The sequence below is a fragment of the Dermacentor variabilis genome, chromosome 1, assembly GCF_050947875.1.
Source record: "Dermacentor variabilis isolate Ectoservices chromosome 1, ASM5094787v1, whole genome shotgun sequence".
Lineage (NCBI taxonomy): Eukaryota > Metazoa > Arthropoda > Arachnida > Ixodida > Ixodidae > Dermacentor > Dermacentor variabilis.
In genome coordinates this window covers 43,363,657-43,652,014 of record NC_134568.1, presented here as the reverse complement: position 1 = coordinate 43,652,014, position 288,358 = coordinate 43,363,657, and the positions used below count along the sequence as shown (strand labels likewise).

At 46.9% G+C, this 288,358-nt stretch overlaps 4 protein-coding genes across 7 annotated transcripts in view; 2 read left to right on the top strand and 2 right to left on the bottom strand.

Annotated features, from left to right (window-relative positions):
* LOC142571023 (cytochrome P450 4V2-like) overlaps positions 1-37,110 on the bottom strand; it is a 60,407-nt gene extending 23,297 nt beyond the window's left edge. Inside the window, exons 1-4 of the mRNA XM_075679325.1 lie at positions 36,857-37,110; positions 7,292-7,401; positions 6,266-6,354; positions 5,228-5,427 (exon numbers count right to left, since the gene is read on the bottom strand). Of these exons, the coding sequence (XP_075535440.1) occupies positions 5,228-5,427; positions 6,266-6,354; positions 7,292-7,401; positions 36,857-37,106 (649 nt within the window). The 5' untranslated portion in view covers positions 37,107-37,110. The remainder of the gene's footprint in view (positions 1-5,227; positions 5,428-6,265; positions 6,355-7,291; positions 7,402-36,856) is intronic.
* Positions 37,111-51,332: 14,222 nt separating this feature from the next.
* Positions 51,333-175,386, bottom strand: LOC142571007 (uncharacterized). Of its 2 annotated transcripts, none has more exons than XM_075679310.1 (7): positions 175,304-175,386; positions 159,271-159,360; positions 159,007-159,150; positions 65,303-65,478; positions 54,244-54,317; positions 53,229-53,315; positions 51,333-51,533 (listed from the first exon to the last, which is right to left on the bottom strand). In XM_075679310.1, exons 2-7 carry the CDS (start codon positions 159,298-159,300, stop codon positions 51,412-51,414), a joined length of 633 nt encoding a protein of 210 aa, XP_075535425.1. In that variant the 5' UTR covers positions 159,301-159,360; positions 175,304-175,386; the 3' UTR covers positions 51,333-51,411. The 2 variants fall into 2 exon arrangements, with proteins under 2 accessions (XP_075535425.1, XP_075535431.1); XM_075679316.1 differs by lacking the exon at positions 175,304-175,386 and adding an exon at positions 160,761-160,921.
* A 195-nt stretch (positions 175,387-175,581) lies between these two features.
* Positions 175,582-217,436, top strand: LOC142570993 (uncharacterized). 2 transcript variants are annotated; one of them, XM_075679299.1, is made up of 11 exons: positions 175,582-175,670; positions 175,973-176,080; positions 184,155-184,362; positions 185,001-185,107; positions 185,261-185,493; positions 191,966-192,140; positions 192,748-192,919; positions 193,531-193,631; positions 194,687-194,825; positions 214,049-214,300; positions 216,783-217,436. In XM_075679299.1, exons 2-11 carry the CDS (start codon positions 175,973-175,975, stop codon positions 216,920-216,922), a joined length of 1,635 nt encoding a protein of 544 aa, XP_075535414.1. In that variant the 5' UTR covers positions 175,582-175,670; the 3' UTR covers positions 216,923-217,436. The 2 variants fall into 2 exon arrangements, with proteins under 2 accessions (XP_075535414.1, XP_075535405.1); XM_075679290.1 differs by lacking the exon at positions 175,582-175,670 and having other exon boundaries at positions 175,872-176,080.
* Positions 217,437-248,429: 30,993 nt separating this feature from the next.
* LOC142570974 (Y+L amino acid transporter 2-like) lies at positions 248,430-281,895 on the top strand. Of its 2 annotated transcripts, none has more exons than XM_075679281.1 (6): positions 248,430-248,500; positions 249,881-249,982; positions 260,404-260,661; positions 260,729-260,854; positions 264,401-264,497; positions 281,804-281,895. In XM_075679281.1, exons 1-6 carry the CDS (start codon positions 248,455-248,457, stop codon positions 281,886-281,888), a joined length of 714 nt encoding a protein of 237 aa, XP_075535396.1. In that variant the 5' UTR covers positions 248,430-248,454; the 3' UTR covers positions 281,889-281,895. The 2 variants fall into 2 exon arrangements, with proteins under 2 accessions (XP_075535396.1, XP_075535388.1); XM_075679273.1 differs by lacking the exon at positions 281,804-281,895 and adding an exon at positions 268,664-269,421.
* The last annotated feature ends 6,463 nt before the right edge of the window (positions 281,896-288,358 follow it).

Genomic DNA, 288,358 nt, shown 5'->3' with positions numbered 1-288,358 from the left:
CGTAAACTATGACTTACACACAAACTACAGACATGATAGCTCTGGGATTGTAATTTGACTGTACACCAGAACAAAGTAAAAAAAACTGAGTGGCGCCATTCTCAAAGCCCGGTGGCGCCACCTGCTGCTCCAACGGCTCCGAGCTACCAAGCGAGGCGACCGCACGTAGACGTAGCGCTTACGCTGCTTGCGCTTTGACATTTCTTTGAAGTTCTCACGAAGGACGGGATGGTGAATTTTAGCTAGCGAATTTAGTTAGTGAACTCCAGCTTCTCGGCAAGATTGTGCTGCAAATCGGAATCGTCGCAAGCGCAACGTCCGCAGGCCTGAGCGGATCGTTCGGGTAAATCTGTGTTATCTTTGCATGCGGAAACATTGGTTCTGCGGCTATTCCACTTTGATTTGCACGGCTGACTATACGTCATGCAGTACGCGATATACTTTACCTCCGCGTGGTAGTGCCTAGAAAAATCTCGCGGTACGCACCTTGAAAACAGGCGGCATGCCGTAGGTTCGACTAAGCGTAGCGCATGTGCGCGGATGCCCGGATGTGTCCGTTTTTTTTGTCTCGGGATGCCGGAAAAATGAATTAACTGTAGTTCAGCCATGTCGGATCTACTGTGCAATGTATGCATACTTTTTTAACGAACATTGCCGCTCTTTCCCTCTGGCCAGTAGTTACGATAAGCAACAAAAACCAGATTTCACGCGTAAAGGCTTCGAATAGTTGCTGAAAGGTATTGCGAAATTTCGTGGCCACTACCGCCAGTGCACAAAATTCAATCTGATACGCATGAGTTCGATTGTCATGAGCGTCAGAACTTTGTAGCTGTGCGAACACTTTCGCGGCATTTACTTGTCAATCAGTTGCTTAGTTCTATGGCGAGAGCCGCTGTACGAAGCCCACCTCAGGCCTTTGTGTAACTGCGAGCCGTAGACATACACATGCACATAGAGAGACACGCAAAGATACACACATACAGAGACAAAAGGACATGTACGGCTGAATATGCCACAGCGACACAGCTCTCGACGTACATCGTGTTCGTCGCACGCGGTGCTCTGCAATCTGCTTCGTTCTCGCTGGTTATTTGCACATCCATATATGACGCAGTGACACCCCGATGATGTTCTTTACTTGGATGTTTCGGGCACAGACATATTTACACATCGAACACCCCGTAACACACACACGCTACATGCACGCGAACGCGTCTTGGCAGCTCAGGGAACATGGCGGCCGGTCGCTGGGTTCAAGAGTATGCGCTCAGCCCATCCGCTTCGATACAATCGTGTTCTGGTCTATATGAGAAAACATAATTCTGTTTCGTGAAAACTGAAATAAACCCCTTTTCCAGCGTTTCTACCATTCACAAACCAGCCGCGGCGCGCGCCATTTGCACGCGCCAGCGCGTCGGTTTCTCGGGGGCCATGGAGCGGCAGGCCCGGTTCCTTACAATACCTCCAGCTGGCGCTCGCCTCCGTCGCATCGCGGCCCACGCAAGAGGCCGCGTTTCTACCAGAAAGGCCGCCTTCGTGCATAGCGTTCGCGACCAGCGTTTCCCGGTAAACGATACGGTTACATACGCTCCAGTTCGAGGAAGCGTGAGAAGCAGTCAGGGATATTTTAATGTTATCGCGTTCCACACTTAAAGGCGAAGCTTAACGTTCCTCCAAACGTTTTTTTGTATATGCTATCGGTGGCGTCATCGATGATCAGACGACGCACGCTACTCTGGCACAATCTCGTAGCCATCGTCACCGCAGAGCAAGTCGTGCGCGGCACTACGCTTTTCTTCTGACGCTTTCGCTATGCTCTCCTGCTCCGCTTTCTTCCTCGCGCTCTCTACATTATCGCCCTCTTTCATACACGTTCGCTCTTTCATCCTTCGCTTCGATCATTCGCTCGGTTACGAGAACGCCGAGCGACGACGCCGACGCTCGCCGCAGGAACAAGTTCCTAACAACTGCGCTCTAAAACGTTGGTGCAAGTGAGTTTCGAGCCTACTACCCTACGCTCAGAGCGCCTCCGAGACGGTAGGACTACGCACTCTGCTCTATGACATCATCCTACTTGGTCTGAAATTTCCATTCCCAAGGCCTGAGAGACGAAAGAGCTGACGTCAAAATCACCGCAGCTTATTCGGGGCCGTCCTTATTAGACTATATGGCAGTCGGGCAAGGTAGCATGACATCACGGATCGAAGTGCACCAGCCTTGTGCTGTCTAGGAGGCGTTGGCCAAGCGCCTCAATGCACTCGCTTTGCCGCGAGTAATGCGAAATCATTTATGTACAATTGAATGCAGCTTAGCGGTCCTTCGGGTTTTTCACTCCGATTCAAGTTTTGCGACTAGATTGGTGTGGGTTATTATTATTATTATTATTATTATTATTATTATTATTATTATTATTATTATTATTATTATTATTATTATTATTATTATTATTATTATTATTATTATTATTATTATTATTATTATTATTATACAGTTTCTATATATATATATACGTTCGCACCGTGCTACGTGGCCGAGTACGTTAAGCGCATCGAATTCCAACACAGGGGCAGTGCGCATGCACACGTTCTTCTATCGCTAAATGCAGTGCCTGATAAACACGGCCCGCACATGCAAGCCTCGACGAAGCAGAGAGGGCGAAACGGAACGCCTAGTGCCACGATAGCGCGCCAGGTGTGACGTGAGGGAAAAGAGCAGCGCCGCGACGTGCTTCTGCCTCTTCGCTCATTTTGCTGCGTTCTTCCGCGCCCTTATTTCGTCTACTGTGTACTGGAATTCACGGCTACGTTTCGCTACTGCCAAGGTTGCGGCGTCCGACGATGTAGATGCTTCAGAATCCATAGCGGTACGTGCTGCTCGATCCAGCAAGCAGCAGCAGCAGCCTGCGGTGCTATCGTTGCATGCCACCGACGTCCTGCGCGACGAGAGATCGAGGAAGCAGCAGCACCCGCCAGCGTATTTACAATTGCTCGTAGGTAAAGCGGGGCGCGGCAATCGCGGAGACGACGGACGTTTGCGCGCACGCGTGAGTAAGAGCGGGTGCGAGAGAGAAAATGTGGGGACTTTTGCTCCTTTAATATACAACTCTGCCAAGGCACTACGGAGGACCTTCTTAGTGCGTGTTGTATGCGCTTGTCCCTAGGCGTGCCGGCAGAAGTCGCGGGGTGCGGTAGTGCTGAACGTAGCACCTCAAGTCGGCGGCTCGACACGAATATATTTATTCAAGCGTGTTTTTTGCTAATTAAAACAACGTGTCATTATTTCGCATTATTAGCGGCGGCTCCAGGACACCAAAGCGGCAACAGGGACATCGAAGCTAGATCCTGGATTGGTCCGTGGGTTGGGGCTCGCAGACGCCTGCGCATGCCAGGGGAGTACAAGATCGGCTGTCCGCTATCGCGCGCAGCCAATTTTTTATGCGAACATCCCCTGGCACGCTTCGGCCACCGCGGCCCCAACCCACGGGCCGCCCTGCTTCGAGCTTTGATCCCCCCTCTATCGCTTGAGTGCCCCCGAGATCCTGCGCCGCCTGCTTTAATATAACCTCAGGTGCTCTCCTGGAGCCTCCATTTGCCGGTTGCATGTGCCCTCCTGGAGCAGTGCTTGTAAAAAATGCAGTCTATCGTCGCGACTAAAAAAGCGACCCGCGACTTATACAACACCAGTCAAAACCTTGCCCCTTCAGACTCAGCGATCACCAAATGGGGCGTCCGTGCCCACTGCCTCACCGCGCGGGAAACGAGCGCCGGAGCGTAAACAAACTGGAGCGCACTCGGCATGACGGCATGCCTAGGGGACAAACGCATACAACACGCGTTAAGAAACATCCTCCGTTATGCCTAGGCAGACTCACATATTCAAGGAGCAAAGGTCCCCAGATTTTCTCTCTCGCGCCCGTTCTTACTCGCGCCTGCACAGAAACCTCGAGCGCCATGAAAAGCGCCACGCCCCACTGTACCTACGAGCAATTGTAAAAACGCCACCCACCAAGGCCGGCATACGCACGCAGTAACTAAGCCAACTGGGGGTGAGAGAGAGCCACGTCGTGGTGGTGCCCGCTCCCCTCACGCAGCACCTGGCGCGCTATCGTGGCAGACGTTACGTTTCACCCGCTCTGCTCCTTCGAGGCGTGCTCGTGACGTGGGATTGTAGCCAATGGAAATTTAGGGGCCGTTTCTCCGCTACAGACGCGGGATTTCTCGCTCAATGTGCCATTTAGTGCTTTGGCATCAGAAAAAGAAAACGGAAGAAAAAGTAGTAAATAGTAGTAGAATGCTGGCATATCGCCGTAAAAACGTCTCACGGGACTGGTGGTGATGCAATCTCAGAGCGCAAGGAACCGCTGCAGGTCGCGGTGTCAGAGTTCGTGCGGAGCACCATTTACACCCCGAAACGTCTGGTTTGATGTTTGTGTCGCGAAAAAAATGGTTCGTTAACTGTTTGAAAGAAGCTTTGTTTGGTTATAATGGGAGGTAATAAAGACACGCGTTCCTGCAATGATTTGCAGGAACGCGTGATTTGCAATAAATGTTATTTCCTTTTTATGTCTATTACTTTGACGTATCCGCTCAGTAGCGGTCTCTGAAATATAGTAGTTCAGGCCAAACTCTCAGCCTTTTCTACTACAATAAATTTCTCTGTCTCTTTCTGTTATATCCCGTTTGATTTTAACTAGGTTCAACTACAGCCTATTGTCCCTACCACCGTCACTTTCCTTTTTGTACCTTTATCACTTGTTCCATTGTCGTTTTATTTATTTCTCTTTTTGTTTTGTTTTTACGTTAATGCCCTCTGCGCTAATTGATAAGAGTTGTAATAGTGCCCTCCGGGCAAATGTGGTGATGTAAATTAAGAAGTAAATAAACTAATTCCTTTTTCTTTGAAGAGCTGTTCTATATCCTCACTCGGGGCCCCCAGGGCATGCTCTTGGATAGACCAGTGTCCCATCTTCCTGATCACTGATATCTATTTGTCCATCGCCACCATTACACTCACAATTAGGATGACATGCATGAAGTGCCATTTCAATTCAAACATCGCAAACGTTAGCACAAAGACATGTTTCTAAATTGTGACAGTTGCAAAGCAAAGCGCAATGACAGCCAACAGAATTGGCGGATAATAACGTACGCAGACCACCTGAATAAGGAATCCGCTTAGGCTGCACATGCGTGCTTGAATACGGAGAGTGACCTCATTACGTGCTCACGTCCAATAATGTCCAAGGTGCACATTTGCATGTTGTCGAGGCATCGTATGGGCTCATCAGGCGCCTCCTTCAGCATCTTCTCTAGGCGCGCCACCAGGCAGTCGGCGTTTTTCCCGATGAAGTCGCAGTAGTTTTCCATCGCATTTGCTTGGAAAGCTTGCATAAACACCTTGCGTTTGGACTTCCATGGATCACCGCCACTGCGTTGAAAGGTGAAGGAGATGTATTGTTCAAGTCAAGCCACAACAGCAGTCCTCCCTCTGCTTCCCTTTCACAATGACTATATAGGTGCTTTTTTGTTACCGTCTCGTAGCCCGCTGTTCTGTAGACGAATTTGCGATACTGTGTCGTGGTTATCTTGCTTATCACCACACTCACCATGATATATTTCAGCGTAGGTGACGTCACGACGGTTCACCTGGAACTTTGTGTACTGTGATCGAAACGGGACCTTCAAACTCGACTAGCCCGGCATTCAGCTAGTTCAACGTGTATTTTTTGAAGGCTTAAGTTTCAATAACAACAGAGACGCCGGCTTGCGAAAGCTGTTTTCAAGCAATTCAGTGACCGCTCAACAACATGAGACTGAGACCAGCAATATGAAGCGTCTTACTTTCATTTCACTGTGGCATTTCTTTGTTGCGGTTAATAGCGTACCATGTGACGTTGCGAATGCTAATCTGAGCGAATAGCATTGAATCACGAGCACAAGCCACTGGCAGTGAAAGGAGTTAGTGCAATTGGCACTGCAAGTAGCCGTAAGTATAAGGGGGAAAAGTGTGCTCGAAATAGCCATGGTGGTCAACGCATCTTTCCAGGTGCACGTATGGTGCTACGATTAAGGCAGACTGGAGACTGAAACTAGAACTACAGCAATTTTAGCTGGAGCTTTGCAAGACATCCTTCAAGTCCAGTATGTGATTTTGGTTAGTAAGCGAATGTGTAGTATTTTTAGTGCACCATCCCACCTTTTTATTACCTTTCATTGCTTGCAATGACAAAAGAAAATTATAATGATGATTGCAGGAAGCCACTTACATCATCAAGAGGCTCTTATGACCAAGCCACGGCTTTAGGAACTTGTACAGGAAGGGCTTGTCAGACTTCAATTTGCCCGTGAGAACAGCCTGGCATAAACAAGAAAGGACAGAGAAGGGAAAACCTCGTGTAGACATTTAGTAAATGTATACCACCGGAAAAAAACACTAAGACGTCGTAAACGTAAAGTGGAACCTGAATTTATTTCAGTGTATTACCAACTGGCCTGAATTCCCACCCGCTTCTTTTTAATTTAAACATCACTGAGCTCTATCAGGGCTGCACTCTACATGTAAATCTAGGGCTATTTTTAAAGCGATAGGTTTCTTTGGCTCTTGCTGACAATTTGCTGCTGGCTGGCCTAGTCGACAACTCGAGTCCCTGGGTATGTGCCGCTGGGTGTGTGCCCGAACAGGCAACTCTGACTCTGCGTGTGGGATATCGGTATGTGCCCGTCATTGGGCCAGTGCCCGAGAATGGGTGTACCAAGGTGAGACTTTCACTCACTTTGGATGTGCGTCGGCCGATCTCGCCCAATCAAAAACGGCGAGGAGAGCAGGGAGACGATAGAGAGGGCGCAGTTGGAGAGAGGGAGGGGAGCAAAGCACTTGATTCTTTGGCGCGCATGCGGTCGACGCCACGCACTAGGAGAGGAGGAGGTGATCATTGTGACGAAGTTTCAGCCGGGATACTACAGGGATAGTGGGTGTTGCTGCAGTTTCAACTGGGGTGCTGTGATGACAAACTGTACTGGGTCTTGCAATCACATAGGCATCGCAATCACCCTCATCGGAATGCTGCTGTCGGGAATCGAGCCAACGACGTCGCTCTCTACAGCACAGCGCTATAAGCATTCAGCCATCTTCAGAGGCGATTTTTTCTATAACTGCCGACTCAATATATTGTCTCATTTTGGGATCCCTGAGAAGGGCGTAGGATTCTTGAATGAAGTGCCTGTATATCAGCAGTGTAGACTGTATAATACAGTCTTCATATGAGGAAAAACAAAAATAGAAAAATAATCACCTGCACAGCATCAGGCGTGTGTATTGCCATGACAGGAATGATGCCCAGGTACGCCTTGAACGTCTTGCCTTCGTACAGTTTGGACAGTTCAGTAATGACGCTGAAGATAACTGGAAGCGACGAAGGACAGTTAACGTTGCCAGCAGTTAGGTTGTAGTACAAATATAGTAAAGCATCAGATCCTGAACCAAGGTACATCAATGCTAATCCCGAATACACACAGTTGTCAAGTGATGGGCGTCTCTTGTCACTACCTTTCCATCTGACGAACTTTCCATCGAGTTTCCGACCATTCTACTCAGCCGCCATCTTGCTCGTGCAGCAACGTCGCCTGCATGGTTTTTTACTTTGATACTCTCTTCGCGAGCTATCTCTTATGCCGGCTTCGTCAGAATTGGAACGATACTTAAGATGGCCGCTGACTGCTTAGCTGTCCATCTAGCCACCTACGGTGACTATTGGAAAACATATTGTATTCTAGAAGAGCCAGACGCTGAACTTCGCAAGTTTCGAAAACTTTTACTGCCGCGGCGACTGCCGACATACGAGAAAATGCTTGAAATGCATGACGTCACACTGGTATAGTATGCTCGCGCTGGTGTCTCAGCGCGAAGTTCAAGAAATAAAAGTTCGGCCTTCATTTCCTGTTCGGTTAATCAAACTCTTGCCACGATACTAACGCAAATAGAGTTTTGAAAGATTTGTTTATCAATCCAATCTTAGTGTCTCATTTTCATTAGACTGCTCAGAACTGGCCCTTTCGCCAATAAAGCCCATTAACTATTAGTCCAAGTCTCTTTAGTGTCCCTTTGAAAGTCGTTCTTGTTAAGGAATTCTGGCGCGTTTTTACTCACCGACGTGTAGCAGCAATGCATATCTGCTACAAGCCAGTCAAGCACGTGCATGTGGCCATTCGTTCGTTCGCAGAAGCTTTTCCGGAAGTGTGTTCGACCCGTGTCTCAATGTCATTGCGACTCACACGCAGCGACAAATAACGAACTTATTCGCGTTCACACCGGGTCTAGAAGTGCAGGCAGTATAGGCGTTTCCGTGTCGCCTTCACTAATAATATCTCCGCTATAACGACTAACCGGAGCTTGTGCTTACGAATCGGTCTAGCGTAGCAAACAATATGTGGGTTGTTTCCTGCGCTATACCGGTTCGTGAGCACGAGTGATAGAGTATTTATAAGTTTTCTAGTCATAATTTTATTGTATTCACAATTTACAAGCTTTTTCGTTCGTAATAGAGTCGTTGGTCATTAGTCCTTCGCTAACAGCCGCGAGTGGCCGGCGCTTGTTCTTGCGAACCACTATGCTGAAACGAATTACTTGCTTCGCGAATTTGGCTTCTGATGCTGATCGTGCTTGTTCACGCAGCTGCAAAGTACTTAGCCGCTATTTTCGTATCATTTGAACGACGTTAGCTGCAAAGATTTCATGTTAGGGTGTTATGTGAACACAGTGTGCGTCGTGGCAAGCTTGAGGTTGAGACGTGCGATGCTTAACCGTTACCACGAGAGAACGAAACAAGAGATCAGCATGGAAGCTGCTGTAGTTTGACAGAAGTATGCGTAGCTACTAGTCGGAATTGTAAGTTTACCTGAATAAATTGCAATCGTCATTAGGAGTAGCTGAATCTTGAAAAATTGCAAAAGTACAGTTTTAGGAGCTCTAGAGTGTGTCCGAAATTTCCAGATCACTGTGAGATAACGGCAGTAACTATCGGCTTGACACTTGTCTCTAGGACAAATAAACAATATTATTCAGCGGTTTGAGTAGACTAAGGCAGCGCGTCGAAGCAAGCGCAGGTGGATTTGCATGCGTCATAGTCGGAAGCGCAATTGCTGAGATGTAGTGAGCCTGACAATACGCCGACACGTGGGGACGGTTTTGTAGTGGAATGATAAATGATGGGACGCACGGAGTTGAGGAGAAGGGAGGAGGGGGAGAGATTGCGTGGAATTTTCTCGATAAACGGGGTAGTGATATTTAAGTTTTACGGAATTTTTAAAATTTTTTTGTGTCAAATAGCATAATTCTCCTTCAGCTGGATTATTTGAAGACGCGTACACTCCTAGGACGAGAAATGGAGACACATATGTGACGAATTAAAGAAGTAACTAATTAACTTCTTAACTGATTACATTACGTACGGCACATACTGCAACTTACGAATAGCAGTTGGTGAGTTTGCAAGATATATACACTTGAAATGAATTTTCAGGAGACACCAGTACAAAATGTGGACAAAGAAGACAAAAACACACAATGCTATGTCAGCATCAGCTCCTGTTTTTTGGGAAGTTTCTTACCAGATGTTTTGCTTGTGGGTGCCTAATTTCATCGCCAACGGATCCGTGAAGTTTTTAGCTACAACTGGATACCAGGCTGTTGCCAGTGAGCGGACTTTTTCAAATTTTACGGCTCTTTTTCACTTCGACCGCGCCGCCGGTGGACCACAAGAGTTCGGGGCGGGAAACTGTTCCCGGCCTTTCGGCCGCTCGGTCAGACCTCTTCCTATGGAACACTGTGCAAGGGGAGCAACTTCCCCCGACGATCTTGTAGAGGATTCCGGCTGGCAATTAGCCGGCCAAAGACACAATTTGACGAAATCGTTGAAAGACAGGCCCAGCAATGGAGCTAGGCCTAGCGCAGTACCCGGGCAGAACGATCGTGGCAGGACCGGAGCTGGTGTCAAGAGCCGCATTATTCGTCGTGGAAGAATGCCGCCGCTTCCCAGGGATGTCATCGAAATTGTGATCAGAGTGAGGGGTGGCCTCAATATATCCAGGATAGGTCCAACTGTAGTGGCTGACGCAATCAACACCGCTGCTTGCGTCGAGGATTCGAAGCGTGAAGCGTGAAACTATCAACAGAATATTGTCGTGGTCAGCACCCCCGAAGGGGAGAATGCAATCAAGTATGTTAAGATCAATAATATTTTGGTGGCGGGTCGTCTGCACGAGGTAGCGGCATACCGCATGGCACCATATGCTACGCGCAAAGGTGTAATACGAGTCGTTGCCCGTTGTGACGGGCCAGAGGTGTTGCAGCACAAGATTGTTAATGCAAGAAACCCCCTGGCGCTGGCAGCCAAGAGGATCAAGGATACCGACACCGTCATAATTGCCTTTGACGGGTACCGGGTACCCAATTACGTCAGGTATGGCAATGCATTGGTCAGATGTACTTTATATCGTAAGCAGAGCGACATCTGCTACGTTTGTGGAATGCTCGGCCATCGTGCCGCCGTATGTTCGACGCCCAGCGAAGCGATACGCAGAGGATTTGGAGCCTCGAACCTAGACGAGCAGCATCAGTGCATGGCTAAATGAAAGTTGTGCGGCGAGAGTCATCTCACGGCCGGGAAAGAATGCACAGAACGCTCCACTCCAGATCGCAGTCTGGGGGTAGCCACCATTCCAGGAATTTATTCCGGAGCCGTTCCCGTGTTCGCTCCAGGGAACGACCTGCTTCTGTGGCTCGCTTCGAGCCCAGAAGTCGATCCAGGTTCAGATCCAGAATCAGGGGACATCATCAGCAGCAGCAGGTCTTCCACAAGGAGGGCCGCCCCACTTGGGTAGATCGGGTTCATGGAGGACCATCGGAGGTGATGCCGAGGTCGCTGCCAGAGCGTGATAATAGTTTGGAAAAAAATCACGAAATTAGAGCGCGAGAACGCGGAATGAGAGAGAACATTCATAGGCTAATGGCTGAGATAGCAGAGATTAAGGGCGCTAGGAATTGGTAACCCACCGCTACCGTCAACGCGGAAATCCTGGAAGTCCCGATGGCCGAAGGTAGTGGCGGGTCGCAACCCCTGAAGAAGGGGGCAATAGCTTGCGATCAGGGGAACGTATCACGTAAAGCTAAATCACAGGTGCACGAGATGTTAACCGCTCTCAGCGAAAGTATGAAACAGTTAGGTGATAGGATCACTGAGATGCAAAGCAAGATGACGACGTTAGAAGCAAACACCAACCAGCGGTTGGCCTAAATGGAGTCCTTTCTCGAGTTTGTTGGGGGTCCGGCAGTGCCACCGAACCCACGGATACATCTTTCTGACCCAGCAGCTACCAATGTAGCAACGATTTTAGCCCCACCTAGGATCGGTGTCCAGCTCGTAAGAGATGGCTCCGCCCCTTGAGACGTTCCAAATTTGGCAGTGGCACTGTAGGAGGTCCTCTAGGAAGAAAGCTTCACGGAAGAGTGGCAGTTGTGAATGAATGCCCCAGGTTATCTTATTAAAGGAAACCCTCTCGCCTGGCATCTCGATGACTGGGTTTTGCTCGGTCGCCGTGCAGCCAGAGGGGAGGTGGTTATGTACTCTCGTTAGTAAGAAAGTCACTCATGTAGCAGATGATCTCAAAATGGCTGGTAGTAGTATTGAGTATGTCATGGTAGAGATGATACCTGGTCGGGTCAACCGAGGCAGCATATGAGTTGATATTGATGATTTGTGCATATTGATGATTTAAAACAGAGTATGAAAACCTTGAATGGCTTTGTCGACACATTACGCTCTGAAAAGGCTGTGCTCGCCCCCCGACAACAAAAATCTGCAGTGTGACAAGTGCGCGCTCTCGAAGAAGGTCGAATAACTCAAACAGTACTCGATAATTAACAACGTACAAATTAAGGGCATTCCCTGCACGCCGGGAGAAAACTGTATAGCAATGTTGCAGAAAGTCGGGGGAAAAATTGAATGCCCTCTTACGTTTTCCGAACTTGGCATTGTGCACCGTGTTCCCACGAAAGTAAAGGATTAAAAAAAAACGTAACTGGTCGGTTCTACTCGTTTAAATAAAAACGAATTCATCAGTAAGGAACGTAAAGCTAAGCTATGTCTCAGCGTTCTTGTCATCACAGCCGCAATCAACAGCGCAGTCTACTTAAATAATCACCTGATGCCGAAAAACAAGTCACTATTCACCAAGCCTTTGGCTCAAAAGAAAGCCAACAATTGGAAGTTCCAGTAGAGTGACAATTGTCTAATGAAGACCACGGAAACTTCCCATAGCCAAGTCTGCCGCACTGCCAGCGAATCCGACCTCTCTTTTATCATCCAGACACACCTTTTTTCTTTCGTTTATTACTGATTTTGAACCAGTCTGTCATCGCACATATCACCAACTGATTCATAAAGATTTCTATCCAACAGTTCATGCGCGCTTATTCATTTCAACGCGTGCAGTATGCGAAATAATTATGATGCTATTCAGATTCTTCTTTCTACGTTCACCAAATCATTTTCCATCATTCGTGTCACACAAACTTGGCTCTGTGACGATGACAAAGATATATTCTGCTTCCCCAATTACACATGAAAATACACACATAGGTAATCAAGTAGCCATGGCGGAGCAGCCATCTAAGTTTCGGCAAACTTATCATTCAAACGACGACATGATCTCGCACTAAATTTGTATAACTGTGAGACTGTTTGGGTAGCATTCGATCATTCGTTCCTTAACACTGACAGCAGGAATTTTAGTTTTGGTTGCATTAATCATTCACCTTCCACTTCCATCAGCAATTTCTGCAGTGCCTTAGATAATATATCAAAATCATTATCTTCTGAAAGCAAGAACGCGATAATTGTGGGTGACATGGACGTAAATTTGAATGACACAACGTCCCTTAACTGCACAACATATTCCAGATCTTATCATAGTTTCGGGTATTAATGCCTAATTAGTCAACCAGTACGTTACTCTCACGATGGTGGAAGCCTACTGATTGATCACGCATTATCTAACCTTTTAGTCCCGCCCGAAGCAGGCATTCTTACTAGGGACATCAGAGACCATTAATCCGTATTTCTGAAGATTGATTCTATTCTTTTTGCTCGCACCGTATTCTAATACAAACTTGTTCTCGATAAACAAAGAAAATTCGAATCCGTAACAGAGGTAGACTGCTCCACAGTAGAAGAAACGAATGACCCGCAACACGCTTCTTCGCGCTTTTTGTCCATACTTTTAAAAAACTTCCATTTCCATTCTCACAAGAAAAAAATGCAAGAAGGTACTAGCGTCACCGCAAAGCCCGTGCATGGCTTACTGATAGATTGCTCAAAGCAATGTGAAGACGCGAGCATCTTTAAAAAAAAACAAAAAACAGCTATTTAATGTTAGATTGATATCCCGGTACAAGAAATACTGTAACTGTATCTGCGCACAGCTGAAAAAAGCAAAAAGAGGCTACTTTGAACAAAAAATACATGTGTGTGGGAACAACCCTTATAGAAATTGGAAAATAGTAAATTATTTCCTAAATAGAAACAGCAACCACGAAAACCGTAACTACAATAAACCACAGCGACAGTGAATATTCCAACCCTCGTGACCTTTCAGAAGTCTTCAGTGACTTCTTTTTCTCGAACTCAGCTTTGGACAAGGTTTTTGATTACCAATTGACACAGCTCCCGCATTCCTTTTACATGTTTCCTACCACTCCCCATGAAGTGATCTCTGTAATTAATAACAAAAATCACAAGTGCCGGTATCGACGATATTAGGCCATGCCATATAAAATTAATTGCCTATCTGATATCTCATATCCTTGCGCGTGTTAATAATTTAATATTTAAAATGGGGACATTTCCTCGTGAACTCAAGGGCGCCAAAGTTACGCCTGTTTAAAAAGGGAAGTCGTTCATTATTAACAATCTACGGACGCATCTGCTTGCTGCCATTCTTCAGTAAAGCAATCGAGAAACTAACTGAGAAACGCCTAACAAATTATCTCAACAAAATTAATATTCTTACGCGTTATCAGTTCCGTTTTCGATCAGGGTATTCTACAGATCTCGCTCTAATATTTATCAGAATATCTAAAGGAAGCTATTGATGATGGTAGCTATGCCCGCTCTAATTTATGGGATGCCCGCTCTAATAGTATAGGATCCCTACACCCAAAGTAGCTTTCTAAAACTAAAGAAGGTCCAGCGCCTTACTTCTAGGTTTATATTTAATAAATACCGCCGTTTTCACTCTCCGACTGAATTATGTACACTTGCAAAGCTTCCACCTCTGCAAAAACGTACGGAGTATGAAAGGCTTAAATTCCTGTTCTTAGTAATTGATAACCATGTCAAAATAAATACATCATCATCATCATCATCAGCCTAGTTACGCCCACTGCAGGGCAAAGGCCTCTCCCATACTTCTCCAACTACCGCGGTCATGTACTAATTGTGGCCATGTTGTCCCTGCAAACGTCTTAATTTCATCCGCCCACCTAACTTTCTGCCGCCCCCTGCTACGCGTCCCTTCCCTTGGAATCCAGTCCGTAACCCTTAATGACCATCGGTTATCTTCCCTCCTCATTACATGTCCTCCTCCGACTTCGGGACCTCCTCCGGTATATTGCATTTTCTTCGAAAACTTCGAAAATGGTAATAAACTTTAGTTCTCAATTCTGAATCTTCCGAAGTATCAAAGGTCTCTGGCCTAGCTGAAGCGCTTCCTCCCCATACTTCTCATTACTCCGTGGCAAAATGATAATCTCGCCCTTCCTGTATGATCGTCTGAACTTCCTTCTCTGATACGCGCCGCATGGGCTTCTTGTACCTGTATACTTCTTGTCGCAGTGATCTGGGCACTTTCAATCTTGCGAGACACGTTTTTGGGGTAGTGTGCTCGCTGCTGTGCAGGCGACCCTCCTCTGGCGTGGAGCCGGCACGCGTTCTCGCGACGCACGCCTTCGCGTCATCGTGCTCAATCATGCTCCTTAGCGGATGACGTCGGCTGTACATTTCCTTCCTTTGCGACGTTATCATGAGTCTCGGGAAAGAAGTGCTCAGCTTTGTTCCCTGTTCGGAACTCGACAGAGGAGGATTTAAATGGGGTTCAACTGGAGACGGTAGAAGCAGTACGCGTTCGGCCATCTATTTCACTCGTACAGAAAAGTTATTATTATTGTTATTATTATTATTACTTCGCACAAGAACCACAAAATGTTAATTATTGAAATTAATGTACCGGGAATTTCATGGATTACTAATACTGTCTGCTAGAATTCGTTTTACATTTCTTAGAAGTGTCCCTCCTTGCTTCACTTTATCTCTTTTAATTCCGTGAAGCAGCTAAACTTAAATGAGAACTGCTGTGGCAACGTTCTACATCTCTGTCCTTCGTCTTAACAATGTGGAAAATGTTTCCGTCATCCGTAGCAACGTTCACAGACCACCATCCTTTGTTTCTTTATATCTGGTTGTACACAAACGCAGCATCCTTTCCGATAACATAGCGCAGCTTCAACTTTTCCATGGGAGTCTACGTTGACTAGTGTCATTATCTTGAAAACTTTGGCTTGTCGTTCATTCATGGTACAGTTAATGTTGATGGAGTGGATAATTTGTTTACGAAAATCACTTAAGCTTGCATGCGCACATTCATAACTGCCAACCTGCTCTAAAAGCCAAAGTTCCCTTACTGGTTTTCTAAACAACTAAAGAAATGACAACCATTCCACTGACGACAGTCAAAGCTCTCAAACGAAAAGCAAAGTGCTTTCGCTGCCATTCCAGCTTCACAGATGGAATGGTTATCATTTTCGTTCAGCATCGCGGGGACTTTCTTCGTCGGTGGTTGTTTCGCGCCGGCTCCGTTTACATTCCCATTGCTGTGCCCTCCGGTGCTTCTCGTACGCATGTTGTTCTTCGGGCGATACGATACGTGTCCGCCCCATCGATAACGCAGTTGTTTTTAGCGGCGTTACCTCTCCTGCTTATATAGTGCGATAACCTTGACGTCACGCTATTTTTCACGGCGAGCGTTCTAAGCTGTTCCGCATTTTGACATCTGCGCCGCCTCACTGCACCCGTACATGATCACACACAAAGCAAACGAAACCCATTGTGTATGGGTTTGTTAGAAATCGCTAAGTTCGTTTCTGTTGCCGGACGCCGAAAAGAACTACAGGAGGTTAGTCATATACGGCTTTCGCAGTAAAATGACAATAAAAACTGAACCGTGCACACGGAAAAGTGAGGGAAACAGGTCTAGATAAGTGGAAACGTAAATCTAGGCGCTGTCGTTGTCTTTGCAAATTTTATTATGACGATGATCACTGCAACCACACTTAACGTGTTGAAGGCAGCATGACACCTAATTGGAACTTTTTTTTTTGTGCTACGTGCGCTTTGCACTCTTCTAAAGAGAGCGCTGAAGATGTATGTCTTGTTGATGAAAATGGCGATGTTGTCTCGAACACTGCTGATGACCTTGCAGAAGATTCCTGTGCAGTATTTATAGTCGGATACAACTTTAGAAAAAAAGGGGGCGTTTACTCCTCCGAGGCGGAGGCACACGAGCACCCACCAATTGGCGCGCACTCTGGACTAACGTCATCAGCCGGACGGCCGGTGAGCCCGCCGACGGGGAAGATGGCCGCCCGCGCTTCGAACTGGGCGAGGTCGCGTCAGCTCTGTGCTTCAGCCCCTCGTCATAGTGAATTCCAGAACTCTTTGTGATGGTGTATCATGCCGTAAATATTACTACGAGCTTACGATGCCGCATTTGTGCTGCGTGCGTTTATCCTGAGCCCTGATCTGGCGAAGGAACATTGCTGCGAGCATCGCTGGCGCTGCGCTATACGCTTTGCCTGAAAACAGGATCCCGAGGCGACCGCTACGAACGCACATCCTGCGTGTTTGTTCCGTGTTGTTTTATTTCGCTCCCGAGTGACGTTGCGACGAGGCAAGTTTTCCAAAGACTGGTGCCTACTGTTAGCGGCGGGTGTGTTCGTGTACTGTGTCACTGCGTTTTTCGTCGGGCGGGGTGAAGTCGGATGGAGCAAAACCATTCTGAGGAGAAATCAGAAAAGTGTGCTCGCATGAAACAAACCTACGAGTGTCTTACCAGAAAATATTTGCAGAAGAAGCCTTCAACGCAAAGATTTGTCGCCGTCAATTTAGCGTGAACGATCATTGTCAGCAGTGAGATAGCCGAGCGTCTAGCGACTGTGTTCGAGCGTCGAGTAGCACCGTCGACTGAATGCTGTCCACCAGTGCTCACTGCACGCGCAAGCTGTAGAATGCGTGCTGTGAAATTGTGAAAACACAAAACCAAAAAAATAATAATTTTATGCTATTTAAAACCAAGAGTATTTATTTAAAACGATGAATGAAGCATTTTTGTACCTTCCTGCCTCGACCGTATTCTCGTCCCAGGTTTGTAATGGTTGCGATAGATGCATTGTTTTATATAAGCATTTTATCAATAGAAACTGATTCATTTTAAGCTTGGAAAAAGAGCAGTAGATACGCCGTGTACATGTAAACAAGCGCAAAAGCCATGCAGAGCTGCTCTTTCTACTTTTGTCACTTGCAATGAAGCTAAAGAGCAAACGACGGGCAGCGTTGTAGAAGGCACGGGGTTATTTTTCTGTCGCAATCCGGCATGTGCTGTAGCACATGCGAGCTCTACTAAACCAGTCATCAAAACACAAAAAGTCTTTATTTATACCGAGAATCACGCGTTTCAGGAGATCGATTTTTCGAGTGGGACTATTTTAGTCGCGGAGGCAATCGGCTGTAGCGCTTCGGTCATCTGGGCGGGGCCTCCCCTTTTTTCTAAAGTTGTAGCCGATTATAGTATAAAAGATGCTCCTACCTCAAGTAACCTTTATTCTCAGTCTGGCACGGCGTGTGTACGCTACCAGTCAACGGAGACCTTGTTTTCAAGTGTATAAAACGCCTGAACGCTTCCCTTTCTTGTGGCGCTGATGGTATCGCTCCAGCGCTGCATAAGGCGTACGCAAAAATATATGCTTGTCCCTATTCTCACAAGCATATTGAACAGATCCCTAAAGTCTAGTACTTTTTCAAGCGCTTGGAAGGGGGCTGGTAATGCCTGTACACAAATCGGGTGCTATAAGTGCATTTACTAACTACCGGCCTATAGCTACCGTCCGCGCTGCGACAAAAGCGTTTGATTCTGTATTGCATTTCCTGCATTCTGTTAGCGCTAAGAACATTTTGATAGATGATTATGCAGAAAAGGTGAGGCGTGCAGATAGGACACAAGAGAAGGGAAGTGGATAACACGAACGCCTAGATAGATGAACAGCATGGTTTTTGTATCACGGCGCTCTCCAACAACGAACTTGGTCGCATTTATGATCCATGCTTCCAGTGTGGTAGATAATAGGGGCCCATTACACGCTCTTTACCTTTACCTCAGTAAAGCATTTGATGTAGTTTGCCATGAGCTCCTTATTACATGTATAGTTCACGCTACGCTTATTACGACATACCTTCTTCTATCACTACCCTGCTATCGGATTACCTAAGCAATAGATCGAGCTTCGTTGGCATTAGTGGAAATAGTTCTATTAGCTATGAGGACAATAGCGGAGCTGCTCAAGGATCGGTTCTTGACCCTCTTCTCTCCTTACTGTTCATAAATGACAATTCATCAACTATTCAACACTCATCAGTAATTTTACATGCTGACGACTTAAGGCTATTTAAGACTTTCGACAGTGTTCACGACTGCATTGACCTCTAAAAATATTTTTTTTACTCTCGAACTGGCGCAGAGACAATAAGCTACTATTAAATGCTTCAGAAACTGCGGTAATAAGTCATACCCGGAAAACAAACCATGTGCGATTTCCATACGCCCTTCGGGAAGCTCCGCTGCCCAGAGTCGATGAAATTAAAATATTCATGTGTATTTTGAAAAAAGCGCTAGGCTCCCCTTAACGCGCTAAATATGCGAAACAACGAGCCCTTCGCGCTCTTGGGTATTGTTTGTCTTATCTCGCATAGCCTCCGCTCTAGTGTTGCCTTTGTGAAACTGTATCTACTCTGACTTCCACTACTAGAGCATACCTCTGTAGATTGAGGCGGAACGTGCAAATGCAATTCTGACATCACTGAACGCGTACTGAACGCGTACCATATAAATTGATTTCTATTTACAAGCACTGATTTTGCCGTTCTGGCGACTATAGTTCAGCCCTCTCCAATGTGCCTCAACTCACACGTCTAAAATCAAGACGTATTAAATCAGACCTTTAGTTGCTTTATAATCATGGTGGTCCATGCCATTATACATTGCCGGAAGCTTCTTGATTATGTGAACTTTTCCGTGCCGCGAAAATATACCAGGCAACATTCCGCATCTTCTGCCCGGCCTTGCTGCATTAGACACTGTCCTATGGGTCGACTTCAAAGAACATGCAATAAGTATTCTGCCTGTATTGACATATTTCACAGTTCATTGTCTGTGTTTCGTATAAATGCAGACAATCATGCCGTATAATTAACCCCTTTTACGCCCGCCTCCTAGTTTTCTGTTTCCCTATTTGTTTCTGTATCTCAGATTATGCTGTCTGCCGCATTTGTCTTCTATGTACGTTTTGTCTCACGTATTACTTTTTAAGTGCACCAGTACGGTAGCTGTTCCTGGGCACTGTAATAAACATTTGATTGATTGATTCGTTGATTCATTCATTCATTGTATTAACAAGAAGAAAGACGCTTTAGCACGAGCAAATACTATCCCACATAAAAAAGGAAAATAATTCTACAGACCATGAAAAACACACGCGAGTCACTTTGTTTGTCTTGCTTTGTATGCTATAATTCGTGGCCTGGGACTAATAGTGTTTGGCAAGAAGCTGTGATGCGAATGAGGCTAGAGGCACAGCGACTGCATAGCTGAAACAAGGCTCGCGTCATGTATGATTGCTTCATACTTGAAGAGACAAATAATACGAAGAGATGAACGTTGGGAGACATAACCGGAGCAATGCCTTTTGGCTACGTTCGCTCCTCCACCCTACACACAAAGGGTGAAGTCTGACTACATATAGATGAGCATGGGTTTCTCGAACATGTGTGTTTAAAAGAACAATGTCACGTGGTGAAAGGCGATCGCACAGGCCAGTCGATCTTCAAAACCTCATAACGCCTTTGGAATCTTGGGCGCCGTTGAAAGGCCAGGTCTTTATTCACGCACCATGTCTTATAGGCGTAGGACACCCACCGTGGTGGCTAAGTGGCTATGGCGTTGTGCTGCTAATCACGTTGTCGCGGAGTCGATTCCCAGCCGCGACGGCCGCGTAAATGCAAAAAAAAAAAGCTCGTGTACGTAGATTCAGGCGCACAAACCCCACGATGGTAAAAATTAATCCGGAGTGCGCCCCTACGGTGTGCCTCGTAATCAGGTCGTTCTTTTGACACGTAAAATCCCAGAGCTTAATTTTTTTCCTAGACAGAGGCTTGTCGTTCAGTCGTGCTAATACGATGATTGTAGCTGTGGAGCAAACTTAGGGGCAGTCGCAGAAAAGCTGTTCGACGGTCTCGACGCAACCACAGGCAGCGCACACAGTGATGTCCGTCATTTCGATGCGAGCAAAGCGTAACTTTTTTAAACTTAACTCCAAGGCACAGCCTGCAGGGTAGATATGTATCGCGATCAGAAAGTCCGGGCTGGAGGTCGAAGCTGTAGATCGAGGTAGATGTGAATTACTCTCATAATATCACTCCCGTGTATTTACTTGTGTTACACATGAGTTCTTGCCTTATATCTTTCTGTTACTGCCTGCCATGGCATGTCTGGGGCCGCAGACCTCGTCAAGCCTGAACACGGCTATTTGTATGCGTCCACCACAGCGTCCATTTGATATTGAAATAAAAGTTAATTGGTTGATCGATAGACACGGGGGCAAAGTGTGCCATGTGTGGGCAAAACTTGGGAAATTCCACTACTCTAATAACAACGAACATACCTATCATATCCATTGCGGCCGCTGAGCCCAGCACTTTTTATTTCTTTATTGATTGATTTATTTTATTTCCTTCTTTTGCCACATAAAATTTGCACACACTAGGTTGACGCTTAGCCCTAGGCTAGTTTGGGTCCAAAAAGATATTTTTTTGTTGCAATGGCTATTCGGCCATGGTAAACAACTTTGAACAAAATCAAATATACAATCATCAAATATCAGATCAGGTTCATCAGCAATAAAGCAAACAAGTTTGATGAAACATGAAATAGAAAATAAGACCAATAAATTTTTATCAAATTTAACATAAACTCTAAACTATATTATACAAAAGTATACCTCAGGAGAAGAAAAAAAACCAGATAAACATAACCTACAAAAATGCAAATAATTAACTTGCACATTCGATAAATTATTGATTACGAGATGCGAAATAATTACGAAATACCAATACGAAATAATTGATGACGGCGATTTGTTAACTGTTCCATGCAGTGTTCTAATGCATTAGCAAAATCAGGTGAAATTTCTTTGTTATAAAAGGAATAGCGTTCCAGATTTTTTAATACCACATAATTGTAGTAGACGTTCAACGTATACATTATTAGCGAGAGGAATACTTAACTTACCAAAAGATAATTGTCTAGTAGAGCGAGAAGGCGCGCGAAACAATAGCACATGAAAAGGGTGATTGTAATTTACAGCGATGTACACATATGGCGCTATATTTAATTTCCATAAGATGTCGAAGGGCAGAATCTGCGATCTGTAGAATAAAGACTTGCTAGGGTCATTACGCTTAAAATTATTTATGACTCCCACAGCACGGTTTTGTAGTCGCCTTACCGGGTCCAGATAAGTTCTGTGCCTGCCTCCCCAAGAATCAATGCAATATGAGAGGCCGCAATGAATAAGAGTAAAGCAAAGCCTTCGTAGCGTGGTGGTACCAAGGTAATTGCGATCCTCAGTAAGAGCATCCCATCCCGAAGCTAATTCGGAGCAAATACGTTGAATCTGCTTTTGCCAGTGTAAGTGGTTATATATAATGACTCCAAGCTACTTAAAATGAATATACTTGTTCGATCTCCGACTCGTTCATTACTAGCTTAATTTCATTGGCGTTTACAGATTTCCACCTGAAGTGAAAGGCGACATATTTAGTATTTCTTTATGTTAACAGTTAGTATGTTATTTGATAACCATTGGGCAATATTTTTTTTTGTTTCGGCGTTTGCTTTCACCTCAAGATCATATGGATTATTAGCAGTAATTATAATACACGTATCGTCAGCCTACATCAGCAGGTTAGAAGATTCCAATATGTGCGGCAAGTCATTCACATATAAGGTAAAAAGCAACGGTCCGAGCACCGACCCCTGAGGAACATCGGTGCGCAAGTATCGCATAGAAGACGTGATGGAATTCATTGCCACTGCTTGTTGACGATCCTGAAGGTAATTTGAAAGTAGCTCAAACACACCCCCACGAAAACCGCAGTTTGTTCATTTGTCTAGTAGTACACTGTGATCAATGGTATCGAATGCTTTTTTGAGATCTAAGAAGATAAGTCCTTCTAACTTATTGTAATTCAGCGCTGTGTTTATTATATGAGTAAGCGTCGTAACGACAGTGGAGGTAGAACAATTTGGTCTGAAACCGTGTTGCTGAGGAGACAACGCGCTATACTTTGCAATATATTTATGAAAACGGTTGGGAAGAAATTTTTCAAAGACATTGTAATTATACTCAAAACGGACATTGGCCTTTAATTTTCCGGGTGAGAGCGATCGTCATTTTTGTATATGGGAACAACCTTTGCCGTTTTTAAGCAGGATGGATACGCTGCTACTTCTGCTGAATGGTTGAATAGGCGACATAAAACTTATCTGAGAACATCGATATTTTCTTTAAAGGGACACTAAAAGCAAATATTAAGTCAAGTTAAAGTGATAGAGGAGTGCTTTAGAATCTCTAAGGCGTCGATATTATCGCGAAATGCAATGAAGAAATTGATGTAAATGCCGGACATAAGTAGACTCTCCCGGAACATTCAAGTACTTGCCCGATGCACTCCTCAGTTAAATTATTTTACTAGTACTCAACGAATCGTTGCAAAAAGCATCCTTGTATTGTATAATAAGACGAAATAAAATATGACTTCTCCACTTCTATTTTATTTTATGAAAGAATAACTAAATGAAATTACCCGCGACAACGGCGCGGGCAGTCGAAAGGTTTCGTTTTCGCCCGACTCTGCGCCGCCCACGCTTTCGCGTTTCAGTAGTTTGGTTATCGCGTAGTGCTGCGATAGTCTTGCTGGATCGCGAAACTCGCACAAACTGCAAGTAGCAGAGAATTCAATTACCATGAGATGTCGCGGGACGCCCGAACGGTCTACGCCGCTTGGGCAAAAAGCAGTTGCAGCGGCGAATCCACCGCTCTCTCCTGGCTCGGTATCGCCGTCTGTCGGGCGCTGTTTTGCTCACCGACGGCACCAAAGGGTGGCGATGGCGCATTCAACGTCACCACTGGCCCGGTTGGGTGGCTGGAGATTTGAATTTCGAAAAAGGTATTCGGACCCTTCAGATGCAAGTTTCTCGTCAACTAAGTCTTTTCTTGGCACGAAATAGGCGTTGCCAGTTTCTGATTTTATAAGTTCGATGTCGTACATTACAGAAGAATCGGTATTACAATTTGGAATACTACGTTGATTAGTAGGCTCCATAAATTTTTCTGCTAAACTTGGGCCAATTGAAGAAATATAGGCGTTAAATAATTCAACCATGTTGCTATCAATGACATCAAGAAGTACTCTTGGTGCGTGAGAATTGCCCACGACTTCCTTCACAATTTTCCAACTTTTGTTTTTCGAATTACCGTTTGCCTGTCTATTCTACATGTATATAGTCCTTTTTACTCGCTCTCATTATCGCAACAGACTTGTTACATATTGATTTGAACTGACGTAAATAAAATTCGTTATCTTTATGATGTTTCTATTATTATTCCAGTAATCCTTGCTCTTTATGACTTCCAGAATTCGTTTATTCCTACTCGCCGTGGTTACTTAGTGGCTATGGTGTTCGGCTGCTGAGGAGGAGGTCGCGGGATCGAATCCCGCCCACGGCGGCCGCATTTCGATGGGGGCGAAATGCGAAATCACCCGTGTGCTTAGATTTAGGTGCACGTTACAAAACCTCAGGAGGTCGAAATTTGCAGAGTCCTCCACTGCGGCATGCCTCATAATCAGAAAGCGGTTTTGGCACGTAAAACCCTATAATTTTTTCGTTTATTCCTCCAGGTACATAGTGGCGTGTCAGGAGAATGAATCGACCCCTTTCTACTGCTTCTTTAGACTACATCTTTAAGAACCGCAATTAAGTTTAGAATTTCTGTAATAATATTATCATGGTATATATCACCTAAATTAGCAGTGAGTATAGTATTTCTGAAAACGCATATACTATTTTTGTTACAAACCTCGGCCCATCACGTGTTTGCTTCTGCATATTATCGAAAGAGACAAATATTGGCAAGTGATCTGTAATAGGCTTATCATAAACACCAGCAATAATATTGTCCTCACGGTTTCTTAATGCAGGATCGATCGAAGTAGCAGAGGTGGTCGTTATTCGTGTGGGTATACTGTGATGAGATTGTGAAAGTGATGGTACTTTAGTAAGCACATATAGTCATCATGGGCTGAACTGCTGGTTGTGATGCCCAAATATGGGGACAACGGTTCGTGCACTCAAAGGTTTTAACGGTTCTCTTAGGCGGAGCCTCCGAGAGCCCAATTGAGGACATAGCCGTTGGTTTCCAACACACACACCAATATTTTTAATCAAACTAGAAGCGTGAAATAAATGATAGAAATAAATAGAAAGAATAAAATAAACACTCAAATAGACATTACGGCGGTAAGACACATTTGGGGCTAGTGTGAAGCTAACTAGTGCGTGAGTCCGGGCTTGCCACGACGGCTGGGACGCATAACAGTGCCGATCCGGAGACGACAAGTTCGCGCAAGGAGTTGCGCCGGTCTCATCAAAAGGTCGTGGTGTAAGTTGACTGACCGGGCGACCGGAGCGCGCCAGCTCTGGCTTGGAGAGGTAAAGCAGGCGGCTTGGCGGCACGAGCAGACGGCGGCGGCGTTCTGGCCGGGCAGCTGGGTGTAGAGCTCGGGCCCGTAGCCCGACTGCTCTTGTCCTGCCCACAGGCACAGAAGCTCGAACAACGGCCTCGGGCAGCAGGCGGCACGACAGACGGGGGCGGCGTTCTGGCCGGGCAGCTGGCGTAGAACTCGGGCCCGTAGCCCGACTGTTCTCGTCCTGCCCACGGGCCCGAGCTCTACACCCAGCTGCCCGGCCAGAACGCCACCGCCGTCTGTCGTGCCGCCTGCTGCCCGAGGCCGGCGTTCGAGCTTCTGTGCCCGTGGGCAGGACAAGAGCAGTCGGGCTAAGGGCCCGAGCTCTACACCCAGCTGCCCGGCCAGAACGCCGCCGCCGTCTGCTCGTGCCGCCAAGCCGCCTGCTTTACCTCTCCAAGCCAGAGCTGGCGCGCTCCGGTCGCCTGGTCTGCCATCCACACCCCGACCTTTGGTGACACCAGCGCAACTCCTTTCGCCAACTTGTCACCGCGTCTCCGCATCGAGACTGTTATGCATCCCTGCCGTCGTGGCAAGCCCGGACTCGCGCAATAGTTAGCACCATACTAGCCCCAAGTGTGTTTCTTTCTGCGATCATGTCTATTTGAGTGTTTCTTTTATGTTTTCTATTTTCTTCTATTATTTTAAGCCTTTTTTTGTTCCATTAAAAGTTTGTGTGTGTGTTCAAACCAACTGCTTTGTCCTCAATTGGGTTCTCGGAGGCTCCGCCTAAGAGAACCGTTAAAACATTTGAGTGCACGAACCGTTGCCCCCATATTTGGGTCATCACACTGGTATCACTGTTCATGTGGTCAACAACAACCAATTGAAGCTTAGAACGACGGAAAGCTGAGCTAGTTGGTATAGATTCATTATGCAAAGAAGAAGTGAGGCGTGCAGGCAGGACACAAGAGTAGAGAAGTGGACAACACGAACGCCGGCGTTCGTGTTGTCCACTTCTCTACTCTTGTGTCCTGTCTGCACGCCTCATTTCTTTTTTGCATAACAACCAATTATTACATATTTTTTGCTTGTACATTAAACATCGTTTCAAGTATACCAAGAAAGGGACAAAGCAAGCATTTCGGCGGACGATGAACTACAACGACTGTAAGTGAGCATTCCAGCCAGATGAATAAGAATTCAGTGGCACGTGTGCAGTATGAAAGCGACGGAAGCATTGTAGGAAGCATCATGCGGCTGCGGTAACATTATGTCATCAGGAATGACTGTATTTTCGATCTTCCTTAGCCACGTTTCAGCGACTGCGATGACGTCAAATCGTTGCGACTGCTGAGTTACAAACGTCAGAAGAAGATTCAAATTTTCCCTTATGCTGCGAATGTTGCTATGGAATACTGACATACTTCTGTGAGTATCATCATCATCAGCAGCAGCAGCAACAGCAGCAGCCTGGTTATGCCCACCGCAGGGCAAAGGCCTCTCCCATACTTCTCCAACTACCCGGCCATGTGCTAATTGTGGCCATGTTGTCCCTGCAAACTTCTAAATCTCATCCGCCCACCTAACTTTCTGCCGCCCTCTGCTACGCTTTCCTTCCCTTGAATCCATTCCGTAACTCTTAATGACCATCGGTTATCTTCCCTCCCCATTACGTATCCTGCCCATGTCCATTTCTTTTCTTGATTTCAACTAAGATAAGATTAACTCGCGTTTGTTCCCTCACCCAATCTGCTCTTTTCTTATCCTTAACGTTACACCTATCATTCTTCTTTCCATAGCTCGTTGCGTCGTCCTCAATTTAAGTAGAACCCTTTTCGTAAGCCTCCAGGTTTCTGCCCCGTACGTGAGTACTGGTAAGACACAGCTGTTATAAACTTTTCTCTTGAGGGATAATGGCAACCTGCTGTTCATGATCTGAGAATGCCTGCCAAACGCACCCCAGCCCATCTTATTCTTCTGATTATTTCAGTCTCATGATCAGGATCCGCAGTCACTACCTGTCCTAAGTAGATGTATTCCCTTACCACTTCAGTGCCTCACTACCTATTGCAAACTGCTGTTCCCTTCCGAGACTGTTAAACATTACATTAGTTATCTGCATAAAAATTTTTAGACCCACCCTTCGGCTTTGCCTCTCCAGGTCAGTGAGCATGCATTGCAGTTGGTCCCCTGAGCTACTAAGCAAGGCAATATCATCAGCGAATCGCAAGTTACTAAGGTATTCTCCATTAACTCTTATCCGAAATTCTTCCCAATCCAGGTCTCTGAATACCTCCTGTAAACACGCTGTGAATAGTATCGGAGAGATCGTATCTCCCTGCGTGACGCCTTTCTTTATTGGGATTTTGTTGCTTTCTTTGTGGAGGATCACGGTGGCTGTGGAGACGCTATAGATGTCTTTCAGTATTTTTACATACGGCTCGTCTACACCCTGATTCCGCAGTGCCTCCATGACTGCTGAGGTTTCTACTGAATCAAAAGCTTTCTCGTAATCAATGAAAGCTATATATAAAGGTTGGTTATATTCCGCACATTTTTCTATCACCTGATTGATCACCTGATTCATATCACCTGTGAGTATGTATGTTGTCAACTTGTAATATTGTATGAGACATAGTAGCACTTGGTGCTAAGATAGCGACACGAGAAAATTAATTATGCCGCATTGCCGAGGGCGTCGTCAGATGTCACATGAAAAGCGCGCGAATATTATTTTTTTTCACATGAGAATCTTGTAATCAGCCACCCACAAAAACTTCCATTTTTCTTCCGCTTTGTCTGTATAGCCTTTCCAAGTAGCACCTTGTTTTCAGGGCAGAGGTGTTCGTTCACGAGCATCGGCTCGTTTCCCTCAAAGCCTAGGGTCGACCTGTTCAGCCTGTCTTTTTTAGCACCCGCCAAAACGCTGTCCCGTGTCGACCGAGAAGAAATTTCATAACCACGTTCGGTGGTCTAGACCATCGTGTTTGTACACGATGAAAAGCAACGACCGCGTTCTCGCCAAGCTTTATGCCAAACGACGTTGCAATTTTGTTGACAATCTGGGCAAAGCCTTCATCAGGTGTCTGTGGGATTCCTTTAAGTTCAATATTTTCCTTTCTACTATACTGTTTCAGCTCATTTAACTGCTTCTTAGTTTCTTTCAGTTCCTCACTTAGCTTGAGGTTGTCTCTCTGACATTCTATGCTGAGATCCTTTACTTAAGAAAGTTCCGAGCGTAAGGTCTTCATTTCGGTTCTGAAGTTTCAAAACTATAATTAATGTGTGCTATTGACTTTGTCACAGCGATCAACTCAGTCTTGATAGCATTCGTGATTGGGTCCTGATTCTTAATCGTGCTAGTCAGATCATACATAGCTTTAACGAACTGCGTAGTGAATTCCATCAAAACTTTTGTAATTTCCATGATGCTGCCAGGTGGTGTATCGACCAGTGACTTAGCAAAGTCAGACAAAGCATCTGGCGCACGTGACATGATTTTGCAGTAAAGTAAGCAAACTAATTAAAAACAGGTTCTTCAGAGCGGTTCTGCAGCCACAAAACTAACAAACGAAGCAATAGGATACGTGTTGTGCCCACCTGTAGTGTCGTAAAACGGCGGTTAATGCTTTTCCTGCAGCCCTTAGAGACAAAATAGCTTCACTGAAGCTTATCTGAACAGTGCTACACACCCTGGAAAGTGCATTAATAACTAGTAAATAGTAAAATGGGATGCAATACTAGAAAACTAAGATTATGCCGTAAATCAAGAACAAAATAACACCGAAATAAGCGTGGCTCCGAACCATTCTACCCCGGGGTAAAGCAGTGTGCGGCTTCACTGCGTTATAAAACAAACAGAAAGACGGCTTTTGGCGATGTTGGCATTCATGATTGTTATCGAGCCGCTTCATGCCGCAGAGCGGCACTGTAGCCGCCAGCTGCGCTGAATATTCGCTGACAAACACGCATCTGGGCAACCGTGCTGCCTTCAACCCACCTGCGGTGTAGTCATCCGTCCCCAGCCGGTTCCGGTTGGCCCAGACCACACGGACCGAAAACCACAACGGTATCCAATCCCAAGGTCCCGGTAGTGACCGCAATGCCAGCCATATCCGTAGCCATTGCGAACCGTACAGACTCGTCATAAGCCATGCTACAGTCAGCAGTGCCGCGGTCCATACGAGCGCTTTCGGAGTGCCAAGTTCAATTAGAGACGGACTGATAGAGTCAGGGTTGAATAGCGCAGCCATCGCTACATGCGGGTCGAGAGCGGCGTTGGAAACAACTCTTCGCATTCCTTTAGTTGGCGGCCTCCAGCTTTATAACGTCGCGATCCGGGTGGCAGCAGACACATACAAGACGTCTTTCCTTATGCGCAATCATGTATGTATAGCCACAGATGCGAAGGAAAAAAGAAGGCGTCGGGGTGGGGTGGGGGGGAACGCGTCGCCCACAAAGCCGTCAAGTCGTGCTGCGGAGAATCTGGCCCCTGCCGTGAGCGCGTGCGCTCGAACCTTCCCTCATATTTTGTTGGGTGCTAGCACGTGCCAGAGAATGCCCTGTGAAACGAGCCCACACAAGGAAAAAAGTAATAATAAAGAAAAGAAAAAAGGTTGTTTATAGAAGAGCAGAGATAACCACTCTCTTGAAGCTGACGCTTTTGTTCTCTCGTGACTGTTATTTTTGGCGGACGGAAATATGAATTAAAGCTTGTTGGATCATTTGAATGGCAGGTTCTTATTCAAGGGTGTCGTAAGCGCCAACTTTTAACACTCTCTTTCCTATTTTTTTCCTGGAACAGTGTTCAAGTGGTGCGCGAGAACTCAGAAATAAAATCTAAATATTTTTAGAAGTGCTACCTCAACTGCACTTCTTGAAGAGGTGAACATTACATGCACGACAAATCGGTGTGTGGTGCCTCCCGATCAACACCAGCTTATAAATTAATCTCATGATTATTCACTTTAGAACACATTTAGTAATAACGGAATTGAAGCGGAGCACTGAAGAAGTCAAAATCATTTCGCAGAAATCATGTGTTCAGGACCAGTTTTGAAAGATAGGCTATGAACATCTGTGACGAAATGCAGTGATGTTCTGGTTACAACTGGTGAGCAAGTTAGTTTTATCCAAGAATTTAGCAAATCAACTGTCTGTCTGTCTGTCTGTCTGTCTGTCTGTCTGTCTGTCTGTCTGTCTGTCTGTCTGTCTGTCTGTCTGTCTGTCTGTCTGTCTGTCTGTCTGTCTGTCTGTCTGTCTGTCTGTCTGTCTGTCTGTCTGTCTGTCTGTCTGTCTGTCTGTCTGTCTGTCTGTCTGTCTGTCTGTCTGTCTGTCTGTCTGTCTGTCTGTCTGTCTGTCTGTCTGTCTGTCTGTCTGTCTGTCTGTCTGTCTGTCTGTCTGTCTGTCTGTCTGTCTGTCTGTCTGTCTGTCTGTCTGTCTGTCTGTCTGTCTGTCTGTCTGTCTGTCTGTCTGTCTGTCTGTCTGTCTGTCTGTCTGTCTGTCTGTCTGTCTGTCTGTCTGTCTGTCTGTCTGTCTGTCTGTCTGTCTGTCTGTCTGTCTGTCTGTCTGTCTGTCTGTCTGTCTGTCTGTCTGTCTGTCTGTCTGTCTGTCTGTCTGTCTGTCTGTCTGTCTGTCTGTCTGTCTGTCTGTCTGTCTGTCTGTCTGTCTGTCTGTCTGTCTGTCTGTCTGTCTGTCTGTCTGTCTGTCTGTCTGTCTGTCTGTCTGTCTGTCTGTCTGTCTGTCTGTCTGTCTGTCTGTCTGTCTGTCTGTCTGTCTGTCTGTCTGTCTGTCTGTCTGTCTGTCTGTCTGTCTGTCTGTCTGTCTGTCTGTCTGTCTGTCTGTCTGTCTGTCTGTCTGTCTGTCTGTCTGTCTGTCTGTCTGTCTGTCTGTCTGTCTGTCTGTCTGTCTGTCTGTCTGTCTGTCTGTCTGTCTGTCTGTCTGTCTGTCTGTCTGTCTGTCTGTCTGTCTGTCTGTCTGTCTGTCTGTCTGTCTGTCTGTCTGTCTGTCTGTCTGTCTGTCTGTCTGTCTGTCTGTCTGTCTGTCTGTCTGTCTGTCTGTCTGTCTGTCTGTCTGTCTGTCTGTCTGTCTGTCTGTCTGTCTGTCTGTCTGTCTGTCTGTCTGTCTGTCTGTCTGTCTGTCTGTCTGTCTGTCTGTCTGTCTGTCTGTCTGTCTGTCTGTCTGTCTGTCTGTCTGTCTGTCTGTCTGTCTGTCTGTCTGTCTGTCTGTCTGTCTGTCTGTCTGTCTGTCTGTCTGTCTGTCTGTCTGTCTGTCTGTCTGTCTGTCTGTCTGTCTGTCTGTCTGTCTGTCTGTCTGTCTGTCTGTCTGTCTGTCTGTCTGTCTGTCTGTCTGTCTGTCTGTCTGTCTGTCTGTCTGTCTGTCTGTCTGTCTGTCTGTCTGTCTGTCTGTCTGTCTGTCTGTCTGTCTGTCTGTCTGTCTGTCTGTCTGTCTGTCTGTCTGTCTGTCTGTCTGTCTGTCTGTCTGTCTGTCTGTCTGTCTGTCTGTCTGTCTGTCTGTCTGTCTGTCTGTCTGTCTGTCTGTCTGTCTGTCTGTCTGTCTGTCTGTCTGTCTGTCTGTCTGTCTGTCTGTCTGTCTGTCTGTCTGTCTGTCTGTCTGTCTGTCTGTCTGTCTGTCTGTCTGTCTGTCTGTCTGTCTGTCTGTCTGTCTGTCTGTCTGTCTGTCTGTCTGTCTGTCTGTCTGTCTGTCTGTCTGTCTGTCTGTCTGTCTGTCTGTCTGTCTGTCTGTCTGTCTGTCTGTCTGTCTGTCTGTCTGTCTGTCTGTCTGTCTGTCTGTCTGTCTGTCTGTCTGTCTGTCTGTCTGTCTGTCTGTCTGTCTGTCTGTCTGTGGGTTGCGCGTGCAGTTTTGCACCTGCATGGAATGCCGTTCGCAGCTCAATGTCCAGTCAACTAAGGAGCTTGTACATGAGAAACTTACTTTCAGTTATCTAAAGCACCATAACGACGGTACAAATGAAACGAGCGAACAGCACGTCACCGGATGCGTTGTGTTCTTTGAAGGATAGAAGTCTGATACGACAGCACCTCACATTGTTTTTAAGGTATGGAAGCACGGTAAGAATGACTTAATAACAAATAGATTTATTTAGATCAAGGCAACTTCGCATGTAGGCTGTTTAAAAGTGGGGCCATTCTTATTGATTGACAAATTACTCAGCAGAAGCGATCGGCCCCGTACGTTCACTCAGGAACCTATGCCTCTGCAAAACAACCGCGACCACGCTGCAGCAGAATAATTCGGAACATCCATCACTTGCATTGGATGTGTTGTAATTCGTACATTCGAACAGAAACGAATATTCCAGAATTTCTAATAGTGAATTTTCGAACCGAAAACGGATCAAAAAGCCGACTATTCGATTCGTCTTCAAAATTTCGATCTGCCGTAGTGGCTTAAGCCGCTTTATTCTTGTGCTACTAAGCACTAAGTCGTGGCATCGGTTATGATCGTGGGATATGGGGACGAAATGCAAAAACGCCCGCGTCCCGTGCTTTGGGAGCACGTTAAAGAACCCCTGATGGTCAAAATAATTCCGCAGTCCCCCACTACATGACGTGCCTCATAATCAAATCATGCTTTTGGCACGTAATACCCAGAATTCGTTCTCAATGTCGAATATTCTCACACCGCTATTATTCTCTATGTATGTATATGTATGCAAATGTATGCATGCATGTATGTGTGCGCAACCACGCTAAGCCGCAACCAAGTCAGTGTTGTGCACAGTATTATGCGGTGCAGCGGAATATTATGTTAACCAGTTGATTTTTTTTTTTCGTGATCGTACACCTACGCAAACGTTCATACGGACGCAAACGCAGTTTTCCCTAACTTATGTTGCACATTGCAGCACTTTCCAAATGGCAGTGTCACCTAGGGCATGCCGCATCTAGCCACATGCAAGTACGGCTCTACTTGCCACAGAGCTCCTACGAAAGGAGCGAGTGCCTGAGCCGCACGTATCACTTTGCGAAAGCAGCTTCTCGTGTATATACGTGACGGCGAATCTCGACATATGCCACAGGTAGCCGCACTCGGGAAGGGAAACGAGAAAGAGAGAGAGAGAAACCAAGGTCGTTAGTCGGTGGCAATACGCAAAGCGTGTCGTAGTGCAAGTCCGTCTGGGGTAAACACCCAGACGCGCATAACTCGCTAACTCGCGAGAAGTCGGGCATGAATTCGTAAGGGATTTCTCGACGAGGGCCACTCTTGCAATACGTGGCCGCAATTTTCAACCCGTCTGCAGCGCACGGAATTTTAAATAAAGAAAAGAAAGTGCGAGCCAGCTTCTTAACGGAACCTCGCAACGCAATTGTATATGCGCTGCCTTTTCAGACCATCGTAAAATTTCATGTGCACGCTTTTACGCCCGGTGGCGCAGAACTTCAAAAATGAAATAAAGTTATGTGGTCCAACATCCAAAAGCAAAACATGGCTATGAAGACGCCGTGGTGGAGGGCTTCGGGTTAACTTTGGCCACCTGGGGTTCTTTAGCGTGCAACTAAATATAGGCACACCATGTCTTTTTCGTTTTTTTTTTCAGTTCGCCTTTATGTATATTCAACCGCCGCAGCCAGGGATCGAACCATGTGACCTCATGCTTAGCAGCGGAACGCCACAGCCTCTGAGCCCACCGCGGCAGGTACAGTGTCTCCGCCTTCATCCTGCCCCGGCCAGGAGTGTATAAGATCGGCTGTCCGCGATAGCGGACAGCCAATTGTTTATGCGAACACCCCCTGGCACGCTTCGTCCACCGCGGCCCCAACCCACGGGCCGCCCTGCTTCCAGCTTTGATCCGCCCGCTAACCCTTGGGTGTCCTGGGGCCGTATTCTGTAGCGGTTCGCTTTGGAACCGGTTCGGTCTCGCTGTTACGTCTGGATTAAGTCACTCGGAGAAAGAGTGGAACGGGGCGGCGTGAGGGGAACCAATCAACGAGCGGCGGTCTGCCGGAAGATCACGTCATCATTTTTGTTTGTACTTGGGAGACGGTATAGCAATTGTAGGCTGTTGCTGGTCTGATAAAAAAATATTGGTTTGTATAGAACACTTGCAAATATAATTTTCAGTAATAAATGTGAGCTTGCGGCGCAGACGGCTACTGGGAGTTGTAATTTTATTTGTGTTGTTTTCTTATTTAGTAGCTAGGTGGTGTGCCATACGTTATGCAAACAATTAGCCTCGCTTTGTTTTCGTTTTGGACTTGTTCGCGCGCGGAAACCGAAACGATGTCGTCGCACTAGGACAGGCGGCTGGGTCCTCATATTTCAGCGAGGCAGCGCGAAATACTCGTTTCATTTGTCGAGGGGCACCACTACCTAGCAAAGGCGTCGTGTGTGTTGGGCCAGCAGCTGACGGCGGCTTTCTGTTGCGCCGTAGATGGAAATCTAACCCATCGTTTTTCTTTGCCCACAACCGTAATGGCCTTGGCGACGACTGTAATGATCCGGCTGACCGAAGGCTGCGACAGTGCAATCGCTTCTTCATTCCCGACGCACTGTAGAAAGCTCACGGTGGCAAAAAACCGCAGCGCGCAGAGCACTTTCATCGTAGTGCCGACACCACGAAATCTTTGAGGTCCGAGATGTTCTTCCAACTCATAACAAAGACGTCTCACTATGTCTTTGGAGAGCCTAAAATGCCTTCGAAACTCTTCTTCGGCCGTGCCGAACGCGTCGCGTCGTTGTCTTCCGGCGCTCGCCAGCAGCACAACCAAAGGAGCCGCCATTGCCGTCTCTGTCTCGTCTCGTCTAGGTTCCGGCTCGTCAGCTGGCGCGAGACTAGCCGGCAGCCGCGGTTGCCCTAGCAACCCTCGACATCATGCTCGTCACCGCGCGCGACCCTCGAGCGAACCACTTCTCCGCGGTTCCTCTCGTAGCAGGGAACCGGTTCCTTTCCAGATGATTGACAACATGTGTGACGTCAACAAAATTTGTCGTCCCGCCCACCAGGGATGACGACAACGACGACAACAAATGGCAACAGCCAGACCGAACCGGTTCCAAAGCGAACCGCTACAGAATACGGCCCCTGGAGGCGCCGCCAATAAAGCGAAATAATGACACGTTGTTTCAATTAGTAAAAAACACGATTGAATAAGTATAATTACGTCCAGCCGCCAACTTGCGACGCTAAGTCCATGCCCCGCGACTTCTGCCGGCACGCCTATAGGTACAAACGCATACAACACGCGCTAAGAAACTCCTCCGTAGTGCCTAGGCAGAGTCATATATTCAAGGAGCAAAAGTCCCCACATTTCCTCTCTCGCACCCGCTCTTAATCGCTCATGCGCGCAAACGTCCGGCGTCTGCGCAAGTGCCACGCCCCGCTGTACCTACTAGCAATTGTAAATACGCTTCCCGATTAGTTCTAGCGCAGTGGGCGCGCGTACTCGATCGGTCTTGCGGTGAGCCTTTGTCCGCAAGCGCCGTGACTGTCGCACTGTGCTATAGTTGGGGTGAATAAACCCGCATTTGTTGGCGATCGGACTCTGGAGCCTTCTCTGCGCCGTGTCGGAGAGTCAACGAACCCTGCCGTAGCGCCTTTGTGCGCTGCGGAGTGTAGGAGCGTCGAGCCCTTTTCTGACCGTCGTTCGTAGAGTGAGCCTTGTGCAAACCCATCTCCACAATTCACAAAGATGTCAGCAACGTAAAGCGGTTTTACTGTCGGTGGGTCGGGTTGCAGACAGATAACATAGCGGCACCCAAGGCACAGGCCAACTTAAACGACCTAAACGCAAATTAGATGACGTCATCTACAGCTCCTGCATCGAACACTGCGGCAAGAATATAGTGTGTCGTCGACGAGTGTTATCAACGCGCGGCAAATACACTCTACCATAGCTCTGCTATCAAGATAAATTGAAGCACGAGGAAGTAAAAAATGACTGGAATGCGTCTTTGCGTTTCCAGGTTCGCCTTCAATCTTAACGGTGACCTAACTCAGGCTCCAAAGCGACATTCTTGACTACACCACGCTATCGTAACAGCCCACACAGTGTTTGTACGTCGCACTCCCACGTACTCGTAATTATACTTCCCTACTCGCCTTTGAAGCATTTCATGCCGACGTCACGTCAACAAGAGTTTATTCTTGCGTCAGGAAACGTTGACCATGGGTTGTAGGTCAGTGATTTTCTCCCTTTTCGAGTGTCTCAACCTCGTTACAAACGTTCTTGCTCATACTGCGCAGTTCCATCTCATCATACCTGTTTTTTTTTGTTTGCGCAAGCAATCAGCGAAATAAATGCAAAACCTGAACGAATGAGCTTATCTTATTTCGCTCTCTCCCTATTTTGTCTTTTGCCCCGACCGCATTGCAGCAACTGTAATTAGAGCAACTTGTAACACGACCACATTGCGGAACCAAGTTCACGAAAATATCATTGACAAAAAATTATTCCCTCTTCTCACACTCCTCTTTCGCGTTCCCCTTTCTCAACTTTACTCACACCGGCTCTATGATGGCAATAAAATGAATGAAATGTAGCACACCTCTTCTTCAGAAAACTCTATCAAAATTTCGTTATGCTTGAGTCGTGCATTTCTCTAAATTTTGATTGTTCGTTTGTCGGTTCACTTAGCTCTTCGCTCCGTGTTTACTTCACTACCTACAGCGTGGCCAATCCCCCTCGTGAGTATGAGCATTGCGTCGAGGCAACAACAACAAAACCGTGCTATGATGTCGCTAGGTCTGCCCTCCCAAGTGAAGCTTACCTGCTGTGAAGTTCTCTTTGTCTAGCCGTCTCCTATTTCGCCACAACACACAGGCCAGGAACCAGAACGGTATCCAATCCCAGGGTCCTGGAACTGGCCTCAGCGTCAGCCATGTTCGAAGCCAAATCAGGGACCGCTTCTTGAAAAGCCATACTACAACAAGTAATGCTGCCGTCCATGCCAGCGCGCGCGACGTGGCCAATGTGCATAAAGGCGCGACGACAGGCGAAAGATCCAGCAACCCGACCATCACCACATGTATAGTTCGTACGCAAGTGTGCACTAAAGAAATATTTATACCGCGCAACGCGCAAGCCTCTTGCTGTATAACGCTAGGGCGGCGGTGGAACTTGGAATAACCCCAAAAAGGCAGATCTCGTGCACTCTAACGCCTGCGTACGGACAAATCGCTGGGCTTATTCGTAGTTATGTCGCAGTGGTCAAAAATCGCAAGATCGGACTGCAAGAAGGCTCCTGCAACGGCGTTATTTCTTTTCCAGACTCGTCTTAACTACTAAAAAAGTGGAATTAAAAAATAAAGGCTTATCTGAGTCGTCAGTGCCTGGAGACGGCTCTAGCTTTTGGTTCTGAAATGGTTCTGTCACGTATTGCTTTACCACTCTCTTTACTGGTAGTCTGCAGCGCTAAAGAAATATATGTAAAACCGTGTCAGCATAAGATTTCCCCCTTGCGTAATTCTCTACTTCTCTTCCTTCTTTTTTCTTTTTCTGTGTGTTGCGATTGACTAAGCAAAAGTAAAACCTAAACGAGGGTGATTTTCTTGTTTCCTCTCTCTCTCTCTTTATTTTGTCTTACCGTGTCCCCGTTGCAGCGACTGTGTCCGTGAGCCAAGTCAGCAAAGTTGTTGGCAAAGAGCTCACCCCTCTACTTATCCCTCTCTACTCTCCAAATGTTTTAATGTAGAAAACGTCACTATCGCTGACATCTTTCTTTTTTTCTAATGCAAGACTTTTACTTTTTTACTCTTTGTGGCCAACAACTGCGCAGAGTGTCTTTTTCGCATTAATTTTCATGGTTGAAGGGAGGAAACACTGTCCGCCCTCTTGCAAGAGCGCTATGCAAGTGCGGTTGTAGCCCCTATGTCTCCAACCATCGCTACTTACGAACGCTATACTACGAAGAAACGTGTTGGCGACAGCTGGGCTAACGTATTCTTGTTAACTATTTTTCAGCGTCTTCGTCACATCCTGCCAAAGCAGACGGTCGCACACATTGCCCGGGTATCCGAGGGTTCTTTGCGTGAATCGACGGTCAAGCTCGGTGTTTGCCTCAAGGAACCTTTAAATGAATGTTACAAGAGTAGCGCATCTCTTTTATAGTTACCTACGTCTTCGAATAAGCACGATCCGCAGATGATGACTGCAGGCTCAATGAGCTTGTTGCACTGTGCGTGCTGATCCTAGTCGGCAGTGAACCCACAGCAGCGCCTTCCAAGTGGTCGGGCCGGTCCTCTCAACTGCGCTGAATATCCACTGCCGTGGGTAACCTGCCTTCACCTGCCTTCATGAACGGCCGAAGCGCCACTAGCATCTGTACCCGACTGACACGATCGCCGTGATATCATTTGCGACAGCAACGCTAATAAATGACTGCTGCTTTGAAAGCAACGCTGCGAACGGGTGCTGCATCGAGCACCACTGATGCTGCGTGCAAGTATTGCGTGCTTTTGCCTCCAAATTATGTGCACAGGCGTTACAGATGGTCGAGTGTGCATCGCGGACGCTGCAAACTCTGTCCTAACTGGGAAGGGGCAGAATTTAGTTTACTCGATAGCGCGTGAAGCTCAAACCTGTACGCGGCAGTATTGGAGTTAGTTCGATCCCCCGCTGGAGGAAAAGTCTTGCTTTCATTTGTCGCCATATGCTGAAGCTGAGTTGGTGTCCACCAGCTGGTACGCAATGTCCCTCCTATCCTAGCCTGTTTCCACCACACCAGCGGGTCGCTGCACTCTGTGGCGTGTTGCAATGGACAATATGCGCTCGTGCGCTTTCGTAAGAAAAGCATAGACGATTTTAGAATTTCTAGATTTCGGCCAAGTAGCCTTTCTTCTCTTTTCTCAGTTCTTTTTCTTTTTCTGAAAAGGGGGCAGGACTATAGTTTTTTATCGTCCAGATTCTACAAAGTAAGGCGCTATAACGTTAAGATATTCCATTCTGATTTTATTCCAATCTCCTGACGTCAAATTTACGTAACCGCTGATGCAAGCACAAGCAGTGACCCGCAACGCGGTTTGAACAGCCTAATCAAACGCGCTCCTCGTTGATGGGAAGTCACATTTGTTTGCTTTCAAAGCGAACAACATTGCTTACCGTGACAAGTTATCCTCATCTAATTGGCTGGCTAGAGGCGAGGAGCGCGCAGAAGTGGAGGAGGTTCGGTGCAGTCGTGCTAGCGCAGTGAAAGTAGGTAACCGGGTGCGGAAGGTGGGGCCGGCTTTTCCGACTGGTCCGCTTCCCCTTGCTTATCTTGCGCTGGCTCGTCCACGATCGCAGCGGCATGCAACGGGGCGTTAAAAATGCTGCCAAGGTGAACAAGAGCTCAGTGAATAAGAGCTGCCAGAGCGATGCTGTAAATGTGCCGAGAAGGCTCGACAACGTTATACTGCCTCGCGAAAATTCCTATACGCAAAAGAATTCGTTCTTACCGGCATCTCCAAGTAGCCAGTGCCAGAGCGATCGACGACCAGAGATCGCCTACAACTTTCGTAACGGGGCAATCTCCTGCTATTCCGAAAAAAAAATCAGTTTCTTATTCCATCTTAAGGGTGTACGCTCACTTTGTCGTGTTCAGTTTTCGCGGTTTTGTGACGCCGTGATACAGGCAAACGAAGTGGACATGACCCGAAATATTTTTAGCAATGGCGGAGGCCTAATGGCAACGATTAGAAGAACTCGCTGTTGGGCTAGTTGGTAACTCATGCTGGTGAAAAAAAATTGAGCACAAGAAACACACCTGCATTTAGACCCCCCAAGCACAGACCTTTCAGTCACAGGCGCTCCTGTGGGGGTCTTTTGGAGTGATTGCGTGTCTGGGTGTGTGCGTGTATGCGCGTGTTTTTTTTTGTGCTATAATTTGTTTTAACGTAATTGCAACAAGTGCGTAGTATGGAAAAGAAACGTTTGTCTTTTGTTCGGCCTGATCGTGCATAATTAGTGCATACACGTCATTTCGAAATTTTCTAGACGTGGCGTAACAAACGGACAAAGTGGTTGTAGCCTGAGAATTTGTGACCAATCATGATAGCCTGATGACCGAATTCTTTTTTTATTTACTTATTTATTCAGGTACCTCACGGGCTCCAACTGGATTATTATGTGAGGGGGTTACAAATGTGGGTGCGAGCAGAAGCAGTTCGAACATTGTTATTTGAATATCGTTATGCAATAGTAAAAATAAATAAACTGGAGAATAGAACGAAACAGAAACACTTCAAAACAAAATGCTGCTTATTTTTTCCTTAAAGATAACGGAGTCAGAGATGTGAACGATGTTGTCCGGAAGGCCATTCCAATAGATGATTGCACGTGGCAAGGCTGACGAGTTAAATGCGGCGGTTTTCCCCGAAAGCCGGTTGAAACTGAGGTAATTATGCAGTCAGTACGATGGGTGATTCGGCTCTTTAAGAGGTAAGGTCTTTAAGAGGCTCTTTAAGATGTAAAGCCGAGGTTGCGTAGTACCACCACAGTAAGGCTGGGGATGATTGTCTGACTTGTGTGAAACCGCTCTACATTTTTGCTATCGGCTACATTCTGTGATTGTGTCAGAAACAGGGTCGTACGTGTATATAATATCCTTCATGCACAGTTTATCAACGCGAAGCTTAAAAGACCCGCCCTTAGTCTTTGCAAAGCCTCGTAGCTTTTTTTTTTAAATGGAATGGAATAGAAACGGATTGGAATATAGCTTTATGTTATAGCGCACCTAAATGCGTACAGGTTTTTTGTTTCAAGTGCTCAATCATTCATTTACCATAACAAGAGGAACGTTGACCTGAATCGGTTCGCAACAGCTCAAATGATAAAAAAAACATAGTTTTGGTGACATAACTGAAGGAAAATACGGTAGAAAAATGGACGCTGCTCTCTGTCGCCGCACACCCTATGCCTCTGCCATCATTTCCTTAGCCAAGTTTAATTGTCCGACGCTACGTTTTCCTTTCTTTAAGCATGTATGCGCGGACCGACCCCCTTAAACGCTCATTGCGCGGGAGTTTATCGTATCGCAAGAGCTCTTTTCATGACCAGCCCGCAAGCCTATCGTTCATGTACATCGTTCCGCAGCAGACCTGTTTCTCCAAATAATTGTGAGACATACAAGAACAGGCAACATGACAAGTTTCTAGAACTGAATAATTCACTGAACGGAGCGAGAAAAAGAAAACGAAAGCACGTGACATGTGTCGCGTGATATGCGAGATTGAGTGATTGATTGAAAACATCTTTATTTGCAGAATATTCGTAGACCTCGTGGGTGGGCCGCCTAGTCCGGGCCGCCTAGTCTTCTGAGGGATTTGGAATGGGGTCAACTATGGGATTAAATTGGCATGCCCACACCATGTGGTAGAGGTTAGCTCTCTACACAGTGTGGGCATTGCGGGGATTATAGTGTAGAGTGCCACTGGTGTAACTTACCTGGCGTTGGGTATGTATTGGTTTGTAGTCTCCTAAGGGTGTTCTCTTCCAACTTATTGAGCGATTTATGTGGTGTTGGGTACTCCTTCCTGGCTGTTCTGTATGGGAAGAGATTGTCAGCATACACTCCTAAAGCAGTTAGGTCGCAGCACCCTTGAAGGTCATCAAGGGGAGATGCCTGGTATAGAAGAGCTCGGGCATGCCTGTGAGCGGCTTCTTTTCCTCCTGGTAGTTCCAGGTGATCGAAAAACCAGATGACTGAGGCTTGGCTGGGTGGATGCTTAATCAGCAATGACAACTCTGACCTGCGAATTAATCCATTATTGAAGTTGCGACAGGCGTTCTGGGAGACAGTGAGCACATCGGCGTTGTGGTTAAATGCTATAGCTAATGCAATAGCTGCTTCGTCTGCGTGAGTGGAGCTGGATGTTTTCATCGAGAAGCAGTTCACCATCGATCCTGAAAGCGTTGAGACCACAATAGTCATCACTCCATTCTTTGGCCCTGCAGCATCCACATAAAGGGTGTTAGGTTGCTCGTCCTATTTCTTCTGCAGGGCTTCCCCTCTTGCTTTTCTCCTTTCGATGTTATACGCGCGATGCATGTTCCGCGGAATGGGGTACACGTTGATGCGTCTCCTCACACCACGTGGTGCCTCTTCCCTTTGGTCTATCGTATAGGGCAGATTAATACGGATCTTTTCGAGCAGATCTCTACCTGGTTTTGTGAGTGCGAGCCTATTGAGTTGTGACAGGCATTGTGCTTCCCACATCTCTTTGAGGTTATTATGTACTATTAGAGCCCTGAGCTTTGCCGTTGGCGTGGAGTTTGGTAGCCCCAGTGCGGTCTTGTAGAATTTTTTTATCAGTCTCCAACTTTTCAATTTCCGACCTGGAGAGGTTAAGGAATGCCGTCCCGTACATTATCCGAGAGATCACGAAAGCTTGCACTAAGCGGATGGTGTCCCTTTCCTTCATGCCATGGTGCTTATTTCTGATACGATGTATCATCCGAAGGATTTGCTCGGTGGATGTTCTAACCTTCTTCATAGTGGGGGTGTTCTGTCGCCCCTGTGGGGTATACAGCCCTAGGATCTTGATCTGCGTGGGTTTCGGTACTGAGGGGTTGTCTATATACACCGTGATGTTCTGCGCCAGGGGTGTCCTCGGGTTCTTCAGGATGAGCAACTCGGACTTTTCCGGCGGGCACTGGAGGCCTCTCTCTCCATGGCGTACCGGTCCACCGTGTCCGCTGCTGCTTGAAGACGCTCCTCGATCTCGATGTCACTCCCCGAGTTGCACCAGACACTGATATCATCCGAATACAATGTGTATTGATACCCGGGTTTCGGAGAGAAGGCCTGGGAGATCTTTCATAGCCAAATTGAACAAAAGGGGTGACAGTACCGCCCCTTGCGGAGTTCCTCGCGGGCCTTGATTTGATTTGATTTATTCCACCGAAGTTTATAGTGGCTTGTCCTGCTGATAAGAAGTTTTTGATATGGTTGTAGGTTCTGGCGCCACAGTTGGTGTCGGCGAGGCTTTGCAGAATATTTTTATGCAGAACGTTATCAAACGCTGCTTTCAAATCAAGTGCCAGGATGGCTTTTGTCTGTGACTTGGGAGGTGTCTCAAGGAGGTCTTTGTACAGGTACAAGAGGGCGTCCTACGTTGATGGGTGAGGGCGCAAGCCGAATTGAGTGTTAGGTAGGAGGTTGTTCTCTTCTAAGAATGTACTGAGTCTCGTGTTGATGACCCTCTCTATGAGCTTCCCCAAACACGAGATCAGCGATATCGGTCTTAGATTATCCACTGTAAGGGGTTTGTTCGGCTTCGGAATGAAGCGAACCTCGGCCGTCTTCCAGGATATTGGTAGCGTTCCTGTAGCCGAATGCTGCTCGTTCAAGCATTCCACCAGCGAGGTGATGGTGTCATCGCTGAGGTTAAATAAGAGCTTTGCTGTTATTTGATCTGGACCTGGAGCTGCATTTTTTCTCATGGCCGCGACTTCTTCTTTGATTTCTTCTTTCGTGAGTGGGATGTCCAGCTCAGAAGTTGGCAGCCCAGAATACTCCGGTTGTTCCACGACTTGGGCCGTGCACAGATACCTGGTCTTGAGCTTTTCCGTCAACTCTGTGTCCGTACCCGGGATGGTGTGTACAATCTTCGTGAGCCTGTCTTTAGTGGCCGACTTGCTGCTGCTGGGGTCGATTAGGACACGCAGGAGCTTCCAAGTGTTTGACACACCTAGCTTCCCCTGAATACCAACGCAGAGCGTATTCCACTTTTGTCTGGCCAAAGATATGGCGTAGGATTCTGCCTTTTAGTTTATCTCCTCTATTTTTTTTTCTTGAGTTTGCGGTTAAACCGTTGTCTTCGCCATCTCTTTGTCACTGACTGTCTTGCTTCCGATAAATGTAGAAGGTGCAGATCGACCACTGGGCAATCTTCTGTCGTGCAGACCCCTTTCATAAAGGCTTTCAAAGTTTGCACCTCGCCTTTAACCCCATTCCTCTAGGTCTGTAATAGGGTTTGCAGTAGATGCCTGGGCCTGTCTCCACCTGTCCCAGTTAGTAATTCTTGCGATACCTACTTTGCGTTTGCACGCGTTTGTGCTTATCTCCAGAGAGAGGATGAAGTGATCGCTTCCCAGGTGCTGTTCGGTATTTTTCCAAATGGCGCTGTTTATGTTCTTGGTGAACGTCAGGTCCGGACACGTATCTCTACTAACACTGTTTCCCAGCCTTGTAGGGTGATATTCACCAGCCTCAGAGCAAACAAAATAGGCGTCGCAAAAGTTGTAATGTTAGCGCTATCAGTTTCTTTATTTGCGTCCCGTTCCGTATACTGTTTCAGTTACTATTTCAGTGCTCGCGTGAGGCAATATTGCTACATGCGTGTGCTATTTGATTGTTTTAACGAGGTGCGTGGGGGCCATCACTCCAGAAAAGAGGAGGAAGAACGAACTGGGCTCGCGCTGTGAATCTAACCGGTCAGCGCTGCAACCGCTGTTGTAAATATAACCTGTAAATAGTTGCTCGTCTTACCGACTCGTCATTCGCGTAACAATATGCGAAGCAATTCCCCCCCCCCCAAGTTTTTTTAGGTTGGTCGTCGTCCCGGTATTCTCCGCTTCTTCACGAGCCTCCACGCCATCCACATAGGTGTACGAGAATGGTGTCAAGCGTTCTGTCTTGTACACCACTGATGTAGCTATAGTGCCCAAGGGCTTTATTGAACTGCCTAGTTCAGCGCCACGCGTGTGCGTGCTTGCTAGTTCGCTCAACCTTGATGTGTTGTGCGTTGTATTACAGACGGTTTGAGTCATTCTGCTGCACCATAGGGATCATACATTACATGGATAGTCTCCCATTGCTACAGATATATCAGGCGCTCTGAAGTTATATATGAATTAGTGTGCTTCCGATAGTCCTTAAGCAAGCACAAACAGCGGGACAAGTTGACTCACGTAAGCTGCTGCTGCTAAATGTCATCGCATCGCCACTAAGAGCGAATAGCAAAACCGGAAGTTAAAAGCAAGACCGGAACGGGCGAGTAACCAGAGGGGCAATACACAAGTGAAGCACACAAAAACGGAAAACGTTAGCACATTTAACCGCATATGTTGTGCAGTCGAATGCTTAGCACTAACACAGATTAGCACATTGCTTGGGGATATGCGTTTCTTTTTTTCGTGACCCTCACTCACGAAGTATTCGTGCGCAATATGCAGCGTATGACAAAATTTCACTTACACAGACCGCTCGGTGACCTCCGGCGCAGGAAGTCACCGACGATTTTTCAAAGTGCTGTTGAGATTTAAGAAACACACGTTATACCTAGCAGTGGTAAAAATAAATAATAGCGAAGACGGCAACTCAATAAATCTAACTGAGCGTAGCCATTTGACTTCCGTTACATCCACTTCCTGAATTCATCCTGGCCGTTTCGAGAACTTTGTTGTCTTGAATATAAACGCTCGTAGTATTGTTAAAAAGTTTCCCAATTTATTGTCCCTTATATCTGTTCATTCCCCCCATGCTATCGGTATCAGAGAAACTTGGCTGCACAATGGTATTTACGACTCTGAGTTCACTCCACCCGGTCTTGTTGCCGTGCGCTTAGACAGGATTTGTGGTACTGGTGGTGGCGTGGCTCTGCTGATCCGGTCGAATCTACGATTATCAGTCTTGCCTTCTCCTCCAGAAACAGAATCCGTGTGCTGTAAAATTTACCTACATAATCGATTAGTGTTATATATCGTCCCCCCGGCTCTACTCTCGATGTCCTTCATGCTGTTGCAAATTCCATGAGTGAGAATAACATTGCTTCGTCGAGTTTTATCTGCATGAGTGACTTCAACGCCCCTGGCATCCACTGGCCATCATTGTCTGCAGTCGGTCGCGACACAGCTATTTGTAAAGAACTAATCAACACTTTTTTGTCCTTTGGTCTCACCCAGGTTGTGCCTAGTGCAACCAGGTTAAATTCTGTCCTTTACTTAGTTTTTCTAAGCGCTAACCTAGCCGAACGTGAGTTTCTTGCGAAGTAATTGATGGTATTTCAGACCATAAAGGCGTTTTAGTGTCACTCTCTTGTCCGATTTCTAAATCCCCCTACACGTTTACTAGTTTCCCTGATTTCACTCCTGCGGACGACAACACGATTACTGATGCCTTATCTCATCATTTTGATACGTTTAGTGCATTTTCAGATAACCAGGACGTCAACTGCCTTGCTAATTACTTTGAGCGTCTTGTCAAATCATGTATCGAACGTTTTGTGCCCATTAAAACTAAGAAAAGAAATTCTAACATTCCATGGATGACTCGTGATATCTTGCATTTGTCCCGTCGCGTTCGAAGGTTAAGGCGTTCCAGAAGAGGCAGTGATACCATGGCGTTGGATAGATTTGTTAAGGCAAAGGAAGAACTCAATCTTAAGTTGCAAAGGCCAAGTATTTCTTTTTTCGCGTTCGCCTGCACAATTTGTTGAACTAACCCACGAAAATTTTGGTCTTCTATTTTACCTCGCGATGCTTCATCCACATCTTTCAGAATAGATAATGACGTCATCAACGACCCAGCGGTGATAACCTATGCTTTCAACAAGTATTTCCAGTCCGTGTTTGTTTCCGATAACAACTTTATCCCGACACTTACCAATATAGTTTCTTCTGAAGCAATCAGTGACGTTGAGATAAACTGCGAAGGCATCCTCAACCTTATATTAAACCTGGATGTTAAGAAATGCACCGGTCCGGACGGGATACACAACGCGTTCCTTGTTCGCTATTCGCTGTGGTCATCCAAATATCTGTCAGACATATTCAAAAAGTCCTTATCATCCGCTACTGTACCTTCTTCATGGAAGTCACCCAAAGTGCTCCCTCTTTATTAATCTGGAGATAAGCAGTGTTTGTCGAACTACAGGCCAATTTCACTGACGTCACAGTCATGAAAAATGCTAGAACACGTCATTCATAAGCACATCACGCTCTTCCTGGAATCAAATAATTTACTGTCTAACATGCAAAATGGGTTTAGGCGCGGTTTTAGCACGTTGACGCAGCTAGCTGAGTTCACGCATGACATTTTTCATTTCATTTCATTTATTGAAGCCTTAAAGGCCCGGACGCATTACATAAGGCGGGGGCAAACAAAGTATGAGGAACTCTTCATCACGCTAAAGAGGGAAAAGAGGAAGAAAAGATAGACGAAGAATAGAAAAGGAAACAACGTTCAGGAGGGAACCGAGCAAGCAGAACTATCATCAAAATCACTGTAAAGAAACCATAAAATACAACAAAATTCATACTACATAAATACTATTAAAAACTCGTTATGCCTGAGAACAAATCACTATCAATTATTTACTTAAAAGGGGTCAATAAGCAAATGCATTTGAGGCGAACCATTCTAGGTGTAATGGATTGTTAGTTTCTCACGGAAAGTCGTGTGGTCGGCGGAAGAGACAATACAGTCGGGCAGAGTGTTCCACAGCGCTATTGCATTTGGAAAAAAAGAATACTTCATCGAAGACGTACGGCACTGAATGTGCGCGATTGGACAGCTGTGGTAGAGGCGGGGAGAGATTCTAGGCGGGGGTTGTAGTCGAGGGTGTCTGGCTATTTGGTGATAGTAGTAAGAGTGAAGCATGCAGAGACGCGAGATGATACGACGTTATTGGAGACTGGGAAGATCGATTGTTCGTTTTAGTTCAGTTATGCTGGTTTTACTTGAGTAGTTTGACATGATAAAGCGTGCAGCACGATTCTGAATGGCTTCTAATTCGTAGGTGAGATATGCTTGCGAGGGGTGCCAAATAGATGATGCGTACTCCAGTTTCGGCCGAACGTATGTCTGATATGCAAGTTTTCTTATAGCGGGCGATGCAGATTTCAGATTGCGACGCAAGAAACCAAGTGTGCGCGAGGCGTTTGCGCATATTGTTTCAATGTTAGTAACCCATGATAATGACGATGTCAAGTGAACACCTACATACTTATAACAGTCTGTTCGTGGTATTGTAGTTGAGCTTATGTGGTACGCGTAATTTGTAATGCTGCGCTTAGGTGAAAAGGACATACATTGGCACTTATTAAGGTTAAGAGGCATGAACCATTTTTCACACCATGAAACGATAGTGTCTATGTCTTCTTGTAAGTCAATATAATCACCAGGGTTATGGATGGCGTTGTAGATGACGCAGTCATCAGCAAAAAGACGAAGTCTAGTTTTTGTGTTACATGGCAGGTCATTGATAAAGATTAAAAATAACAGCGGGGATAAGCCTGCTCCCTGGGGGACACCGGATGTAACATCAGAAAGGTGTGAGTCATGAGAGTTAGCGGATGTGTATTGTACGCGTCCTTTTAAGAAATGTTCGATCCAAGTAATCGGTGATGGGGGGATTCCAAGAGTAGATAATTTGGCAAGTAGGTGATTATGAGGGACGCGGTCGAAGGCCTTCGAAAAGTCCAAGAAGATAGCGTCAATTTGTAGGTGATCGTCCATGTGTTGTAAGATTTCATCGGTGAATTCAGAGAGCTGAGTTTCGCAGGATAATAGTTTTCTAAAACCATGCTGATATGAATAGAAGTTAATTGATTCAAGGTAGTGCATTAGATTGGTTGCTATGATATGTTCCAGCAGTTTAGAGGGGATACTGGTTAGAGAAATTGGACGATAGTTACATGCTTTTGTTCGAACACCAGATTTATGGACGGGAATGATTTGAGCCTTTTTCCAATCGTGGGGAACTTCACCAGTACTGATTGATTGCTGGAAAAGTAAGCTAAGTATTGCGCTTGACAGGGAACTGGTGTTCTTAAGTAATTTGCTGCTGATCTGATCGCAAACCAGCAGAGGAGGATAATTTTAGAGCCTGTATTAGCCCAGCTATTCCATCAGCGTTAATCTGGATATCGGGCATTGTGGAGAGTGAGTGGCATGGTAATTCGTCAGAACTGAAGTTTATAGCAGGAGAAAATACTGATGTGAAGAAATTGTTAAGGGCTGTAGCACATTTTTCAGTGTCAATTAGTACATTGTCGTCGTCTGATAGTTGTAGCTGAGTTTGGCGGTTAGGCGGGGAGATAATCTGAAAGAATTTACGAGGGTTGGTCTGAAGGATTGATAAGAGGTCAGTTGAAAAAAATTTGTTTTTGGAAGCTTTCAATTCCTTGATGTATTTTTGACGCTTAGTTCGTACCTATCCCAAGCTCTGTGGTTATTAGTTAACTTTGCTTTCCGATAATGGCGTTTTTTCTTATTAAGTAGATGTTTTAGGTGTTGCGTAAACCACTGGTTATTTTTGTCGGTATTTATAAGGATAGTAGGGATATATATGTTTTTTTTTTAAGTTTAGCATAGTGTTTTTATATAATTCCCAATTGGCGTTGACCGAGCGAGCAGAGTATGACTGTCGAAAATCTTCGTAGAAGAGTGCCAGTTCGCGGTTAAACGCGTCGAAGTTAGCTTTCTTGTAATTAGTGATTAATTTTTGAGTTGGGGCTTTCTTTTTTAATGGCAATGAAATGCCCATATGAAGTACGTTGTGGTCACTAAAGCTAGGGAGCGAAGTCAAATTTTTTATGTTTTCCGGGCTAGATGGTAATAAGAGATCCAGGGTGTTGTCGCCCCTAGTTGGGCATGTTATTGCTTGGTGGAGGTTAAAGTCTAGGTTAATTCAAGAAATTGTTTGGGTTCACTACAGGGTGTTCTGTTGGGTGCTGAAAGTAGTGGCCAATTGATGCTGGGATGATTAAAGTTTCACATTTAATCTAATCTTGATGTAGGCAACCAGGTTGATGCCATTTTTATAGATTTCTCGAAGGCATTTGACACCGTTTTACATTCTAAACTTATTGCTAAACTTAATGCTGTACTGAATAATCCTCATTTAGTTAACTGGATTTTAAGCTTTCTCTCATTTCGCTCCCAGTTCGTCTCTTACAGTTCGACTGACTCCGCTACTGTTGATGTGACATCAGGTGTGCCCCAAGGCTCCGTCCTTGCGCCGCTTCATTTTTTATTATATATAAACGATTTGCCACTTCACTGCTCTTCTAACATCCGTCTCTATGCTGATGACTGCGTTCTATATGAAGTGATTAACTCTTCTAACGATCATTATCGCCTTCAAGAGTCGTTTTCTAGGTTTTTCAATTGGTGTAACACTTGGCAAATGAACATTAATTTCAATAAAACCGTTCTGATGTCTTTCTGCAACAAATCTTCCCCCTCCCTTTTCAGTTACTCGTTAAATGCCCGTGGTGTAGATAAGGTTTCTGAGTATAAGTATCTTGGTGTCATTTTTACGCATAACATGTCATGGTCCAAACACATTGATTTCATAAGCAGTAAAGCACTAAAAAATTACGTTACTTCAGGCCAACGCTAACCCGACCTCCTAAAGACACACAGTTACTAATGTATAAATCTATAATCCGCTCTGTTCTCGATTATGCATCTGTAGTTTAGAGCCTGCATAAGCAGTTTGAGATTAATAAGCCAGAAACAATACAGAAAAAAGCTCTTCGATTTATATGTCATCGTTACGGTCGCGACTTTTCACCCTCTTCAACACTTTCTTCCTTGAACCTAAAAACGCTCTCTTCTCGTCGCCGTGTCGAATCATTAAAATTCTTGCATTGCACTGTCAATTCTTTGGTTAGGCTCTCAAATAATAATTACATTAACTTCGCGCCAGGATCGTCAACGAGAAGACATCATGACCTAAACTTGATACCCTACTACGCACGTACTAACATGTTCAAATTCAGCCTTTCTCCCTGCTCAATCGAAGACTGTAATTCATTACCTGGGTCCATTCGCTCATGCTCATCCCAAATTTTTGCGACCGCCATCCTAGATGCATAATTGTGCTCACCCATGCCCGGCAGCATTTGTATAACTTCTTGCGTATTTTCCTTTCATCAGTGCTCTTTTGTAAAAGTGTTCACTTGTGTTTACCGCTGTATACTCCAATGCATTTTCTGTACCTTTTCTAAACCCACTCCTGCTATTGCGCTAAAGTATGCATAAATAAATAAATAAATAAATAAATAAATAAATAAATAAATAAACACAATGGAAAAAATACGGAAGAATAGCTTCCTTAACTTACCATTATTTCCATGACCACTCTAGGGGGTGTTTGGGTGTTTCATATTATACGAGCCTTATTAATTATTATTACAGTTCCAAAACACCAAGGAAAATTTTTGAATAGTTTCATGCTCCTATTTAATTATGTGTTGCTACAATATCATGACAAGGATCAACAAGCAGTGGGTATGAATCCTAAATCCTTTTATTTGCAGGTATACAGAAACAGACTTAACCGCAGATATCTGTGCGACATTACGCCATGCGTGCTGAACACGAGCTCTCGAACACTGTTAGGTGCATTGTTCGCTGTCGTACAGCTTGTACTTCTCTGACCCGCACTGTTGGTCATAGTGTTGCAGGCATTCGTCAGACACGGAATCCTTGGAGTCTACCTTTACCCACATGATGCATTCTGCAGAAGAAAAAGAAAAAAAGGAATTGTGGGAGGGGCTGAAACTATATCGGAGCCCGCTAGAGGCTAACTGAAGCGAAATTATGGACAGCTTGAAAAGCCCAGTTTTTAGATGGTGTAGATATAAACCATTCTCCATGAAAAATATTCCGTTTGGAATATGAGTGAATGATTCACTGAAAGTCATCACAGAGGGCTGGACCTGTGCTCTTCCAATTCCGTGGGTTTTTGATGCAGTTTAAAATGAATTAAACGTACGTACGTACGTACGTTCTGGGTGTATGTACGTAGTTTTAATGTGCGTGTGTACGTGCGTTTGAGGCGTGCTGCACTATTACTTTCACGAAAATAGCGACAAAGATATCAGGAGTAAAGGCAGCGTGGTGCGCGTAAAGTTCATTCGCGCAACCGTAACAAAGCGTGCCGGCAAAATGGCACCGCTTTTGGACCATAGGACGCTTTCTATTAACCACAATTTCTGACGCAGTAACTGACCACTGTGTCGATCATACTAATCTAACCATTGCAACTGCTCGCTGTTTCGCAGTGATCTGTCGTTTCAAGAGATTCAATGTACAAATGGTCCTGCTGGTCGTTTTGTTAAATAATTCAGTTTTCCACTGCCATATGCTAGTGTGATGGTAAGCCATGGCGAAACAGCACAGACGACGGGGCAGGTTAAACCGACAAGAAAGTCCGCTATACAATACATGCAACAACGTGATCGACAGAGGTTGAACAAGGAGTATGTATTTCGAGCCAACGTTTCGACGAGAGCTTGGCTCGAGATACATCCCTCGCTCGACCAAATAGTAATCGCTTTGACGCATGTTTCAGATTCAGGTAATTCCTCTTAATGTAGTTCCGCTCGCTGGCCGCCTTACTTTGTTTCCGCCAGGAAACAAAAAAACGTGCGACGACATCGATAAAAAATTTCATTCTGAGGCTTCACGAGCCAAAACCACGATCTCATTATGAGGCACGCCGTAGTGGGGGACTCCGGAAATTTGGTCCACCTGGGGCTCTTTAGCGTGCACCTAAATCTGAGTACACTGATATTTTTACATTTCGCCCCCATCGAAATGCGGCCGCCGCGGCCGGGACTTGACCCCGCGACTTTGTGCTTTAGAAGCCCAACACCATAACCACTAGATGACACCGATATGAATGATGAAGAGCGTGAACAGACAGAGCGATGAGTGGAGTGGAAGGCTTGCTCACATCTGCGCGAAAGAAACACAAAGAGTCGCAAAATAAATATATGTGTCAGTTCTGAGGCTGCTACAACTAGAGCGATATGTTAACGCGCAGGAAACCGCCATATCTCAATATGTGTGTAATGTCGACATCTGACACGAGGGCCTCGAGGCAATAGTTCTTGGATGCCCTGGTCGTTCACTATGCTGCGCATGGATGCATCCTATGGAATGAATCTTTATGGTGATTGTTATGGCAGCTGACAAGCTACATTCCCAGAAATACAATATTTCCAAGCGGTTCCGCGCTACAGATGAGCAAATGTACTCTACTTACGTTCACCGATGGGGGCGGAACACGAAAACACCCGTGGGCTTAGATTTAGGTGCACGTTAAAGAACCCCAGGTGGCCGAAATTTCCGGAGTCCTCCACTGCGGCGTGCCTCATAATCAGAAAGTGGTTTTGGCATGTAAAACCCAATAATTATTATTACTTACGTTCAGTGCCGGAAAGCGGAAATCGACCGCCAAAGCAGCTGTGGCCGTCAAAGAAAAGCATCTGAGCCGTGCCAGGCGTCTCGTTCTCTGAAAGGGAGACGAACTTTTCAGTGTGCAGGAGCTGAATGAAACCACGCCATGAAATCCGCTATAGTGCACAGGTCTCATTAAGGCCCACAGTGCCTTCCAATTAAAAACAGGCGCTAGACTCACGCTGTCACCAATCTATTCTACGTATGAAGTGTTGGACATAAAAAGTCAACAAGTGGCAGCTCGTGGGCCGGATGTGGCTCACGAGCAACGCCTGGCGCCCGGGATGGACCCATATAGGCTATACCTGCAGCCCATGTCACGTTTTCCGAGATGCAGACTCGAAGTCCGCCCGGCAGTTTTTATTTCAAGACGGATAAGAAACATTGCGTATAAATCTTCCACGCTTCACCCTCAGATAAGAGGTACCTTCGTCGTAACGAAAGTCGTCATGAACTTGCAAGTACACAACGGTATACCCAATGCTGCTGGGCAGCGCTCGAAGTAACCCCGTAAATTTCTGTCAAATATTGAAACATGTTGCAACATGTGTGAGGGAAGAACACTCGAGGGAAGTGACTATAGCTTAACTAGCTAATCGTGGCTGTTGTATCATGGGGAAGAAAATTGGGGAAAACAGAATCGCTAGGGATAAAAAAGAGGCAATGGAGTACACTCTCGCAAACAAAAGTTGCCCCCCCCCATCAGCAAAAAAATAAATAAATAAATAAATAAAATCTAGCATTGTGGTGAAACGTGGAAAATTTTCGATGCATTGCATTGGTTCATACGCCCACTTTGGCAGTATACCACTTGATTTTATCTGGCATGCCCAGGCTGCCAAAAAAAAAAAAAGGATCGTCGCACCATTGGTCTCCAAACTTGCTCGAAACTGTATATTTTACTATGCGGAAATATGGAAATAAGATTACGAGATAATAAGCGATTTAAAAAAGAATGTGCGTGTATTGTTGCATAGCCTTACCTTCGCAAGGGCCGAAGGGGAAGTTTCCAGAATCGGATGCAGTAATATTGACGCAGTAGGCACGTGTATACCCGCTGGTTGGCGAGAAAAAAACGGAGATAGAATTGAAGTGTCACAAGCCCACCAAACAGCCTTTTAGCGTACACGTGAAGTAAAGCTTAACTAAATAAAGTGTTAACGATGCTCATGTACGGAGGCGTGCGTCTATTTGTCGTACAAAAATCCCTCACGTGACCTGATCCTAGGTGCCTAGGGACAGCATCGTTTAGGGATTTTTGAGAAGGCGCGATGCTGGCGCCGAGCGACGCCGTGGCGTGTTCGTCCACGGCGTGATCGTTCTCTGGACCCCGCGTTGTTCAACATTGCTCATGTCATTGTACGTGCGTTGCTTGTGTGTTGGTTTTAGGTTCTGCGTTACTTGGCGGAAAGCCGCGAGTAGTGGTGGTGCGGCAGTGCGGCTTTCGCCTCGGTGAGCTCTGGCAGTAGAGAATCTGCGTTGTGTGACCCGTGCTTGCTTGACAATTGAAATGTCGAAGTGGCCTAGCGCATCGGCAGCGAAGTTCTGCGAACCGCGATGTGGCGTCGCCGTGTCCGACTTTGCTTAACGGACATCGAGGGATGTGCTGCTCGCTACAAGTCATGTAAATGCGACTGCGTCGACCGCCCACTGTTCAGTGCTGAATGTGTGTTAGGTGTGCTGTACTTGAAACGAGTGGTTCAGCCGTACAGCGGGGTGTGGTGGAGGAGCAGAGTGACTTAGGGTCTCCATTTGCACGTTCACGGATATGTGCTCCCGTTTTGGTCTCATTAGCGGCTGTCGCGGGATTGTGGTGTGCTCCTTGCCTAGTATGAAGTTTACGATGCTAACACACAGCATGTTCACGTTTTTCCGTGCCATATGTCATTTGCATGACGACCGAGTTGAAAACAAGGCATATATATCTGTTGTTTTCGTTTGTGTGTTGTAAATTACTTCCTGTTGTGGAAGTTCTGGAAGTCTTATTACGCAAGGAGTACGAACGTAAACATATAAACATATTTCTGTGTGTGTGAAATTATGAATTACCCAGAATAGCCTTTACGACTGATAAGTGGGCTACGCAGCCTGTGTGAATCAGCTACCTTTTGTTGAGACGCTCTTCCATGGGGTAGACTGATGCATGGTGCGCGTTTATTTCTGTACTGTTGTAAAAACCATTTGTTTATTCACTCAATACAAATGTACGGCTTCTTCGCCGCAGTGCATTTTAGTTACGCGGTAAAGGATACTAAAAGTGGGAGGGGGCCGCCATCACCCAGCATAGTATGTCCACTCAGGCGACCTGAGAGGCGGCGGTTGCGCGAGTGTATAATCATAGGGTATAATTAAAGAACTCTTTTTATGTCCAGTGACAGTGGCCCCTTTCCACTTTTGGTATGCTTCAACGCAGTACATTGCTTAGGCTTCACCGCAGAACACAGGTGTATTGCAAAAAAGGTAATCTTAAAAAGCTCAATTATGCAGCGTTTCTTTCGTAGCTTGCTACACCGCAATACAGAGGTGGAAATAAGGATCGTGCAGTAAAGCATACTTATAGTGGAAAGGGCACATAGGTTTGCTCATTATTTTCAATTGTGATATAATTTGCAAGTGCATCTGTGCTCTTGGTAAGCTTAATTGACAATTCTTTGTACATTACAAATTCATATTGCAGGGAAGCTTACTAAGGCACATTCGTCATTTTGTAACGCATTATTCACCTTCAATGCAGGAGCACAATGCGGTTTCATGCCTATGCTTCTGGCTGGACTGCACATGCTCTTTGAGAATTGATTCGTTGTTCATAAGTGCACTGGTACTTTACTCTTAACTGGAGGGCTGAAGTTTATACGAAAGCACAATTTTTATTAAGGGGACAAGATGTTGCCAAGATGGTTGCAGCACAGCTTTTTTTTCTTCCAGGCGCCTTTTCTATTAGAAGCTTCCATTGCAGTGTTTCGAGCCTCTTTGAGCCAGCACATAGTGTATATAAAAATCGGACACTGATTGGGAACATCACCTATGCTCTCTGCAGTAAGCTGTGCACAGGATAAGTTCATGCCTATTTATAGAAAATAATGTAGCATGGGGGGGGGCAGACAAAATAAAAGGGGGTGGGCTGAAGCAATACTAGGTGTTAAATGGTGCCTTATCCTTTCCATTCAGTTTTCTGTTTTGTGCTTTTTATTATGGATCCACCACAGTAACCACACGAGTGCTGAACTTGGGCTTGTTGGTTTCAGATCTGATGGTCGTTACTAACAGAACAGTGTGATACACGAACAAGGGCTTGGAGGCATCCGGTCACCTTGCTTGTCTCATGGTGTCGCTTTGTGAGCACCATGAGCCTCCAGACCAACTCGGAAGAAAGGTTTCTTGCAATCGCTTCTGAACTGTATTGCCACCAAACCAACAGTGCTCTCAATGACAACTTTTGGACAGTAGAATGCTTGCACCCAGCAAAGTCTAAGAAGGAAGCATTCAGGATGTGCCAAGTGGGCCTTTTAAAGCTGGCAGCATTGCTGAAGGGGCTTTGCCTATCCGCCCTCTTTATGGATGCACAAGGATGATTTCTTCTTTCAGAAGGATTGTTTCAGAGGTGTCACATGGCAACAGTGTTGGGTGTTTAGTAGCAGATAAGCTTGCCTTTGGCCACTGTCAATAATCTGTTTCTTCTCCAGTGCCCCTGTGAAGTGCCTACTTTTTGGACACAATGTGCTCTCCATGCATGCATGCATCTTTAACTTGTAAAGATGTCTATTACCCCTTGCCTCAAGCCGGTCCTTGCTGATGTCAACCAAGAAGGCAGTGGGGAGTATGGCGATGCACACTTACAAAGCACTGCTGATACCAGTGAAACCAGATTAGTGGAGCTGCCGTTTTTTTTATCCACTCCATCTTCATCAGTTACAATGAGCAGTTCTTTGTCCAAACAGAAGGCATATGTAGTTGGTCATGCATAGCCTGCGCACTAAGATTTGTTGGCGTGTTACAAGAGACGTGCCTGAGAACCTTAGCAGTGTCTATACGCAAAAACCTTCTGATGTGTTGACGACTTGCTTCTGTTTATCACAGTTTACCTGATGAAGCCAGCAACTTGGTCAATTAGATGTTCAACAGGCTTCCCACTAGTTTTCCCAGCGTCTCCTTTACCAGTGTGCTGCTCATTAATATCTGGTTTCTTGACCTTGCACTGCACTTCAACCATGGCCACACCTGCTGAACCTATAGTGTGCGTTCAGAAAAGTGCTATACATCACGTTGCTCCAAACTCATGACAAGCTAGAAGGCCTTGAGGAACACCTTCATTAATTTCCGTCCTCATCATACTGTAGGAAGCTTCGCATGACAAGTGCGACAATTACCATCTGCTGGTTTTTCAGTGCTATTCCTGTCCAGCTTGCTGAAAGCTATCCTGAATGTTTCAAAAGCAAAACTGCTGCCGGACAAGGAGTGCATAAAGCAAGGGTAGCTATAACCATATATGTCACACAAAATGAAGAAGGCCTCCGAGTGTACAGGCGGTTTAATTCATATCCAACAAGCTTGGTTCTCTCTTTGCAAGTGAGTAAACCCAACTTGCCCCAAAAACATGGCCTGTGACAAACTATGTGCCAGATGCTGTGTCCCCTGCAAAGCTGAAGATGTGTACAAGATCCTGACACCCGCAGTGGCTTCTACACTGCGCAAACAGTTTACTATAAGAACGACTGCCTCAACTAATATGCTAATAACATGAAAACGGGCAGAAATTTGGCTATTCATTGGGCCCCATTGCAGGTGCAAGCCACTCTTCCGCCAGATGCGTGTTGTTCACAGGAACTGGAGCTATACAAATGCAGATAAAAACAATGATGTTTGAAAGTAGTAGAGTTGAACTATATTCTGCACAAACAGTGCTACTTGCAGTGCTGGTAACTTATAGCTACAATTCATGGCTGCCCCACCATGCAAAGGCACTATTCTTGAATTAACTTCTATTTATGGTGGCCATATATTGCAAGTACATATCATCCACATTGTGTGCAATATGATTAAATGATATCAACTTTGATAGCCATTCCTAATCTGAGATACAACAAAAGAACTAATATAGGCAACAAATCGTAATTCAAAAAGACAACCAGTGCACAGGATAAGTGACAGACTTCCTTTTATTGAACAAAAGTCACATGTCAACAACAGTGGGTAGCAAGCTTGGGTGACAGAGGCAAAACTTAGCGAAATGCTACACTCATACTCAAATGTAAAACGGCCTATGACACAAAAAACATTATATTTTACTGAATGAAAGGGCAAGACTCCATCCAAGAATGCACTATGGCACCACATAATTGACATGGTGTAAAAGATGTTAACATGCCCTCTCCATAAAAAAAAGAAACACTTAAAACATGCCTTAAAAGGCAATGTGCAGAGTCTGAAAGCAAGGAAAAACAACCCAAAAAAGGTTTCGCTAAGTCTTTCAATGATTAAAATTGTCAAACTGTCTTGTCACTTCTTAATGAATCTTCACAGCGGAAAAGGATGAAAAGAAAGCCCAATAGCAGCGCCACAGAAAATGTCACCAAATAAATAAACCTTGCTTACCAAGGATACTGATTTAGTTGTCTGACTCTGCAAAATAATTGTGTATGAGCTTTTCTTGTTTAGAACGGTTTAGCAGATAGCGGAAAAAATGGACATGAGAGCACCAGGTGCATGCATAGTCGATGCACGAAGAGCCACTGTTTTCTTACTTTTTTTCTCTACTACTATTCACGAATATGTAAGTGCCTTAACAGCACTGCTAAAATCCTACTGCAAAACACAAGATTGGGCAAGTTGTGGCATAACGAAAATTGGAGTTCCACTCATACTGTGAAAGTGATGCAATAAATGGTGAAATATGCGCAGGAAGCTTGCTTCATTCGGTGTTTGTTGAAGTGAACACTTGCCAGTGCAAGTCAGTAATCTCCTTTAAAGTAAAATAAGTGGGAGTTGTGCCTCCCAGTGTTGAAGTGGAAAGACTAGTTTTCTTCCTCCTCTTTCACATCCAGACTTGGTCTCTGGTCTCCAGAAAAACAACCCTTTAGCTTCTTACTGCTGAATTAATTTGGTTTTCTCAAAGCTATATTTGAGCTACCCATTGCTAGGTCTCGCGCTCTGCCCCATCAACCAGCCCCATCCAGCAAATCTGAGAAGCCAAGCACTAGAAGATTAATAAAGCAGATGCACCCAATCACTGTCATTACATGTAAGAAGAAAAATTAACATAGTACTGCCTTCACAAGTGGGGAAAGTGATGAGTAAGAATTTGAAGACGTGGACGCCAGCTCTATATACAGCACGCAGACATTGAACAGGTGTTAGCCAATCATGGCACCTGTTGGCTAGATCGCACTCTCCAGGATCGGTATTCGCCACGACTGTACCTTCAGCAGAGTGGCTGAAATGTAGAATTGTGGACTGCCAATCTTTTGATCATATGTTTGAATGAATCACAATGAGAACTTTATCTGCAATATTCTAGCAATAAATTTGGGAATTAGAGTGACAACACCAGTAGACATCAGAACCAGGGGAGTTGGCCCATAGCAGCTATTGGTGTAAAAAAGAAGACTGGCATAAGAAGAATTGAGATGTGCACGCTACATGCCTTTGTTCTGGTAGTGTTCCACTACTTTGGTGCTACAGTTAATGATCTCGAATGAGTTCAAGGAGCAAGAATTTAGTCCAGAAAAAAATATTACACATAACAGCTGTATCTAGTTGTATCATTTGCCTATGCCGCTGTATATAACCCTGTCCACGCTGCTAGGAAGGGAAGCGTAGCAGAGGGCGGCAGAAAGTTGGGTGGGCGGATGAGGTTAAGAAATTTGCAGGGACAACATGGCCACAATTAGTACATGACCGGGGTAGTTGGAGAAGTATGGGAGAGGCCTTTGCGCTGCAGTGGGTGTAACCAGACTGATGATGATGATGTCCACACTTACCTAAAGCACATGAGTGGCATCCTAAACAAAATTGAGCTTTTGATATTGCTTTGGAGAAAATTAATCTGTTTCAGCCTAACAGTATGTATACATATTGCGCATACCTGCATTCGGTGTACCTTATCACCAACTGTTAAGTCACCTTCTTACCTCATCAGCAAATCACTCCTGCAACCAAGTGTGCTGGTCCGGGTTTTACCTGCATTTCCACCTGTGCAGTTGGTAAAAGTCTTTGGCTGTTTACTATAACTTCATATTCAAACATATGGTTGCATTAGAGGCTTTCACACCACTAATGACTGGGCAGGCTTCACGAAAGGCCACCAGTACCTCCTCATTGCAGACTGTGCTCAACATCCTTCTTGGTTGGACTGTGACTAAGAACCCATACATCTTTCCTCCAAAGCGGCTGGCATTGACGATGGTTTGATGCAGAAAGAGGCTATTGTCTTTCCCAGATGCTGGTTCAGCCTCGCGAAGCACATTCCTTCAGCCAATATGCACACTGTCAATGTGAGTGAGACTGATCAAAGGTTGTCTATGGTGTCAGGTTTCTTGCCTGGTTTCGGTAGTGGCATCATGACCAAGTGTTTTCACTCTGTGGGGAATTCCAATATTCTAGATTTCATTGATTACAAGCAATAGTGCTTGCTTCCTTGTTTCGGCACGATTCCTCAACATCTGAAAGATGACTCCATCTTTGCCATGTGCACTCTGTGGTGTCTGCTTCGTCAAGGTGGCATCCTCTTGGCCGTATGTCTTTGCATCCCCAGTGCGGGTGATGTGCATTGAGCTCACCTCGACTGAGTATTACGTGCTTGTGAAAGCGAATTTGAAGCTGTCAAAGCCAAGTGAAGTCGCCTTGGCTGTGGTGCCTGGTTTTGGGACAGAGGTAGACCAATGCCAAAACGGCTTTTAGCCTGCAGCACACCACCGCAACTTTCTGATGAGACATATGTTTATTCAAGCCGTTTCTTCCTTGCCCTAATTCAATAATAGCCAACTTTAGCAGCTGCAAATCAAGCTGACTTCAGAAGACTGCTGATTTTTTAGCCACTTCTAGTAGATTATTGCATGGTTAATTTTCTAGTTGGGCATGACATGCTTTGTGCTTAAAAAATGAACTGTTTAAAGAATTATTGGAGTAATATTAGGACAGGCAACTCTGATTGAATCATCACTGCTTTTGTCGCAAAATGTGGCAATGAGCTAGGCAGATGCTGTCACAAAACCATAGGTTGTACAAGTACAGACGAAACAAAATTGGAGTTGTGAAATTCAAAGCCATATTTTTACAGCCTCTCTTTATACTTCTGACATTAGAGAGCGTTAGATTAGTGGACGCAAGCAGCGTGTGTAAACAAGCACCACGTTTGGGTATTTCTGGCACCCATGTGGTTCGCATAACCAAGCAGCACACGAGTCGCTTGCATCCTCTTATGCAGTACTATTATTTTCATTGTAAAACAACCAATATCAAAGTAAGTCTGATCAGCCTGCATCAATATGCTAGAAATTTTTAAGCACTTAAGGTGTGTTGGTTGAATGTTTAAAGCACTTCACCACACCCTTGGTCACTAGACTTGAACTTTCCAGTATTACTTGCTAATCAACTCTTGAGGTGTTTACGTTGCTTTTCTGTGCTGTAAGATTAGTTTGACAGTCCTAATAGAATTGTTAAAGTGAAGGTATGAGCTGTTGTATTGGCCATGTCATTCTATAACTGTTAGATCTGACACTGTCAAAGCACTTGGCAACATTAATCAGCTTCACCTCACTATATATATGTATTGCGGTAGGACCATTCAGCACGTGAAAATAAAAATACCGGCAAATAGAGAGTTCGAGAGCACCTGAGATTATAGTAAAGCGGGCGGGGCAGTATGTTCAAGGTAACAAATGTGTTGCGGTGAAGTTATTGCAGACGTATATACACATTCATTCGTCCCAACTTTGCACCGAACCCTGCGTCCCGTTGCTAAAACTAAGAGCGCGAAAAACGGGCACAAATGCAGCTGAAGATTACAGGGCACAGTATTAGGCTCCACCTCACTGTGCTTATCGCGCCCTTAGTACGAATAATATTAAACATCTACTCTGCATTTCGTGGAATTCTGGCAGATCATGTGACATCACTAAAGCTCCGTTATGTTCACAGCACTACGCGATAATTGTCGTAAAGCCCACGATAAAAGTAAATCACATGAAGTGACGGATAGTGCACTAGCGCTGAACACTATTGAAAACATGCGCTGCCCTATTTCAAGGACGCGTGAACAGTTGTGAGCAAACACCACCTTATGCATTATATTACTTACGTAAGTCGTGGCGAAAAACACGTGCAATACCTCCGCCTACGAGTCCCGTCAAGTAAAAGTGCATGTGCGATGTGATGACGCTGCCGAAAAGGGGCGAACACGACGACGCTGCTGCACAGCGCCGGTTCGCAAATTGCATTGCCGTGGCGCTACGCCACTTGAATAATTAAATCGTCAGCACCAATGAATTCTTCAGAAATACGGATCTCACACCACCAGAGTTCACCGAGACTTAAAGCCGACATGCCACACCACTACTACTGCGCGACTTTTAGCCAACAAGTACTGATCCCACTGCGGAGACACACGACCAGCGGGCGGCGTGGGCCGGAGATTCAACGCACGCCACGGCATCGCGGTTCGCAGAACTTCGCTGCCGAGGCGCTAGGCCACTTCGACATTTCAATTGTCGAGGAAGCACGGGTCACACAACGCAGATTCTGTACTGCCAGAGCTCACCGAGGCGAAAGCACAGATGGCGAAAGCCGCACTGTCGCATCACCACTACTCACGGCTTTCCCGCTAAGTACGTACAACCAACACACAAGCAACGCAAGCACAATCACATAAGCAACGTTGAACAACGCGCGGTCCGCGCGAGCCGGTGAACGATCACGCCGAGAACGAACACGCCACGGCGTCGCTCGGCGCAACCATCATGCCTTCTCAAAAGTCCCTAAACGGTCCTGTCCCTAGGCACCTAGGATCAGGTCACGTGAGGGATTTTTGTACGACAATTAGACGCACGCTGTACGGAGAGAGCCTAGGTTTGAAAGGAAACGTTGAGCCTAGGTTTCTTTTTTTTTTTGGGGGGGGGGGGGGAGGGGGTGATTCGCCGCAAGGAGAGAGAAGGGTAAGAGGGAAACATTAGCGTCCAGTGTCCCCGACCGTGAGCGCCGGTCTGCAGCCGCAACAGCGGCAGTGACCTGCCGAGTTAGACAAGGACAATTTGTGTTTCCCGAGTCTGTATTTTTAATGCACCTGCCGCTCTGGCCAACGAACGGCTTGCTGCAGGTCAAGGGCACACACCACAGAGATCTTGAACGAAGCGCAATGCTTCCTGTGCTTTATTAGATAGCCGCTTTCGCTATGCTAAAAGGGGGCTCCAATTCTATTCCTCACACGCAAGCACAACTGTGAAAGCGTATTTGGCGTGGTGAAGGCTGTCTTGGCACCGTAGATATATACTAGATAACGCTTGAAAAAGGTTTAATATAAATCACATCGAAATTTGTAGCCACCATAGCAGTTCAAGAATGAATAATCTAGTATACAATGCAAGGTCAGCGTTAACTCAAAAACCACTTTCTTTTTCTTTTCTTTTTTTCTTGGGGGATGGGCGAGTTTTAATGTCATGAATAGCTTTGTGTAATTTGCGGATCCAGCACAGTACACTAAAGTTAATCAAGAATTCGCAGACAACATAATTGTCGCACCGCTACCCAGGAATATGCACCCAAAACATAACATCAACAGGAGAGTTGCGCGAGCCAGGGCGTTAATCAAGAAAATGGATAAAGGGGGCAGAGGAGCCTGCTTTGTTGATTCGGCTGCTTACAACGATCGAACTAAGTTCGCGGCGGCAGTAGTGGATCATCAGGGCAATTGCACCAACTGCGCCACGGTCTACACTAGCAAACCTGAAGTCGCTGAAGAAGTTGCCGTTGCATTGGCACTAACAGACGATAGATTTACAGAAATTTATAGCGACTCGAAAACAGCTATTAGAGCTTTCAATAGGGGAAAAATTGCCCCACAGGCTGCGAAAATAATTAACAAAAGGCAAACAAATGTTGCGCGTTTCATTTATTGGTTCCCGGCGCACCTTGGTTCACTTGATGGTATTCCTGTCAATCCAAATGAATCGGCCAACAGCGTCGCCCGCGACCTTACAGACCGGGCCGCTTCTACATATGGTTTTGATTCTGCTGGATTGGAGAACTTACAGAGAGATACCCTCATTACATACAATGAAATTACAAAACATTACTACATGGGAAGGAGGGAGTTTCCACCCCCTCACTATAGACTAAACAGAGCACAAGCAGTTACACTTAGGCAATTACAAACAGAGTCTTATTATTCACCTGCACAAATAAAGGAATGGTATGACATTGCAGACATGAATATTATATGCAAAGCATGCAAAAAGGAGATATGCACGCTTGAACATATGCTCTGGGAGTGTGGGTCGCTCGGCCCTGGCATTTCCCGGAATCGGTTTTTAGGAATGATAAGATCTCCAGATCATATCCCTCAAGTCCTGGCTGTCCAGTACGCCCGTGATAGGGCTAGGAGACTTGACCTCCCGGTCCCGAAATGGGACTAGCCAGGCGGGTGGCAACACCTTGTACAGGACATGAATAAAGTTTTTTCCTCCTCCTCCTCCTCCTCCAGTAAAAACGGCTGACACTTTGCCACTTCGCTCCCAAACGCGCAAGGCGTGTATAGCTCTGGCATATTGGTTGCAATGCCATCTTGTCTTGGTTAGGGGTGATTATGTTACTTTTCTAATATCGCGTGAAATAGCAAGTGTATATTGTGCTGCCTGATTTACCCATCTACACCGCCACTAATTCCAAATGACACCTCTTTGCCCATATAACAGCGCGAACTGGAAAGTGAAGCTCGCTGCGGTGACGTGCGTCCGCTAGGAGACTGGTGTATATTAGTCCACTTCGTCAGGAATACTGACGATGGACGTTCTCAATATCGTCATAACAAAGAAAAAAAGTGGACCAACGCACTTGGACTGGTCATCTTGGCCCTGGTAATGAAAAACGAACACGGCTCGGTCTTCCTCGGGGATGAACACTGGACGCTCAGCTGTCATGCACCTCTCACTCGGATCATCGACCGAGCTGAAGTAGGCGACGGTGTCTTGCATTGTTGCCACTGCTTGTAGCAAACTTGCCGTGTCATCCTGAAATAAATATTTACAGGAAGTACGGATATGTACGAATATGTACAGGAAAGGAATTCCTGTTTTAAATGTGATAGCATTCATTCCGCCCACCGTGCACGTCTCGTGCACCACAAAAATATCTGCGAAGTTTAGCGATAAAGTCCTCTGATCAGCACTGCTCATTCGCGAAGGCGGGAGCACGCTGACTAATAAGGTTTATTCATTTATTATGGTATTAGAAATGTTGGCAACAAATAGGTAACCGGCTTCTCCCCAACGTCGCAATGTTGTGCGAGTGAAGGGATGATGCGAGGTGAAGTGCATCCTTACAGGTATTAGGCAGTTGACTACCGCGCGCTGGGCAGTCACGTGCATCTAATGAAATGGCCTTCAAGACGTGAGAGCGCGCGCCGCCAGATCACGGAGGCCTTGCAAAGAGCATCACAGCGCTGGAATTTCTAATTTCGCCGGCTACTTGCCTCAAGCGGTGAGTGAACATATTAGAAGTGTAGCGTCGGTATCGACGCACGACAAATAGAGTTGTTTAATCATGACGGGTCAAACGTGGGACGAACGAGAAAAATACAAAGAGGAAAAATACGACGTGCATTATGAACCCAACCCGCTTCATCTGTGAGAGTTCAAGTGGGAATGAGCTGGGAACGAAGTGGTGCAACGCAGTTTATACATTACGGCCTCTCGGCAACATGACGGGAATGTAGCAGAAGCGGATGCCACGTAACGTCAGGCACACCGTACGATATTTACTCTAGCCTAATTAGAGCCCCAGTCAACAGAGCTTTTCAGCGTCTAGTGATCGTCAGCTTTGACGAACGTGGAGACGTCAGTGCAAGCATCTTATATTTTAGTCTGGCCACCCCTAGAACAGTAAATGTTACTACCAGAGCGCCATTCGCCCTTGTGTGCGTGTACCGGGTGTTTCCGCGAACACTTTCAAAAATTTCTGAAAGGTAACTGTGGCAGACAGCGCAATTCTACTTCATAAGCTGGTATGCTCGAAGAGGCGGACATTACTTGCACAAAAATTGAAAAGTATAAGCTACTAATTAACGAAAACCCCTAATTAAGTTCCTAACTAATTATCTTATGGCCCATATTGCAAAATACAAATTCTAGCCATGTAGTTGACAAGGCGGATCCACTTGAAACGAATTCTCAGGATGACGCCAGTTTAGAGATATCACTCGTAATTCTCGAACTTTGTGGAGAAATGCATTGGCGTTCCAGTTACTTTCTTAACAAAGCGTAGTTTTATGCATTCAAGGAGAAACAAACACATGCCTCATCTTCTTCCGAATATTTGCTCTGGCATGATTATATCCTATACTAATCCAGGTACAACCAAATTAGGAAGACCCACTAAGCTTCAGCAAGACACTCCCTCACCAGAGCATGAATTGGCCTCCCTAGTGCAGTATTCGGCAACTCACTCCCAAATGACTCACTCAATTACCCAATGGCCCTCAGTCCCCAGCAGCTGCGGAGCACCTGAGCAAAGAGGCGGTCAGACCTGTAACGCAGCTGAGAGTGCTAAGAATCTCTGGACCCGGCCAGGCCGCGAATTGAAACTGACCCTTGCCACGTTTAACACTCGAACCCTCTCGGGTGAAGCTAGCCTAGCAGGACTCTTTGAGGAACTATCAGGCATTGTTTGGGATATCATTGCCCTTAGTGAGGTTAGAATAACTGGTGAAGCTTATACAGTGCTGACAAATGGCCACGTTCTCTGCTATAGAGGACAACCAGATAATAAGCAGTTCGTAGCAGGATTCCTAATCCATAATGACATAGCGGGCAACCTTGACGAATTCTACAGCATTAATTAGAATGTAGCTGTAGCCGTAATAAAGCTAAACAGGAGGTGTAGAATAAAGGTAGTACACACCTACGCTCCAACCTCCAGTCACGATGATGAAGAAGTAGAACAGTTTTATGAAGATGTTGAATTATCGATGCGAAAAGTGCAAACTCAGTATACTGCAGTCATGAGCGACTTCAATGCAAAAGTGGGGAAAAAGCAGTCTGGTGAACAAGCAATTTGCAACTACTGCGTGGATTAGAGGAACACTCGAGGATCGATGTTGGTAGAATTCGCAGAAATTAATAATGCGAATAATGAACACCTTCTTCAGGAAGCGTTGGAACAAAAAGTGGACCTGGAAAAGCCCCAATGGGCAAACAAGAAATGAAATTGGTTTCATACTTTCTGCTGATTCCACAATAGTGTAGGATGTAGAAGTGTTAGGTAGGGTAAAGGTGCAGTGATCATAGTTTAGTGAGGGCTAGGATTAACCTCAATTTGAAGAAAGAAAGGATAAAATTAGTCAAGAAGAAATAGGCCAACCTAGACGCAGTAAGGGTAAAAGCAGACCGATTCGGGTTGGCACTTTCAAACAAATTTGCAGCCTTAGAACAGAGAGATGAAGGTGACATAGACGCAGTGAATGAAACCTTAACTGGGCTGGCTTCAGAAGCAGCATTTGAAGTGGAAGGTAAGGCCCCAAGGCAACCAGTGGGTAAGCTCTCCCAATAACAAGGGAACTAATAAAGAAATGGCAAAGAATGGAAGTGTCGAACTCAAGAGATCAAATAGAATTCGCGGAACTGTAAAAACTAATCAACAAGGAGAAAATAAGGGATACTCTAAATTATAAGGTGAGAAAGACAGAGGAAACAGTATATAAATGGACGCAACCTGAAAACAGTGCGAAGGAAACTAAGCATCGCACAAACCAAGATGTAGGCACTGAAAGACAGACAGGGTTATATCATCAGCAATCTCAAAGATATAGTAAAAGTATCGAAATAATTCTATACTGAGCTGTTCAATACCCGAAGCAGAAACGATACCTCCATTCAAAGTAGTAATGTTAGAGCGGTTCCTTCTATAGATGAAGTGAGAAGGGTCTTGAAAGACATGAAACGTGGAAAAGTGGCAGGAGGAGATGGACTACCAATCAATTTAATCAAAGATGGTGAAGACATAATGCTTGGAACACTAGCGGCCCTTTATACGAACTGCCTGTCGACTTCAAGGGTCCCAGAGAACTAGAAGAATGCCAACATTATACTAATCCACAAAAAGGGAGACGTTAGAGAATTGAAAAAAAAATCCCATTAGCTTACTTCCAATATTATAAAAATATTCACAAAGATAATCTCCAATAGATTAAGAGCAACACTGGACTTTAGTCAACCAAGGGAACAGGCAGGTTTCAGGAAGGGATACCCTACAATGTATCACATCCATGTCATCAATCAGGTAATCGAGAAATCCGCGGAGCACAACCAGCCTCTCTATATAGCTATCATAGATTACGAAAAGGGGCGAAGCTGTATCAGCAGTGAACACTCTTTGTCGGCATCGCAGATCGCTTTCAAGGTACGGTCCGCGCGGCGGTGCCGCCGCCCGAGTACGTTTGGTCACGGTTTATAACGGTTCCACGCGGTTGAATAAGACGCTAAAGGGCGATAACGGCTGATTATGATTGGAACGTCATCAGCACACCTGTTTGCCTACGTAGCGTCACCGCTTCGTAACGTATGGCGATGCATTCAAAAGGTACTGTTCGCAAACATTCAGGCCAAAGACAACGCCATGGAATGTATGACAGAGTCAGCAAAAAGCACGTGCGTTTGAAGACGACATAATTTAAGTCGGGCACGAAAGTTGCAAATAAACGCAGCGCGAACAAGCGGCACTTAGGAGAGCGAAAAACTAACGAGGCCGCATACAACAAGCGGAAGCATACGAGATTAGTGTTGAGCGAAGAATTTCTCGCTTACCTCACAAAGCGTGGACCATTGCTTTGCGTTGAAATCAGCCCTGCTGATTCTTTGAAGCCAGACCTTCCTCTACGCCGCGTCTCACTTGTCAGGTGAAATGAGGAATAGTCGCGTGCCGTCCCTTTCCCTTGTGCTGCGCCCGAAAGCACAGCAACGCGGCATCGCGAACGTGGAACTACGCTACAAAATACAACGGAGGCATGAAACATGGCGTCTGCGTAGGCCTCTCGCAATGTTTTGCACCGCGATGACGAGGTGGAAGCAAAAAACAAGCAAGAAATAAGCGCGCGAGAGCACGTGACGCCGTTCGGCCAATGGGAGAGCCGAGCGTCGAGGGAAAGCGTAGGGGAGGAGGACGGCGGCGGCAGTCTTCGAAAGACGGCTCTACTTTTGATTTTATTTAGGGGCTTTAAACCCACCCGCAAGAAATCTACCTCCACCTACTGAAAAAGACTCCATGAATGTAATTAAATCCATGCTAGAGCAAAATTTCTCACAATTTGCCGCACAAATTGGCAAAAGAATCGAATCACTTGAGGATAGACAAATCGAGCAAGAAGCAGCCTTTGCTAGCTTTACATCCACCTTTGAGCAGGGTGGATGTAATGTAGGTGCCAGGCAGCGTCCAGAAACAACCCCCCCCCCCCCATGTACTTCAACATGGCGGGACTGCATAATGACATAACAATTTGGCAATGGAACTGTAGAAGCTTCGGATAAAAGAGAAGTAACCTGTAGTTCCACATACGAAACCTTAAAGAAAAAGCCCCCGATATTATCACCTTGCAGGAAACGTTTTGCAATGCTAAACTGCGGAACTATAAAACCTACGAAAACAAAATTTCATAGGAATACAAAATCGCGACATTAGTCCAGAGAAATCTAACGGCCGTAGAACATGACCTAGAAATGTCTGACTTGGACAATCTTCTAGTAGAACTAATTCCATAAAGGGTAGGCATACCCGCCACATTCATACTTAATGTATACAGCAACCCAAAGGGAGGACATCCCACCATTATCGAAGCAAAAATTTCTAAACATGATCCACTAGTCCTAGTGGGCGACTTTAATGCAGAACACATGGCCTGGGTAAACAGAGCCAATAAGAAGAAAGGCACGCACCTCTGGAATTAAATTACATCCAAGATGCACGCCTTACGCTACACACAGACCCAGTCACCCCTACTATAATTGGCAGGAGAATACAAGTTAAGACGTCTCCGGACCTGACGCTCACAAAGTACGTAGTGGAAGTCAAATGACAGAACACCATTACTAACCTAAGTAGTGACCACTAAATAGTGGCAACTACTATAACTGCCAAAAACCTCAGAGGTACAGGCAGGAAACTGGTCCCAATTACGGACTGGGGCAAATGCAGACAACGCAGAGATGAAAACGCACCGAATTAGATAAGCAAACTAGAGGAGTAGATCAGACTTCATCGATGATGTTAAAACAGTAATCAAATCAATTCCGTCCTCAGAGGCACCACATCTATGGACAGTCGGCTGCTACATATGTAGGAGGCATACGACAGTCTGGAGAGAAGGTGGCAAACGCAGATACTCAATCGGCCACTGCGCATTAAAATTGCGAAGCTGTCCAAAGAGATAGAAGATTATGCACAACAGCTTTCCAGGCAAAAATGAAGCCAAGTCTGCGGCGACCAAATGAGTGGCAAACTTGGACTCAAGGATACTCGGCACTTCCTCAGACACCTGCTGGATCTAGAGAACAGCAAAATAGCGCAGAGTAAAAAGATTATAAGTTTAGTGCATAATCAAGCACTCACGGATAAAGAACTCGTCGAGGAACTCAGACAGCGATACGCAGACACATCAAACAAAGTCGCTCTGCCGAGCTACTAGGGAACCCCAAACCACAAACAGGACGAGGACTTCGAAGAGTCTGAAATGTGGGCTGTGCTTCAGACTCCGGACCTCCTCAGCTCCAGGCGCGCACGGGATTACAAACAAATCACTAAGAAACTTAGATGATGCCTCGATTGAAGCAAGTACTAAATACTTTAACGAATGTTGGGAAAGAGGGGAACTCCCCTCATCTTGGAGGCATGCAAATATAGTCTTCATCCCGAAACCGGCAAAGAAGCTGGACTTGCAGAACCACGATGTTCTGCAAGTCAAGTCTGTATCTCTCACTTTCTGCTTAGGCAAAGTGCTAGAGCACGTAATTATAAGGAGGCTGCAGAGCCACATGGATGACAGGAATTAGTTCCCGCACGCCATGACTGGCTTTACAGCAAATCTATAAACACAAGGCATCATACTGAGACTCTCAGAAGAGGTTTTACATCACAAAGAAAGAACTACAGCTGTCCTAGCCCTCGGTCTAACAAAATCCTTTGACAACATTACGCATGAAGCAATCATGCTTGCATTGGAGAAACTCAATGTCGGACACAAAACTTGCAACTATACCAAAGCCTTCCTCTTCGACGGGGCTGCCGAACTCCAACTAGGCTCCGTCGCATCTTCCACATTGAAACTTGCCAGCAAGGCAACCCCACTGGGATCAGTACTATCCCCTTTCCTATTTAACATCTCGCTTAAACCGCGCTTAGCACAATTGCTGGTTTAAGACCCTAACGATATCACCTTCTGGGTAATACTGGAAGCGATAGTGAGATAGAGGAAACATTATACAAGCAGGAGGAGAAAGGTATATCATGTGAATTAAATAGGTATCTCATGCTGTGATTATAAGGGCTCAACCACAAGCTCAAAAACACCTTCCCCGGACATGATGCGACGGTAGGTGGCACATACGTACAAGTGCAGACCCTTAAAATCCTGAGGATGCACGTACAAAGCAACGGAAAGAAGGTAGTCACACTCAGCAAAATCATAGGGTTCGTTAGCCAAACAAACAGGCTATTTAGGCGAGCAGCAAACATACATAAAGGCATGAAAGATGCGAATCTCTGGCAACTTTTGCGAACCTTCGTCCTGGGCCGGATAGTATATCCCCTTCCTTACCTGCACCCTTACCCGGCTGAAAAGCAGGAAATCGATTGCCTAATTACACAATCAAATCAGACCTTCATCTCCCTAGATATTGGGCTAATGAGAAGCTCCTAGAATTGAGAATCCGCAATACCCTAGAGGAGCTCGCCGAGGCACACTAACTGGCATGGCTGGAGACACTATCCAAAACTGAAGTATGAAGACACATACTGGAGGATTGGAGGATCCGATATGGATCCACACATACTTCAATGTGCAAACTCCTGCTGATATACCACATAAACGTAAGGATAGACCCAATACCAAAAAATACGCATCCTGAACATCACAAGGACAGAAGGACAGTAAAAGCTAAAGCTCTACATAAACACTGCTCGGGCCCGCAGGATATACGGCATGCGGAAAACGCCGACAACGCCCCCTGTCGCCAAGGCTGCGAAGCTTAGGCAAGCTCGGGCGAGCACTGTACCCGTCAGCGCCTATGCGCGTGCTGTCATGTTTGCGTTCTTGATCGTGATTTAACGCTTCTGTCACCCTTCACCGATGTCTTAAAACAACTACTGTGTAATTGGGTGCTTTAAAACGGACAAAAACTCGTCAGGCACAATCTTAGTTTATGGTGCTGCTTCACTAGCAAGAGCGACAGCGGCGTTGGATCGTGGCGGTTCGATAGAGAAGATAAGCAATCGCGCTTTGTTTACTGCAGTTTTAGAGCGATTACTATGTTTTTATTTTTTGGTTGATGTCGCTGCGCCTTTAGTGAACGCTTCCACGTTTAACCTTACATTAGATTATTAGATTATGGGGTTCTGAGTGCCAAAACCACGATATATCATGAGGCACGCTGTATAGTCGGGGGCTCCGGAAATTTTGACCACCTGGGGTTCTTTACCCTGCACCTAAATCTAAACAGGTGTTTGCCCATTGCGCCCCCATTGAAATGCGACCGGCGTGGACGGGACACGATCCCTCGACCTCGTTCTTAGCAGCTCAACACCATAGCCACTAAGCAAGTAGGCGGGTATGGTTAACTTGTTCACCTCGTCTACAGTTCAGCAGATACAATAAACATTATGTTGCTGTTACTGATGAGATGTAATGCCACTTTTAAAAAAAGAAAGAAAGATGCGAAAAGCTAAGCCAGAGAATGCAGAGCGAAGCTGTGGAGAGAAAGAGAAAGAGAGAGGGGAAAGTCAAGGAGGTTAACCAGAGGCGAGTTTCCGGTTTGCTACCCTGCACTGGAGTGCAGGATATGGGGTTTGTAATGACGACAAAGAGGGAGAGAAGAAAAAAAGTAAAAAAGAAGAAGAAGAAAAAGAAAACACGTGACAGAAAAGGCGTTCCAATCACAGGCGTTCACACAGGCCGGTCGATATCAAGAAGCGCAGTAGCGCTTGCACGGCCTTCTGATGCGATGTTAAGTCGCGTCGATGCAAAATTACTTCTTCCGACAGAGGCTGGTCGTCCAACTGGTTCAGCACGACGGAAAGCTGTTGTCCCTGCACGCTGTACTGCGGGCACTCGCAAAGAACATGACGAGTGGCGAACATGGCGAAGCTGTGAAGCGCTCATTGTGTTTGGACGTTTTGAACAAAGGGCTCTCTCTTAGAAAGCAGGTGACGGCGTCTTCAAAGAAGCGTCACGCAATCTCGCATGCCTTGCACGGAATCGGCTGTTGCTCTACCTATCGATGGACCTGAAATGCGACTTGCAGCGTAGAACGTTTGGTGCACGCTCGCCTCAGCTATCTGCAGTTGACTGTACAAATTGGCGTCTGTGGGCATTAAGGGCTTTTGACGGAGCATTCAACCTCGTTTTAAATGACTCTCAATATCATATCGCGCTAATTGGAAATACCTGAACTTCGAAGCCCTGATGTCTGCAACTAATGGAAATTCACTTTACGCCAGCTGTGTCATGCGCTGTGGTAAATTCTGAAACCTTCATATTTCCTTTTTTTTTCTTGTTTTGCTAGTGGTCTAGCGAGTGCTTGTTCACTTATTATTGTTTGCATGAAATGGGTCAATATACGTTGATATTGCTTCACTGTAGTTGTCTCTGCTTTGAAAATGATTGCAATGTAGCACGGGGTTTACAAGACTTATTTAATGCCGTGCTCTGCATTTGATTTCAAATTATTAATATTGTGTCAACGTACTCTATTAACTAATATAGAAGTGCTGCATTGGCTGTTTAGACTCGGGGCGCTACAAGAAGCGATACAACATATGGTTTAATTATATATTTGGGTGCGAGGGTGATACTAGTAAAAATCGTGGTGGCACTAAAAAATAACATAAAATATAAAAGCAATCTGCTCTTGACTGACCAGAGAGGCAAATTTTCAAGTATGGCGTCTTCTGATATCTCATTCGCGTGCTCCCGTGAAATCATCGAAACGCTCTGCCTCTTTAACCATAGAACATGTGAAATCCATGCTGTGCAGACAGTGGTAAGACGCAAGCATTAAAAAAAATCAATCTTTAATTATTGCCGGAATCCTATATGTGCTATATTTCTCAAGCTCATCGTGCTGGTTTGCAAGCGTTACCGTCGCTGGCTTCTTACGTAGACGCGCCTGTACGAGCCACGCATTCGCAGGCACGATGGCGCTCCCCGAACCTGCTATAAAAAATACACGGCATGTAAACGAAGCAAGTGTGTGCATAAAGAACATTGGTTCACAGGCCAACAAGTGAAGCCATTAGCGGCCGGGGCGTTATATGAAAGCAGCATATTGCCGATGAGCTCCACTTCGTAGGCAAGCTTGTTGATGCTCATCTGCGGCAAACACTTGGCCCGTAAGGAGACAATGTCGTCCCAGACAGCCGTGAAGTCGGACACATGTCCACTACTGTACAGTGCGATTTCCTTGCGCACACTGAGACCGCAGAAGTAACTATCTGGGGCGCGCACAAGCAGCAAATCGCACGCAGACTTCAGTCGTGCCTGCAGTGCAAGCAGGCGTCTCCGGCACGAGGCCCGCCTGCGGTTCCAACGGCCGCCACTACGCGGCTTTCAGTTAGTCCACGTCGACGTCGCAGTCAAGGCTAGGCCCACTCTGCAGCAATAGTTTGTTGCACGCATGCAGAGGAAGCAGAAGCAGCTATAGCTCTGTCTCTAAATGGCACCACCGCGAAAATCATTTCTAGCGAACCTAAAACTGCAGTTATATACTTTACGCGTGGCAAAATTCACAAACCGGCCCTGCAAACTCTAAACAAATATCCACCACCTGATCGTCGGATTCAAATGATCTGGGTCTCGGCACATTCCTCGCACATGAAATGAGGCCAAACAATTATGCCCGAGATTTCGTCAGCCGGGAGGTGGGAAGCCTCGATCTGGGTTCAGCGAGGGATCTCATGGGGACGTTCCACGAAGTTACTATGCACTACCGCGAAGGTAGACAAAAATACCCCCACCACATAAATCACTTGATAAACTGCAACAGGTTATACCTGCACACAGTAGACGGGCTCGTTTGCCAGCCCTTACAAGTATTCACTGATACATCCTGGCTGCTTCTCATCTAAGAGCAAAAACTGCGACGCCAATAAGGCGGACCTGACACATGTAATGAACGACTGCCCCGGCCTAAAGCCTATGGCGGAACTCCAACTTAATAACACTTCGGACTGGGAGGTAGCGGTGTCCAGCTCGGATCCCGCAGTCCTGCTGCGGACCGTTAACTGTGCTTAACGGCCACCTCACAGCGCCTGGCAGAAGAAAGCACCCAGTAATTTAAAGAACTCTAACATCTCACGAAAATAAAGCTTTTCCTCCTCCTCCTACACCTCATAGTCGTCATGTCATCGTCGTTTACGCCTTTGTCGTTCCATCGATATTATTCCTTCTTCGTCAATTCATCCTCACTGCGTCAGCGTCATAGAGTCGTCGTCATTTTATTCATGTTCATGGGCGACCTTGGCAAGCGAGTGCCATAGCAAATTGGGACGATATAGAGTTTTAGAATAGGGGCTCCGAAGGTTTGGGGCCAAAAAAAAAATAGCGTCAAAGCCGCTGCGCATGCGCATGGCGCAAGGCGCAAACTGCGTTTGGGTTTTGCGTCGGCACGCTATTTCACAGATTTAGCGAGAGCTCCAAAAGCTTTGCTTTAACAAACATGGCAGCACCCATCGAAGCGACGGCTCTAACCTACCACCAAACTAGCTTCGATTCGTGGTAACGCGTGAAGTTCGCAAGTTAGAAGAAGTGACTATGGTTATCGCTTTCTCGCAACTAACGTGTGTTATGAAGATTGATTCATTAAACGACGCTGATTCCGAATTCGATTATCGATTCATGTCTCGTGGGCCTAACACGGCTTAGCTTGGCTGGTGAAGGCGCGTAAAGTTGGTTACTAAAAACCAAGTGCAACAAATTGCTTGCTGCTAATAGAATAACCTCTCAATTGTAAATTAACGCGGAAACTCCAATGTGAAAATTACTCTTCTTATCATAAAATGGTATACTTTATTTAATTATTTATTATAGCTTTTCTTTGACGCCGTAGTGGCGCTGCAAGCGCAAGTTTGCAGATGATTGTGTAATCTACCGCAAAGTTACTAACACATCTGATCACACACTCATTCAGAACGATCTCAATAATGTACAAGAATGGTGTAATCGATGGCTAATGAGCCTAAATCCTAACAAATGCAAGCTCGTGTCTTTCACTCGCAGCCGTAACCCCCTCACATTTACCTATTCCATTGCTGATGTTCCAATAGAATCAGTCCAATCATTCAAATACCTCGGTGTCATCCTATCTTGTGATCTGTCCTGGCGCTTGCACGCTACTACCATCATCTCAGCTGCTAATAGATCACTGGGATTTCTTAGGCGACATCTGCGTCATACCCCACAACAAGTAAAAGCATTGGCCGATAAATCATTTGTAAGCTCGAAACTTGAATATGCATCTCCCACCTGGAATCCGCATCAGATTTATATCACAAATTCACTTGAGGCTGTGCAAAATCGCGCTAGTAGGTTTTTTCAATCTTCATATTCATACGATATCAGCATTGCATCGATGAAAACGGAATCTGGCTTGGAAACGCTTTCTTTCCGTCGACATGTTGCCACCCTCTCTCTCTTCCGTTCATTTTTTTTCAGCTCCCTAAATCACCCACCGTACATCACGCCCCCTTCGTACATATCTCATCGCACCGGTCATCCGCTTCAAGTTGCACGCGCACGTGCTCGGACCACCACTTTTCAAGCATAATTTTTTATTCGAGCATGAAGGGACTGGAACGGCCTTCCACACGCCATCGCAGCCATCACAAGCCCATCTGCCTTTACTGAAGCTGCTGTCACCCATTTCTGAATATGAATGCCTGTTTCTAATGTTTATTTTATTAACCACCCCTTATGTAATACCCCTCCAATGGGTTATTTAAGGTAATAAAGTGAAGTGAAGTGAAGAAGCTAGCCGCAAACGCAAAGCCCTATTCTAAAACTCTTCACTCCTGTGTGCCCCAACGCTAAGACCCACAAAGCTCTTTGGTTTGGGGCCCCTATTCTAATACTCTCTGATATCGGAGTATGAAACATAAAGCCGAAGCAACGAAAGTCTCACAATTACCAATACACTTGTGAAATAAACGTGACTTCAGGAATATGGTCTGTCGCTACATTCCTCGACTGCTATTTTCATTACCGCCGATAGTCATCGTAAGATGAGTTCTGCTGTAATTTTTTAGAGCGCAGCTCTTCGGCGCCCGTTCCTGCGCTGCGAGCGTCGGCGTTCCCATCGTAACCGAGCGAACGAGCATAGCGAAAGATGGAAGCGAACGCGGCGCGCAGCGAGGAATGAAAAAAGCAGTAGGCACGAGTAGGACAGCGAAGAGGAGGGTGCAGCAGAACAATGAAGCGGAAAGGGGAGGAGGTATGTCGAAAGCGTGAGAAGAGCGTATTGTCGCGCACGAGGGGCTTTTCGGCGATGGCTACGAGATGGCGCCTGAGTAGCGCGCGTTGTATAAGTAACTAATTAAGAGCAAGAACCAAATCAGGAAAGAAATAATTTATGACAACTCAAAGGGAAGCTCATTACTTTTCGAAGCGATATCGGGATGTCTTAGAACACGCACCTATAAAGCGAGATATAAGACGGAAGAAGAAGCATGTGCTTGCTGCGGTAAAGCTAGGGAGCATGTTTTATTAGAATGTGAAGACTTCTGCCCAGCGGTCGATTTAGGTACCACTGGCCTCATTGATGTCCTTGGGTTCAGCGAGAGCAGTGGAAAAGTAAACATGTCCGCAATAGGAATTAGTAAGAGGTGATTGGAGCATTGATGGAATAAAGGTAGGGAAACGACAAAAAATGGAGACGTACAAAAGCACAGTTCGAAATAGGGGATCCGAAAATTTGGGTGTGGTTGTTCATAGTGTTTTTTTTTTGTTTTCTTTTCTTTTTTATTGTTTAACCAATCAAGGACATTAGGCAGTGTAATAGCAAGAGCTTGGTGGCGCAACCCACCGCCCCGTTCCAAAGAGGACGCTCATAATATTCATCTATCCAGTCATTGCATTGCCCCCCAGCCTCCGAAAGTAGCGCTAACCACTTCCCTCCTCATCCGCTCGGCGCGGCCTCGATGGTGGCGCCGCCCATACTTGCCATGCCATAGCAGACGACGGCTAACACGCTACCTGAGGAAATGCGCGGAAAAGTTCGTTCGAGCCCTGCGGAGCAGTTTTTTCAATCAACATCTTGCTTCGTCTGTCGGTAATTGGCCTTAAGAATGTCGTGTTGGAATTGCCGAAAAAACTGAAAAAAGGACCATTATATAAGGCGTAAAGCACACGCATGTTGAGAGTTCGTGTTGCTGAAACACGACGCATGCACGCAGTGTGCACAAACACGCGCGTAGCTACCAGAGTTTCAGGTTTTAACAGTCTGAAATTATGTGTACGTGGTTTCGTTGGTTATTATTATTATTATTATTTGTTTTGAACACATATACACATATATACAGTTAACAGGAAAGGGAAGGCGAGGAGCAGGCTGGCAACTGCCACCGGAAGGGGCACAACGCCTGCCTACTCTTCTGAAGGGAGGTGACAGCAACACAGAAATGGAAGATAGGAAGGAAGGGAGGAAAGAGGAAAGGAAGAGCAACAGGACAAATCTAAAGACTAAAGTAGAACACAGTACACTAGCTCGTTGTTCCGCCGAGTTTCGACTCTGCAGCCGGAATTAAAGTGACGCCGCATCGAACAGGCTCCACAATTATCAATCACATCCATGGCTAGTTTGCTACGCGGCTAATTGTGCGCTCCACGATGAGACGCCAAGTATAGCTGCACGCAATCACCGTTTCACTGGTAGTCGGTTCACAATATACACTACAAGGTGTTTAAACCCGCCACTTCCCATCTTCGAAGGAAGAAGCGTTAGGACACAGTACAGATCACACACAGTAGGGCCGGTCACTGAAGGTCACGCTACTACAGAATGTTGAACGTTCACGCTACAAACGTGAACTTAAGTTAGTTAGCTCCAGAAAGGTTAGTAGGGCGCGATGGGCCTGATCACGTTTAGATGCACAACCACTGGGGTATAAGCATTCCTCGAGTGTCGCACACCGCAGGCCAAGGAGGTGATAGTTTCTCACTAGCGACATGCGCTGCGCACTGAAAGCAGGACACTCAAATATAAGGTGCTGAAGTGTCTCGTAGCAGCCACAAGACGCACAGAATGGACTTGCCACACGCCCTTGTCTGTATAAACGTTCGTGCACGTTCACGCAACCAACCCTCAGCTTGAGCAGTTGTGCTCTAGCGTGACGAGGCAAGCCTCGACCACGAACACGGGGCGGGAACGTTCCATGTGCGACACGCTGATCTGGATGCTGCTTAAGTAGGTGGCGACGTATCAGGAGACGAGCGTCATCAAGCTTGCACAGAATTTCTGGGCAGTCACAGTTGTTATGAGCGCAACTTGAAGCGAGCCGATCAGCTTCTTCATTTCCGGCGATTCCTACGTGTGAAGGTATCCATTGAGCGACGACAGATACCTCACGTGTTGTAATTTTGCTCGCAGAGTCAGTAATGCTGCGCACAAGTGGGCAATCAAGCGCACTGCGTTGTAACCTGCTAAGGGCAGCACGGGAGTCCGTAAAGATGACAACCTTCGATGTAGTTAACTCCTCTTGCACGTATTTCAATGCAACATTAATCGCTGCTAGTTCTGCAGTTGTTGACGAAACTGGATGAGGTATTTGAAATATACGTCGTACTTTAGTTGAAGGGCAGAAAAAAGCTGCAGAGGCGCCTTGACCGTCGTTGTGTACAGATGCATCTGTGAAAACTTGAAGATAATCTGGAAACTTTTCGAACATGTGAGACTGAGCCAATTGGAATATTGCCGAAACAGCCATATCAGACTTTTTGTGCATGTCAGGGATTGTGAGGTAAATGGGAAGTACGTGTTTCGTGATACCTTTTGGAGGCGGAGACGTATCTGAAGCAGCATGTTCAGAAATGGTAGTGATATTCATAAATAAAGCCGCCATTTTTCCCATTCGAGATAACGGGCGGTTAATGAGACGATCAAGGAGCGATTGACCATTCGATGCGCGGTGCAGACGCTCAATATGATACAGAGCTCTCTGATCTGCTTGCAGCCTCAGGGGTAACTGATGCGCTTCAGTGAGTAATGCAATAGATTGCGCCTCACGAGGTAATCCAAGCATTAGTCGAAGGGCAACGCGATGATCTCGCTCCAGTTGGGACATCAAACTATGTGGTATGTTCAAAATTGGTAATGCGTACAGCATGCCTGAGAGTACAGATGACTGGTACACCTGAAGAGCCGTTGTTTGGTCGCAGCCAGCACCTCGAGCAGTCAAGGCGGCCACATACTTAAGGAGGGAGTGCGATTTGCGTCGTACAGATTTAACGGCAGGACGCCAAGAGATGCGATCATCCACAATTAACCCCAAATAACGGTGTTGTCGCACCCAGTTTATAGGCGTTTCGTCAAGATACAGTCGGCTCATCGTTCGACGAGCGCGTTGTTTAGGGTGATATGCTATTGCAGCCGACTTAGCAGGTGATATGAGCAGGCCAACTTCACCCAAATACTCCGAAGTAGCGTTGAGAGCTCTTTGCAAGCTTGCACGAAGCCGCGGACCAAGGTGCGAAGGGCCGCTTATCCACAGAGCAATGTCATCTGCGTAGACAGCTATGCTCACAGGGAAATCAGTGTCCCGAGGCAAACGACTTGGAAGTGCGGCGAGTACGGTGTTAAACAAAAGCGGCGATAATACGCTGCCCTGTGGCACACCGCACTTCACATTTCGGTATTCACTAGTTACTCCTCCGACACGCACTTTCATACGGCGCTCCGATAGAAAATTATGCACAAATTGTAGCAGACGACCCGAAATTCCCGCGGTTGCAAGAGCGAAAATAATCGCCTTATGCGGAACTGAATCGAAAGCTTGCTGTATGTCTAGGAAGAGCATGTAGGCAGAGTGCTTGTTTTCTTTAGCAAATTCGAGTGCTGAGACAAGGTCTGATATGCTGTCCAGAGCCGAACGGCGGCGCCGAAAGCCACTCATGACATCAGGGAAAAAATTCAGCTCCTCTAGCCTGACATCTAAACGAAACAAGACCATTCGCTCCATTAACTTGATGACATTCGAAGTTAGGGATATTGGTCGGTAGGACTTTAGGTGCCTTGCAGGACGCCCGCGCTTTAAAATTGGTATTACCACGGACGATTTCCATTCAGCAGGGATTACACCGGCTCTCCATACTTCATTATACTCGTCCAATATACGGTCATGGAAACTCTTATCAACGTTATGACGCATGCGATACTCATTCACTTAATCGGAGGCATAAAAATCTTAACGTTAAGCAGTAAACATTTTAATCCTTATCAGCGGGCCTGCGGCCCTTTGCGGCCTTTTTCGGCCATTATAATCCTGCACGCACAACGTGCGAGTAGCCGCTGCTCATGCCACCAATAATAGATATTTTAGCGTGTCCGCTATTCCGCCCAAACCGCCCCCGTTTGCCGGATTACCAGATGGTCGGGGGCGTAAACTTGAGCGGCCGGGGCGGTGCAGCCGCCTGGTGTTGTAGAGCTCAACCAGGCAAACACAAAGCTAAAATTGCACTAACCTGCTTTATTTGGTTCGCTGCTGGTGCAAACTTTCGGCAGCGGCGTAATTGTGTTTACAATTACGCCGCTGTCGAAAACTTACACCCCAGCTAAGAAGATATAATAATTGGATCTGTGTTCAGGTGGTTGAGCTTTGCACCACCAGCTGGCGCCACCAATCTGTCTGCTCACGTTTACGCCCCCGCACATCCGGCAAACCGCCCGCGCTTGCCGGAGTACCGGACGCACTAAAATTCTCTATTGAGGACGCGACCAGCAGCAGCCAGGATATAGGCGAAATGCAAGAGGCCCGTGGAGAGATTCCTTGTTGGTGTTCTGTTATTCTTCTCGCATGGGCGTGGTATGTTGCAGCAGTAGCGCGGCGCTTTTTTCTTTGCGGGGTGCTTTGGTAATCGCGACGATAGATTGTTTTTTTTTACAAGTACTGCTACAAGAGGGCACATGTAGCGGCTAACAGAGGCCTCTGGAGAGCACGTGACATTACAAATGTTCCCGTGGCCGCTCTGGCGCCCTGGAGGCGCCGCCAATAATACAAAATAATGACACGTTGTTACAACTAGTAAATAAAATCTAATAAAGAAATACAATCACGCCGAGGCGCCAACTTCTGGCGCAGCGCTAGCGCGTCCGCGCGAGAATTACGAAACGCCAACGAGAAATTTACCGGCCCACGTACAACTACGATCAAAGTCAGTGGCGTAGCTAGGTCATCTCGCACCCGGGGCCCATAGGTCTTTTTTCACCCCCCCCCCTCCCGGGTGTAGTCGAGGAAGGCGAGGATATCGACAATTTCCGGGTTTCAGCACCAGTACAGCCGCCTTGGATACCGCGCACGTCCCCCGGGTCCCCCTCTTCTTCGCTTTTTTTCCCAGAGATCGCGAATGCAGCAGGTAAGGGGGAACCAGCGCTGGATAGGCGGCGCGTCGAAAAGAGTGCGTTGAACGCCGCCCTGGCGACGAAACGCGGCATATTCCAGCCTCCCGACCAGACGAGACACACGTGCGCGGCCGTATTAGTTCGTATGTTTCCGTTTTCGCGCCGCTTCAAGTGGACAGTTTTCGTACAGAAGCTAGCGCCATCAAGTAAAGAAATGACGAAAGAAGCTTTTTAAGCTTTATATATTTTTCACTGTGTGTCGCGGCGACCACGTGTGTTTCTTTAGCGGTTGCGCCTAGCTGCCTCGCAAATCTAGCCTACGGCTCCGGTCGTGCTGCGCTATGGTTTCGGAAGTATTAGTTGGCCTGAAGACATTCCATATTTCTCTGGCTAGACATAAAAAATTCTGATGCTACTTCGCCACAGCAGTCAATGGAGAAGAAAGCTTTATCGCATCAGCTGACTCGCGCAAGCAAAGGTTTGAGTGCTCCGCTGCTGGATCCGTAACAACGCTGGCTATATTTAGCATTAATTACATAAATTTAGCGGATGCATCTCAGCGCCGAGTCCTCATCCGCATGCGCATTTCTTAAAAACACATAGGCAGCTTAGTCGCGCGTGCGCAGGCAGTACGCGCACACAACTCGTATTACAAGGCAGCTTCCCTCCCACAAAATTCTAGGCAATGAATGTATAATATTTACCTTTCGTATCTTTCGCTTGGTGCTGTGACGTTGGAAGGGGCTTGGCGGTGGTATTACGAAGGAAAAATGGTTGGTACATATGCCGGATGGTGCATGCTATTGCTCATTTTGTTTCCGACGAAATGCCGACTGCAGATTCTGCTGTTTGGTACTGTCTGCCACGGCTTACCGTCTTAACTATCGAATAAACCAAGCACACACGCGAAATTCGATTTAGAAACCAGCCCGACACCGCTTGACCGGGCGACAAGACGGGAACTTACTCCGCTCGCCTGACCGCTTGGATTCAACGCGCCGCCTCTATTCTTGTTCGTAGGGTTTAGATGGATAGCTAGACGCAGAAGGATACATCCTCCCTCATCCCGACGTAGTTGTGGCACTTGTATACGCAACAGAATCGTCGGCGTCCTTTTGTTTTCCTTCGACTTTCAGGGCACGCAACGCCACTACCAGTAGCAATTATCGTCCGCGGTAGCGGCTGCATTGTGCACGTTCTGACCGCCAGGGCGGCGCTGCAGGCGTCGTGAGAACTCCAGCGCTGGTTCCCCATTGGCGGCGAGGAGTTACAGAGTCGCCATCTATCGGAAGCGCCTCGCTGGCGTAGTATGAGGGATCACGCGGCGCGCTCCTCCTAGGTGTTGCTGTCAGCGCTCACTGAAAACACCACGCGGGAGCTCTCCCGGACATTTCTGTAAGTACTTTCGAAACGCGGGAAGTTTTTACTGTCTAAATCATATTCTTGGGCAAACTGAAAGCACAGAATCGTTTAGAGACGCTATCTCTTTACCGAATACGTACAGTGAACGCCACTGTGCACGGTCGCCGCGGTGGAGTCTGCCGAACCGGCTTCTTGCGTGAAAGATAGGCAAACGCTGAGAGCAAACTATGTGAAATAAGTTCTTATAGTGTTTTTATGACTAAACGGAGCGTAATAGAATGAAGCCTCAATGCAAGCGATCGCACAGCTTCGCAGCGACTGACTGCGCGTCTGCATGCTTGTCCGCGTACTGTTTTGCTTTCGCCGTGTGCGCGTTTTCGCACCTTGCCATGAGCTTTAGGCGGCAGAATACGAGCATTTGTCAGTATACAAGCAACCAGTGTCGCGCGGGCGCTATCAGAGCAGTTTAAAAATAATTTCATGGTAGAGGCTTCGACGCCTACGGGGACTGTGATGTGCCGTCGCGACGATTCAATCTTTTTTTGTTTTCTAAATTATTGGACGTTTCAACATTATTTCTCGAGTTGCGTCGCACTATATGTTTAACAGTGTTCTCAGCGTGCGATTTCCTGCTGCTTCCTTTTTTTGTAATCCACTGCATTAATTCCTAACACAAACATGATCATATCCCATGCTTCTTTTTTAATGTGCTTCTTACCGCTCTCTTACCCCTCCAGTGAACTTGCAAGTATCTATGGCATCGACAAGTTCATACACCAAACCGTCATGACATTAGTCGCGCAGCGGACTCGGGCGAGCGTCTCAGTGCGCGTTTTCAGAACATCGCAGACCCGGCGCCGTAGCAGAAATTTTCCTCACGTCTGTGCTTGCTGCATAGCCGAGTTGTAGCCGATGACTGTTTGCCGGTTTTACGTTTCACGAGCCAAGCTTCACGCAGCTTCTTGTCCTGCGGCTACTTGTGAATAAGGCTGACACCGGGCTCCGTTGCGTACGTCTGGCACTGCGGCACCGAGCAGTAGCCTACCATGCTGCGCGCCTTCAAAGGCAGCCACTACCTATTGTAGTGCTTTCAATCGTTGTAAAGGAGACACTCGAAGCGGGAAAATCTCGCCACTAAATGACGACCGCAGCGTACGAGGGAACTTAAACTCTCGTTTTCCGCTCGCTTCGGCGCTCCAGAAGCAGCCGACGCAGCCGCTATGTCCACGTGATCCCTGATAGCACGTCAAGCCGACGGGGGCGCCGGCTTTTCCAGTGGTGCAGCTCGAGGCCAGTACACGCTGTTTTTTCTGCGCCAAATAATACAGGGTGCAGCACTGATAACTTGTGATAAGCGCATGTGCACATCTGCTGCCAAACTGTGAGCCTTGGAAACCAATACAAATGCGGCATCGTAGAAAATACGGGTCACGTCACAAGTAAAAAAATTTACAAAGTTTTAACCATGTTTTAACTACCAATTTTAGCGGCAACATTTCATTTACAAAATTGAAGGCCGACATTCATATATTGCCCAACAACAACTTCACAAAATTCGTCGTAGGTACTATGGCCTGCAGTATTTTGGCTGTGGGCAGCCCTGAACGAAAACGAAAATCAAATTGTGTCTGAGTGACGCTGATCTCCCCACCATATTAGAAAAACGGAAAGCGCCACCTGCCCCCCTGCTGCGCGGGCGCCAATGTTATGACAATTACGAGTTCTCTTCATTCTGATCAATGAAGTCTTGTTTTTATTTGCTGCTATACGCAGTCTGCAGACAAGGACACACAACTATGGGCCGTCCAGCAGGCCCGGGGTGCGCTCGAAAAGCACAAGCCTCATGATCCACTACAAACCGGCCCAACTGGGGTAGTGCAGAGTAGAGTATAGCCCCGGGTCGACGCTTGACCAGCGTCACGACGCGTTAAACCGTCGTTTGCCGGCACTTTATTAAAGTTATCCCTCTCCTATACGGACAAACGTGATTATCCCAGCTTCGGTACCACCAAAGATTGGGAACAGAATAGAGCACGCTTCGCGTCGATTCTTGGCGTCACCATAAAAAAAAAAAGAAAGACCGCGAAGAAGTCCGTGCCACCGAAACCTGTTGGTCTGCACTCGCAATGGAGAGGGTTGAAGGATCAACCTCACTGGTCCACTATTTCATATTTCTTTCGCTACTGCCATACTGGGCGCCGCCCGCAGTGCCAAAGTACTGTAGGCTGTGGCACCCAAAACTATTTTGTTTAAGAAGCTTTTGTTGAGTTAATAATATGATTTTGAGTCCTCAGTTCTGGAATTGAAGTGATTCCTCTAAAAGTACTAATTGAGGGATTATTAAGGATATGGTTATTACTTATCTGCCATATTTTTCACGTTACCGAATTCCTAGTAATCACAGACACATAACTTCATAGAATATCGGGAAATATCCTTACAAAATTCACGTTTTCTTTTTTTTGTAACATTCTGTGCAGCTGGCACAGACACTGCACTTGTGACATGAAGTCACACAACCACAATAATTTTCTTAAACGTTCGAGGGTAAGAAGGAAAGCGTGAAACATAACGGCAGGTTTCGCAGCGGCTTCTCGGAGCGAGCGGGAGAGGGGAAGTAAAAGCGAGCTGAACATCGCGGCGCCCGCGACTATATACAGCCTGTCGAGTCATACGCCGCCAAACTCTTCGGCCGTACCGAGTCTGAAGACGATCCAGAGAATCCCATTCGCGACTTTTGACGGCCGCACTTATGCAACGTCGCTCTCAACGAACGCTTCGCCGTAAACGCGAGCGCGGGGTGCGCTCTTTGAACGTCCTCTTGCTGCTGTCTTTGTTCGTCTTCGCTGCGCATTCTGAACGGAAGAGGGACCGAAGAGCCTTACAACGCCTCCCTGTATGTTTAGCGACTCCTGCTCCCAGCATGAACGCACGGCATGAGCGCACCCAACACGAAACGTTCCGCTAAGGCGAATAGTTTAGCGACCATGTTGCGAATTAAATTTTTTAGCCCGCACATTCGTGAAATTATTTCGTGGGGTGTAGATAGAGCTTCAGCCGACAATTCTTCGGCGCAACGCATCGGGTACATGAGCTCGGGCTACTTGATACCGGAGCATTCTTTGCCATTTGCGCCCAGTCAAGCCGGCGGAAAGAGGGGCGTCTTCAGGCGTATGACATCCCCCCCCCCAAACTGGCCCCTTGCACCCGGGGCCCACGGCCCCCCGGCCCCCCGGCCCCCCGGCCCCCCCTGTTGCTACGCCACTGATCAAAGTGCACGTTAAACATCCCCTAGCGACCTAAAAATGTTTTCCGGAGCCATCCACTACGGTCTGCCTCATAGCTTTAGTCGCATCGGGACGTTAAAAACGTTAATCACCACAAAGGAAATCAATACATGCGGGCGTACATTCCAAGCTTAATGACTGCATCCGTAAGTCATGTGGGCTTTGTAAAAGCGTCGAGAATGTACTAACTTCTGGTGGAGCTCAAAACGTAGCATGAATAGAGCCTCTTTTACACCGCAGACAAGCTGCAGATGCGTACACTTTCGCCGCAAGACGAAACTACATGAAACAAAGAGAGCACGTTCGAAAAAAAGTCTAATTAAACGCGCTAAAAGCACGTACAGCATGAACACATACACTTTTTCGAAACGGCAGGTGTAAACTAGGCTCAAAAGAAGAGGTTGTGGGGAAACGTGGCACTTCACAAAGCCAGCCTGCCCGATCCTATGTATCCACAACTCTTCTTTGTGCGTTGCGCTCACCGGATGATAAAGAAAGAAGCCTTTTGCCGTCCCTGTGTCGGTTGCAGAAACCGAAGGCGCAGCAGCATAATTCAGTTCTCTTCCCTAACACACTTGATTTGTTCCGCTAACGCACTCATAATATTTGGGGTTTTACATGCCAAAACCACTTTCTGATTATGAGGCACGCCGTAGTGGAGGACTCCGGAAATTTTGACCAGCTGGGGTTCTTTAACGTGCACCTAAATCTAAGCACACGGGTCTTTTCGCATTTCGCCCCCATCGAAATGCGGCCGCCGTGGCCGGGATTCGATCCCGCGACCTCGTGCTCAGCAGCCCAACACCATAGCCACTGAGCAACCACGGCGGGTGCTAACGCACTCAATCAGTCCGTTTGCGTGTACTTTCGTCGCGCAGGGCCAACAAAGGCCGTTCGGAGCGCGCTGGAAAGAAAAATTATACAAAAGCGCTGCGCCTGCTTCCACGTGACACATATTGACCTATGGGGGAGCGGAGGAGGCTGGGGTGGCAGGAGGTGTGGAGGACGAAACGTCGGGGAGAGCGGGGTGGAGGAAAGATATCTAAGAATGGCGCCACTTTTGGAAAATTGGGTGTTTTAGCGCGTTGTCTGGGTCTGTGGGCGGCGGCTTTTGTGCACCGCGCCCACGCCTCGGCCGCGCGCTGGCTCTTGTGATCTCGAGATTAGCAAGGCAGTCGCGCCACACTTCGCTTCGTTTGCAACCTGCCGCACGAGACCGTTTGGTACGCCCTACCCAATATATAGCGAATTAATACACGTATTAGAGAACTTTCGTATTAGAGAATAATGTAATCGTCGGCGATTTGTTTGCTTGTCATCTTGTAAATCATCATGGCCTTTTATGGACTCATCTATCATATCAATAACGGCACTATATGCTTCACACTATACGCTAAATTGTTGCAGCGTTAAGAGGGAGCTTTAGCCCCCTCCACAAATAGGTACGACTCGGAGTAGAGTCGTCATGCAACAAAGTGTTCTTGCTGTTTTGGCCCTGGAGGTCCTATTAAATACATGGAAATTGAAAAATCGGTTTTCTCAGCAACCACTTCACCTATTTTGATCAGGCTTGTTACATTGAAAGAAAAAAGTTAAAATCTAGCTATTGTTTCTAAGAAGAAGATCCTTTTATTGAGGCCGTCATTTTGTTTATAGAAATTGTTGAGAACAGCAAAACTTCAGAAAACGAAACTATGAACCTTACAGCTCTGCAGCTTAGCAATGAGAACGCTATCACAATTTTGTAAACTGCACCTAATAGTGCATCTGAACCGAACAAAGGTGGTGTATTACAAATGGCACACAAGTACACTATAAGGATGCGAGTCCTACATTTGCAATATCTTTGCAAACAACGTAATAAATTCACGTAAGGTACAAGCTTATACATCAAATTCGTCCGCTTTCGATTCCCTAACAGATGCAATTGACACAATTGCGATATCTATTTTTGGTGCAGAGTTACGAAGCATCTTGCTATCTTTTTGTTTTTTGTTTTTTACTGTCATATGTTCAGCAATTTTTGTAAGAAGGTCGAGGGCATACATCAAAATCCTGCTTCATACAGTCACTAGAATTTAACTTCCTCTCCTCAATAGAACACATTTCTTTCAAATCGGCCCAGAGGTTACCTCATAAAACCATTTCTGCGTTTTGCATGTATTCGAATAGGCGGAATCGGAATTGACCCCAAGCACAAGCTTCCTCGTAGGACACGTACGATCGCGGCCCATGCCGTCCAGGTTCCGCCTCAAAACGCAGATCTGAAGCGCAATTGCAAGAAAATTGACAGCTCGCGCGATCACATTAATTGCCCCTGTGCAATATCGACTTCAGCATGGTGAGGCAAACGACGCGCGAGGAAGAAAGCGTCAGGAAACGAAACGTGATCCCGCGACCTTCAGCAGAGTTTACGTGCGCACACAGTATAGTACACTCATACTTACCGGCGACTCGCTTCCGTGAACAGCGGAGGCGCTGAAGACCAGAAGCAGTGCAGAAACGAGCGTGAGAGCCATCGCGATAACTGGGAAACTACTACCATGCGCCACACACGCGATCAACTGCGCTATTTATACATACGTGTGGCCAGGCCGCGTAGCCGCACCGTGACTCAATAATAACACGCAGCTGTTACGACTGCCTATTGGAGTGAACGACCGGAGAAGGCAATTTTCGAAGACGAAAAAATAAAATAAATTTTGCTTCTTTCAAGCTGCCCTCGATAATTGGGAATCCGTGAGGTGCACACCATGTGACCCGTCATATGACATGCGGCTTCAGATGTAAAAAGGGGATAAACACTCTGCCGTACACTAGGTACAGAAAAATACTGCACCGCATGTCTGGCTTTTGTCGCAGCTGGATGTGCACGTGTGTACGCGCGTAGACCAAATACCCAGGACAGGCGAACAACCTACATGGCCCTCCAACAAGCGTGGCTGTCTAGCGACCGCAAAGAGCTATTGTATTGCACTTGCTTCGCTCGCACACGCCCTGTATAATTAAAACTTCTGGCAGAAATACTTGTGCAGCTCACGATTTATGCAATCCCTCTCTTCATCAAACTGGGGATGGGGATGTTTGCTTTCTTGCGCATGGGCTCGCTGAAGCAGTGGAAGGTCATTGATGTTGGAGAGGTTTTGTTATCCGCATATGACTGACAATCAAGTGAAAATAAAAACAGTATTCACGTTCATTTTACTGCACGGAATTTATTTTCTTGGGCCTCGATGACGTGTTATGGTCGCTACCTCGCTTTATGCGAGTTAACAACTTGAGAGGCAGCTACCTAGATTACTTAAAATTTGCGGCATGTCCTGCCGCATAGCATTGGCTGATTTTCAAAAAGCTTCGAATCTTCAAACTTCGGAAGCAACATTCAATAGGAAGTATAAATGGCAGCAAGTATTCGATTACTGACTAAACAAGCGTGAGGACACGCACCCAATGACGCACGAGAAGAGAGCTCAGTCGATGACCCTGAGAACTCGGGATCATCAGCGAGCAACACAGGCGTGATGAGGAGCGCCGGAAGCGGGAAGCGCACGTGCTTGTCCCAGAGCGAGCGTTCCCTGTTGCCGCTTCACCGTTTCAACTGTGTCATGTCTACAAAACTCAGTAGATTACGTGACCTCCAATACTGGTGCGCATCGTGCCATAGGCCATCTCAGCTCGCCTGTGCATGCTCACCCTTCGCCCTAGCAGCAGCAACCCCACCTAGTTTTCATCCTTTTTCAACTGCGCTTCGCTTCTTTTGGCACCCATTCTGTAACCCCAATGGTCCACTGGTCATCTATCCTACGCATTACATGGCCTGCCCAGCTTCATTTCTTTTCTCGTAATATCAATTAGAATGCCGGCTATCCTCGTTTCCTCTCTCATCCACACCGCTCTCTTCCTTTGCCCTGAACGTTACGCATAACATTCTTCGTTCTATCGCTCTTTTCACGGTCCTGAACTTGTTCTCGAGTTTCTTTGTCAGCCTCCAAGTTTCTGCCCCATATGTTAGCACCGGTAGAATGCATTGATTGTACAGCTTTCTTTTCAATGACGACGGTAAGCTTCCTGTGAGGTTCTGGCAATGTTTGCCGTATGCCCTCAAACCCATTTTTATTCTCCTGCAAATTTCCTTCCCATTATCAGGCTCACCTGTGAGTAATTGAGCTAGGTAAGCGCACTCCTTCACAGACTCTAGACGCTGCCTGGCGATCCTGAACTCTTGTTCCCTTGCCCGGTCACTGATAATTATCTTTGTCTTCTGCATATTAATCTTCAAGCCCACTCTTACACTTTCTCTGTTAAGGTCTTCAATCGTTTGTTGCAATTCGTCCCCAATGTTACTGAACAGGAGAATGTCATCTGCAAACCAAAGGTTTCGGTGTATTCGCCGTTGATCCTGACTCCTAAGCCTTCCCAGTTTAAGAGCTTTAATACTTCTTCTAAGCAGGCAGTCATTAGCACTGGAGAGATTGAGTCTCCTTGTGTGACCCCTTTGTTTATGGGTGTCTTTCTACTTTTCTTCTGGAGAATCAAGGTAGCTGTGGAATCTTTGTAGATATTTTCGAAGATATTCACGTATGCCTCCTGTGCTCCTTGATTACCTGATGCCTCCATGACTGCTGGTATCTCTGCTGAATTAAATGCATTTTTCATAATCTATCAAAGCCATATAGAGAAGTTGATTGTACTCTGCAGATGTTTAGATTATCTGATTGATGACATGGATGTGATCCGTTGTAGAGTATACGTTCCTGAAGCCAGCCTGTTCTCTTAGTTGACTGAAGCGTTATTATAATGGTGAATGTTTTATACAATACTGAAAGTAAGCTAATGGGCCTATAATTTTTCAATTCTTTAACGTCTCCCTTTCTTTGACGTAATATAATGTTGGCACTCTTAACAGTTCTCTGGAACCCTTCAAGTCGTGAGACATTTCGTATAAAGGGCCGCAAGCTTTTCAAGCATGCTGTCCCCTCCGTCTTTGATTAAATCGACTGTTATTCCATCTTCTCCTACCGCTTTTCCCCGGTTCATGTCTTACAAGGCCCTTCTAACTTCATCAGTAGTTATAGAAGGAGCCTCTGTAACCTGTTCATTACTGCGTCGAATGGAGGTAGCATGATTGCTCGGGGTACTGTACAGGTTAGCTTAGAATTCTTCTGCATCTTTTATTGTACCTTCGAAATTGCTGATGATATTACGCTGCTTATATTTCAGTACATACGTCTTGGTTTGTCCTATGCCAAGTTTCCTTCTCACTGATTTCAGGCCGTGTCCACTTCTCACGGCTTCTTCAGTCTTTCGCAAGCTATAATTTCGAATATCCCTTATTTTCTCCTTGATGAACAGTTTTGACAGTTCCGCGAATTCAATCTTATCTCTTCAGTAGGACACTTTCATTCTTTGACGTTTTTTTATTAGGTCCTTCGTTTCTTGGGAGAGCTCAGCTATTGGTTGTCTTGGTGCGCTACCTCCCACTTCAATTGCTGCTTTTGAGGCCAGCCTAGTTATGATTTTATTCATTACCTCTATGTCATCTTAATCTCTCTGTTCTAAGGCTGGATATTTGTTAGCAAGCACTAGCCTGAATTGGTCTGATTTTACGCTTACTGTGTCTAGGTTGGCCTGTTTCTTCTCGACTAATTTTACTCTTTCTCTCTTCATGTTGTCGCGAACAGAAGACGTTGTAGTGGGCAGGCACGTATCCACGGGGGGGGGGGGGCTCCCGCCCCCCCCCTCTTCCCGCCCACGCTACCACTCCTCACACTTTCCTAAAGCGCCGCCAAATCTATGTTGAGACTTCACAGCTATTTCGCGGTCAACATTTTGCTACCTTTTTCACTCCTTTCGGCATCGGCATCTCCTGGGGTGCGAAGGCCAGTTTTCTCATAGATTTGGTGCGCGCGCGATTTACTCGAGATACGTTCAATTGTCACCACCTATTCAACGGTCAGGCGCATTGCTGTTGCTTCGTTAGTTCAACCTTCTTTATTTAGACTGATCCAGGGACCAGGAAAGGGATTCGGTTCGTAGCCAGCTGGTGTGTATGCACGAGAAACGAGTTGCGGCCGGAGAAAACGCCAGTTGCGTTTAACAACTTGTCCCTTTGCTTCATTATTTCCTCGAGTGACGACTCGCCGCGACGATGGCAGAGCCTCGGAACCATATACCCGCGATATGGGTTAGATAAGGGCGCAAATAAAACAATGCGAAACAGCGTCCCATGATCAAACCCTGCAATACCCTTTAGAGGAAGTTTAGCTCGGGCCGAACTCCGACGCGGCCTATTCAAATACATGTAAAACGCAAAAACGCTTTTTTTAGATAACCCCTGGACCAAATTTAATGAGTTTTTTTTTCGCATTTGAGAGAGAAAGATAAATTCTAGTGACTGTAGGAAGCAGAATTTCGATTTATGGCCTGAATTTTGTGAAAAAGGTGTTTGAAAATTCCAAAGTTAAAAAAAATACACACGAACTATATAAATTAATAGCTCTGCATGAAAAACAGATGACCGCAGTCATGGTACAGTGGTATAGGCGTCTGGCCCGGCTACGGTAGGACGGTTGTTCGAATCCGGCCGCCCTGTACCTACAGGCTGTAATAAGAAGGGTAAGGCGCACGCCGACCAGACGCCCGGTACTATGTGGCGTGCGAGTAACGCCTGCGGAGTGTATTCAACCCCGCCATACCCTCTCCGCAGTGCGCCTTAATTCGAACGGCGTCCCGTAAGGAAGGTGGCTATGTCGGCCCTGCTGCGCACACAGCTGCAGACTGTCTGCCCAAGGGTTGTTCTTGTAACAGCGCATCCACGACAACGGATGCGCTGGCGACATCCCGGAGATCTCTTGGCTCCCGGCTTGGCCAGACGCAGCAGACGACCTTGATTTGCCACGCCCGACCAAGCGTACCCCACCGACATCACGAGGCACTGCTACATCGCCGCCCCATGATCCGTTTCACGAGCCACCGCCTTGGCTCTCACAACTGCGCCCCCTGGTTCTACCGCTACCAAGCCACCAGATAACGTCGCCTTCTATGCAGGACTATATAAGTGTGACACCGTCCAGCGCGGCATTCTATGGGCTTGGTGGCACGACAGCCATGACAACAGCCGCTTACCTGCGACTCCTTTTCGTTCTGCAGGTAAATTATCAGTATTCATTCTATGCCCGACGTTGTGTTGTGCTGCCGAGCCCACAGTGTTGTATTGATATTTCTTTCGATTGTGCACGTGTCCTTCATCAACTACTAATACTGTCCGGAGACGTCGAGTTAAACCCAGGTCCAAGCACCCGTGCAAGTGAAACGCAAACATCCAGTGACCTAATGACAGCAGTGACTGAAATTCAATCTGGCCAAGCTTCACTACTAAAAGAAATGAAATCCATGAAACGTAAGCTGTCCCAGAGCGACAGCGCTATAAAGGAGATTAAAGACCTCCTTGTCAAAATTGAAGAAGACTGCGCATCCCTGGTAGTAATAAAAGAACAAGCTCACGATATCCAGACGCTTGCCGATCAAAATGCAAAAGATATATCATTGATTAAGGCCAGGCTGGACGACTCGGAAGACCGCGCGCGACGCTCAAACCTAGTATTCTTTGGATTAACAGATCGCGAACGTGAAACGTGAGCAGAGTCAGAATCGTTAATAATAGATCTATGCTGTAAATAATTAAATATAACTGTTCAGTCGGTGGACATCGAACGTGCCCACTGTTTGGGCAAATTCAAAGTAAAAACAACAGGCCAATTATTGTAAAACGTTCACATTTCAAAGTAAAAGAACAAATTCTTTCACACGGTAGGAAACTCAAAGGCACTGAATATAGAATTTCAGACGATTACTCTCCTAACACTCTATCAGCTAGAAGGCGCTTAGTCGAATTCGCCAAGACACAACAGAAACAACTCAAGCTCCGACATGACAAGCTAACTATTGGAAACAAAGCTTACACGTTTGACCGCAACACCCAAAAGGTTGTCCTTCGTACTTTAATTGCCTAGGCCCCAGCAATGCTAACTCCAAGAAAAATTGTTTTTCGTTTGTTTTTACTAACATTAGAAGCATTTTACTGAAGCTTGACGCTCTCAGTAATCTTGCCGACACAACAGAGTCTGACCTAATCGTTATTACTGAAACTTGGCTTAATTCTACAATAGAAGACTCTGAAATATTGCCATTTTTCCCTAATTTCAATATCTACAGACATGATCGAACTACCAAACCTGGTGGCGGCGTATTCGTTGGCGCTCATAAGGACCTTCAATGTGCTGAAATAAGACATTGTCCTCCCTAGAAATTCTGTTCGTCCTGTGTAACGCCTCTTACCCACCCACAATAATCGCAGTCTGCTATCGCCCCCCTGGTAATGATCCTAACTTTGTTGCAGAATTCCACGAAACATTGCGTTCGGTAACTGAACTGCATCACCACTCTCCGATGTTACTGTTCGGTGATTTTAACTTTCCGGCCATAAACTGGACTAACCTAACATCAGCAGCTTCGCAACACAGTACCGAAAGCGATTTTGTTAACTCTTGCCTAACCTTTGGATTAACGCAACTTGTCACTGAACCTACACGTCAAAGTTGTTATTCTTCTAACATACTCGACCTCATTTTTGCATCTGAACCTGACAAAGTTTATGCAATGACGTATCTGCCTGGTCTTAGTGATCATTCTATAATCCATGCATCGTACTCCTGTCAGCTTACACAACCTACAAAGATAACCAAAAGTGATCAAACTGTATCACAAAGGGAATTACTCGGCAATTAACTCGGAACTCGCAGATTTTGCTGCTTCATTCCACGCCAGTTTTTTGATGCGTTCTGTCGAAACTAACTGGCTGCTTTTTAAAAACAAAATGTTCGATGTGTTCGCGAGATACGTACTCGTTATTACCCTAACGGAAAAACAGTCATCCCCATGGTTTAATATCACACTAAAGCGTCTTAACAATAAAAAGAAAAGGCTTTTTCGCTCGGCTAAACGATTTAACAACGCAGGCGCATGGAATAAGTATTACCTTGCAGAAAAAGAATTCGAAGCTATAGGAAATAAAGAAAAACGCACTTTTTTTCGCAAACGCTGCCGTCTATGTTAAGAAATAACCCCCAAAAATTCTGGAAGGTTATTAACCCTAATAACTCCCAGCCATTAGCTGTGTTTGATGAACAAAACCATCGTATTCCCGATTGCGAAATTGCTGAACAACTTAACCGTACTTTTGCTTCCGTCTTCACAATTGAACCTGTTAACATATCTCGCTTCCCTCTTTCGGATCATGCAGTCATGCCTGATATTACCTTATGTCCTTACGGCATTGAGAAACTAATTGATTCATTAAAACTTACATCATCGTCTGGTGTCGATGAAATAAATGTTGAAATGCTGAAAAACACTAAAACAAATGTGAGCGCGATGTTATGCGCTATTTTTCAGCAATCATCGTCATCAGGAGTGGTGCCGGAAGACTGGAGACTAGGCAATATTGTTCCAGTCCACAAAAAAGGTCCTCCATCGTTGTGCTCTAGTTATCGTCCCATTTCACTCACCAGTGTTTGTTGCAAACTAGTGGAGCATGTTATTTACTCTCAGATCGTAAACTTTTTAGTATCCAATAACCTCTTTCACCCAGCTCAACATGGCTTCCGTAAAGGTCTTTCATGTGACATCCAACTAGCTTTATTTTTTCATAATCTAAGCTCTAACCTCAACTTGAACGTACCTGTAGATGCGATTTTCTTAGACTTTGAAAAGGCATTTGACAAAGTTCCACACCAACGGCTACTCCTAAAAGTTTCCCGTCTCAAGATTAATCCATTTGTACTAGACCGGATACGTAGCTTCCTCACTAACCGACAGCAGTTTGTATTTGCTAACACACAGTCATGTAAAAGATCTTCTGTCCTTTCGGGCATACCACAAGGCACAGTTCTCGGACCACTACTCTTTCTAATTTACATTAATGATCTTTCTACTGAGATCTCTTCTAACATTCGATTGTTCGCAGACGATTGTGTAGTTTATTGCCGCATAACTAACACTTCAGACATGCATTTGCTTCAAAATGACCTAAAACGCATTGAATTATGGTGTAACGAATGGTTGATGTCTTTAAATACTAAAAAAACCTCGCTAATTTCTTTCCATCGCAGACAGCATCACCGATCAGGAAAATACACCATATACGGCGCCGAAATCTCATCCGTAGACTCATATAAATACCTCGGCATAACCTTTTCAACTACCCTAAATTGGTCACATAATGTCATTAACTTAGCCAATGCCGCGAATCGAACCCTCGGTTTTCTCCGCCGGAATCTAAGACTTGCTTCCCCATCAGTAAAATTGTTAGCTTATGTTACATATGTCCGCCCTAAGTTAGAAAATGCATGCTCTGTCTGGAATCCTCATCAACATAACCTATCTAATACACTGGAATCAATTCAAAACCGTGAAGCCCGGTTTATCTACTCTGAATATTCTTATCATGCAAGCGTGTCTGAACTAAAAACCCGTGCCGGTTTTACTAATCTAGAATCGCGACGTCTTATTTCTAGACTGTGTCTTTTTCACAAATTCTATCATTCACCACTCCACATTTCAGCTATATTACCAGCTCATCGTCAGTCCAGCCGCATTAACCACAGCAAAGCCGTGTATCCTCCCCCGGCGCAGACTACCTCTCATCTACGATCATTTTTTGTGAAAACCGCCACGGACTGGAATGGTCTGTCTGCCGACATCACGCACCACTCCGACGCTCATCACTTCAAGGCTGCTCTCGAATCACTGTTTTGTTAAACTAAGCCCATCCCTCACGTAATACCCCATCTCTGGGGCCTTTGAGGTATAATAAATCAAAATAAATAAAAGTTAAAGCAGGTCAGACAGGGGCAGTGAAGCCCCACAAGAAGAAATCGTTTTGCAGCCTCCCGGCAGAGCGCACATTGACTTGAAGAAGCGACGAATTTAAACCATGAAACCATTTACTGCAGCTGGTATTGAGACAGTAATGGTAGAGGGAGTGTTATGAAGTCCGTTAGGACGGGGCAGGTTTTTGAGAGGGAGCCGAGATGGTATGGAGTGGTTATGCGTGTGCATGTCTTGAGCGTGCCTGGCTGTGGTTGTAAGTTGTGTGCGCGTGTGCGCTCTGTGTATGTGTGTGCGGGCGTGTGCTCTGGTATTTGGGTTTGCATGCGCGCGAGTGCGTGTATGCGTGTGGGAACGTTCGCGGCGTGTGTGCATGCCTGCATGTGCCGGCGCGTGTGAACATATACGTGTGCCAACGTGCGTTTTCCAGTTTCAACACGCACGAGTGCAAACAAATGTGTGCGTGTTTTGTACGCATGGATGTCTGTGCGTGCTCAGTGTGTGTGTGTGTGCGTGTGCGTCTGTGCGTCTGCGCGTGTGCATCTGCGCGCGTGTGCGCGCGCGCGCGCGCGCGCGCGTGTGTGTGTGTGTGTGTGTGTGTGTGTGTGTGTGTGTGTGTGTGTGTGTGTGTGTGTGTGTGTGTGTGTGTGTGTGTGTGTGTGTGTGTGTGTGTGTGTGTGTGTGTGTGTGTGTGTGTGCGCGCCAGCCAGGGAGAGAGAGTGTGCGCGTGCTTGTGCCTCCGTATTTGCATATGCTTGCGTGCGTGTGCGTGTATGCGTGTGTGAGCGTTCGCGGCGTGTGTGCATGCCTGTATCTACGCGTGCGTGAACGTGTGCGCGCGGGTTAATAGATAGCTTTAGTTTACGCGACGCAAGGCATTGAGGCCCCTAGCGCTTGGGTGCGTTTGCGTTTGCGTACGCAAGCAGAAACACGTTACATGTTAGCGGCCCCAAACGCAAGCGGCACTGAGGTGGCATGCGCTCGAAGCGCCATCAGTGTCTGATCGTTGCTACGTTATAATTTTTTAAAATATGAAACCAAGCATATGACAAAGTAGATTAAACTGTTTTTATTAAAAGTAGTTAATAGACATAAAAACAATCTCTATCAACACGAGGCAAAATATTTATAAGATTATCTACGCGCATATACGTTGCGACTGAGGCTAAGCCGAAGCAATCCAAACATTTACTACATTTTGCTACATTTTTGGAGTCGCATTCATTTTTCGCACCATGACAGCGTTGATTTCGCAAATCATACTCGTGTGATACTCAACTAACACTTTTTGTACACAAACTAAACACCATACTTGACAATAGGTCCTTGGCTGGCTGCATTTTTCTTGACTTTAATAAAGCCTTTGACAAAGTGTGTCACCAACTGCTCTTCTACAAATTACGACTACTTAAGCTCGATCCTTAAACTCGATCCGATTGGAATTGCCTTCCCAAATTGGTAGTAACAATTTTAGGTCATGAAAAATTGGTGACTTCATTAACCAATGCTCTTTAACATCTTGTTGTATTGTGCCTCTTTATAGCTATTATTGTATAATTAGAAAAACTGGACTGCTTCTCTGTATATATATATATATATATATATATATATATATATATATATATATATATATATATATATATATATATATATATATATATATAGTGTATTTTTGTAACATGTATTTTGCCTCTTCATAACTACTATCGCATAATTAGAACCATTGTGCTGCTTCTTGTAGTTAAATCTTTGTTGTTTTTCTGTATTTTGTACCATTCCCCTCTGTAATGTGTGTTGACCCTGAGGGTATCATAAATAAATAAATAAATAAATAAATAAATACGTTTGGTAAACTGTATTTAGGCGTCTCGTGCAGCAAAATTCGTTGTTATCTGTGTTTTGTTTATTTAGAGCCTCCTGCAAATTTGGACATGCCGCCGTTGCGGCGACAGCGTGCCGGTGTGCCCTGCGGCCAGCTGCTTTAGCACGTCGGCCGTGAAATGCATACGTGCATGCGTCCTCGCCGGCGCAGCCATGTTCTCCGTCTGGGTGGCGGGATGGGCGGCTTGTCTCGACTGGTCTCGCTTCTAGTACGTTCTCGTACACCGCGAGAGTCACGGGGGTAACGTGACCTCCTAGGGGCAGCGATGTTTTCGGCCGCCCCAACAACCCAAGGACGCAAGTTGATGTAGCGGTCTGCGCATGCGCAGTACCGTCGCCCCTACTTCTTGTGTACGCAAGCCGCTTGCGTCCCCTAAACTAAAGCTCTCTAATGGATGTGTGTGCGCTTGCGTGCTTGCGGTGCATGCATGGCGGCGTGTGAATGTGCACGTGTGTGACCATGTGTGTTCGTATTTCAGCATGCATGCCTGCGGACAAAAGTGTGCTTGTTTGTGTGCGCAGGGATATATGTAAGTGCGTGCGTGTGTGCGTGCGAGGGCGTTTGTGTGTTTGCGGGTGTGAGCGAACATTTTCCTGCTTACACGTAGTCTTGGAAACAAACGCGATGAGGAGATCATTAAAATCCGTATTTAAATCCACGAGACAAGAACAAATGACACTGCAATTTTAGCCTGATCTCTTTCTGAAAGCGATAGCGACAAAAAAAGTGCCTGTGACGCCAGTATTGCCGTCCTTGGGTGGCACCGCCCCGTAAGAAGCTGCCACTCGCGTCCGCTTCGTTATCTTGCTTCCGTCGGCGGCAGCGCAATGTCTTGAGGGCAATGACGCGCTAAATCTGCACTATCCTTCAATCGTGTCTGGGTTCTGTGACCAAGCAAGCTTTCGGCAGCGCATGTTCGTTGCTACACTGATCTTTCAACTTTGAAGGGATTGCCTTCAAAAAAACAATGTGAACAAAAATCGACAGTCGTCTGGTCGCAAGGAAAATGCTCACGGAGCCGTACCAGTCATAACAATATCTCAAAAGGCTGGAAGCGGTCACGTCGATGTTACCTGCGATCTTTTTCCGCGTCAGTTGCGCTTTCAAAGACTGCTTAATTGCAAAATATTTCTTCTTAGCTCTTACAGGAGCATGTCTAATAAACATATTTCATTCAACTACACAGTCACGAAGACAGGCTCCAAACTCTTGCTTTAGCCAGGCAAGGTCAATTATTTCAAAGATAATTAACATACCTTCGTGAATTACGCACACAACTTATCAACTTGCTCCGTATCCGGAGGTTACCATCTGAACACTCGGATAGTACCAATAATGTTGGGAACATTTACATTGATCTATGTTTTAAAAATTGGTGCCGTTAAAAATGACCGCCTATATATTGACAGTGCAGTAGGCATCCGATAAAGAGAGTGCGAATGCTTGGAGAGGTTTTCTAGACGCAATTCAATTTGATGAACTTAGAACGCATGCGCCCAACCATGCACCTCTGTCTTTACAAGGTTTTCTCCTACATTGTACAAGAAACGCGTCAGCGCCACGGTGCATCACAAAAGGTGTACGGGAGCATTATTTCCTCTCCCTAATAGATTACTGAGCGTTCGTGGCATCAGGCTTGGTTTGAGCGCAATTACACGCTAAATCTGCACTGTCCTTCACACTAGGCAAAGGGACGGCACACAACGCTACCTTCGTTCTGTCCAGCTACGTTGCATTTACATATTTTCATTGTTTGGCTCAAGTTACGTGGGACACCCTGTATGTACGCATAGGTATTTACATGGTTTGACTATGGGCATGACTTGTTAATGAATTGGCACCTTATAATTATTCGTATTTTCATTAAAGATCATAATTCCCGTTTCTCTGTGCAAAACTGAAGCCTAGGTTTGTCTCTGCGTTGCCACAAATGTACACAGAGTCCACCTGAGAGAGGGGTGATTACGGAGATGAAGAGGCGCTATTTTCTGCAGCAATAAATAAATGAATAAATAAATAAATTGAGTAACTAATAATTAATTACATAATTAGTAGTGATTAATTATTGCTTTCATTAATTAAATAATAAAGAAAATGTCGTACCGAGCACCGGGTGAAGCAAATCTTACCACGTTGCGGCAGGGGCGAGGTACATAAAGATAAAAAAAGAGAAGAGTCCGGGTGGCAGGCGAAGTCCCAATTAAGGGTCTAGAGAATACAAGAGGGCGTTGGTGAAACCAGTTGAATTCCAGTGTAGATATGTCAATTACGCCACCCAACATCCGTCCTTTGCGCTCGCAGTTCATGGTAATAAAGCCTCCGGAATAACATTCTTAGCAATTATTTCGTCCTCGGCCACCCAATATCCGTCCTTTGCGCTCGCACTTCATGGTAATAAACGCCTCCTGAATATCACTCTTAGCAATTATGTCGTCCTCGGCCATACTTCATTGCGTATTTCTTAGAGGCAGGCGCTGTGAATTATAACTCCGTTGTCGTGACAACGTACAACTAAAAGAACAGGTCACACTTTTCACTCTTGCGATCTTGGGAATACTAACAATATGGGTTCAGTGAAGCGCTATTCTAAACAGGCAGTTTGGAATAGCGTATCTCGGCTTACATCGGTAGGAGAGATACGTTACACGTGTTAAACGTAAGCAACACTACCGCATGGTAAGATGCGCGTTCCTTCAGAACTGAGTTTACTGTACGGGAACACCAGCATAATAATACGTTAGAAGGTAGGATGCTGTCTTTGGTCTCCTGACAAACATATCCAAGTCATCAAAATGCTATAGAAACCATCCCGTCGTTTCTAGGCCGACGCGTCTCGTTCGATATACGGAGGCTGACCCTCTATACTCGGCTCCAGGAGCTCAGTATTAGTCGCTTGGATGGCAGACTGCGCTCGGAGGAAAATGTCTCGGGAACTTGTCCTTAGTACTAATAGATAACGACTGCAGACTATATACGAACGCTTGCAACCGTTAGCGGTCATTGCTCTTGGAGTTTGTCCACTGTGGCTATCCCTTCACTATTCTTATTAGCTCTTTTTTTTTCCTTTGCTTATCTTTCCCTAGCTTTTCCTCTGGTCGGTATCAGCGTGCAACGCAGGAACTCAAATGAATCGTTTCGAAGTGAACAGACTTTGAAATATGCTAAAGATATTTTTGTTGAATTTCCTTTTTCTGCCGTCCGGCGAAACCTGAATAATAAGCAATAAAATCTTCTTTTCTCTTGAGACATATCCATGTTCCTCTATTTTGCAATCTCTTAGAGGAAAAATTTGGTTGTGATTTATAAAATGTTGCGTTAGAAGAGTAAACGCAAGCGGAACAAAAGTATGTGGTCTATTTACGCGTATACAATCAATGAAAATGAAGCTTGCCTTTACCGTCACGTAGAAGTGATAGTGAAGAACAAAGACAATTCTAAGATTGTGAGTCGTGAATCTAACTCCATATTTTGCGCACTTATCCTCTGAAAAAGAAGTAACGCTCAAAGCCCAACGCACTGTCTCGCTTCTACTGCGGAGCTCTATATGACTACAGTTCCGTGCATTTTTGTTCTCCGTGAACAAAAACTATCATCGTCGATGGCTCGTACCTCTGTAAGCATTCATGCTCCCTTAAACAAGCAACAAATGCAATGTCTCATAGCCCCGTAAGGCAGAGGCTACAAGCACTCAGAAAAGTGAAGCGAACAGTGCTTAAGTTCTTTCTAATCACGCATATAACATACAGAACAGCATGTTGAAAAATGTCATCATAAATAGCTCATACCCCCGTGAGCAAAGGCTCAAACCCCGTAAGCAAGCACAAAATGCAATGACTCATAGTCCCGTAAGGTTCATGGCTAGTCACTTTACGTGAATTAGCTGCGATGACACTCCCTCTGTTGTCGTTGTCGGTGATTTCAATGAGTATATGTCGGTACCGAATACGGAACGGTTTACGCGTTCCGTGTTGCAGACATATCCCTTGCGATACCACACCAATCGGGCCCAACCGACCACCCATTGGCGTATGTGCATCGATTTGAAATTATCAAAGAATATGACTGCATTGATTGCACGCCAGACCTCTCTCACGACACACCATATCGACACTGGTGACCCACACCCTATTCACAGGGGACCATACAGTCTGTCCTTGCACGGACGACAAGTCATTCAAATGGAAGTCGAGAGGATTCCCCCTCGGGGAATCGTTGAATCATCATCCAGTCCTTGGGCGGACCCTATTGTTCTAGCTAAAAAGGACGCCAGCTGGTGCTTCTGCGTAGATTACCGGAACCTCAGCAAGATCACCAAGAAAGACGTTTATCCTCTACCATACGTTGATGATGCCCTCGACTGCCCCCATGGTGCAAAGTACCTTTCTACCATCGACTTTAGCTGCGGCTACTGGCAGACTGCCGTCGACGACATGGACCGCGAGAAAACCACATTTATAACACCCAGGGGCGTAGCCAGGGGGAGGGGGGGCTTATGGGGCTTCAGCCCCCCCCCCCTTTCGAAAGTTATCGTGCTGTTCATGCGCCGCCGGCCAAAACAACCCCCGGCGCCGCAAATCATGCTCGGTTTTGTCTAGAATGTCCTTTTCACGCTCAAAGAAATATTTTAGCGCGAACATTGCGAAATCGGGCGAAATCGGACTCCCATGCACTGGGAGTCACATATCGTAACGCAAGGAGCTCCATCCGAGCACAAAGTTCCAAAGGCGCGGCGGGCGGGCTCGTCACGGCATCTCGCTGAGGCCGCGGAATCGGGAGCGCTTGGATTTCAATTCTGACATTTTATCGGTATAAAGTTCTAAAAACTTTCGATGCGAAAGGTGCATTAATATTTCCAAAGTCGTGCTTTAGATTTTCAATTCGGGAACTTTGTGGGCTTAATGTTGTTATAAACATTTGACGCCAAAGGTGCATTGACTTTTCTAATCTCTTAGATCGGAACATACAACGAGACAAGCCAAATCAACACATTATCAGACAAGTTGACAAAACACGCAGCGAGATACGATGAGACGAAGCGTTGTGGTGGTTCACTTGTGCCGTCATGTCGCATAAAAAATATCAACATTTTTTTTTCACCTACGCCAAAGCATCCATGTCAAGACACTAAAGACAGCCAGGGTAACTACGTTCTTATTTAATTTTTCCACTTTGACTTTTATTCGTGAGGACACATTGAGCCTCTTAAATTTTTTTTATTCTCGCTACCCTACCCGCGGGCTGCCAGAGCCAGCCAGAGCGCATGCGTTTTTCTTGTGTTGCCCCGCAACAACCGCGCCGCGTAATTCGGTGCGCGTTCGGTTTTCTCTGGCCGAGTGAATTTTCGCCTGGCAGAGTTTTGGACGCCTTCTGGCTAGCAGACGAGAAAACGAAACAATGGTCGCTCACCGCCATCACTGTGAAGACTTGACGGATTACACCGTGTTCGCTTGAGCGCAACCTCTCCGGAAAGTCTTGTCTCGCCGGTGTAAAATACTGAACACTATGCGTATGGTTCTCGGTGGACCAAGCGTCTCACGTTTTCTTCAATATTCATTCGGTAGCCACATTAGGTGTCCAAAGTAGGCATTGGATTGGGGCCAACATACTCTCCTTTGCGTCTTTTTTTTTTCATTTCAGTGCCCCCGCCCCACAAAAGGAAAAAAAATATACATTGTTGCGGCACAGCGAACTGTCGCACGGTGACAGTTTGTTACTTCCTTTGCGGAAAGTAATCGGCCACGGCACGCTTCGGTTGCCGGATACTATTATTATATTATTGTGATAGCAATTATATGAAGACTCCAGGCGCATTCCTGCTGTTGCCGTCGCCCTCATGTTTCGTATGAAGTCTCAGGGCAATAGCGTCGTGACCGCGCGCCGCATGCTGTATGTGCAAGTGAAAGAGTAGGGGAGGGGGGGGTGGAATGGGTGAGCCGACAATGGAGGCTCATTTTTGCGTGTGCAAAGGAGAAAAGCGGGGAGCAAGCGCGCCGCCTTCCGTCGCACGCGATACATCGCATGGAGTGGATGGAAGGGGGCGGGATCCAGGATTCAGTGAATCTGTGATTGCGCTACATGTTTATTTGCCTTGTTTGACGCATTATATACAGTGACTTTTTCTTAGATACGTATATTTATTGGAGACTTATACGTGCATTTAAATATCTTGTTCCGAGGTTTTGTGTATACGTGCAGTGGATTTTCTTTCCAGTGACACTTTTTTGCCCTTTATCAAGCATTTGTATATTCCATTGTATCTTCGCATTTCTAATGAAGGAGGGCGAGTTAAATGAAAGTGAGCCTACCCAGCCCATGCAATAATGGTTCGGTTCATTATCTGCGAGGCACACAGGCACCTATAATTTACAAAAGTGATACGCATATGTCAGGGTAAATGTTCTTTAATGCTCTCATACACTGGATTCAACATGGTTGGGTGACGTAATGGACAATTCAGAAGTTGAGCAGCGGGGTGCCGTGAATGTTTTTCAATAGATTAGGCGCCAAAAGTGACAGCACACAAAAATAAATACAGACAGGACAAGGCGCAATGTTTTGACAGCTGAAGGTGTTTCCCAAAAGGAAATTATTCGCCGTATGTCTGCCGTGTACGTTGAACATTACATTTCATTGGCCACTGTGAAGCATTGGAGCAAACGGTTGAAAAAGGACGTGAAAGTTGCAAAAACGATTGAAGACCGGGCCAAAGCCATCGTGCAATCACCCTCAACACAAGAGCAAAAGTTGATCAGCTGAGGAGACAAGAATGGAGGATAAACAACGATGAACTGGCAGAGCGTGTGAACATGAGTCGCGGTTCACTTCACACCATAATTCATGAACATCTCTGTCATCGGCTCTTGTGTGCGCAATGGCTGCCCAAGATTTTGAACCGCCAGAAGAAGGTTCTGCGCTGCCTTGACTCATCTGATCCGGTATCACAATGAGGGTGACGACTTCTTGCCTGCAATTGTAATCGGGGACGAACCATGGTGCCACCACTACGAGCCTGAAATACGACGGCACGACGAAACACGACGCACGAATTTCCATAAATCGTCCTCCAAATTTCGAGTCGAGGCACCCCAAAATTTAGGTTGGCCCAGCCCCATATCGCCCACAAATTCAGGTTAGCCGACCCCCAGATTGCCCCCAAATTCAGGACCAACCCCATGTCATTCCCAAATACAGATTCGCCCGCCTCCACAACACCACCAAATTTAGATTGGCCCACTCCAATACCACCTGCAAATAAAGGTTGGCCCACCACCATATCCGCCCCAAACTAACGCTGCCCCACCCCTCGATCGCCTCAAATTTAGGATGGCCCACCGCAAATCCCCCACCAATTAAGGTTAGTCCACCCATATATCACCCCCCAATTCAGCTTGGCCCATCCGCACATGCCCCCCATGGTTAGGTTAGCCCGTCCCCATATCACCCCAAAATTTAGGTTGGCCCACCCCCATATCATCCCCGAATCCAGGTTGGCCCATCCCTATATCAGCCCCAAAGTTAGCCCGGCCCACCCCTCTATCACCTCAAATTTAGGATGGCCCACTGCAAATCACTCCCACATTTAGGTCAGCCCATCCCCATATCACTCCCGATTCAGCTTCGCGCAGCCCCATATCATCCCCATGGTTAGGATGGCCCACCCCCTATATCCCCCCCAAATTTAGGTTCTCCCACCCCACATATTGTAAAGTGGTGGTGACGTTGAAGAACACAGTAGCAATACTCTGAAAGACAAAACGAACGAGCGAACCTGTGCCCACAAAAACAGGCTACGCTTATAGCACAACGATAGCGGCGAACACGGTCGGCGATCGTCGAAAATCTGACCAGCGGGTCAAGCGCGTCGGTTTTTAGACAGCAGTCGTCGAATGTTCCAGACTAATCGTCAGGACCCGCGTGCCTTCCACAAAGTTCTACAGCATTCGCGTCAGGCGATGAAATCAGATAACACAAGGTTCGGCGACAACAGACAGCGGATAGAAGCATCGATAACTTTCCAGAAACTTTGGATAGATGCTGGCGCGTCCCGCGCCGTGCGATAATATTTCTTAGGCGGCGAAGCGTGGTCGCGCGATCAAGATATGTACACGTGTCATTACCCCCCTCTTAAAAAGCATCGACCCGATGCTGCAAACGAAAATAATAAACACCCGTAGCAAAGAAAACAACAAAATAAGGAAGTTCTTCAGTGTCCGTAAAAGGGCTTAAGACGCACCGCGTGGACCACTTCAGATCGTGCGCGGCGTCGCTGCGAATGAGAAATGCCGTCTGGCACGACCTCATAGTCAAGTGCGCCAATATGTCGAATGACCTTGTAGGGTTCGAAATAGCGCCGCAATAGTTTCTCACTCAGTTCTCGTCGGCGTATCGGGGTCCAAACCGAAACACGGTCGCCAGTATGGTACTGGACGAAGCGTCGTCGGAGGTTGTAGTGTCGGTTGTCGGTCCTCTGTTGATTCTTGATCTGCAATCGGGCGAGCTGACGAGCTTCTTCTGCGCGCTGGAGAAAGGTGGCGACTTCAAGATTCTCCTCGTCAGTGACGTGCGGCAGCATGGCGTCGAGCGTCATCGTCGGGTTCTTGCCGTAAACTAACTTGAATGGCGTGATCTGTGTTGTTTCTCGCACCTCCGTGCTGTAAGCGAATGTTACGTACGGCAGGACCGCATCCCACGTCTTGTGCTCGACGTCGACGTACATTGCTAGCATGTCGGCGAGGGTCTTGTTCAGGCGCTCCGTGAGACCATTCGTCTGCGGATGGTAGGCAGTTGTCCTCCTGTGACTTGCCTGGCTGTATTGTAGAATGTCTTGCGTGACCTCTGGTGTAAAAGCCGTTCCTCTGTCGCTGATGAAGACTTCTGGAGCGCCATGTCGCAGCAGGATGTTCTTGACGAAAAATTTCGCCACTTCGGCTGCGCTGCCTTTCGGTAGAGCTCTAGTTTCAACGAAGCGGGTGAGATAGTCCGTCGCCACGACGATTCACTTATTTCCGGATGTTGACGTTGGAAACGGCCCCAACAAATCCATCCCAATCTGCTGGAATGGTCGACGAGGAGGTTCGATCGGCTGTAGTAATCCTGCTGTCGTTGTCGGTAGTGTCTTGCGTCGCTGACAGTCTCGGCATGTCTTGACGTAACGGGCGACGTCGGCGGTCAGACGCGGCCAGTGTGCTTTTCCTGTATACTTTTCCTGTATCCTCGACAGCGTCCGGGAGAATCCGAGGTGCCCAGCGGTTGGGTCGTCGCGTAGGGCGTGCAGTACTTCTGGACGCAGCGCTGACGGTACAACAACAAGGTAGCTGGCGCTCACTGGTGAGAAGTTCTTCACGAGCAGGTTGTTTTGTAGCGTGAACGAAGACAACCCGCGTTTAAATGCTCTAGGGACAATGTCAGTGTTCCCTTCCAAATACTCGACGAGGCTTTTTAGCTCCGATTCTGCTCGTTGCTGTTTAGGGACGTCTTCCGCGCTGATTATTCCGAGGAGGGCGCCGTCGTCCTCGTCGTCTTGCGGCGGGGGATCGATGCGGGCGCGTGATAGGCAGTCGGCGTCAGAGTGTTCTCGCCCGGACTTGTAGATTACCGTGACGTCATATTCTTGCAGTCTTTGACGTAGTAGTTCTGCGGAAACCCGCAAGGTGGAGAGAAGTAATTAATAAAGGAAAAATCAGACATCCACCCGTTTCGTAGCAATTGCTACGAAACGTGTGGATGTCTGATTTTTCCTTTATTAATTCTTGCAGTCTCAGGCTCCACCGCGCCAGCCGTCCTGAAGGGTCCTTTAAGTTAGCTAGCCAACACAACGCGTGATGGTCGCTGATGACTTTGAATGGCCTGCCATATAGGTAAGGGCGGAATTTTGCTGTAGCCCAAATGATGGCGAGGCATTCCTTTTCAGTCGTAGAATAACTGCCTTCCGCTTTTGACAGCGACAAGCTAGCATAAGATATCACCCGTTCAAGTCCGTCTTTCCTCTGGACTAGGACGGCACCGAGGCCTAGGCTGCTGGTGTCAGTGTGGATTTCGGTATCGGCGTCTTCGTCGAAGTGTGCAAGTACCGGCGGCGACTGCATGCGTTGTTTGAGTTCCTGAAATGCGTCGGCCTGTGGCCTACCCCACTTCAACTCGACGTCATATTTGGTTAGATGTGTTAGCGGCTCAGCGATGCGGGAAAAGTCCTTGACAAAGCGCCTGTAGTAGGCACACATGCCAAGGAATCTACGCACTGCCTTCTTGTCAGTGGGCTGCGGGAACTTTGCGATGGCAGCTGTCTTCTGCGGGTCGGGGCGTACTCCAGATTTGCTGATGACGTGCCTTAGAAACAGAAGCTCATCGTTAGCGAAGCGGCACTTTTCCGGCTTCAGAGTGAGTCCTGATGACTTGATGGCCTCTAATACTGTCGCAAGCCGCCTAAGGTGATCGTCGAAATTTCCGGCGAAGACAACGACGTCATCCAAGTAAACAAGACACGTCTGCCACTTCAATCCTGCTAACACCGTATCCATGACGCGCTGAAACGTTGCAGGCGCCGCGCATAGTCCGAATGGCATGATCTTGAACTTGTAGAGGCCGTCTGGCGTGATGAAGGAAGTCTTTTCCCGATCTCTCTCGTCGACTTCTATTTGCCAGTAGCCAGACTTGAGATCCATCGACGAGAAGTATTTGGCGTTGCAGAGCCGATCCAATGCGTCGTATATCCGTGGAAGGGGGTACACGTCCTTCGTCGTGATCTTGTTCAGTCGAAGATAATTGACGCAGAAACGTAGGGTTCCGTCCTTTTTCTTCACCAGGACTACAGGAGATGCCCACGGACTTTTCGACGGCTGGATGATGTCGTCGCGCAGCATTTCATCTACTTGCTGTCTTATAGCTTCGCGTTCTCGCGTCGAAACTCGTTAAGGGCTCTGGCGGAGTGGTCGGTGATTATGCGATGCTTTGCGACTGGTGTTTGTCGAATCCTCGATGACGTCGAAAAGCAGTCTTTGTATCGTCGAAGCAGACTTCTCAGCTGTTGCTGCTGAATCACTGGGAGACTTGGATTTATGTCGAAGTCTGGCTCGGGGACTGCGGTCGTCGAGGTAGATGCGACAGAGTCCGAGAGGACCAACACATTGCTGGTTTCCAGAATTTCCTCGATGTATGCGATCGTCGTGCCCTTGTTGATGTGCTTGAGCTCCTGGCTGAAGTTCGTCAGCAACACTTTCGTGTTTTCTCCGTGCAGTCGAGCGTTCCCTCTTGCAACGCAAATTTCACGGTCGAGCACTAGACGTTGGTCACCTTCGATGACGCCTTCTACGTAAGCGGGCATTTCGGTGCCGACCGAAATAACAATGCTGGAGCGAGGCAGGATGCTCACTTGATCTTCCAACACACTGAAGGCGTGGTGACAACGAGGGCTGTCCGGTGGTATCGCTTGATCTTCCGACAGCGTTATTAACTTCGACTTCAGGTCGATGATCGCGCCGCGTTGGTTCAGGAAGTCCATGCCGAGAATGACGTCTCGTGAACACTGTTGCAGGGTAACGAAGGTGGCAGAGTAAGTCCGGTCGTGAATGGTAAGTCTTGCCGTGCACATTCCACTCGGCGTTATGAGGTGCCCTCCAGCGGTCCGGATTTGAGGGCCTTCCCATGCAGTCTTTACTTTCTTCAACTGGGCGGCGATGGGTCCACTCATGACGGAGTAATCGGCTCCTGTGTCTACTAAGGCGGTGACAGCGTGGCCGTCGAGAAGCACTTCGAGGTCGGTGGTTCTTTGTCTTGAGTTACAGTTAGGTCTTGGCGTCGAATGACGGCTGCGTCGCGTTGACCTGTGGCAGGTACGTGGCGTCGTCAGGTTGCCTTTCGTCGGCGCATTCTTTGCTTGCGGACTCAGTCGGCACGGCGGCGTGTCGTTATGTCGCCGAGGTAGTCTCTTCTGCGTCTTCGTCGGCGGCGGAGGATCTTCGTCAGTTCGACTAACAGCAACCGTACCTCCATCGGTTGCTGCTTTTAGTTTTCCGGATATGGGCTCGCAGAGCGGCCCCGGGCTGCGCCACTGTATGGTCGGCGCCGCGGCGACAGATAGCGGCCTGGTGATGGAGAACGGGATGGTCGTCGAGGGCTCCACTGAGTTGCAGGCGAGGTAGTCGGCGATATAGCGAGGTCCTTCGCCAAGCTGTGGTCTCGATGCGTTAACGGCGAATCCTCGGAGTCCCATCTCCCGGTATGGGCATTGACGGTAGATGTGCCCGGCTTCTCCGCAGCGATAGCAAAGCGGACGATGGTCGGGGGCGCGCCAAACGTCAGTCTTCCTTGGAATGCCGCGTGCGGTGACGGGTTGGCGTGCTGGCGGCGGGGGTGGTGGTGGACGACGGAACTGTGTCGTCACTGGGCCCTGCCGTGGGCGCGGAGGGGAAACGTGACGGCGGGCAACAGCGGCGTATGACATCGCTTGCGGCTGAGGCTGCGGCGATTCAGGGGCTACTCCGAGTTGTTGTTGGAGCTCCTCACGTACGGTGTTGGCAGTCGAAGCCATTTGAGGCTGCCATGACGGGAACAGCTTTTGTAGCTCCTCCCACACGACCGCTCGGATAGTCTCGCGCAGGTCGTCGGTGGCCAGTGACTGAACTCCGGTGTAGTTTGTCGAGTTCGTGCGGCGGTTGAATTGTCGGTTCCGCATTTCCAGTCTCTTCTCATTGCTAGTGGCCTCGCGAAGAAACTCGTCAACAGTCTTGAGTGGGCTTCGTACCATTCCGGCGAAAAGTTCCTCCTTTACACCACGCATCAGTAGGCGGACTTTCTTCTCCTCGGACGTATCCGGGTCGGCATGGCGGAACAGACGGCTCATTTCTTCCGTAAAGATGGCAACGTTCTCTTTAGGTAGCTGCACTCGGGCGTCCAGCATAGCTTCGGCCCTTTCCTTGCGCACGACGCTCGTAAAGGTGCGCAGGAAGCCGCCACGGAACAAGTCCCATGTTGTCATGGTCGACTCCCGGTTCTCAAACCACGTTCTGGCGGAGCCTTCTAATGCAAAGTATACATGCCGCAGCTTGTCGTCGGAGTCCCAGTTGTTGAAAGTCGCGATTCGTTTATAGGTCTCCAGCCAGGATTCCGGGTCTTCAGTAGCTGCTCCATGAAAGGTCGCTGGGTCCCAAGGTTGTTGCAGGATAACGGGGGACGCGGAGGCAGCCATTGGGGTTGTCTTGGCCACGATCTTCTTTGTCGTCTCAGGTAGAAGTCCGTGCTCTGGGGGCAGTCCTTGCAGTCGGCGGCTAGCACGCTGGTCTTGGGCGATGCTGGTTTTGTCCTCGGGCTTCGGGCTTGGATCTTGGCTTTGCGGGGGCGTTCGGTACATGAACACACAAGCACCTCCACCAGATGTCACGTGGTGGTGACGTTGAAGAACACAGCAGCAATACTGTGAAAGACAAAACGAACATTTATTGGGCGAACCTGTGCCCGCAAAAACAGGCTACACTTATAGCACAACGATAGCGGCGAGCACGGTCGGCGATTGTCGAAAATGTGATCAGCGGGTCAAACGCGTCGACTTTTATACAGCAGTCGTCGAATGTTCCAGACTAATCGTTGGGACCTGCGTGCCTTCCACAAAGTTCTACAGCATTCGCGTCAGGCGATGAAATCAGATAACACAAGGTTCGGCGACAACAGACAGCGGATAGAAACATCGATAACTTTCCAGAAACTTCGGATACATGCAGGTGCGTCCCGCGCTATGCGATAACATTTGTTAGGCAGCGAAGCGTGGTCACCCGATAAACATAAGTACACGTGTCAATATCATTCCTAAATCCAGGCTGGCCCACCCCCCAAATTGCCCCAAACTTAGGCTTACTCACCCCTATATCACCTCAAATTTAGGTTGGGCCACCCCCATATCAGCCTAAAATTCAGCTTGGCTCATTACCATTTCACCCCAAATTTAGGTTGGGCCACTCCCATATCACTACCAAATTGAACTTGGCCCATCCCTGTATCACACCCAAATTTATGCTCATGCCACTTCCAATTTCAAGTTGGCCACCCCAACCCCTTTTATAAAGACCTTTGTATTCATGTGGGAAATGCGTCAAGTTTTTTTGGCATTACAGACACGATTTTGCACGATTTTGCTACCAAATTGCTGGGGTACTCGCCAAAGAAGGCTGCGCATTAAAAGCAACTGCACCGAACAAGCGACGTCATATGTTGATCCTAAATACTGACGGCTTGCCAAGCTAGCTTCTCTGTAGAGCGACCGGGGCAGACACAGCACGGAACATTTATACAAATGGTTTTTTTACGGCCACACCTACGGATTCATACCACTTGGCTGTAGGGAACACATTAACAGTAGCGATTAATCCACACGCTGCATATCTTCTCCTAGTTGGTGCATTTCTTATTTGGATGAATCTTTAGGAATAATTAACGTTCGGGCAGCGACTCAGCTTAGCAGAATCTTTATTCCGCACGAATGTTGCATAGGAATGGCACTGGCCACCGGGTGGCATTGTGGCTTAGGTGGACCTGATTCGCTCGGAGTGTGTGCCATTAAGGACAGACGAAAGTCGAAGATAACGAACCTTCCAGAAGAACAAAATAAGAATAGCCATTTTGTTCTCCCAGGTGCCACGCTACAAAGCGCGAAAGTTTTTTTTTTTGCATTAAACAAAGCTATGCGCAAGCTTCTAGTTAGGATGTCCAATGAATAAAATCTTCATAAATGCGATGACTTAACGAATGAACACGACACTGCTATGTTTTAGGAAGAAAAAATAGAAAACGTAATATTTCGAGAACCACTGGAAAACCTGAACCGAAAGCAAATCATGAGTTTTGTGTTTCTGCCATCTGATGGGAGACTATAAAACTAAGTGCTATGCGGCTGAAAAGAAAAGTGCGAAGTAGGAATCGAACCGCGGCAACCGCGACGCGGGATTAAAAGTGCGCGCGATTGTACCACTCGGCCACGAATTCCGAGGCTTCGCCCAGTGGTACGCTTATCATTTTATAGATAACACGTGAACTTTCGCGACAGTTTTACAAAAACGGATTTTGGGAACAGTGTTACGCCATGTGTGGAGAGTCCACATAGGCATCAATCGAAAGCTGAGGCTCCGCACTACATACGCTGCACTGCGTATTACGATAGACGCCATAGTTTAATCACAGGCACCGTTCTCGCCTCGAAAATCGGGTACAAATTTTCGTCGTTTCTATAGGCATCCATTGCTAAATTTTTACCCGCTGTGGGAACAAAATTCTTACGTCCCATAGAGTGATTACTGCACTTGGCTCGTGTGGATTGCCTTCCTGAACACGTTGTTGCGTTTCGCCTGCGACACGTGGTTTTGCCGGCGCGACTGCGGCGGGGCGGCAGACATTTTGGCCCGATCGTCGTCGCCGCAACACTCATCGGCAGGTGTTTCCAGGCGCGACTGCGGCGATGCGACCGCAAAGGATCACCCTCTCATTCCAGTCATTGTGCCCGAAACAGGCGATGCCAAAGCAGGGATCATCCTCTAATTCCAGTCATTGTGCCCGAAACAGGCGATGCCAAAGCAGGGATCATCCTCTCATTACAGTCATTGTGCCCGACCGGCAGCGCTACAATAGGGTGCTACGAGATCGTGCTCAACATGGTGCTACGGCAGCGCTACAACAGGGTGCTACGAGATCGTGCTCGACACGGTGCTACGAGATCGTGCTCGACATGGTGCTACGGCATCGCTACGACAGTGTGCGTCACCATTAGCCCATTGTACATTCACGTGCTCGTCTTTTGAGGGGTTCCTTCTTGCCCTCAACTGCGAGAGTATAAAAACAGCTGCCCCCGGACGCCAAAAGGAGGGCTCCGATTTCTTCTGTTGAGTGAAGTGCTCTCCCGTCTCTCTACTTCGGTCAAACCTGACCGCCAACTCTTTGCGATGTTAAAATAAACAAGTTTTTTCGTTGTTACCAGTCGACTCATGCTTTGCCGGGACCTTCGGATGCTTCCAGTTGTACCCCAGGCCGCCAGGCCAACGCTACCCTTGGGGCTTGCGACCCAGGTACAACCACGGGCGTCAGCGCCGAGTTCCCAACAGATCGTACCAGCGGTGCGATCCCAAACATCTGGTTGGCAGCGGTGAGATCGCCTCCGACTTCAAACAACTGTCTGCCAGCGGTGAGATCGCGACAACGGAGGCCAGCAGCGAAGAGATGCAGTTGACTGTATGCTGAGCAGCTCAACGACGATCCGGGAGCAGTGCAACGAGCCCTGTGTGATGACTGGTTGCCTGCAGCGGAACGACTGCGCTGGACTCTTGGCTGCGAGGTTTGGTGAGTGCGGGACTTTCTTCTTCTGAGCTTTGCCAGGCTTTTTGTTAGTGTCAGAAACAGAGCTGGTAATTGTGGTTGTCGTTGCTGCCGGGTTAGTTTGCGGCAAGACAATAGTAAGCAGTAGAGAAAGCAGCATTCAGAGCAGCCATGGATTTGAAGTCGTTGCGCAAACCGAAATTGTTGGAGCTTGCAAGAGAGTTGGGTCTGGATGTCTCAGACAAACTCAGAAAACCTGAACTGCTAAGGACTATTCTTGAGTTAGAGGCTGAGGATGACGAGCTGTCGGAATGCCTTGAGACTATTGAGGAGAGGTCAAAAAGACAGGAGCGCGAACTTAAAGAGCAAAAAGAGAAACAGGAGCGCGAACTTAAAGAGCAAAAAGAGAAACAGGAGCGCGAACTTAAAGAGCAAAAAGAGAAACAGGAGCGCGAACTTAAAGAACAGAAAGAGCGAGAGCAACAAGAGCGTGACCGTCAACACGCTTTGGAAATGAAGCGTCTTGAGGTAGAGATGGAACGCGCTCGTAATGGAAGTCAGGCACACGGTGCAGGAGAACGCGTATTGTTCAAAATGACTGACCTGATGCGGCCGTTTAAGCTTGGAGAGGACATTGGTTTGTTCCTGGTTAACTTTGAGCGAACGTGCGAGAAGCAGGGGTTCTCTCGGGAAACGTGGCCACAGCGCTTGCTCACTTTGTTACCCGGCGAGGCGGCCGACGTAGTCGCTCGCTTGGATAGAGAGGAGGCAGAGGATTTCGACACAGTGAAATCGAGTCTTCTAAAAAAGTACCGGCTGTCTGCGGAGGCGTTCCGTCGGAAGTTTCGGGAAAATGAGAAAGGCAGAAGTGAGTCATATACAGAGTTTGCGTATAGGCTTATATCGAAAATGCAGGAGTGGCTCAAAGAAGAGAAAGCGTTTGGTGACCACGATAAAGTTCTGCAGTGTTTCGGGCTAGAACAGTTTTATAGTCGGTTACCGGAGAACGTGCGGTACTGGGTCTTGGATAGGCCAGACGTTTGTACGGTGGCTAGAGCCGCTGAGCTAGCCGAGGAGTTTGTGACGCGTCGAGCTCGCGGAGCTAAGGACGGTCAAAAGGGTGAATTTGGCTCGAAGTTTGAGAGGCCGAAGTTCACACCCATGAGAGCAAAGGGGAACACGCGTAGTGCGGATGCGAGTGGAAGCAGTGCGACCGAACCTAAGGAGACGGCGGCAGCCGAAGCCGAACGCAGAAAGCGGTTCGAGATGAGGCAAGCGCGCGTTTGTTATACGTGCCAGAAGCCGGGTCACTTTTCGGCGCAGTGTCCGGAAACAACACCAAAAGTTGTGTTTTTTTCAATAGGCAGCACTGACGAGAACATGAAGCTTCTCGAGCCTTACATGCGAGACCTCCTCGTGAACGGGAAAGAGTGCCGAGTGCTTCGCGATTCCGCAGCTACAATGGATGTAGTTCACCCGTCTTATGTAGAACCCCATATGTTCACGGGCGAGTGCGCATGGATCAAGCAAGCCGTGGAAGCTCATAGCGTGTGTCTGCCGGTAGCAAAGGTGCTTATTGAAGGACCTTTCGGAGCGCTTGAGACAGAGGCGGCAGTGTCATCTATGCTGCCACCCCAGTACCCGTACCTATTTTCAAACAGGTCCGATCACCTCCTGCGCGAGAGGGGGCTTTTGTTTGGTGAAGCTAGTGTTCAGGCCTTAACCAGGTCGAAGGTTCGGGAGCTCGCTGCAAAGGCGGTAGTTGCGGGGCCGACGTTATCAAACAACGAAAAAGGGTCAGAGGCGCAGCAAGCTGATATTCCGAGCACGCCCGAACTGAATAAACTTGAGTCTGTAACGTTAAAGGCGCCAGATACTGGAGAGGAAACGCCCGATGCGGGAAAGTTAGAAGAGCTATCTACTGATTTGCTCATCGCGCCTACGTCAGACGGACTTGATAGGTTGCTAAAAGTCAGCCGGTCGGCTTTGATAGCCGAGCAAAAAAAGGATGGCAGCCTGGAAAACGTGCGCTGCAATGTCAAAGAAGGTATCGCCAGGAAAACTGCGCGTTTTGTGGAAAGAGGTGGAGTCCTGTACCGGAAGTATCTAGACCGCCGAGGAGTGGAGTTCGATCAGCTGATCGTGCCTCAATGCTATCGTCAGGATCTGTTGCGCTTGTCACACGGGGGTTCGTGGTCCGGACACCTAGGAGTTAAGAAAACTAAGGACCGTCTCTTGCAAGAGTACTATTGGCCAGGGTGTTTTCGGGACGCAGACCATTTCGTGAGGACATGTGACACTTGTCAGCGGGTGGGCAAACCAGGGGACAAATCGAGAGCGCCGTTGAAATTGGTACCTATCATTACGGAGCCTTTTAGACGGCTCGTTATTGATACTGTGGGACCTCTGCCGGTAACAGCCACGGGGTACAGACACATTTTGACTGTGATCTGCCCAGCGACAAAGTTCCCTGAAGCAGTGCCGCTTAAAGAACTCAGCTCAGTTGAGATAGTTAATGCACTACTGTCCATATTTGCGCGAGTTGGTTTCCCTGCGGAAATCCAATCAGATCAGGGCACAGTGTTTACTAGCGCTTTGACGACCACTTTTCTCGAAAGGTGTGGGGTAAAGCTGTTACACAGCTCAGTGTACCACCCACAGTCGAATTCCGTTGAGAAGCTCCACTCCGTCATGAAGCGCGTGTTGAGAGCGTTGTGTTTTGAACATCGAACTGACTGGGAGCTGTGTCTGCCTGGGGTGATGTTTGCTTTAAGAACCGCGCCGCATGCAGCTACGGGGTTTTCGCCAGCTGAACTGGTGTACGGTTGCTCGCTTCGATCTCCGCTTCGCATGCTTCGAGAATCGTGGGAAGGTAGGGGCGACGACCCAGTCGTGGTGGAGTACGTGCTTAAGCTCCTCGAACGCTTAAGAAGGGCACAGGAGTTGTCAGGTGAAGCAATGACAAAGGCCCAGCAGAGGGCCAAGGTTTATTATGATCGGACAGCCAGGGCCCGTCGTTTTGAGGTTGGCGATGAGGTCATGATATTGCGCACATCGCTAAACAACAAACTAGACGTGCAGTGGGAGGGCCCAGCACGAATTGTTCAGAAACTGTCGGACGTTAACTACGTGGTAAGTCTGCCAGGAAAGCGGAAAGCACAGCAAGTTTACCACTGTAATCTGCTCAAACCTTATAGACAAAGGGAAGCAGTGGTGTGCATGATGGTAAACGTTCCTGAAGAGCTTCCGGTTGTTTGGGATCCGACCGCTGGTACGATCTGTTGGGAACTCGGCGCTGACGCCCGTGGTTGTACCTGGGTCGCAAGCCCCAAGGGTAGCGTTGGCCTGGCGGCCTGGGGTACAACTAGAAGCATCCGAAGGTCCCGGCAAAGCATGAGTCGACTGGTAACAACGAAACAACTTGTTTATTTTAACATCGCAAAGAGTTGGCGGTCAGGTTTGACCGAAGTAGAGAGACGGGAGAGCACTTTACTCAGCAGAAGAAATCGGAGCCCTCCTTTTGGCGTCCGGGGGCAGCTGTTTTTATACTCTCGCAGTTGAGGGCAAGAAGGAACCCCTCAAAAGACGAGCACGTGAATGTACAATGGGCTAATGGTGACGCACACTGTCGTGGCGCTGCGCACGATCTCGTAGCACCCTGTCGTGGCGCTGCGCACGATCTCGTAGCACCCCGTCGTGGCGCTGCGCACGATCTCGTAGCACCCTGTCGTGGCGCTGCCGGTCGGACACAATGACTGTAACGAGAAGATGGTCCCTGCTTTGGCATCGCCTGTTTCGGGCACAATGACTGGAACGAGATCCCTGCTTTGGCATCGCCTGTTTCGGGCCCAATAACTGGAATGAGATCCCTGCTTTGGCATCGCCTGTTTCGGGCACAATGACTGGAATGCGAGGAGGATCCCTAGGCGGTCGCATCGCCGCAGACGCGCCTGGAAACACCTGGCGATGAGTGTTGCGGCGACGACGATCGGGCCAAAATGTCTGCCGCCCCGCCGCAGTCGCGCCGGCAAAACCACGTGTCGCAGGCGAAACGCAACAGACCGCCCCGCCGGGGGAAGGAGATCCCGATGGACAGGGGACTGCATCCGCTGTCCGGAGGGATGTCGCTCGATGATGCTCATAACCGAAGTCGGGCGTCCCTCGACGTTTCTTGAGCGCAGCGCACAGAGAAGGCCTCGTTCTCTCGTTCAGGTTCGCACGGGACACTGCAAAGTGACTTCGGGAGAGTTCACATTTTTGTTCTCGTTCCCGGCAAGCGTTAGAACTACGCTGAAAACTCAACCGCTCAGTCAGCAAGCACGGCACAACCCTCACTAAGCCCTGCCAGGCTCTTTCCCCTTTTTATACCACTGCCTAGTTCCTTACAGTAGTCTAGCATCACTCAGAACGCGTCCACAAATTGAAAAATTGCACTAGAAAGCATATCATCACTTTGAAACACTAAACAAAAGCAATATGTTAAAAAAAAATCCTGCCTCAGGAAGAAAACATCAGTAACAAACAATTTTGAGGCTGATTCCTACGTTAGGGGCTTCGACTTAAGCCATCGGCGTTACCGTTGAGACTCCCCTTTTTGTAACGCACCTCAAAGGAATATTGTTGTAAAGCGAGGCTCCAGCGCAGGAGGCGGCCATTTTTGGGAGAGATGGTCTGCAGCCATTGGAGAGGGCAGTGATCCGTCTCAATGATAAACCTCGAGCCGGCTAGATAGCATGACAATTTCTGAACGGCCCACACGAGACATGCACACTCTTTCTCGGTGGCGCTACACGCCTGCTCACGACTGGTCAGCTTACGACTAGCATACAGGACGGGGTGTTCTACTTCTCCATTTTCCCGTTGGCACAGTACAACGCCCATGCCTCGCTCACTAGCATCGCACTGAACAATGAACCCTTTTGTATAGTCTGGCGATCGTAGCACAGGCTGGCTTGTTAGGGCACTCTTTAGGGCGCTAAAAGCTCTTTCCTTTGTCTCGTCCCAGACGACTGTTTGAGGCTCTGTCTTTCTTAGAGCATCCGTCAGGGGAGCCGCGATATCAGAGTACCTAGGGATGTACCTCTGATAGTAGCCGGCGACACCTAAGAACGACCGAATATCGGTCTTTGTGCGCGGTTGCGGAAAGTCTCGCACAGCGGCCACTTTTATTTCAGAGGGGCGGCGACGACCCTGACCAATCACGTGACCGAGGTAGACAACCTCGGCCTGTGCTAACTGGCACTTAGGAGCCTTTACTGTCAAGCCTGCTTCGCGCAGGCGGGTTAGCACTGCCCGCAAGTGTGTCATATGCTCAGACCAGGATGCGGAGAATATCGCTACGTCGTCTAGATACGGTGAAGCGAATTCTTGCTGTCCCCGCAACACTTTATCCATGAGACTTGAAAAACAGTATGGCGCGTTCTTCAAACCAAAACTCAACACTTTAGGACGGAATGTTCCCCTTGGTGAAATGAACGCCGCATACCTACTAGCCTCTTCTGTAAGTGGAACCTGCCAATAACCCCTGACAAGATCTAGGGTGGAAATAAACTGAGCGCTACTAACTTTCTCAAGGCGCTCCTCGATGTTAGGGATCGGATAAATTTGATCCTTAGTGATGGAATTAAGCCGGCGGTAGTCGACGCAAGGACGAGGTTCCTTGCCCGGTACCTCAACTAAAATCAAAGGGGAGGTATAATCACTCTCACCTGCCTCAATAACACCGAGCTGTAGCATTTTCTTTACCTCAGCCTCCACAATATCGCTCTGGCGGGGTGACACCCGATACGCCTTGGATCGTACTGGCTCTGGGGAGGTAAGTTCTATATCATGAGTAAGTACAGAAGTCCTACCAGGCCTCTCAGAGAACAGACCTTGAAACTCTTGTAATAGCTGGTGTAGTTCGGTTTTCTGCTCAGGCGACAGCGGTGCTTTACTGATAAGGTCACTAATGACTTGACCGGTGTCTTCCCTGTTCGTCACTGAGCCTAGTCCCGGAAGCTCGACTGGAAGCTCTTCAGGAACGTTTACCATCATGCACACCACTGCTTCCCTTTGTCTATAAGGTTTGAGCAGATTACAGTGGTAAACTTGCTGTGCTTTCCGCTTTCCTGGCAGACTTACCACGTAGTTAACGTCCGACAGTTTCTGAACAATTCGTGCTGGGCCCTCCCACTGCACGTCTAGTTTGTTGTTTAGCGATGTGCGCAATATCATGACCTCATCGCCAACCTCAAAACGACGGGCCCTGGCTGTCCGATCATAATAAACCTTGGCCCTCTGCTGGGCCTTTGTCATTGCTTCACCTGACAACTCCTGTGCCCTTCTTAAGCGTTCGAGGAGCTTAAGCACGTACTCCACCACGACTGGGTCGTCGCCCCTACCTTCCCATGATTCTCGAAGCATGCGAAGCGGAGATCGAAGCGAGCGACCGTACACCAGTTCAGCTGGCGAAAACCCCGTAGCCGCATGCGGCGCGGTCCTTAAAGCAAACATCACCCCAGGCAGACACAGCTCCCAGTCAGTTTGATGTTCAAAACACAAGGCTCTCAACACGCGCTTCATGACGGAGTGGAGCTTCTCAACGGAATTCGACTGTGGGTGGTACACTGAGCTGTGTAGCAGCTTTACCCCACACCTTTCGAGAAAAGTTGTCGTCAAAGCGCTAGTAAACACTGTGCCCTGATCTGATTGGATTTCCGCAGGAAAACCAACTCGCGCAAATATGGACAGTAGTGCATTAACTATCTCAACTGAGCTGAGTTCTTTAAGCGGCACTGCTTCAGGGAACTTTGTCGCTGGGCAGATCACAGTCAAAATGTGTCTGTACCCCGTGGCTGTTACCGGCAGAGGTCCCACTGTATCAAGAACGAGCCGTCTAAAAGGCTCCGTTATGATAGGTACCAATTTCAACGGCGCCCTTGATTTGTCCCCTGGTTTGCCCACCCGCTGACAAGTGTCACGTGTCCTCACGAAATGGTCTGCGTCCCGAAAACACCCTGGCCAATAGTACTCTTGCAAGAGACGGTCCTTAGTTTTCTTAACTCCTAGGTGTCCGGACCACGAACCCCCGTGTGACAAGCGCAACAGATCCTGACGATAGCATTGAGGCACGATCAGCTGATCGAACTCCACTCCTCTTCGGTCTAGATACTTCCGGTACAGGACTCCACCTCTTTCCACAAAACGCGCAGTTTTCCTGGCGATACCTTCTTTGACATTGCAGCGCACGTTTTCCAGGCTGCCATCCTTTTTTTGCTCGGCTATCAAAGCCGACCGGCTGACTTTTAGCAACCTATCAAGTCCGTCTGACGTAGGCGCGATGAGCAAATCAGTAGATAGCTCTTCTAACTTTCCCGAATCGGGATTTTCCTCTCCAGTATCTGGCGCCTTCAACGTTACAGACTCAAGTTTATTCAGTTCGGGCGTGCTCGGAATATCAGCTTGCTGCGCCTCTGACCCTTTTTCGTTGTTTGATAACGTCGGCCCCGCAACTACCGCCTTTGCAGCGAGCTCCCGAACCTTCGATCTGGTTAAGGCCTGAACACTAGCTTCACCAAACAAAAGCCCCTTCTCGCGCAGGAGGTGATCGGACCTGTTTGAAAATAGGTACGGGTACTGGGGTGGCAGCATAGATGACACTGCCGCCTCTGTCTCAAGCGCTCCGAAAGGTCCTTCAATAAGCACCTTTGCTACTGGCAGACACACGCTATGAGCTTCCACGGCTTGCTTGATCCATGCGCACTCGCCCGTGAACATATGGGGTTCTACGTAAGACGGGTGAACTACATCCATCGTAGCTGCGGAATCGCGAAGCACTCGGCACTCTTTCCCGTTCACGAGGAGGTCTCGCATGTAAGGCTCGAGAAGCTTCATGTTCTCGTCAGTGCTGCCTATTGAAAAAAAAACAACTTTTGGTGTTGTTTCCGGACACTGCGCCGAAAAGTGACCCGGCTTCTGGCACGTATAACAAACGCCCGCTCGCCTCATCTCGAACCGCTTTCTGCGTTTGGCTGCCGCCGTCTCTTTACGTTTGGTCGGACTGCTTTCGCTCGCATCCTCACTACGCGTGTCCCCCATTAATCTCATGGGTGTGAACTTCGGCCTCTCAAACTTCGAGCCAAATTCACCCTTTTGACCGTCCTTAGCTCCGCGAGCTCGACGCGTCACAAACTCCTCGGCTAGCTCAGCGGCTTTAGCCACCGTACAAACGTCTGGCCTATCCAAGACCCAGTATCGCACGTTCTCCGGTAACCGACTATAAAACTGTTCTAGCCCGAAACACTGCAGAACTTTATCGTGGTCACCAAACGCTTTCTCTTCTTTGAGCCACTCCTGCATGTTCGACATAAGCCTATACGCAAACTCTGTATATGACTCACTTCTGCCTTTCTCATTTTCCCGAAACTTCCGACGGAACGCCTCCGCAGACAGCCGGTACTTTTTTAGCAGACTCGATTTTACTTTGTCGAAATCCTCTGCTTCCTCTCTATCCAAGCGAGCGACTACGTCGGCCGCCTCGCCGGGTAACAAAGTGAGCAAGCGCTGTGGCCACGTTTCCCGAGAGAACCCCTGCTTCTCGCACGTTCGCTCAAAGTTAACCAGGAACAAACCAATGTCCTCTCCAAGCTTAAACGGCCGCATCAGGTCAGTCATTTTGAACAATACTCGTTCTCCTGCACCGTGTGCCTGACTTCCATTACGAGCGCGTTCCATCTCTACCTCGAGACGCTTCATTTCCAAAGCGTGTTCGCGCTCTTCTTTTTCTTTCTGCTCTTTAAGTTCGCGCTCCTGTTTCTCTTTTTGCTCTTTAAGTTCGCGCTCTTGTTTCTCTTTTTGCTCTTTAAGTTCGCGCTCCTGTCTTTTTGACCTCTCCTCAATAGTCTCAAGGCATTCCGACAGCTCGTCATCCTCAGCCTCTAACTCAAGAATAGCCTTTAGCAGTTCAGGTTTTCTTAGTTTGTCTGAGACATCCAGACCCAACTCTCTTGCAAGCTCCAACAATTTCGGTTTGCGCAACGACTTCAAATCCATGGCTGCTCTGAATGCTGCTTTCTCTACTGCTTACTATTGTCTTGCCGCAAACTAACCCGGCAGCAACGACAACCACAATTACCAGCTCTGTTTCTGACACTAACAAAAGCCTGGCAAAGCTCAGAAGAAGAAAGTCCCGCACTCACCAAACCTCGCAGGCAGGAATTCCGCGCAGTCGTTCCGCTGCAGGCAACCAGTCGTCACACAGGGCTCGTTGCACTGCTCCCGGATCGTCGTTGAGCTGCTCAGCATACTGTCAACTGCATCTCTTTGCTGCTGGCCTCCGTTGTCGCGATCTCGCCGCTGGCAGACCGTTGTTTGAAGTCGTAGGCGATCTCACCGCTGCCAACCAGATGTTTGGGATCCGACCGCTGGTACGATCTGTTGGGAACTCGGCGCTGACGCCCGTGGTTGTACCTGGGTCGCAAGCCCCAAGGGTAGCGTTGGCCTGGCGGCCTGGGGTACAACTAGAAGCATCCGAAGGTCCCGGCAAAGCATGAGTCGACTGGTAACAACGAAACAACTTGTTTATTTTAACATCGCAAAGAGTTGGCGGTCAGGTTTGACCGAAGTAGAGAGACGGGAGAGCACTTTACTCAGCAGAAGAAATCGGAGCCCTCCTTTTGGCGTCCGGGGGCAGCTGTTTTTATACTCTCGCAGTTGAGGGCAAGAAGGAACCCCTCAAAAGACGAGCACGTGAATGTACAATGGGCTAATGGTGACGCACACTGTCGTGGCGCTGCGCACGATCTCGTAGCACCCTGTCGTGGCGCTGCGCACGATCTCGTAGCACCCCGTCGTGGCGCTGCGCACGATCTCGTAGCACCCTGTCGTGGCGCTGCCGGTCGGACACAATGACTGTAACGAGAAGATGGTCCCTGCTTTGGCATCGCCTGTTTCGGGCACAATGACTGGAACGAGATCCCTGCTTTGGCATCGCCTGTTTCGGGCCCAATAACTGGAATGAGATCCCTGCTTTGGCATCGCCTGTTTCGGGCACAATGACTGGAATGCGAGGAGGATCCCTAGGCGGTCGCATCGCCGCAGACGCGCCTGGAAACACCTGGCGATGAGTGTTGCGGCGACGACGATCGGGCCAAAATGTCTGCCGCCCCGCCGCAGTCGCGCCGGCAAAACCACGTGTCGCAGGCGAAACGCAACACGGTCGAGCTTCCGGGACTAGGCTCAGTGACGAACAGGGAAGACACCGGTCAAGTCATTAGTGACCTTATCAGTAAAGCACCGCTGTCGCCCGAGCAGAAAACCGAACTACACCAGCTATTACAAGAGTTTCAAGGTCTGTTCTCTGAGAGGCCTGGTAGGACTTCTGTACTTACTCATGATATAGAACTTACCTCCACAGAGCCAGTACGATCCAAGGCGTATCGGGTGTCACCCCGCCAGAGCGATATTATGGAGGCTGAGGTAAAGAAAATGCTACAGCTCGGTGTTATTGAAGCAGGTGAGAGTGATTATACCTCCCCTTTGATTTTAGTTGAGGTACCGGGCAAGGAACCTCGTCCTTGCGTCGACTACCGCAGGCTTAATTCCATCACTAAGGATCAAATTTATCCGATCCCTAACATCGAGGAGCGCCTTGAGAAAGTTAATAGCGCTCAGTTTATTTCCACCCTAGATCTTGTCAGGGGTTATTGGCAGGTTCCACTTACAGAAGAGGCTAGTAGGTATGCGGCGTTCATTTCACCAATGGGAACATTCCGTCCTAAAGTGTTGAGTTTTGGTTTGAAGAACGCGCCATACTGTTTTTCAAGCCTCATGGATAAAGTGTTGCGGGGACAGCAAGAATTCGCTTTACCGTATCTAGACGACGTAGCGATATTCTCCGCATCCTGGTCTGAGCATATGACACACTTGCGGGCAGTGCTAACCCGCCTGCGCGAAGCGGGCTTGACAGTCAAGGCTCCTAAGTGCCAGTTAGCACAGGCCGAGGTTGTCTACCTCGGTCACGTGATTGGTCAGGGTCGTCGCCGCCCCTCCGAAATAAAAGTGGCCGCTGTGCGAGACTTTCCGCAACCGCGCACAAAGACCGATATTCGGTCGTTCTTGGGTGTCGCCGGCTACTATCAGAGGTACATCCCTAGGTACTCTGATATCGCGGCTCCCCTGACGGATGCTCTAAGAAAGACAGAGCCTCAAACAGTCGTCTGGGACGAGACAAAGGAAAGAGCTTTTAGCGCCCTAAAGAGTGCCCTAACAAGCCAGCCTGTGCTACGATCGCCAGACTATACAAAAGGGTTCGTTGTTCAGTGCGATGCTAGTGAGCGAGGCATGGGCGTTGTACTGTGCCAACGGGAAAATGGAGAAGTAGAACACCCCGTCCTGTATGCTAGTCGTAAGCTGTCCAGTCGTGAGCAGGCGTATAGCGCCACCGAGAAAGAGTGTGCGTGTCTCGTGTGGGCCGTTCAGAAATTGTCATGCTATCTAGCCGGCTCGAGGTTTATCATTGAGACGGATCACTGCCCTCTCCAATGGCTGCAGACCATCTCTCCCAAAAATGGCCGCCTCCTGCGCTGGAGCCTCGCTTTACAACAATATTCCTTTGAGGTGCGTTACAAAAAGGGGAGTCTCAACGGTAACGCCGATGGCTTAAGTCGAAGCCCCTAACGTAGGAATCAGCCTCAAAATTGTTTGTTACTGATGTTTTTCTTCCTGAGGCAGGATTTTTTTTAACATATTGCTTTTGTTTAGTGTTTCAAAGTGATGATATGCTTTCTAGTGCAATTTTTCAATTTGTGGACGCGTTCTGAGTGATGCTAGACTACTGTAAGGAACTAGGCAGTGGTATAAAAAGGGGAAAGAGCCTGGCAGGGCTTAGTGAGGGTTGTGCCGTGCTTGCTGACTGAGCGGTTGAGTTTCAGCGTAGTTCTAACGCTTGCCGGGAACGAGAACAAAAATGTGAACTCTCCCGAAGTCACTTTGCAGTGTCCCGTGCGAACCTGAACAAGAGAACGAGGCCTTCTCTGTGCGCTGCGCTCAAGAAACGTCGAGGGACGCCCGACTTCGGTTATGAGCATCATCGAGCGACATCCCTCCGGACAGCGGATGCAGTCCCCTGTCCATCGGGATCTCCTTCCCCCGGCGGGGCGGTCTGTTGCGTTTCGCCTGCGACACGTGGTTTTGCCGGCGCGACTGCGGCGGGGCGGCAGACATTTTGGCCCGATCGTCGTCGCCGCAACACTCATCGGCAGGTGTTTCCAGGCGCGACTGCGGCGATGCGACCGCAAAGGATCACCCTCTCATTCCAGTCATTGTGCCCGAAACAGGCGATGCCAAAGCAGGGATCATCCTCTCATTCCAGTCATTGTGCCCGAAACAGGCGATGCCAAAGCAGGGATCATCCTCTCATTCCAGTCATTGTGCCCGAAACAGGCGATGCCAAAGCAGGGATCATCCTCTCATTACAGTCATTGTGCCCGACCGGCAGCGCTACAATAGGGTGCTACGAGATCGTGCTCAACATGGTGCTACGGCAGCGCTACAACAGGGTGCTACGAGATCGTGCTCGACAGGGTGCTACGGGATCGTGCTCGACATGGTGCTACGGCATCGCTACGACAGTGTGCGTCACCATTAGCCCATTGTACATTCACGTGCTCGTCTTTTGAGGGGTTCCTTCTTGCCCTCAACTGCGAGAGTATAAAAACAGCTGCCCCCGGACGCCAAAAGGAGGGCTCCGATTTCTTCTGTTGAGTGAAGTGCTCTCCCGTCTCTCTACTTCGGTCAAACCTGACCGCCAACTCTTTGCGATGTTAAAATAAACAAGTTGTTTCGTTGTTACCAGTCGACTCATGCTTTGCCGGGACCTTCGGATGCTTCCAGTTGTACCCCAGGCCGCCAGGCCAACGCTACCCTTGGGGCTTGCGACCCAGGTACAACCACGGGCGTCAGCGCCGAGTTCCCAACAGATCGTACCAGCGGTGCGATCCCAAACAACGTCTGTCACCTGCCTTTTTCGATAATCGCCCTGCAGCTTTTGTTATTCGCGAAAAATCCTCTCGTTGCACTGAAAACGCGCTAGCTTCGTGCCGGGGCCGCTTGGGGCGCTAGTTGGTACGTGTCCACTAAAGCTGGATATGGTCAGGCATTGTGTCAAGCCTCCGTAGATCTAACGAGACACGCCGGCCTAGAAACGACAGGATGGTTGCTAATGCATTTTCATGGCTTGGATATGTTTGTCAGGATCCCCAAGACAGCATCCTGTCTTCTAACGTCTTATTATGCTGGCATTCCCAAACAGTAAACTCCGTTCTGAAGGGACGCGCATCGTAACATGCGGTAGTGTTGCTTACGTTTAACATGTGTAATGTATCTCTCGTACGTATGTAGGCCGAGATACGCTATTCCAAACTGCCTGTTTAGAATAGCGTTTCACTGAACCCATATCGCTAGTATTCCCACAATCGCAGGAGACAAAAGTGTGACCTGCTCTTTTAGCTGTACGTTTCCACGACAACAGAGTTGTAACTCACAGAGCCTGCCTCTAACAAATACGCTATGAAGTATAGCCGAGGACGAAATGATTGCTAAGGATGGTATTCAGGAGACGTTTATTACCATGAACTCCCAGCGCCTACACCACTGCAAAGGAGGGATGTTGGGTGGTGACAGTAATCGTTTGCTCGCCACATGACTAATCTACGCTGCAATTCAACTGGCTTCACCAACGCCTTCTTGTATTCTCTAGATCCTTAATTGGAATTTCGCCTCCCACCAGGACTCTTCTCCTTTTTCTCTTGATGTACCTCGCCCCTTTTGCAACGTGGTAAGATTTGCTTCACCCGGTGCTCGGTACGACATTTTCTTTGTTAGTTAATTAAAGAAATTAATAATTAATCACTATAATTATGTAATTATTAATTAGTTACTCAATTAATTTTTTTAGTCATTAATTTATTGCTGCAGAAAATAGCGCCTCTTCATCTCCGTAATCACCTTCTCCCTCAGGGGGACTGTGTCTATATTTGTGGCAACGCAGCTATAAACCTAGGCCTAAGTTTTCCACAGAGAAAAGGGAATTATGATCTTTAATGAAAATACGAATAATTACATGGTGTCAATTTATCAGCAAGTCATAGCCATAGTCAAACCATGTAAATACCTATGCGTATGTACAGAGTGTCCCACGTAACTTGGGCCACACATTGAAAATATGTAAATGCATATGTATTTGTGAATACTTCCCCGCTTCTATGTAGCACCGATTATTACATTATTTCAATTACTGATTATGATTCCGAATTGTATTGCAGACATCAGAGTCGTATGCAACCATCAACAGCCGCGATAATGAGAAGTCACTGCTAAATATGACGGCTCAAGACTCAGGCCGCAATACTCTACCCATAACACATTCTCCGTTGAGCAGCAAGTGTTCGGTGCAGTCTAATCGCAGTTTCTTCAAGTATCTTTCTATCAAACGCAATTAAAGTTATCGACCTATTCCAGTGACTTACCGGACATGCTTGTGTTATTTCAACAGACAAAATGCTTACATTTTCAAATTGAGTGCGCACAATAATAGCGCGGAAACGGCGCAAATAATTCCAAAAATCCGAACACAAGGTCGAAGGAGAGAGCGAGAAGGAACGTAAGGCAACGTAGTTGCATTGCACCAGCCGGTTTGTGCTACTGAAAGTGGGTGGCGCCACCGGCGCGCCGCGCGCTCAGATATATCCGTTGCCTTGGGCGCGAAAACGAAAGTGCCATTGTTCCGTCACGAAAGCGCAGCCAGTGGCGTATGCCAAACCCCGTTTGTAGAACGCTGTGCGCGGTCGGGCAACGATGAACATTCTTCTGCGCAATGTGGAATTGCACGAAACCATGCTCGAAACATGAAAAGCAATCGAAGAGGCACAGAATGTTTCGAAATCTCGGCTATGCTCGTACCGCATTGAAAGAGTGCACGTGCAGGTATATTTCGCGCCAGAAACTTGCTTCGGGCCAAAGGCAAATTAAAGTGGTGGTTTTATTTTTCATTGGAGTCTATATGTGCTGTAAAAACAGGTTCGTGGCAAAAAGTACAGACGAAATAAACAAACCGGGAAGCGACTCCCCTGTAGGGAAAAGGCAAAACCAATGCGTTCAGGGAAGTAAATGTACTACTTCTAAATGAGCCGAATTGGCAGTCTTTACAATATAATAATAATGATAATAATCCACGCTCAATGTTCTTTCAGATTTATCTGAATGATGCGTAAGCATTTCGTAGTACTGAGGTGGTGTTTCGTGGAAGTATGCTGGTGTGTTTCGTATAATTGCGAGAGTGACGGCGAACGAACCGTGAAATGGAGAAGCGTGTGGAAGAAATGGAGAAGTGAGACCTGCACGAGAGAACGTAGAAGAGGTGAGTAGAAGCGACAGTCACTGGTGTAATAGATAGCCCGCAGCGGATGTGGACGCTGGATGAAATATTGTTACGTGTAGCTGACGTACGAGTCTACAATATATTTACACGTAGACAAGCGGTGGCAATGATGGCGACGCTATATCAAGCGGTGGCCACGTCGTCTTCCTTCTCCTCAGTGCAGCCACACTGTGGCGGCTGTTCCGTAGCATCACCCCCGGCAGTAGAAGCGCCGTCCCGGTGCTTAATCTACACATCCGCGGCGAAAGGTGTGTGATATGGCTTGAGTCTCGCCACGTGAACGATGTCACTTGCAGCCGACGATGACGCTGAGAGGCTGGCGGGGATGACTTCATACGTGACATCGGTCACTTGTCGCACCACACGGTATGGGCCAGTGTAGCGGGACAGCAGCTTTTCGGAAAGGCCCACACGTCGAATGGGGGACCAGAGAAGCACCAGAGAACCCGGAGTAAATTGTACGTCGCGATGGTGGCAATCATAGAGGCGTCTCTGATGCTCCTGCGAGGCCTCGAGACGGGTGCGGGCGAGCTGGCGCGCGTGGTCGGCGTGTGCGATCGCGTCGCGGGCGTATTCAGTGGTTGAACGTGTGGCCGAGGGCAACAATGTGTCCAAGGGCAACGCGGGTTCTCGGCCATATAGGAGATAGAATGGTGAATAGCCGGCGGTGTCGTGCCGCGATGAATTATACGCGAACGTCACATATGGTAAGTGAAGATCCCAGTCGTGGTGGGCGGTCGCGACGTACTTGGATAGCATGTCGGTGATGGTCCGGTTGAGGCGCTCCGTGAGGCCGTTGGTCTGTGGGTGGTAGGACGTGCTGAACTTGTGCTTAGTCGAGCAGGAGCGGAGGATGTCCTCGACGACTGCCGACAGAAAGCTGCGGCCACGGTCAGTGAGTAATTGGCGCGGGGCACCGTGCACTAAAATGATGTCATAGAGCAGAAAGTCAGCAACGTCAGTAGCACAACTTGTCGGGAGGGCTCTGGTGATTGCGTACCGCGTAGCATAATCAGTAGCGACGGCGACCCATTTATTTCCGGAGCCCGAGAGAGGGAACGGTCCAAGAAGGTCTAGACCAACACGGAAAAAGGGTTCCGGTGGGATGTCGATCGGCTGAAGACATCCAGCTGGAGGTGTGGAGGGCTTCTTCCGGCGCTGACAGGGCTCACAAGCGGCAACGTAGCGCCGCACGGAGCGAGCGAGACCCGGCCAAAAGAAGCGACGGCGTACACGGTCGTATGTGCGCGAGACGCCCAAGTGTCCAGCCACGGGAGCGGCGTGAAGTTGTTGGAGGACAGTCGACCGCAAGTGGGATGGAATTACGAGCAGAAGGTCACGGCCGTGTGGATCGAGATTGCGGCGGTATAGTGTCCCTTCCTTAAGGAGAAACATCCGGAGAGAGGCGTCGCCAGACGTTGACTCCAGATGGTCGATGAGGGCTCGTAAGGAAGGATCGCGGCGTTGCTCATTGCCGATTTCGAGCAACTTGGACACAGAGAAAACGCAAGTGATGGTGTCCGCATCAGCCGGGTCGTCGACGGGGTAGCGGGACAAACAATTGGCATCCTGGTGCAAGCGTCCCGTCTTGTATACCACGGACAAGGTATATTCTTGCAGGCGTAACGCCCAGCGAGCGAGTCGTCCCGTGGGGTCCTTGAGCGAGGATAGCCAGCAGAGCGCGTGGTGATCAGTGATGACATAGAAGGGGCGTCCATACAAGTATGGGCGAAACTTGGCAACAGCCCACACAAGAGCGAGGCACTCGCGCTCTGTGATTGAATAATTGCGCTCGGCGGGTGATAGAAGTCGGCTGGAATAGGCTATAACGCGATCATGTCCACGCTGGTGTTGTGCTAATACTGCTCCTATGCCGTGACCACTGGCATCAGTTCGAACTTCCGTTGAAGCAGACGGGTCAAAATGGGCCAGAATTGGAGGCGTGGTAAGGAGAGTAGTGAGCTGCGAAAAAGATGCGGCATGGTCAGGTCCCCAAGAAAATAGGGCGTCTTTCTTCAAGAGGTCGGTAAGGCGACGGGCGATGGTCGCAAAATCCTTCACAAAGCGTCGGAAATATGAGCACAGCCCTACGAAACTACGAACGTCCTTGGTAGCCTTCGGAACAGGAAAGTTCGTAACGGCGCGAATCTTGTCCGGGTCAGGTCGCACGCCTCTGGCGTCCACGAGGTGTCCAAGGACGGTGATTTGGCGGCGAGCGAAGTGACATTTTGACGAGTTCAACTGGAGACCGGCGCGGCGGAACACGTCAAGAATCGCTGAAAGGCGGTCGAGATGCGTGTCAAATGTGGGTTAGTAAACGATGACGTCGTCCAGACAGCACAAACAGGTGGACCACTTGAACCCCTGAAGCAAAGAGTCCATCATTCGTTCGAAGGTGGCGGGCGCGTTACAGAGACCGAAAGGCATCACCTTGAACTGATAAAGGCCGTCAGGGGTAACAAATGCAGTCTTCTCTCTGTCCATGTCGTCGACGGATATCTGCCAGTATCCGGACCGTAAGTCGATAGAAGAAAAATAAGTGGCACCGTACAGGCAGTCTAGAGCGTCATCAATACGTGGCAAAGGGTACACGTCCTTTTTTGTGATTCTGTTCAGGTGGCGATAATCTACACAAAAACGCCACGTTCCATCCTTCTTTTTGACAAGTACGACGGGAGAAGCCCAGGGACTACAGGAAGGCTCGATAATGTCCTTTGCAAGCATCTTTTTGACTTCCTGTTGGATAACAGCTCGTTCTGACGCAGAAACGCGATATGGACGACGGTGAATAGGGTTCGCATCGCCAGTGTTTATGCGATGGGTCACCACGGACGTTTGACCTAAGGGTCGATTGTCAAAGTCAAAAATGTCGCGATAGCCTTCAAGAACGCGGCAAAGGGCTGCAGCTTGAGCAGGTGTAAGGTCAGAGGAGACCATCTTCTTCATGTCGACGTCAGTACTGTGCAATGACGTCACGGTATGGGCTGAGCTGTAACGATCTTCCACTGTGAATGGCTCGACCTCATCATCCTGCAAAGCGCGAATTATAGCCAAGGAGATCCCCTGAGGCAGAACTTGCGCGGTTAGCGCGAAATTGACGAGTGGAAGGCAGGTGCGGTTACCAGTAATTTTCAGCACAGTGTGCGGCACGATAACACCATGTGTAAGCATAACGGCCGGAATTGGTGCGGCCACGTAATGGCCGTCAGGCACAGCTGGTGAGGACAACAAGTCTACGTGTGTCATAGAGTGAGGTGGTAGGCGAATAAAATCTATGCAGCTCAGATGGCTGGGAGGCGGGTCCACAGGGTCGGCAAGAAGAGGCAAGTCAATGCGAAGTGAGCCGGCCGAACAGTCAATGAGGGCAGAATGATGGGCAAGAAAATCCAGACCGAGAATGAGTTCGTGAGGGCAATGCTCGATGACGGTGAAGAGAACGACGGTGTGTCTCTCAGCAATGGTGAGTCGGGCAGAGCACATGCCAACAATAGCGACAGTCCCTCCATCGGCGACTTGTACGAATCGGTTCGGGGCAGGCGTCAGAACTTTCTTGAGCCGACGGCGAAGAGCAGCACTCATAATGGACACATGCGCCCCGGTGTCAATCAACGCGCACACAGGAACATTGTCGACGAGAACGTCCAAAAGATTCTTGTTCGTCGGTAAGGTGAAGCGAGGATTTTGAGCCAATGTCGTCTTTGCAGCTTCATCTCCAGAAGCTGCGCTGTCTAGTTTTCCGGTCGGGGGTGCGGCGAGTAGGTCGGAGAAGGAGCACGGCGAGACGGGGGCGAGCGAGATTGACGACGGGAGGGAGAAGGCGAGCGGGAGTAGCGGGGTCGTGTCAAAGGCGTCGCAGGGTCAGATGATGGGGTGGGCATAGAAGGGGCGAAGGAAAAGGACGCACTAGAGGGGCGAGGGTGGTAATTAGGAGAATAGCGTGTGGGGGAAGTCCAGCGGCTGCGGCAGTGGCGAGCGACATGTCCAATACGTCGGCAGTTAAAACAGATCGGCTAGTCGTCCACGGTTCGCCATTCGGAGGGGTTGCGCTGTCCATAAGAGTAAGAAGGGCGCGGTGGGGCCGTGCGTGGAGAGAGACGTTCCGAGCATGCGGAACGAATGGAGTGCAGGCCGACGTTGGATAACTCTTGACGGACGATGGCCTGGATCAAGGAGATTGTCACCGGAGAATGATCAGGTGACGGAAATGAAGGGGCCGCCGGTTGTGCCGCTTCGACCTCACGACGAATAATGCGGGTCAAGTCACAGCTCGACGGCTGGTGGAAGAGGTCGTCACAGGATGACGTAGCAGCTGTGTTGGGAAGTCGCGTGATGTGCTGGGATAACCGGCGGCTTTTAGCATGCTCAAGACGGCGGCACTCCTTGAGGATCGTATCGATGCTGGTGACGTTGGTAAACACCAGTAAATTGAAGGCGTCGTCAGCAATCCCTTTGAGGACGTGATTTACCTTATCGTCCTCAGACATGGTCGGGTAAGCCTTGGCACAAAGGGCCAAGACGTCGAGAATGTAGGACACGTAGGACTCGGTCGACGTCTGTACACGTGTGGCTAGGGCTTTCTTGGCATTGACTTGACGACCGAAGGGATTGCCAAAAAGGTCGCGGAGCTTCTCTTTGAAGAGATCCCAGCTCGAGATCTCCTCTTCGTGAGTCTGGAACCATGCAAGTGGAGCTCCGTCGAGGTAGAAAACAACGTTCGCGAGCATAATAGTCGAATCCCACCTGTGACTGGTGCTGACACGTTCGTATAAGCGGAGCCAGTCGTCAACATCAGGACTGCCGACTCCGTTGAAAACACCAGGATCCCGAGGTGGGGAAATGGCGACGTAGGTCGGGGCTGCAGGCGGAGACGGTTGCGTAGAGGAAGTGCCGCCAGCAGAAGCCGAAGTTGCACTGTCGCCGTTGCGACCGCTGCGAAGCTCCATGACGGGTACGGGGAACGTCCACCTCCACCAAATCAATGTTACGTGTAGCTGACGTACGAGTCTACAATATATTTACACGTAGACAAGCGGTGGCAATGATGGCGACGCTATATCAAGCGGTGGCCACGTCGTCTTCCTTCTCCTCAGTGCAGCCACACTGTGGCGGCTGTTCCGTAGCAATATGACCGGGAGATGTAGCAAATGAAGGAAATTTGTGCAATATTTATTAGGTACACTGCACCATTATGAACACTGTTCAACATTGCTCGGGCGGCGGCTACGTCTGGCGCGGCGGCGCGGCCCGTATCTTGGAAGCAATTTACGAAAGCGGCGGAGTGCGGCATGTGGTCACAGCTCCGTTGTGTTCTCGCCGCTTCGTTGGCGTTGAAGCAAGAGGCAGCACGCCGGCGAATCCGCTCGCTGATGCGGGCGCCCTCTTGAAAGCCATCGTCTTACGGGACGGACGGAGGGTCGGTTTGTCAGTTGGCTAAAGATAGAAATACTTACGGATGTAAAACAATCAGCGTGTCTTTATTATCTATGAATTCGTAAGCGCCGTTGAACACCAGCTGCTGCCTAGAGTACGTCTTCCAATAGGTCTCTTTCTGCAGCTGCGCATTACTGAGGTGGCGTTATCCCATCTTCTGCGGTTTCCTTGATGACCGACGCTGGAATTCTACGGCAGACATCCGTTATCCTTGCCTTCAGCTCATCTGACGTTCGCCTCAATAATGTAAACACGACCTTTCGCATTACCCTAAAGAAAGAAATCGAGTGGAGATAGGTCAGATGACATGGCCGGTCAATTTATAGGCCCGTGCCTTCCAATCTATTACGCATGAAAACTCGCATCCAGTCAGTTCTGTGCTCGACTGTTGCAATTTGCTGGCGCCCCATCTTGCTGATACCACAGAAGTGGAAGACGAAGACGTGACAGCGGGACTTCACTGAGAAACTTATCCACCACTCATTCAAGGATTTCGTCCACGTAATACTGTCCAGTCAATTTGCGATCGAAGAAGATGGGTCCGATTATAGCACCGTCGTAAATTTCGAACCGCACTTTGGACTGAGTGGTACTGGTGCCGAGTGCACTTTTCCCACTATGGATTTGAGTCTACTATAGATAGCCCTATAGTTAAGCAAATTTACGTGGCTGTTCTTCAAAAATTGGCCTAATCTGTGCACAAGATGTTGCTGGTACACTGGTATACATGGTATACTGTTGATGTTCACATATACTGTTGATATACTGTTGATATATGCATATACTGTTCACATATACTGTTGAAGTTCACATATGACACATTATTGTGCCTATCCCGAATTATCTCTATATCAATCGCTGAAATGAAGTTGCCCAGTTGGACTATCTGTGCATATTTTGGCCGGTAAGAGAATATGCCCGCGTAGAATGATATGCTCAGAAGAGTGACTGGAGTTCTGGCACTTTCATTCCAAAGATTGTAATTTATTTTCCCTAACACAAATTTAAATGTCTTTCTCATACTCTTAAATGAACGCATCATTGGCCATAACTTCAACAGAAGGTAGATGAATTGATTGTATTGATATGCCCACTTCTTAGTTTCTTATAGGTAATGAGGCCTCTTTGGCATGCTGACACGATTGCAAGTTGGGTATACCACATGAGCACCCACAAGTTAGGTTACCACATGAGTGTAAAATGCTGTGGTAGGCTGACAGGGTGGGAGAGCCGCCAGATGGTTGGGGGCCGTAGCAGCAGCAGGGGGCGCTGTCCGAACGAACGCTGGTTGCATATCCGCAACCTGAGCGTACGAGGTGCATGGCGAAGGAGGGCCACAGCTCTCAGCGCAGGTCATTGCTGAAACAATAGTAATTGCAATAGTAATTGCTGAAACAAAGATACCTGGCATGACTGTGCTCATTTTTTGGGTGTTAGTTGAATATGCGCTTGCCGAATGAACACGCTCACAATAGTGACTGCAGGTTTGAACAATCACGGTAAGAATGATAAGTTATTTCTGCTTAGAATAGCCTGCAATGTCTTTTTTTTTCAATACTCTGAGATGAATACATTGTTTACCACACTTTCAGTTGAATGCACATGAATGGGGCGTGTTGATAAGGTTACTTATGAGCTGAAAGATTGTGCGGTCTCTCAGGTGTGTCGATAAGGGTAGAACAAGTGCAATGCCCTCTAAATTATTTGGATAATCTGTACGTTATCTATTACAAAAAGGTCACCAAAAGGATTTTCTGGCGTTTCTTGCACAGTCCATGTAGTATACAGTCTCTACGAGACGACGGTACTAAATGCAATAGTAATGAAAACCGGAACATTTATTACGCACGACAAGGGCTTCATACCATCCATGATTGTCAAAATGCGGATCGGCGCCAGCAGCTGCCTATACATCCAGCTGATAAAGTTTGAATAAGAACTCGTAAACTGCGTAACACCGAAGCATCGAAAGGGACTTAATGCTTTTCAAATAGCCCGGAAAATACCTCCTGCTGCTAGACAGTTCCTAATAGAGATCCGAAAAGAAAAAGAGATCTGCCAACTATCGTCAAACCTCACGCACATTGCGAATACACGCAATGTGCCTCGAGTAGCAAGTCGCGCACCAATTTTGCGTGTATTCGAGGGCTTCTTTCATGCACGGAAAAAAAATTGTGTAGCACGTACTGATCAACGGAAAGCTGTATCGGGAGTTTCTGGTACTGCTCTAGAATGTTGTCATTAACACTTTTCATCTAACAATAATATCCAGAAGCTGATTAATTGATTAAAACTACTCATCTAATTAGGCGGAGTGTAAAAAGTAATCTTAGTATCTACAAGCGACGGGAAGGATTACCTTGGTACTGAAAAGCTACATGGCGTTTGTATACTTTTGAATCTTGGTGCATGATAGTTAATTGGGACACCCTCTGTTTCAATTTCTTTCACCTCCCTTTTGAAGAGTCGGCAGGCGTTGTGCCCCTTCAGCTTGCAGTCGCATGCGTGTTCCTCACTTTCCCTTTCCTGCTAAATGTAATATTGTTTTCAAAACGAAAAATACTAATGATACAATGACGCTGGCCTCGGAGTTGCAATTTTAGAAAAAAATGAACAATATTCGTTGTCTTTTGCACGATATATTCTGACGTTTCGGCCGGTGGACCTGCTTATGTTACACACACACACACACACACACACACACATATATATATATATATATATATATATATATATTGTGAGCATTAGTTTACCCCTTCATCTTCTTCATCTGCATATATTCATCATCATGGCCAGCGTCATCGTTCTCGGCGCGCCGCGACCTGCGAAATAAACCGTTGAGGCTTAACAGTTCTCTCGCAATTGGTGGAGGCTGCTATCGATCACTTCGTCCTCTACGCCTTCGCGTTTCCCTGGAGCTTCGTTCAGGCCGCCGCTTGCTCCGCCTTTCTGTCAGGATGCCCCAAGAAGATCCTCCAGGAGCCTCCGGCGTCACCGTCTCTGCCCCACCGGCCGTGCCTTCATGGACCGTCAGCACGCGGCAGTGCGATCCCACCATGTTCGCTGGCCTTCGTAGTGACGACGTTGATGACTGGCTGGACAATTATGACCGCGTGAGTGAGTTGAACCGGTGGGATGATATGTACAAGCTTGGCAACGTCGCATTCTACCTCATTGACGTTGCCAGGATTTGGTTTCTCAACCACGAGAGCACCTTACCTGACTGGGCGGCATTCAAACACCAGCTTCGGCAGATTTTTGGCGCTCCCAACGTCCGCTCTGAGGTCGCCAAGAAAAAGTTTGATGGACGCACACAACTTCCCGGGGAAACATACACCTCTTATATCGAGGACGTCCTCGCCCTTTGTCGCCGTGTTGACGCCACCTTGACGGAATCTGATCGTGTCCGTCTTATGCTAAAGGGCACTGCCCAGGTCGAATTCAACGCACTGGCGATCAAGAATCCATATACAGTTAACGATGTGATCCCGACTTGCCAACACCTGGACGAACTGCAGGCCATCCGTTTACAACCTGTCACCGGTGACGCGCCTCCTTCGTCGGATACCAACCTGCGTATGCTGATTCGGACTCTCATACGCGAAGAGCTCCAAGCGTACGGCCTGCTGAGTCCTCCAGTTCTCCATCCTCAGCCTTCGGTTCCTAGCCTGCGGGACATCATCAAAGAGGAGCTGTCCGCCATGACCTGCGCTGAGAGCTGTGGCCCTCCTTCGCCATGCACATCGTACGCTCAGGTTGCGGCTATGCAACCAGCGTTCGTTCGGACAGCGCCCCCTGCTGCTGCTACGGCCCCCAACCATCTGGCGACTCTCCCAGCCTGTCAGCCTACCACAGCATTTTACACTCATGTGGTAACCTAACTTGTGGGTGCTCATGTGGTATACCCAACTTGCAATCGTGTCAGCATGCCAAAGAGGCCTCATTACCTATAAGAAACTAAGAAGTGAGCATATCAATACAATCAATTCATCTACCTTCTGTTGAAGTTATGGCCAATGATGCGTTCATTTCAGAGTATGAGAAAGACATTTAAATGTGTGTTAGGGAAAATAAATTACAATCTTTGGAATGAAACTGCCAGAACTCCAGTCACTCTTCTGAGCATATCATTCTACGCGGGCATATTCTCTTACCGGCCAAAATATGCACAGATAGTCCAACTGGGTAACTTCATTTCAGCGATTGATATAGAGATAATTCGGGATAGGCACAATAATGTGTCATATGTGAACTTCAACAGTATATGTGAACATCAACAGGATATGTGAACAGTATATGCATATATCAACAGTATATCAACAGTATATGTGAACATCAACAGTATACCATGTGACTGCGCTCTCACGCGCATCATAAAGCAGCACCTTCGAACAAACTCCCTCTGAGTTAGTCAGAACGAAATGAAGGAAATAAAGAAAAAAACACCGTGATCTAGCTTGTTCCTTATCTAGTACACATCCCGTGTGGTGTCATTTGGAAAGAAGCTATCATAGCTGTTGTCTTAGCGTAGATAAAGTGCACAGAGGCTACTTCTTTTCTTTTTTTCCCACAATACCTATCAACACAAAAGCGAATTACATCTGTCCAAAGGTTTAAAGGTGCGTTTTGTTTCGTCCCAGTTGTCGAGAATGAGCAGAAGGAAAACATGATCCATGCCTTGGGGGCTGCAATTGACAAGAGGAAGGTCATAAATATATATCAGCCATGGAAGTGTGGCGGTAGACCAAACGCGTCGACTATAATAAGAAATTATGAAAACCTGAGACAAACCGGCAGCTTCCAGAAACAGCGGCGAAGGACTCCATCTTTGAGTTCAAGCCTAGGCACGGGTGTTCTACCATTTATGGCATCAAACCTTTATGCTAGCGTGCACGACGTGGCCGCCTCTAGGTACCGATTTCCAAGTCATCAGTTTCGAAGATTCTAAACGACGGCTTTCCAGCCGTACCACCAAAACCTGCACCAATGCTAGGAAGATAGGGACCTACAGAATCATCTTCATTTCTAGAATTATGTCCTCAGAACAGCTCACCAGACGTTTTGAACAACATCATGTGCACAGATGAGGCCAATTTTTGAAGAACAGCCACGTAAACTTGCTTAACTATAGGGCTATCAATAGTAGACTCGAATCCACAGTGGGAAAAGTGCACTCGGCACCAGTACCACTCACCAAAGTGCGGTTCGAAATTTACGACGGTGCTATAATCGGACCCATCTTCTTCGATCGCAAATTGACTGGACAGTGTTACGTGGACGAAATCCTTGAATGAGTGGTGGATAAGTTTCTCAGTGAAGTCCCGCTGTCACGTCTTCGTCTTCCACTTCTGTGGTATCAGCAAGATGGGGCGCCAGCAAATTGCAACAGTCGAGCACAGAACTGACTGGATGCGAGTTTTCATGCGTAATAGATTGGAAGGCACGGGCCTATAAATTGACCGGCCATGTCATCTGACCTATCTCCACTCGGTTTCTTTCTTTAGAATTATGCGAAAGGTCGTGTTTACATTATCGAGGCGAACGCCAGATGAGCTCAAGGCAAGGATAACGGATGTCTGCCGTAGAATTCCAGCGTCGGTCATCAAGGAAACCGCAGAAAATGGGATAACGCCACCTCAGTAATGCGCAGCTGCAGAAAGAGACCTATTGGAAGACGCACTCTAGGCAGCAGCTGGTGTTCAACGGCGCTTACGAATTCATAGATAATAAAGACACGCTGATTGTTTTACATCCGTAAATATTTCTATCTTTAGCCAACTGACAAACCGACCCTCCGTCTGTCCCGTAAGACGATTGCTTTAAAGAGGGCGCCCGTATCAGCGAGCGGATTCGCCGGCGTGCTGCCTATTGATTCAACGCCAACGAAGCGGCGAGAACACAACGGAGCTGTGACCACATGCCGCACTCCGCCGCTTTCGTAAATTGCTTCCAAGATACGGGCCGCGCCGCCGCGCCAGACGTAGCCGCCGCCCGAGCAATGTTGAACAGTGTTCATAATGGTGCAGTGTGCCTAATAAATATTGCACAAATTTCCTTCATTTGCTACATCTCCCGGTCATATTTCATCCAGCGTCCACATCCGCTGCGGGCTATCTATTACACCAGTGACTGTCGCTTCTACTCACCTCTTCTACGTTCTCTCGTGCAGGTCTCACTTCTCCATTTCTTCCACACGCTTCTCCATTTCACGGTTCGTTCGCCGTCGCTCTCGCAATTATACGAAACACACCAGCATACTTCCACGAAACACCACCTCAGTACTACGAAATGCTTACGCATCATTCAGATAAATCTGAAAGAACATTGAGCGTGGACTATTATGATTATTATTATATAGTAAAGACTGCCAATTCGGCTTATATAGAAGTAGTACATTTACTTCCCTGAACGCATTGGTTTTGCCTTTTCCCTACAGGGGAGTCGCTCCCCGGTTTGTTTATTTCGTCTGTACTTTTTGCCACGAACCTGTTTTTACAGCACATATAGACTCCAATGAAAAATAAAACCACCACTTTAATTTGGCTTTGGCCCGAAGCAAGTTTCTGGCGCGAAATATACCTGCACGTGCACTCTTTCAATGCGTACGAGCATAGCCAAGATTTCGAAACATTCTGTGCCTCTTCCATTGCTTTTCATGTTTCGAGCATGGTTTCGTGCAATTCCACATTGCGCAGAAGAATGTTCATCGTTGCCCGACCGCGCACAGCGTTCTACAAACGGGGTTTGGCATACGCCACTGGCTGCGCTTTCGTGACGGAACAATGGCACTTTCGTTTTCGCGCCCAAGGCAACGGATATTTCTGAGCGCGCGGCTCGCCGGTGGCGCCACCCAGTTTCAGTAGCACAAACCGGCTGGTGCAATGCAACTACGTTGTCTTACGTTCCTTCTCGCTCTCTCCTTCGTCCTTGTGTTCGGTTTTTTGGAATAATTTGCGCCGTTTCCGCGCTATTATTGTGCGCACTCAATTTGAAAATGTAAGCATTTTTGTCTGTTGAAATAACACAAGCATGTCCGGTAAGTCACTGGAATAGGTCGATAACTTTAATTGCGTTTGATAGAAAGATACTTGAAGAAACTGTGATTAGACTGCACCGAACACTTGCTGCTCAACGGAGAAGGTTTTATGGGTAGAGTATTGCGGCCTGAGTCTTCAGCCGTCATTTTTAGCAGTGACTTCTCATTATCGCTGCTGTTGATGGTTGCATACGACTCTGATGTCTCCAATACAATTCGGAATCATAATTAGTAATTGAAATAATGTAATAATCGGTGCTACATAGAAGCGGGGAAGTATTCACAAATACATATGCATTTACATATTTTCAATGTGTGGCCCAAGTTACGTGGGACACTCTGTACATACGCATAGGTATTTACATGGTTTGACTATGGGTATGACTTGCTGATAAATTGACACCATGTAATTATTCGTATTTTCATTAAAGATCATAATTCCCTTTTCTCTGTGGAAAACTTAGGCCTAGGTTTATAGCTGCGTTGCCACAAATATAGACACAGTCCCCCTGAGGGAGAAGGTGATTACAGAGATGAAGAGGCGCTATTTTCTGCAGCAATAAATTAATGACTAAATAAAAAATTGAGTAACTAATTAATAATTACATAATTAGTAGTGATTAATTAATAATTTTTTTTAATCAATTAGTAGTGATTAATTAATAATTTGGACCCGCCGTGGTTGCTCAGTGGTCATGGTGTTAGACTGCTGAGCACGAGGTCGCGGGATCGGACCCCGGCCACGGCGGCCGCATTTCGATGGGGGCGAAATGCGAAAACACCCGTGTACTTAGAATTAGGTGCACGTTAAAGAACCCCAGGTGGTCGAAATTTTCGGAGTCCTCCACTACGGCGTGCATAATCAGAAAGTGGTTTTTGTCACGCAAAACACCATAATTCAAATTTTAATTTAACTCCTGCGGGGACGGTAGAGTATCCGTCTCCAGTGCAAGGGGACCGTGATTCAAATCCCGGTGCCGCGCAATTCTCCTCCGGGAAATACAAAAAAAGAAAAAAGAAACCGTGTGTTGAGAAATTGCACAAACAGGCCTGGAGTGCGGCCTGATCCCGGTGACCAGAACCGGTAACGCACTCTCTCACCAGAGCAGGATTGGCCACCCTGGTGCAGTACTTGGCCACAACCTCCTATATGAATACAACAATCAAACCCCGGCCCTCAGTCCCCAGCAGCCGCGAAGCAACTGACCACGGCGGCGGTCAGATCTGTAACGCTGCAGAGGGTGCTAAGAATACCTGGCTCCGGACAGGCCGCCATTGGAATCTGAACCTGGCAACGTTTAACGTTAGAACGCTATCTAGTGAGGCGAGTCTAGCAGTATTATTGGAGGAATTAGAGGGTAGTAAATGGGATATAATAGGGCTCAGTGAGGTTAGGAGGACAAAAGAAGCATATACAGTGCTAAAAAGCGGGCATGTACTGTGTTACCGGGGCTTAGCGGAGAGGCGAGAACTAGGAGTCGGATTCCTGATTAATAAGGAAATAGCTGGTAACATACAGGAATTCTATAGCATTAACGAGAGGGTGGCAGGTCTTGTTGTGAAACTTAATAAGAGGTACAAATTGAAGGTGGTACAAGTCTATGCCCCTACATGCAGTCATGATGACCAGGAAGTCGAAAGCTTTTATGAAGACGTGGAATCGGCGATGGGTAAAGTCAAAACAAAATACACTATACTGATGGGCGACTTCAATGCCAGGGTAGGCAAGAAGCAGGCTGGAGACAAGTCAGTGGGGGAATATGGCATAGGCTCTAGGAATAGCAGAGGAGAATTATTAGTAGAGTTTGCAGAACAGAATAATATGCGGATAATGAACACCTTTTTCCGCAAGCGGGTTAGTCGAAAGTGGACGTGGAGGAGCCCGAATGGTGAGACTAGAAATGAAATCGACTTCATACTCTGCGCGAACCCTGGCATCATACAAGATGTAGACGTGCTCGGCAAGGTACGCTGCAGTGACCATAGGATGGTAAGAACTCGAATTAGCCTAGACTTGAGGAGGGAACGGAAGAAACTGGTACACAAGAAGCCAATCAATGAATTAGCGGTAAGAGGGAAACTAGAGGAATTCCGGATCAAGCTACAGAACAGGTATTCGGCTTTAACTCAGGAAGAGGACCTTAGTGTTGAAGCAATGAACGACGATCTCATGGGAACCATTAAGGAGTGCGCAATAGAAGTCGGTGGTAACTCCGTTAGACAGGAAACCAGTAAGCTATCGCAGGAGACGAAAGATCTGATCAAGAAACGCCAATGTATGAAAGCCTCTAACCCTACAGCTAGAATAGAACTGGCAGAACTTTCTAAGTTAATCAACAAGCGTAAGATAGCGGACATCAGGAACTATAATATGGATAGAATTGAACAGGCTCTCAGGAACGGAGGAAGCCTAAAAACAGTGAAGAAGAAACTAGGAATAGGCAAGAATCAGATGTGTGCGTTAAGAGACAAAGCCGGCAATATCGTTACTAATATGGATGAGATAGTTCAAGTGGCTGAGGAGTTCTATAGAGATTTATACAGTACCAGTGGCACCCACGACGATAGTGGAAGAGAGAATAGCCTAGAGGAATTCGAAATCCCACAGGTAACGCCACAAGAAGTAAAGAAAGCCTTAGGAGCTATGCAAAGGGGGAAGGCAGCCGGGGAGGATCAGGTAACAGCAGATTTGTTGAAGGATGGTGGTCAGATTGTTCTAGAGAAACTGGCCACCCTGTATACGCAATGCCTCATAACCTCGAGCGTACCGGAATCTTGGAAGAACGCTAACATAATCCTAATCCATAAGAAAGGGGACGCCAAAGACTTGAAAAATTATAGACCGATCAGCTTACTGTCCGTTGCCTACAAAGTATTTACTAAGGTAATCGCAAATAGAATCAGGAACACCTTAGACTTCTGTCAACCAAAGGACCAGGCAGGATTCCGTAAAGGCTACTCAACAATAGACCATATTCACACTATCAATCAAGTGATAGAGAAATGTGCAGAATATAACCAACCCTTATATATAGCTTTCATTGATTACGAGAAAGCGTTTGATTCAGTCGAAACCTCAGCAGTCATGGAGGCATTACGGAATCAGGGTGTAGATGAGCCATATGTAAAGATACTGGAAGATATCTATAGCGGCTCCACAGCCACCGTAGTCCTCCACAAAGAAAGCAACAAAATCCCTATAAAGAAAGGCGTCAGACAGGGAGATACGATATCTCCAATGCTATTCACAGCATGTTTACAGGAGGTATTCAGAGGCCTGGAGTGGGAAGAATTGGGGATAAAAGTTGATGGAGAATACCTTAGCAACTTGCGATTCGCTGATGATATTGCCTTGCTTAGTAACTCAGGAGACCAATTGCAATGCATGCTCACTGACCTGGAGAGGCAAAGCAGAAGGGTGGGTCTGAAAATTAATCTGCAGAAAACTAAAGTAATGTTTAACAGGCTCGGAAGAGAACAGCAGTTTACGATAGGTAGCGAAGCACTGGAAGGAGTAAGGGACTACATCTACTCAGGGCAGGTAGTGACCACGTATCCGGATCATGAGACTGAAATAACCAGAAGAATAAGAATGGGCTGGGGTGCGTTTGGGAGGCATTCTCAAATCATGAACAGCACGTTGCCACTATCCCTCAAAAGGAAAGTGTATAACAGCTGTGTGTTACCAGTACTCACATATGGGGCACAAACCTGGAGACTTACGAAAAGGGTTCTGCTGAAATTGAGGATGACGCAACGAGCTATGGAAAGAAGAATGATGGGTGTGACGTTAAGGGATAAGAAAAGAGCAGATTGGGTGAGGCAACAAACGCGGGTAAACGACATCTTAGTTGAAATCAAGAAAAAGAAATGGGCATGGGCCGGACATGTAATGAGGAGGGAAGATAACCGATGGTCACTAAGGGTTACGGACTGGATTCCAAGGGAAGGGATGCGTAGCAGGGGGCGGCAGAAAGTTAGGTGGGCGGATGACATTAAGACGTTTGCAGGGACAACATGGCCACAATTAGTACATGGCCGGGGTAGTTGGAGAAGTATGGGAGAGGCCTTTGCCCTGCAGTGGGCGTAACTAGGCTGATGATGATGAATTAATAATTTCGTTAGTTAACTAACAAAGAAAATGTCATACCGAGCACCGGGTGAAGCAAATCTTACCACGTTGCAAAAGGGGCGAGGTACATCAAGAGAAAAAAGGAGAAGGGGCCTGGTGGCAGGCGAAATCCCAATTAAGGGTCTAGAGAATACAAGAAGGCGTTGGTGAAGCCAGTTGAATTGCAGCGTAGATTAGTCATGTGGCGAGCAAACGATTACAGTCACCACCCAACATCCCTCCTTTGCAGTGGTGTAGGCGCTGGCAGTTCATGGTAATAAACGCCTCCTGAATACCATCCTTAGCAATCATTTCGTCCTCGGCCATACTTGATAGCGTATTTCTTAGAGACAGGCGCTGTGAATTACAACTCTGCTGTCGTGAAAACGTACAACTAAAAGAATAGGTCACACTTTTGACTCTTGCGATTGTGGGAATACTAACCATATGGGTTCAGTGAAACGCTATTCTAAACAGGCAGTTTGGAATAGCGTATCTCGGCTTACATACGTACGAGAGATACGTTACACATGTTAAACGTAAGCAACACTACCGCATGTTACGATGCGCGTCCCTTCAGAACGGAGTTTACTGTTTGGGAATGCCAGCATAATAAGACGATAGAAGACAGGATGCTGCCTTGGGGATCCTGACAAACATATCCAAGCCATCAAAATGCATTAGCAACCATCCTGTCGTTTCTAGGCCGGCGTGTCTCGTTAGATCTACGGAGGCTGGACACAATGCCTGACCGTGAAGTTCATCGCTGAAAGGTGCAGGGCAGTCATAGACGACGTACTGATTCCATACGTTCTTGACGGCCCGTTCCTGGAAGGTGACTATATATTCTAACACGATAGGCCGCCGAGCCACACTGCTCGTGTTGTGCAAGAACTGCTGGGAGAGCGCGCCGTCACTCTCTTGGAATGGCCGCCTCAATCCCCGGGCGCCAACATTTAAAATGTCTGGGGCTCGTTGAAAGTATCGCTGGCGCACCATCCGCTCTATCAGTCGCCCGAGGATAGGCTTCAATCCACCATCGTGAGCGACTGAGACGTGCTGCGAATGAATTCATCCCTGATCAAGTCGCTCTACACTTCACTGCCTTCCAGGATGAGCGCTGTCATCGCTGCCGCTGGGGACATGACGAGATACTAACTGAAGTTCGGAGCGTGTCATGTCGGCGGGCAGGGTCTGTCTGGGGCAGTGAATGATTGTCGAGAAAAATCACTTCCAGGTCATTGTCTTAACCTAAAGGATTCCTTTAATCGTATCCGTTTATTTCATCGTGTTCGACCCCGACAGTTATCATTGTTGAATGCTTTGTTTTCTTTTCGAGTCAAATCAAGACTGAGCACGTAGCGCGCACATCTTGGTGCGTCTTGTCGCTTCTTATTACGGTAGCACACACAGTGAAGAAATATACGTGCACGCGCTCACTACCCCGGCCTTTCGAAAGAACAAACGAAGCATGCTGTCAAAAGAGGTTCGTGGAACTCCATTATCGCCAATGAAGGCTCAGAGTTTGTCGTCGCACAACGCTTGGTAAAGAATAAAAATCATTTTTGCAGTTTCTCACAAAATGTTTGCTACAAATCCGTGTTGTCTCTGATGGCGACAACGGACTTCCATCGACACTGTGCGGAAATAAACAAAATATATCGCTGCAAAGCACAAGTACGACATGCGCACACAACTCTAACTAGTACGTCCCCTACAATATAGAATAGAGGCAGCAAAGTAAATAGCTTGGCCATTTTTTAACAGCGCTCAAGAGACGGAAGTTGAAAGTATTGGTAATCATTTCTGCTTCAGCAATGCCGGCGCGACCAAGACGCGGGCGTGTATTGTCCAGTAACTCGATCGATCGGTGCAGTAGTGATGCAGTAATGAACTCCGGTCATATTCAATGCATCGTGCACATATTCAATTTCTCGGCACACGTGAACTTTGGCCACTGCTAGCGCATACAACAGAAGTGGTTCCCATTTTTGGGCAGCGCACACACAAACGAAACACGAGAAGGACGACAGGACAAGCGCTTATCGAACAACTGAAAGTTTTTATCAGAATAAAAGGGTTATATACCGAGTAATTATTAAATTCGTGTGGATTACATATAAAAACCGTCATACACTCAGGAGTGATCAATGAACGAGCTCGCTTCGTTTGCCAGTTGTTTACTTCGTTCGGCGCACCGCAGTAATCCATGTCTGTCGTCTGCTTTTTTCGTACCGTTTTCTTGTGAATCGGCAGACTTTCACTTGTGGCATCAACCCTTTCGTGTTTACATTACTGTCGTGACAGTTAAGAACAGAACAATAATTTCCGGTCATCCGAGGAGGCGCCGTCGCAAACGAGACGTTTCGAACTGAACGCGGGCGCGATCGTGTAAGGAACCGGCGGCGGAAACCTACACCCGTTGGAGGTAAAATGGTTCCGCCAGGGGAGAAACGAGCGCTGGCGTCTAGGATGAAACTTGGCGTGCGGACGTCCATTCTGGTAAACGGGAGCGGTTTGGGCGGATTGCCGGATTTGCGGGGGCGTAAATGTGAGCGGCCAGAGCGGTGAAGCCGCCTGGTAGCGTAGAGTTCAACCAGACAAACACCGAGCTAAAACTGCAGTAACCCACTATATCCTGCTTCGCTACTGGTGCAAATTTTTGTCAGCGGCGTAATTGTGAACACGATTACGCCACTGTCGAAACTTTACACCAGCAGCTAAGCAGAATATAGTAATTAGCAATGTGTTTGTGCGGTTGAGCTTTGCGCTACCAGCTGGCGCCACCAATCTGGCCGCTCACGTTTACGCCCCCGCTGAACCGGCAAACCGCCTGCGCATGCCGGAATACCGGAAACGCTAATGCCCCAACCACTGGCACGCGTCGGAAAGCTTCGGCCAGCGCAGAAGCGTCAAAAGCGTCTTTCGGGTACAAGGCTAAGCTTGACGACGCGCAGCGATTATGTCTACTGCCGATGCTAGAAGTTCGCCGACGCATGGCGAAGCTGCGCCAGCGTGCACCAATGAGAGGCTGCGATGCGTCGCAGGCGTCAACCAATCGGAGGCTGCGAATCCTCCGGCTGCTATGCCTATGATGGCCGACCGTTCGAAGGCGCCGGCACCAACGATCTTCCGAGTTCTTTGGACGCACGACTCGCGTGACAGTGTTCCTGAAAGACAGTGTTGTAGTAGTAGGCCGACAACGACACGACCGACCGACCGACCGACGACCGTGGTTTATGGTAGCGCGACGTGGATCCGAAGTGACTTCGAACGACGCCGACTAATCCAACCTGCCCACTGGGTTCCGCCGGGCTCGGTACGATCGTCTGCTAAAACAAACAACCGAATCACGATTGCCGCAACGTCTGTGCTTGTTGTATGTGTATTTTGTTGTGCTCAAAACGAATGGAGACATGTTTGCGTGCTCCGAAGTCGGGACAATCAGCACTCGCCTATCGCCGATGTTGTTTACGTTACGTGTAGGCCTAGCGCGGCCATCGAGTTCGTAACTGGCGAATGAAGGAACCCAGCTGAGAAACTCTGTCGAAGAAAATTAATTTTCAGGTCCGTTTGGGGCTGCAGTGATTTAAAACATGGCACTCCTGACGTCGTGTGATGTGTGATGTGGTGAATGAACCGTGTGGAACTTGGGGTGGTCAAACGCGGCGTGTTTCGTGTGGTGTCGGGTGACTCAAGTTTAACGGGCAAGTTCTGAGCTGTTTCCAGTGGCAAAGATAACTTCCGAAAACGAAAGATACTAGTAGCCGAACTATGGGAAGTACTTACATTATCAGCCGTGCCGCCTGTTTCAGCTGACACTGCGCTCTTCTATTCGGCATGTGAATCCAGTTCAGTACAAGTTCACTGTGCTCCTTCACTCACTTCTTTCAAGTGCATCCATCTTTTGGGCTAGTTGGAGATAAATCGCTCGTGTAGCAATCAAGAACACTGACGCACTGAAGCATATGTGATAACGCAGTCATGTTTGATTCAGTGTGTCCTTATACTTGAGCATTGCAAAAAGAAATATGTTTGAAAAGTGTGCCCCGTGTGCAGTGCATAGCAGGACCTGCATCATGCAAGACCTATGCATGTTGCAGCGTATACCATGATTGCTTCGATGCCTGCTTCAGAAGCAGCAAGTACTGAGTCAGTGAAAGTGTAATTGATTTTTTATCTCACTTTTTGTTTATGGGAACTGTAGCTGGTGTGAGTGCATTGTGTGAGTGCAGTCGATATGCTTAAACTGCTGGAATCCCTTCAGCTTCTACTAAAATGTTTCTTGCTGCGATACTATAAATTGTAGTCAGGACAAAGATCTACTCAAAACTAAGTTACTAATGCATCTGCGCAGAATGAATTTGATGAACATGTTAACACTTCCACAACAACAATATGCCGATGCACAGCATGTGTGCTTGCAATAAATACATTTCGTAAAGGTGAACGACTGGGCCTACAATAACAAACATTTTAGTAGCACTGCAAGAAGTGGTGCCACGCGTATCAGTCACAACAAAACTGCTGCACGTCCAACCTACTTCCTCGGAGGCACCTCTATAAAGACGGTTCGGGCCCTTCCCATTCTGGGTGTAACATTTAGCTCTTCTCTCAACTTTTCCGCATATGTCACCAGCACTGTATCTAAGCATCGGCCCATTCTTGGGTTTGTGTCCAGTGTCTCCCTTCCCTGATGACGTAAGGCTTTCCGAGCACTCTACGCTTCTATCATTCTGTCAGGACTTGAGTACTGCTCATCAGTATAATTCCCGGACCAAATTCGCGACGCTAAGAAACTCGAGATAAAGACGTCCTTGGTTGAAGGGAGTTAAAAGGACTTTAGCCGTGTCCGTGTGACAGGGGTATTAGTCAGCATACGTGTATGCCTCAGGACATTTGTATAATAATGCTATACAAAGTAAACTATATCACATGTACTATTGACACATTTCATGAAACTGGTCTGTGGGATCAGCTATCTTTTCATGCAGCTGCAGTTTTGCTTACAAATGCACTGTATGCAACGTTTCCATTACAGAGCTATAATTGTGTAATATGTATATGTGCACTGTACTCACTAATAGCCGGAGGCTTCGGTGATGGTGCTTGTCAGAAAAATTGGCAAAACATATGCAGAAATCGCAATAAAGGATGGTGGTAGTTCACAAAGTCATAGTTGAAAAAAACTGATGTGAGGTCAGACCCACAAACTAAATGTATCAGGTTTAACATACAATGCATTTTTCTTCAAGCACAGTGTATAAAACTCATGTTATATCACTGACATCGAAAAAAAATTAGCACTGTTCAAGCTCAACCAACACACAACAAAATTAAGAGGTGACGGATGTATTATGTGTTAACTTGAAATAAATGAATATCGGACCGTATTTCAAACACTCATTACGTGGTATACACCAAATGTTCGTGGTTAATTACACTGAATTTGGCATCATAAAAGGCTATTGTAAAGCATGTAAACAAAGAGCACATTAAATTATCTTGGAAGTAGTAAAACCAACAGTATTCCAGGTGACAGAGGCAAATTTCCGCAAATGGGAGGTAGAAGACTTACAGGAGCAAATTTTGAAAAATACATGGTCATCTTACAGAGCTTACTTAGCTCACGCATAATGCGTTGAGAGAATTTACAGCATGCCCATATCATCGCAGTTTCCTCTAGTGAAAGGTAGGCCAGCTAACCTACCTTCATGGCACCTACTGTTTAGCTTAGTGCTGAACAGAACAATTGTTTTAGCAGAATTTGCATGAGGTGATTCAAGCTACAGCATTCAGCAAGACAACAAACGAGTGCTTGCACAAGGTATCGCATTTCTCTCCGAAAAAAGTTCTATGTCTGCATACAAGGCTATTGAACAATATATGCGCTTTACAAAGTCATTCAAAAAATGCCTTAACATAAAATCTTGTGGGACAACTGAAGTTGATCGATATAGAAATTAATTGTGTGAACCATCGCGAACTTGATTTACCCGCGAGGAAGCTTTTGTCGCAGTTTCACTTGGGCTGCGAGTCGCAGCAGCTAAATAAGATGACAAGCCATGGTGGCTCAGTGGTAGTAGGGCTTTTGCGAGTGCAAAGTAGCGGGTCTGATTTCAGATGAAGTTGCATTACTGCGAATGCAGAATGGAAATGCGGTCGTGTACTTGAGTTTAGATGTTGAGGAACCTCCAGACAGTCAAAATTAATCCACAGCCCACCACTCTGGCATCTCTTAGAGCCCATGTGTTGTTTTGGAATTTTGACTCTTTGCGTGATGACAGTGACAGTGACAAGAACTTTATTAGAGTGTCCTGAGGAACTTGATTGGGGGGAACCGAAGGCTCCCCGATCAAGTTGGTGGCTCCGCCCACGACGGGACAGGGAGATGGTGACTCTCCGCGACGTCGCGGGCCCTCTGGACGGCCTGAAGTTGGCTTGGGAAATCCGAGCTCTTCAGCAAGGCGTCCCACTTAGACTTGTTATGAAAGTCGGAGCCCGCGTTGTACGGGCACAGCCAGAGCATGTGGTCGAAGGAGCAGCACGCGTGACCGCATTTGGAGCACGACTGGGGAAAGTTCGGGTCAATCCAACTAAGCGCTCTCGGGGTGAGGTACGATCTCGTCTGTAAAAGCCTGAGAGTAACAGCCTGAGCCCTGTTCAGTTTCGGACTGGGGGGAGGGAATTTTCTCCTGCTGTGTCTGTAATGTGACGTAATTTCGTGAAAGGTTGTAAGTTTATCTTTGAAGGGGCAATCCTGCGGGAGAGCCGGACTGCTAGCTCTGGCGCGGTTCGTGAATTCACGCGCCAGGCAGTTGGCTCGCTCGTTAGGGTTGCAACCCGCTCGGTTAGTTGCATCGTCCATGTGGGCCGGGAACCATGCTATGGTATGACCTGCAGTTTCTTCTGGCGTATTAATACGAAAGCATCTGTTAACGATGTCGGCTGCGTGTTTACAAACTAGAGCGGACGAGAAAGCTCTGACCGCCGTGCGCGAGTCAGAGAAAATGGACGCCGGGCCTTTTGCGGCTTGAAGAGCCAAGGCTATCGCGGTTTCCTCCGCCTCGTTCGCGTGTTTGGCGTAGATTGATGCGGCGCTGATAAGTGTTCCGCGCGCGTCAACGACCGTGATTGCAAACCTGTCTTCGCTGCCATATTTGGCGGCGTCAACGAAGAATGCATCTGCCCCGTAAGGATCTATTCGTCGAAGGATGGCTCTAGCCCGCGCTCTTTATTTTACCCACAGTGCTAGTTGCCAATGAGAGGTTCGAAAGCTTCATGCAGCCTAACCATGCTTTGTCTGTATGCAGCCACGGCAAATCGCGAACATGAATACGAGGTTTGTATTTCTCTACACGAGGCACCAGCCTGGTTCAGCGTGCAGAAGCTACGTCTACTGACTGCCATGGTGGCACAGTGCTTGTTGAACTATGCTGTCATGTTTTCGATAATGTAACGATTCTAATTCAATGGTATTCCTTTTTGCACTCTCAGTGATCCAAGCAGTGACCTGCCTATGCTATTGCCGAGACCAGTCAGTCCTAAACAGTGAATGATAAAAAAAGGAATAGAATTGAGTAAAAAGGATCCTGCTCCTCTGCATGACGTTGCAGACACTATCCCCTCCTTAGTGGCCGCACATTGTGACAACATTCAAAAAGGACAGTGAACTGTTTGGCTGCCAATTGAAAGAGCTCAGGCGGTCTAATTTAACCCCGAGCCCTGTAATATAACATGGCTGATAACCCGCATCATGGTGTTTGCCTGTGAAACAACCTTTTATAATTCAACTCTTCTCCAATCAAACATTAGCTGCCCTTAAACCTGCCTGCATGTCATGCGCTTAGACATAAAAAAATTGGAGTAGTTGCGAATAATAGGCCAATGATGTACAACCTTCCCAACATTTTCTAGATTTATTGGCCCTTGAACTGCGTCAGCTTTGGTGAGTAAACGGGTGACGCTGCTGCACAAGAATTACGTGTCAGTTGAAGCATGAGCGAGACTTTTTTTGCCCCACCAAGGCTCTGCAGCGTGGTGATATTCTCATTTGCTAGAATGCGATTGTCAGGTAAATTTTGTATGACATCTTGGACATGAGCAACCGTTTGCAAAAGCGGGCGACGGGATTGCTACAGAGTCTTGATCTTCTTGGTTGCAGTATGCATTTGGGAATAGCGCCTGACTTCATGCCTCAGAAATACTTTTTCAGGCGTGTCTTCCGCTGGCTGTAGCTGTAAAACATCACAGGCACAAAATACAGGTGCAGAAGCAACCAACATGTCGCAAATCACGTACTCAGAACAAAGTACTGAATTCTCGTGGCATACATTTTTATGCAAGGTCTGAAGAATATATTGCTACATTTTAGGTCATTACCTTGCTCACGACGGTTTCCGTTTGCACTTCCGTCAACTTAAAAACTGTGAGGGCATAAAACTGCCATCCACACGAGCTTGCTAGTGCCACTTAATTTTTTTATTCATTTATTTATTTGCAAAATGCTTCAGGCCCATCTGGGCACAGGAGGAAAGGTAAAAGTACAAAACAACTGAAACATGAAAGGCCAATGCAACATAGTTCAACGGGGGATGCTTCACAGCAGCCTTTTAGTTTGAGTGGGCAAAATATGCAGACAAAAGACCACTTTTGTCTGCCTCTACCACAGCTCATCATGACCGATCGAACAAATAAAGAGCATAGAAAATTGTGAAGAACCTGTTCGTGTTCTAGTTCATTGCGTCATTTGAATGGTAAAGAGAATTAGAAAAAATATTATTGGTCGCCAATTGGTGTTTAATGCAAACTCTGACGAAACTCATACAGCTGTGGGCGAATATGAATATGTTTCAGCTTTTCATTACATGGTTGCCATGATGATAAGTGTTAGTGTCCACGTGCAGCTCACTGAGTGACTTTTATTATGCTTCAGCTATTAAACATTTGGCATGAAAATGAATGATACTTCACTTGTTACCTAAGGAAACAAGTATGTAAAAGTTGTAGTAGTCAAGTATTATCCTCATCATAATATGCATTGTTGTTCGTAGTGTCACTGGGTTGTGTGTAGGCAGCGCTGCAGAAGCTTCACCCTTGAGCGTGCTGGTAGGCCTTCGACTGGGAGACTGTACAGTACACATCAAGTGCAATGATGAGGGACTGTTAATTGCAACATAGCTTGATCTTGCTGACCATGCAAACAAAATACCAGATGCACAGTTGAAGCTAAAACCCAGGACTAAAAGCCAGACTATTGGCTTGATTTTAAATTTAAGCACGATAATTACTAGCAAGCAGTCACTGTTAGGGAGATCAGTGGCCGTCGCTAAGTACTTTACCTTTAATCTAATGTCCCAAAAAATGATATTGATCAAGCTATCAGCACAGTTGGCACGTTATAAATTTGATTACTGTAGTGAATGTTGGAGCCTAGCAAGGGTGTTATTTACGCGTGTAATGAGAGGACACGGCTGAAGTATAATTCAAACAAGAAGTGTTTGTTTTACTTATGTCAACTTTACTGAAAAAACCACAAGTAGCTTTTCATCTTTCATAAAACTTCTTTGATGCACATTGCTTTATTTTCCTTATCTTCTACTGATCCTAGATTGACTAAAATGAAGTTATGATGAAGCATATATGGCTTTCATTCATTAGCCCTTGCTTTTCCCAGTGTTTGCAATGACATGTGAACACACAACTCGTGCAGTATGATTGTCACATGTGCCACAAAAGGGCTGTAATGTAGGTGATGACAGGTTGAACAATTCTATATTTCTCTTCATTCTTAGCATGGGTATTAGGTCTTTTAAATCTGCTGAAACGATCTTAGAAAAAACTGTATGGCAAAGTCTTATATGCATTTTCGAAACGGCAATAGTTACTTTAAAGGTGAAACCCAAAATATATGTTACAGAGAAACACTAGATTTTTGCAAAGCAGAGCCGAACATGAATGAACAAAGGCACACACATGTGAAAACGTTTGTTAAGCAAGCCCTATGATCATTACCACAATCAAACATACCGGGACATGTTGAATTTCGGAAGGATCATCAGCGATGTGTGAATCAGTGAAGGATGGGCTAGTAGATGTAGCAGCAGTCTCTGCTAGCACATCAGACAAGCCCTCAGAGATGTCCGTGTCCACTGGGGCCTGAGGAACACTTGCCTGAATATAAGAAAAGCATACTTCACTTGAGGAATACTGGTGGTGTCTACCTCAGTCATGAAAAAGGCATGATCAAACGAAACATGCAATATGGCTGCATACAGCTGTGCATCAACTTACTGGCTCATCTTGATCCTGCGATGTTCCCATGGGTGAAGCTGCTTTACTTGAATGTTGACAGATTGCTATGACGTCGTCCTTTGCAAGCGTCTGCACTTAAAAAATATACCACAAGGTATTTTCAGGTCCCACAATAACGTTTACTGTGGAATGAATTTGCACAACCTTTGCAGAGTTATGCAAAAGGTCTCACATTGTCTGTGCATGCTGTCTCTACGCACCACATTCCCTTATGCAGAAAACTATGTTCTACCTAAGCATGCTTGTAAAATACACATACTACTCATTGAATATCAGGGAAAATGGAGCTGTATAACTTCGCAGTGCATGCTTCACGGAAGAACATAATAGACATAGCTGTAACACATACATAATGTTCACTACCGTAATTTAAAATACTCCCCAACTGCGTAATTTCATCTCAACTCAATTTCCGGATGTTTAAAATTTGTCGATCAACACGATATCATCTGAAAAAACATGCTATTTCACCTACAACCTTGAGAGATTTCTTTATGCAAAAAAATTTCATGACATGACTGAACTTTGCACACACAAGCAGAGCTACTACATGCAGAATATTCCCTATAAAATTTTTGTACTTACTGACTATTGCAAATCTTAGTATGTTACGTGAAGACTAATCTTTCATTCTTTCTTCAATTAATTAATTTTATTGCAATTTTACTTGTTTTCAGCCACAAGAAAGGGGTACCAAATTCAGTCAATAGTAATTTTTACAGCAGGAAATATAAATTGTACGACAATAAAAAGTTTCACATAGTGTGCTTGTAGGAGAGTATACTACCTGATAAAAGCACATTGAGGAGAAATAAATGTTTAACACTTTGTGGGAATTGTTACAAAGTTAAAAAAATGACTGACTTGTAGTGCACCAATGATTATATAATGTTGAGGTCCAAGTAAAATCACGGCATGTAGAGCCTCACCTAGCATGCTTTGTTGCAACATATCTAGAAAGTTTTAAGGCAGTAATTCTTTAACTGTGAGCTTGAAATAGCCTGGCATGCAATTTGAAATACAATGGAAGTTTTGGAAAAAGTTTGCGCAGTTCCTAAAATATGAAGATGCAATCAATCAGTGATATCCCTGGTATATTTTACCATTCAGGCATATATTTTGAGATGACTCTACCCCAGAAACAAAATAAGTAAATTTGAAAATTTGACTAATCAACGTTGTAACTGAAAGAGCTTGAAAATTGATTGTAAGTGCATGAGTTGAATCTCTTAATCATCTAAAGGAGTTCCAGTTTGAATGTATTTCATTTGCAGCAATGTTACAAATGAACTGAACCTTCTTGCACAATGACACCCATCCAGCGGGCTGAGCAGATAGATCGCTGGGGCCTACGAGCTCCTGACCATCTAGTGCACCCTCTAAAAATTCGATGAATAATGTTTTACTTAACTGAACCGAAAATCAGAAAATTAGTACTGCGAGCAGACCTGTAGTGTCGCGACACAAACCTCGGTGCCTGCGAGCGATGGTACTGCATTCGCCGTCAAGTCACCCTGGCCTCTACTGCCGCTCGCAGTATAAGCGTCGCTGAAGTGCTCCGAGCAAACAACGCTCCGGTGTGATGGTGCCCACGCAGATGAGCGATGCACTGCTAGGACCCACTCTTAGGTCATGCTGCCTTGGAAACCTAGTGCACAATTTCAGTGTCAATGGTCATTACTCTGCATCAACATTTCAACTGAACAGAAATAAAGAGCAGTGGGACTCAATTGTTGGCACTTGTACGTAGTGTAGAACTAACACCTTTATTTCTCTTTTCGGTGATGTCATCTGTCTAGGGCAAATTTATAGTTTCGTAAGTTTTATACCGTAATGCACTTCTTTTTAGCACAACATCTCACTATTTCGTCAGCTATATATAATTCACACGAGCACTTAGTCAGTACCGAATATTGCAGTTCCATTTCCATAAATAAAAGAAACGTTCATTGTGCTTACCTATGGAAGGACAGGCCATCACGCCGATTTTCCGTTCGATTAGGGCAACCTGGCACACATCACGCAGGTGTGCCTACTACTGACGGCTATTCTCGCTGGTCTGCTGAGAGGCCGCAGACCTTGAGAACAATGACAGCGTCGACTGGGACCGTCTACCTTGACTACGGCCCTCAATATGTTCGGCTCGCCAGTCCGTTCTTGGGCACAACACGGGACGAATTTTTGTCCCGCGAGAAAGCAGTCGCATTCGGACCATGAACGCTCGCTTAATCGCCTGCACATTTTTGCGGGGGGCGAAAGGCATCGTTGTTTCCCAGAAGACGTCGCCAAACGTAACGAGTCACCATCGGAAAGGCGGCTCGGTTGCCTTCACACGTTTAAAGGGGGAAAACTTCCCTCGTTTCCCTAAACCCGGCCCGAAACGCAACCAGTCGTCCTTGAGGTGGTCCTCCCGCGTTGTCGTCCCGCGATGCCGGTTACCCGACGCCTTCGTTCTCTACAGCCTTGGCGTCTGTCTGCTGAGGCGAGCCGCGTGGTGGGTCGGTGCGTTACCTGACTGACACAACACAGACTCGACTGCTCGACACATGAATTCACTAACCTCGGCGTGCGTTTGCTACGCCTACTGTGTGCGCATATTCCGAAACCCCCGCAGCTGACGCAACCGAAAGGAGCCGAGTTATTCTACCGCTTGCCTATCACGTGAGCGAATATTTGCCATCATTACATAGCTATAATTTTTCATGACTAGGCGTCACGTGACGCTCCCTCCTAGTATTTTTTCCTTCCTCCATGTTCGGCAGCAACGCGCAGGCTTTCTCTCGAAAGCGATATGCTTTGGGGGAAGGGTCTAGGTGGGCCGACGGCTCGTATCTTTGCGCGTTCTGTGTTTTCGCCTCTCAGCTTGCGATGAAGCGATAGAAAGCACGAAATTCACTTCTCTCGCTGCTGCTGCAGCGCTTCCTCATACATTTCATTTCCATACATTTTAATTTACTTACTAAGTGAATGTTTCCAAGTTCATATGGCCGGCAAAACTACTATGCTTACTTCGTATAGCTGTCTACTAATTTGCTGTCGCAATCAATGCCTTTCTTGCAAAACTGCGACTTTTACGTTACTTTTATCAGACGAAAACGTGTACGTCGTTTGTAATTTTCAAAACAGTAATATTACTGGTATTAAGTTGCCAAGCAGCTGAAAAAAAAATATTTTGTCATATCAGATAAACTATCGTGGTTATGCGAGATGGTTTAACGCAGCCACTGGCCTTTAGATGATTCATTATGCAAGATCCTTTAGAGGATCTTGCGATGGGTGCTGTAACGCCATATGTTTTCAGGACACTGTGCAAGCTTACTAGGCTGCTTGCTTTTTTGTGATTGTTAAGGAAGTAGTGCGTCGGTGTCTATCGTGTAATAAGTTTTTCCTAGAAACTAAAGGCAGACAGTTACAATTCAGGCATATACAGCGGAAGAAATTTCATCACTGCGATGAAGAGGCAACTGTAATCCACATTCTGTGCCAATGTCCGCAGTATCGTGTGCAGAGACGCTCATTTACCGCTGTGTTCAACAAGATTGACGACCAGCCTCTGCGGGTAGATATAGTCTACAACATACGCGTGGCTCGATATCCCGTTAGAAGACCGTGAAAGTACTGATGTGTTTTTTTTTTTTGATCCACCGGACTCGGTGAACGTCTGTAGTAGTTAGTAATTCTTTTTTCTCTCTCCTCCTGCCTTCAAATGTTACCGCGGCAGAGGTAGTCGCCTTTAGGTAGGTGCTGAAAGAAGCACATTGAGTAAAAACTGAGCAATGTCCAAGTCTATATTAGTCTAAATGGCAATTTTACCGGCTTTTTTTTTTTTGTAGCGTCGCCCTAAAATCAACGTTTAGCGCTTTGGGTCTAAGTTCCCATTGCGGAATATCGGGTAGCCATTCGATTACCATTCCATTCCGGGTGGTTGAAGTAGTGCAATGATTCCGGAATCGTTCAAACTACGGAGTTGCCACTCCGCAACTCTGGTATTCACTATTCTCAGGGTGTGTTGTGCACTAAACGCGGCCAATATTATTAAGCGCTGAATCTGAATGATGTGTAGTAATGAGCGCTGCGGGGGTTTTATCTATGCGTTGCCGCAGATGCATCAGTTTAGTCATCATTGGTACTGGCAGGGACAGCTGCCATTTTGTCGGAACAGTTTGTAGGTGTTGTGGACAGTTGTAATTCGTGAGCAACAAGTGCATGCTCAATAATTCCTGATGAAATGTGGTGCCCAGTCCGCCCTCTTTTCGTATATTGTTCGCACCTGTTGTGTACTCGTTCTCATTTTTATTGGTAATCATCGTCAAAAGTGCAGTGAATGAGGTTGGACGTTCTCCATTCTCGACCCTTTTCATTGGCCCGGCACCGCTCGATAGTTACAAAGAGACGGGCCGACAATGTCCGGCAACATGAACATATAAATAATCCCTGCGTTCCTTGCGCCCCTTGGCACGGCTAATAGAAAATGCATGGGTGCCGTCGCTTTCCGACGGCAGTTTCAAATGTGCCACGGTCTATATATCGACTGTGCTAAACCAGTAGCTTAGACAAACTATTGCTTCCCGGTGCCATGTCTTTCTTTCAAAGGCAAATGATGTATATTGAACAAACAAAAATAGATAGGCTTAAAGACACCCTGCTCTGTTTTGTAGAGCCGGAATTCAAGCGAAATCGAGAAACCTAAATTTTGCTTCTCACTGAAGAAGTTCTTACTGTGCTTTTGCTGCTCGAAAAGAAAGCTATTCGTTGTATTCACAATGTTCACTATTTACATCCTACAAAACCGTTATTTCAAGAAAGCTGAATAAGTAACGTCAAAGCTCTTTATGCATACCGTCTCCTACACCAATTACAATTTGCAGATAAAAAAACCATACAATTCCTAAAAAATGTGTCAGCCCTCGTAGAACGACCCAGCACCCGTGTAAAACGAGTTTCGGAAAAATGGATGATAAGGCACCACCGAACAAATTACTTTATGCAAACCCTGACCTACAACGTACCCGCGCAATTAAATCAACTGCAGAAGTGCGTAAATGGAGATACGGTTCTATCGCGCACGCTATTGCGCTATATCTTTGTCTTTTTTTTCCAATTCCAATTACCAATTTCACCTGACTGTTTGGAATTTGCAAATTGGTTTGTGTCCATACCTGTTCAGAATGTGATCATCACATCTATAGTAATTTCATTTCTTGTAAGTTGCACGTGCACATTCTTTACTGTTGCTTAACTTCCTTTTAATTGTTGCTTTTTATAAAGCTCATTTTTAAAAGTGTAACAGTAGATATTCCCCTCGCGCTAATGTTATTTACCCGAATTTCATTGCGCTCGTAATGAGTATACATGTGTGTAGATGTATTGGTGCCCACGGAAGTGGATATATACCACGTGTTCAATTAATGGAGCTACTTACGAAAGCTTACTGTTTGTATTACGGATGTGTGCGATGCTGATTTTGCCTGGTGGTGGCCCCCTGGCCTCGTCAAGCTGTATGTTTACAGCTTTCTTGGCAGGGTGGCCTTCAACACTGTACTTTGTGCATGTTGTAAGTAAGCTTGACTTGAATTGTTGCCGATACCGAGCCAGTATGGTGTAGACTCGATTAGAAAAATTACTGATATGTCAGTCGGTTCACATTGGAACATGACACACACACACACGCACGCACGCACGCACACATATAGCTTCAGGTAGGCAAAAGTAATTTGTAGCTTTCCCTTGTGGCGTGTAGTGGTGTGCATGAATGTGACCATAAAGCGTGTTGTATATGTAGAATATAGAATGGGATCCGAGAAAACAGATAAAAGGAGACACGTCTATAATTCTCAACATTTCTTTAAATGTTAGTTTTTGCCAGTAAGGAACTGTACAACCACATACATACACTTGTCGGTCTGCTCGATCGTTACAACAGAGACGCTGGTCCAACTGGTTCATTGTACAGATTTGGTTTTCTAATATGCGGCTCAAACAATGATATTTATTCATTGCGGCCACGCCGTACCTCATAATATGTACGTTGCATTCGATTGCAGAAACAAGCGGGGGGGGGGGGGGTGTACTGCTAGCTGTTATGTGGAAACGCAATTTTATAGCATATTTTTCAGTAGGTTCAGCTGTGAGCATATCCGCATTGAGCCTCTCTTTGTGCAATTAAACCCTTGTCATCGTGCTTACTGTATAGTAAAGATGGTGATAAAACGGCATAATCATTGAATGGAATAGAAAACACGGTGAATTTCATAATGTCAAAATTTTTTTTATCTAACTGCTACTGACTTATAGCAGAAGCGTCGTGTCGAGCTTGCGTGAGTAAGTTGGTAAGTTCCGACTACTCTTGTTCGTACTCTCTGCTAATTAGTTTTCGGGAAAATTTTGAACTCGTTAAGCAAGTTATTTGCTATTTAATTATGGTATCACGAGAAGCGTTCTGCGTTTGCGTTGAGACCAGTGCCAAGGCATCCATACGCCTGGAACAAACCTACTAATGCCACCTCTAATATAACAAAACGCTGAAATCGAACCACTGTAGTACGCCCATAATTGTTAAGCGCACTGACTAAAATTACAAATAATCCGTTGTAGGTGTAAAGCTATACATTAAACACTCACGTCTCTCGAGAAGCTTACTAGGCTAAAGGCTATAAGGCTAAAGGCTATAAGGCTAAATGTTTTAAGACTTAAATGCTATAAGGCTAATGGCTATAAGACTGAAGGCTATAAAGCAAAAGGTTGTAAAACCAGTATGTAAATAAACGCTGTCTTTAGATAATGTATGTCAGTAGAAATGCAATCGCTATTGTAGATTTTTTTTTGCCTTTCTGTCTTATCATCACCGTAACGTTAGTAATTATTAGACAGTTGTATGAAGTAAGGATAGTAGTTTTATCGGCCGTATAAGCACGTTAACATTCGCTTACTAACTTAACTAGCCAACATGGTGTCACGCGCGCACAGGCAAACATCAACATATCGCACTTGATGACCATGGACATTCGCTGTCAAAACGCTAGCTTAAGGAAGAGCGGCCGCAGCAGCGAGCGAACTAACTTTCGTCATGGCTCTCATTGCAACTCGAACTAAAAAATGTATGGGATTTTGTGATCTGATTATGGGGCATGCCGTAGTGAGGGACTCCGGAATAATTTGGTCCACCTAAGGTTCATTAATGTGCACCTAAATCTAAGTACACGGGTGCTTTCGCATTTCGCCCCCATCGAAATGCGGCCGCCGTGACCGGGATTTGATTCCGCGAGCTCGTGCTTAGCAGCCCAACACCATAGCTGCTAAGTAAGCATGGCGGGTTCAACGCGAACTAAGCGGCGAGAACACAGCGCACACGCAGCTATCAGGCCTCGGTACGCCTAGACTCGGTACCCACCGCAGATCGCTTTCAAGTTAGGGCCCGCGCGGCCGCGCTCAGCCGCGCCATACGCAGCGACCACCGGAGTAGACAGCCCCCTCCCTCCCCTCCCGGTGCCTTGCGTGCGATGGAAGACGGCGCGCTTACTCATTTGCGCACTTGAGATTAAGCCACCTCAGCTCACCCTCGCACGCTTTCACTTGCAGCCACAGCATACGGCGCGCACCCACGATGTTATCGCACTTGGACTTCATGCGGAAGATGACGGCGAAGGCGTAAAGGCGCCTGGAGTGTCCATATAATTGGTATCGCAATAAAGAATTCAAGTGGTAGAAGTTTCGCCGCAATGTACAAGCGTCCCCTTCCTTCTAGTCCTCCAGGCTGCGTTTCCCCGGTATCAGCCACATAAACATCAACAGCTCGGATAAGTAGGTTGTCCACTCGAGCCCATCGCACGTGACAGGTTTCCCGCAAAGTGATTAGGCCACTGGGTCACATACTCAGCTATTTGTATATCAAGTACTCAAGGTGTATATCAGAAGCATATCAAGGCAAGTATACCATAGCTTTATACCGGGTGTTCCACGCAACTTTACCCAAACTTTAGGTATATGCGAATGCCACGTAGCTGGACAGAGCCCGGGTAATGTTGTATGCCATCGTTTGGAGATACTCAGATTATTTCTTTCATTCTGCCTAATTACACAATAAATCTCAATTATTTAATTATCTTCTCAAATATTATAATTAGATGAAAAGTGTCAATGAGAAAGTTGTAGAGCAACACGAAAAACTCTCAATACAGCTTTCTGTTGCTCGATACGTTCTCCATAAAAGTGTTTTTTCGAGCGGGAAAGACCGTGATCTCCTTTGCACACCTACACTTTTAACAACCATTATTTCCAGCGTACACTGGTGTAAGCACCTAGATGTCCTTCTTCCGGCCACTCTCACGTGGTCAACTCAAGTCAGCACAATTACATCATGAAGGATCGGCCATCTAAAATGTAATCTTCACGATTCCCGTAAAACTAGTATTCGTAATCTTGCATACATTTCAATATTTGTTCACCCTCACCTTGAGTATATTACCCCTATTTGGTCGATTAAGGGGCGCATGTAATCAAGAACCTTGAAGCGATTCAGAACCAGTCCACAATTCATCACCCAATTCATCATAGAGTAAAGTCCAGCGTCACTAATATCAAGAAAATGCGAGCACTTCCGTTTTTACTAACGCGCATAATTATTTCACTACCCTGTTTGTTTCAGGAAATAATTCATAGCAAGCACCAGTCATCCTTAACCCAGTCTGGTTTATACCGCACATGAATAGGTTTGCAAAACGACCACAGTATATATAACGTACTTTTGTGAAAAGAAGCGTGGTAAACTCATTTTGCCATGTCGCAAGCTATTGCGTATTATAAGGATCTCCTCGGCAGACATTGCCAACACTGATGAACTGGATATTTCTATAAATGAAACGTGCAGTTTGTTTATTTAACTTTCATGTATTGTGTGCGCGGTATCCGTACCAAAATTATAAATGAGTGCACCATGGTTCCTGCCTTTTTTCTCGGATGGATTTGTCCATGTGTGGCACACACTACTTTTAAACATTGCATGTGCATTGAAAAATTGTTGATTTACTGCTGCCGAACGGTGTACAAGAAACTCGTGATGACTTCTATCACAAACTATTTTGTAACGCTCAATCGGATGCTGCTAAATTTCATCTAGCAGGTTAAGTTCCGCTCCTTTTCAACAGGTTTACCCTTTTTGATGTGTTAGCATTCTTTGGCGAGGAGCCTAGCAAAGTCTCTCTGTAACACGAAAAGTGTCACACCGTTTATCTGCAAAATAAATGCATAGTTGACAAAGTTAAGACATTTAAGCGTTATAGTAGTGCAAATGTAGATAATTAGTAGCTTTAGAACCGATAAGGAACGAATGTAAAAGGAAAAAAAGAGAGAGAAAACCGTTCTCGGTTTGACCCCTCGAAAGGGTATTTTCCCGCATTGCTGGTTTGCGGGTAAAGAAGCCTGATTTCATATTAAGGTATATAAAAATCATTGAATAGCTGATTGGTAGATGTGATAATAGTCTAATTGTACACGACCGGTAGTCTTTAAAAAATTACCGAGAAATTGTTCGAATCACCGTAATCAGGTCGTAATAAAAAACAACTAATATAAAAGGAAAAAAAATTAACAAAAATGAAATTCTACAGAACGCAGCAATAAAAGCAGATTGTAATCCCGTGATTGTATGCAAAAGAACTGTGTTTGGAACATTAGGCTATGGGCTAAGCAGGACAGACATGATAAACAAGAATAACGCTAAAGAAATTCTGAAAATTGTCTACTAATGCGCAAGCACTCTTTGCACCCGAGAAGCGGTGGGTAGACATGCATAAGCTAGGAGCAGCGAGTAAGCAAAGGCGAAGACTGCTTATGCATTAGTAAACAATTCTTATAATTTCTAGAGCACTTTTTCTCAACTTGCGGCATGTGATCAATTTCATTTCAGAAATAATAAATAAAACGTCACCCATAACATTCCCCCTATTTTCTTTAAGTGTCAGCTTTGTGGCCCGTTGAGTTCTTTCATAACATTGGGATAACTTCGCAAAGTACACTTCTCTGTAACGGATGAATAAGTATTTTAAAAAAAGGCTCGTATAACCTACACACTTCAGACTACTATATATGCATTATTAACGTTATATAAACGCTAATAAACTTTTTCATATGGCTGTTATATAAATAAACGTCGACCACAACATGCTCTCTAGTTGAAACAAATATAAGCAATGCGCCTCGTTTAATTCACCGAGTACACAGTCAAGACGAATTTGCGGATTCCATAATGCATGAGTATTAAAATGAGCTTGGAGTTGGTATTTTTAAAGCTAGCAATTAACCTTACAAGTGTAACCACAGAAATATATATCCGTGACTATAAACACGCTGATTATGATGCTATTAACCATGAGCTCTCTGCCTTTTTAGATGATTACTTGCCTAAACTTCAAGAAGGCTCCGTGAATACTAACTGGAATTTATTACTCTGTAATAAGAAAAAAACGCACTTTTCGCTCTGCAAAACTAACTGGTAATCAAGAAAGTTAGACTACTTATCAAGTCATGGCTACCGAATACAAAAAAAGCTCTCAAGCACGCCAAGGATTCATTTTTCAATACTACAGTACCATCTCTTCTAATTACTAACCGTAGGCAATTTTGGAGCGTAGTCAACAAAAGAAACAATTCAGCTATCACCCTTAACGACTCCAGCAACCAACTAATCCCACTTGATCAATGCGCAAAAGTTCTGAACTCTGTATTTGTTTCTGCTTTTTCCAAAAATGTGTGTTCTGTAACGCCTACCTATGCCAGTACTGACTTTTTACCGATAGACCCTATTGTATTTGATATTGCTGGCATATCAAAGACCAATACAAAGAATACTAAATAAGTTAAGGGTCTCTTCACCATGAGTCGTTGATAATATAAATCCCAAGTTTTTAATCAGGACTAAATTGTACAGTGTTATAATACTTTCTAATTTATTCCAGCAATTTCTTCAGACAGCCTGCATTCCGGAAGACTGGAAGCTCGGGAAGGCGATTCCCGTGCACAAGTCTTGGGATAGCCATTCGTCATATAATTATCGGCCCATTTCACTTGCGTGTATTCCCAGTAAAATTATGGAACATATGTCATTTACCTTCACCTTGCATCATTCCGACAGTCAAATGCCTTTTTTTACAGATCATCAGCATAGATTTCGCAAGTCATTTTCCTGTGAAACTCAACTTTTATCGTTTACACATGAGCTAAATTCCATACTTGACCGGGGTTCCATTGTTGACTGTATATTCCTAGATTTCTCGTAAGTTTTTGGCAAGGTTTCTCATCAACGGCTTTTCTTAAAACTAAGTAAACTTAACCTTCATCCTAACGTTCTTCAATGGCTGCATTTTTTTCTAACCGATCGTTCACAATTTGTCACAGCTGATAACACATCCTCTGTCACTTTTACAGTTGAATCAGATGTGCCACGAAGCTCTGTGCAGGGACCTTTGCTTTTTCTCATCTATAATAATGATTTACCTGATAGGTTATGCTCATCAATTGATGTTTTTACAGACGACTGTGTCATATACCGCGAATTAACAGTGACTCCGATATAGGTCTTCAGTCCGATATCAACCATGCTCTGCACTGGGCTAAGACGTCGTACATAGAACTAAACATTAACAAATGTAAGTACATGCGTGTTTCTCGCCCTAACACTACAATGTCCTCATATCACATTAATGCTAGTAACCTCGAATCTGTGTCCTGTTAGAAATATGTAGGCGTATTTATTTCTTCTAATTTTTCTTGGAAGATGCATTTATACTATATAATCAACAACGCTAATCGCATGATGGGCTACATACGCCGCTATTTCTATCTTTCTTCTAGTTCTGTAAAACGACTTCTTTATAAATCGTTAGTTCGTAATAAACTTGAATATGCTGCATCTGTCTGAGACCCCAGTGAACAGACGCTCATCTATCAACTCGACTCTGTCCAGAACCGTGTGCCTCGCTTCATTCTTTCTAATTATCACCGTAACTCCAGCGTCACTACTATAAAGGCAAGCTTATCATTACCATTGCTATCAGAACTTAGAAAATTATTCCGCTTTTGCCTGTTCCACAAGACATATTATGACAACCCCATTCTTAAGAATAAATTCATAGCCCTCGCATGTTACGTTTCAGCTCGCATCTACCATCATCATAAGGTTGGTGTTCCTCCATGCAAGAACAACCATTTTTCAATTCATTCCTCCCCAGTAGCCAGTAAGTTGGAATCACCTTCCCCGATCTCTCGTCGGAATACCTGAAAATTCAAAGTTCAAAGCTGCTTTAACTTACCTGCTCTTGTCATAAACACAAGAAATTGTAGCATTGTCATCCTTTTTATTCTTGCTTAGCCTTTCTTTTATCCCACCAAACTTTGTTTTGTAGCCATATACTACAGTTTAGAGCGTCATCTCTTTTGTTTTCTTTCTTTGGTGATAAAGTCTCTTTACGCTCCGTATGCTTCGCGGCATTTTTTTCCTTTTTTTTCTCATTGTACTGTGTGCTATTTATTATTCATTTCCGTTAATGTATTGATGTAGCCCTTTCTTTTCATTTCAGTTTTAAACAAATTGACTGCTCTTTCTTTTCCTCGCTTTATCGAATGTACCCACTCACCTCTGTAATGCCCGCGGGCCTTGAGGGTAACGAAATAAATATATAAATACAGACTTCGAACTTTCGATACGTATTACCTCTAACGTGGCTCCCATTCTCTGTAAATGTGAAATTGCTGACATTTTATAGGCACGCATATGCCGTTTCCGAGCACTTCTGCAGTTATACTAACCGCTTCCATGTAATATTTCAGGGCTCGATTACGACACTTTGCTGCATTCAGAGGGCAACAATTTCACCACATGTTAATCTCTACGGGATGTTGCGGCGTTCGCGCACAGTTACGTGCATCTTTTGCCACCTAACGAAACATCAGCTGTTCCAAATTGTGCCGGGTCCCTAAAGCGCACTAGCACGCACGCACGCTATTGTCATATATATATATATATATATATATATATATATATATATATATATATATATATATATATATATATATATATATATATATATATTGTTACGGTAAAGGGAACGAAGAAGTTGGATTGGACTAGACGAAGACGAAGTCTGGCAGTTGCCTGAACGCCATATACGCCAGCTGTAAATATACGTTATTTTACACTCGTGGGCCTGCTTTCTTCCTGCAACGTTTTGGTGGAGGTGCGGGGTACAATCACAGAACTTCGCAGCGGGCGTCATCTACCTGCCGCCACAATGGCACATCAACCGACACAAGCGACAACGCCTCAGCAGCCCGTGCCAACGGTCATCCTCACTCATCCGCGGGACCCAGGGACATTTTGTGGCACGGACAACGCCGACGTCGAGTACTGGCTTACCATGTACGAGCGAGTGTGCGACAACAACAGGTGGGATCCAACAATGATGCTTGCAAACGTGATATTTTATCTAAGAGGAACTGCGAAGCAATGGTACGACACACGCGAAGCTGACCTAACGAGCTGGGATGTCTGCAAAGAAAAAATGCGAGACTTGTTTGGCAGACCTGTCGGTCGTCAGCTGGCGGCAAAAAAAGAACTTGCGTGCCGCGCTCAGACATCCACAGAATCCTATGTCGTCTACATACAGGATGTGCTGGCCCTCTGTCGCAAGGCTGATAAGAACATGACCGAGGCAGACAAGATTGGTCACATATTGAAAGGTATTGCAGACGATGCCTTCAATCTCCTGATGTGCAAGGATTGTGCCACTGTGGATGCAATTATAAAGGAGTGCCGGCGCTTCGAACAAGCGAAGGGCCGCCGCGTCGCTCAGACTTTCGACCGATTGCCCAATACCGCCGCGACATCTTCTTGCGAAGACCCGCCGCGGTTCGTTCAGCCCACAGGACCGGAAGAAATCACGCGCATCGTTCGCCGTGAGCTTGAGGCCATGGCTCCGGCTCCAGTCCATTCTGACTGTCGGGAAAGCGTGCCCGCTATCTCCCTTATACAAGCGGTCGTTCGGGAGGAAATAGCAAGTTTGGGCATTCCATCTCTCTGCTCGGTCCGCCATACAAACACCTACCAGATTTCTCCGGCCGCTCGCTCCCAGACGCAAAGCTTTCCGCCCCCTCGTCGCAACCCAGCTGACTGGCGCACAGCGGATGATAAACCTATCTGTTTTAATTGTTCCAGTATTGGACACATCGCCCGTCATTGCCGCAACCATTGGTCGTCGCCTCCTCGGTGGTCGTCTCCGAGTCACTACCGCCAAGTACCAGACAATCGTACTTTCTCGCCCTATACGCCGACTAGGAACATCAACGCCGACAGTGCTCCACCAAGATCCAGCCGCTCCCCGTCTCCGCAAGGTCGTAGGTCCCGTTCGCCTCTCGTTCACCGCTCTTCGTCCCCTCTGCAACCGGTCGCTTCACTACGGGAAACTAGGCGGTGCAGCTCCCGGAGGTGAAGCTGCAACACCGACCCGGCTCACAAATCCTCTATTGACCGTGCCTACATGTGGAAACCTACTGGACATTGAAGTTGATGGCGTTCCTGTTGGATCTCTCGTTGACACAGGAGCGCAGCTTTCAGTTATGAGCGCTACTCTCCGCCGAAGGCTCAAGAAGGTTCGGACACCCGCCGTACCATGCACTGTGCGAGTCGCCGATGGGAGTACTTCACCTGTCCTTGGAATGTGCACAGCACGTGTGACCATTGGGGGCCATTATGCCGTTGTTCTATTTATCGTCCTTGAACACTGTCCACACGACCTAATTCTCGGCCTCCACTTCCTTTCGAAACACTCTGCCCAAATTGACTGCTCCGCAGGTGTTGTACAGTTCGATCTGTCGCTTCCTGCCGACGCAACAACTTGTGTTTCACACCGCTTATGTTCTGCTGAGTTTGCAAGGCTGTCTCCACAAGCGGCTACAAATGTCCTCCTGACGTCCTGTCCTCCCGTACCTGATGGCGAGTACGTCGTGTCGCCGCTTACTGACGTGGTTTTGTCGCGCAATATTGCCCTACCGAGCACCTTAATCCGGATCCGCGAAAACTGCGCTCGCGTGCCCATCCTCAATTTTGGATTTTCGTCGCATGTGCTGCCATACGGTATCGCCATAGCGCATATCACTCCTTTGGAAGAATTTGAGATTTCTTCTTTGACCTCTGAATCCTTCGTCAGTACCAACGGACCTTTGTCACCCACTCATCCGTACTCGACGCCTGCGGACGATGTTTCTAAGATGATCGCCCCTGACCTTCCTTCCGAGCAAACAGCAGCTCTTCTTCACCTCCTGTCATCTTATCGGGACATCTTTGATTTGGACGACCGTCCACTTGGCCAGACATCTGTTGTCACGCATCGCATCAACACCGGTGACGCCAGCCCTATTCATAGGCGGCCATATCGTGTCTCCGCAACAGAAAGGGCCATCATACAAAATGAGGTAGACAGGATGATGGACAAGGACATCATTGAACCTTCAAGTAGCCCGTGGGCATCACCAGTTGTCTTAGTAAAGAAGAAAGACAACTCGTGGCGCTTCTGCGTTAACTATAGTCACCTAAACAGAATAACAAAGAAGGATGTTTATCCCCTGCCTCGCATTGATGACGCTCTTGACTGCCTTCACGGATCCCAATATTTTTCATCAATTGACCTCCGCTCCAGCTATTGGCAGATTAGCGTCGATGAGATGGACCGCGAGAAAACCGCCTTCATCACACCGGATCGTCGGTACCAATTTAAAGTCATGCCCTTTGGATTATGCAATGCGCCAGCTACATTCGAGCGCATGATGGACTCTCTGTTGCGCGGGTTGAAGTGGTCTACATGCCTCTGTTACCTCGACGATGTGATTGTGTTTTCGCCGAACTTTGAGAGCCAGCTGCGGCGCCATCTTGTGCATATATATATATATATATATATATATATATATATATATATATATATATATATATATATATATATATATAGTGAAATGTAACGTGACCTACCTGTTTTCCAAACAGCAGCCCGACCCCGGCTTGGGCTGTGGGTTGCCGTTGTTCGAAAGCACATCCGGCGAAGTGACACGCTTTCCGCTTGGTTGATGTATTGTGTTGTTTTGAATAGAAAGTTCAAGTGCCATGACCAGCTGCACCAAGTGCGAAGCATCCGTTTGCCGGAGCACGTCGACAATGAAGGTCTGCTGGGGCGCTGCACCTAGCCTTCACACTCACGTAAAGGAGCGAGATTAATCGCCTGAAATGCAACAATGCAATAAAAAGAGCATGGGCAACAGCCGAGAACGTCATGTCATTGAGCAGTTTGGGTGACGAGCCTGCTAGGTGAGCGGAGTAGCAACAAGTTGAACCAAAAAGGGTACGTAAAGTTTTTTTTCTTCTTTTACCGTGCAAAAAAAAAGAGCCGTTCGCTTTCGCCAAGTGTTCCAAGAAAAAAAGTAAAGATTTTGGCAAAAAGCTAACTGACATGTTTACATATTTAAACGCACATGCGGTGATAAGCTTGGTTCAGCTGATACTAATAAAACCAGTCGAATTGCATGTGAGGAAGTATCTTGCCCTCGTGTTTATTAATGGCGATGAAACCAAAACCAACGAATGAATTTTGTACATAGATGGAGACAGCCAACAATAAATGCAAACACTTGCATGTGCCTTCAGATGGTGACTGTACTGAAGAGCCCATTCGCCGACGCTGCACTTGATTTTCACAAGAATTTTGGTGGATACATCCTCGAGCACCTTCGCCTCAACCCTCGCTCTAAATGGGTGAGTAGTAATCTCCTGTCAATGGTACACAGCTACGAAAAAAAAGGTGCCCTTTAGCTCTTCTCACCTTGTATAGGTAATTGAAGAACTATAGCAAAAGTAAAGCTCGGCTTTTATTCACTGATTTGTCATAATATTTGGTTGCGAAGCCGCTAGCAACATAACAACCGCAAGAAAAGTGTGATGAAAAAAAAAACTTGCAGCACGTTTTGAAACATGTCGCCATGACGACATGATTTGAGCATCGCAAAGTATTTTCGAACTGAGCAAACAAAGCGTTGCAGTGCTCGGAATCATTTCGGGAAGAAACCTAAATGCCATTCGAGTAGTTTCCTCTCGAAAAAAACAGAACGAAATCAAAAAGGGATCATGCACTATGCGCTGTCAGAAACATTGCAGTTCTTAATGCGAATGGCATTGTTGGCATTTTCAGACCTGTTTCCTTTCCGCCTATCTATCATTGTAACAAAAAACAAATTGCGCAGATGCCACGCACATTTTGGAATCTATGTCAGGCGAAGCTTTCGTGAGGTGGTTAATGAAATGCTATAAATTTACACTTTTCATTGCTGCGTCTTTTGGTGTAATGGAAACTGGCGCCCGCACATGAACTCTCGCACACCCGAGTTACAATTAACTCTTATATTTTCTCGTATTTCGTTGCTTCTTATTTATGTTATATGTACCGCGCACGCTTCTTGACCTCTCCCTCGTTGTGGGTATGTGTCATGGTACGGACACCATCGTCGTCTACACATAGCAATCATTTCAACGAGCCAGTTGGCGTTGCAACGATAGAAATATACGTGTCATTATGGCCTAATGGATAACTAATTATACATATATAGGTTATAAAGGTTTGGTTTATTGAAGGAATTGTGCTCATAATAATGTATATTTGTTGCAATGAGATTATACCGGTATCATTTTTTTATCACCGAGTAATTCCATAGAAAACAAGGCCAGCAGCGGTACCTATGAGTAGTAAAGATGCTAGTGCTGTCCTGCACGCGAGTTATTGGCATAGAGCCAGCGCCCGGCCAGCAGCCATAGCCAGGAAAGTCCGGAAGAGTTTGCAAAAAAAGTTTCGCTTTAAAGAATGGTGAAATCCCAAAGAGAGTGCTGCCTAAAAAATGTGGACCGACCGGGAGATCTGCAGTCTAAATGCGGGCCGTTCTCGTCATGAAACTGTTTGACGCCAACTTGGATATGTGCCCCAGAGGCCCCTAGGGTCACTAGACATGGGCCACTTAGTGTGTGCCGCTGAATATGTGCTGCTGTTCAATGAACCTCTGTTACATCAACTTGGACCAGTGGGTATGCGCGGACTTTGCTGCAGCGATGCTAGATCGCATGGCATGTCCAGAGAGAGCAAGTGATTAGAAAAAAAATCCGGTTGGATGGCGTGAAAGCAAAATGAACCTCATCTACAAAGGCAAAGGTGATAATGATAAGACGAGCTCGTAAAGGCCAGTTACAGTAACGTCGCTGATATAGAGAATGGCAATATAAGCCATAATAGAACTGTCGAAATGGGGGGGGGGGGGGGGAATGTACTGGGGAAAGTACAGAATGGGTTCAGACCGGGCAGACGCTTAGAGGATAACCTGCGTTTCTACTAACTCAGTGCACAGAAATTTCAGTAGCTCAGAATATACTTTTATGGATGGCATTTCTGTATATTAAACGAGCCTACAACAACGTAGCCAGGAAATTGTTATGGGATATCTATGGGAATTTCGTGATGCTGTTGAGAGACAACCGAGTACAAATTGCATGGGAAGACCGGAAATGTAATGCAGTGGTGGAAATCCACCAAGAACTGAAGCAAGGACGTCCTCTTTCTCGATTGTTGTTCATGCTTTATGTTAAAGGCATAGAAAGACGAATGGAAACAGTTTTTTAGGGTTTGATTTATCATACATGCATGATGCACAAATGGTGCAATATAAGGTCCCCGGACTGATGTATGTGGACGACACAATGCTATTACAGAACAATATAAAATATTTACAGACACAGATAGCGTAAACATTATTTTCAAATCAATAAGGTTCGAGTCCGGCGTCTTTTTAGTGGGACTGGGCACCCGCCGCGGACGCGGTTCCGAGACCTTGTCTCGAAGCGACTTCCTCGGCTTGCTGGACGGCCCAGAGTTGTGCTGTCAGGTTTGAGCTGAGCAGTGCGGTCTTCCAGCGCGAGCGGAGGCTGGCGGTGGAAGATACGGAGGGGTCGGCACTGCCCGACTTGTTTGTTAAGTGTTGACACTCCCATAACATGTGATTAAGTGTGGCAACCTCGCCACACGATGTGCATCTGTTTGTACTGTACATGTCTGGATACATGGTGTGCATGAGTTTGGGGTTTCTGTAAGAATCCGTTTGTAATTGTCTGAAGTGTACTACTTGCGTCCTGTCTAACCTAGCGTGAGGGAATGGGTATACGCGTCTTTGTAGCCTGTAGCGTGCCCTGATGTCGTGGAACCTGGTCATACGATCCTCCCACGCCAAGACGTTTGCAGTACCCCGCGGGGGGCTCTTCCTCCGATGATGCTCGGTGAGTGAGGCCTCGAGCAACGTGGTGAGCCGCTTCGTTGGGGGTGCTCAATCAAATGTGTGCCGGGATCCAAAGCAAATGCCTTCGGTTATCGAAATCGGCCTCTCCCTGGTGTATGGGATGTCGCTGGAGTATGTGATACGCCTCTTGCGAGATGCGCCCATTTGCAAAATTGCGAATTGCCATTCGCGAATCGCAGATCACGTATGTCGCTTGGTTTGTGTGAGGGCCAGTGCTATGGCTGCTTCCTCTGCTGCTTCGGCATGTGCCGTGTTCACGGTGACGCTCGTGAGGTGGTTGCTTCGGTGGCTAGTAACTGCCGCCACGAAACTCTTCCTGTCTCGATAATGGGCTGCGTCGGTGAAGAACCGCCTCCATGTTGTTTGAATAACTTCGGTTCAGGTGCTGCGCCCTGGCTTTACATCTCCCCGTGTGGTGTTGGGGGTGCATGTTGCGAGGCAATGGGGGTACGTATAGTTGCTCGCCGCATGGTTCTTGGAATTTCTACTTTGATGCCGTGCTGCGTGTGGTATATGATGCCGAGCTTTTCGAGTACGTGTCTGCCCGGGCGGGTCTTGGATAGGCGCTCGAGTTGGTACACTTGTTGCGCCTCCACGAGTTCTTCGAGCGTATTGTGTAGGCCTAGTTCTAAGAGCTTGGTGGTGCTAACTCCGGGCGCAAGTCCTAACGCACATTTGTACGCCTTGCGTATGAAGGCGTTGAGCTTGTTTCTTTCCACTACCGTCCAGTTGTGACACGCTACCGTGTACTTTATTTGAGAAATGACGAAGGCTTGTATGAGTCGTATGACGCTGCCTTCGCGCATGCCCGCGTGTTTGTTGATGATGCGTCGAATGAGTTGCATCGTGCTGGTGACCTTTGCCGTTATCTTGCGAAGTGTTTCGCCATTGCTCATTCTGTAACTCCTATTGTCCACCGGTTATCCATTCTATGCATTAGATGGCCTGCCGAGTTCTATTTTTTGGTCTTAATGTCAATTAGGTTATCCGATATCCCCGTTTGCTCTTTGGAGCTACAGTAGATATGAGGTGGTGCGTGGAATCTGGAAAGGAGTAATCGCACCAGCGCTAACGTCCGCAAAAGCTATTCTATGCTTCAAATTGCGTACATTGTCTGGGTTGGTAGCTAAGCAAAGATCGGTAGGCCGGTTGACTTTGGGTAGTCCATGGTAAAACCACCAATGATGCAGTGCAGAGTAACATGGGTTGGACCTCTTTTGAAAGAGAAGAGCAAAGCAAAATTAGGTTTGAAGAAAGACAAAGGAACATGGATCAAAATAAATGGGCGGTTAAAGTGCACAAGCATCTGTACCTGAAAAGCGTATACACAGAATGAAGGAAGAGGTCAAGAAAGTTGGCAACCATGTACAAAGTAAATTAAAACGTAAATTGACAACTAGGAGTCATCAGAAAAAGAGAGAAACAGAGAGAGCGAATTCGATGCAAAGAATGGAAACAAAAGAAAGACCATGGAGAGTTACAAGAAAGGGAAGAAAGAAATTATAAGGGAGAATCTGTACGATGACACAAAGGTCAGTGCCTTGAAATTTGAGGCTTGAGCTGGGGGTCTAAGGGCAAAAAGATATAGATGCAAATATTCGGAAAAGATGCGGCATGTTATGCAGCAGCGAAAATCCGGAGACCACTCAGCATATTCTCGCGCAATGCCAAAGGTTTCACCCGGTGAGACCCGGAGGTAACGTACACCTTCCAGAAGCGCTTGGATTTAAAGTGGGCAGAAGCACCAACCAGTCACTGCTCGAGATAAGCAAGAGACGTTTAAAATATTGGTGGAAAATAAAGCAGGGAAAAAATTGATACGACCGGATCCGTTACTGGCACAGGTAGCGATACAAGGTAGAAGAAAAGTTATGAGGAAAATGAAGGTCATGGAGATTAATACAAAAATGCTAGAATGAAAAACATGTACAGTATACCTGATTAAATCAAGCAGGCTAGGTGACTGTTTGACGCCGCCCCGTTTCAGTGGGGATGTCAATACATAATTATCATAATTGTTATTTATTTCAAGCATGAGGTGAGCCTGCTCGTAGAATACACTTCATACATGACGTGTTTCGGCTATTTGCATACCTGGATAGTCATCGTAGATGACATTCTGTCCAAAGTTCTTTTTTTTAAATTACTTCGCTATTTGAAGCCATCAGAACAAGTTTTTGCAGACAATGCTGCCAGTGGTTTCGAAAAATTATTGCGACACTGCCGCAGAGGGAAAAAAATGAAGATTCTCATTTTTAGACACATTATCGTGAGGTTTGCAACTAGAAATGATTAGTAAATATACAACAGTGTAGCCGCAAATCAAGGTGTATTGGTGTTCAATAAACTTCTCTGATGCCAACTTGGGTCACTGCAGGCATATCACTAGGTATGGTCTGCCTTTCATAATAATCATTATTAAAACATCATCAACAATCACTCACCAATCATAAGATTGACTGCTATTAGCACATAAGTCACCAATCATCTGTAAAAAATTGATGCAGCGCCAATTTTTATGCCCTTATGCAGCTTCTTCTGTCCTGCAATCCCCACTACTTAAAGACACTGATGTACTTGCGGAGAGAATATAGTGCTGATTGATTTTAAATAATTAATAAAATTTGGTGTTTCACGTGATGCAACCAATATATGATTATGAGCCCCGCCATACTGGAGGAACCCAGAATCATTTTGACCACCTTGGGTTCTTTAACGTGCGCCCAATGCGTGGTAAGTCGGTGTTTTTGCCTTTCGCCCCCAATCAATATGCAGCCGCTCTGGCCGGGATTCGATCCCGCCCTGTCGGGCTTAGCAGCGCAACCCCAAAGACACTACGCAAGCACGGTGGGGGAAACTTCTAATGTCCTTTGTCTTATGTTTATTATTATACATGCGTTACCCAATGCCACGAAAATATTTAAGTTCGTGAGATCTACCCACTGTAGTGGCTAGAGGGCTGGAACTCAGCGTTCAGCTGTTGAGCACGAGTTGGAAGGTTTGATTCCCAGCCTCCGCAGACATACATTGACGAATAACAATGAATTTAGAACAAACAAAAAACGCGATCACAGAGAGGGCAGCACGCAAAAAATTATGCGTGGTTCTGCTATTGCAAACACCAGAGACCAGCGGATCTGGGGGAAGTTAAGGTTTCAGAAAAATTCATCACGTCTTCTTCTGGGGGAGGGAGGGGGTTCGGTTGGAACGGCACGACATTTGAGGCGCCCGCCGCAACAACATTTGTTGAGACGCCATGTGCATCGGTGTCGTGTGCCAGACGCGGCACCGACGCGATGCCACGGCAACCGCTGCACCTTAGCTCTGATGCATGCCAGCTCCGACGCCGTGTACCTGGTAGCTTCTTGAAATCCGCCGGAGCTAGCGTGCGTTTTTTATCCGAGAACAATGACGTCACACCACCTGTGTCCCCGCCGCGCCGCTCCTTCTCCCCCGCTAGGCTCCACCCTCTCGCCGCTTCGCATGCTGTGCGATGCTATTTTTATACACTGCTCTCACTCTTTCTCAGCTCTCTCTCCCCCAGCTCGGCGAAGCTGCGAACGTCAAGCGAAACCCAGCGACGTTCTAACAGCTCCACTGTAATACAGGGTGAGCGATTACGTTCAACAGGTTATTTTTGCAGACAGTCAACAGACCAAAGTTTTTCTTTTTCATAACGCATGCGCGTCGGCCAATGCCCGCACCTCGATTCACACTAAAAAAACACTTTCCAGATATGGTATTTCTGAATCAAACTCACGGATGTGTGACTTGCACAATTTCTACCTGCTTTTTTACACTCTACTGCAACTAGTTTTACAAGTCTGTTATGTTTTAAAAACACAATACTCGTTTATTCAGTTATTTACTCACAGATCAAGAATATCGACCCATAAAGGTACATTGTGCCATGGTTTAAAACAATCACAAGTCAGCCTGGCGACTTATTGCCAAGCAAGCATTTTTACCGCTGAAATTTATGCCATGGCAATGACAATAAGCTACATAAAATATAATTAAATTGCTCAATGCATTCAGTTAATCATTCTCCGAATGCACTGCAAGCAAAATGCTCTGCAGGAAAGGTAATGCAGCTGAGGAAGTCTTAGCTGACTGCCAAAAACCTAAGGAACGGAAAATTGTGCTGTGTTGCATACCGAGCCATATTTGTATAAGGGGAAACATAAGAGCGAACATTGCCAATCACCAATTTTCTGTTACTCCATCAAGACACCAATTGCACGTAAAAGGTCTTATATATCCTCACCTCAACTATCTTGAACAGAGGGAATACAACCTCCCCTCTCTGAAGCTAGTTTTACGGGCTTGAAGAAGCTGCAGGCACAGGTACAACTTCCATGGAGGCGTCCTCTGTCGGCTTGGAATAGAACAGGCAAAACCAACTCAGTTTTTCTATTGAATGAGCAACTGCGCGTGTTCCTAACATGCCAAGATTAATCAAAGTGGGCAGAACTATTATTCTACATACTTTCGTTTCTTGCCCACGCTATCAACTAGAAAGATGAAACCTCTTACTGCATTTTACACCCATTGGGTACCATTGCGCCTAGCACTTTTACTAAGAGACGACCTTTTACTGCCATCAGAAAACACTTCCAAATTTCTACAAGCGACAAGTTTAAACAATTTGCCACTGCTGACAAATCTTTCACCTGTGACACTTCGTTAACAACTAACCTTTGTACTCGAGAACACAATTACCATTCTTGGTTCAGTATAGTGTGAACCAGCTGCTACGCAATTGAAATCCAGTTTTTTTTTAGGAACAAGTATCCAATTAAATGAAATACTGACTTTGGGCTCCAAATCAAACGATAAAAGATAAAGAAGGGCTATGAGATACTCCGTAGTGAGAGGCTCAGAATAAATTTTGAACACCTGGCGTTCACTAAGGTGAGCCTAAATCTCAGAGTACAAGCCTTTTTGCATTCCTCACTTATCGGAGTGAGGCGATTTCGAGTTCAGCAGCAAAACACCATAGCCACTGGGCCACCGCTACGCCAACAAACTTAGGCCGATAAGAACTGGAGCTCCCGTTGCACATGTATAGTACTGGAGCTTGCGGGAGGCGTCAAGAAAGAGCCCGGTCCTCAAGAATGACTCTGCGACACGTAATAAAAAATCGAGGTCTATTAGCTGTTATACTAAAACATCGCCAGCTCTGCCATCCGCGCTTTCAGAGGTTATCGCGCACCTCTGAACTGCACAGCCTGGTGCTCTTCGGGTTTTTATTCAGTGCCCGGTGACGAGCGCGGGCCACAGCCTGTGAGTACAAAGTACTAAATCCAATTTTTGCCATACCTGGTGAATCAGCGATGCAACAGGCCCGCATGACGGGGACAGCGTGAGTGTCAGTCACGAACCTAGTGGCTCGTGTACCTTTGGTAATGAGCCACTAATGAGCATGCGCACTTTACAAAACGTATAGCGCGAGAGACCGCACAAACAGTACGTCTGTCGTCTTCTCTGCTTCCCAGATAAATGCCACGTCACACGAAGAGCAAACGTACGGCGAACTGGCCGACCAGGTGGTGGCGGTCCACGCTGCCTTGGAAAGTCTAGGTGTCTGCGCCGGTGACAGACTGTGTCTCATCGTGGCTAATCGTCTAGAGCTACTGCCCATGCTTGTGGGCGCAGCTTGTGCCAACGTGGGTGTCGCCTACGAGTGCCCGGGATATGCAGTTGGTATGACTCACACTCCGCTTAGCAGTTGACAAAAGCAGGAAAGAGGCCACTAGTCAGTACCTCGTATGTCGTTAATCATCTCGAGCTTACAGCAACAAAACGGCCAAGTCAATAATAATGCCGCAGGTAGCCGGGATCTTTCCCTGGATGAAAAGTAAACTGCAACTAAAGAAAGAAAAAAGGACATGGACAAATAAACGCAGAACAGCAGGATAACCATTCCGCAAGATAACCACAGCATAACCGCAGGATAATTCAGCAGGATAACCGCTCTATCTAAAGACCGTGTTCGGACGCGGAATAGAGTTGAGGGGTTCAACGTGTACTTTTGTACAACAACAAATGTCAAGGCATAACGGAGTGACTTGCACGCCAGCATTGGCTGCGTGTCTTTTTTTCACTCTTGGAAGCTTTCTGCAGGTGCATAAAACGATACTTCGGGATGAGAAATAGGACCACCATAGGAAATTTGGAAAATATATGCAGAAACACGAGTGAAGATTGCGTTGACATAGAGAGCATGCAAATTCATGAAATGACGATTCCAACGCGCAAACCTCTTGTTTGCAGACGCGTGCCTCATAATCAGAAAGTGGTTTTGGCACGTAAAACCCCATAATTTTATTTCTTGTTTGCAGATGTTCTCACCGAGAAGATGAAAGACATTCAGTTCACTGCCATCTGCTGTGAGACCAGCGATATTGACTCGGCGCTCGAACTGAAGGCAAGGCTACCGACCATCAAAGTGAGATCCCTAACAGGGCTTCAAATGTCGTTCTTATAAACTCGCCATTTTGATAAATCTGAGTCCGATGGAAATATTTGCTGCTGACGCGACAAAGAGATTGCGCTGTCGTACGCTGCAGTGATTTTTGAAAAAAAATTGTCCATGTTTCAGCACATCATCTTTTTGGGCGAAACTACGACTGTGCCTCCCGACGGGGAGGGCGCCGTGGTCTCGTGGAGCGAGTTAATCAGGATGGGCACCGACGCATGTCGTTTAGCAGCTCCCTCCGTCGAGTACCAAGTGAACCGTATCTGCTACATGAACTCGACAAGTGGCACCACTGGAAAGCCCAAGATGGTTGTGCACTGCCACGATTCGCTTGTTGCCAGTCTGCAGGCAAACAGGTAAAAAAATACAATCATTTGCCAGTGCGTGTGCGCATTTCGTTTCTTCGCTGCGATGAGCTCACTTGTAGAAATTATCCTCGCTTTTTTTTTTTGCGTTAGCACTGTGACAGGCCGTGTAAATCGATTACCTATGTACCTTTACGAGCGTAATTTCGTAAATGGTAAATTGATTACGGACAAATTGTTAGTTTATTTGTGAATTGTAAATTAACTGTGAGCTTGCGTAAGTTGATTACGCAGTGTGCAAGTTTTGTGAATTTATGCACGCCGAGAACATTACTTGTACATTCGTACAAAGGCTGTACATGTAGCAAAGGTTCAGCATTTTTACCTTTAGTGGGCCGTACGAAAGAGGAAAGCAAACATATAAGAGAAAGCCGACGCGCCCGACGTTTTTTTTTCTGCTAAACTTTCACATCTTATACGAGTCTTCAAAGTTTAACTATACAGTTTTGTATTAAATACGCTATGTTAGCTACACAAAACCTGCTTGCACAGGTGGTTAATGCGCTTTGGCGGGAGAACACACACACCCATATATATATATATATATATATATATATATATATATATATATATATATATATATATATTGTAAGCATTTATGCGGACTTCATCTTCATCCGCACAAAGTCATCATCAATCATCGGCTCGTGCGTTTTTGCTTCGGCGCCATTTTTCCTTCTTGGAATAAAGCGTCGTCTCGACCGTGGTATTTCAAGTGGTGGAAGCGCTTTAAGATCCCTTCAACCTCAATCCACTTCAACATCTCTCCTGGAGCTACGTTCGGGACGCCGCTTACGCCAAGAGGCCGCCATGTCGCAAGACCAGACCACAGCGTCCACCATCTCGGTTCAAGTGCCAGCCATCCCCACTCCCAACCCTGCCAACAACCGGTATCGCGATCCTGAAATCTTCTCTGGCTTGCCTGGCGAGGACATTGAAGACTGGCTTGACAACTACGATCGTGTCAGCGAATACAACTGGAACGAGACATCGAGGTTGAACAACGTACCATTTTACGTCTCTCAAGTAGCCGAGACATGGTTCCTGAATCACGAGAGGGACTTCCGTGATTGGCCGTCTTTCAGGGAGCAGCTATGGCGGATTTTTGGCAAACCCACGGTTCGTTCGGAAGTTGCGAAAAAGAGGCTGTCTGAGCGCGTCCAGCACTATGGCGAATCGTATACCTCGTACATTGAGGACATCCTCGCGCTTTGTCGCCGTGTCGACCGTGCCATGCCAGAAACTGACCACTGCGACACTTTCTTAAGGGTATAGGAAGTACTGCCTTCAACGCACTGGCCGCTCAAAGCCCTTCGACGGTGTCGGACATCGTCTCCGTCTGTCAGCCCCTTCACGCCCTGCAATCAATCTGCTTACAACCGGACTTTTCCGACAACCCCCCGGCAAACAGTCTTAAGCTCCGGTCTATAATTCGAGCCATAATTCGTGAGGAATTGCAAGCGCATGGCTCACCCCATTGCAGCAGCGCTCACGTCCAACCTACTTCTACTGACCTGCGCGGCATTATTAAGGAGGAATTGGCCTCCCTGCAGAACGCCCAGCATACCAACGCTTCTCCTTGCCCACAACTGGCTTCTTACGCCCAGGTTGTTCCAATTCCAGCCGCGCCGTCTGCAATCACACCACCTGCGCCTGTTCACGATCACCTGGCACCTTTAGTCGCCCGAGCTCCGAACCCGCCTTACTACTCTGCCTGGCGTTCGTCGAGGCCTATCTGCTATTACTGCGGCTTTTGAGGACATATCTCCCGGTTTTGCCGACGCCGTCAGCAAGACGAACGTCGTGGTTACGCTGCCTTTGAACGCGATGAGCCACCTCCTCGTGTTTACCGCGCTTATGACGATAATCCTCCCGTTCTCCGATCTCCATCTCCGGCCGACTTGTCCAACACCGCCCACAACACACGTGACTCGAAGCGCCGCTCCCCATCGCCGCTCCGGCGTTCTGTTTCGCCACTTCGACCTGTCTCCCAACTCCATGTCCAGCGACCGGAAAACTAACCAGTGCAGTTTTTGGAGGGAAAACTGCATCGCCGCGAAGTGCTCCAAGTTCTCCTGGACGTCCTTCGAACATGTTATTGGTGTCTGTGGAGGGTGTGCCTTTGCTAGCTCTGATTGACACGGGAGCTACTATATCTGTTATCCGTGCGGACCTGTGCTCTCGTCTGCGGAAACTGAAGACGCCTTATATTGGATCATCCCTAATTGGGGCTAATGGAGCAATCATTCGACCATCAGCCCAATGTACAGCACGCGTCTTCATTGATGGTATCCGTCATCACATTAATTTTGCGATTGTATTCGCGTGCGCTCATGAACTAATTTTAGGTTGGGGCTTTCTCTTGTCAGCGTCCGCTTTAAACTCTTTCCGTCAACATGTAGTCCATATGACCGAGACAGTTCATTGCAGCGGGAGTGCCGATGAGCCACGACTGCATTTTCTCACTGCCGCCGATTCTGTACTGCCTCCCGGCCGCGAGCAAGTCATAAGTCTCTCTTCTACAAACATCACCAATGGAGACGTGTTCCTCACTCCTTACGGTCGCTGTCTTGCCCGTGGGACTGTCTTCGCTTCCTGCCTGGTGCGGTTCAAAGAAAGCTCTGCGTTAATCATAGCTTTACACGTGACCACTGAGACAATCCTCCTACCTCAAGGCTACGCAGTGACCTGGTATGTGGATACCCAACCAGTCTCCCTGCTTCCTCTTGCCGCCTCGCAAGCTCTTCCTCAACAGGACAAACCTGCTTCATCTGCCCTTGCTTCCGTGATAAGTCCTGACCTTACTGCTGTTCAAAGTGAAGCGTTGCTAAAATTTCTCACGAAGCACCAGGCCTCCTTTGATATGGATACTTCGTCACTCGGACAGACTTCCGTTGCCTTCCATTGTATCGACACCGATGGCCAGACTATTGTACGCCGTCGTCCCTACCAAGTCTCTTTGGCCGAACGCAAAATCATCGAGGAGAACGTCGCCGATATGCTGAAAAGAAACGTCATACGTCCCTCCGCCAGTTCTTGGTCATCACCCGTCGTTTTAGTACAGAAGAAGGATGGATCGGTACGATTTTGTGTTGACTACCGTGTGCTAAACAAGATCACCCGTAAGGATGTATATCCGATGCCCCGTATCGATGAAGCCCTTGATTCTTTGCAACGCGCGGAATACTTTTCCAGTCTTGATCTTCGCTCCGGATATTGGCAAATTCCAATGCACGAAGCGGACAAAGAAAAGACCGCCTTTTCTACTCCGGATGGTCTTTACGAGTTTAATTTAATGCCTTTCGGTCTATGCAATGCTCCCGCCACATTTGAAAGAATGATCGGCACTGTTCTTCGCGGCCTCAAGTGGGAAACTTGTCTATGTTACCTCGACGACATCGTCGTGTTTTCCTCGACTTTCACTGACCATCTGCGACTCTTAATGAAGTGCTCACATGCCTTTCTAATGCCGGACTTCAACTAAACACGACGAAGTGCCGTTTCGCTAGCACAACGATTAAAGTCCTGGGTCATCTCGTTAGCAAAGACGGCATCCAGCCCGATCCGGATAAAATTTCCGCGGTGCTCAACTTTCCACGCGCACTTCGTGCAAAAGAACTGCGCAGTTTTATTGGACTCGCCTCATAATTTCGACGTTTTATCCGGAACTTTGCCAGCATTGCCTCGCCCCTCCACAAGCTGCTTGCTAGTTCCAGTTCCTTCGATTGGAACGATCAGTGTGAAGGCGCGTTCCAAGAACTCAAGGCGCACTAACATCCCCACCTGTTCTTTGTCATTTTGATGACAAGGTGCCCAGATTGCTGCATACTGACGCCAGCGGTCAAGGAATTGGTGCCGTACTGCTGCAGCGCGACCACGAATTTTGCGAAAACGTTGTTGCATATGCAAGCCGCACTCTCACTTCCGCGGAAGAGAAGTACTCGATAACCGAACCAGAGTGTTTGGCTGTTGTCTGGTCCATTCAGAAATTTCGTCCATATCTCCACGGTCGACATTTCACGGTTGTGACCGACCGCCATGCCCTATGTTGGTTGTCGACGATCAAAAACTTGTCTGGGCGCCTTGGCCGCTGGATACTCCGATTACAAGCATATGATTTCGATGTCATACATAAGTCCGGAAGGAAGCACCAAAATGCTGATGCTCTTTCACGATGCCCATTACAACCATCATCGGAGCACATCACATCACCTTGTCAAATTGGCCGCACGGAGGACGCTTCGTCTATTACACCGATTTCTTCCTTGACTCCATCAAACCGCTCTTCAGTGCTTTCCACTCACCAGCGCGCCGATTCTTATTGCCATGGTATCATCAATCGCCTTAGCGGTGTTTCATCTCCACCCAATGCCAGGCTACGGAAACAGCTCAAACTCTTAAGTTTGAAGACGACATGCTCTACGGGTACATTTTTCACACGGAAGGCCATCGATGGGTACCCGTTTTACCACGCTCTCTTCGCGCTGCAGTTCTGCAGGCCTCACACGAACGATGACCCTACGTCAGGCCACTTGGGTTACCACAAAACACACGAACGCATACACAGCCGATTCTATTGGCCAGGCCTTTCCACGAGCATAGCTAGATATGTTGCCTGGTGCACGCTTTGCCAACACCGTAAGCGACCTACTACTGCTCCGGTCGGGACGCTACAACCACTTCCTTTTCCAGCAGAACCCTTCTGTTTCGTTGGCAGTGATCTTTTCGGGCCACTGCCACCTACTCCAGACGGCAACGGATGGATCGTCACTGGTGTTGACCATTTCATCCGGTACGCTCAAACAGCCTCAATACGCTCAGGAGCTTCCTCAGAAGTAGCGGCCTTCTTCTTGCAGGCTGTCTACTTACGTCACGGGGCGCCTCACGTTCTTTTGAGCGACCGAGGCAAGGCATTTCTTTCAAGCACTCTTAATCAAGTTCTCCAAACGTGCAACACCGTGCACAAGACAACGTCTAGCTACCACCCTCAAACCAACGGCCTAACAGAGCGATTTCATCGCACGCTGTGCGACATGCTATCCATGTATATTCAACCTGATCATTGTAACTGGGATGAGATTCTCCCATTTGTAACATTTGCATACAACACGTCTGTTCAACGGACCACCGGATACTCTCCGTTTTTCTTTAGTATACGGCCGCCACCCAACCTCATCACTCGACGTTTCTTTCTTCTCTGGCCCCGTCAACGCTTCACCATTCATTTGCGACCAGTTTGTGTCTCGCTTGCCCAATCTGGTCGTCGCGCCCGTATGAACGCTGCAGCCAGCCAAGACGATCGCAAACATCGGTACGATGCCTCTCACCGCGTCGTTTCCTACCACCCTGGTGACGATGTGCTCCTATGGACACTTGCACGAACACCCGGTTTATGTGAGAAGCGTGAGTCTCGATATATTGGTCCCTACAAAGTCATAGAGCAGACCTCGCCGGTGAACTATCGCGTTACACCTGTTGAGGCCTCAACCGACCAATGCTGCCGCGGAACAGAGACCGTGCACGTTTCCCGCCTGAAGCCCTTTCATCTCCGTTCCACTGTCTAATGTGCGGCCAGGCTGGCCGCTTCCGTCGACAGGGGAAATTAGTGTAAGCATTTATGCGGACTTCATCTTCATCTGTACAAAGTCACCATCAATCATCGGCTCGTGTTCGTTTTTTGCTTCGGCGCCATTTTTTCCTTCTTGAAATAAAGCGTCGTCTCGACCGTGGTATCTCAATATATATATATATATATATATATATATCGTAGGTAAAGAGGAATTCTTCAGGCTACCTTTCAAATGTAAAGAACTTCAGCGGTGCTACAAGGTAAACAGAGCAAGTATTGCATTTCAACAGTTTCGACTGGTGGACCGATCTTCATCGGGGTTTGCAAGAATACATTCTTGTAAACCCTGATGAAGATCGGTCCACCGGTCGAAACTGTTGAAATTAAATACTTGTTCTGTTTACCTCGTAGCAGTACTCATGTTCCTTATATATATATTTATATATATATATATAATTATGTTGGGGGGGGGTGTTCCCTTGAAAATTGTCTGAACTGCCCTTTAATTGCAGTTACGAGACAGGGAATTCCTTTGATTTATAAATTGTTCGTGATTTCGAAGGTTGTTCACCAACTCGAACAGCTCAGATAAAAGGGCGCCGCAACCAAAAAAAGCTAAGGCTGACGTTGTACTATGTGAGTGCGTGTGAACGGGTTTGAAATCCCAAAGGAGACTAGAACAGGCACACAAGACTCATAGAAACGCCAAAGCTGAAACGTTCTTGTGCGTCTTCTCTCAGCACCTTCGTTTCATGTTTACGTTTAAGCCAGTCAATATGCATTCATATTGGTCGCTGCATGCGCTCATTGAAGGCCGTTAACTGAGACTGGCGCTCATTTTCCGCTTCTCGAACGAAGTTAAGATGCACCAAATCTCCGTGGTTATTCCTGCAGCCACCGGCAGCACATGGGTCTGACGGTGGAAGACGTCCTCCTGTGCACCGGCACGCTTGGTCACGTGTACGCCTTGTTCGACTGCGCATGCAAAGCCATCGTCCAGGGAGCTACGTGCGCCTTCCTCGAGAAGGGAAGCGCCGATGCACTTTTGGAAGCGCTCCAACGGTTCAAGGTGAGCGCGCATTTATGTTGCAGACACTGCAAGCAGCACCCTTGGTCGAATGTAGCTCACTTCTGTGCTCAAAATAACCTACGCTGGAAGAAACACAGACGTTTGTTGTTCCGTTATTGCGGTTTGCAATATTTCCTTGTTCTTGTTAGACGATGACAGAACGCTGCAGGTTGGTGTTGCTGGGCTTGTCGAGTTGTTTTGCGTAGGAAACCTGGCGTTCCGGTATCCCTTAAGCTCTCCATGAACATCCATTGCAGACACGTACGTGATGCAAACAGTGATTTAATAAGCCGTGCACTCACTATGTTGGCTGAGTGAGTTGGCGCAGTACTGCGAAGGGATAGCAACCAGTTGGGAAAGTTCAAGAAAAGTTACTGCAAGTAAATAGTCTTACAGTCCGCACGCACACCAACCGATCAAAATACATACGAAAGCGACTGCTAGGAGCTGTAAATCTAACGAAAAAAAATGGCGTAAGCCGAGCCGTCGTAATATAGTCGTATGCAAATGCACATATTATTCGTCGCTACTGCATCTTACAAATTGTGGTATTATGGGGCTTTACAGTGTGACCAACGAAACTCGTAATTATAATTCTTATAAACAGGTATCCGCGCTAAGCACGGTGCCCTATCTTGCCCGCTGCCTTCTAGACCATCCGCAACGCAGTCACTATGATCTCAGCCGCTTGCAGTACGTTGCAACGGGAAGTAACTACATCAGTGAACACGACGCAAAGAGGCTTTTCCACGAGCTACACCTCAAGAGCTACATCCAGAGTGAGTTTCGCGTATGTCCTTAACCGGTGTCAAACGATCACTCTGCGATGTTTTCCACGCCATTAACATTGGGCGTGGGCTACTGAGGACTTCCTTTCAATAATTGCAGCTATAAGTCGTTTTATTTCATAATAATTATTCTTTGATTGATTGATTGATTGACTGATCGATCGATTGATTGATTGATTGATTGATTGATTGATTGATTGATTGATTGATTGATTGATTGATTGATTGATTGATTGATTGATTGATTGATTGATTGATTGCTGAGGGATGGGTACAGATTAACTGCATTTCCTTGAAGTGTGCTCGAACCGTTTGCTTAGACGCATTACTGTTTTCTTACTATTTTCGTTGTCTTTACGGATTCTTTAACGTGAAAGCACACACAAGTGAACAACATAAAATGTGGCCTGGTGCATGTGCACCAGCAAAAAGAAAATTCTGGTTGCAATAATTGCTTGTGTAGTTTTCGCCAGTCGATTACAGATGCTCTGGAGCTGAAGATAACATATCATTAAACGGAGATTTTATAAAAGCGTTTCGAGCACCGAAGCTACTGTTGCTGCTTAGTAAGTGTTCGCAAATATCTGAATTGTATTCTTTAGTGTACGGGCAAACCGAGATCGTGTTCGTAGCCGGAGGCCTCCACGATTCATCTCCCAGGTTCGCATCAATCGGGCGTCTAGGAATGGGCCTTGAAGCCATGGTAAGTAAATTGCATGGCCGATAATCGGAGCCCACCTTGACACCCTTCCATTCATTCCCAAGAACTGTTCGAAAGATCGGCAGCCGGCCGATGCTTACTGTGAATAAGACGACAAGCGCTTTAGCAGCAGCTCCTCGAGACCTGAGCTATCCACAGGCATTACAGCTTCTAATTTCAAATGTTATTTCTATGTCTAGCCACGGAGAAATTTGTCCGTCACGTAAGACAACGAATGGCTGATACACCCGTAAGCAAGCCAAAAATACAATGGCTATTACGCCCTAAGGCTGAGGCTATAAGCGCACAGCAAAGTGAAGCGAACAGTGCATAAAGTAATTGAAATCACCCATACAACACACAGAACAGCATACGTTTTAAAAAAGAACAAGCTCAAAACAAGCATGCGAGCAATCAATAAAGCATTGCATAATCCTCTCACCAAATGTAGTGGTGGTTTTGCAACAGCTTCGCTAAATTAACCTTAATTCACCTTAATTAACACCAAATGACGTGGACTCGAATCCAACAAAGGTCGAGGGTTTCAGTTCCTTAATTAACTATATCCTAATTAACTGTGACTATTTAACTTAACCCTAATTAACACTAATGATCGTGGGTTCAAGTGTTGTAATGAACTCTATCTTAATTACACCTGCTTATCATGTCCGCCATCGAACATGATAAGCGAACGACCGATGATGATTGATAAGGGTTTACACTGGTCGGATCAAGTTCCATAACGTTGATGAGGACACCCGGCTGCTTGGAGATGAACAAGTGGCACAATGCTCACGCATACTCTGACATCTGCCAGAGAAGTTTCTGCATGATTTTTTTTGTGCGCAACAAAGCGTTCACGCTTTAGAAAACTTATATTTCCTACCTGCCACTGGCTTTTGAAGTCTAGTCCAAGTGAGCCTAAACATTAGTAACATAAGTTTTTGCCCCGAGGTACGGAACGCATGTTACCAAATTTTGGAATGTTGTGTGAGTGCGACGACAAACATGTCACTGCGTACGGATCCTTCTTATAATCGTCACGCTCAACGCTGCAGATTATCGACACTGAAACGAGGAAGCCACTCGGTCCAATGCAGCATGGTGAGCTCGTAGTTCGAGGCCCCGGTCTTATGCGAGGGTACTGGGGAAGGCTGGATGAGTCATACACCGACGCTGAAGGCTGGTACGGCACAGGTAATGTATAACGTCTTGAAATATAGCATGATACACACTATAAGTGCACACCAAAAAATCCCACCTGAAACCCGTGCTTCAGATACCCGCTCTATCCTTTTAGCTGAAACACAGGTGCCTCAATGCCTCCATGTGTCCCCTCCCTTCCCCGTAATCCTTTCCAAGTGGACAAAGTATCTCTTCGGAGAATGTGGGCAGGGGCGGCCCTTACACATGCCGTAACGTAGGCCTGGGGCCCAACACCTGAAGACCCAATGAACTCTCCGGAGTGCGTGATTCCCTCTTCTACAACGGACATCTACCACCTGATGTGGCTCTGTCCGGAAACAAGGGATACTCTAGAGAAGATACTAAGAGCTGCCAAGATACGAACTGATCAGACAGAGAGCTATAGGCACTGGCTAATGGAGCAAGTCCTCTGAGCCACTGTTGCATTTCTGCATGAGCAGTGCCTGTACGCTTTCACTTAAATAAATATACATGCCTCAGAGATAGCGTCACAAAAAAAATATAAAATAAAGAAATTATCCGACGATTACGATACTCCCTAATGCGAAATCTATACGTGTTTTCCTTTCGCGACATATTGGCTAGCGTGGACAATCTGTCTCGTCAGGCACATTCCAACCGGAGCGAAGTGCGGCTCGACTGCTTCGCTAATCGGGAAATCGTGAGAGGCTACGCATGGGTGACGCGTGGGCACGATTCATAGCAGCCGCCGCAGGCAGAACTCCGCTCATGCAGTGCTTTGTTACCTTCCGCGGTGACTTGGCGGTTATCGTGTTGCGCTGCTAACCACGAGCTCGCGGGATCGAATCATACCCGCGGCGGCCGCATTTCGTTGCGGGTGAAATGGCAGAACGCCCGTGTCCTGTGCAATGGGAGCACGTTTAAGATTCCTTGGTAGTAAGGTGGTAAGCATATGCCCTGGTGGTCATATGCGTAATTTTGTTCATAATTATTCCGGAGTCCCCCACTTCGACGTTACTCGTAATCAAATCGTGGTTTTGGTACGTAAAACCCCAGGACTCAACTCAGCGCTTTGATTCTCTATATGGCACCGCTCGACGCGCTCGCCACATGTCATAGGTGAACAGACGATGGCGCTCTACTCTGGCGCCATCTCGTAGCGGTCGTCGCCACAGAGCCCGTCTTGCGCGGCACTACGCTTTTCTACGCAGTAGAAGTCGGCACTGCGCAATAGAAGTCGGTGGCAACTCCGTTAGACAGGATACCAGTAAGTTATCGCAGGAGACGAAAGATCTGATCAAGAAACGTCAATGTATGAAAGCCTCTAGCCCTACAGCTAGAATAGAACTGGCAGAACTTTCGAAGTTAATTAACAAGCGTAAGACAGCTGACATAAGGAAGTATAATATGGATAGAATTGAATATGCTCTCAGGAACGGAGCAAGCCTAAAAGTAGTGAAGAAGAAACTAGGAATTGGCAAGAATCAGATGTATGCGTTAAGAGACAAAGCGGGCAATATCATTACTATTATGGATGAGATAGTTCAAGTGGCTGAGGAGTTCTATAGAGATTTATACAGTTCCAGTGGCACCCACGACTATAATGGAAGAGAGAATAGTCTAGAGGAATTCGAAATCCCACAGGTAACGCCGGAAGAAGTAAAGAAAGCCTTCGGAGCTATGCAAAGGGGGAAGGCAGCTGGGGAGGATCAGGTAACAGCAGATTTGTTGAAGGATGCTGGGCAGATTGTTCTAGAGAAACTGGCCACCCTGTATACGCAATGCCTCATGACTTCGAGCGTACCCGAATCTTGGAAAAACGCTAACATAATCCTAATCCATAAGAAAGGGGACGCCAAAGACTTGAAAAATTATAGACCGATCAGCTTACTGTCCGTTGCCGACAAAGTATTTACTAAGGTAATTGCAAATAGAATCAGGAACACCTTAGACTTCCGTCAACCAAAGGACCAGGCAGGATTCCGTAAAGGCTACTCAACAATAGACCATATTCACACTATCAATCAGGTGATAGAAAAATGTGCGGAATATAAACAACCTTTATATATAGCTTTGATTGATTACGAGAAAGCGTTTGATTCAGTCGAAACCCCAGTAGTCATGGAGGCATGACGGAATCAGGGGGTAGACGAGCCGTATGTAAAAATACTGAAAGATATCTATAGCGGCTCCACAGCCACCGTAGTCCTCCATAAAGAAAGCAACAAAATCCCAATAAAGAAAGGCAGCAGGTAGGGAGATACGATCTCTGCAATGCTATTCACAGCGTGTTTACAGGAGGTATTCAGAGACCTGGATTGGGAAGAATTGGGAATAAAAGTTAATGGAGAATACCTTAGTAACTTGCGATTCGCTGATGATATTGCCTTGCTTAGTAACTCAGGGGACCAACTGCAATGCATGCTCACTGACTTGGAGAGGCTAAGCCGAAGGGTGGGTCTAAAATTAATCTGCAGAAAACTAAAGTAATGTTTAACAGTCTCGGAAGAGAACAGCAATTAATAATAGGCAGCGAGGCACTGAAAGTCGTAAGGGAATACATCTACTTAGGGCAGGTAGTGACGGCGGATCCGGATCATGAGACTGAAATAATCAGAAGAATAAGAATGGGCTGGGGTGCGTTTGCCAGGCATTCTCAGATCATGAACAGCAGATTGCCATTATCCCTCAAGAGAAAAGTTTATAACAGCTGTGTCTTACCAGTACTCACGTACGGGGCAGAAACCTGGAGGCTTACGAAAAGGGTTCTATTTAAATTGAGGACGACGCAACGAGCTATGGAAAGAAGAATGATAGGTGTAACGTTAATGGATAAGAAAAGGGCAGATTGGGTGAGGGAACAAACGCGAGTTGATAATATCTTAGTTGAAATCAAGAAAAAAAAATGGACATGGGCAGGACACGTAGTGAGGAGGGAAGATAACCGATGGTCATTATGAGTTACGGAATGGATTCCAAGGGAAGGGAAGCGTAGCGGAGGGTCGCAGAAAGTTAGGTGGGCGGATGAGATTAAGAAGTTTGTTGAAGTCCTGTGACCAAGTTGTCCATACAACATGGCCACAATTAGTACATGACCGAGGTAGTTGGAGAAGTATGGGAGAGGCCTTTGCTGTGCAGTGGGCATAACCAGGCTGATGATGATGATAATGATGATGATGACGACGACAACGCTTTTCTTCTCACGGTTTCGTCATACCCTCCTCCTCTGCTTTCCTCCTCGCGCTGCTGCAACGAGCTACCGAGAAAGCAACAATATGCGCAACCAAGAGCGACGCTGTGCGCATGCGCGGCTGCAAATACGTTCCTTTGTTTTCACTAAAGCATTCTTCTTGTAGCCAACATCGTGGGCAGTACGCGCGATACAGCTCTAGGTTCCGTGCCGTAAGCCTAATTGCTTGAAATGCTTCGCCGACTATCAAACAAAATTTCCCACCTTGCCGTAGTTCAATAATGCTGTGGTGCCATGTCCAAGTGCAGAAGGAACGCAAGAATACGCGGGAAGCCCAGCAAAGAAGGTATAATAAAAAAAAGAAAAACAGGTAGACGGGTTGCCGAACAGACCAACACGCTCACATGCGTTTCAGACCGCTCACATGCGTGTCTGACGCAAGACGCATGCATCTGGCGCGTCATTGGCCTGTCGCTAGGTAACGCTAGAAAAGTAAGTCGCGAAGTATAACTTAATTTATGCGCAGATACATTTAGTTTTCCCAGAAGAGAATAAAAAAAGAAAACAATGTCTGTCACTTTATTTCACATATTTTTTTTTTCGATGCTCGCGGCAGCAAACGGTCGACATTAAAACTAGCGTGACGTATTTCCTGTTGCCAGTTTTCGCCGAGTGTCCCCTCTTGTTGAAATCCTTTCTCTATGTCGCAACATTGAATGCAGAAAAGTGCATTTTTGGACGAACGGAAATCAGCTTCTTGAGTGATAAGATTAGTTCCATAAGTATTGAGCACAATCCTGACCTGATAAATAAAATATTAGCGCCCTTCCAATTTGCGAAGAAGGAAGACCAGCGAAGCTGTGTATGTGGGGCCCTTAATGGCGAACTGCACCTCCGCCGCGGGTCGGCCCGGTAATGCACTATATTCGGAATCGGCCCCCGTATGGGGAGTCCTTAAAGCCTGTTTCACCTTCGCCACGCCTCGGCCCGGTTTTGCATTATATTCGGTATCGGCCCACGTATGGGCAGCGCTTAAAACCTGCTCCACTTCCGCCGCGGGTCGGCCTGGCAATGCACACTATTTGGGATCGGCCCACTTATGGGGAGTGTTTAAAGCCTGCTTCACCTCCACCGCGGGTCCGGCCGATGATGCCCTATATTATGGCTCCGCCAACGCATGGAACGTCTTTTGTGTGTGTGTGTGTGTGTGTGTGTGTGTGTGTGTGTGTGTGTGTGTGTGTGCTTGCGTGCGTGCGTGCGTGTGTGTGTGTGTGCTTGCGTGCGTGTGTGCGTGTGTGTGTGTGTGTGCGCGCGCGCGCGCGTGTGTGTGTGTGTGTGTGTGTGTGTGTGTGTGTGTGTGTGTGTGTGTGTGTGTGTGTGTGTGTGTGTGTGTGTGTGTGTGTGTGTGTGTGTGTGTGTGTGTGTGTGTGTGTGTGTGTGTGTGTGTGTGTGTGTGTGTGTGTGTGTGTGTGTGTGTGTGTGTGTGTGTGTGTGTGATACCTAAATATGCTGAAATTCTTAGGACAATTGCTTGAAGTAACTGATTTCCCGAAGTAGTGGTGGATGAAGCACCATGGTGAAGGTTATTTCATGATTGAAAAATGCTTCCTCTCAAGCATTCTTTTTCCACATCTGTATTGTTTAGTTTGATACAGCGTTCCTTTCTATGTAACAATGACACGCGTAATGAAATTGGCGATCAGTATCTTCATAACACCACTCAATCTATGAAAATACTGTGTATTATAACTTGAGGCAAAGCGCAAAAATAACACGAGGACACCAGAAGGCAACAAAGACACAGCGCTACTAACAACTGAATGTTCAATGCACATGGTTACCACATATATACATACCGTCGTACAACTGGAAGAAAAAAGCCACTGTCGCACATAGATTTCTTTCCGGCGAAATCATTTTTTCTTACAGCGACACAGTTGGACAACTTACAGAGTTATCATTTCTAGTCGTTTCGAATGCCTCGATGATCTCCCTAGTGACTTGATCTGGGTTCCTAGATATCACTTGTGATTTGTCAAACAAGGGTTTACAGTCACAACGCGAGCAGTGTGCGGCTAGATGGCAAGCCTTTACCATATTGTTACGCATGAAGAAAACGAAGACCAGTGAACGTGCTTGTGGTCCCGAGTGGAGAAAGGAAGAAGAGAACGACGCTGAGTTGATTAGCCAGCTGGCCGCTCTTGCGCTCACCTTCGATCGCGACCTAAAGTAAACGGTCCCCTTCATCCGTAAGGGTTAAAAACGGTCTCCTTCGCACGTAACAAAGTGGTGGAGGTGCGGGGTAACGCTGACAACAACGGAACCGTCACTGCCACAGCTTCGTCGAAGCCGTCGACTTGCCGGCCTCCCGCCATCAGCCGTGATCGTCTTCGACATGCCAGAAGAAGGAGCCGCTCCTAGGGCAGCGCCTAGCAGTCCGCTGCCATACTACCGAGTTCCACCCACCTTCGGAGGCAAAGCGGGGGAAGATGCCGACGAGTGGCTCGTCCACTACAAACGTGTGAGCAAGTCCAACGGGTGGGATGCTACCGCGCAGCTCACCAATGTGGTGTTCTCCCTGACCGATACCGCCCTCGTGTGGTACGAGAACCACGAGGACGCGCTTACGACGTGGGATCATTTTGTTGACGAGCTAAAGGCGTGTTTTGGGGACTCAGTCGCCAAAAAGAAGCGTGCGGAGCAGACACTGTCTCAACGGGCGCAGCTACCAGGTGAGACATGCACAACATATATCGAAGAAGTATTAAAGCTGTGCAAGGTGGTCAGTGCTCGCATGTCGGAAGAAGATAAAGTTGGACATTTGCTGAAAGGAGTGGCTGAGGATGTGTATAATTTTCTAATTGGAAAGGAGAGCCTCAGTTCTGTGTCTGACGTCATTCGGCACTGCAGAACTTTTGAAACGCTCAAGATGCGTCGGATTGCGCCAAAGTTTGGTCGATTGGCAAACGTTACGACGGTTGCCAGTGTGGACACGAGTCCTTGCCTCGACCTTCCTTCCACTATCCGACAGATTGTCCGCGAGGAACATTCCCGCCGCGAGGAGTTGCATTCAACTGCTGACCACCACGGCGTGTACACGTCACGTGAGGCTATGACGACGCCACATTCGGCCCCTTGGCAACCGATGGTTACCGCAGCGGCCGTAGAGTACAGCGCAGCCCCACAGTCGAGGATGACAACACGCCCTCCGACTCCGCGCTATGACCAACGCGCTCAACGCACGCCTACTCGACGCCCGATGTATCGTCGTGACACACGCCACGAACCAACCCACTACACGCGGGGAAATGATAATATCCGCTTCATTGACGAACAACCAAGGTTTCGACCTCTCCCGGTGTGTTATTCCTGCGGTGTCCCGGGTCATATATCGCGGTTTTGCAACCAGCGTATGACCACGTGGTATGGCCAGCCCTCAGAGTTTTCTCGGCCCTCCGAACGGTCACACGGTGCCCCGTGGCCACCACACGTATCATCTGGCGACGGGTATTGGCTCAGCAGCTCCCTGAATCGCTCCCCGGCATCTGACAGGAGTTTGACACCCCCACCGCAACGTCGTGCTCCCCGTTCTCCCTCACCGCGGCATCGCACCACGTCCCCTTCGTCACCGGAAAACTAGCTAGCGCGGCCGATGGAGGTGAGGTCGCTGGAGACATGCTACTGACAGAAATACCTCCTGTGTTGATGCTGAAAAACAAAGTGCGCGTTCTTGTAGATAATGTCCCTGTGATGGCTCTGGTGGACACAGGCGCAACAATTTCGGTCATGAGTGTCTCGTTTAAACACGTGTTAGGACGAAAGGTTTTGTTTAAATGGGACGAAGGTTCAAAGTTCTGTGGAGTGAGTGGCGAGCCGTTGCGACCTATTGGGGTGTGTAGTGCTGACGTGTTTTTGGGAGGCCATGTTATTACGACAGAGTTTGTAATTATTCCTCGGTCGACCCATGATGTTATTCTCGGCATGGACTTCTTGCGGGAGTGTGGTGCTACTGTCGACTGCCGCACAGGGAAAGTATTCATAAGTGGTGCGATTCCATCAGGACTCCTGGAGAACCCTGTAGATCGCGAAACTACACTGTGTGTTTGTGATGATACGGTCATACCTGCGTCATCTACCGTTTGCGTTTCCGTTGTCTGTTGCGGCGCCGATTCCGACAGCTTCGAAGCTACCGTAGAACCGATGCACTTTAACTGTCTGAAGAAGAATGTGTTGGTGCCGCATTGTGTGGTGTCAATCAAAGGCGGACGCACTGGCTTATGGACAGTAAACTGTTCTAAGGAGCCCGTTATACTACCAGATGGCATGAAATTAGCCTTCGCCAGGGAACACGCGTCCTTATCAGTGGCTGAACTTACAGATGTGCCGGAAGAACCGGATGGCCACAGTTCGGAAACAGCCCTTATGTCGATGGTAAATAAATCGCTCAGCACGAGTGAACGCCGAAAGTTAGTGCGTGTGCTTTCGAAGCACGTTTCAGTATTCGACTTTGCGCAGGGAGACAAAATGCCTGCGATCCCTGCGTCTCGAACGTGCCATACCATCAACACAGGTTCGGCAAATCCGATTAGACAAAAGCCATATCGTGTTTCACCATCAGAGCGCCAGATTATCAACGAACAAGTGCACGAAATGATGAAAAAGGGAGTCGTGCAAGAGTCAGCGAGTCCGTGGGCAGCTCCAGTGATTCTTGTTAAAAAAAAAGATGGATCTTGGAGATGTTGCGTCGACTATCGCCGTTTGAATGCTATAACAAAAAAGGACGTGTACCCACTTCCACGTATTGATGACGCAATAGACTGCCTTCATTCCGCCTCTTACTTTTCCTCAGTAGATTTACGATCTGGCTATTGGCAAATTCCGATGCATCCTGACGACAAGGAGAAGACTGCCTTTGTAACCCCTGACGGCCTCTTCGAATTTAATGTGATGCCATTTGGATTGTGCAACGCTCCGGCAACTTTCGAGAGATTTATGGACACTGTTCTGCGCGGCTTGAAGTGGAACATCTGCATGTGCTACCTCGACGACGTCGTCATCTTTGGCCGCACCTTCAGTGAACACAACTCGCGCCTGGATATTGTCCTGAACTGCATCAGAAACGCTGGTCTAGTTTTAAACTCTAAGAAATGCCACTTCGGTGAACGCCAAACTCTTGTGCTTGGGCACCTTGTCGACAAGGATGGCATCCGCCCTGATCCCCAGAAAACAGCAGCCGTTGAAGCGTTCAGTGCACCGCGCTCTGTCAAGGAGCTCCGTAGTTTTCTGGGGCTTTGTTCCTATTTCCGCCGATTTATTCCTAAATTCGCCGACGTCGCGTATCCGCTGACATGCCTGCTACGAAAGGACACCCCCTTTGAGTGGACTCCGGAGTGCGACTCTTCTTTTCGTCAGTTGAAGTTTCTGCTGACGTCACGACCGGTTCTTCAACACTTCAGTCCTTCAGCTCCGACGGAACTCCATACGGATGCCAGTGGCATAGGTATTGGTGCCGTCCTAGTTCAACGCTACGGTGACCGCGAACACGTGATCGCATATGCAAGCCGCTCATTAAGTAGGCCCGAGCAGAATTACACTGTCACGGAACAAGAATGCCTCGCGGTAATATTTGCGGTTCAGCGGTTTCGTTCTTACCTGTATGGACGCCCCTTTACAGTGGTCACCGACCACCACTCATTGTGTTGGCTTGTGAATCTTCGTGACCCTTGTGGCCGTCTTGCGCGCTGGGCGCTCCGAATGCAAGAATACAGCTTCATCGTATCTTATAAGAGCGGTCGACGTCACGCTGACGCGGACTGCCTCTCGCGTATGCCACTTAGCATCACGGACTGTGACGCCGACGACTTCGATCACCTCGTGGCTTCTGTGTCGCAGCGTTTTCCAGACTTCGACTGCTTCGAAGCCGAACAGCGAAAAGACGATAAATTGACACCGCTCTTCGCCTCGACGACAGCAAACCATTTCTGTGTACGTGATGGACTCCTGTATAAGAAGAACTTTTCCAGCACTGGCGCACGTTTCCTCCTAGTGGTACCGGAGAGCCTTCGCACAGCGATTCTGAGTGCTATGCACGATGACCCTACGTCTGGCCATTTAGGTTCGGCGAGGACGCTCTACCGGATTCAGGAGCGCTTTTATTGGCCTGGAATGCGACAGTCTGTTGAGACGTATGTGGCCAGTTGCTTGCAGTGTCAGCGCCACAAACGGCCATCTACTGCTCCAGCTGGTCTCCTGCAGCCGATCCCGCCTCCAAGCACGCCTTTCCAACAAGTGGGTATTGACTTCGTAGGTCCATTTCCAAAATCAGCCAAGGGAAATCGTTGGATAGTTGTTTGCGTCGACTACCTCACGCGCTACTGCGAGACGGCGGCCGTGCCCTCCGCAACTGCCACTGACGTTTCAACATTCCTGCTGCAGTATGTGATCCTGCGACATGGTCCGCCTCGCGTGATCATCAGCGACCGTGGACGACAATTCACAGCGGACGTCGTAGAGGAGCTGCTTCGTTTGTGTGGATCCCACTTGCGTCACTCGACACCATACCATCCACAAACGAATGGGCTTACGGAGCGCACCAACCGCACAATTGTAAACATGCTATCCATGTATGTTTCATCCGACCACAAGAACTGGGATGACGTACTGCCTTTTATCACGTACGCGTTCAACACCGCCAAGCACGAGACTACCGGCTATAGCCCTTTCTTCCTGCTGTACGCACGGCCACCCCGGTACACAATCGACACTGTTTTCCCTTTCTGTAGTCATGAAAATCCCACTGTCGCCGAGACTCTCTGCCTTGCCGAAGAAGCTCGTCGTATTGCTCGTTTGCGCACTTTGGCATCGCAGGACAGATCAAAAGAACGCTACGACATTCACCACCGTCCGGTAACCTATCGCCCTGGTGATTTAGTTTGGCTGTGGACTTCAGTACGGAAACGCGGGTTATGCCAAAAGCTTTTGGCCACCTACGATGGACCATTTGTTATTCTTAACAGACTCACGGAAGTAACGTATAACATAGCTCGCCTCACGGCGAGTGGTAGAAGAGCTGCCAAGACACAAGTGGTCCATGTCGCCCGCTTGAAATTGTTCACGTCCAGGCAAATGGATTAACTCACCCGGCGGGCTTCGTCTGTGACGAGGGGAATGTTACGCATGAAGAAAACGAAGACCAGTGAACGTGCTTGTGGTCCCGAGTGGAGAAAGGAAGAAGAGAACGACGCTGAGTTGATTAACCAGCTGGCCGCTCTTGCGCTCACCTTCGATCGCGACCTAAAATAAACGGTCCCCTTCATCCGTAAGGGTTAAAAACGGTCTCCTTCGCACGTAACAATATTATTAACACTGTTCTAATGTTTCGGTAAGCGATCATTGAGGCACCTTCCGGTCTGACCAATATATTCCTTCCCGCAGTCTAAAGGAACACGGTACACCACTCCCTTCATGCTTTCACGAAACACTCTTCTTCGTGTTTTTTTATTGCAGTCATGGCGCCTCTTCGTAGTATTGTTAGCTTTTGCTAACAAACCAGACATTTTAAAAGGGGCTGGAAAGACGACGTCATCGCCAACACGATTCCCAATTTCCTTCAGATTATGGCTAGCTTAGTGCAAGTACGGCATGACCACAACTTTTCTGTCTCTGCTCTGTAGAGCAGCGAGATGCGGGTGATCATCGCGTCTTCTTAACATGCTGGCAACCGCGGCTGTCTGCATTTGCAAGGGGTAGCTAGCTGCGATTAGGCCCGAAACTTGGTTTTCGAAGCTTCTGTGTACCAGGTGATGGCAGGATTTTAGAAGAGCATTTTTAAAACAAACATTAATGATGCCCCGCCTAACTATTTGGAATGCGCTGGTGAAAATGGTAGAATGGCTTTCTTCCCTCGGGGCTTATAGCACCAACACACATGAGTGTTCCAGAAAACAAGCGCAAGATCAAAAAAACAGAGTGGCACTATTACCAGGCTCTTCACATGACTAAATAAGAGGTTGGAGGTACTCGCGGAAAACTGAACAAACAGCAGACGTGGCCGAAGCCAAGCATTCATTGTGACATTGTAAAAATACTAGATAATCATTGACATACCTAAAAACTTTTGCATCCTCTGATCCTTTCAGACTAGTGCACAGAATACTATCGTAATGAGCGAGAAAAAGGTCGCTTAACAGAGGCGCGAGACAAGACTCAATGCATACGCCTTCTCTCTGTAAAAACGTTGAGTCACTCCAAGCAGCGAACGTCGAAGACAAGTAAAACTTCAAAAGTGCTTTTTTTATTTTCTTTAAGTTATGCAGTTATTCTCTTGAACTGTGTGTTATACTTCTCTTTTTCCACATGGTTCGACTAAAAAAAAATAATCGAGCACCTCAGATTCCTTTAATATTCGCGTCATTGCCTAGCCAGGGCCTCCAATTGGGCCGTCTCGATTCCATGAGTTAGCAAATTATATAACAGTGTTTATTGGCCAGCTGCATGCTCTTAAGCTCGCGTGCTACCTGAAGCCTGCGGGTAGCATGATCTTTCATATGCTTCACCGCGTCCACTAGCATCGCGGGCTGACACTTCAACAGTTAATATTGTCGTTGTCGTCGTCGTCATCATTATCATCATCATAATTAGCAGGAGCAGCAGCAGCAGCAGCAGCAGCCTATTTTATGTCCACTGCAGGACGAAGGCTTCTCCCTGCGATCTCCAATTACCCCTGTCCTGCGCCAACCGATTCCAACTGGCGCCTGCGAATTTCTTAATTTCGTCACCCCAACTAGACTTCCGCCGTCCTCGAGTGCGCTTTCGTTCTTTTGGCAGCCATTCTGTAACCCTAATGGTCCACCAGTTATCTAACCTACGCATTACATGACCTGCTCAGCTCCATTCTGTTTCTATTTATATCAATTATAATATCGGCTATCTTCGTTTGCTCTCTGATCCACAGCGTTCTCTTCGTCTCTCTTAACGTTAAACCTAACAATCTTCTTTCGATCGCTCTTTACGCGGTCCTTAACTTGTTGTCGAGCTTCTTTGTCTGTCTCCAAGTTTCTGCCCCATATGTTAGCACCGGTAGAATGCACTGATTGTACACCTTTCTTTTTAATGATAATGGTAAGCTTCCAGTCAGGATCTGATAATGTCTGCTGTATGCGCTCTAACCCATTTTTATTCTTCTGTAAGTTTCCTTCTCGTGATCAGGGTCCCCTGCGAGTAATCGGCCTAGGTAAACGTACCCCTTCATCGCCTCTAGAGGCTGACTGGCGATCCTGAACACTTGTTCTCTTGCCCGGCTATTCATCCTTATCTTTGTCTTCTACATAATAATATTTAACCCCACTCTTGGACTATCTCTGTTAAGGTCCTCAATCATCTGTTGTAATTGGTCTCCAGTGTTGCTGAACAGGCCCATGTCATCTGCAAGCCGAAGGCGGCTGAGATAGTTAGCGTTGATCCTCACTCCTAAGCCTTCCCAGTTTAATAGTTTGAATACTTCTTCCAAGCACGCAATAAAGATGTGAAGTGAGAGCGAAATGAAAAGCTGATGGGGCCTTCATACAAGGTGTCTTTCGGCTTCAAGGGTCCCAGAGAATTTGAAGAATGCCAACATTATACTAATCCACAAAAAGGGGAGACGTGAAAGAATTTAAAAATTGTAGGCCCATTAGCTTACTTCCAGTATAATATAAAATATTCACCAAGATAATCTCCAATAGAACGAGGGCAACACTGGACTTCAGTCAACCAAGGGAACAGGCAGGCGTCAGGAAGAGATACTCTGCAACGGATCACATCCATGTCATGAATCAGGTAATCGAGAAGTCCGCAGAGTACAATCAGCCTCTCTATATGGCTTTCATAGATTACGAAAAGGCTTTTGATTGAGTAGAGATACAGTCATAGAGGCAATACGTAATCAAGGAGTACAGGACGCTTACATAAATATCTTTCCACAGCTACCCTAATTCTCCACAAGAAAAGTAGGAAGATACCTATAAACAAAGGGGTCAGACAAGGAGACACAACCTCTCTTATTCCCAGTTAATATTGTACGCCTACACAAACACTCAAGAAAGCGGACGGGAGTAATAGGTGCCGTGATGGCTAATCTGTTAAAGCACCACACCCATAATGTGAAAGACATCTTATACATTCACCTCCCCAATTTCAGTCATCCGAGTACTTGAAACTGGGTTGGGATGACCCCCAGAGACGCCTTTTATGCTTTTATAATTTCGTTGCGGAATACTCCACTCGTACGTTCAGCAATGATGGCGGCGCATCCCCATATATATTTTGTGATATTACATACAAACGAAGGAACGATTTTGTGCCTAACGTAATTATTTGTGGACGTGTTTGGATTGAACTTAAATATGACTTCTTTAAGGTAGATAACAAAAACCTTATAACTAGTTGCACATATGGTTCACCCTCTTCATCGGCAATATATTTCTGCGCTGCTCTGCATGATGTTATGGGAATACCAGCAAATGAAAACAAAAATGCAATAATTATAGGCGAAATCAACATTAACCTCACTGACATTACGTCTACTAACGTTTTAAATTATTCTTATTGTCTTAAATGCTTACCGTGCACTATGCACTACCATGCACTATTAATTTTGGCATATCCACCAGATGCAGGTGTTCTAATGACCGACACAACTAATCACTATCCTGTATTTCTACACTTTCAGTATACTCATGGCTCGGAAAAAGTCACTTACGGGAAGTTTATACTAGAAAAACAATCATTCCTTGAATCGGTGTCGACCCGCCGTGGTTGCTCATGGCTAAGGTGTTCGGCTGCTGAGCACGAGGTTGCGGGATCGAATCCCGGCCACGGCGGCCGCCTTTCGATGGGGGCGAAATGCGAAAACACCCGTGTGCTTAGATTTAGGTGCACGTTAAAGAACCCCAGGTAGTCAAAATTTCCGGAGTCCTCCACTACGGCGTGCCTCATAATCAGAAAGTGGTTTTGGCACGTAAAACCCCAAATATTATTATTATTATTGAATCGGTGTCGAATCTTGACTGGTCGCCCATCTTTTCTACAAATAATCCACAAAAACATTTGCAACTGTTTATCTCTATGCGTAAGTCCTGTTTTGATCGTCATTGCCATTAAATTAAATGCAAAAAGAAATTCGTGTTGCCTCAGGATCCGTGGATGTCGGATAAGCTCCTAGTCTTTATGCGCAAAAAAAAAAATAACCTTTACAAGAAAACCAAGTGACAACCATTTAACAATGACTTAACCATTCGGTACAAGAAGTTTTCTAGCGAGCTTTCTGCCACATGCCAAAAAAAGAAGCTAAAAAAACGTGGTATGAAAGGCAAATCTTGGAATGCGGTAAACAGGCAAAAAAGAAAGGATAAATTGTGAGCTCCTTCTTAAATAGGACAAATAATCGCGAAACTGTAACAAAAATTGTTCATCGGGGCAAGGTGTTCCAAACCGCCAAATAAATAACTGATCCGTTCGCTGATTTTTTTTTTTTTTAGAGTGAACTGTATACACACACCTGCGCATGACAATCCCGTGCCCCACCGCCTGCAACAGTCGTTCTATTTATTTCCGACTGCATCCTGGAAGCGGTAAACGTTATGAGCAACATGAAAATAACCGGCTCCTGCTTTGATAAATTACACCCTCGCCACAAAAAGTTAATTTCGCCCTTAATAACTGATATCCTTGCAGACATTATCAACATCATGTTTAAATCGGGCAGTTTCCCACAGGAACCGAAACAAGTCAGGATCTCCCCATTCTTTAAGAAATGTGAGCGCCCTTTAATCTCCCCTTATCGAACCATCTGTGTACTAACTTTTTTGAGCAAGGTAATTGAAAAGCTTATTCAAAACGGCTAACGCAATTACCTTAGAAAATTTAACATTCTCTCACCATTCCAATACGGCTTTCGCCCGGGTTACTCGAATGAACTTGCTCTTGTTGCGCTAACCGACCAACTAAAACTCACTGCCGATGACGGTAATTATACAGTTTCTGTATTTGTGGATTTAACAAAGGGTTTGATAAAATGCATCGTCGTATCTTCTTTCATGAGCTTGAATGATTAGGAATTACCGATCCAGGACTTCCGTCACAAAAAAAAAAATACTTAACAGACAGAATGCAGGTAGTCACTATTTCAGGCGTTCATTCCAAAACTATGTTCACCAATACTGGCGTACCCCACGGTTCCATATTGGGTCCGCTTCTATGTTTATTACACGTCAGTGATCTGCATAACGTCCTTTCATCTTCGAAACTAGCCCAAGAGTGTAGGCTTCGAAATGCACACTTTATGCAGACGATGCTGCTATCATTAACTCCGATAAATGTCTTACAACTATAATAGTTAACCTTAATGGTAGTTTATACAACATGCTGGAGTGGTACCATATTCACCAGCTACAGATGAACCCGTAGAAAGAAAATTTGGTGTATTCACTTCCCACCAACGAATACTTCACTCTATTCCTTCAAATTTTTTGGCCGCCAGTCCTGCCCCTGAAGTTTTTCCTGTAATTATATTGGTGTAGAATTAGACAGAAATCTTAAATTCATTGAACAAACGTCTAACGTAAAACAGAACATTACCTTACGGGATCAGGGTACTTTTAAGAACACGAAACGTATTTAAGCATCACATATTACTTTCCTTATGCTTTTCATTTCATTCCCACATTAACTACTAAAAATTAAATTATGGGGTTTTACGTGCCAAAACCACTTTCTGATTATGAGGCATGCCGTAGTGGAGGACTCCGGGAATTTCGACCACCTGGGGTTCTTTACCGTGCCCCCAAATCTAAGCACACGGGTGTTTTCGCCCCCATCGAAATGCGGCCGCCGTGGCCGGGATTCGATCCCGCGACCTCGTGCTCAGCAGCCCAACACCATAGCCACTGAGCAACCACGTCGGGTCACATTAACTACTGCGTCACTTGTTGGGCAAACACTTACGTATCTCACTTAAGCTCATTTAATATCCTACAGAATCAGGCTATTAGGATAATTACCATTTAGCCCATACAACCACAACGCCGCATATCTTTTACGAACTAATCACATTTTGTCGTCACAAAACTCGTTAAACAGAACCTCAGTACATTTTTGTACCAACAAATAAATTACAGACGATGCAACTGCTTGAAACCACAATATTTTCTAATAAATACCAATATTACCAGGTTTGCATAAATATGAAATTCATTTTACCCAAAATATATACGAATTATGGCAAGCGGAGCGTCCGTTTTTCATGTGTTGTATTCTGGAACACACTACCATATGATATAAAAACACTTAATATACACGATTTGAAGCAACAACTATAACAATATATTCTGTCCACTACTGATGCCTACTTCCTACTCATAACCATTCCTTCAATTTGCCTTCATTTCATTTTCATTGTCATACCATTAGATTGCTGTTTCATGTGCTCGTCGTGCATATGTATTCGAGTTTGCAAATTGTGCTTTGTACGTGATGTAATTTATACTGTTAATTTATTTGTGTTTAGCGACATTATATCACGCAGTGTATTTTATAAGCCTGTTATTTATGCAAATTTAATCCTTTAATTATATTATTCATACTATAACCTATAATTCCTCGTTGTTAACGATTGTTGAAACTGCTGTAACCTATGCTTTATTACACTTAGTTTGTAAAGGAGGTCCCATTGCAGTCGTTGACTTCGGGACCTCCGTCTGTATATTAATATCCTGTAATCTTTCTAATCATCAAAATAAAACCAGATATGGAAACGACTGTCAGCTGACGCAAGTTCACTTTGTCCACTTTCATTTCCCTTTACCCAGTCAATCTCACGTTTTAATTAAGCATAACAATTACCTACCCCTATACTTTATCTCGTATCTGTTGGTACGAACGGTAGGGGCTAATGAAAATTCGCTCATCGCTTCCTCTTACTCTTTTCGCTAATTCACGAAAACTCGCAGTTTCACACGGAAGGGGAAGCATTGATTCAAATTATTAGACAGCTATATGAAGTAGGATTAGTAGTATTATCAGGTGCATGAACTGTTGGAAACATTCGGTTACTGACTAAATTATTATGCATGTTGTCATGCGCGCATAAGCAAACACGAACACATATCACTCGATGACGGCGGACACTCGCTGTCAGGACGCTGGCGTGACCAAGAGTGGCAGCAGCGGCGCGCGAATTCCCCTTCACGTTGCCTCTCGCTTCAATGCGAACGAAGTGCGCAAGAACACAGCGCACACGAGGCCATCAGCTATATCGAGTCGCCTAGCCTTCGAACCCACTGCAGATTACCCTCCAAGGGGCGCACAGCCGCGCTTAGCCGCCGCAGCCGCAGCAGATGTCCACTAACCTGTCCCATCCCCACCTTCCTCCTAGCGCCCGCACCTCTCCCCGAAACCGCCCCTCCCCCATTCCGTGCTCACGTAAGAAGACAGCGCACACCCTCCCTGCTTTTCTGCCTTGCGCAAGCGAAAAGATACCGACGCATTACGCCGCCATCCTTATCGGCTCACCTTCGCGAGCGTTCCCTCGCACGTACAACATACGGTGCACGGCCGCAATCTTATCGCACTTGGGCTTTATATTGGATATCACGGCGAAGGCTAGGGCGACGACGACGACGACGGAAATTCACCTGGAGTGTCCATACAATTGCTATCGCAATAAAAGAAAAGCGAAAGGCGTCATAAACATCCAGAGTGCTAACATTTCCGACCAATGTTAGTTTCATTGGTAAAAACTGGGATCGCCTTCCATCATGTTCTAGCACAAACGCCCCGCATCTTGTACAGCAGCTCTAGTCCAGTCTCCTCCGTGAAGTGCAGAAGCAGCACCTGCGCTCTCGTAAATATAATACTGCTAAACACTGGATTGCTCAAATGACACTACAACAGCTCAAAATGAACACCATTTGTTATGTTTATGACTCTCTGTTTTATTTTTTATTCCACTGGCTTCTTTGATGCTAGAGCGGTCAGCGCACAAAATGCGTAAGTCCTTTGTAGTTAGTCGAGAAGACCATACCTCATATCTTAAGAGGAAGCTTTAGCTCGGGCCTACCTCCGACGCGGACTATTCAAATACATGTAAAACGCAAAAACGTTTTTCTGAGATAACCCCTGGACCGATTTTAATGAAATTTGTTGAATTTGAGAGACAAAGTTAAATTCTAGTGACTGCTCAAAGCGGAATTTCGATTTAGGGCATACATTTTGTTAAAAAGATTGTCAAAATTTGGGAGCTTAAAAAAATAGAAGCACGAACTTTACAAATTAATAGCTATGCATCAAGAACAGATATCGCGGGTCTGTGAACGGCATCCACTAGATTGTTGAAAGCGGACAAATATGATATGTCGTCTGATATCTTTCGTGACTTTGTTACGTTGTGTACAAGGGTTCGGCAATAGCTGTATTTACATATTACTAAATTTCTTTAGATTCATGTGCAACATATCAGTTTTGCCCGCTTTAGATGTACTATTAGATGCAATTCACATAATTGTTACATCATTTTTCTTTGCTGAGTTACAGCGTTGTAAACGTGATAGTTTCGTTTGCTGATAATTTTAGATTTTTTGCCGCTTTTTTAATAAAACTTTACGACTTAAATAAAAAAAGCCGAACCCAACAGTCACTAGATCTTAAATCTTTCTTTCAAATGCAACAAAACTCGCCAAATTTGGTGCAGTGGTTGCCCAGAAAAACTAATTCTCATTTTTACATAGATTTAGATAGGAGAGACCAAGCTGGTAAGTCCTGTGTTGGCATGCATTGTACAAATGTATCAGTGTCATTTTGTTTTATATATGTATCAACAAAGGCCCATTTTCGGCGGTTTCTATTTTTTTCATCTTTCTGTCCATTATTGCAGAGCTCGGTGGTGTTCTCAGTACTTTCTTTGTGTCTGGTCATCTTGTCGACAGTTCTTCACTGACACGCAAACAACTTAGTTTATTTTCACGAACGTAACTGGATCAATCACGACTGGTAACTCACCCTTAAGTTTGCCATTTATCCATCCTTACAGGTGACGAGTGTTACTTCGATCATGAAGGCTGGCTCTACCTCGTACAGCGATTGAGCGAGTTCATCTACTGCCGGAGCATAAAGATGGCACCGGCGGATATTGAAGCCGTCCTGCTACAGTGCGTTGATGTGAAGGACTGCGCTGTCGTAGGCCTGCCACACCCGCAAGCCGGACAGCTGCCTCACGCTGTGATCGTGCCGAAGAAGAAGAGTAGGCATCTTGACCTGGAGCACTACATCAGATTTGTCAATGGTTAGCACAAGCGCCTTCTTTATAGCTCCGTGCTGTTTTGAAACGGTGCACCATACGTCCTTTGTCTTTCAAACAATCGACCTCCCCCCCTCCCAAGTGTGGGGCAATCGACGGTGGTGGTTGGGCACCAAGTCATGTCCAAACGTACGAGACGTGAAATCAAGCACCGCATCTTGCTTATATTGAAGTGACGAGCCGTAGGAAGGCTGTAATAGGATTTAACAGCCGTTTGGAACTGCAAAGGAAGAAAAAAAGGTCGGAAGAAAACATGACTATCTTGGAAAAAAAAATCCGCATTCGGCTGCTCAAAAACGTTTTATCCGCATAAGCACTACAAATTAGAACTGTGAATAAATTAGAACAAAGCGGTCGATCTCGCGCCAGCGTTCTTCACTAAAGTTTATTCTTCCTCTCTCTCTCTCTCTCTCTCTCTCTCTCTCTCTCTCTCTCTCTCTCTCTCTCTCTCTCTCTCTCTCTCTCTCTCTTGTAAAAGTGGAGCTCGGATAACGGTTGGCTCTCGCGTACTGGTAAGGCATGGTGGTGAGGGGGAGTGCCAGCCGTAACAAATAGTGCAAGATAGTGCCACAAATAACCACTTCTCAAAGCAGGCGAAACACATTCTTGGATTGCAACCGGGGTTGGTTCTTTATCATTTTGTCGTTGTTGTTGTCGTTTCTGGATACAATCATTTTATATCAGCATCTAAACATTGACAATCTATTACACATGCGGACTAACATTTGGGCTATTTATTATCCAATAGTTTTCGATTTCGGTATACGGCACAGATGACGGAAGGCAGAGATATAAAGACACGCTGCTGCAGTCGCAACAACACTTTATTTAAACGTGCTCATTCATGCATGGCCTTCCTATAGTGCATTTAGGGCCTGAATAACTAAAGCCTCTTCTGATCAGTCGCGAGTGCTATAGCGGCCTCCTCAGCTGTATCCGCGCGTTTGGCAGGTCCCACCCACCCAAATCAGAGGAGGAAACGGAAACAATACCGTTAACTTACCAAGCACTGCTACAACACTATCGGCTTGGACGCAGGGTCTACCCTCCACCACATCCAAAACTAACAAGAAATGAAGGCACCGACTACAGGCGACTCCAGAGCAATACCTTTACCCACGGACGCTTACTGCATCCTTTCCACCCGACGCTATACAGCTACATCTGTCCACACTGCAACGTAGCAACTAATAGCAACAGATGCAGACCCAAACCTCCTCGCTGAAACGTAGGAGGCTGCGATCTCCAAGCCGGACCTGGTCGACCAGCGTGAACTCGTCGCCCTGGCCCGGAGGGCGATCCAAGCCAGAGGGTTCCTGGAATAATGGACCCTCCCACCTCGACTGACAAATCACTACTTTAAATAAAGGTTTCTTCTCACTCTCTCTCTCTTCTGTTGAGCAGTAGTCGAACAAGGAAGGCCACTGGAGCTAACGTTTCGACAAGAAAAAAGTCCTCCTGGACAGCCCCTGTCGAAACGATGGCTCCAGCGACATTCCTTGTTCGACTACTGCTCATCACTTCAAGCCTCCATCTTCCTGTGAACTTCTGTTTTGTCTAAAACATTATCTGTCACGTGGCTGTTTGTTTAGGGCGTATATGATAATGTTCATGTTTATATTCATACACACGCTCTTGAGTTCACAAATATATATACGCAATAAAGTTAACGGAAGTATGTCGCCGCGGCGGTAGTTTAATTTTTGAAGCACAGCCCTCGTAATGCTGGGGATCTTCGTTCGGCTTCCACCGGCGGAAAGTTTTTTCATCCACTTCCACATATCTCATTATTTCTACATTTCAATTAAACACAGCAATTAATATGCTCTGGGATTTCTCTGGCTTCCCCATCTCTCCCTTCGTGTATCTGCGACTAACAAAAAAAAGGAGCCCCTCACATACCCTTATTCTTATCGTTCAGATTCAAATTTTAACTGCAGGTGGGTCACCGCAAGATGTCCTCTTGTATACTTGTGTCCTCCTTTATCTACGATGCGCCGCTCGAGTCAAATAAGAAAGGGGCAATTTTCAGGAATGCGCAGTTTCTCAGAAAGAGAACTTTGCAGTTTGAAAAAGGATCTGTCTTTGTCCAGTGATCGAACCCGGCACTAACGCCATTCCGGGGCGTTCACTCAACCACTGAGCAAATCAGGAGGCTTGCAGATCGCAGAGCTCGGCCGAATTATTCGACAAAAACTGTGTCAAAGCAGAGGGATGCGGAATATTCTACGTCATTTGAGCAGAAGTATCGTATACGTTTTAACTGCGAAGCTGGGTTTCTGAGAAACCCGTGTTGGGTTTCCTCTGTAGCTGCAGGCTGTACTGTCGGACACCTGACAATATTTCCATTTTATGAATCTACCTCCATTTTGCGGGCTTCGGTAAAACGCATTTGCAAGTCATATGTGTATATTGCTCACTCTTGCACTGATTTACGTCAACTTTAGCCTTTTTTTTTATTTTGCAGAAAGGGTGCCAAAACAACTTCAGCTTGAAGGCGGTGCCACACTCGTCGATTCAATTCCACGCAACAAGATTGGAAAATTGGTGAGGCAGGAGCTAGTAAGTTGGCTGCTCCAGCTCCGTACCCAAAACAACCTAAAGTAATGCTACGGCTTGTCACCTCAGGCGCATGCTAGCGCTGATTAACCGCCATACTGAACGCATCAACGCTGATATATTTGCACACGCTTCATGGAACAATTTCGAACAAACTTGCATATTTTCCGCAACTCTAGAAAGGAATGCAGAGGCTCAGCGTTTTCTTTTCTACTTTCGAGCGAAAATCGATTCAAACCACCGGAGCATTTTGTTACGTCTCTGCATTTTTTCAATTCTGGAACACAGGTGACGGTTTCATTTGATATTTTATAATAAAGCTTCGGCTGCTGAACGGTGCCAATAACGCGATTAAGCACGATTTTAAACGCACTTTTCAATACCTCTTGGGCAAGTGCCTAAATAAATGTGCAGCTCCTCTAATGCACTTCACAAATTAATATAAGGCCTGCAGGTACCGCGCTAAGCCCGCCGACGACTGGAGATCCCACGAGACACAGAGGAACTACGGGGCTGACGTCATGAGAACGTGTGAAGTACGCACCTACACAAATAAAACAAACTTGTGTGTAACACGTCACAGGCTAAATCATGATTATCATTCAGCATATATTAGATCTCAAACTAAGACCATGTCCAGCCCTTAGTGCAAGCTCTCAGATATGTGACACTCATTCATAAGCTAACGATCACTCAGCTTTGCTCATCTGCATATCATATTGACGTGCAGAACGCCACTGGTTGCTACCTACAAAGGTGGAGTTAAAGCGAAAAAAAAAAGATAGGAAGAAAAATCCCAGTGACGCATAGCGCCAAGGCATAATTTATAACCAAGACCACGTGGCTGATAATAAATGTCGCCATTTGCATCAATTAGGTATTGTTAACTTTCAATTAAATTTAGATTTAAAATAGATATAATGCAGTATAACGTCCCGTCAACTATATGCATTGGTAAAAATAAACGAGCTGCAACTTAAAAAGCAATCACTGCGATGCACTTCTGATGCCGGTTCAAAGGGCTGCTGTAGCTTACGCATGAACTCGAGGGCGAAGTCTGAAATGTATTGCAGGGAAGTCTCACACAATCGAAGCAGTAAGGTAAACTTGCTTTCGCACTTAAGGAAGCACCATGCAATCCGCATCCGTTCTCGAAATTCACACGTTTAATGGTTACGAGCTAACTTTTCTGCAGAGCTGTCAGTAACACCCTGACAGACGAAATCTCGTAGAACACGTACAGTCAACCGCAAAAGTTTACGGGATGCAGGATCTGCCAAGAAGCTGAATTCTCGCGAAGCGTGGTCACACAGCCTCGAATCAAATGTTCCAGCATGTAATAGCCTTCGCCACCTACACAGTGATTCATTAAATACAAAGTGTCATGCCTTCACAGTGCAGGCATTCGCATTTGAAGGGGAAACCGTATCCGGTAAACTTTTGCTGTTGACTGTACGCTGTATTTTCTTGCTGTGAAAACGGCGCCTTGTCGAGACACGTGATGGCCTCAAACATAGCGTCACTCCCGGAGTCGAGAGCCAGCTCCCCAGTTGCTTCCGCCGCATATGTTGCCCGAGACCGGCGTACTTTATTGGCACCGGAAGCTCTTCGTCGTATAGAGAAAGTGTGAATGCAAGTGGCAGGAGTACAAAGACCCGGCTACAACTCGCAGGACTGTGCGAATAGGGATTTTTGAGACCGAATCGAATGCGAATAAAATAGTGCCAGAAGCGAATATAGTAGAGTCGAATATCAAATACTTTCTAATATAGTTTTCGAATAATGAACAGCTGTTATCACAATTAATATAAAACGATGTTCACTTTCCAGTATTCTTAAAGTTAGCGAGTTTCTGCCATTACCTAGAACGTCCTGAAGCGTTGCGTATTAAAAGCACGACTAAAACATTAGAAGCAACCAAGTAGTTTCTTCGCATAAACAGGCCCATTCAGAGATGCGAACGATCGCTGTTGAGCCTGTACAGTATTGCTACATAAGTGACGTAGCGGGCTGCACAACGCCAATTCTCATGTTTTATGTCCATACTATGTCCGCGGGGGCGAAAAATTACCGTACGTTTGCTCCAATTTTAAGTTTACTTTGGTGCAGGTGACGTTTTGAAATATTTGAAAAGTATTCAGAAAATATTCCAATTTACGAATAGTGACTATTCGAATCGAAGACCGAACCGAATAGGACACTATTCGATTCGTTATTCAAAAGTAATATTCGCACACACCTAGTAACCCACCGTTACGTGTATATTCATGTTGTCAATGGCTGTCATGCCAAGCAGACTGTGCTGTGAATACCTGTACGCGAACAGCCAGTTTTAAACAAACGAGCCCGTCATGTCGGGCATTGTTTCACCTCGGGTTGCGGCCACCCATTCCTGCGAAGCTACACCGGATGGCACCTTATGAAGCGAGCTCCAGTTGGCCACCACCGTCATCTTCACGTCGTAAAACCTCCACGTCTCAATCCGTTGTTGATAAGTGCGGCGTACAGAATCCAAAAGTCACTTGAGGTTTCTTGCTCAGTGCTATTCTGGTGATGTCGAAAAAGAAGGCGTCACCTAGAAGGACGTAGATGCGAGCCAGACAGAAGACGCCATGCCCGAGAAAAGCTTGTTCTCTGCTTCCGTGTAAAGTCCCTTTATGAGCTCTTCTAAAAACAAAAAGCTAAGTACCGAGAACGGTTGCGGCTCCGCCCACGCACTTTATTGGACAGCGCCCACTTCCCGCTGAGAGCTGCTTCCGTCAGCCATGTTCTTCCTGGGTAAGTCCAGCTGCTGAGTTCGACGGCGCTAGGACGCTTGTTTTCTTGCTTGTGCAGTTGTGTCGGCTACAGATTTTCAGCGAAGACGACTTCTGTATATCTGTCGCTGTTTGCAGGAAGTCAGCGTACCTTTCCGGACGCTTCTTGCTGCCTGCTGCTGCAGCAGCCGCAGCCGCCGCTGCCGAAATGCGTGTTAGGTAGAAAAAGCGCGTTAGGAAGAACATGGCGGCCGACGCGAGCCGCAAGGTAAAGCGTGGTAGGAGATGAGGAACTTGTCGCTACTTCGCAAAAGCCGATCTATGGATTTTACTTCCGTGGTAATCCACGATGAGGTCAGAATTGGTGAAAAGATAGGGCGGCTACCTGCACGGTGCACCAGGACTAGTATGCACCGCTTGTCCGCCGTGCCGTCGAAAAAGGCAAGAAATGGTTTGCCCAAATGCGCTACCCCGAGAAATCACGGTAGGATTACCATTTACAGTAAGATTGCCATGTAGAAGAGTATGGGTGTAGGCCAGTTGATGATTTATGATTTGGGAAGTTGCCGCAGGGAACACACGAGACGAAGAAATGGACAACATAAAACGGTACTGACAACTGATGATTTAATGAAACGAACACCGAGCTTCTATAGATCAGACATTCGTGTGCACCTGAAAAGCAACGGAAAAAACTCAGTGCCATTCCACTGTGTGAATAAAGATGACCAGCGAAGCTGTGTATGGGTATGTATAGCTGTGTATGGCGAACTTCACCTCCGCCGCGGAATGGCCCTGTATGGGTGCCTACGCGTGGGGAGTGCTTAACGCCTGCTTCACCACAGCCGCGGGTCGGCCCTGTACTACACTGTCTTCGGGATGAGCCTACGCGTGGGGAGTGCTTAACGCCTGCTTCACCTCCGCCGAGGGTCGGCCCCGTATTGCGCTACCTTCCGGATTGGCCCACGTATGAAAAATTGTTGGTCTACGGGCAGACGCGATCAGCCCGATCCTAGCCATAGGCAGCTTCGTTGTACAACCAATTTTTAAAAAATCGCCGCCCAAACGCTCCGTAACGATGGTTAACAAGTGAAGCTAAAACGTGTGACCCCGGCGTTTATCATTGGGTTAATTCCGATGGTTCATTAAAGTCTTTCTCAATAATTGGTTACATTTTTTACACCGAAGCTGTATACATATACCGTCCAAGAAAATGTTCGTGTCATTGTAAGCAAAAAAAAAAAAAAACTCCCCATAAGTGGGCTAATCGCGGACATAGTGCAATGCCGGGCCGACGCACGGCGGAGGTGAATCAGGTGTTAAGCACACCCAATATGAGGGCCGATCCCGCAGATATCTCACTCGCCGTGGTTGCTCAGTGGCTATGGTGTTAGGCTGCTGAGCACGAGGTCGCGGGATCGAATCCCGGCCACGGCGGCCGCATTACGATGGGGGCGAAATGCGAAAACACCCGTGTACTTAGAGTTAGGCGCACGTTAAAGAACCCCAGGTGGCCAAAATTTCCGGAGTCCTCCACTGCGGCGTGGCTCATAATCAGAAAGTGGTTTTTGCACGTAAAACCCCATAATTCATTTTAATTTAATCCCGCAGATAGTGCATGCCGGGCCGAGCCGTGGCGGAGGTGCTGTTTGCCATTGAGAGGCTCACATACACAGCTTTGCTGGTCATCCTTCTTCACAGAGTGGAAAGGCACTGAAGTTTTTTGTTAATAATGAGGTTACGCAAACGTTCAGCTATCACTAACGTCGTTCTCTGTGTCGTATACGACGGAGAGAACGACGTCAGTGATGGTACGCCCACAGTCCGCCGTTGTCGTTTGCGTTCAATGACTCGAGTTTGCTCTGCGGCGTGGTTAGCAGCATCCGCTCGCCATTGCCGCTTGCGATTCGTCGACTATGAATAACCCACATCCCCTTCCATAAAACCTCCATAAACGCAGCCTCCCAATTACGACGACAGTGGACATGTGAAATTCTACGCTAGAATGAGGAGCGGCAACGGAGCCAGCTGTGAAGAAGACGGCGGCGAACGCGGGAGCAGTGGCACGAGCGCGTTCGCGCGGTTGCGCCGAGAGGCGACAACGAGCCAGCTGTGGAAGAAGACGCCGACGCTCGAGCTATTGCTGATGATGATGGTTCTCTGTGCACAGGCGCGAACAGTAGTAGCTTCTCAGCTTGCGGTAGTAGCTTCTCAGACGCTCGTACTTCGAGGTCACGATCCAGAACGCTTTCCCAGCAGTCAGCAGTATATATCTGCCTCCTTTGCTGGCGCCCACATATAGTGTAGAATCCCAGCTAAGAACTAAAGTGCTAAAATCGTAGAGGCTCAGGATGTTGCCTTGTTGGTCACGCCCGGGCCATGTCACGCCTACGCCGGAGAGCATTTTCTTGACATCAGCAAGTTCGTCACAATCATCGCGCAGAATGGAGTCACAGCAGTTGTAAAATGCGGTGGCGTGCTGTACTACTGTCTGCCTTTTCTGGGCACGTCCGTGCCTTGCACAGCTTGCGAGAGTCTGTTGATCGTCGTTTACGTACATGTAATTCGCGAACCGAGTACACGAAGTTGTCCCAGCCGACGCACATGCATCGGGTGTAGCTTTGGCACGGGTCCATCCAGCGGTTCATTCAGGTCTGGGGAATTTTTGAGTACCTGGAGCAGGTGGTGCTGTTACAGACTGGAGTGAACAGCCACTCTGTTCGTAGCCAATGCTAGGGCAATGACGCCCACAAACGCCGCCCCCACAGAAACAATGGTTATCACGGCAGTTTGCGGCATCTTTTTTCGGAAGTCCTCGCCTAGGTCTCCTCACATGCGCAGTGGAGTCAGAAAAGACATCCGTTGGCCATCTAGCATAGCATTTCGTCGCCTTAGCTATAGAAGACGACACTGAATCAAGCAAGTTGTTGTTTCTGCTGTTGTTGTTGTTGCCTTCAAATTATGGCACGTGCCCACGAGGGGGATTGGCCATGGTTCGCAATCATAAAAAAATCGCAGTTTTGCCCGAAAGGCGAAACATCGATTGCGATAGAAAATTAGTAGACAGCTATAGGAAGTAAGGATAGTAGTTTTATCGGCCGTATAAGCTTGTAAAGATTTGTTTGCTAATTAAATTAACAAAAGGTGTCACACGCGCACAAGCAAACATGAACACATCTCCTTGGATGACCGCGCACACTTGGTGTTAAAACGTGGAGTGAGGAAGCGCGGCCGCAGCTGCGACCGAATTGGCCTTTGTTCTGCCTCTCGCTACAACTCGAACTAAGCAGCGAGAGCACAGCGCACATGAAGCTATCAGCACTCGGCGCCGTTGTCCCGATCGCAGGTGGCTTTCAAGATAAGGCCCACGCGGCGGCGCGCGGTCGCGCCACACACAGCTGCCGCCAAAATAGAACGACCCCCTCTCTTCCCTCCCACCGGTGTCTTGTGCACGACCGAAGACCGGCGCGCTTCCTTCCCTCTTTCCTCCCTGGCGCGCGCAAGACTGCGCCACATTGTGGGCTCAACCTCGCAGCTTTCAGTCACACATAACATACGGCACCCGACGACGATGTTATCACCATTCTACTTTATGCTGAACATCACGGCGACGGCGACGGCAGAAATGTGCCTGGGGTGTCCATTTAATTGCTGCGGCAATAAAAGTAAACATGAACTTTTTTTCTTCTTCCTCCTCTTTTCATTCAACGACGCAAGGGTTGATGCCCTCAGAAATAAAGGTGCGTACCCACTTCGGCGTGTAGTATAAGTAACGCGCGAGACTTTTCTTAAGGAACAACTTCCTTTTCACCTTCCTATATCCTGCGCAGGGAAGAAATTTGTTTTTAGAAGCTGTTTTAGTAAGACTCAGCCAAGCCTGTTGAAAGCGATAGCTTTCTTTGGCTCTTCTCCGCGCTTCCTGGTTGGCTAGTTTCTGGACTTTTACGGCCGACACGGGACACTAGATATCACTATAGTCGGCACTAGAAGAAAACTAAATCAATAAAAAGATGTCGAATTGCTGGTTTCGAACGCTGGGACCCCAGCACAGGAGCCCGACACTCTAACCATTAGTCCATTGACGCTTTTTTTTTTCTTCTTTCACGGTGTTTATTATAGTAACACGTTACCCAATGAAATATATTCACCAATTGTGGATAGTCATAGAATGGCGGGCACAATGACATACACACAAAGAAGAGGCAGTGTTCATACTTTATGGGGAGCTGCTGGTTCCGCTTTAGAAGGGTGGTAAGGATAAGCCCCTCGCCAAAATGGGCTACCAGTCCAGTTGCATATTACATTCATCACAAACATGCTTTAGGTGCACAGCCATTTGATAAAATGCACCCTCGTAGGCACAGTCGAATCGGCGTTCCGCTTCGTCATTCGCGCTTTCCACAAAGTGTGCATTCGCATTAGAAAAAAACAGCTCAAAAGGAACATTATCAACAGAGGTCGGCAACAGGTATCCTCAGTGGGAGGGTTGATTTCAAAGTATTTATTTAGAGTCCGTTGGAGGACATACGAAAATAGGATGGGGCCTTTCTAGCTAATAAAACAATGTTGAGCTGTCAAGGCACATCAGAAAGACGAGAGTTAACAGAAGACACAAGCATACCCTTTTTCTCTGTAGCCATGTTTTTACCGGTGAGGCTTCACTACGAAGTTTATTAAAAATGCTTTGCAACAAGTAGGATATCCATTTAATGAACTCCACAGTTTTCATAAAAACGCGCTAAAGGCGAAGACGAAAGGAACACATACGATAGGACTGGCGCTACTTCCAATTGGCGTTTATTACGAACGGTCATCTATTTATGCTCTGCGCATCAGGTACATCATGCACTCATCATTATACGCACAAAATATTGTAAATGAATCAGATCATACACACGACTGTATGGTCAATCAGTTCATGAGCTTAGATACCTCGAAAGAAACGTCGCTTTTTTTTTTTTTTTGCAGTAGCGCCAGTCCTGTCGTACGTGTTCCTTTCGCCTTCGTCTTTAGCGCGTTGTTATGAAAACTGACAAGATGAACCAACTCGCCCAAACCAAGGTATTGTTACGAACTCGCTTTAGTAAATCGTGGCCTGGCCATTCAATATATAGTGAAACAGCATGGAGAGTAAATCTTTGTATAGGGTTTGACGCGCTGCGGAGTACAAATACTGTGCGGAAAACCGAACTTTCAGGAAACGAACTGCCAAATAGACTTCTTGCAGGAACCCCCACGAGCATAAACGGGAAGAAAAGTTTGAAGAAACAACGAAATCAGGTAAGCCATTAACAAGTGCGACTTGCATGAACGACTGAATTATAGGATCCGAAATACAACGAAAAGAAGAAACGAGACACTGTTTGCCGCACGTAAACATGCACTAAACCCAGGCCACCCGCACTAACTTCCCTAAACATATTGTCTCGCCTCATGGGCTCAAGAACTGAAGAACATACGAAAGTTGCAAAAATTCGTAAATATTTTCGGATCAGCTGAAGCCTGCGATAAGTTTTTGGCAACAAAAATTTACTCCGCATTTCAAGTAATTCATTGTGCCGGGCTTTACGTCCAACGCTTTCACCGAATTGGACCACGGACGCATGCCTGATAGGGTGGAATAATCTGGTGCAAGCCAGCGCTTGAGCAACAAAACCCGGATAGCACAAGGCCTGTTGACTCCCAACCATGACGTCCTGCTACTTGCCCGTCTGCCATAGAATCTCTAATGGGTATGGTTCTGAGTAAGCCACGTTGATTTTGACGTCACCGCTGTCGTCACGCCAGCCTTGGCAACGGAAATAACGGGCCAGTAGCATGACGTCATGGATAGTAGTGAACCGGCCTTGCGGTGGTGCTGGCTTGAGTCACTTGGCGCGTTAGGTCGCGCCGCAGAGCAACAATTATAAAGGTGAGCGCGCGCATCTTTTACGACACGCGTGCGCCCGCGACATTCGCTCCGCGTGTCTCATCGTATACTGAGGTGCGTTTATACAAGGTCAAGTACGTCGTCTACTGTGATAACACACATTTCAATGCTGAGCAAAAGTACCGCTTTCTCTGCAAGGTGTACAGTGGGTACTGAGGGACGCCTTCAACACGGAAATCTGCAGCTCGTCTTTTGTCGTGATGTGCAAACAATCGTTTGCACATATATATCGTTTGCACAAATATCCCGGCAGAGCCGACCAAGGTCGGCTCTGCCGGGATATTTTTGAGAGCGTAGACGTTCCTGCGTTGAGCGTCGGAGTCCTCGGCGCAACCGAGCGAACGAACACAGCGAAGGATGAAAGGGAAAACGCGGAGATCAGCGTGGCATGAGAGACTGCGAGAGCTAAGAGAGCGCGAAGAGGAAAGGGGAAGGGGAGGGTGCAGAGAAAAGCGGAGGAGGAGAGTATGGCGGAAAGGGGGAAGGAGGAAAGCGGAGAGCCGCACGCAACGTGCTCCATGGCACCGACCGGGCATGCGGCGAGAGCGGACAAAGCACTGGCGTGCGCTTCGGACCCACTGCACATGCGTTACTTCACCTGCGCCGCCGCTGCTAGAGAATGCGCGCCGCGCAATCCATGCGTTCCCGTTTTGACGCTTTCTTTCTGTACAATGAGCGACGCAACCGGTGGAAGAGTTTCATCTGCGGCTGCTGCTACACGAGCTGCCCGAGCAGAGGCTCAGCGCCGCCGCCGAGAGCACCTTGTCCTTAGAATCAAATTCTTTGCCACAATATATCGCGAATTCAGAACACCTAAATAGCTGCGCTCAAAACTCGCACTATGAAGTACCGTAATTGGCGGCGAATCTTTTTTTTCTCATTTGTAACAACTCATGATAAACAGAAAATATACCTTTTGAGAACTTTAGTATATAAGGTGTTTCGCTTAACTTGAGCCAAAGTTTAAATATATGCACATGCCATGTAGCTGGACAGAACCAGTGTAATGTTATTTGCCGTCGTTTCGAGAAATTCATATTATTTTTTTTTCCATTCAGCCTAACTAAATAATTAGTATTCGTTATTTATCAACTTGCCAATTATTATAATTAGATGAAAAGTGTAAATTAGAAAATTGTAGAGCAACACGAGAAGCTAGCGATACAGCTTTCTGTTGCTCAATACGTGCTGCATAAAAGTGTTTTTCAGAGCGTGAAAGAAACCCGCGAATGCACCCGAAGTGCCTCGAGCGGCCAGTCGCGCGGCAATTTCGCGTGTATTCGCGGGCTTCTTTCACGCTCGGAAAAACATTCTTATATGGCATATATTGTGCAACAGAAAGCTGTATTGGCAGTTTTTTATGTTGCTCTATGCAATTTTCTCATTGACACATTTCATGTGATTATAATATTTGAGAAGCTGATTAATTGATTAATTAAGAATAATTATGCACTTAGGCGGAATGCAAAAAATAATCTAAGTATCGACAAGTGACGGCAAGCAACGTTACCAAGGTTCGGTGTAGCTATATGGCATTTGCATATTTTTAAAGTTTCGCTCAAGTTACACGAAACACCCCGTATGAAGCAACAAGGTTGTTTAATAACGAAAATGTTGACAAGTCAGTGTGCTGCTCATCAGAGTTGCGGAGTAGTGCCCTTCATTTCATTCCCACTCCAGTTCGGAGAGTCGATATCCCCGTAATTCTAATCATTATAACTCCTCGAATTTGTAAGAGTTGGACTATTCCAGCTTCTGGACTGGCTGAGCTAGGCCATTCCATTCCTCCAATTCTAATACATGAAACACTTTATTTCTAATTGTTTATCAGTGGCGCTTGTGCATCTAGCGACAATAATATATATATATATATATATATATATATATATATATATATATATATATATATATATATATATATATATATATGGTTTAAATAATGGAAGCACGTAGGAAAAGATAACCAGACTTTACTGACGTTGCGACAGAGTTCCGATTTATACAAATTTCTCCGTAAAAAAGAAAGAACGGAGACAGACAAAACAATAACCTGAATATAAACGTTACAAACTTGCGCGTACACACAGAGGCATTAGGTGTATATATATATATATATATATATATATATATATATATATATATACACCTATATATATATATATATATATATATATATATATATATATATATACACCTATATATATATATATATATATATATATATATATATATATATATATATATATATATATATATATATATATATATATATATATATATATATATATATGTGTGTGTGTGTGTGTGTGTGTGTGTGTGTGTGTGTGTGTGTGTGTGTGTGTGTATAAAGAGAGAGAGTACCACCTTGCGCGTACATACAGTGGTATTATGGGAAAAAGTAAGCCGAAGAAAAGCAAACCAGATTAGCAGTTTATGAATAACCCGGAGGTCAATACATGCGCATTAGTAAGATCTTGATGAGGGCTAGTTGGTTCATACTTAGAACTGAGGTGAAACAGCGCGAAAAAGACGAGGACACAAGGAAACAAATACCACAGACAAGCGCTTGTCTGTGGTATTTGTTTCCTTGTGTCCTCGACTTTTTCTCGCTGTTTCACCTCAGTTCTAAGTATGCGCATTGAATCGTCTCCACAAGGGAAGAAAGACGCAAGCCGCAGCCAATAGAATCTAGGGGCGAGGAGATACGCTATAACCATACTTGTCACTCTGCTAATCTCCCTAATCGTCCGCTGTGAAAACGCGTGCGTACTCCGGGCCATTCATTTGATAAGATCACCGCAACAATTATTTCATCTGGTTTTCGTTCCGACCACGAAAGAGACCTTCGAGAATCGCATCTAATTCATAAATTTGAAGCGGTAACTTGTGGAATCAATGAAAGTGGTGGCAAGCTTTTCCTTTTTACCCGTTTAGTTTGCTATCTCCTTACAAGTTTCGCGGCCCCGTATTATAATTTCACGTATACATTTATCCCCATCACTTTTGGTCGGTATGATGTGAAAATGTGTGCACGTGCATTTGTAGCTGTGGTTCCCTACTTCTCTCTTTTATTTTGGCATTTCATTGTGCGGCCGAAACATCAGTATGGTGCCCCATTGAATACTTTTCCTTATTGCCTTACGTATTTCCAAACGGTTATATATGACATTGTCATGGCTTGTCACCCGTTCGGCGTCGGCGCGAAGTCGTCGACGGGGTATAGAAGCCGGTTGGTCGTTCCGTGCTCAAGCGAACACAGTGAAGAAGTCAGAGTCGGGAGAAAGAGGGAAAAAAATATTTATCGACTGACAATGACACAAAGAAAAAAAACACACAAGAACACAAACACACATGCACTTAACCTAGATCACTGATGAATACAAAAGAAATGCAACGAACAATTAACAGTGGATATAAAAATTAACGCTACACAAGAATACACTTAACGCTTGTCCACTAAACAGAGTTCATAAGAACACAAATTGTTGCTCAAACGTGGCCTGGCAGCAGCAGCAAGTCCATCAAGCGTGGTGTCGACGGCAGAGCTTTCTCGCAGAATGCTGGCAAGCCGATATCGTTGCGGTGGATGCGGTTGCTGGGTTGAGTTTCCGGGGAGTCTAGGTCTGTAGTCTTCCCTCGAGCAGGTTGAGCTAACTTGAGGGGAACAACCGCACAGATGTCGCTCGATGTGGTGCTTACAAGTACGCCCTTGCAGTTAGTAGGAGCGCCCGCAGATCAAGGGCTTGTGACTTGCACCACGGCTAGAGTTGCATCTGCTAATACCGCAGAAGCTTCAGCCATGGCACTAACTATTAAATCTAAGGACACTCTTGGACAATCGTCGATAACTCTTACAGATTACCAAGTCGCATGGAGACTCTTCCTCACAGGGAGGCTAACACAGAGTACCACTCACCCATCAGGATCCAACCTAATGCAGAAACACGTGATCATCTGGTGCCTGGGTCACGCAGGACTCGAGCGCAATGAGAGAGCGGACGTTGCAGCTGGTGCTTTTGTCAACCGAGCGGCCGACCACTCTGACCCCTTGTTTTCACGAGACATCCTTGAGCACCAACGGCGCGAGCGAAGTACACTGAATCAACACGGCAAGCTGGACGAGTTGATGATTGAACATGTTCCTATGGGTGGGCAGCGCAACTCGGACGAAAGACAAGAGGAAGTACAGGATACGAGCGCAGTAAACTAAATTAACACGGAAAGCTGGGCGAGTTGCTGATTGAACATGTTCCTATGGGTGGGCAGCGCAGCCAGGACGAAATACAAGAGGGAGTACACGATACTGCGCTCGTATCGTGTACTTCCTCTTGTCTTTCGACCGGGTTGCGCTACCCACCCATAGGAACATGTTCAATCACCAACTCGCCCAGCTTTCCGTGTTAATTTAGTTTACTGCGTTCGCATCGTGTACCTCCTGTTGTCTTTCGTCCGGGTTGCGCTGCCCACCCATAGCAACAGGAAAGTACAGTCCACCACACCCTCACCTATCCAGGCGGGACTCGTATAACTGGCGCCGAATACAGACGCACACATTTCCAAACCTTTATTTGAAACATGCCACCCAACGCTGTACAGCGTTCGCGGTCCGTGGTGGGGAGGCCGGCCAACTCTCGCCCACATTACGCGGGATTGCGAGAACAGGCCACCCAAAACTAATACGCCAGAAATAGCCGGCAAACTTTCCGGAAGGGAACAGTGGGAGACTTGGCTCGCCAGCGAGGATCGGGACATGCAGCTTGGGCTCCTCGACCAGGCACGGCGGACCGCTCCAGCCAGTGGGGCCCTGGACTAGGGGCTCTGCCCACTCGCTTTCGGGACTTTTTTTTAATAAACGTTTTGAGATATACCTGGAATCATTTAAAACGATATCCCACCGTGGTTAAATAACCTCGAGGAAATAGCTTAATTATAGTATGTTTCGAATTTTACGGATTTTCGAACGCATTCTGTGAAATCAACGTCAGCGAGTCTTATAGGTTTAGTGCAAGGCGACGGCCCGGCCCACCAGTCTCCAATTTTTCCTACCTATACTACCTGACACCATCTTCTGCCTGAAAATTTTCTCATTTTTGCACGTCAAGCATTTCACTGAAATACGAGGTACGTTTTGTGGAAATAGATCAGGAGGCTGAAGGCTGCGTTTGTCAGAGCGTATACTGTAGATCCTTGAACTTCCAGCGTGACCTGGGTGCTATAAATGTCTTCTTTATGGCTTCGCGAAGGAAAGTATATGTTGATGCCATTGCACAGGAGAGGCTCGTCTAATAGCTCGTCCCTACTTGTTGAGCGATGTATCCAGAAAGGTTGTTTAATTTCGCTGCTTTTGTTGGGCTGGCTGTTAAGGCACTGCAATATTCCTGCAGAATTGTGCAAGTTGATTGTGTGTTTTCAGGCTGCTACAGCAGTTTGTCTTAGAAGTGTTCACTTGCATTGTGCTCTTACTGTGAGCACAAAATCTAATGATAATCAATGAAATGGTAACAGAAAGTGTGTACTTTTTCTGGATGGTACAAATCGCAGTGGCCGTCATACCAGTAACATCAGAATGCTAGAAAAAGATTGACAGTCACTTAAGACTGCGAAAGCATTATGACTTCGCTGAAGTACACTTCCGATTATCACGTAACCATGATACGTAACGTCATACATTGTTACATGTCCTTCACAATTCTACCTTAATCCGCCGTAATTCACCTTGCTCCAATTTGTACTAACATAATTGCACCTTTGTCCACTTTGCTATAATTTGTGCCAACCTTAATCCACTTTAATCCACCTTAATCCACTTTAATTCATCTTCATTCATTTTACTTCACCATAATTCATTTTACTCCACGTTAAGTAACCACACTCTAACTTGTTATAACTTTTTAATTCACTTTACTTCACTATAATTCCCCTTAATTCAATTTAATTCACAATAATGACCCATAATGACTACCCATTAACGTTGTTATACCATTTACTAGATTCTGTAATTTACTATAATCACGTCATGCGAGACGCTGAAGACGTCCCATTGATTTTTGTTACCACTCATTGCAGACCATGCCAGCTTCTCTGCCTCATGGGGCCTATCATGCTTTCACATTAAAAATGCAATATATAGACACATTCAATGCGCGGACGCATACGTGTTCTTGCACCCAGATTTGTGCATCAATATGCTCAACACCCTGTAATCGCCGAGTCAACAACCTTGTTCGAGCAAATTAGCACCTTATTTGCAGTAGACAACCTTACTATAGAGTGCTTTGAGTAAAATGGGTGCTAAAAGGGTGTAACCGTGGATCTAAATACAGAAAAATCCTTTCTAACACCCATAGTGTTGTGAAAATGTTTAGTCTGTACTTCAACAAGACATTTCCACGTTTGCCGATTGGTGCGTTCAAAACAGAGCAGTGTTGAACAGCCAAAAGAGGAAACTAATGTCATGCATACACGCAAGACGGATAAGTTCCGTATCCATTACCGCCGTATGGTCAAAGCCACACCCTCTCGGTAGTGCGAGGCTACTGAAACCAGGTGAAGAAGACGACGGGACTAGCCCAGTTCACCGTTTCGCGAAGCTACTGACCTTGGAATCATCTTTAATTGCAGGCTCACCTTCTCAGCCCACAGAGAATGCATCACTAAGAGCGGCCGGTGCACCCTGGGCACAGCAGGTCGAAACTCGATGGGGTTCAAATATGCAGGCGTGTTTCTTAAACTGCACACCTGCCTCTCCTGACCTCGGCTGCAATGTGCCGCTGCTGTTTGGAACAGTACTAGCTGGTCTAACAAAGAGTGTGCGGATACAGTTCACAGGTAATTTATCTCTATACAACGATATAGGCACTCCAGGAAGGTCTGCCGTGAACAGCATCGCTCTCAGTTCTCGCTCGATCTAGAACTGGACAGCAGACGCACGACAGCTGTCTAAACTTTGTTATTCAAACTTTGGAATGGCCTCATTGATTGTACAGAAATATTAAATAACGTTAGTATAGGAATTCCCCGAAAAATAACTAGGGTACTGGTATCTACTTTCGGCGTCTCAAAGAATCCCTTGGGCAGCATTCTGCGGGCCTGCAACAAGTACTCAGACGGAACTGACATACTTCCATAGACGATTGCACACTTTCCAAGTAGCACTGGAATCCATTTCACGATTTATTTCCAGAAATGTCTATATTCTTTTTGTATATCATGTTGTGGACACATGGCGTACGACATGTGTACTCTTTATTCTTGTTTGTAGGTACGTACGTGTCCGCCTTCTATGCGTGAGACGGTTACCGTGTGTTTGGTGTCCAGACCTGAAGAAATAAGTAGTGTCAATGGCAACATTGTAGAGCAACATGAGAAATTCCCGACACAGCTTTCTGTTGCTCAATACATGCTGCATGAAAGTGTTTTTCCTAGCCTGACAGATGCCCGCGAATACACGCAAAGTGCCTCGAGCGGCCAGTCGCGCGGCAATTCGGTCGGCTTCCCACAATTCACACACGCTTCTTTTTCGAATTTGGCAGTCCCTATGCTAACGCATTAAAAGCGACACGTGGTCCGCCTTCCGGCCGTGAGACAGCATAGAGGAATGGGCGCGGGTTAGAACGCTGGCCGAAGTACATGACATCATGACCGTACTTTTAGGGCCCCAAACTATAAACAGACGAGGCATCTGGAAGGTCGACCATAACATCCTGTGGCTGTATCATGCGCTTTTCTCTTTATTTTCGTATATATCCTGCGCATAGTGCGAGTGAAGCAAAATCGCAACAGAGACACATTTTACTAGAACAAAACGCTGTTTCACAGCACCCTACGCCACCCTAAGCAGCCAAAAAAAGACGCAAACGGTAGTCACGTGACGTAGCAGCAGTGCGGTCGTGTGTTAGTTACTGTCCTGAGCATCGTCTGCTACCGAGAAGAAATACACGCCACGTTCCGTACCCACGACTCTAGACACGTTTCTGGAGGGTCCGGACGATCATCTTTTGCAAACATTTTGCACTCTGTTGCTTTTGTACTGGATGATTCAGATCAATGTTTCCCTTTGCAATGCTCAGTCGTTGAAAAAAAACTCGTTCCACAACCAATAAAGCGAAAAAGTGGCGCACACCTAACTTGGACGAGAAATCTTTATGAATGGTGTTCTTAGCGCGTTAGGAAAGCGCGAAACAAATTTCGGGCACACCGATGTCAATCTTGCGATATTTATTGCGTCGCTTTGTGTGCCATGCACTACAGCAAATTATGACGTAGCCTTCCTGTGTGCTAATACGCTGTTCACGCGACTCTTTCCGCTTATTTCGAATGGAAAATGTTTCTAAAGGTACGTGTTGCGGTTAGCACTTCCTCGCCTGTTCCTGTTAGGCAATTTAGGCGTGGACACCACCCGCTCTTTCATTCACAGGATGAGCTTAGCTATGTAAGATGATTGCGCTGTATAATGACGTCATTATTTTATGGTTTCTTTTTAGTTTTGTAGAAATGAAGCCACTGAAGCCGGTTAGGGAGCAATGGGAACTCCCAGATTAATCCACTTGTAAGACACTCCTATAGAAGTAGCTTTTGTGGAAAATCGCTGAAGTACTTGTAAGACGTAATTGATTATTTTCATGTTAATGATTCAGTTACGCATTCTCTACAAATAATTTTGAGTGCTCTTTCTGGCTCATATAGTATAAGCATAGTTGGATCTTTGCATGTGCCATGCCGGGGTTGTTATGGCGACTTCGATTCCATAACTACAACATCTTCTTTGAAATTAACGTCTTTAAATGAAACAAAAACAATTTTGTCAACTGGCTGATATTATTGTGATTTGCTGATCTAGCTATGCTCGCTTCTTCAGCTGTATCAGAGGAATAGGCAGAAAGAATCAATTAGGAACAGGCAATTTCCTTTAAATTTTTTTCTGTTTGAAAAGAAAATTAGACTGATTGGAATATTTCAGAACTTGTTCGCGGTGGTCTTTCCGTGAGCAATACATGTAATCCTCCGGCCTCTATGCCCGCATGAAGCGGCTGCGGCCTCACAATATCACAGTATGGCATCAGGCTATACGCTCGTGACACTGCCCAGGCGGCGTCCGAGCAGCGATCGTCAGCGCCTCTTGCGGCACCTTCCGTCAAAACTGACACTGACGGACCACGCTGCCCACGCGGACCTGCCAACGTGATCGCATCTTCATGCTTGTTTTGAAACGGACAAATGGCGCAAGTTTTGCTATATGGTTTCAAACCAATCTCAATATTACACGGTCGGATACGCCCTGCCATTCGTCGTAAAGGGGAAAAGCTCTACGCTGCCGGGCACGTTCACAGCGTGAAAGAAGTCACCGGTGAGACTGTGCTGGCGAAGTGTCACTTCCAGCAAGGCAAACACAACTGCAGCGTATCTCCGGCCTGAGTACACTCAACTATCATATTATGCTTTGATCAAGCAGCTCAATTGAGTGTGCAGGCATGGCTGAGCTTATTAAGCATTCGGCGTAAGTGTTCTTATCCAACCATTTGAGTTACTGCAGGCAAAATGTGTCCCTCCATGCTGCTGTTTTGACACGCTTGCAAAGCCTCATTTGCCAGGGAGGATGGGCGCCATATCTTTTAGAATTATTAAAAGGCTCTTTTAAACAACTTGCACAAAAATGTTATTAGACTGCTATGTTCTGCCAAGCAACTGCAGTACTTTGTTTACACTCTAAAACAAAATTACACCCTTTGGGTTGTATCTTGCCACACAACGATAAACGTCATCTGTCTTGCCCGCATTTCCTTTCTTTAACGCTGCGAGCCCGGTACTTCCCAGTAACGAACGGCATGCGCGTTATCAGCATGACATATCATTCCCGATAAGAAAGTAGCGCGCGCGGCGTTTTCAAGAAAGGAAACCCAAACAAGGCAGATGACGATTATCGTTGTGTGGCACCAAACGGCCACCATCAAAAATCAACACACGTGATGAGTGACTACACGTGATGATAATTTTTCCAGACCAGGTCGCGACCTCGTTCCAGACCGCGCTAGCGGACTCAAACTGGGCAACCGGACCCAGGAGGCGACAGCGGGGCTTCTAGTTCATGCGACAGCCTCTCAACCCGCCTTTTAGTAGCGTAGACACAGACAGCTATTTTTGTTTCTGCTCGTTCAGTGCGAAACCTTGTTTGGCTGATTCCGGGCACTGTATGGTTGTAGCTTCTTTTCTCTCCTCTTTTCGGGTCTCTTCAAAAAAAAAAACTACACGAATCCATTGATGAGATCGATCCCTGCCCACACCGCCGCACAGCAGCCTAATGCCCTAACCATTAGCACTCGCTTATTCTTTTTTATTGTCTGACACAAAACACAGAACTCACTTGGCGTCTGCACGCAAAGACGTTTTTATATTGAGTGTAAACGCTATCTATGTGTTGTAATTAGGCCACACTCGCACGCGAGAGTGGACCCTCGTGCCAACGGCAACTATAGAGATGATTCGCAAGTGGGAAACGTGGTATTCCCGTGCGCCATGTCGCGTAGCAATACCTTGCTTATTCATTGACTGAACATATGTTTCATATTCGGTGAGACGACTCTTTGGCCTCATGCGACGAATGAGAAAAAGAAGCAAGTTTATAGGGAGTGGCAAGCGCGCTGAGATGAGCCGGTGTCACAGCCCGCGTTCTCTGGCAACAGGCAAAAAACCAAGCGGCAGCCCCACGCCTCGAGATTGTGTTAGAGTCCACCGCGTGCCTATCGTGATCGGTCCACATTCCCCAGTCCTTTTTTTTTTGTTACAGCTATCGCTACGTAAGCGTAAATTGTGTGTATACATTTTGCAGCCTTCGGCATCCGCTTGTAACGGAAACAGGTTGCAACTTTTCATCCTTCGCTAGACTACAAAAAATTCAGTAGTCATTCCATCGCCGTCGTCTTGCTGCTATCGCCCTGCACACGTTCGCCTCACGCACCCACTTGGTCGACGCTGGTTCATCTGGCAGCACTTCGCTGGACCACAACATGTACTGTACAGCCATCTATAGCTGCAAACATGTCGCAAAGCGTCGATTCACATAGTGCGTGGGATGCACATAAATTTTGTTGTAGCTGTCGTGTGCGCGTTCGTTATGTTCACGTATAACATGCAGTTGCGCTGAGCGTCTTAAACATTACATATTTTAGCCCTAGCTGGTGCACGGGGTTCGGGACACCCCGTTGACGATGGCGACAACGTTCAGAGTTCAGTGCATCTAACTGCTATCGGGTAATACAGTAATGTTTGAAACGTTGTAACTTAATCATTAAAGCAATCAAAAGCCCCAACTGTGAACTACAGCGAAGAATTTCACAGCGAATGAACCTACTTAGCGAGTGCTACAGAGGGCTCACCGACGAATATACCTGCGCCCGCTTTCTTACAAGCAAAGCCTCAGTTATTTTGCGTGTTCGTTTATTTCTTGGTGAAAACAGAAATGAAGTGTCATTTGGCTACCCATTGTAAAAGCTGTCATTGTGAACCTGTTTTTGGTGGTACATCAGTTTTCTTTTTTTTTTTTGGTACGCGGGGCAGTTGAGCGTCCATATAGGTTCTCAATAATCAGCAGCCGACGAGTAACGCTTGATCTTCGCGGCAGAAATCGTATAAGATCTTAGGTTTGCCTGCAGCCTGACCGCTAATGTTTAATTTCCTCCACTCTCATTCACCTTTCTTGCATTTAAAACATAGCTTACATCGAAGGCAAACATCCATGTTTAATTTATCACGCAGGTCAATAACAAAAGTGCATGGGCGCGCAGGTCTCTCGCGTAGTGAGTACCAATTTGAACACTTGCCTCATAGTATTGCGCTTCCCGCCATTTTCTCCTGCCATTTCACAGCAGCGTGTGCCTTGCCGCTCTCACAAAGCAAAGCGCAGTTTGAATTGTCACTCGCACTTTTCAATGGTTGGCCTTTCACCTTGACATCAGCTGCCAGGACGCAGCTAATTGTTCGGCTAGAATAAAAAAACAAAACGCTCAGGGGTGAACTACCGGCTAAACGCTCGTACAGCTGTACGGCTTTGTGGCGGACGAACTAGATCATCAATAAAATCGCAGTCATGCGCTTCTCTCGCAGTATGCGGGCCCATTGCAGTTAGGAAAGCGCTTGGCCTGCAACAACGGGCCAACGTACATAGTTTTTGTTGGTTTACAAAGTTGGCCCTGTTTGCTCTTATACTAGTCATTTTTTTTTTATTTCTTTCCTGTACTCACAAGTGCATTCGAGTTTCATAGCCTTTGGTTGGTATCAAACTACCTACCAGTTTGGGATTTTGCCATACCCGGCGACTGACGTATCTTGAGCGCCGGAGAAGTGCGCCAACCAGACAACATGAGCGGACGTAATGGTATGTTTCAGGATTTGTTTCCTCGCGTCATTTCCGACATTTCCTTGTAGAGAGCTTATCGTTGTTGTTGAAAATGCACCAAACTGCAATAGGCAGCTAGAACTTCTGCTTTATACAGGGTCTGTATATTCAAGTGAATAGCGTCTTTTTGCTCATGATTACGTTGCGCTGAGCATTACACCGGCAAAGACAGATAACTAAAAAGGACGCGCATGGACGATACTTCTTTGTCATCTTCTTTTCGTTGTCAGTGTAAAGCTCAGCGCAATGTAATCATCAACGTGTACCAACTATAGCCGCTTTCATTGCTTTGCTTAATGTTCTTTACCTCTTTGGGCCGTTTTCGTGGTCGTTGCTTGGACATTCACTGCCGATACACAGGCACTGATGCAACGAGCGCGTGCTCTTGCGCAACCGGGTTGCGCGGTGCGTTTGTTGCCGAACCCGCGGGCAGTGAATATCTCGGATTGAAAAAAAAGAAAAATAAGGCTTCCAATGCGAACGTGGTTACCTCAAGCCTCCAATAGTTGTAGATATGGCATTTCCATATGTAAAATAAATATCGCGTCAGATTCCCTCAGGCGGCCAGGGCGGTTTGCGGAAGTTGCAAATGTAGACAATGGGCGACAACGCGAAAGTAGAACTCGGCTTCGTTGTAACTGTGTATGCTTTTGTAACATCATCGGTAGTTGTGCGCGCTATAGCGAATAAACTGGGCCACGCACGCACGTGCTGTGTCACGCGAGAGCTTTGGGACGTCTGAAGGTATACATCGAGGAGGTTACATAAGACTTCTGTATTGGCAGTCCCGGCAGCCCCCGCCTATATACGGGAGCGAGTGAAGCCGGCGGCGGCCATATTGCTAAAGGCAAAAGAGCGCAGCTCCAGCACAGGCGGCTTCGGTATACATGAACGGCGCTTCCTGTGTCCACGGTCCCGTGATGAAAGTAAAAAAAAAGAACTCCTTTAAGAATTATATCATCCCATGCACCTGCATGTCGCTGATGTCGATAAAAAACATTCCTGCGCCGATTTATTGTCTCAAGCTTCGAGGAAGGCTATCGGCGGAACTCTTCGCCAATCGCACTTCCTAACTTGGTTAAATTATGAATGGTCTCTCCATACAAACTGAGCGTGTATGCTGTGAGTGCGTAATGAACATTCATCGCTGTTTACCACCAAAAATGACGTGAAAGGTATTATAACTGCTGCTGTGCGACGCGTCGAGTGAATTGTCTTCGAAGTCACAGGAAGCATCTCTGCGCAATCCGCCTAAATCTTTGCGTGTTTAATGGTATCCCGGGCATTTCTTAAGACATGTTTGTCCAATAACCTTTGTGGATGTTACGGACGACAAAAGCGTTCCCGCCGACTGGGGTAAATACGTCAGCACTCGCTCTTTCTTTATTTGGCGACACCCGTTCAATGTAACGATGAATAAAACTGTGCGCGCATCCGCTTTTCAGACCGCAGCTATTAGGCGCCAGTTCCTTGCTTGAGCGTCGCCGTCCCTCAGCGTAACCGCGCGAACGCACTCGTGCAACTGCTCGCGCGTTCGGCGTCATCATTTTCCACAGCTGGCTCCAATGCCGCTCATCATGCCAGCGTCAATATTGGCCTCGAGCTCCACCACTGGAAAAGCTGGCGCCACCGTCGGCGTGACATGCTAGTAGGGATCACGTGGACATAGCGGCCGCGTCGGCTGCTTCGGGAGCGCCTAAGCGAGCTGAAAACGAGTTTAAATTCCCTCGTACGCTGCGCTCCTCATTTACTGGCGAAATTTTCCCGCTTCGAGTGTCTCCTTTACAAAGCTTGCAAGTACTAGAATAGGTAGTGGCTGCCTTTGAAGGCGCGCAACATGGTAGGCTACTGCTCGGTGCCGCAGGGCCGGACGCACGTAACGGAGGCCGGTGTCAGCCCTATTCACACGTAGCCGCAGGACAAGAAGCTGCGTGAAGCTTGGCTCGCGAGACATAAAACCGGGCAAACAGTCATCGGCTACAACTCGGGTATGCAGCAAGCAAATAATAATATTTGGGGTTTTACGTGCCAAAACCACTTTCTGATTATGAGGCACGCCGTAGTGGAGGACTCCGGAAATTTTGACCACCTGGGGTTCTTTAACGTGCACCTAAATCTAATCACACGGATGTTTTCGCATTTCGCCCCCATCGAAATGCGGCCGCCGTGGCCGGGATTTGATCCCGCGACCTCGTGCTCAGCAGCCCAACACCATAGCCACTGAGCAACCACGGCGGGTACGCAGCAAGCACAGACGCGAGGAAGATTTCTGCTGCGGCGCCGGGTCTGCGATCTTCGGAAAACGCGCACTGAGACGCTCGCCCGAGTCCGCTGCCCGACTAAGGTCATGACGGTTTGGTCTATGAACTTGTCGATGCTATAGATACTGGCAAGTTCACTGCAGTGGAAAGGGAGCAGTAAAAAGTACATTATCAAAAAGCATGACATATGGTCATGTTCGTGTTATGAATTAATGCACTGGATTACAAAAAAGAAGCAGCGGGAAATCGCACGCTGAGAACACTGTTAAACATACAGTGTTTAATACATACATGCAGAATTTGGAAGAAAAAAAAAAGATTGAATCGTCGCGACGGCACATCAGTCCCCGTAGGCGTCGAAGTCTCTACAATGAAATTATTTTTGAACAGCTCTGATAGCGCCCACGCAACAATGGTTGCTTGTACACTGTCAAATGCTCATATTCTGCGGCCTAAAGCTCATGGCACGGTGCGAAAACGCGCACGCGGCGAAAGCGAAACAGTGCGCGGACAAGCATGCATGCAGACGCGCAGTCGGTCGCTGCGTATCCGTGCGATCGCTGCATTGAGGCTTCATTCTATTACGCTCCACTTAGTTATACAAACACTATAAGAACATATTTCACATAGTTTGCGCTCAGCGATTGCCTACTTTTCAAGCAAGAAGCCGGTTCGGGAGACTCCATCGCGGCGACCGCGCGCAGTGGCGTTCACTGTACGTATTCGGTAAGGAGATAGCGTCTGTAAACGATTCTGTTCTTTCAGTTTGCCCAAGATTATTATTATACAGTAAAAAACTTCTCTCGTTTCGAAAGTACTTACAGAAATATCCGGGAGAGCTCGCGCGTGGTGTATTCAGTGCGCGCTGACAGCAAAACATATATGAGGAGCGCGCCGCGTGATCCCTCATACTACGCCAGCGAGGCGCTTCCGATAGATGGCGACTCCGTAACTCCTCGCCGCCAATACTGCTCCTCCCTCTGCGGAGGCGCGACGGCACTGGCCGGCTGCCAGTCGATGAAGTGATTTCGGTCTCAAATTCTTTGCCTCAATGTAAAGCGAAATCATAAAAAGTATACAGCTGCGCTCAAATTTCGCATTAGGGAGTATCGTAAACGTGGGACAGCTCGTTTTTTTTTTTTTTGCGTTGATTCCCGTTTTTATAGTAACAATTCCTGTTGCTATAGTAATTTCTATAGCAATTTTTTTAAATTTTTCTGAGACACCAAAAGTCCTCCTCGCGATACATTTGTGGTCGCGTTATTTACGTGCAAATACACTATTTACTCTCTATTTTACTACATAAAAATACCGAGCTGGTTTACACAAGGCGCCGCAAGCTATGTGCTTAGCGTCCTAAACAACTTGACAGTGATATGCTTTGACTGTGTACGTCCTTGTATATTTCCAATATAAAAGAAATATTCAATCAGAAATATTGATGCCACTCATTCATCCCGTCCCGAAGGTCTTGCTGCCACCCGCCGTGGTTGCTCAGTGGTACGGTGTTGGGCTGCTGAGCACCAGGTAGCGGGATCGAATCCCGGCCACGGCGGCCGCATTTCAATGGGGGCGAAATGCGTAAACTCCCGTGCGCTTATATCTAGGTGCACGTTAAAGAACCCCAAGTGGTCCGAAGTCCTCCACTACGGCGTGCCTCACAATCATAAAGAGGTTTAGGCGCATGAAACCCATAATTAAATTTTTTTCTTATTGCATCATCCACAACTGACAGATCAGTCAGAAATGCTACACACACATAGGAACAGCAGAAAACATTGACACCTGAACCTTTACAATGCATAATGGTTCACTATAGAGGATAAGTATGGGTGGTGGTGGTAACAACTTTATTGAGATTCTGCTCAGTTATCTGGCAGGCCCGAGTCCTAGGATGGCCCCTCACGAGGAGCGACCCTTTCGGCCCAGGCAACGAGGGCTTTTTGTCGTTTTTCATCCGGCGTTCTGAGCAGCTCCTCCCACGTCTGTTGTGAGGGAGCTGGCAGGAGCGACCTGGGAGGGGGTAAGCCCTCGCACCCCCAAAGAATGTGATTTTGGGTAGCCAATGTTTGATTTGTGCAATTTTGACATATTGGGTTCCATTGCCCGTTGGTAATTATGGATAGCCAATGTGGGTTGGGGAACGATTTAGTTTGGATTCGACGCAGGATCGAGGCTTGCGCTCGCGTGAGGCTTGCGTTTGGAGGCGGGTAAATTCGCCTTTTTTGCTTGTAATAGTTTGTTATTTCCTGGTATGTCGTCGGTGCCTCATCCATGGGATCCGAGTCTGAGGGGCACATCTCCCGGTTGATTAGACCTCGGGCTACCCAGTGCGCCTCCTCATTCCCTTGATTCCCCGAATGATGTAACTCTGCTTCTGCGTTAACTTCTAAGTATTACAACCTTGAAAGTGGCTTTCACATTTTTTCTTTGCTATTCGCGCGTTTAGTATTAGTGACGGGGTGTATCCAAAACCCTAGATATAGCACTCTGCAATATTTTTGCAAACGGGCCCACGCCCTCGTTTTCAAGCCCAGCTTTTACAATGGAATTTCTTGCTGTCCTGTTTGGTGCAAATTATTGAGCAGGAAACCTACGAAACATAAACACGCGAACGCGAGAGAAGTGGTTAGATCGAGCACGGAGCTTCCAACTCTTCCCTTGTAAATGCAGCGCACGTCCTGACCACGTGTTCTCCTGTGAACGAGTTTGTCCCGCTTGTTTCGCCCATTAAAACAGTGTCGCTTCGCGGAATGTACACGTTACAGAACAAACAGAGTATGTCGTCGTAGAAGCACAGGTCACATTGGTTCGACCACTACCCAAGAACGCTACAAGCTAGCTGCGAAATCACATCCTCTTCTTCTAACATGTAGCCCATGCATGCGCTACAAAAAAAAAAAGCACACGCAGTCGCCTGCGAGCGAGTATTTATGGGACGTAAATGTAAATGAAATATTGGCAAACGCGTTTCTTACCAGCAATTTCCCAACCGTTGCCAACAGAAGCGAACTCACGCACGACGTACGACATTCCTGAGCAGACGACGCGAGCTTATCTTACAAAAGAAACGTAACACCTGGCGTCATCTTTACGCGACTGGTCATCATTACGCGACACCCCCCCCCCCCCCCCTGTGCAGCGCGGTTGAGGTGTCCTCTACTGAGAGACAGTTACTGCGCTGCACTTTACCCCAATCTTTCCACTTTTTCCAACATAAGAATCTCCTTCGGCGCCGGGAGAGCAGGATGGCAGTCGCCTGCAGGGTGTTTCACATAGCGTGATTGGGGCGAAAGAAATCGTTCTGCCGCGCACGTCGCAGAGCGATTTTCGCTGACAGCTTTCACATGCGTTTGCGGCAGCGCGATTTCCAAGGTTGCCTCCTGCTCATGAAGTATCCATGCCTACACTGTTAAATTAAAACAACATGGAAACTAGTCAAATATTAAAATTTTCTATTAATATTCGATAATAGAATAGGTACACCATTATTTAATATTTAAAAGCGTTGATTATGACAACTTGAAATATTGTCACGTGGTAGTGACGGTGAAGAAAGAAGCAATACGGTGGAATACAAAACTAGCTTTTATTGGGCGAACCTGTGCCCACAAAAACAGGCTACACTTATAGCACAACGATAGCGGCGAACACTGTCGGCGATCGTCGGAAAACTGATCAGCGGGTCAAGCGCGTCGGCTTTTATAGATCAGTCGTCGAATGTTCCAGATTAACTGATGGGACCCGCGTGTCTTCCACAAAGTTCTACACCATTCGTGTCACGCGATGAAATCTGATAACACAAGGTTCGGCGACAACAGACACGCGGATAGAAGCGTCGATAACTTTCCAGAAACGTCGGATACATGCAGGCGCTTCCCTCGCTGTGGGATTACAGTTGTTAAGCGGCGAAACGTAGTTGCCCGATAAAGATAAGTACACGTGTCAATATGGTGAGTGAGGCGCTGACAACACCGCAAGTATGAGCATGCGGTTTGCGCGGCGTCGGTGGGGTGGTTCCGTTTAGTGCACTCTAGTTTTGTTGTTACGATGGAAGCCACAACTTTTTCCTCGATGAGTATTTGCTTTTGCAGAAGAAGGAGCTACTATTGAGTGTGCATGTATAAGCAGCTGGCGCAATTTGTAGCAAAGAAGAGATTGACGACGGTGGTGATCAAGTGGTTACGTGCCTTATGTTGAAGCGGCGTCCTTCTCCCGACCTGGATAGCGTGCAGCTTCTCCTTTTAAACGAATTGTGTAAGCGAAGAAAAGAAAAAAATGTTTATGAAGCTCCTAACCCGCAAACGCTGGTGGGTACGCCCTATTAAAGCATAGCTAAAACTGGCGCGCGACATTGCTCCACAGAGCTACCAACACGTGGTAAAACAGGAAAGCGGCTGTTTTGACGGCACTCTATTTCGTCACACATTGCCCCTCCCACATCGCGCCGATCGCTGCGACTGAGCGAAGGCGCGACCGACTTGTTGGGATCCAGTCGCGGAGAACCCACGACGTCGCGGAGGTCGCAGAGCGACGAAATTCGCTGTGTCGCTGATTGAAAATCGCGCCATGTGAAACAGCCTGAAACACGCCAGCGCTCACGTCGCTGGAAGGAACACACATAATGACTAATCGGCTTGCATGTATGGCCACCTATACTACTACTGCTGATGTGCGGGTTAACGGCGGTACCTAAGTGTCCTGCCTGCAACAAACAGGCGCCTTTGAGCACGCGGCGTTCCTTTAGTAAAGCGAATACATTTATAGAAACGTTCAACCATATTCGCAAACATTAATAAACATTGTCGATGGTATCTGCGCAATATTTCATTTTATTTCCAACGTTTTATTTATTCAGAAAATTGCACGAAACATGAGCGAAATCCTTCCTGTTGAGGCGAATTGCCAAGAGATAGACGTTAGTTGAGAAGCTTGCAATGTCCCGGTGGCTTATTAAAAATATTAGCCAATTACCTTTCGAATTATTCCCTTTAGCACAAATGTTCCAGTTCATCGATGGAAGCCTATCAGCAGTGAATTCTTGTCTGCTTAACACAAGTTCTAAGACTATCCCGCTAGCTCGCGTCAACAACATAATCGTATGGCTAACACCGCCTTCGAGACATCCGCCTCCAACTTCTGTTTAAAAATGCATCGGTGTGGCGGTTAAGATTATCTCTAAGTGTTTGACACACGCTTTCGGAAAACTCTTACTAGGAACGCCCATGTATTTCACAGCCCACTGTAAGGCCGGATATCTCGAAAGCGGTAGGTTCACGATTTTTGCTATAAGTCAACATGAATTGACAAGTGCTCGCAACACGTGCAGTAAAAAGTAAATAATTACAAAGTTAACGGATATTCTTAATTAACAGCTTGCACATGCATTGCGAGTTATCACCCAAGAAACGTCCGCCTCTTCAATCAATTCGCCTAAAATAGGTAGAACGATGCTATATGTCACAGGCAGCTTTTAAGGTTTGTAAAAAAAGAACACGAACGGTTGCACATGTCAAACAAATACTAATCCAACAAACTTATTTTGAGACCTTGTTTTAGCGATGCCGTAGACATTTTATACTTCAAAACTTTCGTTTATAAGGAGAAAATGCGAGGATTTCTGGTAATCTTGTTTTTCTTATTGCTCATAAAGACAAGGTTAGTCGGTTTTATCTTCTTCTGGTTATAAGTGGCAAGAAGCAGTAACTAATTTTCAGCTCGAGGTATAGTTACAGTCGCCAAATAATGCATCCGAAAAGCACGCTAAGCAGGAAAGTAAGCTCTATTAGCAAATTACGCTTCCAAAATATCTTTTAAAGAAACTCAGTGCCCTTCAACTCTGTAAAGAAGGATGACCAGTGGAGCTGTGTATGTGGGCCCCTTAAAGGCGAACTTCCAGATCGGCCCACGTTCGGCCCGGCATGGCATTATATTCGGGATCGGCCCACATACGGAGAGTTTTGTGTCTACACACGGTCACGATCTCGGGGGAACCAGCCCAACACAGTTTCGCTGTGAAAAAGACCCTCATCTTATGCGAAGAGGCTTGATAAGCCAGAAAAGACGCGACAACGACAGTTAAGGGGTGACGCCACCTTGAGTTTTCGCCCCAGCGCCTCGTGACATCACAAATTGTGAGGGATTACGCAACGGCCCATTATATGTTTTATCGGTAAAGGTTGACTGCGTTTTATTCTAACATAGCCACACAATCAACTTGGCAAGTTTTGAAAACTTTCACTAAGCCACAACGTCCCTAAATACGTGAAAAATATCCATGACGTCCTACTGGCCTACTGACCCCGAAGTTTCAGAGCGAAATTCAATAAAATGGCCCTTTGATCTTTATTTGAGTAAAAATAATTACACTTCGAGGTTTGACGTGCGAAAACACGATCTGCTCTGAGGCACGTAGAAGTTCGGGATTCTGGAATAATTTTTACCACCTAGAGAGAGACAGAAAAAAGGTGAAAGGCAGGGAGATTAACCAGACGGGAAGATCCGGTTTGCTACTCTACGCTGGGAAGAGATGGGAGGGGGAGAGGTAAAGTGACAGGAAAGTAGGAAAAAACAGAGAGGAATAAAGGAAGCATAGGTACAAAATCGCAGTCGCTCATTGTGACTACAGACTGTTATCAGTGCACGGCACAGTAGCACTTGTGGCACTATCGACCCTTTTCGCGAAGCAGTTTGTTCTAGAGAAACGAGATGGCGCTTTCGGCGGCGCGCCACACGTCGCCTCAGTGACAGCGAACGAATGCGAAACCACTGCCGCTTCCACGTTGCTTCTGTGCTATCAGCTGTCAGAAATGCAACTGAGCTTTTGCTAACGCACTGTGCTTCAATCATGCTCGATCGAATCAAGTGGATTGAAGAGATGTGCAGTACTGGGCTGCAATATTAGTGACTGGCATATTAAGGAATGGAATGAATCTGTGTGTCCAAGTTCGCGGACCGTTGCTGCAACTGTTCGTACGTGTTACCGGCACTTCGAGATGTACGGCTTTCTTCGAGGATATAGAAATTTGCTTATCTGCCAGCGTTGTATCGCTAACCTTCAAAGAAGCTGGTTCAGCCCGGAACGTCGGCAAGAGTGAGTACCGCTTGTTAAACAATGACAAAGGGATTAGCGCCGCTTCCTGTCATTGTACGTTTCGCGCACAGTATCTACACACATCTACCCCAAATGGCACGGCATCTTACGCCCACTCTGTCGCCAACGTGCCAATAAGTGAATGGGCGCATACTTGAATATATGCCCACTATATACGTACAAAAATTACGCACTACAACGATAGCGCACCAGTGGTCGAAGCTGAATGTTTCGTGACTGTCCACAAGAGCAAGCTAGTTAGTAGCGATAAGACATGTTTATGAGGTATTACGATGTGCAAAACGACTACGTTTCCAGCCTTGCGCGCAGCAAGTATAAACCTATCGGAATTGAGCACACCCACGAGCGATTAGATAGATATAATCAGATAACCGAATCTGAAATGTGACAAGCCGCTGCTTCAAAATATTTACCCAATAAAGAATGAAGAGCGAAAGACACTAATCCTTATTAATTCATGAGCGGAAAGTTTGGGTAGCTTGGAATACATGTTTATCCTCGTTTTTTAAAACAAGCACCAGATATGCTGCTCACGCCGTTTGGATATAGCGTTACCAGCTTTCAAGGCGCTTTTGCATGTTCTCTGAAGCCGTAGCCAAAGCTTCGTGTATTCCACCCAGTCACCATCTACGATATCTCCCGAAACAGAGGTTTGCTAAGCTGCACCGGCGTCATACACACCCACTGAACACGCGGACGCAACGGAGGCAGTTGAGGCAAGCAATGGACGTGTCACCACGCGATCAAACATGGCAGCGCCCGCAGGATCGTCGCGAAAAGGTTCATTTAACAGTTTTTTTTTGAAACTGGTTCCTTAACATGTCCCCGAGTGCACCATACACGAGCGTTCCTACATTCTGCCCACGTAGGAATGCGGCCGCCATGGCCGGGATTCGAGCCCATGACCTTGTATTCATCTGCGGAACTCCGTAGCCACTGATTGTCCACCGCGGGAGACCTTCACTTTCCTCGTATATGATAATAAGACTAATGCTATTAAATTATCGAAAATACCTTTGTGAAAGAATAATGTATCGGTCTAAACTGAGGTAGTGTCCGGCCACCCGAAGTAAGCTATAACCATTACTGTACCAACGCAGTTTCTCCGGTTGGCCATCTCAGGAGGGAGATGGGTCTCTTCAGTGCCGTAGCAGTCGTCGTCGGGAAGTGCGTTGGTAAGTGCCCAAACAGAAGCGAAATATGTTTTCCGGAGGCCTTTTTTTTTTTGGCTACTATAACACACAGGAGTGAAACATCATTGATATGCCTTTCTCACAAGAATCGCATTTCTTCTTTATTTGTTTTTTTAAAGCCATATCTGTTCACGAAAAGATGATATACCAGATAATATCTGATCGCACCCATAAGAAATCCGCAAAAATGTTTCACCTGAATTGAAATCACCGAACACACGATGATGTTCCATTCGCCGTGAAATTTTTCAGAAGTTTATATAATTTGGCACTACTACACTAATACGTTCTTGTTTTTGTGCGTTGAGGGGAAGGGATATTTGTGCCTGCGAGCGCAGTGTTAAAGCCGAACCGCAAAGAATGTTCACTTCAGCTAAATTGGCTATAAATTTAGTAGTACGTGCTATGGAAGCAAAGTTAGCAATGGCGCAAGGATGGTAGATCTCTAATTTTCTTATTAACAGGCTGTTAATAGTAGCTCGTGGTTAGCAAAAGTTTGAGCACGCCGCCCACTTCAGCTGATCTCGCAGGTCATGCCGAAGAGATGTGTTTGTTCTGGTAGTGAACGTCAAAGGGTACTGCGTCATTTCCGGCGAGGGACTTTTTCAGTTGCGGTATCCAAGATGTCAAGTTTTGCGAGGTTTTCTTCACGCATCCACACGTACTTCAAACTTCAAAAGGCAAATTCTGTTTGAAGCCTGCTGCGTTCCGTACTAACTACAACCAAGCTTTATTACGCAGCCTAAAATGGTGTTAAAGTTAAAATTTAAGGCAACCGTGAGGAAGGATGGTGGAAGCAATCGCATTGACGTACTATCAGCAAACATTTTGATAAATTCAGATATAGAAAGACGGAACAGGATGAAGGCTTGATGACACAAAGCAATATTGCGGCCGTTTATTACGCACGTCTTCTTCGTCTGTATATATTGTCATCATCCTACGTTGATCGATCCTCATCTTGTCTTCCGTGGGACCATCATAATCGGGTGTGTACCTTTGCCGGTTGGATACCGAGTAGTGTGTGTGTATAAAGACAGGAACAAAATAACAACTATTGTCATGCATGGGCAACTCTTTGCAAGGAAATGCCGGGAAGAAATAACGAAACATTAAAAGAACAACAAACCGAAAAAGTAAACGACTGTTGAGGAGCACAGATATGTGTAGTTCATAGGCTGTGTTATGATTTATAACATACGTAAGCCTGCTGTTATATGCGGGGTGTGTGCAACTCATTGACTGCGTTTTCTCTCGCACTGCGCTTGTGAAAATGTAGTCTATCAGGAGGGCACAACGTCGACGAGACGGCATTCATAGCGCCTTACGCAGATGCTTCCTTTACGCTGTCCAACATTGCAGGTGTTGGAATTTTCATCACTCCAAGTATTGTTTACATGGACGCCGGTTCCGTAGGCGTTGATCTTCTGGTATGGATGGCTGCAGGAGCTGCGTCTTTAATACGTAAGTATACAAAAGAGCTCGCGTCGTTATAATAACGTGGGACGGAATAATACAAGAATTCTCTTGGCGTGATCCTATTATTATTATAACATCCACCGTTCACTCCGTCTAATCAGGATGATAACGTAGGAAGAACGTCGTTTGCACGACTGACGAAACCTAGAAAGAAATAACATTGAAATAGAATGTTTACATTAGGCCGGCCATGTTTGCGGCCGTGTGAGAAAGCACGTGACGTTTTGTTTTTATTTATTTATTTTCCTTTTGAGGGCGAGCACATTTACATCGGCAGATATTCTGGGTTCACTCCTCTAGATAATCCTTTTCATGCCCGCCGCAGTCATCGCTCTCATCAGCTGGCAGTCTAAGGAATTCAAAAGGAACTTCGCGAGAGGTTTGCAAAGAAAATGAGTAAAAAATATTCTAGGCAACACAGCAGCCGAAGCAGACACAGGATAAGCACATCAAAGAGATGTTTTCCTTCTCACTATTAGGAAATATGCGCTGCATTCTGAAGCCAACATCTATAAAAACAAGCAATTTTGACCGAAGGTGCATTGCTAAAAGCGATGGTTTAGAGTTGTGCTCGAGATCATCACATGGTGTTCTTACATTACGCGGAAGCGAAATCTCGCGACGCAGCAGGAACAGCGCCCCAGCAGATGCCAGGCGTATAACAACTCTGGTGCGATGAGGAACGCCGGCAACAGCGTAACAGGGGACGCACCTACGAGACGGGACTGTGGGAAAAAAATCGTCGGCGTTTGAGAGTGCCCAGCGAAAGGATTAGATATATTTAGCTTGACCTTTACTCGCTGTTCCGCTAACACCAGTGTATGGCCCCAACACCTCCTAGAACCACTTGGTCCACGAAGGTGGGATATTTTCACTAATTTCAGCGCTCCAGAAATAGACAGAGACGCGATGCAAGCATATGGTTACGGAGCGATCGATAGATAGATGAACGCGAGGTTTGATAGAGCTATGAAGACGATGATGAGGTCGGATGCACGTGGGCTGTATCAGACATCTTTCCGTAGCTTTCTTTGTGGATGGATGGATGGATGAATAACTTTCTTGATATCCGTCGGTGCGCGCGATTAGTGCGCAGCGGGCCGCTCCCACGTCGGGACAGAGAGGCCATGACGCTCCGCCGCGTCGCGGGCCCGATGGGCAGCCCAGAGCTGTGCTTCAAGGTCCGAGGTCTAACAACTGATGGGACCCTACCCTGATGTTTGCAAATATTATTTTCTACCTCAAAGGCACTGCAAAAGCATGGTTCGATAACCACGAAGCTGGGATCGGGAGCTGGGACAGCTCTAAAGAAAAGCTACGACACTTGTTTGGGAAGCCCGTTGGCCAGAAGATCGCCGCGAAATAGATGATCGCGTCACGTGCGCGGACGCCTACAGAATCTTATTTCTCGTACAATGATGACGTGTTATCGCTATTTCGAAAGGCCGATGCCGATCGAGATGCCTGAGAACAAGGTTGGGCATATCTTGAAAGGGATCTCCGATGACGCCTTCAACCTTATAATGTGCAAGAATTTCTGTATAGTCTACGCTATTACAAAGGAGTGCCGGCGCTTTGAGCAGTTCCACCAGATCAGGTGACACGAGTTCTACGCCGCGAACTTGAGTCTATGACCCCTGCCCCACTTCACGCCGGTGTCGGGAGCTCGATTACGACTCCATTTGTCCAAGCCATTGTCCGGCATGAGCTTCATGGCGTCTGCCCTCATACTGTCGACATCAGCGATCCACTACGCCATCTAGCGACCCTGCTGCGCGTAGAACCCCTGATGATCGACCGATATACTTACTTGTCACCGTATCGGCCACGTCGCGCCTTACTGCGCCACCCGCTGGTCCTCACCGCCTCGAACGCCGTATATCGCTTACCGCCATTCGGACAGCAGCTGCTTCCCACCTTCAACCGAATCGCATTTCCCCAACGTCGATGCCCCCTTAAGGCACGGCCGGTCTCTAGGGGAGCGCGCGCTTCTCTAGAGGAAAGCGCGCGCTCCCCTAGAGACCGGCCGTGCACAAGAATAAATTGTTGCTCCCCGTCGCCGCGTGGTCATTAGTCACGCTCGCATTCAAGCCGTCGCCCGTCGTCTCGCTCACCGCAAACTCACCGCCCGTCGTCCCCCTTTAGCCCTGCACGTGCTTATTAGGAAAACTAAGTAGTGAAATGTGCGGAGGTGACGCTGCATTGACGACTCCAACCAGAAATCCTCTTATTACGCTGCCGACGAGACGAAGATTGTTAGACGTTGATGTTGATGGCGTCACTATTTCTGCGCTCATCGACACTGGGGCGCGCCTTTGTGCAATGAATGCAGATCTTCGTCGTCGCCTTCATTAAGTGCTCGCACCTGCCGCCTCCCGAATCCTCCGCGTCGCTGATGGAGGGACTCCTACCATTCTTGGGGTGTGCACCGCCCGCGTCTGCATTGCTGGTCATCCAACTTCAGCCCAATTTGCCGTCATTGAGTGCCCCCGTGACCTAATTATCGGCTTAGATCACTTTGTCTAGTCATTCTGCCCTAATTGACTGTACGACCGGTACTCTTTAGCTGCAGCTGCCCCATCTTCCCGATATTCCAGGACACACCACCACGCTTATGCTCTCGCTATCACGTTCGCTTGCCGCCTTGAGCTGTTACAAACGTTACTTTGACGTATTCACATGATCTTCCCAATGGCGGCTACGTCTTGTCACCGATTATCGACGTTCTGCTATCCCGCGATTTCGCTCTTGCTCACACCATTGTTTCCATTGCTGACAATACAGTTGTCGTTCCCCTTCTCAACGTCAGCCTGTTGACTAAGGTTATCCCGCCAGGCATGTCACTGGCCGCTATTTCCGCGCTTGATCCCTGCAAGGTTGCCTCTTGGATTCAGATGTTTCGCCGCCTTCTTGCTCCGCCAATTTCGCTCCTTCGTCTCTCGACGACAATAACAGGATGAACGTTCCCGATCTGACCCTGGTGCAAGCTCAATATCTCTACCGCGTTCTGTCGTCCTATCGTGACATCTTTGATTTTGACTGTCACCCTCAACGCTAAACCTCTGTCGAGACTCATCGAATCAACACTGGTGACGCCAACCCTATACACCGGCCTCCATACCGCGTATCCCATCGTGAACGTCTAATCATCCAGAATGAGGTCGACAAAAGGATTACAAAAGACGTCATCGAACCCCATGGGCCGCCCCTGTCGTTCTCGTGAAAAAGAAGGACGGCAGCTGGCGTTTCAGCATTGATTATCGGAGTTTGTACAAAGTAACACATAAAGACGTCTACACCTTTGCCTCGCATCGATGACGCCATCGACTGCATTCATGGAGCCCAATATTTTCTTCCATCGACCTTCGGTCCGCAATTGGCAGATTTCAATCGACCCTATGGACCGCGAAAAAACTGCATTTATTGCGCCAGATGGCCTGTACCAATTCAAAGTCATGCCGTTCGGATTGTGTAATGCCCCAGCAACTTTCGAACGAATGATTGGCTCTCTGCTGCGGAGATAGGTGGATCTGTCTATGCTATTTAGACGATGTCCCTGTCTACTCGCCTACGTTTGACAGCCACCTCACCCGTTTATCGGCTGTTCTTGCTGTCTTCTGTCGAGCCAATCTTCAGCTGAACTCTGCCAAGTGCCGTTTCGGGTGACGCTAAATAAGTATGCCAAATTGTCAGTGCTGTCGGTGTTGAAGCAGACCCCAACAAGGTGCGAGCAGTGCTACAATTTCGCGTGCCGTGCTTAGTCAAAGTCATCCGGAGTTTCGTAGCATTACGTTCCCACTTTCGTCTCTTTGTCCAGAACTTCGCGGACATCGCCCACCCTCTCACTGAACCCTTGAAGAAGGATGCTCCTTTGGATGTTCCCTCATCACCTACAGAAATTCGCACCGATGCCAGTGGTAATGGAAGTGGGGCTGTCCTTGGCCAAAAACAGCACGGCAAGGAACGTGTCACTGCCAACGCCAGTCGCCTTCTTTCGTCGTCCGAACGGAACTTCTCCATCCCTGAACGCGAGTACTTGGCTCTAGTGTGGGCTGTCACCAAATTTAGACCTTAGTTGTTTGGCCAAAATTTTTCTGCGATTACAGACCATCATGCCTTATGCTGGCTCTCGTCGCTCAAGGATCCGTCTGCCCGTGTCGGCCGCTGGGCACTCCGTCTGCAAGAATACTGGTTTGTTGTGCCTTACAAATCGGGACGATTGCACCAAGACGCAGATTGCTTGTCACGCCACCCTGTCGATGCTCCCGACCTCATTGGCTCTGACTCAGACGCCTGCGTACTCTCCATCCTTGCGTTGGATGATATCCCCAACGAACAGCGATGATACGCGTCGTTACGGCTCATCGTAGACCGTCTGACCGCTCCATCGCCAGACTATTCTGTTCGCCTGTTTTAGCTGCACGACAACGTTCTCTATCATCGTAATCTCAGCTCAGATGGCCCAGAGCTTATGCTTGTCTTGCTTCGCCATCTACGTCCCAGCGTTCTTCAGCAGCTTCATGAAGTGCCAACTACCGGTCACCTAGGTGTCTCGCGTACATACGCCCGCATCCGGCGTCGGTTTTTCTGGCCTGGCATGCACCGTTCTGTGCGTCGGTACGTCGCTGCTCATGAACGCTGTCAACGCCGCAAGTTCCCTTCAGCGCTGCCTGCAGGCCGGCTACAACCGATTGATATCCCTGCAGAGCCATTCTTGCGCGTCGGCCTTGACACTCTAGCCCCCTTTCCCTAGGTCCACCTCGGGAAATAACTGGGTTGCGGTCGCGACAGGTTACGCCACGCGCTTCGCAATCACCCTGGCATCGCCGGCAAGCCTACAGACGTCGCTGACTTCCTGCTCCACGACGTAATCCTACGTCATGGCGCCTCTGGGCAGCACCTCAACGATCGCGGGAGGTACTTCCCCTCACGAGTGGTAGATGACCTAGTTCGTGCCTGCTCCTTTGAACATAAGCTCATCACAGACGAATGGACGAATCCACAGACGAATGGACTGATTGAGTGCCTGAACCGAACGCTGAGATGCTGGCCATGTGTGTTTCACCGTTTCACCGTGACTGCACAGCACGTTACCATTTGTTACCTTCGCATACAATTCGTCAGAGCATGACGCCGCTGGATATTCACCGTTTTATTTGTTGTTTGGCCGACATCCTGCATTGCCAGTCGAGACTCTGCTTGCGTCAACTCCTCACTCGCCTACTGAATACTCTAGTGACGTCGTTGGTGGAGCGCGTGCAGCTCGTCAACTTGCCCACGACCGACTCTGTGCTTCGCAAGACTCCCAAGTGTCCCGTTTCAACAGCCGACACAGAAGTGGGCACTTCATGCCTGGCTCCCTGGTACTCCTATGGTCCCCATGCCGCCGCGTTGGCCTATCAGAGAAGCTCATCCCATGTTACACCGGGCCGTACAAGGTGCTGCGTCAACTCGGTGACGTCAATTACGAGATTACACTCCCGGGCCCTGCTTCTTCGACCTCTTCGTTACCAAGTCATGTTCACGTTTCCCGGCAGAAGCCCTATTGCCTTTCTAGCTCCATCGTTAAGCGCCAGGACGGTGCTTCCGCCACCGGAGGGTGATGTTACGGAGCGATCGATAGATGGATGAACGCGAGATTTCGCAGAGCGATGAAGACAATGATGAGGTTGCTTGAACGTGGGCAGGATCTGACATCTTCTCTTGGCCTAGATTTTTTGTAAATATATCGTAAATATTGTCACATAGTAGTGACGGTGAAGAAAGGAGGAAAACTGGGAATGACGAAACTAGCATTTTATTGGGCGAGGAGGTCCTCCCCAGTTGGAGGTTCCTCCCCAGTCTTTGACTATGGGACCTCCTAGAGTTACCTTTTCTGTAAAACATTTCAATCGCATCAATAAACTGAAACTGAACTTGTGCCCTCGACCAACAGGCTACACTCAATGAACGGCGACAACGGCGAACAGAGTCGGCAATCGTCGAAAATCTGATCTGCCGGTCAAGTGCGTCGGCTTTTATACACGAGCTATCGAGCGTTACAGAGTAATCGCTGGTGCCCGCGTGTCTTCCAGAAAGTTCTACACCATTCGCGTCCCGCATACATGCAATCAGATTACACAAGGTTCGGTGACAACAGACAGCGGGTAGAACCATCGATAACATTCCAAAAACTTCCGATACGTGCAGGCGTGTGCCGCGCTCAGCGATAACATGTGCTAGAGGGCGAAAAGCACTCACCCGAAAAAAAGTCCACCTGTCAATATGTTCTACGCGTACAGTCGCCCAAATCTTTAACTGGTGTGCGGGAGCGGCGACTTTTCCGTGTGTCAGCGCCGTTTGACGGGGCGAGGCTGGAAACAGTCTGAGGCTAAGCGCATGCGGACAAAGCGCGCTCAGCTGGGCCCATCGTCTACTAGGCTGTTTCCAGCCTCGCCGCGTCATACGGCGCTGACGCCCGGAAAACGCCCGGAAAAGTCGCCGCTCCCGCACACCAGTTAAAGATTTGGGCGACTGTAGATCTCGCCTTCGTCACAATTCTAATGAAGAAAACGAACAGCAAAGTAACCTCACACACCATAAACTCTATACAGAAATGAAATTTTCCCTAAACAGGCAATATACATGCAAACCAAATTAGATAGTAGCGATATACTGTTCCTAGTTCGACTAGCCAAATAACAAGTAGTCCCTAGGAGTCGTATGTATACTGTCGTCACCAGTTGCGTCGGACTTCGACCCGGCATGTCACAGGACGTTAGCCTACGTGTTTCCGACGCGGCGTGGGCCGTAATACATCGGCCTGTGTAGTTTCGACCAAGAGTGGGCGTCGTCCTCCTTTGCGATCCACGGGGTTGTGGTCCTTCGCCGAGACCAGCGTGGCACAGGGACGCGGTCTTGGCCAGTCGGGCTTTGTGCCACTGACGTGGACAGGCGATTGCCTCCGTCGTGCCACTGGACTGTGGCAGGTGACGGCTTCACGGGGCTGGACATAAACCGTGGATCACTCCCAGAGCACCGTAGCTGGAGTTATCAGGAGCTGGAATTGTCGCTGGCCAACTCTCATGCGTACCCTCTCCGGTCCGGGTCCCCGATGAATTCATATCACGTCACCAGAGCACAGCTGGCGATGCGTCTGCACCAGTGCATGCCAAGCGTCAGAAATGCCAGCTCATCTGCCTTCGCCCCTTTTTCTTCATTTTAATCTCGCGCTTCACGTACTTCGCTTCGCCGACCGGCTTCGTCGTCTTCTTCCCACGAGACGCACGTGGCTCGCTTGTCACTCATGACGCTACGTAGAGAAGCCTCCTCAGAAGGAATTGGCTAATGTGTGTGCACGCAACGCTCATGCCAGCGACGGAAGCCAGGATGCTGCCTTGGCTCCAGCAGAGCCGATTTAGCAGATTGTGACGAAGCGTCCATTTGTCTTCATCGTTTTTCATTCCCTACACGCGTGGGCCGCGCGCATGCGCCATCGATAATAGGACAGCACGACGCCAGCCCGAATGCGCCTCGAGCGTCCGTATATTGCTATCGCCAATAAAATATACGTAGCAAGGCATCGCTTGACCAAACATTTAGAATCTCTCATCTGTTAAACGAAGCACAATCACGCCGTTGGCGCCACCGCCACCGCTGTTGTGCTGTCCCGATGTCTGTGTCGATATACTGCGCGCGCAGAGTTGCAAGGCCTTCCGAGACGCACCGTCACGCTCTGCTCAGTCTGCCAGGCAGTGGAGCCGGGGCAGTGTTCTGCCTTCCGCTGCTGCAAGTACGAGCGTTGTGCGCACGAACCCTATGCGACCATTCCTGCTCGGACAGACTAAGGCACCGCCGAGCTACGCCAATCTGGACGCTGCACGCGAGGCTACGTTGGACTCTGGTTGAATAATGCGTGGCGCGACAATGGTGCCATCGGCGCACGCAACACATGCGCGGCCAAGTAATGGTTTCGTTTCTCTACACAACGATACAAAAGCAAAGCGTATGACAACTATACTGACACATTGAAATCTACAAGCTTAAATTAGGATACAGCTAGTGGGCTTCGTAGGCTGTAATCTTGTAACCATATTCGCTCCTTATACGTAGTGGACCTGCCATGCTCCAAAGGGGCAGGGCGCGAATTGTGATCCCTCTGTTTGGCTAGCCGAGTCTCTTCACTCCATTTCTGGACCCTGTGTGTCGAATGCGGGGACGTTCGACACACAGGGCAAGTGAAATGACCGAGCAAGTGTGAAATTTCTGCAAAAAAAATTTTGATAACACGTGGCTGCTAGGAAAGAGCAAGGATGCGTTGACTCTAGAACTGCTAGAAGCCTTCCAAATAAAGAAAAAAAAGGTGATTCTTGCGTATGGGCGTTCCCTTCGTTTCAGTTCGCAATTCTGTCAACCGGATCTATGAATAGAAATTCCATTTTAAACGAAATTCAATATTTAGATGCGGTTTGCTCATAGCTTCTGCGGCTTGTGACAGCTCGTCTTGCGATTTCAGACTATTTTCACAGCATTCTTGCACGTGCAGCGGCTGCAATGGTTTTGCACATGCATATACTGTGCCTAAAATAGTATATTGGGTACGTGCTTCCTGGAATGCAATTAGTTGCGAGTTTGCCACCCTTGCTGTCTCCTCTTGTTTCTTCTGTTGGTTTTTAACCTTGCGCCACACATGATTTCAAACTGTAGTTAACCTCCCAGCGTTTTCACTCTTCCCTGTCTCCCAGTGCGTGAGATCTGCATAATTTGATTCGTTTTCTTTTTTTTTTAAATTTTTGTGCGCGTCAGGTGCGCAAAGCTTTTCCTCTTATTCGCCACTTATGCGCGGGGCATATGTAGAGTTCCATGCGTTCGGTAGTACTCGCACTTAACAGTTTCCCTGACATTGCTATTTAGAGGGTTGTTTTATGAAAATGCCTCATTGAAAAGGAAGGATCTGACGTAACTAATCACACATGTTTCTTTTCAATGTAATCCCCCAAGACTGCCGACACATTGAGCCCAACGAATTTTCAGCGCTTGAATCCTCGTATGAATAAAACATATGTTAATATATTATAAAGCTTGGTCTTCTAAAAAGAGGGTCGCACCTCTAATGACGTCACTGTCACTGTAAAAGTGCGCCCAATAGAAGAGGTGAATGTCTGAATGGGTGAGATTCGGCGAGTATAGGACCGGCGTTGATGCGCAGAAAAACTGCAGGAATGTATGGGAGCCATCACCACAGTAGCGCAGTGTAAATGCGTACAATCTTGGCCGAAAATTACCCCTTTCCGTGGGTAGTTTAACTTCGATGGTATCCCATGGGTGGTAGATCAAGGCAGAATAGCATTATCCGGTCATCGTCTCTCCCTTGTGCGGAATATCCACAAAGAACAGACCCCCGCAATTCCAGAAGACAGTAGCCATCACTTAGCCCCATAATGAAACAGGTCGGGCTTTTGCGGTGCTGAAGAGCATGTGTCCATGGCTTTGACTACAATTAACTTGCAGATTAAGGAGCATTCTCATTTCATGGGCGATCTCATTTTCGTCAAGGAAATTCACAGGGCTTCCACTGAACCGCTTCGGTTTGCTTCTGGCCTGTAGAAGAATCGACATTTGGGCAGCTTCGTACTGGTTGAACATCTTGAAGGGCAGCGTAAAACGACAAACACAACAGGTCAGGGAACATACTGGACAGCGCTGAGCTCACAATTAACTTTATTACAAGGCATGCACAAACGTAAGTACAACAAACTATAAGCACATGCTCTCCCATAGATGGCGTCATTATCAGTGCACAGGTAAACAACATCAGATGACAGAGTTTTCCTCGTTGCCTGTACACTGATAATGACGCCATCGATGGGAAAGCACGTGGGTATAGTTTGTAGCACTTCAGTTTGTGTATGCCTTATAATAATGTTAGTTCTGAGCTCACCGCTGTCCTGTGTGTTTCCTGCCTGCTTTTGCACCTAACTTTCGGTTTTGCACCTAGCTTTTGGCCTAACTTTCGCACTGTCCTCCTCAGCTGCGCTCGCCGCGCGAGAGAGGCGCAGCTACGACGGAAATTTGATCTGCGATTGCCGCGCAGCCACACGCATAGTCAAGAAAATAATTTTATGTGGTGAACAACACTGTGACAGCTTTCAAAACGACACAAATCTTATAGTTACAAACCCAAGTGAGTTTCACTTTACGAGATCTGTTGAATTGTTGGTTAGTTGACAAGACGTTAAAGTAGTGCTCACTGGAACCCATGGTCCTATAGTACATATCTCGCTCTTCAGGTTCACTGTTAAATCAACGGGCAATGTGCTTTGCTCGCAAGTTTGCAACATCCTGATTTTCGCTTTTTAGGACAGCAGCAAGCATCATATATTCGAGCGAAATTTCACAGCAAGATGCTTTTGAACCTGCATTTTCAGATGGGCTTTGTGTCGCCGAACTCGGTACAATGCTACCCTCCGCTGGCGGGCCTTACGAATTCGTTAGCGTTGCTGCACAGACTATGGGAAGAGCTGGAGACGTCCTGTCGTTTCTGTACGCCTGGAGTTTCCTTCTCTTCGACCCAACTATCGTCGCCATACTCGGGCTTACTTTCACGACCTACGCGCTCAGCTTTGCATACGGCACTTGCACACCGCCGCACGCAGTTACAGCCTTGGTGACAGTAGTTGTGATAGGTGAGTGGTCCGGATCAATGCAAGACTGTAACCAACAATATGACTTACTGGTGTGTTTGTCATGCAGAACTTGCAGCTGCTGTGAACACGTTTTCTCTGAAGACGTCCATGAAAATTCAGAACGTCTTCTTCGTCATAAAGATCTCCATTCTCCTAGCAATCATCGTTACCGGCATCGTATGGTGTTCCCGAGGCAAGTGCGTTAAGGAAATTTTTTTCGTCTGTTTCTTGATCAGTAAATGCGGTCCAGCAATCACTCTTTTTGCCAACTGATGCGAAACTAACAAAACATTTTCTCTATACTTGACAAAAGTTTCTAGAGAAGCAAGGTTTATACATGTTTAACTTTTTTAGCGCTATTGAATTAGCGAATACACTAGGAAGAAGAGAAAAGCTCCGGTTCGCTTTCGCTACACTCAAAATGTTCGAACCACGGTAAATGAACGAACTACAGCAAAAAAACTAATATCTTCAAAAATACTTCTTACTGGACAGACGGGTAAATGAGTCGTAGTAATGTGGTATCGATTTATCCACTTTAGCCTTTTCTGTTGGACTCGGCATGCTCAGCTCTAACTCTATACTTTTCGCTTGGACTTTTCATCCACGTCAGTACTGGAGGACTCCTTTACCAAAGGTTAAAAACTGCCAAGCAGTGTACCCTAAATTTACCTGACAGCGTAGGCATCTTTAAATGTTTATTGAACTCGGCATCGTAGCCGCATTATCAGTATTTTCATAGTCATTATTATGAACCTTGAAAGTGATCTTTGCTAGAGAACAGAGATAAGTGTAGCTGCCGAGGAATCTTCAAACTCAATATCGACCCGGCAACCTATTTATAACAAAACAGTTAGCACGAGAACAGTGACTAACAATCTTAACTGGAAGCTTATGAATATTTGAACTTGAGAAGGGAACTTCTTTGTTTTGTTTTAGTTGTTTTCCCTGCAATGTTCCATTTGAGAGATGCATCGGTTGAATATAATGTGCATTACATTTAGCCGGACGGTTGTTTTCTTAATATCAGCTGGATTATATCAGGCGAGATGCAACAAGTGGAAGGTCCACTATACTCGTCCATTAGAAGCTGACATACGGGCACCAGGGGCGGGAGCATTTTAGCGCGCAGAAACCAAGACAAGCACAAGCACTAAATTCCAGGTAAACACTTATTACGGAGAAATTTAGTCGGAGGTTAGCGCTCGTCTTTGTCGTTTCCTTTTTTTTGTTTGTGGTTTATGCGCGCTAAAAATGTTTGGCCATGGAATGCCTACTCGCTCGATCTGTCAAATTACGAAGGACAAATCGCATTGGTGACAGTCGTGCGATGCTGGCCAGACGTAAGCATAACGACAAGTGACTTACTTAACGAATAAAAAAAAAGACTAAGAAATCATAACACGTACGACCTGCGATCACATTGAAACGTCGTCGCAGTCTCAACGAGGTACACCATGCCACAGATTTAATTCGTGCTACAATTAATTGGTGCATGTATCTTACGTAGTGAAATCGGTGGAAGTGCGACATATCAAATCTAATGATCGCTGCAAGTGAGCGCCACTCGTAAAGATAATGTGCAGAAACCAAGGAAAATAATTGCAAAAGTAAGGGAAGCTGCCAAAACCAAGATAAGGGAAACTGATACTCTCACTTTATAAGTAAATTATTGCTATGTGAAGCAACGCCCGCACCAAGCGTCTTAATACGCTGAACTCGCGTGCACCTTTCCGTGGCAACGAAGAGAATAACAGAGCGGTAGACCTTCTACCCAAGTGTTACTGCGCAAAGTATTCCGGAAACGTCTCGCACGTCTTTCAGTTTTCCAAACAGATACTGAAACAGCGTAGCGTCAACCTGTGATAGTTTCGCACTTGCGCCAACGCAGACGAGAAAAATGTGGCGGATTTTACATATTTTTTGAATAGTAAGTAAGATTGGAATGTTATTTGTTGCCTAGCTTTAACTAACGTGAATGAAAATGTGGGACTTCCTTCAGGAGACCTCTTCCTTGCGGGCTCATTGCGTCCCCAGCCTTTACTTCATTGTCACACATATTTGTCCGCGACTGTAGCCTCAAAGAGAAAAGGCCTAAGGTTGTTATTCCCTCGTCCCATCCATTCGTCCATGCTTCAATGGGTCGAGCGCATCGGATTGGTCCGCTGGATGAGCCTGGTTTGAATCCAACCATCAGAAACGTAACATTTTTATTCGATGACAGTCGTTCGGAAACATATTCTGTCGTCTTGGTGACGTATTCATCCGACCGAGGCAATACGCAGGCATTATATCCTCTCGCATCGCTGAGTCAACCCGGTGAGAAACAAAGGGAGCCACGCTTGGAAGTAAAGGCATGTAACTCCGAAGGTACATGCCTCCCTCACAGTTCTTGCGGGTGTTAAAAATGACATAAAATGCAAATGTAGACATTATGTGTCTCTTGGCGTAGTAATTACTTCTAATTACTTTTAAGAATTTCCTGCGGAATCATGTTTTACTCGTGTCAACAAATTTCAGCGGGTTCACGTGATCAGAAAAAAATATTTCGCCGCAATATATATTTCGAGAAAACTGCTCAAACCACTAAGAAAAGACATTAACTGCTTTTAAGATGGTATGAGATGGCCGATAGACGCGTCTAGGACGCTCGACGGGATTTGAACCTAGAGTGAAATTTCAGACCTATAGTCTGAAATTTATATAGCCCCTTTTAATTCGAGCGCACAGTATACAAATTTTAGCAGCTGAGAAACCCTCCGTAGCTGAGAAACCCTCCAAGTTGTTCCTTGAACCACTTTAATTTCCATTAATTTATCGTTTCTTTATTTCATTTATTAGGCACAAGTAATTTCCCCTATGTTGTCTTTGGTGTCAGTGTTTGTCGGCTTCTTATGATATGACTAATCAAAATCGGGCCCCTCGGTTAACCCCCTTTCTTCTCGTTGATTACATAACGAGGGTCTCGAATCCGGCAACATTGATGCCTTCAGGTAGCATGTGTGGGTTTATTGACCAGTTGCCTTCACCCAAAAAAAGATCACGTTCTCGTGACGCCTGCGGCAAAAAGGACGTTCTGCGTCCGCCGCCAAGGTCTGTGAGTGGTGGCGCTGGCTAACACTTCCAGGGTTCTACTGGGACACACAAATACCCAAGAAAGTGGATGGGGAAACGGCGCCGCGGTAGCTCAATCGGTAGAGCATCGCACGCGAAATGCGAAGGTTGTGGGTTCGGTTCCCACCTGCGGCAAGTTGTTTTCAATCCACTTTAATTTCCATTAACTTATCGTTTCTTTATTTCATTTGTTAAGCACAAGTAATTTCCCCTATGTTGTCTTTGGTGTCAGTGTTTGTCGGTTTCTTATGATATGACTAATCAAAATCGGGCCCCTCGGTTAACCCCCTTTTTTCTCGTTGACCTCTGTAGGAGTGTATCTTAAATAGGAAGGGCGACTGTGCGGTTGAATTTGGTGCGCGTTTACTTTTATCTAGATCAGATGGCAGTCTGCACTCATCACTGGCAGTCTACTTTCGTTTTCTTCCCTCATTACTGCGCAGAATGCGAGGATACCAACTCGCCAACTCTTCCAGCTCTCTATATTAATAACCATTCGCTTTAGGGATAGGTGAAAGAAACACGCTGGTGTGGCGTTGCCAAATGCGCCATTTCATTTGTGACAGCTACTAGCGCTGGCCATTTAGTAAATTCGAACGTTTTCTGCTTTGAACATTTATTTCAGAGCCAGCATTGCTTAACAAGTTTACGTTCGATGGTCCCACGACACCTGTAAAGGTAGTCGAATCATTCGCTATGGCCATGTTCACCGGGTCTGGAAGGTAAGGGCATTTCGAACCTGGCCTTCATCTACTTACGACGAAAGCACAGAGTGACTAGTGTTGCTTTTGCGAGCTCACAGCAAAGTGTGTACAAAGGTTTATCAGAGCAAACGATACACGCCCAGTGCTGCTGTGGGACCCTTATCAACAGAACATGATCGATTCGCTGGAGCGCGCACAAAACCTAGCAGCCAGGTACATCGTCGGTGAGTATCGCCGCAAAAGTAGCGTTGCCGCTATGATTGCAACTGCAGACGCTGAGCGATTGTAGGTGTTTTCTCAGGCTCAAGCTCCGGCATCTTGCCTAGTGTCTATGGTGTTGGATTGCTAAACACGAGGTCGCAGGATCGAATCCCGGCCACGGCGGCCGCATTTAGATGGGATCGAAATGCGAAAACACCCGCGTACTTAATTTAGGCGCACGTTAAAGAAACCACTGGTGGTCCAGATTCTTCCGGAGTCCCCCCCCCCCCCCCCCCTACGGCGTGCTTCAAAATTAAATCGTGGTTTTGGCACGTAAAACCACATAATTTCATTTCTTCCATAATATATTTCGGGGGCATTCTGGCATAAATAGATCAAACTACATCTTCAACCGCACTGCGTTTCGCATCGCCGCGACCATCGTTTCAAAGTTCGGGAGATACGCGCAAAAGCAACTTGCTCAGCTATTCATTTTTTTCATCGAACAACATCAAAATGGAAACAGCTTCCTGGTACCATTGCAAGCATCGCGTCGAATTCCCAGTTTCATATGCGTGTTCAAGGTCCATAACGCTCTGTTATTCTGTTCTTCTCTTTCTAGCGATATTTGCTTTAGTTTACCTGCTTTAAAAGCCTTGTTCATATTGTGTGACATTGTGCATGTATTGTACTTACATCTACAAATGTATGAAATGTCTCTATATATTTCCCCTCTCCGCTATAATGTTTTAAGCGAAAGCGGGTTTATATAATAAAAATAAATGAATAAATAAATAAATATGTCCAGTTAACTGCGTGGTTATCCGATTCACAACTTTCCGGTGCATTCTTATACATACGTTTTCAGTATCTTTATTGAGAAAATAACACGTAATTGGCACGCAATTCCTTTTACCGCCGCGTAAATTCTATGGAAAATGTGCGGAATCACTGTGATGTATAGATCTATTTCATCGGTCGAGGAGGAAAGGGCGCGTGGTGCGGCTTTCCTCCTCTATGGCTTGTGCGAGAATGCGCAGCGCTGATTGAATGTCTTCCCGCCGAATGTTGCTTAACGATTTGGAGATGTTTTAGCTCGTTCTCTGTGAAATTCACGCGATGTCACTTCATACGAGGTTGTCGAAGAGCTACTGTGTAGCCTTTCGCTGAAACGGTAACTACAGTAGCTGTGACACAGTTACTAGCGCGAACAAAACAAACGGAAAAAAGGGTGGGACTTGACAGAGCGCTAGACGTCAACTCACAACCTTTATGCATAATATCACCGTCCAAGCACTATGTGCAGATGGTTTACCAGCGAAGCTGAAACGTGCGGCCCCGTTATTTATCGCTGGTTTAATTCCGACAGTTCATTAAACAATGGTTTGGTAGGCTGCCGGGTCCTCAGTACGCAGTTGCTGCTTGCGCTCGGCTGCTCGAGCCTGTTCTTGTGTCCGGACTGCAGTATCGGCGCGGCGTAGACGAGGTCATTTCAGGTTCTGCTGCCGGCGTTGCTGATCGAAAGCTGCCTGCTGCTCAGGAGTACTTATGACGCGTGGCGTATACAGATTTCAGAGCTGGAAAAAAGCTGCTGCGCTCGCGCTCGGTCCCAGGGGTGAATCTCCGCATGTCTGCCATTGGCTGTTCTAATGCAGACGCTCCTTCGACGCTAGCGCCAAGGTCCCTTTCAGTTACGGCCCTAACAGGAGGGCGATGCTTTAGCAAAATGGCGTCGCACACGATTGTTTACGTTGTCATGGCAACAGGAACAGCAGCCGCGCGGCTGCGTCCTCTCTCTAGGTTTTTTTTATTATTATGCCGACCCACTCCGCTCCTTTTACAACCTTCGACATGTGTCGTGCACCTTTACTTTTATTTTTGCCTGTCCGCGGCGCGTTTTTTTTTTTTTTATCGCGTTTGCTTGCTACGCCAGGCATTGGGATTGTTTGTGTACTGGCGCGTGGTGCACCGTGGGTTCTTTACGTGTTTGCACGCACGTAGTCTTGTCCATACTTTGAGTACGCCAGCATATGCCAGAACATACGTAAATTCCACTTTCAACACAACATATCTTTGGCCTCGTTTTATTGACTTCCGTTTCCGAAAACAAAGATTTTCGCATGACTTGGCATGATACATGCTCAGAAAATGAACAAAAGTGAAAAATGCATGACATGTACATGACTGCTAATCAACACCAAAGTTCACCAGACAGTGAAATTTAAAAAAAAAAGCTCAAGAAAACGCGAAGGCCGTTTCATGTGCACACATAAAAAAATATTTTTATAAAAAAGCCCTGAAGACCAAAGCGTAGAAGAGCTTCTGATATGCGCACAGAGAGCTTCTGATATACTCCCTGAGATATTGCACAAGCTGCACGACGTGTTTGAGAGTCATGACAACTAAAGAAAGGAAAAATTCACTGGTAATGCCAAAGACAATGACATGCAAAATACCTAAAAAATAGAATAAAATGCTAAGATTGCTTGATTGACAGACATACCAAAAAACAACTTATTTATATAGCTGCACAAAAATATATGAAATGCGTGACATGTTCATTCAACTCAACGTCCAAACAGCTAAGCGCCAATTGTTATGAAATATTTGCGTCAGCCAAGCAGCATCGTTTGCAGGCATTTCAAGTCTACTAGACCTGAAATCACTGTGCTTTGTCCGCATTCACTTCCTGTATGAGGCCGACGGCGTTGCTTAACACAACGATCACTATGCGTTTGGCAAACCAGCATGACACATATAAGCTTTGTGCTTCAACATTGTGCTTTAGCCCTGTAAAGCAATAATAATCTAAGAAGATCGCATAAAAAGAATTGGACTGCTATTTGCGAGGATGAAATATACTTAAAACAGGTGAGTACGTCGTAGAAGACGGGACGAACAAGACCGACGAAAGCGAAATCTCTTTTCATCTTCTAGTGCCGCAAAAAAAAAGAGCACTGGCTGACACCGAAGTAAGACCTGGCATGATCATGGCACATGACTGGACCGCCAATGCGCTGTGTAGAACAAGCACATCTATAACCCAGCACGTACCACTGTGGCCTACCCATTTCGCAGCCGGAGAGAAACTGCTACGCGCGCGCTCTCGGCTGTAACGGAAAGCCACGACGTAATACTGGTGCAGCCAATCACGCGCCTCTCTCTCTCTTTTTTTTTCCGCATGCGCATGTGGTTGCGTCGGAGGAGTTTTCGGCGTACAGGCGACGGACGGATGAACGAATCGGCTAGCCCATATACATCTTCACTGTAGAAACCCTTTCCCACTTCGAAGACTCAAGTTACATACTAAATATACCGCGCGAGTGCGAAAACAACCACCAGAAACTGTCGCCGCGCGTATACCTAGCGCACAATGCGAAGCGTTCGCCCAAGCAAGCATGCCAACCGCCCATAGATGGCGTGACTTCCTGCGCGATATGGCGGCACCCATGAAACAAAAAGTAAGCTCTATGCATAAAACGGATTAAATAATCACTGGTTTTCTTTTGGTGTCCATACTCTGACACTATGTTTCTCAAGAAAACACGTGCTAATTAAAAAAATAAATCTGGGGGTTATACTTGCCAAAGCGACTACCTTCTATAAGGCACGCCCTAGTGATGTACTCATTAATTTTGACCACCTCAGATTCTTTAACGTGCAGCTACATCAAAGTACACGAGTGTTTTCGCATGTCTCCCCCATCGAAATGCGGCTGACACGACCGGAAAAGAGCCCGTGGCCTCGACCAACTGCGGTAGCCACTTGACTACCGTGGCCGGTCGAAACGAGCTAGCAAAGTAATGTTGCAAACAACGATGTACTTCGAAGTTAGTTGGTTTGACATCTTAGCGTACGGTATAGACTGGGGATGAAGAGTGAGAAGAATACACGGCGAAGTTATTTCGTATAATTCAGGTCCTTCGTCCGTAGTTTGTGCCTTGATGTATACCTTGACGATGCAAGTAGTTCATTCTTTCCAGTTCTATGCTCGCCTGCATGGCCGAAGAGATGTCAGATCCTTCGCGCATCATCCCGAGGTCCCTTCTGGGGGGTCTTCTCCTGGTGACCACGCTGCTCGTTCTCACGAACGCGGCCTACTTCTCGGTCCTGGACCTTCACATGGTTACTGCTTCGGAAGCGACAGCCTTCACCTTCGCCCGGACCACGTGGGGCATGGCGGGTGCTTACCTGGTGCCAATGATTGTCTGTGTCTGCGCTTTCGGGACCATGAGCTCCTGCTTTCTCAGCAACAGCCGGCTGTTTATGGCCGCCGCCCGCAAGAGGCATCTGCCTGGGGCATTCTCACTCATCACGATGAACTCTTCACTGCCAATCGTTGCAGTGGCATTCAGGTGCTGCCTGGCCATACTTTTCGCAGTCACGGGCTCTGTGCGCTTTCTTGCCAAAGGTAGCATGACAGTGTTTTGCTTTATGGTTTTACTAGAGATGGTATCAATGCTCAGACTGCGTGTGACCATGAAAGACGCCCACAGACCCATCAGGGTGCCCACGTGGCTCATCCTCGTCAACATCACCATCTCCCTTACCGTTGTCCTGGTTCCGGTCTTGGCAGCAGGAGAAGTCATGCAATACTTAATCGCGCTGGGGTGTGTCCTGGTAGGCTTTCCCGCCTACTACGTCTTGAAAGCTGTTCAGCGGTCAAGGTTAGGAGTAAACGGGAATATGTTCCTACAGAAGCTTATGCTCAGTGTCCCATGTATTCGTCAATAAAGTACAATGTGAGATGATTCTTGTTATGCAACATAATATTCAATTATTTTATCAAGTATTACGGCTCCAGATTTACAATAAACATGCTATTAGTAGGGAGCCAACAGTGCACACAGGCATCTGAATAAAGGAAAGCACAATGACATGCCAAAGACAAAGCAACATATCAAGAGAATCGTAAAAATAATAAGAACGTGAATTAAACTCCCGAGATGTTATTTTTTTGATATCTTACAATCATGTTTGAAATGTGACTATATAAAGTTCTATTCTATTCTATAAGCCACGGAGCTAACCTTTCTCTAAGGGGAGGGGTGGCTGCTGGGTTGAGACAGCAAACATTCGAAAGAACAAGTTTCCCCCAAAGGTTGACAGAAAGTCAAACAAAAAGAAAATAACTTGAGCTGGTTTCGCATTCAGAGATGAAAAGCTATCACAAGGACGATATTGGCTTAGAATGCAAAGGCGGCAGGAAGTTTTCGGAAGGTATTAGCATTAGGACTCGTGAGACGCGGAACATTATCAAAACATCTTCCAATGTCTATAATATTATCACGTGGTGGTGACGTTGAAGAACACAGTAGCAATACTGTGAAAGAAAAAACTAACTTTCATTGGGCGAACCTGTGCCCACAAAAACAGGCTACACTTATAGCGCAACGATAGCGGCGAATACAGTCGGCGATCGTCGAAAATATGATCAACGGGTCAAGCGCGTCGGCTTTTATACATCAATCGTCGAATGTTCGAGACTAATCGCTGGTACCCGCTTGTCTTCCACAAAGTTCTACACTATTCGCGTCGCGCATACATACAATCAGATTACACAAGGTTCGTGACAGACAGCGGATGAAACCACCGATAACATTTCAGAAACTTCATATACATGCAGGCGCGTTCTGCGCTGGGTGATAACATTTGTTAAGCGATGAAACGTGGTCACCCGAGAAAGATAAACACGTGTCAATATAGCGAATAATCGCACCCATTTCACCATTTCACAAGCAGATAGTATACAATCAACGCACGATTTTATTAAGTGAACTTGCGGGGCCAAAAAAAAATAAACATGGTAGCTACTAACATATTTGACGGTGCCTATATTTCTGCATGCAAATATCGACGTGCTGTAATGCAACTGCAGCATCACCTCCGCGGGGCTGCACCGCATATGAACCATAAATAAAGCAAAAAAGGAAAACGTTCTCACAATACTAGCCCCAAATGTGTCTTTACAGCGATGACTCGGCTCAAGCTTTCTAGATTCGGTAGGCAAGCTTTCCTCCGGGTATAAAAGAAAGGAAGAAAAATAAAATCGCCCAGTACAACATATCATGAATGAAACTAAAGTAAGTTTTATACACATTCGCTCAGCTTTATTTAAGTCGTTAAGCAAAAGCAGTCGTTTCTAGTGAGCACATTGACAATCTAAATTACTCCGACAAAACGCATTACACCCATCGTTTGTTCGTGTACATGAAGATTGACATTTCTCATGCTGGCAATTTTCGCTGCTTCCATACATCTACTTGATAGGGCAAAAAAAACGTTATTTGCCGCAGATCATTCGTTACATATGTGTTCGAACTACAAAAAAAAAAAAAGAAAATGGTCAGTTTCGCCCGACGTGCGAAGAATTGAAACTGACAAGGTTTTATGTTGCACTGAAGCTCCTTAGACGCCGTGTTCTAAGAATACGCTAGGGCGATATGTCGGCGTGACACAGCTGGCTTGGCAACTTCTGGTGCGCAGTACAAACAGCATCCTGCAGCTGGCGCGCCGGCGTTGGGAGGAGCGCCACCACACCCGCGTAGCAGGCGTCATTTCTCCGTTACATCTCAATGGTTTGTGAGATGAGGCACAAGGAAAAACCGTCAGTGTTTGTAGCCTGCAGTGGGTACCGTCCGTTGCGCTGAAATCACTGCACGCAACACGATGTTGCATGCACATAGCTGCACAGAAGGAAAGCTATACTTTTGGACAGCTTTCCGTGGCAATGAAAGCAAAGCTGCGGATACAAAACGCGCACGAGTAGGAGCGCTCAAAAAAGAAAAGATATTCCCATTCTCTGAAAAGCGTTAGCTTAAGATGAGATGAAAGGCTCGACAGCGACGCCTCGTGGCCTTAAAGCCTTTCCGGATTTTCTGCTTCACGCGCTTGTATTTCCCGCCCCCGCCCCCCTGGCCATTACACTCTAAGAAAAGTTCACACTTTGAGTCGCATCTTGCCACACAACGATAAACGTCATCTGTCTTGCCCGCATTTCCTTTCTTTAACGCTGCGAGCCCGTTACTTGCCAGTAACGAACGGCATGCGCGTTATCAGCATGACATAGCATTACCGGCAGGAAAGTAGCGGGCACGGCGTTTTCAAGAAAGGAAACGCAAGGAAGGAAGATGACGATTACTGTTGTGTGGCAGATATACACCCCAAAGGGTGTAAACTTTTTACAGTGTACACTCTAAAAAGAGTTGCACCCTTTGGAGTGTGTATTTGCCACACAAAAATAATCGTCATCTGTTTTGTCCACGTTTCTTTTCTTTAACGCTCCGAGCCCGGTACTTCCAAGTGACGAACAGCATGCGCAGTATCACCATGCCAAAGCATTCTCGACAGGAAAGTACAACGAGCGAAGCGTTTTCAAGAAAGGAAACATAAGCAAGACAGATCACGATTATTGTTTTGCGCAAATATGCACCGGAAAGGGTGCAACTGTTTTTAGAGTGCACCCCTAATGTACATTCTTAAACAAATGCACTCTTAAAACGGTTGCACCCTTTGTGGTGTATATTTGTCCCACAACAATAATCGTCATCTGCCTCGCTTGCGTTTCCTTTTTTGAAAACTCGGCTCTCGCTACTTTCCTGTTGAGAATGCTGCGCCGCACTGATAACGCGCATGCCGTTCGTGACTGGGAAGTACCGGGCTCGCAGCGTTGAAGAAAGGAAACGCGGGCAAGACAGATGACTATTACCGTTGTGGGACAAGATAAGGCCCAAAGGGTATAAATTTTTCTAAGAGTGTGTGCACCCTTTGTAAGCACGCACGGCTTCTTTCACCATTGACAATAAAGAATATAAGCTTACTTGTTTTAACAGTTTTTTTATCGATTGAGGCCCCTAATTAAATCACTGGCGACATAATAAGGATATCTGTAGTAATGTTAGAGTACAGTACGCACGATTGCCGCCCCGAAAGTGGTAACGCAACGCCCAAAACCAGCGAGCGAGCAGCGTGACGAGCCCCACTAGCCGCTACCGCAGCGGCCATATTGCTCACTACTTAATGATGATGATATTAGGATGGATGGATGGATGTTATGAGCGTCCTCTTTGGAAAGGGGCGGTGGTTTGCACTGCCAAGCTCTTACTATTAAACTGTCTAATGCCCTATAGCTAGGTTAACAAAAAATGTAAAAAAAAAAAACGCACGACGAGCTTGAATAAAAAATTTGCAACCACCCTATTATGAAATTTGTTTTTGTACGTCTCTGTTTTTTGTCGTTTCCTTACTTTTCTTCCACCAATATTTCAATCGCCTCTTATTAATCTCTATTGCGGATATGTTTACTTTGCCCCTGCTCTCGCTGAACCCAAGGGCTTCGAGGAGTCCAGTGGTGCCTAAATCGACCGCAGGGCAAATATCTTCACATTAGAATACAACCTGCTCCACCATTTCCCTAGCGTTACCGCAGAAAGCAGGTGCTTCTTCTTCGTTCTTATATCTCGTTATATATATCGCTTATATCTCCTAGTTCATTAATCAGCCTAACGGGAACCTCGTCTAACCCTGTGGCTTTGCGCTTAGGAATTTTCTCTTCGGCTTTCTTCCAGTTGAAATTTGTCAGCACCGGCTCCTTTTCCACCTGGGTTTCTTTCACGCTCTTTTTTTCTTCAAATAAAACCTCGTCATTTCCTTCGAAAGGTTCGGCTGTTATTTTTAGGATGTAATTTATTGCCGCTTCTCCTTCCAGTCTGTTTCCACCTTCGTCTAGGATATGTTGTTGTATTGTTGTTGACTTCCTGCCTAATAATTTTATCTGGTTCCTAAATATTCTAAGGGCGGCCTTCTTTTTCTCACCTATTTCTGACAACCAACGTTCATCATCATCAGCAGCAGCCTGGTTACGCCCACTGCAGGGCAAAGGCCTATCCCACACTCCTCCAACTAGCCCGGTGATGCACTAACTGTGGCTATGTCGACCCTGCAAACTTCTTAATCTCATCCGCCCACCTAACTTTCTGCCGCCCCCTGCTACCAACGTTCACTTGCACCTTTTTTCTTTGCTTGCACCAGTATTTGAACCATCTACTTTTTCTCGCGGTATATTTCGCATTTATTGACTACTTCATGCTGCGGCAACTGCGCCTTCTTTCCTTGCCTGTAATATCGGGATGCTTTCTGTCGGTCGGCGATCGCTTCTCGTATCTCCCTGTTCCACCAGCTCTTCGGTTACTTTTTTTCGTTTCCAACGAACATGTGGTTTCTCTTTCCGTATTTCTGTCGTTATTACACTTAGAAGCTCACTATATTCCCACTCTACTCAAATTGAGGACGCCACAACGAGCTATGGAAAGAAGAATGATAGGTGTAACGTTAAGGGATAAGAAACGAGCAGATTGGGTGAGGGAACAAACGCGAGTTAATGACATCTTAGTTGAAATCAAGAAAAAGAAATGGGGGGCATGGGCAGGACATGTAATGAGGAGGGAAGATAACCGATGGTCATTAAGGGTTACGGACTGGATCCCAAGGGAAGGGAAGCGTAGCAGGGGGCGGCAGAAAGTTAGGTGGGCGGATGAGATTAAGAACTTTGCAGGGACGGCATGGCCACAATTAGTACATGACCGGGGTTGTTGGAGAAGTATGGGAGAGGCCTTTGCCCTGCAGTGGGCGTAACCAGGCTGATGATGAAGATGATGATGATGATGATGATGATGATGATGATGATGATGATGATGATATTCCCACTCTTTATTTGGCCATTTACCAAGTTCTTCCTCGACTCTAGTGACTATATTTGTTATTTCTTCATCGTTCAAATTTGGACTGGCCATTTTGCAGTCCTTGCTCTCTTTCCCAACTACATATCCCATTTTTAAAATGATGTGCTTATGGTCACTCCCTATGCTGCTATACCCTTTCTCGTTAATGACCATTTCTCTCAACTTATCATGAATTCCTTCTGTCATCAGACAGTAATCAATGGTTGATTGCTGGTTTCCCGATTCCCACGTGATCTGCCCTTGACACTTAGGCCCTGTATTCACGAGAACGTGGTTATGTTGCTCACAAAGATCTAGCATTGACTTCCCGTTGTTGTCGGTATAGCCATCTAGATCCTGTATATGGGCATTCATGTCATCTAATAGGATAATTTCGGCATCATACCCGAAACCCTTAATATCAGCACTTAAGCATTCCACTAACTCTTGATTCTTCTCTGTGCAATTATTTTCAGTCCACAAATACGTTGCGCGCAGCCAAGTTTTTTTCTCATGGTACCTGATAACCAAATATGCCCATAACATTTTGAATTTACTCTTTTCCATTTGACTCCCTGGTGGATGAGCATTCCCACTCCCCTCCCTTTCTTTCCGACTTAGTTCTGTTGCACCCCTTCCCAAACATAATTCTAAATCACTGGCGTCACTTCCGAGTCTGTAAGGTGCGTTTCTGTAACCGCATACGCCCCTATTCGTTCTCTATTTAACTGCTCCTCGATCTCTACCGACTTTTCCTTTCTTCTGCCGCCCCGCAAGTTGATGTAGCCTATTGCATGGCGAGCTCTCTTTCTTGTTTTCCTCCTTTTTCTGTTATTGACGGCGATGCTATTCTGAGTTTCCCCTAGGGAACGTTCTTCATTACTACCTACTCTGGCCCCCTGAGCGCCCGTGGGTCCCCTAAAAAAGCAACAGCGCGACCAGCAAGTCGCCAGACTACTTCTCGTCCAAGCCTGTAATTGAAGTGGATCCCGTCTCGTTCAAAACTACCACACTTTCTCGCTTCCCTGTTTACTCCGACAACCTCGAAGCCTTACTTTCGGCTCATTTTCCATATCGCCTCATTAGCAGCCACTACGGCTCTTTGCATTTGACTGTCACGTACAGGCACCTCCGGCTACGTGCACGCCACGATCTGCACCTGAGGGGACAGCTCGTGCAAGTCGTCTGCCCCCTTCACCAAGCGCTTGGCTAGTACTGTCCCTTTCCTGTTTAGGACATCATTTAGCGCACCTGCTACTAGGGCAATGTTGCGCACGTGGGCATTTTCCGCTAGCTTTGCTTTTGCTCGCTCCATGACAGAACCCAGTGTCCGGCCTGGAAATGTCTCTACCGCCACTCTTATCTCCTTTCACACTCTCGAGAATTGCTTCTGAGCACCTAGCCAGGTTTGAGTCGCCTGTTATAATCACCATTTCACTATCTCCTTCCTCTCCCTGCTTCCCTTTGTCCTTTTCCGCGTGATTCGGACTTTACAAGGGGCATTGATCCCTGCGCTCCTGCTTTTTCGCGTGGCGGCCTCAAGGTGGATGCCGCTCTTTCCAGCTACCCCCTCACGACGTTGCACACATTCCACGTACTTCGCTGGCACTCCCTCTCCTGTCACGTTGGGGACTGCGTTCCATCGTCACGACCACTCTCGTTCACAATGGCGGCCCTGTTCAGCTTTTCCTCGGCTGCTTGAAGTCCTTTTTCCGCTGCCTTCCGTGCATCACGCTCCATATTTAGCTAATTTTTGAGCTCTTCGACCTGTATGACGAATTCATCCTGGAAAGCCCCCATTTTCTTCAGCCTAGCGTCGACATCACACTGTGGGCCAATGGACTCGATCCCCTCTCCATTCTCATCTGTCCCCTCGTCTGCCTTGAGGGACCCCCCCACACACTGTACGCCATCCCGGCTTTAAATACTATACTACTATAATATATTATAATAATTTAATATTATATTATATTATATAAACTATAATACTATACTGTAATAATGCAGAGCTCGTACCTCCTAGCAAAAACTGATACGCAAGTATCTAAATCCTTAAAATGGCGCAAAGTAATTCTCACCAATGTTTTACAAACAATCAATGCCGCACAGACTTAAGCTATGCCACGTTTTCGCATGTGTTCATCCACGCGGCCTCGCTCTCACTTTCCTACCAAATCAATATTCCCGATACCAAAGCACACACAGTAAAACCACTCATAGCTATTAGCCTTGCCACTTCCAAGCTACTATTCAAATGCTATAAAGACTTAACGTCCCACCCGGTTGCGCGTGTTGAAGCAGGTGGCGCGAAAGGACGCTCTGACTATCCTGAAAAACCAAATATACATGAAACACACCCACGCACACGAAAAGAGAGAGAAAGAAAAAAAGGAAACTATCCAATTATTATTTAAAGGCTAAAAAATCAGCAAATCAAAAACAGAAGCATGCTCACTCAAAGTTCGCACAAATAAACTTATGATTTCGTTGCCGCTACGGAGCCCTGCAAAGACACGTCCATCCGCCGCAAAAACATCGCGCCACGCCAGTTTTGATTTTGTGAGCGCGATCTCTTGGTCGTATACTTTAGTTTACAACGCCACCGCTGCTCTTATTTCAGTCGCACTGTGGAAGTATACAGTTTCCCTTACCTTAGTTTATATAGGTGTTCTGTGGTTTCTCCGAAGCTGGTCGCACGCGTCACAGCTGCGCCGACATCGAGATGGGACGGCCACGAGTTGTGCGCTCTCCCTAGAAACAGGTGGTATACGAGGAGCCGCGCCGAGAACAGGCTCGGGAAAGAGCTCGTCACCGCCGTGCAGATTCCACCGCCCGAGCAGAAGAACGTGTTCGTGATGCAGAACGCAAACACATTTCAGGCGAACGTACCCACTATTATGAGACGTACGTGTGTATATTTCACATTTGCAAACGACGTTTTTGACATCGAGATGACCGAACCTCTTGAAGTATACTGCTGCGATCACAGGGCTACTTTGCTCACTTGAAAAAAGTTGACCGGTGAAGTTCCCGATGTTCAATAAACATGTGTTTTTCTGACAACATGACTTGATTGATGTCACCAGTGTCCACGCAAGGCACACCTCGTTAATTACACGGGCACATTTAAGTAACCATAATGTTTATGGCGAAGGGGACGGTTAGGTACACAAAGGGACAAGCTTCGCTTGTAATCCATCTTCACGGAGTGAAAGGACCGACGATCTTTGTCAGGTCTTGACTTTGTCACCCTGTCGAGAGCCAGCTGGAAACCTAAGCGACTAAAGTTGTGTATTGACTGTACATTGAAGGCCAGAACTCCATTTAGTCGGTCTGACAATATTACAGCCGAATGAACTTTGAAAGCTAGCATGTCGACCATTGTTGGCTACTGATGTGCCAAATGACTGACTACGCCTCCATGTCAATCGGGTGCCAATTCTAAATTTTTCTTGTGTTCTACTCTTGCGTGCAGTTGATAATCTAGTAACCTACTAGCCCTTTAAAGCAGTGCTGTCGGCATTCAAACGGCAAACAATGCTTAGTTCTCTCTGGAATGGCACTGTTCAATACAGAGCACTAAATTTTACCATATCGCATTGTTGGTTAACAATGAAAGAGTAGCGACGTGGATTTACACAATTTTTGCGTGGTATGTGCCGATAATAGATTACAAAAAAGTCCAGTACTGCAAAATAGGTTACCGTGTGTGTCTAATAGCGTTTATAGTCAAAGATGAAGCTCCTATAAGAAGCACAGCTTTCAGTTGATAAAAATGAAGGCACTGCCAATCTCTTAAGCCATATGCATACGCAGACACATGCTCTCAGAGACAAAGAAAAATTCATTTCTTGTGTGAACGAGGTAGCTGAAAGTGCACAAGCCGTAAACTTTGTGAGACAGCAAACTTTTCAAAAACCACATTTGTGTTTGTTTACGGCAGATTAAATAGAAATCAGGTTTCTTTGAAGGTCATTCGACTCCTCCTGCAGCTGCAGTGCCTTCTTCGCAAGCCTTAGCTCCTTCTTTGCCATTTTATTGGCCAATTTCTCGTTTCTCAACAGCCTAGCTTCCTGAAAAGTTGATCGTTAATTTTGATTAATACGATGTTTGTGTGCGCGGCGGTGCAAAATTAGTAGGGCAGAAACATGGGCCGGTTGGGGTATGCATAGTTCAAATTCTGGAAGACCAGCGCTTACACGTGGTGCACAGAGAAGAATAAGAAGGACGGCGCAATGTGTGTATCGTTATTCTTTGTGCGTCTCGTCTAAGCGCTGGTCTTCCAGAAATTGAACTGCCAAATTTAAATGCTCGTCGTGAATACCTGTGGCGGTATTGTTGCACTGTTGTATTGATTGCACCAGCTAATCAGCCCGGTTGCCTAAAAGCAGATTGCGCGAATATTGTAGAATGACTGTAGTATTCTCTACAATATGCATTCCAAATGTGCTACGTCGATAATGCGACATTGTGACGACTACGGCGCGTAGTCAACATGCCGCAAACACGACGAGGCCTATACCGTTGCACGAGGATTGTTGCGCGCAAGGCGTACAGCACATACCAAAGTCTAGTGCTACAAACATCAGTGCACGCGCGAATTATCATCTCAACTGTACTGTTGCCCCAAATTTTATACCTTGTGGCGTATCTGCTTTGACGTTACAGAGGTCCCGCCGGCCGCCTTGTTGAAAAGCTGCGTCACTGTGTCACAGATGTGCGCATTATGCTTATGAACGCGCAGTTGCGGCAAAAGCTCCTCTCAGGTATTTATCACTATAGTCGGGTACAACTTTAGTAAAAAGGGGGCGTTTACTACTACGAGGCGGATACACACGAGCATCCACCAATGGGCGCGTACTCTGGACTGAAGTCACGAGCTGGACCACCGGCGACCCCGCCGACGGAGAAGATGGCCGCCCGTGCTTCGAGCTGGGCCAAGTCACGTCAGCTGTGTGCGTCAGCCCCTCGTCACAGTGAATTCCCAAACTGTTTGTGATGGTCTATCATGATGGAAATATTACTGCGAGCTTACGATGCGGCATTTGTGCCGCGTGCGCTTATTCTAAGCCATGATCCGGCGAAGAAACATTGCAGCGAGCATCGCTGACGCTGCGCTACGCTTTGCCTGAAAACAGGATCCCGCGGTGACCGCTGCAAACACACACCCTGCGTGTTTGTTCCATGTTTTTTTTTTATTTACGCTCCCGAGTGAAGTTACGACGAGAAAACTTTGCCAAAGTCTGGTGCCTACTCTGAGCGGCGAGTGTGTTCGTGTACTGTGTCGCTGCGTTTTTCGTCGGGCGTGGTGAAGTGATAGAGCAAAACAATTCTCGGGAGAAATGAGAAAAGCGTGCGCGCATAAAACAAAGCTACGAGGGTCTCAACAGAAAATTTTTGCAAAACAAGCCTCCAACGCAAAGATTTGTCGCCGTCAACTTATCGTGAACGATCGTTGTCAGCAGTGCGATAGCCGAGCGTCTAGCGGTGGTGTTCGAGCGTTGTGTAGCGCCATCGATTGACTGCTGTCCGCCAGTGCTCACTGGGCGCGCAAGCTGTAGAATGCGTGCTGTGGCACATTCACGCATAAGTTATGTTGCCAGCGCTCGATGTGGTTTCCCACAACACAGCTCCGCGCTGCTTTTCGATTCTCGTGATATGTTGCAATTAAAAATTCCCAAGACAGTGTTAATAGAACGGTAAAAAGAAGAAAAAACATACGAGAAGGTAGGCTAAGCAGCTTGTGAACCCGCTCCTAATACCTCTACCCGCATCTGTTTGTAAATGTGTGCATGTTTTCTTGCGTTTGTCATTTTTTTATTTCCAACATTTTTTTTATATTTGAGAGTTTATTGGTTTTCGCGTTTGTGTGTGAATACGTGCCTGCTTCCATGCGTGTTTGCGCTTACTCGTATTTCTGTCCTTTTATTTTATATTAGCATTTGTTTTTGCTAGTTTTCTTTAAGCAAAGTCCTTTTGCACATTTTCATTCCGCAATCTCATTCAAAGCACCAACGCCTGTAAACTGCAGGGCTTTCCTCTTCCATCTCAATAAAGCCTTTCTCACAGGTCTACCTCGTCTTCTCAACCTGCCTACTCGCTGTGTTTTCTGTCCTTGTTTCTTGTGTTGTTGCCGCAATGTGATTGACAAACTTGCTCAAAACAAATTTTGATCGCCTATGAAAACAGAAAAGTTTACAGATACATTTTCTTAAAAGCGTCATGTGGGTTGCACAGTAACTTTGCCTCGTACCTCTGTTCATGTTTATGCATCAGTGCAGGCGGCAACTCGCCAGAAGCGCACATGAAAGGGTGCCATATTGTGAAACAGCACCTTGCTATGTTGTTGCATTTTTCACGCTTTCAGTTTTAGTAAACAGACGGTTTCGCTGCCCATCAGATATGCTGGTAAACATTTTCAACACGAATAACATTATGCAGTGAGGTGTCATTTCCTGTCTGATGCTTTCATCGTTACAAAGACATCTCTCAGTGAATGCAGCCCAGCAAAGCAGTGCATTGATAGCTTCTGCACCTTTCACCATTTATTACTTCACCAAAGTCATTGTCTGAACCTGGCCGTCGCTATGCCGATGGCTTGTGAATTAAATAATTGCCTCAATAAAACACATTCACCTTTACTCAGCATTTCTTAGTACAAACAATGGTACCAGAGCTATTCAGGGTGAATAATTGTGTTTACACTCGTGTTACTTGCCCATTCCGATAAAGAAATACAACAATGGCTGCGGCATGACTGCAATTTGATGTGCAGACTGCAAACGGTGCCTTTCAAGTGTGCCCTCGACTACTGCTACAAATAGCTACCCAAATGAGTTTTCTGGGCCTCACTAAGCTAATGATGTTTGATAATTGTCCTCTTATCCACATTACTTGCCTGAGCCAGATAACTAAAATAATGCAAGCACATAATTATGCTTTCGCATGCAAACTGCCAACAGTGGCTGTCAATTTCGCATTGAGTACTGCTGTTTCACCTACAATGGCTACGCATGACTGCCCTTTGAAATGCAGACTGCTAAAGCTGCCTTTCAAGCGTGCCCCGACTACTGTTATTTCATCATAGGACCCGTCATGCTCGATGGTGGCTGCCCAATAGAGTATTTTGGGCCTTCTGACAGTGGAATTATTCATCTCAACAGGCTGTAAAAAACAGTAGGGACCGCACAACTACGTGGAAGCAGGCCGCCTAACAAGGCATCTTGCTCTGCATTGCTCTTATTTATTTAAGTCGCTTGATGAACTTAAATGACTGTGCGGTGGAGTAAACCAAGCCGATGGTGTGTTTTTGTTATTGCTTGGCTGCATTTATTGGCCTTTAGGGCCATGTAAACATGACGATGGCTCCAAGACGACTGCTATTATTTTCCTTTCGACACGCAGGCTGCTAACATTGGTGGTCAATTTTGCCTCGGCTGCTGCTACATCACCATATGGCCTGTCAACTCGAGAATGGCTGCCCGAGTGAGCACTTTGGGCCTCACTAAGCCAATGATGATTTATAACTGTTCTCTTATTCACATTATTTGCCTGAGCCAGATAGCCAAAATAAACAATGCAACCACATGAATGTGCTTTGGCATGCAGGCTGCTAAGAGTGGCTGTCAATTTCACGTTGACTACTGTTTTTTTGTGTGAAGCTAGACAGTTGCTGCCCGAATGAGCATTTTGGGCCCCACATAGTTATTCAGGGTTAATAATTGTATTTGTATTCATATTTTCCAGCATTTAAGCCCGTTTTCATGATAATCCTCATATTGAGCACGATCTGTTTGCTTTTTCAGTATTGCGTTTTCAGAATTGAGCTTCCATTAAAAGGAATATGCCATCAAATGAACTGCTTATTTATTTGAGAGGTCACGGGAGAATTCTTGGCTGCTGCGGACCGACCGGCCAAATTTTGGTAGCCTTAATAAGGGCTGTTCTTTGGTTAATAAGAAGCTGTTATGCTTCGTCGAGTGGCTCAATGCCGGACCGTTTGCAGTCCGAGTCGTCTTCTTCAGTGTCATCTTCACCCAGTTGGATGATGATGGGTTGGATGTGGTCACTCCCACACGTGTCAAGCCTGAACTTTGCCTCCAGGTCCTTCAGGTGGTGAATGTTCTTCCTCAAGTCTTCCGCCCTTACGTGCTTGATTTTTTCCCTCAAGACATCTTCTACCGTCGACAGATTGAAGTCTCCGTTGTCCGCAGCGATGCCATTTTTCACCTTTCCCACATGAGCTCAATAGGATTAAATTCGCACTGGTACGGTGGGAGCCTGAGTACAATGCAACCGACCCTATCAGCTGCATTGTCTACGATGTAGCTCAGATAGCGTGGCTTTACAGATGCTACCAGCTCAAGCAGCTGCTTTTTCACCATCCTTTCGCTGGAGATGATGCTTTCGCTTTTGAGCCACTCCTGTATTTTTGCGCTCTTCCAAGCTGTCGTCGGCAATTTCTCTTCTCGCCGGGAATGGTAAGGTGCATTGTCAAAAACAATGACGCTACCAGCAAGCAACTTCTGCAGAACGTTATTGAACCATCCCTCGAAGCGATTGGCGTCCATTTCTTCGTGGTAGTCGCCTGTTTTTTTGGCCTCGGAATATATCTAAGCAGTCGTCGACGAAGCCATTCTCCCTGCCGATGTGCGTCACAATCAGGCGCTGGCCTTTTCCAGAAGGCTGTTTCAGACCCTTCGACAGGCCATCTGCTCGAGCGTATAGGCGTACGCGCTTCTGCACCATAGTGTCTGTCCACACGATCGACCATGTGTGTCTCGCCAACACCCATGTCTCGTCCAGGAAAAATATCTTTCGCCCTTCCGCCCGGTAGCGCTCCACGTCACGAAGGTAGCGATTCTGCCATTCAGCGATGCCATCCTGGTCGATAAGTAGCGAATTGCGGCTCCACTTCTCGCGCTGGAATCCGCTCTCGACAAGCAGGCGACACACAGTACACCGCTTCAGTGATGGGAGATTCATGCGCTTCGAGAACTCGTTAGTTATCTTCTCGACCGTCGGTATCTCGACGCGGTGAAAGAAATTGTGCACGCATGACCTGAGCGCGCACAACGTGAAACTGTCATACAACGTGCTGCTTCTTCTTTTCTCCACATTTCGTGGGCGCTTTCGCGAGGGCGTCATCTCGGCGGCAACCTTGGTAGTGGCCTCCATGCTGTGTTCAGGCTCCCTGTTACGCCAATACGTGTAGCAGTGGAGGACCATGTTGTATTAATCGCTATCAGAATGTGGCCACTCTTGTTCTTCTTGTCGAGGCTCCTTGGTGGTGTGGACATCGAGGCGACACAAGGCTCATTCGGCAACAAAAGGATCGCACTCCGATGTCACCTCGCTGGGCTACATGTCGGAAAACTTGCACGGAATGCCTTGCGCGAACTGGCGAGATTGCAAACTTGCAAAAAAAAAGTGAAAATGAAAAAAAAATTGTGAGAACACAAAACCGAAAAATATAAATTTTATGCTATTTAAAACCAAGAGCGTTTATTTAAATCGATGAATGAAGCATTTTTGTACAATTCCTGCCTTGAGTATATTCACGCCACAGGTTTGTAATTGTTGCGATAAATGCATTGTTTTATATAATTACTTGTTCAATAGCAATTGATTCATTTTAAGCTCGGAAAAGGAGTACTAAATGTGCCGTGTACATGTAAACAAGCGCAAAAGCCATGCAAAGCTGCTCTTTCTACTTTTGTCACTTGCAATGAAGCTAAAGAGCAGACGACGGGCAGCGTTGTAGAAGGCACGGGGTTATTTTTCTGTCGTGATCCAGCGTGTGCTATGGCACATGAGAGCTCTACTAAACCAGTAATCAAAATACAAAAGTCTTTAGTTATACTGAGAATTGGCCGTTTCAGAAGCACGATATATTGAGCGGGATTATTTTAGTCGCGGAAGCAACCAGCTATTGTGCTTCAGTCATCTGGGCAGGGCCTCCCCTTTTTTCTAAAATTGCACCCGACTATTGGTCCATCATGGGCCTTGTCAACACGAAAGGCTTAGCAGCATTGGCAGCTGCGGGTAGCACGTTTTCATCCATGGAGGCTGCCGTCTTCTCAAATCACTGTCTCCGCTCAGAGTCTGACTGTCAGCTGGGACCCTCCATCTCCGTTCAGGCCAACGATCGTTGAGATGTCGATGGCAATTGGAGTTGTCGTGTAAACTCGGTAAACTGCCATTGACATCAACTGCCATAAGTCAACTGCTATCAGCTCAATGGCAGTTGAGAGTGCCCGTCTAAATAGGGTATACGTATGGTGTCTGCGCACAGAGCGCTCGTGCCATAACCGAAAGTCAGAACGCTGCCCTTATTCCTCTGCAGATCCGTTTGAGCGGAACGTAGAGGTGCATCGAGTTGGCTTTGTCGTTCTTTTGCAGGCAGATTCACTGTGCGTCTTTCATGTCTCTATACACCATCTCGGAAGTAACTTGCAGCACTGTGATATATATACTACAGCGCAGCGGAATACGTGCAGTTACGTCCGCAGCGCAGCGGACGTAGCTGGTTGGTTATTGGCGGCACTACACAGAGATGTATTTTTCCTTTCTGGCAATGACTAAATCGACGCCTAAGGAATAAGGTGGCGGAGCTGAATCGCGCCATCGAAGTCCACTGTCGGCTGCTCTGCACGCAACAGTGCAACGAAATCTGTTGCGCTGCGGACGGGCAGATGCATTGCGGCAAGACCTGGAACTTGATGCGGCATCTGCTCGACGAGACTAAAACAAAATCCCATCAACGCGACCGCCTCGCAAAGACCTTTCACAGAGCAGTCAAGAAAAACCGGGAACCCGAAGTAATCAGACGCATAGACAGGAAGCACCTCCCGGTTACACGCACGGAAAGGCATCCCAAGTACGGCGGTCAAGCCAACAAGAAGCTCGACCGCGACATCAGCGTCGAGAAGGTGCGAGCGGCCCTGCACGATCTAAACAGCAAGTCGGCGGCTGGCCCAGATCACATCTCGAACAGAGTGCTCAAGAACCTCAGCGATGTGCCAATCGAAAACCTCATCGGTTATTAGAACAAGTGCTGGAGGGCGGGGTCACTGCCCCAGCAGTGGAATACTGCCAAGACCATCCTCATCCCCAAACCAGGCAAGCCGCCGAACACGGACAACCTCCGGCCAATCTCGCTGACGTCCTGCGTGGGCAATGTGTTGGCGCACGTCCTCATGTGCAGGTGGCAGGATTACCAGGAGGAGTCGGGACTATACCCCACCACGATCATCGGGTTTCGGCGTTCCCTCGGCATCCAAGACGCGATGATTCTGTTGAAGAAAGATATCATTGACGATGACACCCCAACGAAAGACAAGGCCATTCTGGGACTGGACCTGCAGAGCGCCTTCGACAAGATGAAGCACTCTGCGATCCTAGCCCAGGTGTCCAGAGTCAACGTGGGTGCAAGAACGTACAGTTACATCAAGGACATTCTGACGGGGCGGACTATCGAGCTCTGCGCCGGCGATCTACGGCTCCAAGAGAAGAGGCTCGGCAGTGTCGGGACTCCCCAGGGCTCGGTCATCTCGCCGTTGTTATTCAACCTCGTTATGATCGGGGTGGCCAAGCGACTCTCTCGCGTCGAGGGCGTCCGGCACACCATTTACGCCGATGACATCACGCTGTGGGTTCCGGGAGGCAGCGATGGTCACATTGAGAGCACACTGCAAGAAGCCGTCGACGTCATCGAAGACCAGCTGAGCGGTTCCGGTTTGATCTGCTCACCAAGCAAGTCAGAACTGCTGGTGTTACCACCGAAGTACGTCAGACGTAACAAGAGCGAACCGAGGGATTACGAGGCCATCAAGATTGTGATGAGGAACGGCCAAGTGATCCCTGAGGTCGACAAAATCGGAGTGCTCAGCATGATTATAGACAAGCGACGGCCCAACGGCGAGACCATTTCCCGCCTTACAGCCAAGATTACCAACGCAATACGTGTCATCAGACGGGTCGCCAACCGCAAGGCCGGGATGAAGGAGGAAAACTTGATTCGGCTTGTGCACACCTTCGTAATCAGCCACGTCACCTACGTTGCAGCCTACCACAACTGGATGCAGTGTGAAAAGAATAAGATCAACGCCCTGAGACGCCGACCTTACAAGGCGGCGCTCGGACTATTCGAGTGTACGAACACCAACAAGCTCCTGAGCCTGGGGGTACACAATACCCTCGAGGAAATTGCGGAAGCGCAGCGGACCGCCCAGCTGGAGCGGCTCTCTATGGCCGAAGCCGGCAGGCGCATACTTCAATACTTGGGCTTCACGCCCGGGGCGAAAAAGGCGAGTAGCGACGTTTCTGTCCCAGACGGGACCCGGCGCCCGATTCGGGTAGACCTCATCCCGCGAAACATGAACCCGGAGTTTAACAAGGAGAGAACAGCGGCGAGGGCCAAGGCCCTCATCGACTTTCAGGCCAAGGATGAGCACGCAAGGTTCGTGGATGCGGCAGAATACCAGACAGACCGCGCGGCGTTCGTAGCTACCGTCATCGAGGCGTCGTCCGGCGCGACGAGGGCAGCGGCGAGCTTACATGTCCGCGAGGCATGTCAGGCGGAGAAGGTGGCCATTGCCCTGGCCATTGCCGACCCCGGGTGCCAGACGGTGTTGTGTGATTCGCGAAGTGCAGCGCAGAAATATGTCAAGGGCAAAGTGTGTGGTGAGGCTGTGCGCGTTCTGTGCTCGGCTGACCTGCAACGAGAGAATAGGTATGTTAGAATCAAGTGGTTCCCGGCGCACGCGGGCGACGATGCGTCGGAGAAACACGATAACCACAACGAGACGGCACACGCAGTGGCACGAGCGCTAACCAACCGCGCCGCTGCAACCGACCGTCCAACGTAGTGTAGTGCCAAGGACCGCATGACCACGTTCAACGAACTTACACAGTTCCACCGCCTGACTCGAAGGACTTTCCCACCCCCGCACCCGGGGCTGAGCCGAGCGGAGGCGGTGCTGTTCAGACAATTGCAAGCTGATTACTTACCCACCCCAGTGTTAATGAATCATCTGTACCCGAAATTATATGTGAGTGATGTGTGCCGCGTGTGCCAGCGGGAGAGGGCCACCCTGACGCACATCCTATGGGGTTGCACTAACTTCCCCGACGAAGCTTCCACAAGTACAATGATTCCGCCGCGACTCGCGGCTGCGGCGGTATGCTACGACCACGAAAGCCAAACCTGGGCCGTCCAGCAGGTCTCGACGGCTCTTGAAAGACAAAGGCCGAGCGAAACCGACGGAACGTTGCCCCTCAGGGCGACCGACCGCGGGAGTAACACGCGCTGGAGTTGAGTAGAGACCACCCGCTGAGAAGACGTCAGGGCCCGCGTCACGTCGCCATTTAGTCATGGTGTCGTTCTGCAGGTGACTAAATGAAGTTGTTTCTCTTTCTAGATGATACAGTACAGCGATACGTGACATGTTAGAACCTTTACGCAAGCACGTCTTATACCCAGAATTACTGTGGTAATTACCACCGGTAACCGTAACAGATAGCCACCCTAACCGTGATCACCTAGCAACACGGCAGCACCCATACAACGCCGACCCCCCACTTCGATCTGAATTCGCGCTTGTTACTGACTCTCCACCCTGTCAGCAATAAACAAGTAGCGAAATCCGTCATCGCTAAGTATCATCTTAATCTGAGGTCAACGCAAGGCATGCTTTGTTGTAAATATTGAGATCGGCTGTTTCTTTTCACGCTGCTATAGAACTATAGATGCGGCGCCGAGCCCTCAAACTGGTTCGATATCTAGTTTGCAGATGGCGCCACAGATTTATCACTGTTGATGCGTTGACGATGCGGAACGCTGAAAAGGCCTAATTGTTTACTGCATGATTAATTTACCCCGTTCTAGTATGGTACGGATGACGGTATAGCGAGCAAACTCAAAGAAAATGCGAAGAGCGCTCGCTGTGATGCAGGTGA

Coding starts and splice junctions, on each gene's coding strand:
- LOC142570974 (XM_075679273.1), top strand. CDS start 248,455: ATGGGTCTCTTCAGTGCCGTAGCAGTCGTCGTCGGGAAGTGCGTTG. Junction 249,983..260,403: donor AGGAGCTGCGTCTTTAATAC/GTAAGTATACAA, acceptor CTGCATTTTCAG/ATGGGCTTTGTGTCGCCGAA. Junction 260,855..264,400: donor CATCGTATGGTGTTCCCGAG/GCAAGTGCGTTA, acceptor CATTTATTTCAG/AGCCAGCATTGCTTAACAAG.
- LOC142570993 (XM_075679290.1), top strand. CDS start 175,910: ATGAATTTTGTACATAGATGGAGACAGCCAACAATAAATGCAAACACT. Junction 184,363..185,000: donor GTGCCCGGGATATGCAGTTG/GTATGACTCACA, acceptor TCTTGTTTGCAG/ATGTTCTCACCGAGAAGATG. Junction 194,826..214,048: donor TGAAGGCTGGTACGGCACAG/GTAATGTATAAC, acceptor CCATCCTTACAG/GTGACGAGTGTTACTTCGAT.
- LOC142571007 (XM_075679310.1), bottom strand. CDS start 159,300: ATGGGAACATCGCAGGATCAAGATGAGCCA. Junction 159,151..159,270: donor CGCAGGATCAAGATGAGCCA/GTAAGTTGATGC, acceptor TCTTATATTCAG/GCAAGTGTTCCTCAGGCCCC. Junction 53,316..54,243: donor CCCCTTCGGCCCTTGCGAAG/GTAAGGCTATGC, acceptor TCTCCCTTTCAG/AGAACGAGACGCCTGGCACG.